We start from the raw sequence: 241,146 nt of genomic DNA, 5'->3' as shown, positions 1-241,146 counted from the left end.
AGGAGGAGGAGGAAGAAGAAGCGGAGCGGGGTGTAGGATGCGTCCCCGCGGTACCGCCGCTACCTTGGCCGCCGCGCTCGGGGATGCTCCTGCCGCAGTCCCTCCGTGGGCTCCGCGGGTGGAAGCGGCTCTGGCGCTGCCGGGCCGGTTGTGAAACGCTGCCGGGGCGTGGGGCTCTGCCCTAGGGGCGGAGGGCAGAGTCCCTGCGGAGCCTTATCGGGGCAGGGAGCGGGGAAAGAACGGGGCTGGCCCTGCCGTGCCGTGCCAGCGGCCTCCTGCCACGGAGGGGCAGCGAAGCCGGGCAGGTGCTGTTCTGGTCCAATTAACCTTGATACGGTCGTGGCGTGGGAAGCGAGCCAGAAAAAACGCGGAGAAAGGAGCTCGGGCAAGGTTGGGCACATTCCGGTTAAAAACAGACCTGCCACAACTTGTCCTAGGAAAAGCACGGTGACTATTTGAAATTTGTATGCAGGTTGTTACATGCTGCCTCTCGTGACTCGATTTACCCAGCGCCTTTACTGCTAAAGCTCCTCGGCTGCAGCTGTACCCCACTAAATCCATGGTGGCTGCACCTCCTTGGCACACAGGGCTGGCACCTGGGTGCTCCTGCCCAGGTGATGTGGGCTCCTAGCACAGAGCACCCCTTCTCCTGTCAAGTTTAATCCCATTTTCCCGTATCAACACAGCCCTCTGAAGCTGGGAGTGCCTTTTGGCTTCAGATTGTGCAGAACAACTATTCCCCCAAACACCAAGCTTGGCTTTTGTGGTCAGCTGGCTTCACTAACACCTCCTCGGCTGTGGCTCAGCGTTTCGCAAGCTGTAGCACAAATCTCAGCAGTAAACACCCTGCTGTGGAGAAGAATGACATGAGCAACTGCTAAAACTTGTGTGCAGGAGGCAACATGAGAAGGAAAAACGGGCTGGGCTTGACAGGGCCCTTCCAGGTGGTGTAAGGAGAAAAGCTGGGTTTGCATTGAAAAAAACATGGGTAGAAGCAGGAATGTTCCTCACAGGACCGTTGCCTGATGGAAATGCTCCCCGTTATCCTGTCAGCATCCTTGCAGGCACAGGAGGTTGGAGCTCTGTGCAGGCTCGAGGGAATTTGTATGAGGATTAGTGGTGCTGAAATCAGAGTAAAAGCCTGAGCTGTCAGCATGGAGCATTACACTGTGCCTGGGGAAACGGTGCTGCACTGCACCCACCCAGGCTGGCAGCACCAGCAGGGAGGTGGATGGATTCTCCAGAGCTTGTAAAATTCTCACCCGTCAGGCCAGAGGGGTTTTCATGTCACAACAGTGCTGCTTGTACTTGGCAGCACATACTGGAAGCAAATATCCCAGCTCCCAGTTATCCTTTGCTGAAATGAGGCAGCATCCTGGGAGAGAGTCCCTTTTGGTCCTTATCAGGGACATCTTTTGGCCAGCTGGGGACAGGGAACAAGGCTGAGGGGCTTTTTTAGCTTTGCAGAGTCTCAGCTGGGTGAGACGTGAGGATTTCAGGGAAGTGTGGGATCCTGAGTGAGACAGAGGAATACCCCGTGCTCCCCACGCCTGGGAGCTGGCAGTGTTTTTCTATTTTAATTCAATCACTAAGAAACAATAAAGGGAGCTATTTATGGGAAAGCAATGTAACTCCAGAGGAACTGGGAGGTGAGCAGTGCTGGGGAGGGCTCTAATCTCTGGTTACAGCAGCAAGAGGTGTTTTATTGAGAAGCTGAGCTCAAGATTCTCCCCTACCCTCACTCCTTGTAGCCCTCACCCCCGCTCTTGGAGTCAATTAACAGCAAGCAGACAGGCTGCCCTGCCCTGGGGAGCAGCCCTTTGTGCTTCCAAAAGCACCCAGCAGAGCCTGGGAGAGGAGGACTTTGGTTTGGAAGATAAACTGTGCAGTATTTGGTTTCAAGAGTCCACCAAATAACACAGCTGATCAATAAATGTCCTTTTAGCTGACACACCACACTCACAGAGCTTCAAGTTTTCAGCTACAGTCCTTAGTCTCTGCTTAAATGTCTGCCCAGTCTCAAATTTCAAATGTTTTCTGGAAGTCACGTAACCCAGCCAGATCCAACCCAAACAGCACTCGACCATAAAAGTGGGTACAGAAGATGAACAACAGGGAGAGGTTTTTGAGGAACCTACAGGAATCAATGCAGCTCAGTTCATTTATGGCATCACTTGTTTTGAAAGCTGGGGCTGATCTCACATTTGCCAGAAGGAGATACTGTGTCACACACAGCCCTGGTCTGTGGGCTGCATTGTGGACAGAGTTCAGGCCATGGAAAATGTGAAAGGGACACAAAGAAACAATGGGAATGATTGGCACAAGGGCTGCAACAAGACTCAACAGCCCCACTGGCACTCGGCTGGCTTGCAGGCAGCCAGGAGGGGGGAGCCTGCCCTGCACAAAAGCCTTTTGAAAAGGTGTTTGTCCCAAGGAGCAGCGCCAAGGCTTCCTTCAGCTGGGCTCCAGCTGACTTGGAGACCTCAGGAGAGGGGTTACCCTGATGGACTCCACTCCTCTGCAAAAAGGAGGAGCTGTAGGGGCACTCTGGGAAAAGCCACAGCCAGGAGCAGGGCTCGGGTCAGATGGGGAAGTTCAGGGTGAAAAGAGATTTGCTTAAAGAAAAAAAAAAAAAAAAGATAGTGGCAAGTAGAGCTCAGCGAAGCCAAAGGATCAAAATTTAAATTAAAAAGTTCCCCAAAATAGGAGAGGAATCAGGAATCAAAAAGGAGGTGGGTCAAAAGTCAGGTCACAAGCCAGCCTATCTGAATTTCAAAGCCTCAACAAGCTTTCCCTGCTCCAGATGAAAACCAAGTTTCCCTTTTTGGTGTAGCTGGGCACAGCACTGGGACATGGGTGAATCACAAGTTATTGCCTCTGAACCCTGAGGTGATGTGATAATAATTTGATGTAGCTGTACAAGATAATAGCAAGAACTATGCAAAACCCAGGCAGTCCCAGGAACAGCTCCCTCCTCAAAATGCTCCTTGGAATAACTTGTAGCATCCTAAGTTGCAAGTTAAATTAACAGGATTTCCTCCTCTGTGTCAGAGGAAGGGCTGAGAGTTCAGTTTATTGCTTATGAAAAGCAGCAAATGTCAGAATCACAAAGTGTTTTAGATTCCTCAGCTGACATTCTGTAAAATGGACAGAGTGGAGCAAGTGCAGAACACTCAAGGAGATGCTGGAGAGCTGAGCTAGAAAAGCACAGCAAATTTCTCCTTTCAAGTTCTATCTTTTAAAGGCTGGGGAAAAAAAAAAAAAAGTATTTTTTAAAAAGAAGCACCTGCTGTTCAGCACGGAGAGCCAAAGACAGAGGACAGCTTCAGGATCTTTGTGGAATGAGTTTATGCAGAAAGACAGGCCATGAACATTGGTCTCCTCCTCCTCCTGAAAACAGCCAGCAAGAATAGCCCTTTTCTTCTCCTCCTGTTTGTGCAGCTGTAGCCTTGCTGGCAAGAGGGGAAGGAGAATGAGCTTGAATCCTGAAAGGAAAGAAAGAAAACCAACAAAACCCAGTGAGTTCCTGAGAAAAGCAGCCTATCTCCCAGACTTGTGCATTAAGGCTGCTGCTTTGTTCCTAGATTCAGGCTCAGACATATCATTAAGCATTCCCAGCTCACTCCTTCCTCATCCTCTTTATGTGCCACTCACAAGTGGAGGGGTTTTTAATAATAAATTGGGGAAAATTTGATAGTACAGCTGAAAAATACAATATCCACACAGCAGCTAGCACAGCATATCTCAGCTGGGCAGAGGGCACAGGCTGTGAGGTGAACAAAGCCCATTTTTTGTCAACTTTGGATAGAAATTGTAACTTCCTGCCAGCTTTTGTCAATTAGCTCTGTATTTGCTGTTCTGGCAGCCCCAACAGCTCCCCTTTGCTAGAAGCAACAAATAAGCACCTTGTTGAAAGATCATACAGCTGTTACCCAGGATCCTACTTAGCATTTTTGTCTTCCAATCCAAGTTTAAAAAAAAAAAAAGCAGCAGGGTTAAATTGTCTTGCTAAAGCCAGAGAAAAACAAACTCAGGGACACTTTGTGCCTGAGCTATCCAGAGATAAAGAACTCAAGGATGCTGTCCCATCCTGCCCTGCTGGGGGGAATATTCAGCAACTTCTTTACCCAGGCAAGTAGAGAATTTTTGCTAAATTTAACACCTCTGGTCACAGAGAGACAGAAACTCAGTTGTACCATAGAAACACTTCTAGTGTCAGTATTTATTTTTACCTTAATATACATTTATACAGGCCATAATAAAAAGGCTATAACGCAACAGTTCAGTGAGTTATTACCTAGTTCCAAGAATAATGCATGCAATTACAAAGGAGAGGTAGAAACACCGTATTAAAGACCTAAAAATACAAACATTATATAAACAAACACTTTCAAATTAACTGTTGGAATTTCATACAGATAAATAAGGTAAAAAGTACATTACTCTGTCAAAGTAAAGGAAACACATGGTTATCCCAACACTGAAACAATATTTTGATGTGTAAGCCCTGTACAACTTTGTCAAATAGTTCAGACCACTGTGTTTAAGAGGATTAAAATGATTTTGTCCTGGAGAATGGTTTATTCAAGTATTCAAGCAGTTGAGTAACAAAAAAGTCCCCAAAACAAAGTATAGGAACCATTTCCAGAGAAGCTGATCTGCCCAAATACTTTGCAAATCGCTGTCCTGATGATCTCATGGGATGCTTGAAATGACAATGCCTATAAGGCTAAATGAAGCTTCCCACCTCTCCCCCAAAATGCACACAAAATAATCCTGATTTTTCACACACTCTATATGTAGAGATTCTACATCATTTTATCAGCATCTCAAACCACAACATTATTTTCTGGTTTGTTTTTTTTAATCTTTTTTTTTTGCATGGTTCCTTGCAGAACCTTTCAGTTTACAGTATTTATTGTAATACTGCCCAAGAAACAAACTACAGAGAACTGTCATTACACCCCTAAAGACTGCAGGCATTAATGCACATACTGCATGCACAAAAAGATGCAACCAAATCTATAGAAAAAGCAAACAACCAGCAACTCAACATTGCTATTACTGAGAAAGTCCAGAGCAGTAGTTACTCAAGTATTAGACAAATAGGTATAAAATGGAAAGGTTCACATGAATACAAGTTTTTACACAGTTTGTTTGAAAGTCTTCTAGAAGCTACATTTGAAATTCTGAAAAGAATTTTATGTACACTGAAATGAAATTCAGCCAAGTCCATTGTGCCTTCTTTCTCTAGATTTTTTTTTTAATATAGTTCTTCAAAAATGAATATACAGTTGCTTTAGTAAATTAGTGCAAAACAAAATATTTTGGAAGAAGATCATCAAATAGTATCCACATCAGCTGAAAACCCCCTGGGGATTTTGCACAGATGGAGGGAATTTCTTCCATCCCCACTTTTCCCCTGGGATAAGAGCGTGTTTGCCATCCCTTCATATGACAACCTGAGCCATGTGTACAACAGGTGAGCTCCACACAAGGCAGCTGAGCCCCAAAAAGCTTCAAGCAGCACTTGCACATGGTTAGGGTTTCCCAAATTCACTCAGCCACATTTTACTGAACAGCTTAAAAACTCTTGAGGGAATCTTCTGAGGGAAATGTCTTTTTTTGTACCTGATGCAGAAGGATCCTCTCTCTAAAAACCTCACGAGGGAAAAACAACAAACCCTGATCATTCAAGTTCAAAGCACACGTACAAGGATCAGTTTGAAACGTGAAGAGAGATTCTTTTAAATTCTGTTGCTAGGAAGGAAAAGGAGCTGCTGGATTGGTAAGGCAAGTGTACTTTTGGAATTTCTCCTCTTTGAATACGCTGCTGTTTCTTTGGTAGTCACCACAGAAATGTAAGAATCATCTTCCACATGGGGCAGAACAAGGACAACAATGAAGCTGTAGTGAAAAAAGTGCAGTATCACTGATGTGGTCCCTTATGTTCACACCATCTGGTCCTCAGGATATTCCTACTGCTCATACACAGCCACTGTGCTGTAGCAGAGTGCAGAAAGCCTTCGCTCGATGCTGGATTTATCTGCAGAGAGAGGCACAACACAGGTCATCACCAGACTTATTTTACAATGAATTCATTCCCTGTAATGTTCATTATTCAGCTGAACTTACACTTGTGTACATTTTCTATATCTGCAGGGTCTTGCAGTATTTTAGTCAGTCCCTCGAGCAGCAGGGCTGCCTTGTGGTATCGATATGTGATATCCTCAGTTTGCTGGAACATCTCATCCAGAGCTGCTGACTGCACCTGCAATCAGTCAGGACAGTCAGCTTCACAAACTCCATTAGGCAAGCAGCAAAATGAAAAATGCAGAATTAATCACCTAAAGTGTCATTAAGAAACTCTTTTTCAGCTTTGATTTAGCTGACCTGTTGTTGTAACTAAGACAACAAAATGAAGGTGGAACTAGATGATCTTTAAGGTCTCTTCCAAATCATTATGTGATTCTGAGAGGACACAGCACCTGTGCTGTGAGAATATTCTGCACAAAAAAAATCTATAAAAGCATTTTTGATATGAATAAATATGCTCATTCTTATATCTGCATTCTCTTGTAAAGAAATGAATTAATTGTGAGAATATTCTGCACAAAAAAAATCTATAAAAGCATTTTTTGATATGAATAAATATGTTCATTCTTACACCTTGCATTCTCTTGTAAAGAAATTAATTAATTGTGCACAGCACCACCATTATCAGGGTTAAGAACAACATTTGTCAGAATCTTTTGTGTGACACAAGAATTCCCTCTCATCACTAAAGCAGTGAACTTCCCTGTGTGGCCACTGAAAAGATCAATTCTATTTTCTGGTTCTGTAGAAGAGATCTGTGAGAGAAGGCAGCAATTCCTGCAGTTCAGGGAAGAGGAGGGACTCACCATTTCCACAGCACAGTTGTAGATGAGTTTCTCTGCAGTTACACTGTTGATTTCATCAATGAACCTTTGCTTGTCCGAAAAAAACCGATTCAACTTTTCTGTCAATTTTTTGCACATTCCAATACAGAATTTGTATCTCTCATTGAGGCTTTTCACAACTGGGAGAAAGGTAAGAAGAAATTAAAAAAAAACCCAAACAAACCCAACAAAACCCAAACAATTCAGCCTAAGTTCAGCTTTGCAAAGTGAACTCATGTAAACTTGTAGTTTTAGTGTTTATTTACTCCACCACTTCTATGACTCGAGTATCTATCAAATAATTTCCATTTCAAATTAATGAATACCCATTTCCTAACTGTTTCTGGCTGTTTACTATGAGAGTTGTGTAATTCTACATATCTACAGTTCTCCTGCAGAGAAGAAAACAAAACAAAGGTTGCAACTTCAGCTTTCTGAGTGATGTATCAGCAAAAAAAAATTCACAAGCAAAGCAAATTAGATGATGTTGCATTTACCTTGCTTAACAGCAGTGGATGGGTTCAGTTTGCCAGATTTGACCTGTGCTTTGGCAAGATGCAGAGAAGATGCCAGTAACTGGGCAGCTTTCATATACAACACCAGCTGCTCCACTTGTCTAGGGAGAAAAGGGGAAAAAAAAAAGTAATTTATGCATCAAAATATCTTTTTTGAATGCATTCAAGCCAGGGGCAGACATCACTTTTTAATCACAACACCCCACAGGACCCAGCAGCAGCAGAAAAGGAAGACAGATGTTTAAAATGCAGTTCCACCCCTCCCCTCCCTTCCTTTCCCTTCACAAACACTCTGTCATGGGGTGAGGGGACATCTGCTCATTTAGGAGCTGCAGCAGCAAAGACAAACTGCTTTAAATGCAGACATTTGAGAAAGGAGCACTTATTTGTGGGGACTCTCTGCCCGAGGTCAGTGTCTCACCACAAGGGACAGGGTGTACTTTTCATTTCCTATCCCCCTGGAATTCTCAGTTGTGAAAAGCAAACACTTGACAGGGGTTTTCTGTTGGGTTTTTATTACTTCAGGAAGAAGGCAGGAAGTAGAACTGCCCTTTCCCACCACTTCAAACTTCTCATATTTCTCCTTGCTTTTGATTTTGTATTAGGGCTGACTGACTGTTTTTTCCAGTGAATCCAAATTTGGACACTTCTTCTCCCCTCCCAAACTCCACCTCAGGGCTTCAGTCAACAGGAAGGGATGAGGGCTCAGATCTGCCAGAGGCTGGTACACAAATTTCCATGCTCAGAAATGCACTGCTGCACCTCAAGCCTGAGCTCAACACCTACCCCAAAAAAGTGGCAGACAAGAACAAAAACTTTTGTCTTTGCTCTTTCTGATCTATCTTTAGTTGTTAAAAAAATAATTCTTATAAAGATTTTCTACAGGAAAGCAATCACTCCCAGCAAAAAGGACAGAATTTCAATACATTTTTAAGTGTTGGCTCTTGAGCAATGACTGCAAACTCACCCCCATTCCTTGCTGAGCTGGCTGATCTGATCCACAACGATGCTCTCCTGGATCTGGTACAGTGACACAGCAGAAGTGCACAGCTCTGGGTTTCCCCCTCTCACTGCTGTCAGATCCAGGACACACTCTGTAAATGTCAGCATCATGTTCAGGTGACGCAGTGTGTCTGTGTGCTCTCTCTGTTAGAGGGAAAGATGACAGCAATTTAACCCCTCTGAGCCATCAGCCACATTTAAAACTCTTGTTAATCACTTAAAGATTTCTTGTTGTATCAGTTCTGTGCAGGAATCACATTGTGCTAGAGGCAGCATTAGGGATGACACAACCAAATGGGCCCCAACAGATCTGAACTTGCTCTTTTCTTTGTTAATGAATTCAAGATAGTGTAGCTTATACTTTAGAGTCTTTCAACAAAGCCAAAGGAATTGGTACATGGAGTTCTGTGTTGAAACCTGAGCAACTAAAGGAATCACAAGTTGGACAAATTACTTATTTTATGATCAGCAACACAAAAGTATGTTTAGCACTTGGGTGAGGAGCCAAGAGGAACATGTGGCTTTTATTATGTAATAGACTTAATACCTACAAAAGAACTGATCTGCTTCACCAATTTACATTTGGTTCTGGAATTAAATTGTGTAAAAAGGTGGTTGTTAGCAAAGTTTACACTTCAGACTAAAAACTTCAATTGGAGTGAGCAGCTCAGTGCTGCTCTGTCAGTAAAACACACAGTACACATGCAGAGTTCCTCCTCAAAAAGAAGCCTTCAAAACAAATCAAACGTATCTTAGCAATGTTTATAATATTTTAATTAATAATACAGGTCTAAATGCATTTAAAATTCTATCTGTGGGAAGAATACAGTGTACTGGTAAGCATTCATGTTATTAGAGATATTCAATAGGGACCCAAACACCTTCCAGCAAGATGTGAATGAGAAACCAGAACAGCAATCTGTCTGGAGAAATGTACACTCCAAGAATAGCATTCTGGTGAAAGACCACCCCAATTTGTGTTTTTAAAGTGTCACTCCCCCACACATCCTAAAAAAAATATAGGACAGTCTTCCCACAAGGATTGAAGTCATTCCCTGACTGTGAGGAAGGAATGAAATGCCCAGAGGGGCTTTTTACTGTCAGCACCCACAGCCACTGGCATTTACAGAGGCCTCTCTGGGAGGCTCTGGTGCACAAAAGCAGCCATGTTCCTCTGGTTACCAATTCAAACATATGAAATGCCAGCAATAACTACCAAAGAGAAACTGGCAACTACTGATACAGCAATATTTTCAAGATCCTAAACAAAAAAACCAACAAGTGAGACAGCACAGAGCAAACTACAAAGCACATCGAGCAACCCTGATTTACCACATCTGTACCAGCAACATCACACATTAGAAAACATGAAATGATTGTTTTTATACCTCCATTAAAGTTTCCTCAGGCAATTCAGGAGCTTCAAAAGTGATAAATCCCTCTAGGCTGGGAGGGGAAGTACCATAGGGGATGTACTTCAGACTGGGAGCTGCCTCAGCCCCCGGAGGAGAGGAGCCCATGTAAATCCCAGGAGGAGAGCCCATGTACACACGGCCACTGGTGGAGCACAGAGACCCTCCAGAACTGTTTGATCCCACTGCAAGAAAAATAACACACACACATTCAGTCTGATCCAGCACTGGGGCTGTGGGTGACAGCAAGGGACACGTGAGGAGCCAGCACAGAGACCCCATGGAAGGCTCTCCCCACTGCTCCTGCCTGGCTCTGCAGGGAGTGCAGAGGATGAGATGTAACAACAGTGACAATTCCTGAAGTTCTGGATTCATGGCTGACAAGGACTGCAGCTTGTGCTGTGGTTCACACTGCCCACCTGAACCCTTCACCTTGAGCTCTTTGGCAGCACAGATATTTGATGCTGGCTGATATTTGGTATTTGGCTCTTGCCAAACTGCAGGCAACTCCCACCCCTGGTGTGCTGCTCCTGGGACAATGCATGGCAGCAGGCAAAAATCAGAATTCTGACTTTCGCTCTCCAACTTTGCCATAAAGATCACACTCCCAGTGAGGGAGTAAAGCTGTGTACACAGGAGGTTACTCACTGCTGGATTGTAAATCTGTGCCTCTGATCCTCTTTAGGGGAAAAAGGCAGAAACCATCTGATATTAATCTGTAAAGCTGTGTACACAGGAGGTTACTCACTGCTGGATTGTAAATCTGTGCCTCTGACCCTCTTCAGGGGAAAAAGGCAGAAACCATCTGATATTAATCTCTACTTTCCACAGCACTTTTACTGTGCAGGGCAGCAATGAGTCCCCAGAAGTGGACAAGCCCAAGTGCTGCCTTTGAGAAATGTCCACACAAGTGCCAGGAAAGTCTTACCTGAGGTGGTTCTGGTTCTGAGGACCATGTGGGTGCAGGTGGGAGGGGTGGCACTGCTTGGAGGGGACCCCACAGTGAACATGACAGCCCGAGAACTTGCCCCACTTGCCATGGATGGAGTTGCCATTGCAATTCCATAGGCTCCTGCTGGAGCTGGGAGAGAACATTTCAGCAAGTCAGTCCTTATTCCATATAATCACACCAAGAAGTAATTATATGCAGCAAATTGGAGCACTGCAACACAACGTGCTTTGATGCAGTTCCAAGCCCTGGACTAAGTTAGAAGTTCTCACAGGAAATAAAAGAGGCTGAGTGGACAGTCTTGGTGAGACACAGACAGTCAAGGTGCAGCTTCATGTATATTTTTACCTTCAATATCTCAGTGTTCTACTCTCACCCAGAAAAGAGCAGCAGAGACTCCCTGAGAGCCTGAAGATGTCAGTTTTGCAGCAAAAGATACAGCAGAAAAATTCTAAAAGCAGATTGTGACAGGTCTGGAGGCTAAAGACCAGCCCTGTCTGCAGAGCTCCTTCCACCTGCTCAGAAGAGAGAACTTCTGGTGGTGGCAAGGGACAAGCTCAGGGAGGAGAAGGAAAAAACCCAACCAAACACCCAGAGTTATATAAATTTGCTTTCATACGAAATCAAGGGGGAAAACGAAAAACCACAAATGCTAAATTACCAGAAAATCCCAAACCCCTCCAGCCAGCACAGGCAGTCAGATATTTCTGTGTTTAGCACAGAAATAAGTATTTTCCTGTCTCAGTTATTTTTAAAGCTATGCTAAAGAAATGGAACAGATCCCCTTAAACTTTAAAAAAAGCCTTCTGTGCTGAGGCTAAAAATTGTCAGAACCAGTTCTCCAAGCTGGAAGCAGAACTGTGATCCAGCTGGCATTCCATAAAAACCCAGGCACAGGGAAAGAGCTTGGATGCATCCCTCTGATCCTCACCTGTATCCATTGGCCTCTCTGTGTTGAGGCTGTCTGTACTGCCTTGGTATAACTGGCCCCCAAGGGTGGTCTTTACCTGTTGATCTGACAGCTTCCCAGTACTAACAGACCTGGACAGGAAAACACACAAATTCCCCAAAAAAAGGGTTATTCAGGAATATCATCCAACTTGCAAAAAGGATAACTAAGATTCTTGGTATTTACTACAGAGAATTTTTCAACAAAAATACAAAAAGTATTGCAATCTTGCTTGTTATCATGGGTCTTCTGAAATAGAGCAAACCATAAAAATAAAGAGACCTTTTTCTCTTGAAACATTTATATTGCAAATTTTGCCATAGAGATTTTCAAGCAAAAATTCTACAGGCTTTACAGAGGCAATGAAATTCCAGATTCAGCTAATCAAAACAAAAGGGAACTAGACAGCAACACAAAGTGCTCCAGGAAGTCTCTGCTATATTTATAGCCAGTACAAAACGTTTCTGTTGCACACACCAAACCTCAGCATCCCCTCACAGCTTTTTCACCCTCTGAGAGTTGCTGTGTGCAGTTCTGCTGCTCAGCTGCCTCCCCCAGGGATGCAAAGTTTCTCCTAAAGCAAATAGGAGATCTCTAAGTTATCATTTAAACAGAGAGCTTTGGGAAAATATCTCTTATAAACACTTCACCTACTCAAAGATACCCCTTCCTCTTTCAAAATTCGGCCTGGAATTTGATGAAATGTTCTGTTCCTGGCAGTGCCTACCTGCCAAAGGTTGTTTTGCTGTGCTGCTCTCCTGCCTGTTTGTCAGCTGCCTGGCTGGAGTGGAAGTGGCTGAAGTCCCTTGGCTCAGTGATATCTTTAGGCTGCAGCGGCGTTTCAGCCAAGCCCTGGCGATTTGCCAGGGCCAGCAAGTTGGAGGATGCTTGAGTTTTAGGTATTTTAAAAGGAGCTGTTGCCTTTAAGAATCAAGAGCAAGAAAACACACATTAAAAAAAAAAAAAATCGAAGTTAGAACCCTGAAATATTCTTGTTTTCATGCACTGTGTTAGTGAGAATTGGAAATGTACCAAACCTTTGTGGGAGAGCCGATGATTGTTGGCAGGGGGGTTTTGAAGAGCCAGTCTGAGCTCCTGGGAGAGGATCCCATGTGCTTGGTGGGGGATGTCCCCAGGCTGCCTGGCCTGCTTGGCTGTGGAGAATGACTGTATCCATAGCCAGCATAGGATGGGCAAACTGGGTCTGAGTGCTGCTTTCTGAGCTTCTGCTTGTTTTGGTAGATATCTGTGAGAGTAGGAGCGCTCTGCAACCTGGCTCCCATCAGAAGTGACTGTGGGGACTGAGATGGTGGGACAGGAGAACCTGTGGAGATGACGAACAACAAGGTAAAATTCTACTTGCAGTGCTTGCAAAATATATTGATAAAGCCCAAAATCCCAGAGAGCAACATTAAACTGCAAATATTGAGATGTGTTTGATCATTAGCTCACTAGATAGCAAGGAGAATGGATTTGGCCCATGGATTGTTTGAACTATTGCTACACCACACTGATGAGACCTCCAAGCTGCCAAATATGGGCACCATTTCAGGCTGACAGCTGTCCTGGCAGCTGCAGAACATCTGGCAACCTGGACCAAGACAAATAAAGTGGTTGGATTCAGCAGAAATGGCACAACCAGCACTGAAATCCCAAACTGAATAGAGGTTCTCAAGGCCTGGAATGATCTTCTTACAAACAAGAGTGTGAATGGGACATTGCATGTTAATGACTTGTTTTGTGTGTAATGGCTTCATTTACAGACAAAGGCAGCTCATGTTCCTGCAAGAAAACTAGGAACTAAAAAGAACCAAATTATTCAGATGGAACAGTTTGGGGACATGACTTTGAGCAGTTGTTTACTTTTCAGTCTGTCAGACTGAATCTTTTTTTCAAAAGCTGACAGAGGAAGTCCACACTTAGGTACGAGTGCAGTTTCTCTTAAAGCAAATGGCAGAGCTCTAACATATCATTTAAACAGAGGGCTTTGGGGAAATAACTATATTTATAAACACTTCACCTACTTAAAGATGACCCTCCTCTTTCAAAATTAGGCCTGAAATGTGATGAAATGTTCTGTTCCTGGTGTATGTTTGTATCTCATGATAAGGAACTGTGCAAAGTTACAAACAGTACATGAGACTTCAGCATTATGGTCACAGCTTCCCAGAGAAAATGCCTGCCTGTAACCTCCAAGAACTGACACTGAAGTGAGTTTCACTCATGTTTTAAGAAACAAAAAAAAAAGAAAGAGGGAAAAAACTGAACCATACAACTAGAGAAGGTTTTTTTAAAGCTGGCCACAAGAATCTTCTGAGAGAGGCTTCATTTCATAAATGTCTGCTCAAAAAAAACACCCCAAACTTCTTGCAGTTTGCTCAAAGTGCCCAGCTGTTACAACACATCCTTCAGCCTTCTTAAGTCCATGCTAGATTTTGAATATGAGCCACTTCATCTTGATTTCATTCCACTCCATTAGGCAGTATGTTTCAGAACAGCCTGTCTGCCTGCAGCTCTAGCAGAGGGATCAAGTCTATTTCTCATTAATTTCCCAGCCAAGAATTTGCTTGCCTGAAATCCCTCTGCTTGTCTGTCTCACAGCACTGAGGGAAGTCTTCACCTGTAGTTTTAGCATCAGTCTGAAATCTCACTGGTTACTGTTCCAGTGCTGTTGGCACCCCAGGGAAGGCTCCTGAATTAAAAGTGTGTCCTCTGCTGCCACTGGCAGCAAGAACAGCTCAATTAGTTCAGAAGCTACATTACGAAAGACATCTTCAGTCCTTAGAAAAATCTCAGTTCAGATGACCTCACCTCACCCAAAGCAAAAAACTGCTTCCCATAGCCATTAAAATGCTGAGAAACAGACTTGCTGCAATTTGTGGTATTGTACAAACAAAAATACCACTGCAGTCATTTCAAATTAAGAAGTGAAACTAAGGAGAAAAAAAAGAATGCAGAAAACATATGAAGGAATGAAACATTAAAGCCCCTGCCAGCCACAAAAACAGTGCTGTGGTGTGCTGCAAGTTGGTTTGATACTGGCAAAAGGCACTAAACCAACAGCCTGACAAAACTCTATCCAAAGTAAAGTTGCAACAAGAAAAGTAAATACAGTGTTTTGTATTCTCTTCACACATACCCCTTTTCACTTTTTAAGAGACCATTTCATATCTAAGGATTCACTCATTCCTTTTGTTGAGCCAGCCAATGGCACAGCAATCATCAAGGCAACTTTTGAGACACATCATAGAACTTATTTCATATGGATGAAACCATTCCCAGACATGTCTACTGAAAGAAGTGAAGGCTCTATCATGCCCAGATGGCTTTGGACAAGTGTTTAAACAGGAGAAAAACTCACAATACAGTTTCAATATCAAATCACAAAAAGTCAAAATAAAAAGTATAACTGGTATTTTAGCTAGAGGAGAAAATGCACCCAAAATGTGCACAGAGCAGAAGAACAAGTTGCTGAATTGCATATTCTTATACTCAATCCTTCTGGCATTACAGTGCAATTCCATCTTTAACAGTCTCAGAACATCTTCAAGTCCTATTTCTTCTTGATCTTTTTTTTTTCCCTGCTGGCATGCCATGATGATTTATGACTTGCAAAGCTTGCTGACTGCTTAGCAACAGGAACATCAGATCCCAGCCGATTTCCCAAGGGAATGATGAAAACGTGTTGCATGCTGTGCACTGGCAGCCCTGCCTCCCTTTTCTGAGAACTGGCATGACAGAGCTGGTCTATCAAAAGCAGATTCTCAGAAGCATGTTACTACCATTCATTAGAAACCAGCCCTGGTTAAAGACAGGCTTCATCAGAGTTGTTTTTCCATCCTGAGAATAAGAAATTTCAGTCGCTGTCTTATTGTGTAGGGAATTAGTTATGGGCAAAGGAGTCACAAATGGGCAGTTTCCACAAAAACTCAGTGTCTCCTATTAACCCATTCTAATGTGTGTTGGCTCTCCTATCCCTTCACAAAATGCTCTAGAAGCTCTATCAAAACAATGCTGATTGCACTGTCCAAAGTCACTCACCTGAGAAGTTTCTACTCCTTGATTCATGTCCTTGGAGTTGTCCACAACAACAGTGCCCAAGCTGCTCAGGTATGGTTCCAACTATGCAAACAAAACCAAAACGTGGATTTACACTTTCTACTTCACTTACAAAGCTAAAACAAGTGAAAACCTAGTTAGTTTACTTTTGTGAGCCATTTAACAGAAATTATTTCTGCACACGTGACCTGGCTGGGCATGTTGCGATTTAAGATTAATTTCATGCAAGAATCAAGAGTTCTGAATGACTGCTCCAGATAAAGCTCCAGATAAAGCTTTCCTAATTAACTGAGCATTTCTGTGCTTACCCAGTGGTGAAGGAGAGTATGGTCTGGAGGATCCTGTGGACAGCCTGCGCCCCACGGCCTGGGCAGGGTCAGCAGGCACTGGGGAGCACGAGCCCATCTTCATGAAGCCCATGGGGCTGGTGTTGGAGCGCCTCACCACGCCGGCTCTGCAAGGGAAAACAGGGCTCACACACACGGGGCTCTCCTGGAGATAAGCTTCAGCATCCCCCCTGAGGAGCCTGAGCACTTAAAGGAAATACTGCTGTTTCAAGAGAAAGCTAAGAAGTTAAGCTTTCCATACTGACAATAATCAAGATTTAATTCCCTTTGTTACCACACTTTTAAATGTTGAATGCCATAATAGTCTGTTAACTGGAGAACATTAAAACAGACTTCCTTAGTACACTCTAATCTTCAAAAAGTTGGTCATCAATTTCTTTTATTTCCCAACCAAGTATGTGGCCACATTTCTCGTCACAGAGAAAAGCAAGGCACAGCTTCCCAAAGATTTTCTGGGATTCACATTCTCTGAACTCAGAGAAAGAAGAAACAATTCTTATCTCATTGACTGCTCCTGTGTTTTGGAACAAGCAGAATGCATTGGAAAAGATTATTCACCTGAAAGAATTTGCTTGATTGGATTCTGGTGTGAGTGTTTTGATTCATTAACCAATTGAATCCATGTGTGTGTGTCAGGACTGTCAGCTGACAGTTGAGTGCTTGTGCAGATTCAGTGTAATATAGTATAATATAGAATAATATAGTATAATAAAGTAATTAATTAGCCTTCTGATATCCAGAGAGTCAGATGCATAGTTTTCTCCCCTTCATCAGGGCTGCCCTGCTTTTACAATACAAGTATTGCTTAAATTCCCGTTTTTTAAACAGCAAAGATTCTGACAAAATTTTCATATTGTGTCTGAAAAACATATCAGATAACTGAAAACAGATTATTTAAGGGAAAGTCATTTCCCTGCATGTAGCAGCTATAATCAAATCAGGGATCCTGGAAAAAATGTGCAAGAAACCCTGGGTTTTGTCTTTGTAAAGATCTCCAGAGTTCTGAGTAGTCTATTTATGAGTCTTTGACCTTCACCAGCCTGATCTTGTAGAGCACAAGGCAGAGAATAAGCCCGGCTCACTAGAGCTTTGTAATGAGACAAGCTGGTTAACTGGCATGCCAAAAATTGTTTCCTTGATATTCTACAGAACAAAGCATTCATCTCATCACTACATGTGTGAAAACAAACCAGAACTTATTACTGACATTTCAGTTCATGATGTAATGCCATGCAATACACAAAGAGCAGCAAAAAAGCAAGGCTTCATCTTTTTACCTTCTTGGGCTGCATTTTGAGTGAAAGAACAAGCTCAATTTGTTTTCATGAAATATTTCAAGTGCCCATCCAACAATCTTGAGACTGTGAAGGGCTTTCATTTGTTATCATTGAAACATCTCTTTAGCGTGGAAAAAATGACATTAACGAGAAAGCAGGGACATCTGCCAGGGTACAAACACCAACCAGAGCCAAGAGAAAGGAGTTAAGAAGCCCATCCTCACCTGGGTGATCCGTGGGGGTTTGACACGGGGCTGGCAGTGGAGGAGAGGTTCTGTTCTATGCGCTGGTAATTCCGGAGCTGGGTGGGAACCGGGATCGGCGCCGTCTCGCTGCGGGGGGACACGGAAGGCTGACAGTGCCTGGAGTTGGAAGGTGTGGAGACAGGAGATGGAGATGTACTGTAGGAATTTGGAGGAAATCTAGGAAACAGGCAAATGAACTTCTTCTGTGCTCCCTACTGAGATCTCTGCTCGTCCTAACCCGGCTCCAACGCTGCACAGAGGAGGATCAGGAACTGTTCAGCACTCCCTGCCTTCCCTGCACTGCCTGGGATCACACAGAGCTGGGACTCAGCCCTTGGTCACACATCACTGAGATCTCCAGATCCCTCTGACTCCCTGCCAAGCCGCCTGCTGTGTTTACCACACTTGAAAATAGTGTTCTAGGAAAACCCAGGGACAGGAAGTTCAGAGCAGGGCTGGAATGTGGACAAAAGCCACCAAAGCACAGGCAGAGATATCCCCAGAGACATCATGAACTTGCAGGAGGAAAACATGTTATGTAATGTAAGAACCAACCCCTGGCAGGGGGAGCCAAACCACACACCTGAACATTAATCCACAGATTCCAAGTGCAGATTGCCCAAGTTCAGCTGGAGTGTCAGTGACCTGCCTCAGGGTGGTTCCTGACTCAAAGGGACTCAAACCACTGCATGTAATCAGTAACCAACACTTTTAAAGGAAAACAGAATTCAACTGAAAGAATTTCAAACAACTGGGCTGTGTGGAAGATAATAATTTTGCTATCTGGTCTTTTATTGACCATGTCTTTAAAGAAAGATCACAAATTCTTAGAAGAAATGTGAAAAGAAATTCTCTAGAAGACAGGCAGTTACAAGACTCACTGCCTGGCTCCAGCTGAACAGAAATCTGGGTTTTTTTACTGTAATTGTCCTATTCTCTTTGCTACCACTTAGAATGAAATATTACTTCCTAATAGGCACAGAACTTCCTTAGCAAAAGAAAGTTGGTCCTGCTGTTGCCACCCAGTTTCTGGATCCCAGAGTAATTTGGAAGCTGCTGTGGACACACAGTCAGCAGAAAGCCTGAAAACTTCCAGGCAGGGAGAAGGACTCCCATGTGGAAACCACAGGAAGGCTGTGGGCAGCCTGCCATGACTACACAGCACACTCAGGGAGCCTCTCCCCAGGAGAGGGAAGCAGATGTTATTTAAACTGTGGCACTGACACTCAGGAGACCATGAAGGCACTTCAACTTTTAAAGAACTCAGCACAGAAAATGCCTTTCCCTGCTCTCAGCTGTGTGAGTGGGGTGCAGAGGCACAGCCCCACCAGGGCTCCCCAGCTCAGGCCCAAAGCTGAGCTCTGGCCAGGCATCCTCCAGTCTGATGTGGTCTGTGACCAGTCAGAGAAAATGCAGTACAGATGGGTGCAGAGCTGCATGCAAATCTTGTTTCTCTGAGGTGCAGAGGATAAAACTGATAATAAACCACAGCAGAGTGAACCACCTCGACCTAATCTGCCCATTCTGGCTGGAGACTGTCTGTGAAGACACACAGCATAACTATGGGCAAAATTAATTCAGTTCCATCAGTTAATCAGAAGGATTCACTGTTTCACAGGGCATAACCTTTTGTAAAACACCAAAAAACCAAAGTGAAACAACCTACAAACAATGAACGAAGATTTGCCAGGAAGTAAAAAACCAAACCCCAAACCAAAGCAAGCATCTTGTAGAATATCAGACACACACTCTGCTTTCTTCAGACCATGCCTCATGCAGCCCCAAATGCAGTTACTGAATTAACTCAGCCAGTAATTAAACTGTTATAGTACAGAGTGTGAACAGTAAGCACCTGTTTCTCATCATGTGACAATTTAGCTCTTAGTAATGTACAGATAACACAACTGGCATATTTTCATAACATTTCTAACTCTAAAAACCCTGCCTGACACAACTTTAAAGAGGAAAGAACAGTGTATTTATACTACATTGCAGATGGTCAGTTCAGAGCAAATGGGTCTCTACAGGCAAAGCATCCCCATTATCTGCCCTTAACCATAAAACATGAGGCTAAAAGCTGTATCGACAGCCCCTGTCAGCACATTTCCCCCACTGCACAAAGATCAGCACAAAGTAACAAACTTTTCTTGTGACAAGCATTTCTAAACAAATAATGCTGACTTGCAGCCCTCTAGCACTGGCACAAGCCAAAAATGCACCCAACATAATAGCTTTATTCCCCAGTTAGCCACTCATCCTCTTTCTGTTTGTACTGAAAACATCATGAAATTCATCACTTGAACAAATTCTACTTAGATATTCCATGAGTAGGTAAACACCCTAATTAAGCTTTATATTTTCCAAAGTAACACAGGAAAGATTTCAGGCCCCACTGATGAAAATCAGTTCTATTTTAAGCCAGCAGAAACTGAAGCCTACAGCCATAAGGAAGAAAGGGGACTAATTACCAGTCCTGCTGATGGAAAACCTGCAATACATGTTTAGCTCCTTCATGTGACTTTGGCATCTTGTGAGACACAGCCATGCAATTCACAATAATCACTTGCACAAAAGCCACACCCAGTGACCAGACAAACCAAGCCAGCCACCAGACACAAATCCACTGCAATCTGGGCTTTCAAAGTTCCTCTTTCCTCCCAACCACTTTGTAAAATATATCTGCATTCAACATCTTGACTCTCTCCATGAAGGCTGTGCTGTGCATCCCAACACCAAAAAAGACAAGGCAGTTATGTCCCTAAATTTCTGCTTTTAAACAGCTCAAAATTAAAACAAAGACTGCTCTCAACTCCTTGAGGAAATCTTTTGGGGGTGCACCAGAGAAGACATGAAGGGTAAAGAGCCTGGAAGAAAAGAGGTCTGGCTTCTATTTTAGTCCAGTTTCACAATTAAAAACAGAAAGAAATGAAGCCAAACCCATAAAATAGCAGAGAATCTAAGGCCACATCACACACCTGTTAGCTGTACCAGAGGCAGCACTTCGAGAAGAGGCTGTGGATGGTTTCTGTACAGTTCCTGAGCTTCCAGAAATAGTTAATGGTGACTGCCTGTGGAAACAAAAACCACTGTCTAAAGACAGCTTCTCACACCAGAGAAACTCTACTGGGCAGCAAAACTTCCTGAATTCAAGCTGTTTAGATACTCAAATTCAATTCTTGTTTATCTTTCAGAAAGTCCACGGAGCTATGACAACCCCAAAGCCCAGAACCCCCTTGTGCAGCTGCAGCACCAATTTTAGAAGAAGAGGTTTCTTTTGGAAGAAGCTCAGCACACCTACCCTCCACACATCAAGAACTCACTGGAAGCCCGCCTGCCAGCTGCTCCCAAAGGCATATCATCTGCAGGAGGGAACACATGAAAACCCACATCAGCAAGCAGAATCAGGGAAAAAATAATTAGATCTTCCATATTGCTGTTGTAGAGAAAAACATTTCTGTGAATATATGAAAGTTTCCCACAAAAGGTTTTGTGTAGGAAAACATCTCAAATGTGACCCCCCCCAAGAGAAATGGAACTGGGGAAGGGAGTTCTTCACCAAGTTATTTTGCTGTTTCTTTGTGGGTTGTTGCCATATTAAGAAGAATTTTGAAAGAAACTCCATTGTGTAGGAGCACAAGGTATCAGCACTGGGATGTTTACAACAATGGATGGCAGAAACCCTTCAGGCAGTCATTTAGTCAAATATTTACCACAACTGCTGGCATCATCCAGAAATCAGCTGACTTTGTGCAATTCAGGTTGGGACCATGTCATAAATGTGCTACATCCAAGTTTTTCCTTTCTATAAGCCCAGGCTGATGTTTTACCTTTCATGTTCAGGTTTTATGTTTACCTACTCCTGTTATTTAAAGCCCTAGAGCATGAGCTATAAATGTTCAGTGAGTCTGGAGGAAACAAAGAACTCCAAGAGAATCCTTGGGTCTTTTATCACCAGTTGTTTACAACTGAATCTCTTCTACTGCCAAGCCTCACTATTTTCCATGACTTTAAACCACCCCTATTGCATGTCTGGCTGCTCAATTGAAGATAAAAATGTCCCAGATAGACACACAGCACCCAAGAGTTTCCTTCCAAAGAGGAATCAAACTACATAAATTAATTTCAATTTGAATTCTGACACATCTAGAGCAACGAGAGCCAAAGAACAACAGGAGGTAGAAGTGTATTATGAATGAAAATTGGGTTGAGATGTAAAAATAAGAAAGGTTCTTACATGAATGGTCTGAAGAGATATTGTGTGGGACAAGAACAAAGTCATCTGTGTCACAAGAGGAGTTCTTGCTACTGGTACTGGCAGAGTCTTTAGAGACCTGAAGATAGTTAGGAGGACCCAGTGGAGGGGAAGACAAATTTTCTTCTTGAATGTGCTGCATGTCTGGCAGAGACTGGAGGGGGTGGTGGGAAAAAGAAAAGTTACAAAAACCCACTGAAAATGCAGTGATTCACAAAGTAGAAATGCTTTTGAACTATGACATTTCAAACACTGGAGAGCTCTGCAGTGTCAGTTTAGACAGTTCTATACTGATCAGGCTGTGAGTTTAAACAACTGGGATTTATTCAATCATTCCTGGTGATACAGATGTACCTGTTCCAAATGTCATATAAAACTGAAGTCACTGCTTTGTAATAAGGGGCCTTAGCCAAAAGGGCCAATTCAAAATTTATCTGTAACAGTCATTATATTGCAAACCATACCAGAATATCTGAAGATTTGCTGCTCTAGCATTTGATATTTGTATGAGGTTTTTTTACCTTAACCAAAAAGAACAACAAAACCCCCACAAGATACAACACAAGGAACAAGAGTGCACCACAGTGTTAATGGTATTTAAGGAAAAGAGAGGGGTGTTCCTTGCTCTTTGCTCCCAAACATGACAGTTTACAGTGTTCAAGTATTAAAAGATTTTAAAAATTCATGAATTCTTGGCTAAACATTACAGAAAATATTTTCTGGAGATTGTTGTGTAACACAGAACTTACTGGAGGAGAAGCAAAGCGACAAGGAGAGCTACCACAGGAACTGCCAGAGACTGAGCCTGGGTATGTGGGCACTGGTACAGGACAAGCTAGAAGAGAAAAACCCAGAGGGAGGGGAAATAAAAAGTGACTAAGACTTCAAAAGGCTGAATTTCAAACAAATTTCCTCACTGCTTCTCATTCATAAGCCCTTACACAGCTTATAAGAACAGCACATCCTCAATCACACGAGGGTATTTAAGTTCAGTGCAAACGTCAAAAGAACAAGTAAATAAGTATCACATTTCACTCTGGCATAATACAAGGAAGGATTCAACACTCAGGCTCATAATAGAGCACAACAACAGGCAGGCTGAGGAAAATGTCTCATAAACACTTAGTGTGATATTTGGCAGATCTTTTTCTCCCTCCCAGCCTGCAACATTCATCATTCACACAAATAAGTGAAAAAAAAAATCCCCAAAATCCCAACTAACTACTTACATTTTTTCACTGTTGAGATGTGATCCAGGAAAGGGTGGTTGAAAAATGCTTCTGTAGAACAAGAAACAACCACCATTGTGAGTAGATGTACAAATGACAGAATTTACAGACTGTATTGCAGATGGTGATAAATGGTTGCATTCCCAGAATCAACACTGCACAGCCACAGGGTGAAGAGCTTATAAAAGATTAAAGCTGTCTATGGTATGTGCTGCTATAGAGTTTGGAAAGGAAACAAGAATCAATTTAATAACTTCAAACATCAGTCAGCAAGGCAAATCAGACTGAATCACTAGAAGAACTCTTGTGACTGCACTTAAAGCCATGTACACAAGAAACCTCCCTATACTGCTGAGGAAATTGTGTTTTCTGTGGTAGTAATTCAGTTGTAGGCTGCTCTTCAAAACAATGAGCATTTTTCACACCAGACACTGAAAGTATTTTCAGCTCTGCCTTTCCTGAGGATTGATTTATTTTTGAAGCCATTAATGCTACACCTTAGGTGGCAAAAAAGAAAATCACAGTAGAGCCATTCTCCTTTCCACTTCCCAACAGCAGAACACGACCTGTGCAGACAATTCATGGCATAAAGCAGAATTAGACACCACTTCTTTAAAAATTTCCTCAGTGAACTCCCTGTTGTTACATTAGAAATACTTTGCTTTTGTTGTAAATGGATATCCTGAAGCACTTTTAATTGAGCATAACCAGTTGGCCACTAAGTTACATGGAAAGTTTTGTTCTGCAAGGAGCAGCGTTCAGCTGGTTCAGGGAATTTGAGGGTTGGTGGGAGCCAGCTGCTGAGCTGGGTGAACTTCAATGTCCTAACACTGGAGGAAAAACAATGCTGTGCCTCAGACATAAGCAAATAACAAGGAGAAAAAAAAAAAAAAAAGAGAAAGAATCTGAGGCCTGGAGTACGTCCCTTCCTTCAGCAACACTTTTCCCCATGACCTGATAAGGGAAGGAATCCAGCTGTAATGCCTGAACAATGCAATTATTCACTTGAACACAGGGATCAGGTGCTCTCCAGCTTTGGTACAACACCTGCTGTTCTACTTCATATTGCTGGAAGATCAACAACATTTCCCGTGCTATTTTTACTTTAACAACAGGCCACAGGGCTCTGCTAGAAACTCTCCCTTTCACTCCCTTTGCTAAGCACATTCCAGAGCAGCCCCTTTGAGGCCCTTGAAGTGGCTCAGCCAAGGAAAACATGACTTTCAGCACTGCCACTCTGCTTTCTATTTTTCTTTCGAAGCACAAACGCTTTCTCCCACCACCACAAGTGATACAGTGAATTTCCCATGTTTGAAGAAACTGTAGGGATCAGCACACCCAGAGTGCAGAGTGGAATCGATTGCTCACAGCCCATGTTTGTGAAGTATTACTTCTCCTACATGTAGAGACTTCTATACTGACCAATATAATTTGTGACATTCTACCCAATTATTGTGAGTTTTTTCTGGATCTGAACTAAAATTTTAAGATGAACACTTCCTGGCAGCTATGATAAAACTGCATTAACAAGTAGTGTTATAAAATTTAAATAAGCAGCATGAATATCATGACATACAAGATGCAGCTAAGAAGAATTAATCAAGATGTAACTGTTCAAGAGTGTTTCCAAAGAGAGCTCTTCCAGTACATGGAAATCAGAAATGTTTGCTCCCAGTCTGATGCTAAAACATCACTTAAAGTAACAGAAATAAGATTTCAACACAAAATTTAAGGTATAGCAGTAAATCCTTGAAGGAAAGGGCACAATTGAAAGAATTAAACTGATTTATACTTCACTACTCAAAAACAAAGTCATGATTTATGTGCATCACTTCATACAGACAGTAGTTTTCCAGTGATTTGTTTTAGCTACTCTGCCTTCTTCATGAAAACAGAGAAGAAAAAAACCACTTTACTTCTCATGTAATTGGTTGTGGACAAAAGGTCAAGATAATTATTCTGGTCACATGAATACAACTAACAAGGAAAGTCAAAAGAGCAAGAGGAAAAAAGAAATCCATACCAAAGTCCATTCTGTCCTTTTGGTTTCTCTGAAGCAAACCCAAGAGCAGGTCAGCCAGGTAAGCTGATGTTTCCCTAGGAATGCTGCACACAAGAGGAAGTAAAACATCCATTAAATGTAATGCATGCATTGAATAATGCATAGCACATTGAATTGCAGGAAAGCAGCATTCTGCCACGTCCCCAAGTCATCACCATCTGTGCTTTACAGCCTTAGTCCATTTAGTTTCAGCTGGGTACAAAGCAAGGTGCAACATGATTCACAGGTATCACACTACATCCTTGCAAAGATAGCAACAGCAAATATTTTTATGAATCCCAGGCATTCCCCAAGATGAAAAAGTGTTCAATCAACAAGTGTAAGTGACAGGAAAGGCCATGGTGACATACCTAGGAATCAAATTCCTGTTCTTTTCATAAAACATTCTCAAATCTTGAGGACTATTGGCCTGTCAAATAAAAATGTACATTAATTAAAGCTCGGTTTCATGGAGGAAATAGCTTTTGTTCCTAAGCACACATACACAAAAAGGAGACTTTTGCATATGGGCATTAAAGGAGAAAACACCAAACAGAGCGCTGAGGCTCCTTTTTTATGTATTTCCTCTGGATTGAACACACTCCTCATGCAGACTAAGCACAAACAACTTCTCCCTTGGCATTCTCAAGCAGACATCACTTGCTTCTGTTTTCCTGACTAGAAGCAAGAGCCCCAGGAATGTCCTTCAGACTGAGAAGAGGGAAAAGGAAAGGAAGTGTTACCTGAAAAGGTGGTTTTCCAACAAGACACTGATAAATCACAGTTCCTATGCTCCACAGGTCTGCTTTAGCATCATAGTGTTGAGACATAATCACTTCAGGGGCCTGGAAAGAACAGCAAATTCTCAGAAGAGAAAACAAAACCAGGAAAGCCACAGCAATATGAATCTACTGTCAGAGCAGCATTAACTGAGACCACTTCATTGTAAGAGAAAATTAACATTTTCATGTGCATCACATGGCTTGAGAGGGACCAGCTCCATCTAAACTGAAAGCTGAGCTTCAAAACCACAAAGAAACTAGAAATGCTGATGTTCTGAAGAAAGCATCCAGCATTTGGCATGTTTGGCAAGAAGAGGGACATGTTATTTACTTGGCTTCTGCAGTTCTTCTTCTGGACAAAGAACCACCAGGAAATGATTGATGTCTCTCTGATTATAACAATCATGGTCTGCAAATCCCAAGGAAATTAAAAAAAGGTAGTAAAACCATGGAAAGGGGAACTGCACTCTGTTCCTGATCCTTGTAAAGCAACATGAGGCATTTGCCAATCTGCAAGCAGTCAATTATTTTGTTTTGGCAGGAGAATGTTTGAGACAAGCAAGATCATATGAAATATCCCTTACCATGTACATAGGGGAACCACACAGAGTTGCAGCCATCATGTTGCTGTGCAGATAACGAGCAAAGCCAAAGTCAGCTGTGTAAAGAACAACCTTGGTCAATGAAGAGAAAGATAGTTTTCAATTTTTTACAGTCTAGAAATCACCTGTCTCTGACTGAAATCTGCCACAATTAACAGAGGGATTGAAAAAAGACAGGTTTAATATCTAGCCAGCTACATGGAATACTAGAATCTTTGTCATGCTGAAAGAATAATGGATTATCTCTCAAATGAGCAAGCCAAGAAGCAGCAGTGACATCATTTCCACAAACTGCTGCTCAGGCACCTCCCCAGCTGCAGAACAGCCTGTCTGGCATCAGCAGCAAAGGATTAAAGTCACTGGCTAAATATAAATGGCTCATTAAGAGTGATGAATATACAATCTGCCTGCAGTGAAATCACATCAGGTACAAGCTGAAGAAGTCAAGTTTCAGGTGCCTGAATTTTCCATGCAGGCAAAAGCATCTGAAGCTATCAAGTAAGGACAGCAAAGGAAGAAGTTTTGTCTTCCCTGTGCAGTTTTTGAGCAAAAGCACAGGAATGAACTTGTTTAAAACAAGGTAGCTTTAAATAACAGACAACAAGGAGTGATTAAAACTCCTGAAGGGGCCTCTGCAGAGGAGTTTGGTAGTATCATGAATATTTGACATCTCTCCCCGGTTACAAGGCCAAACCTCCCTTCAGCCATGCCAAAAACAGGTCATAACCTTCATTTCTAATCCTCTCAAATAACCCTTAGGAGGACCTACCACTAAAAAAGAAAACAGCTGGAAATGCAATTGGAGTCTTGCATACACAGAATTTTAATATGGGTTAAAGGCTACTCCCAGTTTCAAAAGTTAGATTTATACCTAATTAAAATAGTTTAGTACTAGAAACATCAGCTAAATAGATTTGTCCTGCAGATTTAATCAAACAGGTCTTTATGATTCAATCTTTTTTCATCCTGAGAACACAGCACAGCATGAAGCTCATCATTCTTGACTTGCTGTCTGATTTGCATGAATTGAATACACTCCATATGCAGGACTTGAATTGGAAAACCATTTCTGAGGGGGGAAACAGCCCAAGAGTGCTGATTTTCCCTTCCAGAGAGGGAGGTTGTACCTATTTTGATGCGGATGCCACTGACGCTGGATTTGCGGCGGCTGGCGTAGGACAGCAGGATGTTCTGGGGCTTGAGGTCCCTGTGGATGATGCCTTTGCTGTGCAGGATCCTCATGGCTGCTGCAATCTGCTGCAGGAACACTCGGATGGTGTCCTCACTCAGAGTCCCCTTAGCTGGCAGTGACACACACAGGAGCAGAGGGGAGAATAAATATCAATATCTTTAGGTAAAAGCAATCAACTTCATGGTGATCAGCTGAAAATGTACTGAGTTATAACCTCATCATCATGAATTACAATCTCCAGTGTTGTACAAATGGAAATATTCTCAACAATATCCACATCACCATAGCTTTAGAGCAGCTGCAGAACTCTGAACCATCAGTTTTTCCAGTGGTTTATTCAACTCGGCAGCATCGTAATTATAAAACTTCTCAATTGCCATTAAATCTCATTAAGTCTCAAGCTGAGTCAAGGGAAATTTAGGTTGGACACTGGGTAAAAGTTTTTTACAGAAAGGGTGCTAAAGTTCTGGAATGTTCTGCCCAGGGAGGTGGTGGAGTCACCACCCCTGGGTGTGTTTGAAACAAGCCTGGATTGGCCCTGGGTGCCAGGGTTTGGGTGAGGGGTTGGGGCTGGGTTGGACTCCATGATCTTGAAGGTCTCTTCCAACCCAGTGATTCTGTGAAATCCTAAACTGGCCAAAAAGGCAAAGAAAGCAAGAAAATAAAACAACTTAAGGTGAAGTACATCCAAAAATCATGTTAAAATCTGAAGCCATAAAATTTGTTCTTTATGGGGATGCTGAGAACCACTCTGCTCAGAAATTTCATCCATGATAAAACTTATATTTTGAAAGGAAAAAAAATGAGATGTACTTTTGAAAGTCTCTTCTGAAGGTATTACCTCATTCTGCAGCCCAAAAAAGCACTGAACACAGGAGCTGGATTTCACTGTCTGAGTCTTTCCAAAGGTTTTAATGGCAAGTGAATTAGGCTTTTAATACACACAGTTACCATAACAATAGCTGTGCATAAAAAAGATTCCTTCAGCAGGCTGACATACAAGGGCAAGTAGATTATTTTCATCATGAAAAATGTGAAGATTAACATCTCTGCTCAAAATTTTGGTTAGAATAAGAATCCATTTGTCATGATTTAGAAATTCTGTCCTCACTTTGGGCAGAGCCATGGAAAATCTCTCCTAAGCCAGCACTGCCTCTTTCTCAGAGCATTGTTATATAAGTAAATCAGTGGTTTTAAGTTCACATCTTGGAAAAGAAAAACAGGTGGAATCAAAACACTGGGAACAGCCCCCAAAATGTAGTTTTAGAAATAGAAACCCACACATCTTTTCAGCATGCTGCTGATGGTTAACTACAGCTTCTCCCTCATTGACAAATAAGGGAATGTTACATTCAGCTGTGGCAAAAAATAAAAAAGCATTTTCTGTCTGTGTATTATCACATTCATTTACCCAAATTTAAAGCACAAGCCAAAAAAACCCCACAGAAACACCAATGGATGTGAGGAATGCAGAATATAAACACATAAAGCAAAAGAATAGGGAAATACAGTCATCAATTACCTTGTAAGTAATCTGCCAAGTCCCCACCATTGCAGTACTGTTAAAAACAAAGGGTTTTATTTAAAATACAAGCACTGAAACACCTGCTACATCATTTCTATTTTGTAGTATTTTAATGGAAATTAGATCCCTTCCAGCTGTTTGCCTTAAAATTATTTTGTCAATTATTTGTAAACAATAATTTGAGGTGTCACCCTTCATCAATACTTAAAGTATCATAACATGAAACAAACAGTGCAGATAAATTTAATGGGGCATAGGAAATTCATAATTTTCTTTTCAAAATTGTTTTAGCAAGCCATGGTTAGTTTGCAGCTGTGCAAATGAACAGTTTTGTCTAAAAGTCTTTAAAATCAACCAGAAACATACATGTTAACACATACCTCCATGACCAAAAAGACAGAATTGGGCATTTCCTAAAAGAGAAGAAGAAAAGTGATTTAAGAATGTGAGAATACAAAGTCTGTACCTGCATTAACCAAGTGTAACATGGGATTTTCCCATCACCTTAATGTAAAGTCACTATTTCAGAGCATAGCAAAAGTGTAGTTTTTTCACTATGAGATATTTTCCATTTCCAAAAACATTTTCATATGTGAAACCATCAAACCAGCAGGCAATACCTCCATGAAGTGCCTCCCTGAGTGAGCCCTTGGCAGCAGCACATCCCTGCCATGCTCCTGAGGGCAGAGCTGGGAGCTCTGTCCATCCTCCTCACATTTTCCAAAGCATTCACCTCCCATGACCTCTCTGCAACCTGAATTCCCTCTCTTGTAATTGGGGAAAAGTTCCTGAAAGACAGATTGCCTAACTTCTACTGTAAATTACCTACACACTTCACAAATCCAGTTACAAAAATAAATCTGTGCCTAAACCTGACTGGAACAAAAACATTCATCCTGTTTCCAAATATTTATATTGTGTGAGGGAAGAAAGGCCTGAGCTGTCTGTGCTAATAATCAACATTGTTTTCCACAGTCTCCTGCATAAGACAGTTCTGTTGGGCCTACAAAATTGAAGATTCTGAGAGTTTTTATAAAGCAAAAGTATTTTTTTTTTCTCCCTCTGAGCTGATTAAGATTGAAAGGAAAGAACACAAAGAGAACTGGAAGGAAACTAAAGAAGTGTACAGTAAGCAGGATGATGCTTTTAGTTACACAGTGTGTTACCTCCCTTTCCCTTTAAAAATAAACTTAAACAAGGGCTGACAGATTGAGGGAAAATATGTTTTTTTAAGGCAGTTGAAGGAAAAAAAGTGAGATGGCACCAGACAAGGCCAGGCACATGCCCCAGTGGGAAGTGGGACTGCAGACAGTCTGACTAAATTCTGCTAAAGTGTCACGAGGAAGTCAAAAGGGACATTGCACAGCAAAATAAATGCTGGGAACTCAGGGCCTTTCACTGTGCTTGCACTGACACTTCAGCAGATGCTCCATTTGACCACTCTGGCAAGAATTACCACCAGGGTGCCATTGGCAAGGGCTCACTTATGTTAGAAAGCTTGAAAAAGAGAAATCAAAGCACAAATGAGCCCAGGCTAGAGAAACCAGTGACCCCTAAACACAGCACAGAGCTCAGGGATGGCACAGCCCATCACAGACACATCCAGACAACTCCAAATAATGGAAATAATTACAGTCCAAGATAAACTGGCTGGTTTATGGTTAATTCAAAGATGCATTAGCCTGCTTCATTTTTGGGAAGAATTTAGTCACTCATGTCTGTGCCACAGAAATGCATGTGAGGTTCTTTCCAGCCCATCCAAAACATCAAGCACATTTTGCAGATTTGTTTACATTTGGAAATTAAAGCAAGTTTCTACGAATATGAGTCAAATCTGTTGGGAATGACAGGCAAACTCCAACCAATATAGAATATTAAAGCAGCAGCAGATCACATTTCAGGAAGTCTCAATTGTTCAATGTTTCTGCAATAGCTGTGGCCAACATGAACCACAATTTACATTCCTATAAACGCCTCAAAACCTCAGTGCATACAGCAAAGCAAATTAGTAATTACTTGCTTTGCAAATTACTGAAAATATATAATTGTTCCTTTCTGCATTGTTCTTTGCAACAACACCTTCCAAGACAGAAGCTGTCTTTTAGGAATCTGAGATCCCAATTTATCAAATTGACAATTCTGCCAACTGAGGATCATTTCACTTAAAGGATAGCTGTGATGTGGAGCAGAACCCAGCTAAGAAGCAGAACTCCATTCTCCAGGGACAAGAGAGCAGCTCAGCTCCTGGATTTCCAGCCCAGCTTTGCAATCCCATGAATCACAAAGATGTATCACAGTGTCAGAGTGCACAAAACCAGCAGCTTAGGGCAGCATGTAATGCTCAGCTCATGACAGACATTTATTACATTTACTCATCACAGAACTAAGAGGATGCGTTTGCTGGATTCCCTTGGAAACAAAGCCCTCTCAAATGAACTGCTCTCTTCAGAAGCACAGAGCTGATGATTTGCCCTGTTGGACCAGCCTTCACCTGTTTGGAAAGTCATTTCTGCAGACCCTACTGGATTGCCCTCAAATAGAATTACTCATCGTTTTTTTTCATTTATATTCTTAATGGAAAATAACAAATCAAATCACCAAGTAAAGTCCCAGTAAGAAGTAGAGCACGTTTCCTTAATGTAGCTTAGAAAATCCCTTTTTGAATGAATCAGCAGAGCAGATCAGAGATTGCACAAAGACATTTTCCCAGACTTAAACTCCTCTCCAATTCACAGTGAGGAAGTAACAGTTTGCACAGAGCTGATACCAACCTCCCCAACCACAACTTGTCCCAAGGTGAACTCAGAACCAAACACTTTTCAATATCCCCCAACACAATCTTTAGTTCAAAACAGCTGAATTTGTTCAACCCTTCAGAGCTGCTCAAATTTTGCCTTACAGTTCTTGGCCAGCCTGACTGGGAATGTGATCTCTCCATTTTGGGAATACATTCAGAACAGACAAGACAGTTCTGGAGATTTATTTTGCCCTTCTAAATTATTTTGCTGAACAATAAAGCTCTCCCTATCAACATTCCCCAGAGTTGTGATTTCTGTTGACTGCCTATGCAGAGCAAAGTGCTCAAAAAGGAAAGATTAGAAAACCAGCATGTTTGAGATCTAACAATCAGGAATAGGGCTGATCGAGCAAGTTATTTTAAACTGCCCCTTGAAACAGATAACAAAGCTTTCAGCAATTTGTATTGATGTACAGATCACAAAATTAGTGCAGCTGGAGTTGTTCTGACCTACACTTCTACCTAGATAAATAAGTAAAACAAATATCTGCTGTGTTGCAACAATTACCAGTTCTGCCCAGTAACACTTTTTTTGCTGCTGAAAGTTTTCTTGATAAAAACCTACTTTTGCTCTTTTTATTCTGAATCTAAGTTTTACTTTCAAGCAGAGGCTAACAGGAAACCAATTAACAATTCTGAAAGGTAAACAGATAAACCTAAGAGAAAGAGGTTAAGAGGCAAGATCTTTGCCAAAACTTGCTGTGTTTTAATCCAAGGATTCCACCAGTTGTCTTGGGGGATGCAAAATTGAACTTGAATCACAGTCTCAGCAAAGTCATTCCATTTAAAAAAACATTAATTGAAAAAGAAGTCAAAACATGGTTATTTCCAAGAACTGTTGCTAGATCCCTGGAGTAGTGGCAGAAACATTCCCTGATTTCATTCTGGTCCACAAGTCCTCCTTTAGAACAAGCTGAAGGTCTGCAAGGAGCTGAGTGAGCTCCCAAAGCAGCAACTGTGGCAAATGGTTACTCTCTTTTCACTTCAAGTCTGTAGATTTTATTTCATTGCAGTTTATGATGGGAGTCCCCAAAGCAGGAGAGTTAACCTGACAGCTTGTGCACTGCTGTTATCTGATTCATTTTCTGCTATATTCATTTGGGCTATATTGGATACAATTTTTTGGCCAGGAACACACCTTTTTTTTTTTTGGCTTTAAGTACATTTGGCAAAAATTCTAATGATATAGTGAAAAAGGACAGGTCCAGATCTTTTAAAGGCTGTTTCTCTCTGAATTAGACATTCTTGGTTTACTTTGTGAGTGCAACACAGCAGCAACTTCTGCCTCCAGCTCCTATCACCCCAAGGACTGAACACTTTGTTAATTCTGACAAAATATTAAATCTCAGACTAAATGTCACTTGACATGTGCCCGTAGGATTCAAACAAGGTGCATGCTGCCAATGATTCACATAAAAGAGCAATCAGCCATGGAGAAATGCACCACAAGAACTGGATCATCCATTTGCTGTTAGTGAAATGCTGTATTTAACCAATATATGGGAGGTGGGGAAAGAGGCTGCTCTTCTCTGCTCTCAGCACAAAGATTCAGCAGAGTTTTGTACTAAAAAAATCATGTGAAACAGGTCTGAAATTCAAATTACAGCATCCAGGCACAGCAGGTGAGCTAAGGCCTGTGTAGTAACTCCAATCTGGTTCTGTGGGTCACAACAAATTCTAATCCTGGTTGTCTCCAGCATTTCCACTGGCATCATTCCTGCACTGTCACAACCAACCCTGCAGCTGCCAGGTAACATTTCAAAACCTTTACAGTTGCTACAGGGCAGGATTTTTCTTTTATCTGAACAGCATGTTCTCATATGATTATTTCCACACAGACACAGGGGATGGATATTGACAAACAAAAAAGGCCTTAAGCAAGGAGCTGAGGGAACAAAAATAAAGATATTGAGACACTCTCTGTTCTGCTGGGAGTGTGGAGGCAATGAAAGCTGTGAGACACTGAGATCAGGAGCACACACAGGATGCCTGCAGCAAATATCTCCAGAAACACATGCAATAGTACCAGAGCAACTGGAGTCCTTGGGTAAACCAGAAGTATTTAATTCCTGCTGCTAAAACAACAGCTCCTCCCCTCAGCACCCCGGTAAGAACTCCTGGGCTCTGTGTGCACAACAAAGCTGAGCTGAAGGTCCCAGAAGGATTTCTGGCTCCATTCCCACTGCCTTTCTCTGCTTCCAAGGACTGCAGAAGCAGCTGCAGGGTTTTTGTCTGCTCTGTACCAACAAGCTAAGACAAGAAAGCATTTTTATCCAGATACTGTTTCTCCAATAACACTCTAGAAATTAGTTCCCCCTAAACTACTGTTCAAATAGCAAACTTCAGACTCCATACAGTGAGGACATTAATTCACTCTCCTAAAATGCTATCTCCAAGATACATTACAGACTTTCACTCTGAGAGCTGACATTCTAGAGAGGTTTTGAATTAAATTATTTGCTAAAACAGGCACTGTCTGGCACTGTGGAAGAGATTAGTTCTACTCAGCACACACTTGGGATCATGAACTGCACAAAACTGTAAACTCATGTCCTAAATATAGAACATTCCAAATAACTCACTGATACCTTCATTCCACTTCAGTGGAATACTTGATCCAAGGATCTCAGTTTATCTTACACTGGTAAATTAGAGGCTATTTTAGACTCCTTTTGCTTTTGAGAAACAGTGGCTCCACTTCTCCAATTAACAGGATCCAAGACTGATTTTCTTTTGCAGGATGAATGACATCCCACAGCACCACCATGGGAAAAGAGTTGCATCCTTAAACCATTTTAGAGATTTGGGAGATTTTTATTCTTGAATGACAGACAATCAAACACTTGCCCAAGAAGATAAGTGAAAAGTGTCTCTTTTGCTATCCATCTATCATATCTGAGGGGTTTTTTTAAGCATTTCACAAAAAAAAAAAAAATCATTTCACTTGTAGGGGTGAGCTATTTTCCAGAACCCTACTGCTGAAAAACATTTGTCTCTCACAGATGGAGGGTTTTTATTTCAATATCTCCACAAGTCCCCTCAGCCTTAGCACCATGGCCTCCACACCCTGGTGTGTGCAGCTCCCCAGCCCTGGTGGAGTGCTCTGCTTACATAAAATGCTTATCTGCAGCTCAAACCTGCCAGAGCTGCACGTCCACCTCATGGAAATCAAGGGCAATTATCCTGCTGGCTGCAGAACAAAACGTTTTTATGCCACCATTAACACACAGCAGTTCACTGGGGTGTGGCTCCAGACGAATGGGCACTTCTAGTAATTGAACTGCAGACACACTAATAACATATCAAATGGCATTCCCAGGAGATGAAGGACGAGCAGTGGAGAAGGTCTGAAAATGTTCGTGCACAATCAGCAGAATGGCCCACAGGTTCTTCTTGGATTTAATTAAAACCTCCACGGTGTATCTATCTTTATTATGCTGATTTGTGTGAGTGGTCATGCAGCAGGAACACAACCATAAATGAAGAGACATGAAGGAGAAGGAATCTAACTACTTCCTGAGAATAAATCCAAATGAAGCTTTTTACAATATATAAAATAATAACTGTACATTTATTCTCAAAAGATGCATTCCAAATTGCTATGCAGCTATACAGCTTTAATCTAAAGTACTGTCATTAATTTATTATTATGAGATGTGAAAGTATTCATCCTTGATCACAATCAATTTACACTTTCTTCACTTAGTTTTGCCACTTTCATTGCACACCATCTTTTCCATCTGAAATCTCAGAGCAACAATCAGCTCTTGGCTTATTCAGTGCCATGATCTGTCAAACTGCATGTGAAACAGGAGCATTTTCTTATTTCAAACTGTCTAAGGTTAAGAAAAGCTTCAGCCCAACAGAACTACAAAAATAAAACAGACTCCCATTCACACTGAGAACTTCCTACTGTGACACAGACTCCACTGGCACCAGCACTGAGGAAAAAAAAGTAGCTTCTGTAAACTCAGAAATAGCTTGAAATCCTAAAGCCTTATCTGCTGGACTGTATCACCATGTTCACAACAGCCTGGCAAACAAAAAGGGCAGCACATGCTAGAACATGAAATGCTACAGAAAATTAGTAGGTGTAACAGCCTACTAGACATGTGAATGCCTTGCATAGTGTTCATTCTTGCTGGGTTATAAATTAAATGTAATCACAGAAGCTAATGATGTCTGCCACTTCACAAACACAGCAGAAAGGGAAAAGCTCTTTTGTGCAAGTGGCACACTCTTTATGCCATGTTTTGCAAAGCAATTCCTTCTGCAGAAGCAGCATCCTGCTGCCAAGCTTTGTGTTTGCCATGAATGTATTTGAAATATATCAAGGTACAGGACACAGGCTTGCCCTTCTATTTGCTTTAACTGCTCATTTTAGTTAAACACAATAACTGGTGACAAGCAGCAACATCCCCCTCTGAAATGGAGCAGCACTGATCTTTCAAGAAATTCTGTCACCCCTTCCTGGGGCAGAACAGAAAAGCCTAAAAGTTACTAAAGAAAGCATAGACTGTGTAGGATTCTGGAGTCTCTTTCCTCGTGCATAAACCAAAGGAACAAGAGTCTCTCCAAAGCTCAGATGTTAAACCATGAGAACACCTGACTATTCCACTACCCCCACACTGAGCTGCAGAGCTGACTAAGGAACCTTCATGTATAAACAACTGTAAATGATAAATCTGAAATTCAGCTGCTTACTCACACACCAACACCCTCAGTCAACAATTCCAGTTGCTTTTGAGATGTCTGGACATACTAAATTTAGGATGCTGAGAGATTATTTCCACTTAGCAATGCTCAGGAAAACCTGGTCTCCTCAGGAAGCACAACAATACTTTCCCTCTCAGAGCACATAACATCACTCAAAATTAAGAATTTTGAAGTCAAGATCCAGGAAAAACAGTCTCTAGATTGAACCTAGAAGATTTGATGCACAGTCAGTTGCTACCTGAACATCTCAGCTTTGTACCAAAAGTCACTTGGCCCTACAGCCCTAGAAACCCTGAGCTCACCTAATTTATGTCCCATGAACACAGATTTCTATAGCAAAAGATACAAATCCACACAAACTGAAAGCTTTTAACATGTGTAAAGACAGGAAGGACTGAATGTCACAATCTCTATTTTGTGTGCTTTGACTGTGCAATGCCCCAAAGGTGTTTCTCAGTAATTTTTTTTTTTAATCAGTGTAACCCTGTATTTAAAATCAGGACTGAGCCCAGGAGATAAAAGTATAGTTCCTATTCCAGCAGAACAAATGGCTGCATCAGCTGCCTCATGTCTTATTTAGCTTTGCTCCACACTGGCAGGCCTTAGGACACAAAAATGCACTTCCCAAGCAGAACACACTGCCCTAGACAGGCTGCAGAGTGACTCCTCCACCTCATCAGGCAATAGAGAGAGGAAAACAATCTGAAGGAATTGAATTGAAAAGGTCCAAGTGTCTGCTTGGCTTTTTTCACTGTATCCTGTCCTTCTGGACACACAAGCAACAGATACATGTGACTGTGGTTTTCTGCTTCCTCCAGTTCCTCCTCACTGTGACACAGGGCTCAACACCACATTTCTGTGTCACACAGATCCCCAAGATGCTGCTCTTAACTTGTTTTTGCTGAATTCCAAACTGATGACAGCAACAAAATAGATCCATTCAAAATAAATCCATTCAAAATTTTCTACTTGGCATACATTATAAATATTCTTTATATTTTCATAAATTATTTTTAATCAAAAAAAAGAATCAAAATATATTTTACCTGGACATCATAAAGAGCTACAATGTTCTCGTGCTGAAGTTCCTGTAAAACAAAAGATTTGTATTATGGAAAAAGGTTATTAGTATTACTACTATTATTATTAATTAAATTTGCTGATAATGCTGATTAGGTGATAATCAAAGAGAATCTTTTTAAGATGAGCAGATGGAATTTAGAGGAAATCCCAGCTGTGTAGACAATACTTAAAGGATAAGGAAGTTAGGCAATATCTTGAGAGGTCATAAAAACATTTGGTTCCAGAACTTTATGTCAGTGACTTGTTACAGAAAGTACCAGAGCACAAGATCCTCTAATGAGCACTGAAAACTGACAAGATTTAATTTCCTTCTCTTACATAATTTCTTCCTTAGTGAAGTAACCAACTCAACCATGTTCAAATCAACTTTACTTTTATAATACAAAGAAAATCAAACCAAGTAACATTAAATAAAACTCACAGGACAGCTCATTAATTATTTGTAGCACACTCATACACCCAACACTAATTCTGGTATTTAATAAATAAATGAGAATATAATATGCATATAATAGTTTATAAAGTAGTGATGTATCTCAAGAAGCTCAGAAACATGGGAGGAAAGCAGCACTCAGTATTACTGCAAAGCTGTGTGAAATGAGATGTGAAATTCAGAGAGCAGGGAATGCTGAATGACCACCCAAGGAGAAGTTTCCATAAAATAACACTGAAAAACTGAAAGATGCTCCATTACATTTCCTCTGCTAGAGCCACACTCCACATTTTAAGGCAATTATCACAAGTCAGAAGTGGGCAGCTGCTGCAGGAATTAAAGTCAGCTCACTGGTTTCAGCTTTCAGGGCCCCTTTGAGCAAAAAAGATGAGAAAAGATCAAAGACTGATGCTATGGTCTGCTGGAAAAGGTGCCCCATTGGCCGTCCTGAAGGACAAACTCTTCCACGTGTGCAAGAAGCAAAGCCCAGAGACTGCCTCCACAACAATGTGCTACTTCTAACTGCAAAATCATGCTCACAACCTGTTCTGAGACATTTCCAGAACTAAAGATTTCATCTTTTTCTGTTTTTCTTAGTATTTTTATTTCTAGATCCCTAACAAAGAAACATCACAACAGCAATTACTGTGACACCACCCATGACCTGGAATGAACTAGGTCAGAAGTCTCTTTTCCTTTTCAAGCAAAGCAGCTTTAAAAATCACTGCAAATTAACATACCTTTAAGATTTTTATTTCTTTTCCAAGCAGGATTTGTGACTTGGACAAGTTCTTTTTGTTAATACTCTTTATGGCTACTTCCCAATCAGTTTTCTGGAAGTGAACAAAAAAGTACTGTTAGTTTACTTTTTTTTTTTTTTTAAGCTTTATTCTCTAACAACTATCTAGGAAAACACAGAGAAAAAGTTGCAAGATCACCCCTCTTCTACCCACCAGTTATTACTACCTCATGTGACACCATCAAGAACTATTTCACTCCACAGCTATTAAAATCCAGCTTTGGCTACACTGCATTTTAATGGATTCCAATGCATTAAAAACAAAACAAAATAAAACCTAAGTAATCATATTCCATTTATTTTTTGGTAGCAGCGCTATGTATTTGCTTTTTTAGACTTCTGGCAATGATGAAGTTACTTTCACTGTCCTTTAATGACTTCTCATTTTCAGCTTTTCTATACCCTGCAGATGAAAACTGCACAGAACCCCCTCTGTTTTAAGCGAGCTTATATATTGTCTATTTATATATTATCCAAAAATAAACTATTTATTTTTGAGGTGGGAGCACCTCCATCGGCCTTTAAAGTTTCCGTTTCCCTTTCTCCTTTTTTTTTAACCCCAAAATCACTGCACCGTGCCTCTCCAAGCCCTGAGCACTGCCTTAATCCTCCAAAATGCTAAATCTCAAGGGCTGTTTTCTGGAAAGCAAAGCTCTTTAGGCACCAGAATAAACTCCCAGCATCAAGAAACCATAACGTAACTATGAATATCCGGGGCGATGAGCAAGTCACGCCAGGAAACCAGACACCTCTGAATTTAAGAAATCTTCAGCCAATCCCAAAGGAGACAATTTTCCATTAGATCCCTCGTTATCCAGCGAGATAAACATGACCCTCCCGACAAACAAAGGGCTCAGCCTCCCCTACAGCTGCAACTCTCCCCTCGCCGCTACGGCAGGGAGAGGCGAGGAGCGGTGGGACCGCGGACAGGCCGGTGGGGCTGAGGGAGGGGAAAAAATAAAGATTTTATGGATGCCGGGGCCGGATCCCGGCTCAGGGCCGCGGGGCAGCCGCGGGCCGCAGCCCAGCCCGCACCTCCCTTCGGCTCTTTTTTCTCCCAAACCACGTCAAAACTCCGCAGAGGACACAACCCTCCCACCACCACCGCAGCTGTCACCCACCCGAGGGGCTCCTGTGGGCCCCGGGTTGTGTAACCAGCCCCGCTCCGGCTGCGGGCGAAGCCCGTCGCTGTTTACCTTGCGGTGGCGACCTTTGAAGACCACAGCAAAGGCTCCGTGTCCTATCAGGTCCTTCTTGCTGTACTCAAAGTCCCCCACCACCTCCATCATCCCTCAGCGGGGCATGAAGCCCCCGGGAAGGACGGAGGGAAAACAAAGGGGCTCTTCCTCCAGCTACAGCCGCCTCACGGCAGCCGGCGGCGGGGTGGGAGCCTGCCCCGGTCCTGGCTGCCCCCGGCGGCGGGGGCAGCTCCTCTCATAGCGCCGCAGACCCCCGGGCCGGCGGGGCTGCTGCAGGGCGTCACCGAGGCGAGGGGCTCCGTCGGGCATGGGGAGGGGAAAGAGGGGAATCTTAGGGGTCGGGTGTGAGGGGACAGCGCGGCATCGGCGCCGGGATGAGGGGCCTTCTCAGCGGGGAAGGGGGCTCCGTGCCCTGCCGCTGCCCGGCCCCATGGCCCCGCCACAGCGGGGGCTGCCAGCGCCGCGGCCCCGCTCAGGGACCGAACTCCAGAGCATCCAGCGAAGCGGGGAGAGGCGCGGCCCACGGCTCCGGGGATGGCTGTCGCTGTCTCCGCCGCAGCCCTCGCGAGAAGGGAGGAAGCAATGAGGGTGCGGACGGGGGGCTCTCAGGCCGCCAACGCCTCCCGGGGCTCCTGCCGCTCCACCACTTCCTCCACAGAGATCCGCACTCGGCCAGCCCCGGCTGCGAGTGCCCGGCCCTCCGCACCGCCCCGCGGGTCTTATATGCCGCAGTGCGCAGGCCCGGGCGCTCGGGTGCTTCCGCCGGCGGCCAAAGAGTGCCTCACCCCGGGTAACCTGGCGGTCCCTCCGCCGCCAGCGCCTCAGAGCGGGGCCGGAGCGGGACCATTGCCCCGAGCCCTGCGGGACCCCGCCGAGCCCTCCCCGGCCCCGCACCCGTCCCATCAGGGCTCCGGGGGGCCGGTCTGGTCGTCCTCTCAGTGAGGACGGTGACCCAGGCCCCTGGGCCCACCCTTGCCCTCACGCCGGGGCAGAGAGGCCAAACTCAGCCCTTGCGCCCGGCCATCACCTCAGCCCTTCCCTCGGCCGCCTCAGGCGCACCCGCCAGTGAGGACAACGCTGAGGGGCCACCAGGGGAAGAGGGACAGGACAAGACCTGGGACAGTTAGGTAAGGGATCACCCCAGGTTTCCAAGGCACTGGCACTGCTTGCATAGCACCTCCAGGTCACACACCCTCAGCCCTGTCCCTGCTCCAGGTCACACACCCTCAGCCCCGTCCCTGCTCCAATACTGAGCAAGACTCTCCCTCAAACCTGAAACAAGGAATTTCAATGAATGGAGAGGCAATGGAGTAACAACATAAAGTGCTGTGAGCCAAAGACACTTGGAGTTGTTTGCTCCCTTTATAAGGAGAACAACGCCTGTAATTTACATCCCCTGCCTCCCAGCACTTTTAGATCAGCCTGGAGCTGTTTACAGCACGTACAAACATTAAAAAAACCCCAACCAGCCACCAAACAACAGTCACATGGAGCCTTTGACCTTCACCTCCAGGTTCACGTAATTACGCTCCTTTCCTCTGTGTTCCATTCCTCACTGCTCTCTACCCATGTTCTCCATCACACCACCTCCATATCCCAGTTTCAGACCCTTTCAGGCTTCCCCAATATCCCCAGAGGATGCAGGGTGTGAGCCCACACAGCTGTGCTGTGCCTTCCCTGACGTGACCCAGGCTCTGCTTTCAGTGTCACCAGATTAAAACAGAGCCTGAGTGAATTGCTCTGCAGTTGGGCCTCTCCCCGTTCCTCACTCATCTCCCTTGGCTTTCCAACACTCCAAACCAGGAGCTGTGTGCCATATCAGGAGCTCCTCAGCTAAAGACTTCTCCCCCGACAATGAACTTAGATGTAAAAAATATCCAGCAAGAGATTCTTAAGGATTGACAGTTTTATGAAGGACATTTTAAGCTATGAGAGGAGTCCTAAGAAATCTCTTTTGTGCCAAAGAGAACCAAAGGGCTTTAAAACCCCTCAAAACTGAATCCCCCCTTTATCTGGTGAAGTTTTGAGCTCCCACCCAAAATCCACCCATGGCACTACCCTAACAAACAACACCAAGAAAGTGGAGTTGACCAGTAATTTCAACAGCTCAGAACACCCCTGTGGAAAGAGTAAATGAGATGTAAAAATATTCTAAGTTAATCATAAATTAAAGTGTTGGTAGTAACAGACACTTTGTGATACGCTTCACAGTGTCCCTTTAAACCAGGAAAAAGCCCACAAGCCTCCATGTGTTAAATATTCTGATTCATAAAAATAATTTCCCTCAGAACTGGTTGTTTATTGCCATCCACCAATTCTCACTTCAGTATTAATCCTCCCAGCGTCAGCGTGTATCCTCACCCCAAAATCAATGTCACAAGCTACATTCTAGGGAAGCTGAAAAACAAATTCATTCAGAAGATGCCGTTTGAACAGATAAAAGTCACAACAGCCATGACTAAGCCACCCAATCTGCATCACGCTTGCGAACCGAGACACATTTCCCGACACGTTTCCCTTCGGCAGCAGCGCTGCCTCACGTCCTTTTGTCCTCCTAATGAGGCTGGAGCCCTGGAGCAGGTTTGTTTCGGCACAGCGAGGACAAACAGCCAGGAGCGGCAGCGAGGTTTGACCGGAATAACAAAACACCCTGCGCTGGGATCCCAGCGAGCGGCACCCGAGGGCTCCGGCAGCGCTCGCTGGAGGCTGCGGCGTTTGCATGCGGGTCACTCCTCCCAGCCGGGTCCTTGACTGGCGGCTGCGTGTCGGTAACTCCAGCAACAAACAGCACCTTCACTTGCTTCTGGTGCTGGAAGAGTTCCGAGGCAGAACGGGCTGGATTCACCTTTCCCAAAGGAGCCTCGTTGCCGGAGATGTTGGGAGAGGATGCAGGATAACCCCGTGGGGCTCCTGCTGCTCCCACACACGGATATCCAGCATTCAGCCTGTATCCCGCAGCACCCAGGGGCTGCTCTGCTCCAACCGTGCACTAAAACACCCAGTGCACCTGCCTGATCACCCCAGTGATCCTTCAAAAACACGGAGCACCCTGTCCTGGGTTGGTTCACTTTCAACATCCCACTCTGCAGGAGCTGCAGCTCACTGAGACCACCGGCAACCCACAGGTCTGCAACCATTCACAGAGGGAAGAAAACAGAACAGCACTACAGAGATGGCTCTGGGGCTCCTTCCCAGCTGCACCACCTTGCTTCAAATTAGTCCCTCAGTTGTGAGCCAGGACTTCTGAGCACAAGAGCAGCACATCAAGGAAGGAATTAGCAGCTTCCAGGTTGCTTGTCTGAGTGCAGAGAAGGATGCTTTCATCTGGTAGCAGCTCCACAGAACACAGACATCACTGCCCTGAGTTTTCTTAGCACCTTTCATCCTCAAAAGCACTAATGGACTTCACAGCAAGTCCTTCTATGCCATACCACACCACCAAAATGCAGCCCTGAGGGAGAAACTGAATAACGCCTGGGCTGACCCAAAAAAAAAAAGCAGAACAAGGCTGCTTTTCCTACTTTTCATGCAGAACAATGAATGAAGTTCATTTTCTTCCTATTCATTGAAAGATTTTTCTTGTCTCTCTCTCTCTCTCCCCCCAGGCTATAAACTTGCACATGGAAATTAAATTACAGATCTGGGAAAATATTCAAGAGATCATCTGAGTCGAACAGGACAGGAACATGTGGCTCCAAGGACCCAGGGAACACAACACACACTCCACTTGCATGGATAAGCAGGACACAGCCCCAAGTAAGAGTTTTCACATGGATTTTAAGGCCTCACTTATCTAAATCAGCTCCCAAAGGTAGGAGTCTGACAGCATCCTGCTCACCTCAGAGCTATCAACTTCACTCCAGGTGTTCTCACCATATCCTTCCTTCCCTCCCTCCATCACACTCAGGATTTCATTAGACAGGTAAACCTTCCTCAGAGGACTGGCATAATTCCCAGTCCTTATCACTACTGTCCTCCCATTGGGATTTGTAACAAAATTAATGGTGGCATCAGTTGAGCTTTTAAAGGAGAAAGTGTCAGAGGACTCTGCAGGACAGTTTCTGGCTATGATTAAAATTATTGTATTACCAGTGAAAAATAATGCCCTTGTGGTAAGAAAACCTGTGTGGGATGCTTAATGAGTAACTCAGGAGAAACTGGACTGAAACATGGAAGCAGATCCCAGAATTCCTATCAAACAGCACTGGAAAAGCTCAGGCATTTCAGTAGGTTTTCTGTAAGGTTGGTGCTGCTGATCCCAGAAACGCAATCACAAAGCTCCAGCGTACCTCCTAGGTTTAACACAAAGTAACATCTCCCCCGTTAATAACGCCATCAACCCCAATTTGCATCTGCAATTGCCCAGATTAGCTCATTAAAGCCCCCATCCCCAGCGTGGCCGAGCAGGGAGGCTCCTGCAGCTCCTCCCAAGCAGAGCCAGCTCGGGAGGGAAGGGCAGCAGCTCTTCCTTCCCCAGAGCCTGAGCAGGCACCGACTGCAGCCAGGCCCGGGAAATGCCGCATTCAAATAAAACTGGGAGGGAGGAGTGGCAGGGAATTGCTAAGGAATACAGCTGGAGCAGGGCCAGCTCTTAGTATGCATGGAGGCTGGTGCTGTATGAATGGTAAAAATAGCAGCAGATGCTTAGATAAGAAAATACAATTTGGTTTACATGCAAAGCCATCAGAGAGCGTGGTTCAAAAATCTACCTGCTATCAGATCACAGGAAGATTAAGGCCAAGAGCTTATTTTGGTTTAAACTTAGTTGCAAGGCCTTCTCTTTCTTCAAGAGGAATCACTTCCCCTTGGAAAACCTTTCTGCTCCAGCATTAGAAAGGTGAGTTCTAATCAGGCCTTGTGTCACAGAAGCAGAGTCTGAAGGGATGGCAAGAGCACGGTCAAAAGGGCACAGTGATTGCTTTGGTTTGGAAATCAGTGGCCAAGGTACACTGATATTTTAGGTACACCTACACAGCCAAGGCTAGTTCCCACAGGCAGGATCGTGTCCCTGGGCTCTGATACATCCCTGCCTCCAACACAAAACACACCATGGATTGACAGGGCACAGTGACCCTGAGCAGAACTCCAGGGAAGGAAGCAGAGAATGATTCTTCACTCAGGTAGAGCCACTTGCAACCAGGAGCTGCTGCTTGCAGCAAGTCAGACTTGGGGACAGAGCTGAACTTCCAAGGGGGGGTCATTTCCTTTAGCACAAGCACCCAAAAAACTTGGAAACCAGGCAGGCTTCTTGGCTGTTACCAGTGACCTGCTCCTCTTCTCCCCAAGGGCAGACTTAGCAGCTGGTTTTATACCACCCTGTCCCACATTTACCTCAGTGAATCACAAAAGGTTTTGTTTGTGCAGATGGACACAACCTGGACTTCACTGTAAGGAGGAACCAGCTGGAAGAAGCACCCTAATGGAAGAACAGGTATGGGATACTGAGCTCTTCCCAAAAGATCCCAGAGATAGATCCCTGCTGGCTTGGCTGGCAGGAGGAGATACTCACAGGAACTACTGATTGTCTTCTCAGTCATATTAAAGATTTAACTCTTTGTTCCAGCCTTTGGCTCACATGAACACTTGCAGACAAGCAAAAGGCCATTACTGCACAATTTTAATTCTCCAAAGCAATCCTGCCAGCAGGGATAAAGTCCTAAAATGCATCTTCAGCAGCTGGGAAGCATCTGAGACCCAAACTCCTGTTCTGAGTTGTAGTAATCACTGCATATGAGGGCTATGGAGAATGTTTTGATCTTCATGCTAACCCACTGCAACTAAATCTGACAGTATAATTTCTGCTCTTTATGAATCACATCTTGATTTTCTCTGTTTCATAAGCATCCTGGAAATAAACACTTAGTTCTAGGTCTATTCACCTCATGATGGCTGGAAGCCTGAACTGACTGATAAAAAGGCTCATAAGCAAACTTACAAATAGCCAGCTGACAGTGTGAATCCCTTTCACCCACTGGGCAAGTAAATGCATTTAAGAAATTCCAGAAGGAGCCAGCCCTGTGCAATGGCAGTATTGCTATTTTCTGTCTGTCCCAGCCCTGCTGTCAGCACGTATCCAGGGCAAGGGACAAGTGGCACACAGAATTCCTGCTCCATTCTTCCCCACCCTGCCCTTCCTTCCCCCTGAGCCAGTGGTGGATGGGAAATGGGCACTCTCTCCCCTGTTCACTCTCATTTTCCCATTCCCAAGAGCTGCTGAAACCTGAAAACTCAGCACAGCTCCAGCAGTCATTTGAAGTCCAGGCCTGTTGCACCCTGAACAGATTAGCCAAGGAGTGATCTGCCGTGGATGCAGAGGATCACTGGCAGATAATGCTCAGCACAGCCCACAGGGAAATGGGGCTGTGTGGAAAGGCAAAACCTCCCTGGAATAATGAGAAGCCCCAAGTCCTCATTCTCAGCAGATCTTTGTCCCAGACACGCAGCCAGGCACAATTCTGCAATGGAATGATGTGCTGAATTTTCCCATTTTTCTCTCTCTCTCAAGGCCACACAAGGACAACCCTCTCTGTTCCCACTAAAACCCTCTTCTCCACAGGATTCTTCACAGAGCAAAAAAGGGCACAATCAATCTCCACCCTTTGCTTGCTCCTTTCAGGACAATGGCTACTGTGAGGCTGAAATTCCAATAAAAAGCCAGTTGAGATGGAGGCAGATGAGATATCCCTCCTGTGATGTTCAGAGGAAATCATCCTACAATGCACAGCTCTTAATAAGAACTAAAATGAAAATTTCCTTAAATAAATATAAGGAAAGGGTCCATGAGGGAGAGTTGCCAACGGGAACACGGAGCCATGTCTGGGTCAATCTCTTCATCCATCACCGTGGAGATGTCCCAGGACTGTGCTGAGGGCAGGACCAGCAGCTCCATGTCACTGCTCCTATCGACGCCATCTGGAAAGGGAAAGAGCTGCTGTGTCCCTGTGGTGGGGCACAGCTCTGCCCAGCAGGCACCACCACCACCACAGGGACTGGGGTCACCAGCCACAGTCAAATGGCAACCAGCTCCCAGGAATTTGTCTGCATAACAGGGAGAGGGAAGAAGGTCAGAAAGGAAGACCTGACCAGCTGGTGCAACTGTTCCTTTCCCTCTCCAGGAGTCAAAATATCTGAGTCAAATTTCATCCTGACTGCTCGGCTGGAGGGGCTCTGCTTTCTAGTTATCTCCCAGCTACAGCTCCTGCCCTGAGAGAGGTCAGGTCTCCCAGCTGGGATCTGACACAGTGCTCTCTGCAAGGAGATCATGCCCTAACCACACAGGGCTCTGCAAGGGCACTGTGGCTCCGAGGAACACACGGAGTAGCTGCAACATCCTCGTGGACAAACAGGTTACTCACATCCGCAAACACTTGTCCTTCCCTCCGCTCGCCACCCTCTGTCCGTCCGGGCTCCAATCCGCTGCATACACCTGGTGTGGTGGAAATCAGTCACCTGTGCTGGGAGGAGGGGTCACTGCTGCCTCCCAAACCCCTCAGCCCAGCAGGCAGCTCACCTCATCGGCGTGGCCAGGCAGATCGATGGCCAGCTTCTTTGTCTTGGCATCCCAGACCTTGAGGGTGCTGTCGCTGCTGCCGCTCACCAGCAAGCGGCTGTCGGCTGACCAGGCGATCTGGTACACGGCCGAGACGTGGCCCCGCAGCGACGTCAGGTACCTGGGGACAAGGACAGGCTGTCAGAGCAGCAGGCTTTGTTCCAAACTTGCCCTTGCATTCATGTTTCTTCTCCACCAGCACAGTCACAGGATGCCCAGCTTACTCCAGGAAGTCAATTGCTAGACAGAGTTCATCCAAAAGCTTCCCAAGTGGACTCAGAACCTTCTGGAGGATGCCTCCTCATCTCACCCCCTCACACAAGAGACCCTTATCCAGCAGGCAACACTTCAGCCTCACTGCACAGGTGTGTCCTTCCCTCTCTGGCTGAGCGGCCCAAGATTTAGAAGGACCTTTAAAATCACTGACATGAAAGCCTAGCTCATGAGCATTAAGGTTGGTTTGCTGCCTCCAAGAGCTCACCAGTACTGCAGCTGAAAGTTAAAAGCTGGATTACAGGAGCATCCAAACACCAACAGCACTTCTTGTAACTACAAGAATTTGCATCATCCAGAACAAGCTGTTCTCTGGCACAAGAACTGTTTAAACTGGGTCAGTCTCCAGTTCCCAACACACACATCTTCAGGAGATCACTGGAGTGGAACATCCCATCCCACCACAGCTGCGCCCGCCCCAGAGAACTGACCCTGCAGCAAGAGGGTGTGCAAACAGGTGCCAGGCAGTGCTGTGGCTGAGTCACAGTGGGGCTGCACACTCAGAGCCAAGCACAGACACCCTGACACAAGAAAAGCCAGACAAGACTTCCCAAGGGCAGAAAAACACAGAGGCAGCAGAGTGACTTTGTATGAGTTGAAGCTACAGAGATGCTGAACACACACCAGGGAGCTGCTGGCAATGATCTGGGGCCCAGCCCTGTGTGCCCTGAGCATTACACACAGACTCCTTACCAGCACCACCTCTAACAGAACAAACCAACTCACTTTCCTGTCCTACCATCCCAGAGCTTTATGGACTTGTCAAAGGAAGCACTAGCGATGGTCCGGGTGTCTGGTGAGAACAGGACTTGGTTAATCAATGCCTGGTGGCCTGTCATTCTCTCCAGTGGCTTCTTGTCTTCTGCTGGTCTCCAAAGAAACAGGGTGAAATCATCTGACCCCGAGACAAGCCTTTCTGGCTCCTGGCCCTGAAAAAGAGATGAAGAGCCCAAGTTTTGCACAAGCCAGGTGTGGAGAGCTTGGAAGCACACCAGTGTTGGGGTGTCCACTGCTTTCACCAGTGACAGCAGGGACAAAAGGGACTTACCCGGACTTGGTTGTACCTCTGCAGTGCCCTGTCTTTCAGTTCTGACACTGAAAAAGGGAAAAGGAGGGTGAAAGAGAGATTGGCAATCTTTAGATGAAAAGAAATTTTATAACCTTGTCATGCCAATTCCAATCCTGGCTCTGCGGGTTTAGCAGGAGCATTTGTGACCGCTCAATTTACCAGTGACCTCCCCATCCCCCAGACTGATCCACCCTGGCATGGGCAAGAAAAATCTGACTTCCAGCATGACCAGTCCTCCCCCAGCCTCCAAGGTGGGTGCTGCACTCACAGGAGCCTTTGACATCCTGGGGGTTGATGGTGGCCTCGGCCGGCTCGAAGGCGCCGGTGCGGAGAACGTAGTCGGTGCTCAGGGCCATGGTGTTCACCCAGTGAGCGTGGCCCTGCAGCGTGCGGCACAGGACACCCTGGGGACAGAGCCACCCTCAGACAGGGACAGAACACAGCCACCAGCCTGCAGGGACACACCCCAGACTTTCCAAACCAGCTGCAGGCAGCTTAAGTAAGCAGGGAAGACACAACGCTGTTGAGCTTCAGGAATCAGTTTCCCTTGCACAACACCCATCAGCTCAGGTTGCTGCAGGGATGTTTCCAGCTTTTAGACCCATTTAATGCTCTTAAGGATGAAAACATCACACAACAGATACCCCTTGCAAATGGTGCCGAGCAACAGGTCTGACAGGTCAGGAAGATAGAGCAGCTCTGTTTTTCAGGGCACAAGCTGTGCCAGGAAGAGCAGACAAAGCTACCCCACAGTGTGCCCAGCAGCCCAAGGACAGTCCCTCACTTACATCCTGGCTCCTCCAGACTTTGATGGTCCTGTCCTGGGAGGAGGAGTAGAGCAAGCCATCGCCCCCCCACTTCACACAGGTCACCGACTGCGTGTGGCTTGTGAGGATTTTGTCACACCTGCCCATCAGCGTGTCCCAGATGCGGATGCTGCCGTCCTTGGAGGCACTGGCCAGGTAACGGCACTCTGGGTTTCTGGGCAAAGAGATCAAATCCATTTGTGCAGCTCCCCTGAGCTCCTTCCCCACCAGCCCCAGAGGATTCAAGGGTCCAGCAGACAACAAAATACAACTTTCTTTTGCCTTAAGATCAGAGAGAGGCCAGTCAGGGGCACAGCACTGACCTACAGGGAACAAGGTCTCACAAGGCAGGGGAGAGGCAGACAAATGCCTCCTCCAAACCAACTCCTGGGCTGCACATTGGAGAAATCAATCCAGGGTAAACCTGGCAGCTGAGGCCTTGGCAGTGACTTTGCTTGCACAACTTTAACCCACTGGCTAGTGAGGTTACCACAAAGTGGCACCTTCCCTGGGCACAGGCTGGAGAGAGCCCTGGGCAGGGGATCAGCCTCACACAGGGAGCACAGACCCATGGCACTGGGAATGTGTTGGATGTTCCCCTGCCTCTGCCATGCTTCATCTCCAGCCTGTGGACAGAGTGCTGTTGTGTTGACAGGGCTGAAAGGAACTCTGTCCATCCACATCCGTTGTGGCTCAGGGAGCAAATTGAAGACATCTGGAAGCAGCTGGCCACAACCCAGCAAGGACAGGGCAGCCACAGCCCTCTGTCCTTTGCACATCTTTAGTGGTCCTCAGCAGTGAGGAACAGCACGGCCCCTCCCACTGCACTGGAACTGGCTGGAGAAGGAGAACTGCAGCCCTGGCAGGGTCATGTCTCTCCTCCCCGTTTCCTCATCTTCCTTACGATCATTTTTTTGCTAATCCAGTTAATTGTCTGCAAATAGCTGGAGCTTCCTACTGGCAAATTCAATTTGCAAGGCTCTGCTCTGAAGGGGCCCTTTTTCTTTCTTTTTTTAATTTATTTCTGTAACATCTTGGATTAATGGCTACAACTGTCCCCTTCCACCCACCTCTCCCAGAGGGAGCTTTAGCTGATCGAAGGGATAAGGGGATTGTACAGTTAATCATCCCTGATGATAAACACACAGGATGACAGAGGCCAGCAGGATCAGGAGAGCAGAAAGGAGTGCTCTGCCCTTGGACACCACCAGGCTTCCCTGCTCCCACCTCAGCACATCAGTGTTTGTCCAGCACCACAAAAGCAGCATTTCCCACAGGCAGGTGTGTCTTTATTCCCAGGGGAAAAGAGACACAGCCTGGCAGTGATTCCCCAGCAACTCCCAGGGACTGTGAGCAGCAGCTGGGACTCCTGGCTCCCAGCTCACCTTGAGAGCTGTTCTACGTGGGCTTTTTCCCGTAACAGGAGAAAGGCAAACAGAAGCAATGCCCTTCAGGTCAGGCTGCTCTTTTCCACAGGAGCAGAGGGGAAGGGCTGAGCTGGCCCCTTCACTCACCTGTGGAGCGGTTCCCAGCACAGACATGTGATCCATTTGGAGTGGCCAGAGAGCACCCGGCCGATCTGGCTGCCAGTGGCTGGGTCCCAGAGGAAGATCTGTGCAAGAGAGGAAGCACGAGGGTCACGTCAGGCCACAGACATCATGTGAATCCCAGAGACGTTGGAGCTCCATTTAGAAAGCAGAGGTGTCCTTGGGATCGTGTTTGCACTGGCAGGCAGCGGCAGGGGAAGGGGGCTGGATGCCTTTCCAAATCCCTGCAGCAATCAGCTGACACCCAAAAGAATGAGACCTGATTGCCCTCCTGTCTGCCTACAGCACTGCTGCTACAAAGTTATCTGACTCAACTCAAAAAGGATACAGTCCCCAAAGAGCCACCCCGTGCCAGAAACTCAGCGAGTGTTTGCAGAGCACAGTGAAAGCCACAGCTAAACGCTGCTGATTATCGGATGCTGTGGGTGGGACACATGCTGGTTTTCTCTTGTTGATTCTCTCTCTACATAAATGTTCATCTTAAGAGCCAAGGCATTAGTCATCTTCTACTAAGAACTTAGGAGAAATAGGGAAAAGGAGGACAAGCAGTTCTCTGGGTTCAATTAAAGGCAGAACAGCACCAAACCATGGCTGAACCACCCTGGCCCGGGACATTTCCTTGGGATTGGCATCACAACTTTGGCAGCTCTGTGAGTGCTGTCATTGCTCCCAGACCGTTCAAAGGTCAGAGAGAGCGACTGGCCCTCAGGAGCTCAGCTCCCATTTAACCACACACTCCTCCTTCCCAGGCATTTCTACACTTCAAGCACACCAGTTTTGCCCCACAGCGAGGGCTGAACTCCTTTCACATTTGTGCAAGAGGGAATTTGGCCGTGTCTGTGTGGAAACACTGTGACCAGGCTGCTGCTGCACGGCTGGATCACGCCAACAGCAGCCCTGACCCATCCTCACTCCAGACACCTCCCTCGTGATGGAGCTGCCTGCCAAGGACCACATCCAAAGCCTGGACTCTTTCCTGGACAGAGGGAAAAGCGTCTGCCACAAAACAGCAGGACTCAGCAGCAAGAGCTCCCCAAGGTGACAATGCCAGAGCACTGCCTGGCACAGAGAGGCTTCTCGCAATATCGTGACACATCCACACACAAAGCTCCTCTGGAGAATGGGAATCCTGCTCCAAACAATGGACTACACCCCTGACACCCCTGAAGAAACAAGAAACACCCCTAATCCCCCCCTAGCCCCATGCTGAGGGAGCCCACGGGTACCTGGCTGTTCTTGCAGCCCGAGGCCAGTTTCTTGCCATCAGGTGACCAAGCAATGCTGAGCACCCAGTGCCGGTGACCTGGCAGAGAGAGCACGAGTGGGGCTGAGTGGAGAGCTGGGACTGTCCCTGGTGTCCCAGCAGGAAGCCACTCTCTGTTCCTCCTGGCCAGCCCTTCTTTCTCTACTTTGCCAAAGAGAGCTACTCCCTCCCCAGGCTGCAGTCCCAGCTCAGACAGCAGCAGGCTCTGCCCTGCTTGTCCCCCAGGCAGAGAGGGGGTCCATGAGGGAGGGGGTCACAGGTCGCCCTCCTGGCACTCCCCAGCACCCACCTTTGGCCGTGAACTGCGGCGTTTCCGTGCTCAGGTCCCAGAAACGGACAGTGGTGTCTCCAGAGCCACTTGCCAGGTACCTGGGAGAGGGGGAACAGCTCAGCACAGTGTCCCCAAGACAGGACAATGGCAGCTGCTGCTTTGTCCTGATCCCCGCCTGCAGCCACACCCTCGTACTTTCCCGTGGGGCTGAAAGCCACCGAGATGACGGCCTCGGTGTGTCCCTCCAGGGAGCTGGTGCAGCGTGTCACCGCCCGCACCCTGAACACTGCCTGCGGCTGGTAGATGATGTCCAGGACCTTCTCTGTCTCCACGCTCTGCCCTGCCAGAGTCTTCTCCAGCGACGCCACGATCTCGGCATCGTGGACGAAGAAGGCCAGAGGCACCGGCTCATCCTGCGGGAGGAAGGGCAGGTGAGGTAGCGAGGGGCGGCGCCGGGTCGGGCTGGGGGTGCCGGGGAGCTCGGGAGGGGTCTCACCTTCTGTAGGAGGGCGTTGCAGACCAGCTGCAGCTTGTCCGGGGTGATGGTGACCGGGACGTCGAAGGGGGAGCCCAGGCACTCCCCTGCCTCATCGCGGAACTGGATCAAGAGCCGCTGCACATCCTCCTCGTCCGGCGACATGTTCTGCGGGACAGCGGGCTCAGCGCGGGGAACCCCAGCGGGCGGCGGGCACAGCCCCGCATCCCGGCAGCGATCCCCGCCCGGGGAGAGGGAACCTCTACAGGGGGACCCGCGTAGGGCCCGTGGGAGGGAGAAACACCCCGCACCGAGCAGGAGCCGCGCGGGGGAACCCCAGGAGAGGGCGAGGAGACCCCGGAGCGCCGCAGCACTCCCACCCCTGCAGCTTCCAGGTGCTGCCCATCCCGGCCCCACTCCCGGTCCCGCTCCCGCTTACCGCGGCCATGTGCGCGCCCCCCCACGTGGGCCGGAAGCGGGCGGGGAGCGCCGAGCGCGGCGCTGCTGCCCCCTGGCGGCCGGCGGTGAGCGCGGCGCTTCCCGCGGCCGCGGGTTCGAGGCCGGGCGGGGACAACTCCCGCGGGTCCAGAACCTCGGGGGGTTGGTGCCAAAACTCAAGATGGGCCGAGCCTCACACACTCAATCCGGCCCACAGTTTAAGGAAACGCAGCCCTGAGAAATATCCATACCCAAATCTGGGAGCTGTAATCCCTGAACATGCCCAGGATTGGTCGGGATCATGCCCACGGGGGAAACTGAGGCAGGGTGCACTAAAATAGGTAAGAGTTTAGTGTGGTTCAATACTTCAGGACCAACCCCTGCCCCTTTACAGCTTTCCCAGCCCAACTTCTGCCATGTCCTGTGATTGAACAACTTATTTACTATTTAAATAAGAATTAATCTTATTCACAGGTTGCCATTAACCTAATCCATTAAGAAATGAGGGCAAAATTACCCCTAAAATTCACATAAAAAAACCCATCCCATGTAACTTCAAACCCCATGAAAACAGAAAATCGACACAAATTTTAATATTTATATATTTTAAATCAAAACACAATTAAATATAGTATGTTTTAAGTACATGAATGCTTGGGTATGAGAGAAATAAGAGGTGGTACATAGTACCAAAAACCTATACACAGCCTTTTTTGCTTTTTCATAACAATACAGTGTGTCTCTATACAATCAAATATTGCAACAGAATAACACTTTCTAGTCAATCAAGATATTCTGAACATTGGAAATGATTTGAGTTCTTCGCATAGTGATTTCTTTGCACAAGTTTGAGGAGAAAAGCAATCATTAGAGTTAAAAAAAAAGACCCAAAATGAAAGTGTTGTATACTAAAAATGCAGCAGTAACATAAGGGTGAGACACTGAGTACTTCTGCTACCCTGCAAAATTGATTTGCTGGGGGAAAAAAAAGGAGGTGCTGTGTAACATGGTAAGTGTTGACAGTGTCAGGAAGGAGGCCAGAGGTCATTAAAAACTGTTTTTCTTTGTAAACCAAACATCTGGAATTAGATCCTATGGTGGGTGGAGGACAGCAAGCGATGGAGAATGGCAGCAATTCCTTTTTTCCTTGCTCGTGGGATGGTGAGGACAGGAGTGGAGCACTCTGCAGGGACCAAGGTGGGAGCAGAGGGGCTGCAGGACCAGCCTTGGCTCTGCCCCGTGCTGGAAGTAGGGAGATGTGTGTGTGTGTGCAGGTGTAGGAGCTCAACAAGGAGGAGTTCCTGACCCTTCTGCACTGCCTTCAAAGTTAATGCAGTTATGAAGTAAAATACATTTATCTTACACTTGAATACTCATCTATTTCAAGTAACGGAAAATTAAACTTAGAACTTTCCAGGTCATTCACTGCCATTGGATTTGCCCCACAGCCCTTCCAACTCTGTGTTTAAAAATTACAAGCAGTAGAACCAGAAACTACAGCAAAACCTTCCCCTCTTTGTGGCCTCTGTGTCCCATTGCAGATATTTTGCCTGAAAGTCTTTTTTTGAGACAAGGTCAAGTATTTGTGAAGTCAATGACAGTTCCTCAGTGACACATTTGTAAACTGCATCCTCATCTCAGAACCATCATTACTGTGAATGCCACATACACCAGGCAGAAGTGTTTCTTCACTCTGTACAGTGCAGGTCCAGGATTGCTTCTTTTTCATTCTTAGAAATGAGGGGGATTCCAGTGGTTGGAGTAACAGTGCTTTGTTTTTATTGGCTGTGTTAAAGAATCCACCAATAGGGAAAGTTCACTCATTCTCAAAGTGGAAAACCAGATTTCCTCTCCTGGAGTTTCTAAAATCATAGCTGGAAAAGGGAAAAACAGTTAATTTTACCCTAAAACATGCAAGATAACTGTTCAATAGAAAGACATTTTGTGTTTAAAAGCCAGGTTTGTTTGAGTTTGGGGGAGAAAAAAGCCCCAAACCTAATCCAAACACACTCAACCTTTTGATTACTTGCTTAATTGAATCCAGAGCATCTGCAGTCATTTGAGAATTCTAAATACTGTGCTGAGTGACCTTTTCATCCAGGCAAACTGGAATTGTATCATTGCAGCCAAGCTATTAAGTGAAGTCATTGTACAAGTTATTTAAATGTTACTGCTCTACTAGAAAGAAAATAATCAGTGTTCACTTCCAGTGAAACTATGGATCCACTCATTTGGATCCAAAAACTGGGCTTTGGCACATGTTTACTTTCAATAACTGAACATAATGCAAGTTATTTTTTACAAACTCACATGCCTGAAAGTCAGAAGTACCAGACATTAACCTGGTAACCTGCTGTCACCCAATATTTCACAAAATCCAGCTGCTGCCTCAGAACTGGGGGTTTTACACAGAGACCACGTGGGCTCGTGGGCTGTACACCAACACAGCCACTAAGCAACAACACACAAACCCATGCACAGGGTTACTGTGTCTTTTTAAAGGCTGGAGACAGAACTGTGCAAATGAGAGCACCCAATGAGACAAATTCACAGCTGCTGAGTTTTACTGAACTTCAAGCAGAAATACCACTACTGACTAAGAGGACACAGCAAGTGTGAGCTCAAGTCAGGAATTACACTTCATCCTGCAGCACAGATCACCCTTTTAACTAATTAGGCAGTTTGTAGACTCAAACTAAAACAAGTTTAATGCTTGCACAGGGGAACCACCACAGGCATCTGCTAAGAAATTCCTACATCACCCGTAGGCCGAAACACTTCCAACCTTTGTTTGCTCCTCTTATGCTCTGCTGGTTTGAGCATTTTCCAGCGTGGGTTTCAGCCACAGGAGGAAGGCAAGTGAGAGCTCTGCTCCTCCCACAGCCTGGCTGGAGCCAGATGAAGACAGCAGCCTTTCCACCCCCCTACCTTGGTGACCTTCTCCAAGGGCTGCTCACACTGCGCCTGCTGCATGACGTCGTTGACAATCATCTTTGCTATCCTCCAAGCCATCTCTTCTTGAGCCTGAAAAACACAGCCCAAAACACAGATAGCTTCAGGTTCTTCAAAGACAAACACAGTGCTCTCAGCACAGCCTTGGAGTCAGGGTAACCTTCACAACTCCACTACCTGTATGAACACATCCTCCCTCGATGGAAACACACCTGGCTTCCACATACAGTGTTAATTTCAATTACTGTACTTAAGGCTTGATGCAATTTCCAAGAGAGTTAGTGGAGATTTTAGATTTATCTCTTGGGGATTTGTCCAAGGCCCTTAGAGGGGAAAAATGCAGCCTGGAATCCATGTGCAGTGGTCACTCAAACAGCACTTCCACCCCTACTTATAGATAAATAAAACCACAATAAGAAAAACCCTGACTGCAAGCACACACTTAATTAGTTCAACCAGCAAGCACTGGCAAAGAGCAAACCAGTTTCACACATACATGCAATCAAATTATATTTAGCACACAGAGTCTCCCTGTTCTTGGTGCAGCAAAAAGATACTCAGAGATAACAGGCAGGATTAAGAACATCAATGCTTTATTTCTCTGAAGTGTAAAGTCACAAGAAGAACATGAAAAGGGACACACCTCATCTGTATTTCCTTGAACCCATTTCTTCATTGCTTGTGAAAACATGGACCCTGGTTGAGATAAAAACAGCAAGCAAGGTATGTCAGCAAAGTGAGGCACAAAGCTGATTCCTGCCACCCTTGTGAAGGGTTTGCTCTGCTGCCATTCAGGATGTGGAGGAGTGGCAGGAAAGACAGGGACTGCCTGCAGCCATTTGGACACTGAGGCTTCCCCAGAGCTGAAAAGCAGCACCAGCAGCAGGTCCCAGCCTGGGTGGGAAGCATGTGGAGAGCTGCAGCTCTTTTCCATCTCAAGACCAAAGCTTTGAAGGTTTGATCACCAGCTCAGCTGCTGACACTTCCATCCCTGCCAGGTTCCATTGACAGCTCCAACTCCCACAGGCTGCTCATCCTCCCTGGAGTCCAGGTGGACCAGAAAAGCAGAATTTGGGCAGGAAGCTGGGCCAGAGATGGGTTTTGCCTCAGTACAGGCCAATCCCCACAGAATTTCTATTTCGCTTAAAACAGATCTGGAAAGAGTCAACACTGCCTATCTTAACTCCAGCAGGGAAGAGAGCAGCTCTGCAGATGTTTATAGAAATTGAGAGAAAGAGCAAAGCAAACCTTTTGATTTTTTGACATCAGGCTCTGGTTCAGATTCTCTGATGAACTGTCCCAGGTCACTGACTCTTCCAAACGTCATCTTCCTGAGGAGAGGAACGAAGAACCATGTGTGTGATCAAAAGAACCATGACATTATGAAAAGCTGTATTTGGCTATATACTTGGCTACATTTTGGAATCAAAGAGGAACAATAACTAAGAGGAAGAGAAAAACCAATTAGAAATATTTTCCTGGCTGCCATTTTGGTCAAAGAAACATTCACTGGGTGTTAAATCACACTATTGAAATAAAGTTACTGTCAAATATTAAGACATGGAGTAAGATCTTGCATTTAGGCCTACTCTCCATGCAGGAGGACACAGCAAAAATGAAACAGAGGTGAAACATGTAACCAGAAAGGAAACAATACACTGAAATGAACCTTACCCTGCATATGTTCGTTGATACAAAGATTCTGGATCCAGACTTGCAGCATCTACAATTATTGCTTCATCAAAATTTTTCAGGATTTTAACATTAGCCTTTTTGACATTGGACTACAAATAAAAATTCTAAGTATTAGTGCCCAATGCAGATAACTACCAGCTTCTTAACAAAACTGCAATTTTAGTGCTTTTAACACAGATAAACCTCCTTTAAGTCTCTAAGCAAGAGTACAAAAGAATCAGTGTGTCTACACAGCCTTGAATTCCCAACTCACAGGACATTGTTGTTAGCAGAGGATGATAAAATTCTGTGGACAGAGCCAAAGACACAAAGCCCAGGTCAGCACACGCTGCTCAATTATCAGCTCAACAGATCCGCGCGTGCTCGCAAATCATTTGTTGTGAGTCTGGAACATCCCTCCTGCTCTTGCTAAGCAATTCCCAAACACAGATGCCTCCCCCATGCACAGAGAACAAATTATTTATCTTCTGCCCTGGAGTATTTATATAAGATTATGAATAAAAAGCCAAGGAACCATCAGAGCAACAGCAGGGAGGGCACAACACACAGCAATCCATTATCGCCTCAGCACGGAACGGGAACACCAATGGCAGCTCCTTTCCTGCTGCTCTTTATGCAAAAATATGCAGAGACCCAGAGATTCTCCTATTCACACAAGCAGGAATGCACACCACAGAAAGCAGCACCTCATTTCCTAAATTGCCCAGCCAATTACCAGCAGTTCCTCCTGCTCAGAGGTTCAAGCAGCAGGAGGCTTCAAGAACACAGATTTTATTCCTCACTTCACAGCTAGGGGAGGAATATTCCCTCCTTGCAAATTAGGAGGTTTAAAAATAGCACAAGCAGGTGGTACAGCTTCCAAGTTGCTGGAAAGCCAGGACATGACTAACATTGGTGTGGATACTGGGTTTGAAGCTCAGGGTAGCCCTGCAGAGTTCAATAAAAGCAGCAGTTGCTTGGCTCTTCTGCTCTCAGCTGGGCTTGCAGTTTCCAAGCTGTCCTGGTTACAGGTTAGCCAGAATCTGCACTGTGTTTGAGCAGATTGATGCCTTCAGCCCTGGAAATGAGTTTACTCTTCAGGACAGAAGATCTGGCACTTCAAAAGAACTGAGCACACAAATCTAGCATGTTTATATTTAAATTTGATAGCATATTCACAAGTGTCAATTTTCACCTGAAGCTGTTAAGTATGATATTGACAAAATAATGTTAGTTCTAATAACAAGCATTCTTAGATATTATGGCATCATAAAACATCTTCAGTATAGCAGCAACTTAATAAAGACATCACTGATGTAAAGAAATAACAGCAGCACAAAGCCTTGGGTACAACAAATAGCAGAGACACTTCTGACAGAACTGAGCTGCAGGTAGATTAAACACATCCTAACACAACACAGGCTTTAAATGAAAGCGGAATGGGGTTTCCTTACAGGATAAAAACTCGAATATTGACACAGAAAACCCAAAGTGGTACCTGTGAGGCAGAGCCATCCGTGCTCCCTATGGAATCACTGTCAGGAGAGCTACCAGGGCCATGGATACTCAGTGCAATGTTCCCTCCTGGGAATTCATCTCCTCGTACTGAATGGATGAGGTCATTCAAGTATTTGTAGTAAAGGTTGCTGGACAAGAAACCGGGTAGGAAAACCTGAGAGATAGAAAAAGTCTTTAATTAAGGCTGGTCTGCATAGTTAGAGAAGAGCACACAAATATCTCAGTCCTTGTGTAGATGGAACACAAGTAAAAGCATCCATGCATGGAATTATTGTGGATTGGCAACTGCAGTGCTTTAAGTTTTAATCCTACTGCAAAATGAACAAACCCAACTGCCTATTAATGAAATCCCCCAGTAAATGGAACTGAAGTTCAGGGGGGTTTTCTTCCCTTCTACAAACTTAAGCTTGACAGCCCAACAGGCTTTACAGTTATTCTGTTTCACTGTGCACAATTCTCTGCAGCTCCAGAATCAAATAATTCATCTCTGGTATCTGGGTATCCCAGAGTTACACTATTAACCACAGCACTTGTATTAGACTTGCAAACAACTACTAAGAGGAAGGAAAATTTTCTAAAGATACCAAATAAGCTGTTGATAGCAATTCACATGGGAGGAAATTCTGTTACTTCCATTAAACTGCAATAATCACCCAATGAGACAAACAGAGCATTAACAGCAGCAGTGGGTGGTATCTTCAAATCAGGCTGGGGAAGAGTCTGGCAGATTTTCCTGAAGCTGTTCTATTATCCAGGTAAACTGGAAATCAGTAAAGGAAGAGGACAAACCAGGGCACACTGTGGAGCCCCCATCACCCTCACTGAGTGTGAGCCCCACGCTGAAGGGGGATCAGCCCCACCCCACTCTGCAGGAGGATCTCACCGTCTCCATGGTTGTCCAGGCCTGCCTCAAGGGAGTGGTGAAGCAGTTGGGGAGAGGCCCCCCCTCCCTGCAGATGTTGGATTCAATCTCCAGCCTCACAGAGTCATCAAAGCCCAGAGGGTGCGTGGCCTGCAGGGAGAAGTACCTGGGCAGGGCAAGGAAACAACACAAACAGGATTTGCAAACCTCTGCAGTGCTCAGTGCCCACCCCAGACACTGCACACACCTGGTCCCCACTGCTACGGGTGAGACGGAAACAGTCTGAGAGCCCTGCCCTGAAACACAGATGGAAAACAGAATGGGAAACAGGAATGGAGCAGGAAACACCCAGAACTCCAAAGCAGCTTTGGCTCTACTGCTGCTCACTGCTGCTCACATCCTTGCAAACTGAGTCTAAGGATGGGGGAATGATTGATGAATCTCTGAGTGAAACATTTGGTTCCTCTCCAATTATTATTTCCTCCTTGGGTAATAACTCCAGTTGTGGTAGAGCCTCACACTTAAGCTTAAGAACAAACATTTCCTGGAAGCAGTTGTGCTGTCTGTCTCCCAGCTGTCTTATTGCTAAAGTGAAGCACAAAGTACAGGAAGAAAGTTCCTCTCCTGAAAGTCGGATATTAAAAAGGATCTGATTGCTTCCTTAAAAAAGGAAATATTTCACAATACTAAGAATAAGCACTAGTTGGCTTTTTTTACATGTGAGAAGAGTTTCTGCAGCCTACTTTTAATGAGTAACAGTATCTGAACATTACAGTTTTCCTGCAGTGCTGTATCTGCTACTAGGCTTAAACCCCTTCCATTTTCAAATGACAACCAATCAGCTTTAATACTTCCCAACCAAACAAAACCAAGCAATTAAGTCCTGAAAATCCTGAATTATGTTTAAGACTGGAATCCTTGTAAGGATTTCTCCTCATGTATGTCAAAAAAAATCAGTTCATGTGTGCAAACACATCAAAAACCACCTTGATAAAATGCACCTCAGCAGACCAGCCCAAGAATGCAGAGAAGTTCCTTTTGCACAGCAAACACAAAACCACAAGTACAGAAAGAAAGGATTGTTGAGCTCCCTCACTTGTCATACAAAATCATGGCATCATTCTGTGCTTCTTGCCCATCATACTGGCCTTCTTTGGCAGCAAGCTGAGACTGGAAGTTATCTGCTGCCAACCAGAACTGCAGTACATTAACTGCATCTTCCTTCTCCATGTACTGCAAGGGAAAGCAGAAAAAGAGGAGATTAAAGAAGTTTTAGCAAGAAACTTTTAATAATTTTTTAACTTCCTTCTTCCCATTTAGAACAAGAAACATAGGCCATGTATTAGTCATGCAAAATTGGGCACAGTATTTTGAATTTCTGTTTCAGACAGATTTAGGTTGCTTGGGGGGGGGGAAAAAAAAAGAGAAAAAAAAAGAGAAAAAAAAAAAAGAGAACTTCTGACATTTCTTTTCTGTACTCATTTTTACACTTAGTTTCCAAAAAACTATTTGTCTTGTCCTAGGACAGGAAGCACCATTTTCATGCTACATTTAGCTTACACTGAGCTCAGCACATTGTCTCAGCTTCCCAAGCTGCAGTTTCAAACTACATCAGCTTGTCAGACTGTCAGGACAAGTATGTCAAGAGCTGATTCCTTAAAGGTGCAGCAGCCTGAAACTGTGATATCTTTTATTTAACCTATCACATCACTAAAGGTGCCCTCTCCACATAGCACTGGTTATGATTTGTTATCTGTAATCCGGGCTTTTACAGTCGCTACAATGTGAAGATCAAGATGACAACGTCAAAGCTACTACAAAGCAAAGGGACTCTGAGAAGCCCTCACTAACTGAGAGGAAATCACAAATACTCATTCCACAACACAATGGACAGGTTTGAACATTTGAATTAGTTCTACATGAGGGCAGGAAAAAGTTCAATGCATTTTCTCTCAGAAAAAACACACCTGGGTTTTTTAAATTATATTTAGAATCACAGAATTACAGAATTGTTTGGGTGGAATGGGACCTTAAAAATGATCCAGTTCCAACCCCCTGCCATGGGCAGGGACACCTTCCACTATCCCAGGCTGCTCTAAGCCTCATCCAACCCAGCCTTGGACACTGCCAGGGATCCACAGCTGCTCTGGGCACCCTGTGCCAGGGAACAATTCCTGCCCAATATCCAACCCAAAGCCATCAAGGAATGACCAGATTTTTTTTTCCATCTGCTAGAAAGGGATCTAAAAGCAAACCCAACCATTGCCACTCACCTCAGAGAAGTAGAACAGGGCTGACTCACAGAACAGAATGTCAGCCAGATACACAGTCCCACTGGTCAGCACCTCAATCTGGTATTTACAGAAATGGTGACTCCGCAGGAACTCACTAAAGTGCCTGTACAGACAAGGGACAATCACTTATCAGGGTCAGCAGCACCCAAGGCACCCTCAGAACCCATCAGCTCTTGCCCAGAACTCTGATACTTTTGGCTGGATAAAAGCCAAACAAGCAAGAAACAGGGCAGGTTTGTAAATGGCACAAGAAAGAGATAAAGAACACAAGAGTGTGAACAGCCAAGTTCAGCAAGAATGGATTTGGAGGAGGGGATCTGAGCAGTTTCAAATCTAAAATACAGCACAGAAAGTGCTGATATGGTCATGTTTCCATAAAGATTCTTAACAGAACCTTTAGGGCAAGAGACACAAGAACCCAAACCATGGCATCAACTTACTCTTGTTCCATTGCATTGAACACTATGGACTGGGCTGTAACAAAGCAGTTGGGATCCACTTGGCCATCCTCCCCACAGATCTTTGCTGCAAAGAAAGACCAGGTTAATTTTAACATGGATTTGGCTGATGGAGCTGAAAGGCAGAGCAAGGACTGGTTAATGAAAAATTGCAGTTCAAATCCACCAGAATCAGCTGGTTCTGACTGAGCAAAGAGCTGTCAAGGCTGGCCAGATAACAATAACATGGCTAAAGTATTTGATTGACACTCATCTGCATCCCCTCCACAATCACCAAGAATTCTTTCCCTAATTTAAACAAAATCTCTGGGAGTTTTTATGAGGATATTCTCAGCACTGCTGAAGGTCAGATCCACTGATACTTGTAATCTCCTATCTTTTTAAGGCTGCCTTTAAAATTCATAAAAATAAAGATAAATGCAAAAGTGTGACATATTAGAGACACATTTTTATGGGGACAGAGCAGCTCTGAAATGAGGAAGCAATTATTAATTCTTACCAACTATGTCATTTCTCATTGCTTCTGTAATAGGGATTGGTTTAGCAGCATCTGGAGAAATATATTTGGTAAAAGTACTAACTGCATCCCGTTCTATACCTGCAGGGAAGAAACACAGAATCACACTTGGAATTCCTTGGAGTGAGTGAGTAACAAATATTTCCTCTTCAGAAAAGCAACTGTCTAATTCTCAGTGATGCTTCCACTGCAGGATATTCATATTCTGCCCCTGACCAGCTGCAGGGACTGTGTGATCTCCAGTCAGGTCACAACAAACCCAGCATGGACTGAGATGGAATAAAACAACATAGCTCCAAATTTTCCCTACCAGCACACAAGGCAGAACCCACTTCCCCAGCTGCACACCATAGTCCCAGAAGCAACAGCTTTCAGGCAAGTGAAATTCCCAATTTTTAGCTCTCATCACAGAGGAATCACTTGCATTATATAGGAATTACTAGGGAGAAAACCATCTTAAAATGATATGCCTCAAACAAGTTGTGTTCTTTACACATCATCTTTTGAGACTTGGGACTCTGCTCTGGAAGACAGAAAAAATTACACTCAAATTCTTTTCAGATTTCTCAATAAGGACCCTGTGTTTTCAAATTCTTTTTAGACATCAGAAAGCAGAGATGCTTTGGTGACTAAAACATAATTTTCCCTGTTTAAGTGGCTTTGGGGCTGAGGTTATGTATTGTGGAGGCACATGATAAATAACTACATGAGAAACACAAACAGCAAGAGAAGGGGATGCAACACGAGGAAACAGTTGGGCAAACAAAAGGAACCAATATGAAGAAAGAAGTGTTTCCTTTTTGGCTGCAGACTTGCACAAATGAGGGAGGACTGAGTAGATGCAAAGTAGAGAAACATGTTACTGTGCATGTAGCTCACTACCAAAAGGAAATATTTTAATTTCATCCTTACTTCCAGCAGCCTCTGAAGAGGTGGAATCCAAATGACAACAAATCAGTTACAAGGGGAGGAACTCTATCAAATAAATCCAAGAACAAAACCAGTACATTCCACACACAAATCTCCACAAGTCTCTTGCATATGTCATTTTATATATTTACCTTCCATCACCAGTGAATTATCAATTCCCAGCCCCACCATCCAAACTTTCTGCAATTCTTTTAAGGTGGGATGGGACAGGTAAGTGAGGAACTGGACATATCAATGTTCACTTAATTTCTTATCACACACGGAAGAACAGAAGCAACCTAAGCTCATTGAGTACACAATAATTTTGCAGTCTCTTCAGCAGCTTTTTTATTTTTCAACAAGTCAAACAATACACAGCTCAAACTGACCAGCATCAGTTAACATCAATAATACATAAAACTTTCTTCCTTGCAACATCACATCAGGCTTGCTAAGAACCTGAGAACTGAGGCTGCCCCCTGCACAAAAACATTCATTTCCCACCTTTCCAAGCAAAGGGAACACACAGCACTTACTTTTCATGAGTTTTCCTGACAAGTCCTTTAGTGCAGAGGAAGGGCTGTTTCTATTTGATACTGAAAGCTTGGAAGATTCTTGCTGATCAGCTGGGAGAGGGTGAGTCCCTGGCTCTGCTTTGCCCCGGGGCAGGGCCCTGGTGCCGTGGCTGTCCTGCCCCAGCAGCCCCGCATGGTTCTGGCTGCTGGCAGTTCTGTGGGGCTTGGAGAGCTCCAGCCTCTCCTCCAGGCTGGCAGCAGGGGGAGAGGAGCCCAGTTCCTGCTGCTTGCAGGGGGACACTGGCTCTGCCAGGGAGCTCTGCTTCACCGTGTTCAGGCTGTGCGCGCGGATGCGGGACCACGTGGTGGAGTGGAAGCTCTCGGCCTCCAGCCAGAATTTCACCAGGTGCTCCATCCTGCGCAGCTCCATGAACTGGATGAAGTAAGGGAGGGCTACACTGTCCTGCAGGACTTGTTCAAGGGTCTTGGAAAGGCTTGATTTGGTCTCTTGAGCCTGGTAGTTCAGACACGATCTGCCTAAAGGAAAACACGAAAGGGAGTGAGTCTGTACTGTACCACAGATGTGGGGGCTGGATACAGAAGTGTCCTGTAATGCAACTGTGAAGGGGCAATTCCAACACAATGCCAAAGTAAAGGAATTCAAGCCTGTTCCCTTCAAATCCCTCCCAGGGTAACACAGATGCTATTATAACAGCAGCCACACTTTCATTACCTATTTGCTTACCTGAAAACCAAGGGATGGTGAGTGCATACCATCACAAAATAAATACATAATAATATACAAAATAAATACATAAAATAAAAAGAAAATCTGACATTCTTACAGCCTTACCTAAGTCTCCAAAGTGAGCAGCTTCCATGTGACTTGGCTGCTTCTTGAGGGCAGCTGTGCGGCTGCTGGAGAAGGAGTCCATGTTGGCAGAGATGGCGTTGATGGCCACATGGCTTGGTCCTGCAGCCTCCAGCAAGGCATGATTCCTGGTGCTTCTCTGAGGGGAATGTACTGGGACTGGAGCTGGAATCAAGACAGGAATTGTTAAAGCACAAGGACCCCGAGATCTCTTCTAAACATTGCCCAATGCTAAGCACCCCAAACTAGATCAGGGATTTGGCAAGAGTCAGTCTCATTAGGACCTCACTGTACCACTGGGTGTCCTCTTTGATCAAGGGTCTGATTAAAGACCACGAGTTTTATTATTGCAAGAATAAACTCACTCCCACCCACCTCTGCTTTCCTTATTCAGCAGCAAATCAAGAGATGCCACGTCCAAGTTTACACATGAAATATTCCTGGGTCTTCCTGCTTCCTTGATAACCACTACTGTAACAACTTTATACTCTGTCAACAGCTTGGTTTAGTTCCAATGCTCCTGCCAATCAATTTCCTGTTTGAAAGCTAAAATGTGATAAAAAATCCTGAGCTACAAAGCTATCTGTGAGGTTTAACAAGAGTTATTTCTCAAAAATATTTTTGTTGCTTCTGCTTGGTTGCAAGAGAAAAAAAAAAAAAGCAATAAGGAAATACCTGTGATGAAACCCAGGTTATAAACTTAACCCCCTCTGGCTGTTTTAGGACACAAGTGGCTACTGGAGCTCAGAAAAAACAAATAAGAACTTCCTCACACAAAACTCTGCTAATTGTTAATTGATGACAAAGCTGAAAAAAACCCCACACATGCTCACAGCAGATTCCAAAGCTCTCAGGAAGCTGTGTTGGATGAGGATGTCATGCAGGGACATCTTACACCTCTGACTCAAAAATAAAGCACATCAGATGAGCTGATTATCTCAACACTTCCCAGGGATGTGTTCCATCAAGGTGTCAAGCAACTTGGGCTTCATGACTTCCATGCTGCATCACTTTATTTTTATTCCCAATTTTATGACAGCAGTTGACAATTTCACACTTAGATGTCACAGATACCTCAAGAGCAATGGAAATATTTAAATTATTGCCAAGTGTTTGTGCAGCTGCAGAACTGGACACCAAGACACCACTTGCTGCTTCTTACAAAGCCTCTGGGTGGTTCATACCAGCAATAATGGAGAAAATACCTTTTTTCCAAGGCCAAGGGATGGCAGCAGTGGGAAAATTTGGTGGAGGTTACTTGTGTAGAGCCAGAGACACACTCCTCATACTGCTACAGGCTTCTGTCAATTATATTTAAATTTAATTTTATATAACATTTGAGAAAAAAATGTTCTATTCTTTCCAAGGGTCAAACAAAGGTGGTCTATGCTGCAGCAGCTCACAATGTGCAGTACTATAAATTTTCAAGTTTATTTTTATTTTCAGGGTCACCATACTGGTAGTTGCACTGGAAGGTGAGGTGTGGCTCTGCAATTGATGCAACTCACTGTTTCCTGCATTTGATTTGAAAGACAGACCACCAAGGTGAAAAAAGCCTGTAATTTTCTCTTGATGTGCAGATAACACATTACCAAGTACAGAAACAAGATTTTGTCTGAGGGTATAAAAGTAACAAATCAGATTCTGGCATTTACCTCATCTCCTTTCAGTACTGCAAGAAAACCTGACAGGATCAAGAAACTTGTTTTCCTACAGTTTATAAATCTCTATTCCACCAAGATCTGTTCTCCTTTCCTAAGGGATTTAGCAGCAAGACTTGGGCACCCCACAGAGCAGCAAGGAATGGCTCATTCAGGATTGGGATCTTCAGCTTCACAAACCCCAAAGTCAAATCTGCAGCTTCTTCTGCAAATCAGACACAGAGAAGCTGCACTTTGCAAACTCCAAAGGACACTGCACCTGAGCAAGGAACTCCTGGAGCAATTTGCTGTGGATAAGGAACAACCACTGCAAGGTGACTGGAGTGCCTGATCACTTTGAATTAAAGCTCATGCCTGACATAACTTAATAACCTCCTGCACCTACAGAATCAGCAAGAGGAGGAGGAAAGATTAGTTACTATAAATAGCCAGAAACAGAATTAAGTTCTGGGTTTGATGCACAGGTCAGATCTGTGCCCAGGAGCAAGGAATGATCCTGTTGGGGAAAATAAAAATGGTGGATGATGGCAGAGATCTGAATTTACAGACAAAAGTTTGTTCTTACTTTTAATCGCTTTCACATCTGTGGTCTTTTCTTGTTCTTTGCCTTTCACTGTAAAATACAAGGGAAAATGTTAATGCTATTTTGGGTGACTAATGGCATTCACCTGAGAATGGACACAGAATTCCCAACATCAGCAAGTATCAGAGGCAGACAGAAACTATAATCTTGTTAAAACTGATTCCTCATTTAAATTGCACATCCAGTAACTGACAGAGGCTTTCAAAGCTTTTCTGTTGATTTACTTTCAAAAGCAAAACCTTATCATCCATTAATTAAGTTTCGTGAAATACAGTCTGTTACATTTCCATGGAGGAAGATGTTTGTTGTCTATAGATTAAAGCTACATTCAGGGTGACTTTATTAAACAGCATGAACTGGGAAGAGTGAGAAAGGTGTGTTTTAAGTGTAGAGCACTGGCAGGTGCTCTCTGTGAACCAAAAATCACCTAAAAACAACATTTCCCTTGTGTTATAGGACGAGCAGCACAACACCCAACACTGAGGAGATGTGGGCTGGCTCTGGCTCCATGGAGCTGCTTCCATGCACATGATGGGAACCACAGAAATGCTCTGGAAACTCCCTGCAAACAGTTAATTCTCTCACAAACAGGCTTGCTTAATCATCATGAAACCCCGGGTGAACAACTGATGGGGAGATAACAGTGTAAAAAGTTGTGATGGAAAAGTGCTCTGAGGATTTATTTTTTAAAAATATTACTATTTGTAAAGGAAGCTCCTAAAGGAAGTGAAGGAGGAGATCTGTTCAAAACAAAAATGAAGAAACCCAAGCAGCACATAAACAGGATGGCAGAGAAATAAATTGGAGAATGTGATCTACCAGGGAGGCTGCTCCAGGCAAGGATTATTACTACAAATAGGTCATCCCTGCACACGACTGTGGAGCCCTTCCTAAGGTAACCACAGGGCACAGCCCAGCACAATCCCACATTTCCATCACAGAACACATCCCAAAAACCCACCCGAAGCGTTCCCATTCCGACCCAGGGATGGTAAATATTTCAAAGGAGAGCTCCGGTCTCGGGTTACATAATGGCCCTGGCCCGGTGGCTGCAGCGCTGCCTCCAGCCTCCCCTGCGAGCACAAACCCTGCAGGGCTGCGAATCGGCAGCTCGGGCTGGAAAACTGCAGCTGCCAGGAGCACATGGTGTGACAGACGGGTTCAGGTGAACATTAAAAGAGGAGGATTCTCCCCACGCCGACCTGCAGCCAATGCAGCAGGAGTGTAAGCAGCCTTTACATAACTGAGCTGATGGACAGGAGGGAAATCAACCTCTGTGAACTCTCATCTTTCCCAAATCGCTCCAATATTTCATCAAACCAGCTCCCAGCAGCAATTCCTGGGTTTCACACAACAGTCCTCCATAAGCCTATTTTCAGTTTAAATACCTCTGTTCCTTCTTTCCAAGCAACTCAGTTCCTCCCTAAATACCTACTTACAACTGGAAATACCAACTCCAGGCTCGTGTCCCAACCCTTTCCACCCAGGCTGCTTCTGTCCCCAGCAGCTCTGAGCATGACCAAGTGACACCAGTAACAGGAGGGGACAAAATCAGCTCCCATCGAGGACAAGCCCGAATTTCAGAGAGTGAAGTTTCACTACAAGAATACACTTTCACTTCCCCCAGAGAGCGGACGCTGTGTGGTGCCTGTGTGAAACCAGAAGGAACCACAGGACAAGGGCTGAGGGTGACATTTCCAGTGGCCAATCCCATTCCAAAGGGTGCCAAACCAGCACGTGACGTTCCAGAGTTTCAATTCACATCTTGAAATGCTCTGAACCAACTCAAAAAGCGTTCACAGTGTGTCAACAGCACACAAAAAACAAGGAGATCCTGCTGAGGTCAGCCAGGCTGTGGAACTGCACATTATTCCCAAGATATCCCCAGGGATGAGCTGTTCCACTGGCAGCAGTTTCATAACCTGCCCTCAAGCACCCAGCTCACCTGCTATACTTTGATTTCTCAACCCATTATCCACCCTCAGTCTGCCAGACCTTTATTTTAGGGCCCAAGCTATAAAAACACTTCACCCCTGGTTTTAATTTCTCTACAGGTCAGTTGCTTTATGATCCTTGCTATGGCTTAATTTTAAATTAGTTTTAATTTTTACCCACTGCAATATCCTCACAAACAATGACAGCTCACCCCAGGAACATTGGTGTTTGTAGGATTGTGGCCTGCATGTGGCCAGAGTTTTATCCTAAGCCTTAATGTGCTGCTTTCCTCACAGCTTCAGCTCAAATCTTCTCTAAAAGCCACACCTAAAAACGGAGATCACACTGAGCAGTGCTTTATGCACAGCCCAGATGAAAGGTTGCTTTTCTCCTCTCCTTCACAGTGTCTCTCTCTCGGGCATTTAGTGCTGATTTGCCTCTCTGACCAAAGATCCTTTAATCAAAGGAACACAGATCCTCAATTACACTTCCCAGATAATCAGAGCTTTCATGGCTTTCTCCCTGAGAAAGTTTCCTCACAGGCTGACCTTGTCCCTGTGATTCCACATCAGGACGGAACCTCAGCTCCACAATTCTCAATGAAGCAGCAGCAGCTCTTTTTGAAGAGTTCACAACCACTTCAAAATTTTATTCTGCAGCCCAACATTTGTATATAAACACCCCCAAAAGGATTATGGCACTTGCAAAGCCCTCGGTGTCTTCCAGACTCTTCAGATCTGCAAAGTTTAGACTCATTTCTTGCACAACTGCTGCATTACCCTCCCCAAAGCGTGACATTTTCAGTGCTGCTGCTTTGGCTGAGCAAGATCCAGAGGATGTGAGAGCCAAGAGCATCTCCATCAGCCCAGGTACCACATCCTCGCCTCTCAGGATGTGCATTGTGGCTTCAGTAACCCAGAGAGGCTTTAGGAGAGCGCTACATCAGGAGATCAATGGTTGCATTGCTCGAGCTGCAGCATCACGAGGAAACAGAACTTCCCCAAGGGGCCCTTCCTAAAAGGTGCCACTTTCAACAAAAACCACTCAAACCACAGCTGGGCAGGCTGAGAGTGCAGGGTCCTGCCTGCAGCACGATCACAAAGTGCCTTCAAAACGCTGCACTCCCAGAGAACACTTAAAAACTGCACCCATTTGTGCTGCTGGAGTATTATAAATATTTCAGCAGCCCTGAATTTCCCAGCTTGTGCTCCCTACCAAATCTATTGCAGAATAAACAGCCATGGGCTCCTCTGGCTTTCACGGAGATCCCGATGCCATGAGGTCCCTTTTTCACTGACATTTTCAGCTGCTGCTGTACATTCTCATTGTAATTTATACAAAGCCGGCTTATGTCGGCGTTGTGAAAAACCAACCGTAAAGGGCTCAGAGGCTCAAACCCTGCACGAAGCGTGGGAGGTGCCCCAGCCCCCTCCCGCCCCGGTCACCGTCCGGAGCCGCGGGCAGCCGGGGCCCGCAGCCGGCGGTCGCTGACCGGAGAGCCCCGGCGGCCGCTGCCGCGCACCGGAGAGCCCCGGCGGCAGCCGAGCCCCCCGAGCCCCGCCCGGCCCCGGCCCCCCGAGTCCTCCCAACCCCGCGGAAGGAGAGGACGCGGCGCCGGCACTGACCGTCATTGGCGGGGACGCCGCTCCTCAGGGCCCGCGCGTCCTCGCGGGGCCCGGCGGCGGTGCCCGGAGGGGCAGGGCCGGGGCCCGGCAGCCGCGCGGGGGACGAGCCCGGCGGCCGCCCGCCCGCCGCCCCCCTACCTTTCCGCCTGAAGAAGGACATAGCGCCGGGGAGGGGGCGAGGCGGCCGCCGGGGCGGGGGAAGGCGGGAGGGAGGGAAGGCAGCGCGCCGAGACCTATGAATGAGGCTGCTGCGCCCGCCCGCCGCCGCCGCCGCTCCCTCCGCCTCTTCCTCCCGCGGCGGCGCCCGCGGCCGCCATGTTGTCAACAACGGCCCCGCGCCCGCTTCCGGCAGCGCCGCCCGCGCGGCACGGCGGGATGCGGCCGCACTCAACATGGCCGCCCCGGCCTCGCGCCCGCCCGCCAATGGGGCCGGGGGGGGGCGGCCATGTTGGTTGAGGGCATGGAGCCCGCGGGGGTCGGGCGGGGCGGGGCGGCCATCTTTGATCAGGGCGAGGGGCGCCGGGCGGCGTGAGGCGACGGGCGCCATCTTGGCTGAGGGCACCGACGACCCGGGGACGCTGCGGCAGCTCGGGCACGTCCCGAGGGCACAGGGACAGAGCCCCGAAAGCAGGGACAGAGCCCCGGAAGCAGGGGATGACGGGCGGGCGCCGTGCAGGGCCGTGAGAGCCGAGGCGCCTTTGAGAGAAACCTCAGGGACGTGTCCCCAGATGTCCGCTTCGGCCGTGGGGGCCGCAGCAGAGGGGCGGACAGACAGACGGACACACGGACAGCCCCGCCCGGGTTGTGAGGGCTCTGCAGAACCGGTCCCAGTCCTGCAGCCCTGTGGGCCCTGTCTGTGCGGGACACGCGGGGCCGCGGCCGGTGCAGGAATGCGGCGGCTCCTTCCCTCATCCCACAGCAGCCCGAGTCCAGCACAGCCAGAAATCCCTGCCGGGCCGCTCGCCACCTGCGGAATCGCTGTCCCATAAGTCAGTTCCGTCTGCGTCCCGAATCCTGCCACAAAAATCCTCTTAATCATCCTCCCGAGGCAAATCTGCTCTTCCCTCACCTGCCAGGGACGTTTGTCACCGTGACGCGGCGCTTAGGTTGATATCCGAGGAGACACTCCTCAGGTTGATCTCTGAGGAGAGATATCTGCTCTAAAAGCTTTACAAACACTTTGTAAAGACTGCGATTATAAATTCTGGTTAGTGAGCGTGTGAGGAAACTGAGGCTCAGGGCCAGAGGGCAGCTCGGCCATGCCCGTGTCACCCCGGATCGATGCAGTGTCACCCTGTGCCGTGTAACTGTCCTGCCCTTGCTGCCTGAGCCGTGCCAAAGTGATGTAATTAATAATCATTGCCTGCGTTTCTGCGCCTCCTTTCATCCAAGCATTCCAAAGCTCTTTACAAACACTCAGTAATTAAGACTCATAAATTGTAAATGGCATAAAAGGTACACGGGGATCTTCCAGGGCTGGGATGGAGCCGTCTCCTGGGCGGGATGGTGCCGTTGATCAACACCCTGTAGCAATTGCATTTTCTCTTTTGATATTATTTTTGTTAACTGGTGCTCTTTGATACAGTTTTGTATACATGCCCAGAGGCTGGCTGAAGCATAATGAACTATTCTATATGGTTTCTGCATAATGAATGGAATTATTTAATTGGCACATAACCTCAGAGACTGCTAATAGACTAAAACATTCTGAAGATGAGCAAACTGGAAAGAATGGCATGACTCAGGGAACACTAAATTAACATATTCTGCCAAAAACTTTGCACCCAGTCCTCTTGGGTTTCACGGTATACGTGGGGGTTGAAGGATGCAATGATTTACACAAGAGTTTGACATGAATTACCCTCCCTGGACCAAAATTTTCTCTCATTTTTGGGAATTCAGAAGGGCTGAAGCTCCAATCCAGAGCTGCTCACTCAGCCTTGGACCTGGATCTGAACTGGAAGTGTGAGTGACAGCAGGTGCTGGAGCGTTTAACAGAACATGACAGTTTAATTATCTGAGCAATCAGTTAAATATGACTTCAGGACATGGGTTGGTCAACGTCAGAGAAGCTGAGGGACTCCTCCCTAAATGAAAACATTCAAATAATAATAAAAAAAAAAGCTCTCACTGCTTGATTTTTTCCTCTCCACAGGTAGAAAAAGAAGTAAACTTTATTATCTGAAAAGATCTGAATGGAATGATCATGTTTGGACAGATATAATAAAGCAGAACAAGCCTTGATAATTAATCACAGGGCACTGCTCTGCTCAATTACAGCACAAAAGCACAAATGTAACACATTAGAGGCCATTTCCATGTCTCCCATCTTTGGGACAGTCCATTTATTCCCATGATGTTGGGATTCTCTTTCATATATAGAATTCTCTCTACTTTGGGAACACACCAAAAATTATATGAGTAAGGGCTTTAACAGCTGAGATCTTACTCTGGAATAATAATGTCCTAAACACATCAGGAGTCAAAGTTTCTGTCTTTGTACAGAAACTCACAGCACCTTCAATTAGAGACTTGTATTTTACTCCTAATTTTCTTTATTTTTTAATGGGAAAACAAGTGTCTGCATGCACACACAGAATTCCTGGCAGGTTTGGCTGTGGCTCACCTCAGTCCACGAACCTCATGGGAACAGGAGGGTTGGTACCTGTGCTGAGCATTTCAAAGAAGGGAATTCTCCCACGTCCCAGCCTGGTGAAAATTAACTGCTTTTATTAAGACACTGCAATTCCTCCCTGTTTCCTTCCACGGGGCACATGCCCAGGGAGGGAGGTTTGTTCAAGCAAGGGGCAAAGAGTCTCTGCCTGACTCCCAGTGGGTGAGTTAAAACTCGAGGTTTGAAGTGTAAAATGGGATAAAAAGGTACAAAACAAGGTTCACTTCCCAGCAGGAAGAGCTGTGTTGGTGACCTGCAGGTGTGCTGGACAGAGCTCTGGGAAGCAGCACTGAGCAGCAGAAAGCAGAAAATCTCCCTCTCCAGTCCTGAGCTCTGCCCAGCCCTGCCACGGCTGTTCCTGCAGGAACGGAGCCTTTTCAGCAGGGCTGGAGCCACTCAGGGATTGTTCTGAACCAGGGAAGGCAAAGGGGCTCGTTGGCACCTCCACCCTGCCCAGATGGCACCGCCAGCGCTCTGTGGGACTCACCTCAGATGACCTTTCTGCAATCCACAGTGCTCTCCCCAAGTTCTTGGCCATTCGATGGCATCATAAATACTTGGAAAATAATCATTTATTTTAACACCATCTTCTGTTTCTCCGTTCTTTTTTCCCCCACCTTTTGCTTTTCTAGATCCCTCAAGGAGTACAAGAAGTGATGCAGCACATGACAGCAATCAGGTATTTCTTTGAGCCACGGATATGGGAGAAAAAACAAGGCTGAGTGTAATTTTGTTCCTCTAGAACTTTCCTGAGGTCCCAGGACAAGCAGCGTCCGCGGCATTTCTAAAAGCAGGACACAGACACACCCCGTGGAGCCCAAGGGTTGCATGCGGGCAGGACCGCAGCGTTCCCGGGGCTTTGGCCGTGCCTCCATTCAGCTGCAGGAGCGGATTTGCCATCGCTGCCGCAGCACTCCGGGCGCGCACCAGGAGAGGGTGCCAAGCCCCCGGCTTGTGCTGCCGGGATCTGCGCTTCCCAGGACTCGGAGCCCTCTCCAAGCGCTGCGCTTTAAACACCAACCAACGCGCCCTGGATCTAAAGGAAAACTTCTTTTTTTTCACCAAAAGGTGCCCAAATGTCTTTACCTGTTTCAGCGCTCTCGGCAGTAAGTGCCCGAAACCCGCCCGAGGACATTAGCGCAGGATAAAGACATTTTTTGCTACATTTTAAAAAGGATCTGGTTCTTTATGCGGCTGATGGACGTGGGACCGCTCGGGGGAACAACTGAGCTCCTGGAGACCGAGAAAACCCGAGTAAGATCTGCGAGGCACAAACATCATAAAACATCAATCCGTGCAGCACCGTGAGGTTTAGCAGGAATAAAACCTGATCCATGAAGTTTTTAGAACGACTGTTATAAAAATCCATCTGCACTGGGAGGCGCAGCTTTTACACCTCAAGCAAGCGCAGGCTCCCGGGCAGCCGCTCTGCCTCCAGCACCTTGGAGAAACCTGCGGGATTAGAGGATAACACAGCCCGAGCCGGCGGACCCCGAGTCCGAGACCTCCTTGCCACGGCGGGTTTAGTCTAAACCTCCCTGTCACGGAGGGTTTCAATCTAAACCTCCCTGTCACGGAGGGTTTCAATCTAAACCTCCCTGTCACGGCGGGTTTCAATCTAAACCTCCCTGTCACGGCGGGTTTCAATCCCCCGCGCGGTGCCACCGCGGGATTCCCGCACCCGCGTTCCCCACGCGTGTCCCCGTCCGGGAGAGCTGCAGGAGCGGAGCGGCAGCATCGCCGTGTGCGGGCACGGAGGGAGGGTTAAAAACACCGCTCGTAATTACCGGCAGCAACAACCCGACCCTTTCGGGGCCGCTGCGGAGCCTGCAGCGGGCGGAGAATCGCCGCGAACCCCCAGAAGGGAGCGCGCAGGTGACCCCGCTCCCCCCGCCCCGGATCCCCCCGCCCGCCGCGGGTGTCGCAACCGCGCCCGTCCTCAGCCGCGCCCCGCGGGGGGGGCGGCGCAGGCAGCGCGCAGGGAACGCGCAGGGAGCGCGCAGGGAGCGCGCAGGGAGCGCGCAGGGAGCGCGCAGGGGCGCGGGCAGCGCTGCCGGCCCCGCGCCCGGCCCCGCCGGCCGCCCCGCGCCGCCGATGCTGTCGGTGCCGGTGCCGGTGGCGGGCGCGGGGGCGGCGCGGGGCGCGGGCTCCCTGCCCCGCCGGCGCACCATGTGCAGCGGCGTCGGCTGCTTCTGGGCGCTGCTCTCCGCCGGCCTCCTGGCCGCCTGCGCCGCCGCCTTCCTCTCGCCGGCCTGGCTGCTGCCGCCCGGCCGCGCCGCCGCCGGCTTCGGCTTGCTCTGGCGCTGCGCGGGGCCGCCCCGCGGCTGCCACGGCTCCGCCGGCCCCGGCGGCTTCGGAGACATCCCCTCCGGTTCCTGGCAGGTGAGCGCCTCCCCGCCGCGGCACCCCCCACCGCCTCTCCCGGGCTCCCGGGAATCCCCCGGCAGCTCCCCGACATCCCGCCTGCCCTTCCCTGCACTCCCCGGCAGCTCCCGTCACCTCCCCGGCATCACCCGTGTCTGCTTCTGGCTCTCCGGCATCCCTCATCACCTCCCCGGCACCCCCCCCTTGCCTGCTTTCGGCTCCCCGGCGTCACCCCATCACCTCCTGGCCTCCCCCCAGACCTGCTCCAGGCTCTCCGGTATCTCTCCGTCCTCCTCACGTCCCTAAGGTCCTCCTGTCATCACCCCAGCTTCCCTTGTCCTGTCTTCAAGAGCTGCTCCATCATCCCTATCCTGCCCGGACCATCGCAGGCATCCCCTGCATCCCCCTCGAGCATCCTCGGCATCTCCTCGTGCTCTCTCCAGCATCCCTTCCCTCCTCCGCATCCCACCCGTCCTGCCTCTGAGCATCTCCTCAGCACCCCCTGGGTGCCCCGTGATCCCTGTGGGGTCTCATCCCTCTTTGGGATGCTGGGCTGTTCTCGGGGTGCTGCCTGAACCCCGGTGCCAGCGTGGTGGTCGGTGCAGCCCCAGCGTGGCCGCGGTGCCGGTCCCGGCAGTGCCGCGGGGCTGCCCCGGCCACCCCGCCCTGCCGGGCCCAGATCCCCTCGCCCGGGCCGGGCAGGCTCCTGCGGGCTGTGCGGGAGGGACTCGGGGAAGCTGCTGAGGTTTCTGTGCTTCCCAGCGGGGCTGAGCATCACTCGCGGCTGAGTTTGCTGCGCAGGAGGGAGCGGGGAGGTGCTGAAACTGCTGCTCCTGGGACACGTGGATGCAGAAATCGAGCCTGGATGTGGGGATCGTGGCTGTCCCCCTGGCCGGCCACCCGGGGCGATGCCCGTGCCAGGTTTTGGGAAGGAAGGAGGCCAGACCCCCCCGCTCGCCCCATGGTGTCCCGGGGTGACAAAAGAGCCGCCGGTCACACTGGGTGTGTGCAGGGAGCCCACAAAGCCCGGCCCCGGCATCCCAGCGCCCGCTTGGCCCCGTCCTTCCTCCCTCCTCTCCTTCCATCCTTACCCCGAGGCTGTGAGTGTGAAATCCCCGCCTCTGCTCGGAACACACGAGCTTGGACCCGCTCCAGGTCACGCCGTGGCAGGGTCCCCAAGCCGGGGCAGCATCCCCGGAGCTCGGGGCTGTGCCGGGCACAAAGCGTGGCTGTCAGCAGCTGGATTTCTCAGCCTGCCATGGAGCTGCGCTGTTATCTCTGCCAGGACACCAGGGCTGCGTGTGATTGCTTAAATCCCATCACGGTCCTTAAAATTGGCATTAGAGACAAATATTGTGAATTGCAAAGAAAAGAACCAGCTGTATAAACTCCTAACTATTTATATAAAAAGGTGCAAAAATGCTCTTGTTTCCATGGGCTGGCCTTTGTTCAGATGTTTTTGCAAATGTGATGCAGATAAACAATTCCAAGTAATAACAAACTTTAAAGATAAGAAGGAAGCTCAGCAGTGACTCATTTGAACAAGCCTCAGCCTCTGAAAACACAGAGATCCAGATTATGATGTAGCACGAAGTCTCTGAGTTCCTGAGCTTGGGCTGAGGGAGAGATGAATAATCACAGCACCGAGGGGAGTTTGCAGGGCATTTTGGTGACATGTCCGTGTCACCTTTGTTAATACCACCCAAATAATTAATGAACAACAACCAGTGCAGACTCTTTCAGAGGAGAGTGCTCCCTTACCATCTTTCTGCCATGAGGAGGGGGAGAATACCTGTTGTGATGGTTATTTGATGGGCTGGAATGTAATAAAATAGTCCTGACAGCTTTGCTGAGGCAGGCGACAGCTTTGGCTTTCCTGCATGAGCAGCCTCGGAGCCCGCACGCCTCGGTGCTCAGCACGGCTGAGAGCCCTGTCCTAGTTCAAGCAGGAGATTTCTCTCCGTTTTGGAGAGATGGGAAAGTCGTGGCTCTTTTTTCTTTGCTTTTAGAGCCGTGACGTTCATTTCCAATCTTTCCAGCGATCTGACGGGCAGCTCTCGCTTTAAATGAAAGCCGAACGCGGACAGGAATCTGAGAGCTCCTGAAAAGAGCCTCGAGCGTTTGCTCCAGCGGAGTTTGCTGCAGGAGGGTGGGAGCTGGGGCTGCCGGGGGCAGAGGGGGCTAAAGCTGATGTGGGGCGCAGGAGCTCTTCTAGAATGGAGCTGGTGGCACATCTGGGGATGTGAGAGCACACCTGGGAGGATGCTGATGACATCTGGGTGGATGTTGAGCACACCTGGGGATGCTGAGCACACCCGGGTGGATGCTGAGCACACTGGGAGGGTGCTGAGCACACCTGGGTGGATGCTGAGCATACCTGGGGATGCTGAGCACACTGGGAGGGTGCTGAGCACATCTGGGAGGGTGCTGAGCAGACTGGGAGGGTGCTGAGCACACTGGGTGGATGCTGAGCACACTGGGAGGGTGCTGAGCACACTGGGAGGGTGCTGAGCACACTGGGAGGATGCTGAGCACACCTGGGTGGATGCTGAGCACACTGGGAGGATGCTGAGCACACTGGGAGGATGCTGAGCACACCTGGGTGGATGCTGAGCACACTGGGAGGATGCTGAGCACACTGGGTGGATGCTGAGCACACTGGGTGGGTGCTGAACACATCTGGGTGGATGCTGAGCACACTGGGAGGGTGCTGAGCACACTGGGAGGTTGCTGAGCACACTGGGTGGATGCTGAGCACACTGGGTGGATGCTGAGCACACTGGGAGGGTGCTGAGCACATTGGGTGGATGCTGAGCACACTGGGAGGGTGCTGAGCACACTGGGTGGATGCTGAGCACACTGGGTGGATGCCCACCCGCAGCAGGGATGCCCATCCCTGGGGAACACGGGGTTTTTTTGTCTCGCTGCCGTTCCGGTGTTTCCCTGCTCCGTTGTCCCGATTTGTTGAAGGGTGGGGGAGCGTTCAGTCCTGCAAACGATCGTTAATGCCAGTTGTGTGTGCACTTGGGGGATTATGTTAATCGCGCTACAAATGATGCTTTGAATCATGTCTGGAGGTTAATTAACATGCCTTTCTTCTCTTAAGAGGGCCTTCATGTCTGCTTGGAGTTGCTGGCTTTTTTCTGCTTCCTTTCATAATTACTTTGCAGCTCTCTAATATCATGGGTACCTTTAATTTAACCCTGTCAGTGCTGCTGGGGCTTTGCACTGAGCTCAGCACCATGATGGTTATTTGATGGGGTGGAATATAATAAAATATCCCTGATGGCTGCAGATGTTGTGGACAGGCTGAGACCTTGCAGGAGCTGATGGAAACTGGAGAGGATTTGGCTGGAGCCAGAGAGGAGAAAGGATGGTGATGGTGATATTGCCCTGCCAATTGTGAGTGAGGCCCTTAGGATCTGTTGTGGGATGACTTGGAGCTGTGAGGGCTGCAGAGGGACATCCCAAGGTGTGCAGGTACCCTGGGGAGAGGGGATTGCTCTTGGGAGGCCAAATTAAAAAAAAAAAAAACAGGTGAACTTTGAGCTCTGTGTGGTTTCATTGCCTCTCATGACTTTTCTTTTTCCTGGTGCCAGATCACTGTGTACGTGCAAAATAGTGCTTCATCCTCAGCTAATTTATTTTCTCTTTCAGTGGGAGCATTTGGCTCATGGGTTCCTGTCTCAGTGCTGCACTTCGGAAGCTGCTGCTGTCACATTTCAGATTTCTATTTTTATTTTTCCAGATAGTCTCCAATTATTTTCAGGCTTTGCCAAGCATGTAATCTAAAATCACAAAGAAGCTGATCAGCCCATGATATTCAGGTTAAAGCCACATGGGCCATTTGCCTATGGAGCCAGTGATGCCATGCTGGAGCAGAGCCCAAAATAACCTGCTCAGGACAGGGGGGAGGCTTTGCCCAGCCCCAGCAGTTCCTTGAGTGGGTCTTTCCTGGGCTTTAAAGCAGGACTTGAAAAGATTCAGCAAAGCTTAGTGAAAATGTACAATAAACCTGCTTACCCTTTGTATTAAATCTTCAGTGCTGGTTTCTCACTGCATCAGGTCCCTGATGTCATCTGGGGTTTGCCCATTGGGGCCAGGTTTGCAGATCAGCTGCCCTGATCCCATGAAAAAGCACATGGGGTCCTCATGGAGATGGGAAGGAATCTGTTACTCTGTGGAAATCTGTCCCTCCTCTTCTAGCACAGGCTCTGGAATTAGGGAGAGATGCAGTGAGACCCCAGCAGGGACTCGGTGTGTGCTGCCCCTCAGGCAGAGGCTGCTCTGCCTCCAGAGTCGTGTATCAGGCCAGCACATTAATTTGGGATTATCAGGAAATCAACTTTTAGCTCCTCATCCTAAGAACTTCCCAAGAGAGCAGACTCTGTCTGCCAGTCCATTTGATTTGTAATTGCACTTACACAACCTCGGCCAGAGTTGTGAGCGCTGAGTGTGAGGAATTCTTGACATCACCACCTTCATGCACATTACCCCAGAGCAGATTTATCTGCTTTCATCAGCCACCCAGACTTTTCTGACTTACATTAACAGGTCTGATGGTGGGGAAACCTGTAATTCCTGGGCTGTGGTCCCACATTTGAGTGCCCAAGTCACAAACCACCACTGGGACTCACCAACCTGGTCTCAGCTAAGCTGGGCTGAAAGGGGAGCTGAGGCAGGACCAGCTTAAGGGTGGGCCCTGGGAGGTCAGGCTGATTGAAAATGCAGCCAGGCTGCTCTCAGGATTAGTTCTGTCCCTGCCTCTCAGAGGGAGAGGGAAGCTGCTTGGCCACTCCTGGCAGGGATGGTCAGGTCACACGGGTCACCTGCCCCCTCCTCAAAGGCAAATCCTTGGCCTGCGGCTCGGGAAGGGCTCAGCAGAGCCACTCTGATGTTGCATTTGCCCTTAGCAGGGCCCAGAGCAGAGTCTGGCTCGGGCTGGCAGGGACATTCTGGCAGTGGGACATTCCCTGCATCCCCTGAGGCTGCAGATCCCGGCTGGGCGAGCGGGGGGACCCGCGGGGCATTCCCTGGCCACGGCCACGAGCCCGGCTCGGCTGCCAGCGCCAGGAAAGGGCCAATCCCAGGGAAGGATAATGACAGAGTGAGGGGAAGGAGGGCTCATCGGGTACCCAGCACCGTGCACTGCTTGCTGCCTAATTAAAATTTCATTAAGTTGGTTCGAATCCCTTGATGGAGGTCACAGGCACACCATTGATGTGCTAATGTCTTACTTTTCCCCTTTTTTTCTGTCTTTCACTACTATCCATCATCCTCTTAGATAAAGCAGTGCCATTAGGAACTGCTTTCCAGCATCCCCAGATGCAATGGCAGCAAAAGAGAGACAGCCATAATTCATCAGACGTATTATCTGTCCCTTATTTTCTCTCTAATTAAAAAAATGCCTTCCACCCCCATCACTTGGGTCAGTTTGAGCATTAACCCCTCTGGTGTTCTGTTGAATATGCTGGTGAGCTGGGAATTGGAAAAGTTGCCTGGGAGGCCACGACTGGCTGAGCTTTTAGTGGAGGTGGTGCTGAATTTAGGGCAAAAGCACCTAAATCTGGGCTGGGGAGAGATACCCCCGTGCATGTTGTGCTGTGGGCACCAAAATCTACCAAACCCTGCAGGATTTGAAGGGGAGGAAATGAGGGCTGGAGCCTCCTGTGCATGGCTGGGGCTCAGCCCCAGCTCGGGGGTTGGGACATCACCGTCCAGGTGTGGCAGCACAGCTGGGGCTCCGTGTCCCTGCCCGCTCTGGGTCTCGCACCATCGGGCACCTCCCAGCCCCTGGGCACGGGGGGCGGCATTTCCTGCGAGCAGCGTGGAGAGGGAAGATAAACGGGCCGGAGAGAGCGCTCAGATGGCGCCCAAAGGAACGGAATTGCCGGGGAGGAGAAGCCGAGGGTGTGTGGGATCCTCCTCCTGGCCGTCGCTTCGATGCGGCCCAGATGGCGAATGTTTGTTTTTTGTTTGTTTCTGTGCCTCCAGTGGGGGGAACAGGAGCGAGCTGCGAGGCTCCCCCCGGCCCCGGGGTCTCTGCTCCTCCCCAGGCCCCGGAGCCCCTGCCCGGAGGAGGCAGAGGAGGCACCAGCCCACAGCTGCATCCCCGGGTGCTGCCAGCATCCCCAAATCCCAACGCTCAGCTCCCCACTCAGCACCTCCATCCTCATTTGGTTCTTAACAAGGTTAAAATCTCGGTGTCCATTTGGTTTCTACCTCAGCATTGCTCAGTTCAATCCCAAAAGATTCCCATAAGGAATATTTGATCACACTGAGCTCTGATAGGAAGGGGTTGCATTTAAAAATGAAAATGGTTGGATTAATTAATGGTTGCCACCTCTTCTCTTACAGTTGACTTTACAGTTTTTCTCGATCTCATTTGAGGTTTCTTAGATACTTTCTCTCAACAGAGAGACAGACACACACACTGTGTGCCAGACAGACACACTGTGACCTTCACTTCCTTTTTCTAACTGAGCCTGTGGCTTTGTTTCCCAGTTATTCAGGGCATTTATTTTCTGGCCCCACTTCCAAGGATGCTGAAGGAGCTGAGCAGGGCTGGAAGAGCCCAGCAGTCTGTAACCTGGCCCTCAGCCTGCTGCCCTGGCTACCACAGGCCCCATCCAGCATGGAAGCTGTTGGGGATGGTCAAGTGCCAATTAATAAATTGCATTAATAAACTAATGTGCATCATGACCCAGTTTGTAGTGATGGCAGGAGCTTTGCCAGGTTGGTTTATCTCTGCTGAACCAAACACCAGATAGTGTTTCTCAGCACTAAAAACTGGACTGGAGAGTTTATTTTTCCTTCCCCCTTCCTGCTTTAATGCTGGCTTTCAAAGATTAGTTAACTTTACAAAAGTTTTCATTAGGGAAATTAAGGAATTCTTCCCAGGACAGCCATTATGTGGCATTTTAATTTTGATTTTTCCGGTGAATGAAACAACATCTTCAGCAGATTTATTGCTAAGTGAATGGCCCAGCCATGGCATGTGTCAGACCTGTAAAACACTAAAAATCAGGCAGGGGATTGTTGTTAATCAGAATTTATTAGGCCACATAAAGGCATATTTACAGTCCCACCAGGGGACGATTAATTTGTTTGGGGATAAACAATTAATCTCCCTGGGAGTGGGAGCAGAAAATCTGACACGGTTTGATGTCTTTTCCCAGCATGGCAGAGGCAGGATTGCTCACAGCCTCTCTGGGGGCATTTCCCTGGCACTGCCAGGGGTCAGCAATGCCCAGGGCCTCCCTGGCAGGGTTTGCACTGGGACCTCTGCTCTTTACTGGGATAAATGGGTTTTTTCCTGTCCTTCCTGAGCTGGGCTCTCACAGGCAGCCTCCTGCATCCCTGCTGTTCCTCCCCACCCTGTCTATTTTTGGGTTTCAGCCCTTGCATCTGTTTCCTGCATCCTCTCCTTTCTGCTCAAGATGCAACAGGCACAAACAGGGAGGCGAGAGGGAGGTGCTGCACAGTGGGAAGGAGACAATTGCAGCTGCTATTCTTTGGTACCTTTGCTCCATAGACTTCTTCAAACTTAAACCTTATTATTTCCCTTTGAAAGCAGCTTTTTGATCTGTGCAGGAGCAACTGCCCAGTACAGGGCAGGAGCACTTGAGAAATTCCCAGCTGAGGCCGTGGAAAGGTTATGACAAAAGCAACATTTCTGTTTTCCAAGAGCACGTGCAGTGTTTTGGCAGGTAATGTCAGCACACAGCCAGCAGAATGTGGGAGCCAGGCTGTGCCCTTTTCTACTGTCACCTGGTTTTGGGGCAGCTGTGTCCCTGCCACCCCTTCTGCCCCCCAAGAGCTGCCTGGCAGCTGTTGAGTGGCTCAGCATTCCTGGCCCACATGGCAGAACCCAAACCTCACCATTTACCTTCACCTGAATCTTCTCCCATTTATTCATAACAAGACCTTTGTTCCCTTTGCCAAGGCCTGGCTGGATTTGGGGGGTTTGGGGCACCCCTGTGCACATCAGGGTGCTGCCAGCCCTGAGACCCCTCAGTCTTGTTGCCAAGGCCTGATGGCAGCTCCCAAAGCAGCCCAGCCCTTCTGCCAGTTTAACTCACCTGCACCCAGCCTGTTGGTGCCTTTTTCCTGTCACTTTGTCCTGAAAAAGATCTTCACACTTCTCCACAGGGATTAACAGTGGGAGCAGCTCATCACTTGTTTCCAGCAGGAACTGTGAGTTTTTAGGGAATTTGAGCCACCACAATTAAGGAGAACCTAGATCATTAAAAATAATACGCTTCACACAAGAGAAGAACCAGCCTGCTTCACAAGACCCCTTTCTGCTGAAAAATTCATTGCTCTGAATAATTAATGGTCCTTGCAAAGGAGGATGGTTTTGCTGGGCAGAAGGTGAAATGCAGACGCCAGGCACAGTAATCCTTTTTTTTTTGTTATGAATCCAGATTTCCTGGCCATGCTGCTGCCCTGGGAGCAGTGGGGGAGCCATGGCTGTGGCTGCTTTCCCCATGGGGCCCCCCCATGTGACTGGGAGAGTGTCTGTGCAATGGGGACATCCATCCCATCCCATCCCATCCCATCCCATCCCATCCCATCCCATCCCATCCCATCCCATCCCATCCCAATCCCATGGGTCCCTCCTGGTGTAGAGACAGGGCAGGGGGCCCTGTTGGGGGTGTCCCAACCTTGTACCTTAAGCCCTGAAGCAGCTTTTGTCTGTGCAGCTCTCATGCCTTGGCAGGCTCTGGAGAGGAGCAGATTTCCCTGCTGGAGCAGCCTCTCCATTCCCTGGGTAGCTTTTGCACTGCTGTTCCTTTTGCATTGCATGTCAGGAATTCATTTATTGCTGGGACAGCATTTGCATTGCTCAGTGCATAAATAGGCTATAAATAAGATGCTGATTTCTAATCACTGCACAGCCCCAGGAGAAGCACTCACACCAGGGTGTCAGGTGTGTCTGGCCTGTCCCTCTCCAGCACCAGGGTGTCCCTTGGAGCAGTGGCAGCTGCTGGGACACAGCTGGCAGTGGCTGTGTCACCCAGCACCAGCCAGTGCAGCTCAACAGGCAGTAACAGGGGTAGGTGTAGGGCAGTGCCAGACCTGTGGGACAGCAACACTCATGGGAGGGGGGTTTGAGCTTTTGGGACCTCCCATGGGCATCCTAGGGTAAATCAAATTCCTCTTCCCCTGCTCAGCCTGCCTGTGGTTCCTGCAGAATAATAATAATAATAATAATAATAATAATAATAATAATAATAATAATAATAATAATAATAATAATAATAATAATAATAATAATAATAATAATAATAATAATATTATTATTATTATTATTATTATTATTATTATTATTATTATTATTATTATTATTATTATTATTATTATTATTATTATTCCAAACAGTAGCAGACTGTTTGTGACCTCTTTGGGGAGGGGAGGTAGATGGAAAGCTGTATCGGGGTTGTTTCCCCCAAAAGCTCAGGCAGAGGGGGGAAGATCAAAAGGCAAAGTGTGCTCTGCCAACCAGAATGTCTCACCAGGACAAGAGGGCTGGACAAGGGTGACAGTGGGACCTGACCCCCTCAGAGCAGCTCCCACACAGGTTATAAAAGCCAGGCTTTCCAGGGAGGTGGGAGAGGGACCTGCCTTGGAGCTGTGCTGCTCCAGGAGCTGAGCAGGTGTCACTGCAGGGGGACTCACCAGAGCCAGCAGCATTCCTGGGATGTGCTGGAAGGGACAGGAGCTGCAGCATTCCTGGAATGTGCTGGGAAGTGACAGGAGCTGCAGCATTCCTGGAATGTGCTGGAAGGGACAGGAGCTGCAGCATTCCTGGAATGTGCTGGGAAGTGACAGGAGCTGCAGCATTCCCTGGGATGTGCTGGAAGGGACAGGAGCTGCCATGGCTGCTGCAGGGCTGGGCCTGAGGTGTCCTCACGCTGTTTGAGCGCTGTCACCAGCTGGGTGCTGGAGGAGGAAGGTCCCCTCTGTGCCCCTGGCCATGCCCTTGGCTGGGCTGGCACATGTCCCTGCTGGAAGAGGCCACCTTGCTGCCAGTGCCACCCGCTGTCACCTGCAACGGGGACAGAAAGAGCAGCAGGGCAGTGATTGAACACCTGTACCCAAGGGCGAGCTGTTTTGCCATGAATTAATGCTTTTCCCTGTTTTTAGGCTGCTGGGGGTGGGAGCAGCCTGCCATGTCAGCAGAGCTGCAGTGGGATCCCCAAAATGCCTGCTCATTGCCAGGCCTGCTGGGACAGGGCTGCCATGGATCCATTTCAGTGCTCAGCAGAGGCACTGACACAGCACACACATCTGATGGCACTGGTTTAGGATGTGGCCCTTCATGCAGTCATGCACTTGCAGGTGTCACTGCAGCCCCAGTGAGCCCTGGGAGCCGGGCACGGCTCAGCCTGGGCTCAGGACTCAGCAGTGAATTGAAGCAACAAAAGGTGGAAGGGAAAAGAAGGGAGAGCCGCCCATGACAGGGCTGCACGGGCCAGTCCCAGAGGGGATTTCTGGGGTGTGTGTGGTGTGGGTGGCCTCTCTGACAGCCCCTGTGTCCTTGCAGACGAGTGCAGTGCTGTGTGCGGGCGGCTGTGCCCTGCTGGCCCTCAGCTCCCTGCTGGCCATCGTGGCTGTGCTGCTGCCCGGCGGAGCCTGCGAGCGCCGACTCTGCACCCTGGCTGGCTACATGCAGACAGCAGCAGGCAAGTGATGGGGCTCTGCTCTTTGGGGGGGAAGGTGGGGTGTCCTGTCCTGCCATCTTGGGGCTCAGCAGCGTGAGGAGATTGCAAACCCTAAGCACAAAAGTTATTGAACATCCCCTCCAACCACACAGGGGTCTGTGGCACAGACACACACACCCCCACTGCCCCCAGCTCAGGGGGCTCTGGTGAGTGGTGGAGACCAGGCAGGGTGCTGCTGCACCTCCTGGGGTCCAGCAGATGCTCCCTGTGAAGTGTCCAGTTCCATCTTTGTGGATAAGCTTCTGGAGGGATTTCCCTCTCTGAGCTTTACACCTGACACAGGGGTTGCCCAGCCTGTCCTGTATCTCCCCAGGCAGCCCTGGTGATGCTGCATCCACTTAAAATTCCTTTGCAATCTCCTGTGCTTCTGCCTTGGGGGAGTGCAGAGGGAGAGGGGAGGAAGCTGGGGAGGGACAAACCCCACTGGAGACTTGTCACCCCTGCAGGGAGCCCCGTCCCTGAGTGTTGGACCAAACCTCCCCAGCTGGCCATGAGCCACCATGGGAGATTAATGCCCCTTCATGTCTGTGCCCAAGAATAAACTCCTTTGCTTGGAGAAATTCTCAGGGCCAGCCAGGCTTTGTTCTCTGCCTGGAAGCATTCAAGCTGCTTTGGGGGGAAATCCTGTTACACGCTCTCCTCTGCAGGGCTCATCCCCTGGGATCTGATTTGGGACAGATGGAGCAGGACAGATTTCAGCCATGGCTGCTCCAGCTCAGCCGGGCTGTGGGGCCACACACAGCTGCTTGTGCTGTGCCCTTCTCCCAGTCTGGAGATTCCCATCTCTGCTGGCTGGTGGCCAGTGGCTCCCCTGGGTGTGGGGCAGAGGCTGGAGGAGCCCCATGGCAGATCCAGCTCCAGGGATGGGTCCCTTGCAGGGGATAACTGGGGTGGAAAAGGGTAACCCCCATTACCTTTGCCTGGGGGGTGGCACATCCCTGCTGTGTCTGGAGCAGATACAAAGCACAGGATTAGGAAGAGTCCCTGGAAAGGAAACTGACTGTGGCAGATAAATACAAATGAGGAGCTGCCAGGGGTTCTGGTGATATTGAACAGGCTGTAAATAAACTGTAGGCTCTAAGCGTTATTGACAAATGAAAATTTACTGGGGACGTTTGAGCAAGCTAATGGGTTGCTTTAAACCCTGGCATTGCCTGCTAAGCATTTTGTCTTGTGCTTTTTAATTTTGTGCACTGTGGATTAATTCCCATTCAGAGCCAGGCAGCCCTGAGTCAACAGAATTAAATGGTTTAATGTATTTGGATTCAGAAATGCTGCCCCTCCATATTTTCTCTCCTTGTTCCCCCCTCCCTCCCTAGGAAGAAGCTTTTCAATAGAAATCAGCTGCAGCGAGGTGACAGGGAGAGAAACTCCTCCCCAAAAATCACATTACCTCAGAGAAAACCAGGGATTTTAGGATAGATGAAATTATAGGGGAGGGAAGGAAAGCAGAGCAAGCCTGGAGGTTTGATAGAGAAGCTTTCTGATGGGGGGGTGTGGGCAGCTCTGCCAGGGGGACCCCCTGAGATGCTGGCAGAGCAGTGGGGATTTGTTTCTCCCAAATCCCAGGTTTCCAGGTCCCACAGTCACCTTTCCTCTGTCTGACCAGACATTTTCCCACTGAAACCCAAATTTTGCTCTCCTTTTCCCATTTCACAAAGCCAACTTGAGGTATTCTTTTACAGCACCAAAGGTATGAGTAAATCAGCTCAATTCTGTGAAACATTGAATCAGGAATCCAATGTCCTGATAAAGAGCCAGGTGCACAGAACATGCCAGAAGTGCAGGAGCAGAGGTACCAGCAGAGCCAGAATCAGCCCCCACAGGCTCTGCACTGTCTCAGAGGGATGCCCTGAGCTGCACTCACATAAATCCAGGTGCAGAGGCCAAGGATTGATCCCTGAACCAAACAGGAACCAATCCTGAGAGCAGCCCCACAGCAAGGGCAGCCAGGCTCACACTACAGCTTTAACACTTTCCTGCTGTACATTTGGAGAGCCAAATTGTGCCTTTTGCAGCCCCAGAAGGGAGGAAGATAAAAACCTCAGGCAGACAGAGCAGAGCTCTAATTGCAGATGCAGACAGGCCAGTGGGGTTCAGAGCTGGGCTAATTGCCACCATGCTTTGAGAACAGGAGTCCTGATGCCTGGCATCCACTCCTTAGGAAAAACCCAACATATCCACACAAAAGACAAGAGGATGATCCCTAATGAAGAGTTAATGAGCAACAGGGAGAGGAGGGAGGATAAAGGAACATTTGCTCAGCTCTCACACCCTACAAAGTCAAAGCTGCCTCTGAGAGATTAGAGATGAGGCTCACTCCTGCTCATGGTGTCAGCTCACTGGAATGAAATTTCTGGGGGATCCTTCCTCCCAAACCTGCATGGCAGCCCCTCCAAAGGGGCTGAGGGAGCCAAGCTGGCCCATTTATGCGTGAGGTGTCCCAGTCCTCAGCTGCAACCCACTGCTGTTGCTGGAGAGGAGTCCTGGGGCTGAGGACAGGGACAGGGAGGGCAAATGGGGGCACAGCTGAAACCCTGCCAGTTGTTCTTCAGCAAAAGCCTCTTTGCTGGGGTTTAAAAACAGGAGTTAATTCCAGGAAGAAATGTCTCCTGCTGCATGGGGCTGAAAGGGAAGCACAGGGAATGTTCTCCAGGGCTGATTGTGCCTGTACAACCTCTCTGGGGGCTGCCAGGTGCTGCTCAGGGGCCCTGCAAGGCTCTCAGAGCAGTTTTTCAGTGACTGGGGGGGGGAAGCTGCTGGAAGGAGCACGGGGCCATCCCAGTGTGTCAGGCAGTGCCTTCACCCATGGCACCTGTGGCTGATGCCCTGGGGAGCCCCAGGGCTCTGCTCTGAGCTGTCACAGCCCCCAGCAAATGCCTCACAGGAGTGTCCTGAGCCTGGGGCAGCTCAGAGCAGCCTGTGACAGGTTTCCAGCAAGGATTGTGCCCCAGAGCGTCCCCACCCCCATGGGAATGGCCTTCCCAGGGCAGTGAGGCTGATAAAAACTGAGATTTCCACTCAGTAAACCCCATCAGACAGGAAATCTGGGTAGATTTCTGCTTTGGGGGCTCGTGGTACTAAGGGCAGGACTATGGGTGACCATGCTCCAGCACTGGAGCTGGTTCCATCTGCTGCTGAGGAATGAATCCTCACAGGCAGGATGAGCAGCCCTCCTCATCCCTAAAAGCCTCAATAAAGGCAGGACTGTGTTGATTTTGGGAAGCTTTTCCCTGTGTGCTGTTGAGGCAAAGGGAGGGGGTGGCTGATCCAACCTGCAGCGGCCCCATGGCCGCTGCTCCTTCCCCTGGCCTCTGGGGCTGCCAGGAGGAGGCTGCAGAGCTTGGGACCTCACTGAGGGCACAGAGCACAAGAAGCCTTCAGGGAGAGCTTTGCTTTCACCCCACACTGCTCTCTGTCCAATCCCACCACCATCAAGTCACTGCTCAAGACAAACCCAGTGCTGAGGGAAATGATCCTGACCTGCCTGTGCCTTTCTAAGGCTCTTCTGGTTTTAAAGAGCAATTTCCCAGCATTGCCATGACAGAATCAGAGCAGTCACAAGGCTCCAGCAAGACAGGCAGAAACCCTCAGTTATGCAATTTAGCCACACTGTAATCCCAGGTTTCATGGTAGTCCCAGGAGCTTCTTCCTGGAAAATTTGATTGCATTCTGCAGCCAAGATGCCTCTTACTGGCAGCAGCATGGTGGCATTACAGAGATGGCCTCAGCTTCTGGTCAGTTAAGCAGCAGAGCAAAATACAGGAGACCTTTGTCTGTTCTTTAGACACTGATCATCCAGTAAGAACACAGAAAGAGGGAGAATTGTTCACTTTCAGATCAGTGTGAACCTTCTAAATGTATCAATTCCCAAGGACTGAAAACCAGCCAAGATTAAAATGCTTTGTGCCATTCCCAAGGGAGAGCAGCAGGAGGGATGGGAGGTTTGGGGCAGACTGGCGGCAGCAGGGCCACAGCAGTCCCTGGCCAGGATGCTGTCCCAGTGTCACAAATGTTATTTAGGAAGGCAGCACATGATCCTTCCCCCTCATTGCATCTCCCATCCCTCCCTGCATCCCAGCCCACCTCTGGGATCGATGGTGCCCTGTTTGTCCCAGGCTGTGCAGGCTCTGCATGGCAAACAGCACCATCATCTGCATCAGTATTGATCCCTCAGGCTCCCATCCATCAGCCTGGTGACATATAGGTAATGTGTAATTAGTAACTTGGATAAAAACAGCACCAGGAGGGAGCTGCCAGGCCAGTGTGTCCATGGAGCAGCAAAAAGAGGGGTGGTGGCTGCCTGGTCATTGCTGACCTGCCTGAGTCACTGAAACTTTTCTCCTGCCTTTTGGGTCCCTCCCATCCTTCCCCTCTCCCAAAAATCCCGATGGGAACAATGGCATGAGGAAGGCACCCTGCCAAGCATCCCTGGCCAATGCATTGTGGGGATGCTGGAGAGCAGCACCAAGGATGGTGCAGAGGCCACCAGACAGTGGGGACACGCTCTGCTCCTGGCTTCAGTGTCCCAGCACGGCTCGGAGGGGACGGAATGGAGCAGGTACCTCCCCAAGGCGGGGGGAGTGAACTAAACACGTTCAGGAAGGGCCAAGGAGAGGAGGCTCGGGGCGCTCCCAGCCCCGCAGCGGGCGGGGCAGAGCCAGCGGCGCTCCTGTGGCTGCGGCAGCCCCCGAGCCCCATCCTGCTGACCGAGGGCTGTTTGTCAGAAACATCCTTGGGATTCGGAAAAGGAACTTGGCAGTGGAGGCAGGGGGGAAGCAGCGCCCTGTTGTCCAGGCATTGATTTGATTTAAAATCGCCCAAAGCTTCCCCCATGCCTGTTTAAAAATAGCAGCTTGGCTTTTATCACAGAGCCCACGCTGTCCCTCTCCTTGTGGCAGAAAAACACGCTCAGTCCTGATGCACTGACACTGCTGGATGTGCTCAATCATCAGAGCAGCATTAAGGAAATGCTGCCATAAAGCTGTTTCCCCGCTGACAAAAGGTTCCTCAGGTCTGCAAGAGAAGCTCCCAAAAGAAGCCAAGTCCAGTCTTCCTGCAAGGTGCTTGGGCATGAAAGCAAAACACAGCAGCATAAAACCTGAGCCTGGAGATGTGTCCTGCTCCTGAATTGCAAGGGCAGCGTGTTTGTATTTCTCTGGAAAGAGCAAAGCTGGGAGCAGCTGCATGATCCTCCTCGGTGCTCAGGCCCTCACTGCCATCCTCATCCTCTCCCCTTCACATTTCACATCCTGTCCTTGCCATAGAGACAGCACTCACACTGTTGGAAGCCCTGATTCTGCCCCTGGTGCAAGGCTTTTTCCCCCCTGCTTTCTTTAATTACATTAGCAAAGTCAAAAAACTGCCTTTGGCAGGTTATTATTCAGTCAGTGAACTCTCACTAATTCCTGACACAACCAATAAATATCTGAGCCAGGAGCTGGAGAGGGGCTCAGCCACAGCCCAGCCCCACTGCTCACTTCAGAGCCAGTTTTGCTCATGCCTGACTTTCCTGTGCTCTCATTTTATTCACTTGCACTGATGCAGCTCCTCTTCTGTTACATTTTTTGCTACTTTCCTCCAGAATTCAGCTCAGTAAAAGCCACAACCATCCTGAGCCTTGTGCTGGTTTGTCCTGGAGCAGGGACTGCCCTGAGCCCTGTGGAGATGCTGGGCACCAGCACCAAGCCCAGGTGTTATTCCATCAGTCTCTGTGTGCTCAAGAATTTGATGAACTCCTGTGTTAGAAGCAACAATTGACTTCTTTTCCCATTTCCCTCCCAGCTGGGAGGTGTTGTTTGAGAGGATGTTGCCGGGGAAAATGAACTTGTCAGATCTGCAGATTGACAGGCATGAAAGTGGAACCACAAACATCAACTTCAGCCTTTCAGGAAATTTTTACTTCTGCTGAAACAGTAATTTCTCTGTGCTCACTCCAGTGCATACATTCGAGTGACAGATCATCTTGGTTTGAGAACAATGTCATGATTTTACTTCCAAAACCCAAAATCTTCATTGGAGAGGCAGGCCATTAAACACAGCAGGGACAGGGGAGGGGCTGGCAGCTCTGCTCCCAGCCAGGCTCCCTGCCACAGGTTAAGTGCAGATCATCCTTCCCAGGGCTCCAGCTTGTCTCACACAAGGTGCAGAGCTGCTCAAGGAGAAGGGGCCAGACCCTGGCTGTGCTGTGGAGCAGCTGAGCCCTGCTCCACCCCAGTGACAGATGACAGAGCTTCATTTCCATCTGACATTTGGACAGATTTCTTTCCTCTGCTCACTTCTCATGGTGTGCTGTGATTGTCTCCAGGTGGGTGGTGCAGTTTGGCACTTTGTGCCTTTGCCCTCCCTTCAGGCCAGGTCCCAGCAGCAGCAGTGTGCTGGGCTAATGCCAGGAGCAGAGCATTTCTCAGCAGCCTCATTTAGAGAATAAACCAGCCATGTCCTTTCACTGGCTTCTTGGAGAGGGGCAATACATTTCCAGTGGCATCAGTGACAGAAGCAATATTCTTTCATTGCTATCATCAGAAAAGAGCAGCTTTGTACTGCAAGAAAGAACTATTTCACTTGTACAAAACATATTTTTTATTTCCTTAAACCTGGGGAAATCCTTGTCATATTAATATGTGTCTGAATTGCTTCTCTTTCAACAGTTCTCCCAGGGATTTGAGCTCAGACCAGTTATTGCACTTGGATGCAGTAACAGTCCATAAAACAGTATATTCTGTAAATAATAAGAGTGCTTTGTAATAAATGGAAACTACAAATAACAAGTGCCACTGGGACTCCAGCACTGCTGCCCCTGAGGAAATACAGGCCCCAAGGAGCCCAGCACTGTGCCAGAGCCACGTGTTTCAGATGGGAAAATCCATATTTCATTTGATTCCCTCTGCCTGTGACTCTCCCTTCAGTTCACAGGCAGTTGTTCCTTCTATAAGGCAGGATATTTACCTGGATTCTAACATTTTCAAGGCACCAGGGTGGAGCTTGTGGGTGTTACCAGAAGGCTCCTCAAGCCACATCTCTCCAAGCAGGCTCCTCCTTGAATTTTTGGTGAGGGATGGCTTTGATAATTACTTGTCTTTCATGAAGTTTAATTGATCTTGTTGGTTGTTGAAGCAGAGAACAACAGCAGGAGAGGGTCCCCCTTCCCATGCAAGTTCAGGTTGTGTAATAAACCAGATCCTGCAAAGCTTGAGAGCATTTATCATTTCACAGCTGTCATTAGTGGCTGCCCAGCCTGCTTGTTGCATGCCCACAGTGCTGAGCAGGATCACATCCTCTTATCTCCTTGCTGTGTAATTATGTGTTCAGCTGAGGTTTCTTTTCACAAACAATTTGACTTCTCCCATTCCCCCTCCTTGCTTAGTCCATGTTTGTTGGAGACAACCCTGCACCCTCCTGCAGGGCCACCTGAATGTCCTGCCTTGCTGTGGGGAGGGAGCTCACAGCTGAATTTCATGCATCCTGAAGCAATTGTGTAGACACCACATCATCTTTATTGCCTCATCCATATGCACTGAGTGCAGGGTGTAATGCTGAGGAAAAAACCCTCCCTGTCCCCTCTGATGCTGGCAGGGAGCTCAGGACTGTCAGGAGCATTCTGCAGTTCAGTCTGCTCAGGGGTGCATTTCAGGGAGTTTTGATCAGCCCCAGAGCCCACTCTGGCTCTGGCAATGCTGAGGTTTTTGGCCTGCTGGTTGGATGCTGGCTGTAATTTAAAAGGCATCTGAAAGTGGGGACAAGGACCTGTCAGGACACAGAGCAAGGCAGTGTATAGAGAAGCCATCCCCTGTCTGCCAACACCAACATGCTGCCCCAAAACCTAAAGGTTGACATCAAATTTAGGGTGAAGCAGTGAGCCCCTCAATGCCTCAAAAAACTCTGTTTTGCTGGGATTAGATGAAGCTCATGCTATTTGTAGATCCTCCTTAGAGGTCATTACAGGCCCTGCCTGGCCCAGCCTTGGAGAACACAGTGATAAATCTGGGTGGCAGCTGCTGGCTGTTTTTTGTGTCACAGATTTCCCAGGCAGTTAAAAACTCTGCATCTGTGCACCACAGTCTGGCTTTAGGAGCAGGGGTGCACAGAGAGGATTTCCCTGAGAAAGGAGCAGTGAAGATCTGACAAATGGGTCTTTCCACCTCCTGCAGTCCTGCTGACTGTGGGACAGACCCTTTGGTGGCACTTCCAGTCCCACTTTGCTTGCTCTGATTTGGCTTCAGTGTCCTGGATAACTGGGAGGTGCTGCTGGCTGAGCTGGGGAGGCAGCCCTGGGAACAGCCACAGGAGCAGTGGCTCTGGGCCAGCTCCACTTCCTTTTAGCACAGCCTGACAATGCAGGGAGTCTGCCAGAGGTCTCTGTCCTCCTGTGGGCACGTAGCACAGCTCCCAGGCGAGCTCTGCTTCGGAAATGTTTTGCTCTGCCTTCCTGTCTGAGCCTGTGCTGAGCTGGATTCCTTTGCTGGTAAGGAACAGATCTGCTCAGAGGAGAAATTTACCCTGCACCGAGTGTAAACACAGATGGAAACGTGGTGGAGCCCTTTCCAAAGTCAAGGGAATAAATCTGTTTAAAAGGCTGACACCTGGGCAGTGAAAGAGCAGGTGGAGCAAGAACCCCAGAAAGGACAGTGTGAGACTAAAGCAGAGGGCACAAACTGCACAATTAAGAGGAGAAATTACCCCAAAGAACGTAACAGAAAGGAGAAGAGACTCCTCTGTGGATCTTTTTTAAGACTCCAGAGTTGTTTGAGCCCTGTGAGCTGCATCCCAAGCAGGCAGGCTTTTCCCCTGGACTAACCTCATCTGCCTTCTCTAGGGCAGCATGTGAGGGATGCAGCCCCACGTGTCCTCCAGCTGCTGGGAGGGATAAGCAGGATTTTCCTTCCTGGTTATGCAGCTATTGCAAGGACAGGACTCTGGAAGGACAGGGCATGTTCACACCAGTGGGAATCAGCTTCATGATGGTTTGGGTCAGCTCTGCTGCTCCAAACCAGTACATTTTCTATGTTCTACAGTAACAGCACTCCTGAACAAAGGCCTTGGTCCTGCAGGGCTTTATTCACTTGCTTAACCAAAAAAGCTAAAAACATGGATAAGCCTTGGATGGCTGAGAAAATGTGAAATTGGGTTCTCCTCCCAGCTGTAACCTTGGCAGAAGCACAGCTCTGGCTGCTAAAGCCCATAAAGTGCACAGCCCCTGTTGCTCCTGATAGGGGTATAAAATTATAATTACTTGAGGAGTGACTTACGATTCAGTGAAACAAGAATCTTCTCCTTTTTGATTGAATTACTCAGTGGTTATTCCTAGAAGACTGGAAGCAGATGGCAAGCTCTGGCCAGGCATTTAATAGCCTGAGTTATGGTATGGAGGGGATGGAGCTGAGCTCCAACCTGCTGCTCCTGCCTTCCTGCTTGCTTTGGGTCCCATCCTGAGGTATTCTCCAGGAAAGGAGAGGCTGGGGGCTAGGACAAAACTGTTTGCAGCAATGGATGGAGATGTGGAGGATGTCCAGTAGCAGAGGGCTCGTTTTGTAGCTCAGTTGGCAGCACAGAAATGCAAAAATGTTGTTTCTGTAAATCCAGTGCTGCTTTGGCCTAGGTAGGCACATCTTGACAGCAATCCCAGTGCACTGTCAGGAGCCTGTGGAGCTGGCAGGTGACAACTGCCCTTGTGGCACACAGGAAAGCTCCTCATCCTTGCAGGCGCAGGAGGAGGAGGGATGGATGAAGCAGACAGTCCCCTGGGCTGGGGGGAACAAACACAGCTGTATAATTTCTGCCTCACTGCTCCTCCTGCCCCCGTGTATCTTGAGCACATCAATAAAATCAAACAGACTATTAGCAGCACGTCCTGTTATCAGCCATGGATGGGCATCATGCAACCTGCATTTTATGAAGTGCTGCTCCTACCACTGCTGGGCCTGCAGTGATTATCACATCTCCTCATAGCTGGGCCACACCACAGCTTTTATGAGCTACCCTACATCAAAGGCCCTTTCTTTTCAAGATAAATTAACAATTCTCTCTCTTTCTTTTTATTTAATAGCATAACAGCCAGCTGATTACTAGGTGAGACACCAATCGTGTTGCTGAGCTGTGCTTACTGCATTGTCTATTTGATTATTTTTATTGAATAAGCAAATGTTCTCTTAGAGCTCTGAAGTCCTTATGAGGGAGACTCATTTTCTGCTGCTGTGATCTCTTTGTCACGGGTGGGTGATGTATGAAAAGGAATTGCAAATAGCTGTTTACAGCAAGCAAAGTCCCAGAACAGCCCACTTCAATTTCTGCTATCTGTCGGAGGCTGTTGCTGGTGATGGTCAAAATTAATTAAGCAGGAAGGAAGAGAGCAGAGAGGCACCATGCATCCAGTTCTGCCATTGAAATATTAATGGTGAGCTAATCAAGAAAGAGTATCTATGAATATCTAATCAGCTCACAGTTTGCAGTTTTACTGAAGCAGTGAAGTTCTGGGCAGCAGCCCTTTGCAGGAGGTGTGGGAGGGGAGGTGGGTGGGCTGCTCCTGATCACTCTATCTGGGAATAAACAAAGAGCTCCTGCCTGTCACAGGGGCTCAGGGACATTTTCCTTGCACATCTCACATCCCTGCTGCCCCTGGATGCTGCTGCATCCTTCCTGCAGTCACCCACAGAGTGCCCAGCCCACACCATTCCCAGGGCTGTGCTCCTTCCTCCCCAGTGCCAGAGGAGAGCTCAGCTCCTCCAGGACTGAGCTGCAGCCTCTGTCCACATCCAGGTCTTGGGAAAAGGCTCCAAATTGTACCTTGGACACACAGCCTGGCCCTGTCCCTCCATGCCTGGTACAGGCACCCCACAGGAGGCAGCAGCTGTGTCCCTGTCCCTCCTGCCAGCGTGTTCCCAAGCTTTTTATGGGGAAAGAGAAGGGGATGCTTGTGCTGCAGGGCCAGGGTGCACTGCAGACCCCCCAGGCTCAGTGCCTGCTCAGCTGCTTTCTGCCACCCACCACACAAGCAGGGAAAAACAAGAGGAAACAATCCCATGGCAAAGCTGGGCCGATTCCAATCAAAGCCACAAAAGTAAATGTCAGTTTTGGGTGCCAGGAGTCGTCAAGCATCATTTCTTTCTTCAGTGTCAGTGTAATGAGGGCTGTGGCTTTGGAGATTTCTATTGCTGTGTTTCTGCAAACAGTTCCCTCCTCTAACCTCTTGGAAATTGGATTTTGTGGGGCTGAGCAGTTTGTGTGCAGCAGATAGCAGCAGGACTGATAAGCAGAAACCTGTTTACACACTCACTGTCATCTAATACTCCAACTGGACAGGCAGCTGCCTAGATTATTTTTTGAATTTCTCTTTTTTTTTTTTTTAACATTATCCAATGTAATCCTTGTTGGCTGGATGTTTTGCTGCTTAACTGGGAGAAATGTGAACTAGGCAGTTTTAACATGTAACAAACATGAAAATGATGTGAAGAAAAGGATAAAGGTAATAAGTAAATCTTAAATGCCACCAAGGAAGAATCAAGTGGTGATCAGGAGGGAATAGAAAACCTGTGCTGTCCTGTGTGAGTGGTATTTCATGTGCTGCCAAGGGAGTAGGGACTGGATACAACTCCAAATTCAGAGAGTCCTGGCACATTGCTCTGACAGCCCCAGGAACTTTCTGGGAAAGGAAAAGCAAAGCAGATGGCATCAGATAAGAATAGTGGAAGGTACCAGGGATGTCCAGGGAAATGATGGAGCCCTGTGGCTGCATCCATTGTCTGTGGGAGGGAGAAGCCCCCTGACTGCAGGTGTGTGGGTGCTGCAGTGCCCACTCCAGCTCCTGGGGCTGCTGGGGGGTGAGCAGCAGGATTTCTGCAGCAGGAGCTTTCTGCAATGTGCTTCCCTCTACTGCTCCAATACAACCCAAATCTGTCAGCCCTTAGGGCTTGCTGAGAAGGTCATCTGTGAGCATGGCTAATTATTTCAAGCAAAGCATCAGGCTAATGCCACTAACCTGCTCCCAGGGACTGAGCTCTGCCCTGTGCCTTGGCTCTGTAGCTGCACACGAGCTGCAGGGAATTACAGATGCATGGGAGTGTGTGTAAAGCTCATGGATATAAACAGATCCCACTGGCATGTACCTTGAGCACAGGGAGGAAAATTCACATTTTTCATAGCCTGCTCATTCAGTTGTCATGAAAATGCTGTTCCAGCCAAAAGGCAGAATCTCTTCTTTCTGCCATTTAATTTTCTTTAATCTGCTCTTGACATTTATTGAAAGAAGTATTTTACCCACATCAAAGGCAAAGATTTCAAAACATCACATGGAAAAAAAACTTAAGGTCAGTCCAAGTGAGGTTATGGTGGCTGACATGAGATGAAAGACTCTGGTTTCCACAAGGAAGGTCTGTGCAAAACAAGAGGCCTGTGCTCTGAGGGTGCTTCATTTGCACCCTGGCAGGAGCTGCAAGTGGTGGCCTTTGTGTGTCTGACGCTTTCAGCAATTCAAGCAAGGCTGTCCTTAATATGAACAGGTTCAAAAATGGAAGATGCCTTAATAACACAAGTTTTCAGAAGGCTCTCACAGGGGTGAAGTGTTTCCCATGGCTCTGCCCAATGTTGGCCCAACTCTCTTTGCCTGGGGCAGAGCTGGGCCCGGCTTTGCCTTCACCCTCCATGAGGGAGGGAGTGGTGCTGCTTCTCACAAAATTAAATGAGCCAAAACACCTGACAAACTGAACAAAGTGCTGAAAGTGCATCCAGCAGAGGGGCCAAGCCTGCAAGATGCCTCTGGATGTGGAACATCCTGAATTCCAATTCTGAAGAAAGATGTAAAAGCCCCTCGGAAAACTTCTGCATTTAGTTCATTTTGCATGGGTAGAGGTAACGAGCTGACACAGGTTAATTTATAGCTTGGCTGTATGCTGATTGCAAAGCACACATTTCCACTCAGCCACCATGAGTAAATCACTTTCCCACTGGTTCTCTTGGCATATAAAAGAAATTTCTCCCTTCCCGACATTTAAAAAAAATCCTAATATGTTATACACTCCATGACTTTATAGCATCTTTAATATTTAAAAGGCTAGAATCTATAACCTCAACCTTTAACAAATGTACAGTAACGTGATAACAAATTTGCCTGGAACAGCTGCTATCTTGGTACCAACTGGCACGAGGAGGAGGGAGGTAATTGGCTTGTTTTCAGATAATTACCATAATTGTAGTGACACCATTTGGATCACATCTAACTGCATTCCTGCTGCAAGTTGGATAATTTAATAATTGGCAGAATTTAGACTGACAGTAAAAGTAAAGTCAGCATATGGTGGGGAATCAGCAGGCACCTCCCTGCACTGCTGCTACAGGCTCTGATGCTGCTGCTGTGAACTTTAGCAAAATCTTTTGGTTTTGCTGCTTTTCTTGAGCTCTGTGACTGAGCCACATCTTTGCTCCTTTTCTGATGCTTGTCCTGATGAGACCACATTTTGCACCTCTTGAACCTTTTGATTTGAGATCAATCAGTTCAGTTCACTCCTACCCAAATTACTGCTTCCTTTGTGCTCTTGAGTATTTTTAGCTGTCCTAGTTCTGCTGGGGGCTGTCAGAGCTCTGCACTGAAAGGGGATTAAACCATGGTCAGGTGCTTCCAGGCAGCAGCCAAATGCCTCTCCCAGAGGTTGAAGGCTCCCTGGAGCAGGGCTCATTGCCCTGGCTGAGCTGCAGGGGACTTGTTCCTCTTGTGCCTTGCTGTCCTTGCTGCTGGTGGCAGCTGAAGGGATGCAGCAGCTCCTGTGCCTCCAGAGCTGAGAGCTGCCCAGCAGAGCCCAGGAGCTGCAAGGTAAGGCCAGGAGCTGGCTGAGGCTGCTGGGGGAAGGCAGGGAGGTTTCTCAGTTTCTCAGCTCAGCTTCTTGGGCACTTCAGGAGTGCAAAAGAGCAGAGCACTGAGCTACTGCCCTGCAGTGCCTGTCCCTGCCCTTGCCCTGCCTTTTTCTGCAGGGCAGAGCTGAGCACAGCTGCCAACACCACTGACAGTGCTGAGGAGAGGGGGCTGCTGGAGCTCCCCTAGATGAGAAATACTGCTAGGGTGCATTTGTTTGTGTGGCTCTTGTGCTTTCCCTGGGCTGAACCCAGCCACCAGGTGTACTTTCCACAGGTCCCAGTGGGCTGGGGATACACCCTTAGCTCAGTTCTGCAATGCAGTCAGGCCTGGGGCCTGGGGGGATCCATCAGATGCTGGAGAGAACTCTGGCATGGAGCAGGGGAAGGGCTCATCTCTAATAGACCCCTCTGCCAAGGTGAGGTTGATGGCTCCATCCCAGACTGGGCACACACAGCCCTGGCACAGGAGGGAGGGAGGGGGGATGACTAAAAAATAAATGCCCAGGTTCTGGTGGGTGCTCTCCAGTGTAGTGCTGGGAAGGAGTGGGAGTTGTGCTGCACCAGGTTTGGGATGCCTGGAAGCAGCTGCTGATCCCCACACATCCCTTCTCCCTGCCCTGCACACAGAAACTGCAGGGTATCTCTTTCCTTGCAGCATTCCCTCCCCCTCTGTGATTTATTGCTGCCAGGAGGCTGTGCATGTGGAGGTGGCATAAATCTCACCCAAAAGAGAGAGAAGGAGGAAATTTGCATTTGCTTCCTCACTGGCATATTGAATGCAGCTTTCCAGTTCACTGCTGAAAGCCTGGGCAGGTCCCAGGATAACTTCCCTCAGGATAACACAGGGCCAGCACTGGGACCTCCTTCCCTGCTGGAGGAGGCTCCCACAGCCAGCAAGGAGCAGCTCCCCCACTCCACCCAATTATCCCCAGATTAATTTCAATCCACTCCTATTTATATTTTGTGGTATCAGCCTACTTAACTCTGTAGTATTTGCAGGCTTCAAGCATTCACTGTGCTGATCTGCCAACAGCCACAAACCCTTCCCTCATTCAGACCTTCCAGTCCTCCAGCTCATTTCTGTGTCTCACCCACCTCCCTCCAAGCTGCTTCCATCCAGACTCACAGTCCCTGTGCTGGAGTTCAAGTCCCCCAAGCTGCTACTGGAGGCTACAGAAAGCAATTAGGGAGATTACAGTCATGCTGCTGCAAGGGTCTGGGTGTCCTGCCACAAGCAGGCAGCCTGGACTAAGAGGCTTTTAAATAACAGAGAATAAGCAAACAGAAAAGCCTGGTAATTGTTGTCTCCAAGACTGCATTTTGTCTGGAAGTCCATCACTGTTTTCCTGTGTCAACACCAAACTGGATACAGGGCAAAGCAAAAGATGCAAAAGAGCAAGGAGAAAGCAAGGGGGATGTAACACATTAATCAGAGGCAAAAGTTGGAGGCAGTCTGCAAACCTCTGCTCCTGCAGGGGCTGACAGCTGTAAATAGCACATTGAAGCCATGGAGGAAGTAAAGAATTAATTACAGTGCCAAGACCCAATCCTGCTTCCAGCCACAAGCAGCATTTATTAAGATCTCACTGAGGCAGGAAAGATTGAACAAGGGACTCAGGGGACTACGAAGGGGAAAAGAATTAATCAGTTTGTCTCAGGAGACTGGAGAAGTCAGATTAAATAAAAACTGGAAGTAAAATGAAAGGGGGAACAAGATGGTTGGAAAGCTGGACCTGTTTGAAGGAGAAACTCTGGAGTCACAGCTGGGAGCAGTCTCAGGGGCTCCACTCCCCCACAACAGAAGCTGGAGAGCTTTGAGGACAAAGGCTGAAAGTTTGCCTTGACTTTTTAATAGGTTTAAAAATGTCACTCTGAGCCTCTTCCTTCCTTTGCCTGGCAGAAGGAGGCCAGGAAGGACATCCCCAGTTCCAGTGCATCACCAAGGAGCTCAGATTCCCCACCTCCCACTTTAACTTGGACCTGAGAGTCATTCCCCAGCCTGCTGAAATTCCCTGATAGCCAAGCAGGGCAGCAAGGGAAGCTACACCCAGTTGAACAAATAGAAGTCCAAAGCCCAGAACCAGCACCCTTAAAGGAATATTTTTGTCCCTGCTCATTGTCAGCCCAGTGTTTTCCATCACAATAACATTCAGTTATTTATCTTCCAAAGTGTACAACATTTTCTTCCCTCTTTTGTGCTGTTGCTTTTCTGCCTGTCCCTCTGGGAAAGGTCACTGAGCTTCCACATTCCTGCTGTGTAATGAGCTGTGACAAACGCTGCTGACCACGCCGGGGTCACAGAGTTTTAGAGGGCCTTGAACACCAACATCACAAGGAGGGAGCCTGTCCCCAGTTAGTGAATGGTGTCCCATTGCCAGGCTCCTTCCCCTGCGTGCAGCTCAGAGGCAGAAACTCCCTGGAAGCCACATCAGAGACCTTTGTCTTATTCTTCCCCCTCAAAAATCCCAAGCCTGACATATCCGGACATAAAATAAAACTTTGCATGTAATCAAAGTAAAGAGTGAATGGAGGAGCACACTTTGTCGTCCTTGGTAAGTTTTCAGGAAACAGGAAAGGATTCCTACTTTCCTTGCAAGTCCAGAAAAAGCCGTTTTGAGAAAACCCTTATGGAAATGCAAAGTGCAGATCCTATAGCGAGGTCTCTCCAAAATCCAACACCTTTGATTCAGAAGAGAGACACTAAACCCCTGCTTGTTGCAACAGAAACACTTTCCAATAGAAGTGCAGTTTAGAAAGTTCCTGACTTTATCATATCAGTCTCTTTCACAGACGTACAGGTCTGTGCCTACTTTTTTAGCAAACTTCCAGATTACTGGAATTTACTGATTACATAAAGCACAGGAATAGACACTCCACTAACAGCTGCATTGGGTAATAACCCTGAACATCAGAAAGCATCATAGCAGGATGGGTTTTGTCCCATGTATGCCAAAGAGCATTAAAAAAAAAAAAAAAAGAAAAAAAAAAAGGTATTTTCTGCTGATTCTGTGGTGGTATTTCCTGGAAAAACCACTAAACACTGTTTGCTGGAGTTTAAAGTACATGAATGATGGGAGGGAGGGATGTGCACTGTATGACAGCCCCTGGCTTTTGAAACCTGGGGCTCTAAAGCTGTGCATGGCCAGCATCCCAACTCCCCATGTCCAGGGGAGGAGCAGCAGTGCCTGCTCCTGCTCACTCTGACCCACAGCACCACCAGCCTGGGTGCAGCCAGCCCCTTTCCCTGACCTCACATTTAAGGTGAACAAACCACCAAGCTACAGCTGCAGGCAAGACTTAAAAAATCCCACAAGCCACCAAAAATAAAGATGTGTCTCTCCCAACACATGTGTAATGTTTCAAACCAAGCCAGCCAAAGAACTGAATGTGAAACTGGTGCAGAAATAGATCCTCCCTCGGAAAATGAACAAAAAGAATGTTTGCTTGGGGATGTGGATAAGACAGAGGTAAAACCTGAAAGCTGGAGATGGAAGAGCCTCTCTGAACTTAGCTGTGCTTCCTGGGGTCCCATGAGGCCCCAGTTTCAGTTTTTGGGCTGTGCAGTCCCAGCTGCACTGTGTGCTCTCCAGAGCTGCCCATGACACCTCACAGCTACGCTGTTAACTCACCCAGAAGGGACAAAACCTTCCCACCCCTTTCCAGTCAGCTTTTCCAGCCTGGTGCTGGTGAAAGCCTTGATGCATCTCACTTTAATGTCCCCAGGCTTATCGATGGATCCCAAAATTAGATCACCAGACCCCAGCAGGCTCAGGAGTCTTAGCCAGGCTTGTTACCTTAATGAAATGCTAATTGCTGCTTCTGCAGACTAAAAAAGTGCCTTTGGTCCTACAGCAGCTTCAGTTAAGCAGTGTTAATTGCCAGAGCTAATTATGTTGCTGTTGCTCCTAGATACTGGTTCAGGTTAGGTGTGTAAACAATGAACCCAGTCAGTGCCCTGGGTGCTTTCTGTGCACAGAGCAGGTGCTGGCAGGGAACAGGGGCCACATCCTGAGCTGATGCCACACACACAGAACAGGACACTACCAGGGAGGTGACAACCTCTAGACAAGAGACCTCACAGCAAAACTTCTTTCTAAAATTGTTAGGATTTGTATTTTGAGACAAAACACTGGAAGAAAAAAAGGTGATCTTTCCTCAGTTCCATAGGTACAGGTTTTATTAATTTCTTTAACTAGCTGTCCTTAAAAAGCCTCAAACTTCTTCTGTGATGCAATTAGTGGAAGCCAAGGAGCAAACAGATCTGGGGTTCACCTACCCAAGGGAAAAAAAAAACCCTTCAAATACCTTTTTTCTTGTACATGCCACATCTGTTTCATTGATTAAATTGCCAGCTGCAAAGGTGCATCATGTCATTTAAACCACCAGAATTTTCCAAGATCTTTATGAAAGACCATTAGGATAAAATATTTGCTAGTTAGAACAGCCTTGGATAATTGCTCCAGAGGGGTTTCACTTTGCCAGGCCCTTTGGGAACCACTGCTTTGGGACTGGAGGCAGAGGCAGCCCTGTGTCAGCAGCTGTGGGGTTGCAAAAACCAGGATGAACCTTCCCTGGGACACTCCCAGGGCAAACAGGAACAGCCTGGGAGAGCCACAAGGAAAATTCTCTTGAGTTTGGCTGTGCTGCTTTACTGCTCACCTCCTTGTGCTGGGCAGGAGCCACACAAAGCAGGCAGTGCTAGAGGTTGTGATTCTGGAAAGAACTTTACAGAATCCTGCTTGCAGTAAAACAGCTTTTATCCCAGATCCAATTAACAGCTGAGTTACAGGACTCCAGTGGAATAAAGGGCAGTGAATCTCCCAGCCTATTTACATGATTTATTAGAACACTGCTGTCTGCAGGAGCTGCTTTATGTTTCATTTATGAGGACACAAGGGGGTGAAGGCTCAGTTACCAAGCTGTTGGGGTGTTCCTACCCCGGCAGTGCTGAAATTCTCCTACAACAAAGGCACTACCAGGCCCCCTTGCTGCAGCACTGCTGGCTGTTCATGGCACGTCAGCCATGGCTTCCTGACTGGTCTTGGCAGAACTGCTGCTGGAAAAGCACCACTCATTTCCTCTCACTCCTTCCAAGGTTTCTCTGGAGCAGAGAGCCAAAGCTCAGACATCCAGAGGGAAAAAAGAGATGAGTTCCCAGCCTTGCAGCTGAACCAGCAGCAAGGGGCAATGCATGGAGTGGGAGTTTCTGTAACAAGCATGGAGAAGTTGGGACTGGAGTTTTCTCATCTCTGTTTCTGAAACTTCCCTTTCTAAGCATCTTCCAGGCCAGGAAAGGATATTTGAGCTGACAGCCTTGGAAGGGCTCCACCATTTGATGTTTGTATGTTTGTAGAGGAAGCAGAGAAGGATTTTCAGTGACAGATGAAATCTGCAGTCCTTCTAACACACCAGAGATCTTTTCTAAAGAGATTTTGCCTCTTGAAAGCCAGACTATAAGGTTTCTATTGCAGAGATGTTTGATACCAGGAAACTGAGTCTTGTGAGAAAATGCAAGTGTCCATGGTTTTCTCCCACTGCAATCAGTATTCCTGTAAAATAGCTGCTTTCCCTGTCTTGCATAGCAATGCAGCAGTGAGACCAGCTGTTGTTTCATTTTTCCCTTAATTTTCAGGAGTAGCTGATACACAGTGATAGGAAAATACAGTCACAAGTAATGTGACTTTCTCTAAGTGTCTGTTTTCAAGAAAAGTGTTTTTCTGTGTGTGGTGGGGTTTTTTAACACTTCAGTGGTGTTCTGAATAGCTGTTAAGATGAGAGGCTCCAATGCCATGTTGTATCAATATCACAAAATTGGGTGCTTCTGAGGGAAGGAGCCTAATTAGGATTATTATTTATTGCTAGAGCAGCCTTAGATTTGGCAAGTCCTCTCCCAGCAAGACTGTGTTCACTCCTAGCATATGTTGTTTGGATCCATCATTTGAACTTAAAGCTAAAAGTACTTTTTCTCTAAGGGGTAGAGATGCAAGCTCTCCTCCAAATCTCTCCAGGAGGTGGAAGGCTCTCTCAAGGGGTTGCCTTTTTCTGTTAAGTGTTTCTCTAATGGGCTTGGAGAGAAGCAGCACTGACACAGAGCAGAAGGAGCAGAAATCAGCCTTACAGAGGTAATACAAAGCTCCTGTTCCCAACCACCTTCTCAGCTTTGTTCACCTTACCCACTCAGTCTGATCTCTCATAAGAAAACAGGCAACTCTCATGCTTGTACCCAAAACCTGATGTAAATAATAATTTTCCATAAATACAGGTAAAATATTATTTGCAGAGAAAGCTACCCATTAAAAATCAGGTTGCTACATTTAATTTTCTACTGTCAGATAGAGAAGCAGGCTGCTTGTAAGGTGAACTTCAAATGGGACCAAGTTTTAACAGAGCAATTTGTGCATCCTTCTCCCTAAGATGCAGGCACACAAGTGTCCCCAGGCTTTGGTGTTCCTGAGTGACTGCTAACACACTCTCAGGGGCACCTGAAACACCACAAAATAAGACACCTGAGCCCTGTGGGGAGTTTTAGGCTATTGCTGTTAAAGGTGTTGTGATCTCCCATGTCCCAGTTTAGGGAGCTCAAGAGAAAAAGCAGAAAACATGGTTTTCAATGAAGGGTGAGAAGTGTTAGATTAATGCACCAGTAGTTAAGTCTCTGCAACAGAAAGTGCTGTTTTTCTAACAGTATTTCATGCAGCTCCTAGGTGTGAGACAATAAACTCTGCACACTCATCTTAATAAGGGATCTGCCTTGGGAGTGCCAGCACTGGCATGGGCTGCTTGTGCAGGAGCAGTTTGAGTTCCACTGGAAATCAGGAGAGAATTCAGCTCTCAGGAGCACAGGGTCATATGAAGAATTCAAAGCAGGTCTCCCAAGCCACAGACAGTGCCAGCCCAATCTCCCCTCCTGACTAGGAAGAGTCATTTTTCTCATTTCCCTCATTCACACTCACACTGGCAGGGGAGTTGATGCTTCCAAATTCAGCTCAAAGCTTTCAGCCACATTTCACCACACCAGTGCAGGGCACACAGGTACCAAAGAAGGCATTCATTGAAATACAGAGGATTTCCAGGGTGCAGCAGAGTTCAGGTGGGGTTGTTGGAGCCCCCTGGGATGCCCAGTGTCCCAGCAGGGCTCCCTGGGGTAGGAGCACTGCTGCTGCACAGTGAGGACTCAGCAAGGAGCTGCTTTCCATCCAACCTGACCAAGGCTGCCAGCAGGGAAGCATTAGGGGCAAAATGTTTCCTCTGGCTCTTTTTCAAAAGCCTGGAATGGACACAGCCCATTTTATCATATTAGTTTAGGATGAAATCAGCAGTCAGCCTAGACCAAGTTCTAGAAAATTCCAAAGTTTGGCAGCCAAGTAGCAAGTGTGAATAAACAGCCATTAACACTGTTGTTATTATTATTATTATTTACTGCCCTCAAGCATCCAGTACTGCAGGGGGGAGGAACAGGCTGGCACTTGTCCTCAGGAACCTGCTGCTTAGATTTAGTCACAGCAAAACAAAAGCTTCTATGTGCATCACACCTCCCTCCCTCCCTCCATCACAGTCACTGTGAGCTCTCAGTCTGAGGACAGCCTTGTCCCTGGCAGTAATTAAAGCCACAACAAGAGGTCCAGGTCTCTGTGCACAGGGCAGGGTTGAACCTGGCTCAGCCCCTCCTGGCAGCTGAATTTCCTTGTGTTTTGTGCCACAGCAGGTCTGGTCAGCACATACCTGGGCACTTACTGGGCTCAGACAAGCAGTGCCATGAGCTGCCATGGTCTGATGACTTGTGATCACCACTCCAGACTTTAATAGTCACCTACAACTTCGATAACCAGCAATTGCTTGACTCAGCTCCTCTCCTTTCCTCCTCAGGCACTCCCAATTTACTCCTGGGAGCTCGTGGCTCTTCCCCATCAAGTTCTCCCCACCCCTGCTGACAAACCCATCTTTAAAAACTGTGTCAGCTGCGAGGATGCAGATGGTCGCATTTGCATCAAACAACTTTTAAATTATCATTCAAATTAAATTAAATTGAAAATGCAATGAGCTGTTCCTGTAGAACTCCGTGCACAAAGACGAGTTAATGAAGGTCACATTTGTAACCAGTGAGGAACATTTAAACTGTATCATGCTTGGCATGGGATGCCATTAGAATAACATGCCTTTCTAAACAAGGATGAATTACTCTTAAAGGCCTTGTGCAGGATTACTCCCTGCTCCAGAACAGATCTTTGGGCTCTCTGTAGTCCAGAGAGGGAGGAGCTGTGCTGGGTGCAGCAGAGCAGCAGCAAAACTCGTTGGCCACGAGGTGAGGCCTCAGGCACCAGCCTGGGCCATCAGGTCCTGCCTGCTCTCCCTGCCTGGATGCAAAGTCAGGCACACCTGGAAAGGGCTGCCAAGGGAGCTGATTGAAAGGTGCAGTCCCCATGCCTCTGGTTGGAATTGCTTCATTTACACACTCAGAACTGGGTGTCTATTGCCTTGCTCTGTGTTTGCAGCCATTGAAAAACTGCCCTGTAATGGTTTGGGTGACATCTGTCATCTTCATGGCTCTGTGCTGTCACAAGGATGTCACAGAAATGAGCCATGCCCAGTTCTGTGTGCTGGGATGACAAATGTACCTGTTTGGCTCCTTGTGAGGTTTCACAGCTCCTGCTCTGATGCCAGGCTGGGCTCCAATAAAACACTGAGTGCAGGAGCTGAGCCCTGACTGAGTGCCCCGAGCCCAGGCAACCACAGAGCAACAACCTGAGCAAGCCACACAAAGCAGAAATTTGTAGTTACTCTCCTTTCTCTCTGCTTTGCATGATCCTTCACCTCATCTGCACCTGCTGCAGGCCACATCACATTTTTCATCTCAGGAAATGAAGGAGCATTTTGTGTAGGGAAATAAATAGCAATAGTACATCCCAAATGCTCCCTAGCAACAAAAGGAGAGGTTTTACTCTTGTTTTTACATGGGCTCTGCTCCACACTCAGGTGCAAAGTCAGATGCTGAGAGATCAGAGAAACCTGTGAAATGGAGAGTAATAATTGGCACAATTTTTGTCATCTGCAAAGGCTTAAGAGCTGTTGGTTCACTACAGCAGTCGCCTGCTGTCTCAGAGAAGAGCTAACACTTGCCATCAAAAGGGGACTGAAGTGCTTTGCTTTAAATAGCTGCCGAGATTTTAGTTGCTTTGAAGTGACTGAGTGCTTCCAAAATCTTAGAAAGCAACTGTTCTAAAATCCACCCATCCCCATTTCTGCCATTACAACAAAAGCAGTCAAGTCACAGCTGAATGCAGCTCATAATTCCCTGCAGGAAGAATCCCCAGGTGCAGTTTCTGAGCTGAGGACAGTGGGTTGGCCCTGCCTGCAGAACATTGCTGAAAGGCAGCAATGTGCCTTTGCTTACTCTGAGCAGAGCATTGCTCAAATGTTTTTCCTAAAAAGCTCATAACAGTTGTAAATCTGAGGAAAACCCTTCTGATCCCTGTGGATGATGGTCTAATTTGTTATCAGCACAGCTGAGAACAAAATCTGGACCTGAGTGTTCTACTCAAAGCAAGCTTTTGTGTGATGACATCTGAGAAATTGCAACAACTGGAATTAAACTATTTTACATAATCCATTCATAAGATAGAGCTCATAAATAATAGTAGGAAAACAAAATGTCAAGCCAAACTGATTTTTAAAAAAAGCTTGAAAGCTGCCTTACAAATGAGTGGCACAATAGCAGCTCAGCACTGAATGGTGATTTACTCTCTGCTTTGTAAACCAATTTATTTATCAATAGTTGAAGTTCAAAGATTATGCAAAAGTAAGAAAGTCAAGGATATGTGACTAGGAGGAATGTGTCACACTGCTGCCTATATGGATTCAACAAAGGAATTTAAGGCTTTGTGTTCTTCCTGATAACTGCAGAACAACTCTCTGTCTAAAGGCACAGCTTCCCTGTGGCCATGGGAGCAGATTTCCAGCCCCAGTTTCTGTGCCTCCTCTTCACCAGCTCTGGGGAGTTGAGTTCAGTGGTCCTGACCAAGGAGGTCACAGCTTTCTGCTGCCTTTTGCCTCTGCTAACTGCTGTGGTACATGAGCAGCCTGGGGCTCAGACACAGCTCAGTTCTGAGCCTGGAGAACTCAGGGATGTTCCAGAAGAGATGAAGACTCTGGGTATGGCCCCTGAGTCCTCCTGCACAGCATCCAATGTTGCAAAGATGAACCTTTGCACTGTCAGTTCATTTTCTCCTCAGAATCTCCATGGAAAGGGAATTTTCCCTCTTTAGACGTTCCATTAGAAATTGCTGATGCAGAATCCATCAAATGCATTAAAGTCCATTAAGTCTGTAAGGCTGCTGCTTGTTTTCCTGTGCTGGCTGAAGAATTTGGAAGGCCACAAGCTGCATGTTGCCTCTGGTTATCCTGTGCTGGCTGGCTGTGTGCTCTGGCTGCAATATCCTGTGAGCAACAGGAATGTGTGGCTTCAAGAGATGAGAGGATACAAGGCCCTTTCAATCTGCCTTTGCCTTTGAACTGTGTCACACAAAAATGACAGCAGTAGGAGACACAGCAAATGATGCCCAAGAAGTTTGGCCCAAAATAAACTCATCATTTTGCATCAAACAATTCTGTCTGGGATATTTGCTCTTTAGTCAGTTCTGAAGTGCACATTTTTACCTAATTACTGCATCAACAGGTGACACTTTGCTCAGATTATAGCTAGATCTTCATTAAAGTAAGCTGAAGATCATGGTACTGAAGAATTCATCCAGGATAAATGCCCTGGAGCATTTAACAAACTTGTGTTCATCCATCAATTCTAACTTACATGCAAAGGATAATTTCAGGTAACACCATGAAATAGTTATGTCTAAGATAAAACAAGGCACAACAATTCTGTGCAGCCCAGGATGATCAGGGCAGGACAGGCTGACTGGGACACAGGATTAATCTTTGCAAACTGTTGTTGAGCCAAGTGGGGAGTTCCAGCCACAGCTTGTTCCAACAAGTGACGTGCAGGGATTTTGATGAATCCTCACGACACCCTGTTGAGAAGTGGGGATGTTGTACAAACATGCAGCATCTTGGAATCTTGCAGAGAGCAGGGATACACCTGGTACAGCACAGAGGTCAGAGCTGAGTGTGTGAGACGCTTGTCTGGTTTGTTGTCAGCCTCCTGGGAAATTTGTTTGGGTTTGGTTAACTTGAATTTTAAATGCAGGCATCCTACGGAAGGAAACTTCCCTGAATGACAAGTCTGATGTAGTTAAACAAAACCATTTTTGAAATGCAGAACTCCAAACGTGATTAAAATGCAGGTTTTCCAATGTATATTTCATCAAGGCTAACCATGAACAATCTTTTAAAGTATTTCCTTTGATGGCTGGCTGTTTATTTGGATTCAGTGAATGCAGGTTTGGTGAAAGAGGGTGTCAAACAGGTCAAGAGGCGAGAGGGACACTGTGCCCTGGAAATTCAAGCCTTTATTATCTGGTCTCCACGGGATTTCCTTTCTTACATGGAAAAATGTGTGGTAATGCCATAGCAACAACAAAGGAACAAACATAGCAGGACATGTCTCTGCTGTTTAAGGCTTAGTAGACTGGATTTTGTAAATGACTGCATTTCCAGAACTGTTATTTTGCTTAGAATAATATAAACAATGAGAAGCTGAACTAAAGGCACAAGAAATAAGGATGAACAGCTTTCCATCTTCTCCTTGAGGATTTTGTCTGTAAGGCAAAAGGAGCCTTATAAATATTAAGGACAAGTTGAAAAATCCTCATTTTAATTTCAAACTGATTCCTCTTCCTCATCTCATACCACACTTAGAAAGGAATCATCCTTAAGCCCCACGATAAACTCCTCACCCTGTGTGGGGAAGCACAGATGCAGAATACTGCACGTATTCTCTGCCAGCCAGTTCCCACAGACAGAATCTGCTGCCTGCTTGTTAGGCAGAGAGGCTTTGCTGAAGGATTCAGGGGTTAAATGGCCCTTGGGGAGCTGGGATGTCTGTGGAGATTCACAAAATGGGAAGAGAAAGTGGCACTTGAAGGCTGGGCAGCTCCTGGTGTTGGGGTGCTGCTCTCAGATGGTCCTGCTCCCTTGTCCTGTGTGCCAGCAGGACACAGAGTAAGGCATAATCCACTTTTTTCCCTACGGATTTGCTCTAGGATGCCACAGGAATGCATGGCTCACCACCTGCTCTCTTAAAGCCACATGCAAACAGTAGATCAACATGATTTATCAAAATCAGTTTATAACCAAGACACTGATCTGTCAGTGAGCAGCCCCAGAGGAAAGTTTTTGCAGCCCTCCCAGACCCTTTAAGATCCTTGACATGAAATGCAAGGTTTTCTGAGCTGCCTCCTGACCCTTGCTGTGACCTTCCTCTCACAAGCCATTATTCTCCACAGCAGAGCCCATCAGCACCTGTCATGGAAGGGGTCTTGGCTAAGAACTCACAGTCTGGCTGCTGTATTTCAAACCAGCTCTTTATCAGAGGAGACCAAAGTCAGGCCAAGAAAAGATCTAAGGAGGTGTGTGTGTGTGTGTGTGTGTGTGTGTGTGTGTGTGTGTGTGAGAAGGAAAAAAATTCCTCCAGTTTTCAGGACCACTGGGTAACTATAACCACCTTTCATGGTTACCCTGGTTTTGCTGGAGTAGATTGCAGCCTGGCTTGCAGTGCCTTCATTTGCAAATCTGCTTCCCATACCCATCACAGGCTCTAAAAAACTGCACCTCTGACCTCAACCTCTGCCCACCTACCCACTGTTATCCTGCCTCTGATTTCACCAGGAGTGTCTTTATAAAGAGTACCCAAAGCTGGGCAGTATCCAGACAGAGCCCATGAAAAAACCTCATGGGGAGAGGTCCCAACGTGCCTCAATAATGAACCTGAGCACATGGCTCACAAACACTGACAGGGCTTCATCCAAAAAGCTCCTCCATAAATAAGAGCTGCCCTAATTATATGAATTCTCTAATAGCTCAATACACGCTGAAATCATTTCAGTGGGCATAAAAAGACATATCATGAGATTAACACTGAAACAGATTGGAAACATCTGGCTTTGGAAAGTGGATTGGTTAGACAGCAGCTTTTGCAGAGCTTTGCAGGGTTATTTTCCCCTTTGGATTAATCTGCTCTACTACAGAATAAGTATTTTTCTGACCTGCCAGCAGAGACAATATTAATAGTTTCTAATTCTTTAGTCAGCAGAACAGTAAGGTGAATGCATGCTTGGGATTGGATAGAGAGAAGTCTTTATGATCCTCCAGCATCCCTTTAAATTCTCCTTCTGTCACTTGCAACAAAACAGGCACTTTTGGTATGGAAAACACATGGCACACAAAGAAAAAGGAAAAATAAGCCTGCCACCTCTAAAGGCAGAACTGCACTCAGATTTATGGGGTTGTGGCTAAGGAACAGAATAACAGCTGATATCTTTTATGGGTGATTGGGAAAAAGAAAATGTATTTCATATACCATTATGTGCTATTACACAATGGTTAGTCATCTCAAAGAGGTATTAGATGGAGTTTTTTTTCATTAAAATGCCATGAACAAATGAAATGGGTGGGAGGAGCCATTGGCTTGGTAGTGGTAAATGACCTGATCACAGGTGAGTAATAATAATTGTGCATCAGCAATGATCAGAGCCAGCTTGACAGATAGCTCAGATCTGACCAGTAATATTTGGCATCAAACCTCATTTCTATGCACCCAGCTTCCTGCCTTCTATCTTTATCACCCAGTGCATTTTCTTTTCTGAGAGCAGGCTGATTGCTACTAATCTTCCAGCCTGTAACCTAATGCTCTCTCTTTAAATGAAGTCCCATATTGTTGATAAAGAGTCATTGTGTTCCCTTATCTCCCTCCTCTCCAGAAGTGATAGCAGTAAATCTGACTTCTCAATTAACCTGTGCTGAATTAGAATCTTTATGATCAAATTGGTTGATGTCAGTTTGGATTTTTATTTTTTTTTCTTTTTAAATCTGGACTGCTTGAAACTCAGTGGGAATTAGGATTTGTGTAAGTCACCAGAGCCTCTTTCTGTGTGTCAGATTGCTGTGGTGTACACAGATGAGAAGCAGTTTTCCTGTCATTCTTACAAATTGCTTCTCTTCCTGAAATTTTCGAAGGAGGAATGAACGTGGCATTGTGTTGCAGGGAAAGCAACAGAAATGAGATCATTTACACCATGGAAAAATAATGGATGTTTCACAGAGGTAGCAAGGGAGAGTATGGCATAGATCTGTCTGTGAAACAGGAGCCAGACCCTCTACAAATTCATTACAATTATTATTTTAAATGTATTTTGCTGGGATGCAGCATTATACATTGGCATGTGAGAATGAAGACATTCAAAACTCAGTATATTTATGTTGTCTGTATATTTTCCAAACCATTCTTTTCAGATTAAAGTAATCTGTGGCTCACAGATGCCACATCCCATATGGGAATCTCATCAAAGGTTGGGGAAAAATTGAATGAGTCAAGACAGGCAAGAATTTCCAACCAAGCCAGGGGAAGAGGCTCGTGGGCTGCTGGGCTGGGAGCACATCCAGCCCTCCAGCCTTGACACAGCAGCACCAGCCTGGGCTTTCCTGGCTGTGCTCCACAGAGCAGGGATCTCTGCTGCAGGGACATCCTTCTGTCCTGCTTTAGAAACCTGCTGTTAGACACTGGCTTCCCTGGATGTCTTAAAGCAGGGCTTAGCCTGGCTTGCTCAAATTCCTTGGCATTTGACATAGATAAACCAAGGTTAATTAGAGAATGTTTAATTAGAGACTGTATCTAACATCATCAAAACGTCTCCTACTTTAAAAAGCACGCAAATCTCATTAAAATATGGATACCTAAGAAAAGATATTTAGTGGCTAAATGGAAGCCCTGTCATTACTGCTTCATTTCCTTGCTGCTGCTTGAGTTTTGACGGGAAGGGCACTGGCAGATGATCCCACTCTGATTAATCCAGTTCCATTGAAGATTTCACCTATAATTATCCCCTGTAGGAACACAAGGACCTGGCCAGGTTTAAATCAGCATGCCTCAGATATCTCCTCTATTCACCACTTCAAATATTTTTCTTGTTCAAACAGGGATGTGTAGCTGTAGTTCTTCTAGACTGTGTTTATCTAGCACTAGAAAGCCTGCACTGACACACAGAGACGTTGGTACAAACCAAATTTCTCATCTCTCCACTACAGATTAAAGCATAAACCAAAACTAATGCCATAAAATAAAAACTGGTACAATGCAAAAGTTGTGCCAAAGTACACACTTGCACTGACTCCCATGTGTAAGATGTGCTGTAAAACTCCAGCTCAGAAGTGCAAACTTTTCCTAATAATTCTCCTTTTGCCAAAGATTTCAACCAATGCTTCTTCTCTTTCTATTCAATATTTATGTTGTTCTTGTTGGAATCTGTTTAAATTCCCATTATTTCAGGACTATCTTGCAATATTTGTGCAGTATTTCAAAGTGTGTAATTTCAGGACTATCTTGTAATATTTGTGCAATATTCCCAGTTAAAAGACATTAAGGTAATCTATGATACTATAAATAAGAGGCTTTTTTAAGGAAGTCCTTGAGTCATTTTGCTGTAATGACAGCAGGGCTCATTAAACAGCTGCATCTCCTGCCCAGACTGGGGACATTTGCAGTGCCTGCAGTTTGTGACATTGTCCCAGTGACCCCTGGGAACTCAGCAGGACCAGAGCCGGGGGATGTAAATCGGGCTGCAAAAGGAGCAGAGTGCAAAGAGCAGCCCGGGCAGGGCCTGGGGAACTCCTCCCTTGCTCAGCTCCTGCACACCTGCTGTGCTCTGCATTGTCCTGGGCATGGCAGCCACTGGCACAGCATGGAAATCCCGCAGCTGCTTTGTCCAGAGTCTCCCAGCAGTGCTGGTGTGGCAGCACCTTCCACAGGGACACACTGAGCTCTTATTTCAGCTGTGCTGCTTTGAGGGGTTTATCTCACCTGGGTATCAGGAGCAGGGAGATCAGACTTGCTTTGAAGGGTTCTTTCCTCCTCCTGCTGGGGATGCTCACAGCTGAGAGAGCCCCACTGAGCACTTGTTCAGGCTGCTGAAAGTTCAACTCTTTATGCTACAGAAGCAAAACATTCCAGTGAATACATCCAGGCATACTGGGTTTGATTAGAACTTTGTAATTTGCCCCTGGACAATTTGGAGTGGGAATTTGTCTGCAAGTCATTTCACAAGGTCCAAGGGGTTATATTCTCCATGGGTTGCTGAACACAGGTGAACTTTTATAAAATATTGTTCTGTCAGCCCTTCCTGTGTATGTACAGAATACCAAGCTTCCAGGCTGCTGAATTAAAGCTGTAAATTTGACCTGTCAAAGCCAAAAGATGTTGGAGCAGGCAGCAGGTACCTTTATGACATTTCCTTATTACAAGCACTGAGATGCAATTGTTCATGGAGAGCATTAAATCAAATTGTGGACGGAAGCTGTGACAGAGCCCCCCAGGCTCCTGCCTCACCACAGGCACTGCAAAGTACTCACAATTAACCTGCCTGGCTGGAGAGCAGCAGAGGGGACTTGCTTTTCTTTTGGATGGATTTTGCCATCCCAAATGTAACTGTGCACTGTGCCACAGAGCAGTTGCAATTACCTTAATGAACTAAAGCCTGTGGAGCAGCTATTCCATCAGGCTTTTGGGACAGCATCTGCTGCATTGCCCCCTTGGCAGTGGTGCTCCACTGAGCTGCATCCTCCTAAAAATGGCATCAGGCTTGGAGGAGCAACCATTTGTCCAGAGACACAGGAGAAAGAATGGATTGATGGAATTAATGATGCTAGAAGGGTACTCCTGTGCTGAGCAGGTTATTTGGCTGTTGGTTGTATCTTACACGGCCTGCAATAGATCAGCAGGTGCAGTGACTCTGACAGGAGCTCACCTGTCTGCACTGAGTGAAAAGTTTGGGGTGGGCCCATCCCTGGGCACAGCAGAGGGAAGCCTGAGCTCTCAGACCCGTTCAGCCAGGCCATGGCTCCCCATCAGAGCAGTTTACTCAGCCTTTGTTATTAATTGTTTCACTCATTGCTTCTTTGTAGTCCATCACGTTTAATTCTGTCCGTGGATGCAGTAATTACACATTCCTGTTTTTATGAAGGGCTAATGGACCACCTAAGGCTTTGTGTAAATTAGTTAATGTTTCCTCCTGCAATGCTGCTGCTTGTCCTGTGTTGTGCTGGCAGGTGCAAAATGTTCCTTGCAAAAGCATATGGAGAATCACTGAAGTACAGCAAATACTGATGGGTTTTCCAAGGACAGGGTTAAAGGATCATGTTCTTTATGATCCATATGAGCACAGGGTTCATTTTATATTTCTTCTGTAGCCTGAAATGCCTTAAAATTGCTGCTGAGAAAGCAGATACCTCAGAGGAAAAATATTCTTGTAAGGGACATGGAGGAAAAATAATAATTTCAGGAGGTGCTTAAGCCAAATGGGAATGGTGACAGTGAGCAAACAGCCAGAAAGGAGCAGGGAACATTGTCTGGTTTGCACTGAAACACAAACTTGTGGAGCAAAGTTTTTAGGCTGGCTGCATACAAATTAAGGATTCTGTAGGGAAAGATAAACTGGTGTTGTCAGATATTAATCTGCTAGTCACACTGCAAGAGAATTGTGGTTCTTTGTAGATATCTGGGGCTAAAACTTGGCCTAATGAGGTCGATGGCAACATTTCTGTTGACTCAGTACGTGCAGGATTTCATTCTAATTCTTTAACTGTTTTTATTTCCTGTAAATAATCCTGCCTAGAGCTGAGGAACATTTTTAAGTGAGGGTTTATTCCTCAGTGCTTAACTATAATACATTAATAAATCAGTAGCCAAACTAAATAACTACTGGGTTTTGATTATATTTCAGCCTTCTCATTTATTTCTGGTTTTCCTCTTTCTCATGTTAAGTCCAAAATCCACATTTTCTGGCAATTGTGAGATGCCCATTAGAAGGGTGGCAGATACTCAGTTCTCTACCAAGCAATTCCTGCCGTGTGCTCAGGCAGTGGTGGAGGCAAAAGCACAGCATTAGTTCAGCTTTGGTTCCCTTCCCTTTCTGCTGATCCCATGAAATTGAAAAAGCAAGAGGAAAAAGACCAAAAGATCCCATCACATTTTCTCCAGTTTAAAGTACAGACTATCATGTTATGCAAAAGCCTGAGGTAAGCCTCAAAGCTGGATCTCTTACATGGCAATTTCCTTGAAAAGTTGTTGGATCACATTTTTGTAAGGGTTTCTCCTACACACGAGTATTTTATTGCATCTGTTTATCCCAGTAACCTGGAATTCATTTATCTGACAAAGATATTTCCATGAGTGAGCTTCCAAACACACAGAGGAAAAATATGACACATCTGCTTTTAGTTTGTCCTTTCTGTGGCTAATTTAAAAATGAACACCAAGGGAAATACGTGTCAGGCACAGAGGATTCACCTCAAAACCAGCTCAAAACTTCCAACTCAGAATAGAAAATAAAATCTGAAATAAAGATTTCAAATGCCACACTGCAAACTTCTAGATGGCAACAGCTGTGCCAAACCACAGAATTCATATGGCTGTGATGGAGTGGAGGAAGGATTGCAATCAGTGGGCAGCTTCTTGGGGACTACAAAACAGGCAGGGATTTAGATCAGCTGGTGAAAAATCCTTTAAATCTTCCAGCTTGTTCCCAAGTCTCTTGCACAGTGATCAGATACAGCAGCTGAGGTCTCATGTCCCTCCCTGAACGGGGTATCTGAGCAAGCAGCAGAAATATCTTCATTTGGGAGCTCAATGCATTCAGAGTCTCTGAAATGGAGGTGGGGCCTCTTTCTGCCTTTGTCAGACCAAACCCTAATGGAACTGGGACAAGAACAAGTGCTGAGATGTGAGAGTTATTTCTTAGAGGGAAAATGAGTTCAGTGAATGGAAACTTTTGGGCCTTGATGGCTGATGTGTGCACTTAGGGTTCATCATTTGCCCTGCCTAGATGCACATCACTTCTGCCAGAACAAATGAGCATTTTCCCGATTAATCAGGAGCCCTCAGGGAGCTGCTCTTTCTGTACATACATTATGATCATTAAGGAGCCTGACTACCGTGTTCTTGTTGCAGGACGTGGGAAATGCAAAACAAATTGTGCAAACTGTGCTCTGTTTATTGGACACATTTCTCTGTATCCCTTTCAGTAATGGTGTAATTCAGTATCCTGAGAGGACAAATGATGTATTTGAGTTCATCTTCCCATGCTGCCCCATCAATGTTAAGTCAAACATTTAAATGCAGGAAGATGGAAATGCTGTGGGGTTTTTTGGCAGTGCTGAAGGAAGCCCCTGTCACTGGGGTGTCCCAGCTCTCAGCAGGGCACAGCTGAGCAGGGCTGGCTGCTGGAGCCACACAAACCCAGCTGCAGGGCTGGCACTCCTCCCACAGCATCCTCACCCCACAGTTTGGGCTGAGCAGCAGGACAGGGGACAGAGCCCTTCACTCTGTTTGCCAGCACACCTTTCACTCTGCAGACAAATGACTGCCCAAAGCACATCTGACAGGCTGCAGAGCCATTGCTGTGGGAGCAGGGCCTGAGTTTGGGGGGCAGGAGTGGCTGTGTCCACCTGACAATCTGGGGATCCTCCCACCACACAGGTGTCTCACCATTGTTCTCTACTGGACACCTAATTAAACAGCAAATTAACATTAATTGCTACCCTTTCTACTGGCACAACCACCTCATTCTGGTACTGCATAAGGCTCGTGGAAGGTTTTCCACTAATGCTTTTCTCACATGAAAGAGAATTTTGCTGATATTTTCCTCTGCTGGGTCTACACTGATTTCTTTTTAAAGTTAAAAATATATGATGTAGTGCTCTTGAAAAATTAGAAAAACAAATTGTCCTGCAGCCCAATAGGTACTGTTTCAAATGCTGGCTAAAGCCTATGAGAAAGGGGAAAGAAATGTGCATTTTTTAAATTACAAGACCTGAGCTTAGAAATTGGCTTCACTTCTCTGACGCCCTGGACTGGAGGGCACCATTTTCTGGCACTCTCACAACTTAACAAGGTCATTTGCACTCCCAGAAGAAACTCAAAATTCATAACTGGAGTTTCAGTTGATTAAAAAAAAGAAGAAAAAATACTGATTTGCAGTTTCTTTGCATAAAAATATATTCAGGGAAATACTGGGATCTTATCACTACAGTTGCAGTCTTAAATAGTTCATTTATTAAGTTCAATGTTTATTTAAGCATTTCAGCTCCCCTTTAAAAAGAAAATCTAGAAAATAAATAAAGTTCAATGTCAAAAAATCCACAGCAAAGCTATTCTGGTATTAGTAAAACAATGGGAATAATACAGATGTCCTTGAGAGTAACTCTTTCTTACAGAGATAAGGTGGTGATTAATGGGAAATTTGTTCTTGCCAGAGGTGGCTTTCAACAGTAAGTAAATAAATAGTATGATCCCATTCTTGCAGTCTACCTACCATAAATATTATTAATCTGGTAATAGGAAGCTGTAATACTGCTGGCCATTCAGAGGTTAAGATTCTGAAAACACCCTTGCCCCTAAGGTTATTTTGTTGATGATGTCATTTACTATAATGCCACAGGGAAAAAAAATGGCATGGCAACCAATTCAATTCAGTTTTAAAATAATTTCCAGAATAGAATGCTTATTTCTGACAGTGTCACTGCACCTGGTCCAAATCAGCTAAGGAGCTTTTCCTCAAGGAATGGAGCAGCCTTGATGAAGGTGGATTTTAAACCTGAGGGAGTGCTGGAGCAAATGAATATGGGTTATGTCCAGTGGCACATGTGCTGCAGCAGCTGGACTCCCCTAAGCACTCAGTGGGAAGCAGGACATTGCCAAAAGGCACCAACCTCCTGCAGCTCTCCTTAGCCTGGAGTTACTGCACAGAGACAGAGCATTTCCAATAGAACCTTAACCAGAAATAGGAAAAAACCCTCCTCCACAAAGACATTCAATTTTCCTCATAGTTTATGTATGAATTCTGAATTTCATGGGCCAAATTTATTAACTAAGTTATTCTGTCAAGAAATATAAATGATGATCATTTGTTAGCTGCACCTCTTGAATAACTGTATCAAAGTGTAATAAAATTATTGAGGGGATTTATTAACCTGATGAAGTAACTCATTAAATCCTTCAAAAGCATTAATGAAGGAGGAAGTGTGGGCCTTTTGGTATAATTGGAGATGGGAAATTGTGCAGCTGGGGCAACCTGATAAGAAGGATCAGATATCCCAAAACACTTTCATTTAGCTGGTAATTTGGGACATTTCTATCACTACTCTGGATTTCAACATGATTTTTCTAATCTAGGTAGCTCTGCATCAGAACACAACTATATTTTTTTTATTTTATTTTACTACTTTCTTCTAGCAGCTTTGGACTGGATGAAGCTCCTGTGTGAGAGGTGGCTGGGGTTCTCTAAGGCTGATGTCTGCTGTTAACTGAGGGTGGCTGGACGAGCACAACCAGCCCAGGGCAGTTCTGACCACAGGATTTAAGAGGACATTATTCAAAGTTGCTGTGTAAGACCTGGCTAAAGAGCACAGGGGTCAAACAAGGCTGAAGTCAAGACATCAGCTGTGCTGATTCATTTGCACAAACAGCCACCAGTGACAGCAAACCCTGCTCAGGGCTGGATATTAAAGCTGGATATTAGAAAGAGGGTGGGAGAGAAAGGATCAGAGTGCATTGAGCATCTGAGGATCACCTGCTGCATTTCCAGGCAGCTTTCAGTCAAGTAGCAGTTGCTATCCCATTTTCCATCTGCAGAGAGCATCTGGTTCAAGGCAGAGCTGACTCCATTTATAATGTTTTTAAAACCCCTGCACTGTTCCAGTGTGCAGCAGTAAAGACCTTCCAAGCACTCAGGGAGCATCACTGCTGGAGGTGCTGCTCTAACCCACTTCAGCAGGACAGGGCTGCCTGCAGCTACAGCTGTGTGGCACCTGGGCTGGGAGAGAGGAGCTCTGGAGCAGACAATTATTTCCAACATTACTCCTGGTGTGGCTGATTTATGGTGGGCTGGAATCAGCAGCATGAAATGAGGGCTGTTACAGAGCTGTTCTTTATGATCAGGTGGTAGCACGTGAGCTTCTGCTGACTGATGACATTCACAGGACTAGGACATCTGAGAAACAGAAAGCTCTGCTTTCAACCCCCTGTCAAGCAGTTTTTATGAGGAGATTTGAAAACATGCAATTTGTGTCTTCCTGGTAGTTCCTGTGCCCTGGGAAAACTGCAGCTGGTCTTTGTAGCTTAAATCAATTAGGAGAAGGATGTAGGATGTCTTTTTTGTTTTAGGCATGTATTTTTCATGGTTGCATTCCAGATAAAGCACTGTTGTGTCAGGGATTCTAATCACCTTTCAGCCATATATGTAAAATACATGTCTCTGAAAGAGGTAATGAATGTGATATCCCTGAGGCTTGGAGGCTGCTGGGATGTGAAGTGCAGCTGTAATGAAGGGAGACGTGGGCATTATTCTGAGACCTCCCACCACCACTGCCTTGGCTGCCAGTGTGCAAGATGAGGTAGAGAATGGGCAAAGTCAAAATAAATTCACTGTACAACATTTTACAGTAAGGTCACCTCTGGTGGAAGGCTGGTATTTAATGGCCACCAGCTTCATTATAAATCTGTTTTCATCAGTGTCTGCTCTGCTTAAATTGTGAGTCTTGGGAGAGGTGAAAAGATTGATTTAAAACAGACCTGTGGGCTGAGCAGGTGGGGAGGAGAAGGGAGCAAATGTGTCATGTGGAATCACGACATTTCAGGTGATCTACACATCACTGCCTGTCTTTTGGACCTCAGCCCCTGCTCTAAATAGCTATTTAAGAGCTTGGATTTGACAGGCAGAGCAGGAGCCAAGACCTGCTGCAGGCTGGGCAGCATCTCCCCTTCCCAGGTGAGCTGGCTCCAAAGCAAAGACAAATAAATGTGGCTGTTCCCTCACTCCCTGCAGCTGCAGAAGGCTCGTGGAAGGCTTCCACTAATGCTTTTCTCACATGAAAGAGAATTTTGGACCCAGGCTGACATTGCTTCTTTTGCTAGGGAATGCATCAGATGGTAGGTGGAAGCTGCTCTTGTTCTCAGCCAAAAGATCACAAGAAAAAGCATTAATTTAAATTTTCAGTCATCAGTTTCATTCCTTGCTCATGCTGAAGAACATAGCAGTTTTGGCAAGGATAGGTTAATTAAGAAGAGAAGCAAAGCGTTTGCCACCCTGATTTCTATTTGTAGAAATGTGCATTGCTTAGAAAATGTGTACCATGTTATGTTTACCTAAAATAGAACAACTGAAATATGCACTTTTTATTAGCACTTCTTGACTGTTGAATAAAATGTGACACAAAGATAAGGGAACACAGGCACATTACAGGCATGATACATTCTGAACATGCTGCTCTCAGCTAAAGAATCCAACACTTAAATATGTCAATATTACATTATTAGTCTGCTTCTGTGTTGGCTGTTCTGAGAGAGATGAAGTGAGCATGACTTAAATAATTTCCAAAAAAAAAAAAAAATAGAAAATCTATGTAATTATTGAAGCAGTAGAAAAGAGGAAAATCGCAATGGTTTCCAATCTGACAGTCCCCATTTCTTAGCTCTGTGACTCTTGTAAAATTTCGTGTAACAGGCTGCTATTTTGAGAAACATTAGCTCTTGTCTCTCTTTTACAGTCTGCTAAAGAGGCTGTATTTCTCCTAACCTTGCAGATGACAAAATGCCCTCCTTCACCATAGTCCACACAGTGCTAGATCATTTCAGGCTTTTCGAGTCAATGACATGCAGCTCTATAACTGTATGATTAGGCCCATAGATTACCAGATTACAGCTATAAATCTTCACCACAGCTACCACTCACTTGGCAGAAATAGTCAAGTTTCATCATTTGTTCTCATGTAGAAAACATGCTGTGAAATGCAGCCTCAAAGGTCACCAGGATGGCATTTCCTTTTGTGGCCCTTAATAAACTTGCAGCTAATGCAGTAATTACCAAGCCAAATCACCTCTGTGATGGCTTCAGAGAATTTCTTTTTCAAAGTCTGGATTGTCAGATTCCACTCCTTCAGTTAATAAGTAAGATAGATTCAGCTATCCCTACAATTGTTAGGCATTTCTGAAATGTCTGAAAAGGCTACTTGTAGAATGAGGGAGTTGTGCCCACAGAACCTGAGTGGAGTATTTTAGTGGCACCAAAAGTATTTGTGTAAAAAAGGTGCATGGACACCCTTATTTCAGTGCTAGCTTTATTTAAAATAATGTGTTCCTACTCTACCTCAGCTAAATCCAAATAAACTGAATTGGAAAACATTGCCCAGCTTTTGATATACACATATTTCCCCATAATTTTGCATGAATGTAAATACATAAAAATACAAGCTACTATATCTGATGCAGCTCCTTAGTTTGTGAGCTGGAGTCCCAGACTCAGCATTTCCTTGAACACAGAGTTTGGAGACATTGTACAAACGAGCCCATTCCCTTTGTTAGCTACAAAGGGCTTTGACAAGCTCCACAGCTCTTGCTATAACTGCATTTATATTACAGCTGCTAAGTGCTAACTTGTGAGTTGCACTATTTAGAAAAGCCAGAAAAGGAACTGCTATAATCTACTCCTTTGGCACCAGTCCAGCACTGATAGAAGCTCCTCAAATCACAACATGTTTGACTGAAATGATGCCATTGGAATCATTCTTTACAAAGAAGAGCTAAAGTGTGATATGTTAGAAGTGGCTGGGCCATTATTAGGAGTTCCAGCTCTTTATTCAGTTACAAAGGAAGGCAGCTACATCTTTACACCAAGTATATGGGCATTATTATCCCCTTTTCCTGCTCTTCCTTTTGGTTTCCTTGGAGGGAATAATTGCTAGGGCTGCTTCCCAGAGTTTGAACTCCAGGTACCTGACATGCACCTGCCAGGAGTTCAGCAGAGCAGAATGGCATTTAACAGTGTCCCTGTTTGCCTCACCCTCCAAAGTTCTGCTGTTATAACAGGGGGATTTTAGTCTGGTTTCTTTTATCTTGAGAGGTCACTTCCCTGTTTGTTTTATTTATATGTAATAGGCATTTAAAACGATGCCTGCTGATTTTAGATATATTTCAGCTCTCCCCAAATTACTCTGGGTAATTCCTCCTTCCCTGAAGTTGTCAAAATGAAATCACTGATTTTCAGATAAGCCTAGAATTCCATCTTGTTTCTATTTGTACACTGATGTGCAGCTATTACCGACAAAAAACCTTGGATCTTACTTAGCACTGTCTTCAAGGGATAGATATGAAAAGAAATATAGGCACCTCCTTTTTGTACAAGAGAACTTATCCAAAATACCCCAAATGTAGAAACCCTTCAGGCATGCTACCAAAATATTTGATTGTGAAGATGCTGGGAAGGATGGAGTGCAGTTCAGGCAGGGCAGCAGGACAAGAGATGATTTTTTGAAGATGTCTGGCTGTGTTTGGCTGCCAGGTTTTCCCTGTTACCTGTGTCTCTGCTTGGTGTTAAGCTGTCTGTGGCTTTGGATCAGCACCTGCTTTCTCATTTAAGATCATGTAAGTAATGAAAAGCTGGCAAGTAGCTAATAAAATTATCAGGTGAATAAAATGGATGAACCTGAGAGGAAATGTGTTATTCCAAGTCACCTGATTGTGCATAAGAAGACCTGCCAGGTTTAATAAGGGAGGTAATGGATTATATGTAAGAGGAAACTTCTTGATGAGATGAGTGAAAATTGCTTTGGTAGATTAAGCTCTGTCAATAAAAATCTTCCAAGAAGACACAAGACTGTGACAATGTGTAATAGGGTTGGAATAATACCCTGGCTTGCCTATGATTCAACCCTAATTCCAATGATTATCTGATATGTCCCACAAGCTTGCAATTAATCCATCATTGTCTTAAGTATCAGGAATATAATACACTCCTAAAGTAAGCAAATTAAATTTTAAAGACACACTAATCTTCTTACAGCAGGTAATTTCAGGAAGAGAATTCATGCACACAGCATATTTCCCTACTACACATCACAAAAACATATGAACAACACAACAAAATAAACCAGGTGTTTTTGTTCTCCATCTTTGTGAGCCACCTTTGGATTTCCATCCATTTCAACATTAGTATGGAAGATAAACATAAGCTTAGTCCAGTTTAAACATTCCTGCTTCACAATACAGAAAACGATTCAATTATTGTGTTTCAGATGCTGGACACTCCATCAGTCTGCCAAAAGAAGGGCAATGGGAACAGCCTTTTTTTGTCCTGGTATCTGAGAGTGTTGTACATTGGTGCCCTCTGCACACACTCCAGAGAACTGCATTGCTTTGCTTTGGTTTAAAATCAACTTGAAAATGGTGTGAGAGATTTAAATAATTAAACACTTGTACAGGGGCTTAATGAAATGAATAAACCATTGCAATGACAAAGAGTTATATATTATTAATTTCAAAATAGCAGAAAATGCTATTTTTCCAAACTAGAAGTGTCATTGATTCTGTATTTTCACCAACAATTTACAGTTTTTTCCTACAAAAAGCCCTGTTTTCAGTAAAGAGAAGTGTCCTCCTTTCAAATAATATCTTATTCCTATTAAAGTTATTTAGAAAGCAACCAATTCAGAAACCTACTTTTTAAAAACAAAACCAGGCTTTGGTGGCAAACCTTTCAGAGGAGAAAATGCCATTTACCATCTGGCTGTAGGACACCAGGGAAGCAAAGAGGATGAGACTGTAACTGTTTGGGATTGGAAAGTAGAAATAAAATACGACTTACTGTTGAACCAATGTGCTTGGCCTTGCCTCTGGGCTGCCATCAGCAGTGGCTGTGAGTTACTGCAGGGGGCTCAGGTGGGGAGAACCCAGCAATAACAAACACCTGTGTGGCACATAATAAAACAAAACAAAAAAAGGAGCACTTTCTAACCAGACTTGACAGCTGATGGGAGATTAATCAAATTATCAAAGCTCGTTAAAAAAGAATTCAACTATACATTTTACCAGCAAGTCCTCTCACACCCCAGAGGTACCGTGCTGCAGAACAGACCCCAATATGTTGTGTGGCCTCATCACCTCGTGTGACAGCAGGATTACAGCACACAGAACGGTGAGATGCACTCGCTGCTGCGTTCTGACACCTTTGAAAGTGATGTTTGTTGTTGGAAAGCCGTGCAGAGGCGTGAGTGTTACACGAGGAGCCTAAATGGAGCCCCACTGCTCCTTTGTGCGCTGTCCCAGCTCGCTGTGCCGCTGACAGGCAGCACCATTAAGCCGTCATTAGCACCACGCCTGAAAGCTCCGCTTCTGCGGGTAATAACGGGGCTATTCAATATTTGGAGCCTTTGTAAGAAAGAGGGCACCTAAATGAGAATAATGAGGTCATTCTATGACATGCCTGAGGACATGAAACCACGGGTAAGTTTTTAGCCCGTTTGATATGTGAGTATATACGTTCAGCTGTGACAGATTATTTCTAGCCTTGGAAAAAAATAAAGCTGCTTCCATTAAATCACACCACGCAACATCAGCACCAAGTGGTAATCAAAACACTGGAAAACACAGCCTTCAAAACAATTCTGTGTAACCCAATCAAAAAGAAAACATATATGGAACAGATATGTGAAACAGAGCAAGGGGTTGAGACAGTGTCAGAAAAACAGTGAAATTTAACAGTTAGGAAAGGATTTTATCGCTGAAAGGATTGTTTCCAATTCTGCTTTTTTTTTTTTTTTCATCGAATGAGATGCTATTTTGGCTTTGAAAATATGAACAAACTGAAATTTTAATTTTAGACCTGCTTCTTGCTTAGAGCAGTGACTGTTTCTTGTAAAACTGGCTCACTTTCCCAACATTTCACAGAAGGTTTTGCACCCTTCAAGGGGCTATTTCAGGATTCCTGGTGCAGTGGAGCAGCCTGGGTTGCAGGGGGGCTGTGCTGGGCACCTCCTGTGCACCACAGGCTCTTGGGCAGCCCCTGTTCCACATCCCAGCTGTGAAGCTACAACTGCACAGGTCCAGGTTTAACAGGGTTTAGTTCATTATTTAACACTCTTGTAAATAGCAATAGGAAAAATCTCCCCTTCTTTTGAGTTATTTCCCATATTTCTGCCTCCAAAGGAGGTGTTCTGGAATTTTCCTGGGTGTGCAAGAGTGGCATGTGGCTCTCAGGCTGTGCTGGCCCCTCAGCTCATTTTGGAAAGCTCAGTGACCTTTACTTAACAAAATGACAGAATCATGGAATAGTTTGGGTTGGAAGCAACCTGTAAATGTTCTCCTGGATCAAACAGGGATGTCTTCAACAAGATAAGATTGCTTAGAACCCTGTCCAACCTGAGCTTGGGTGCTTCCAGGGATGGGGCATCCACCACCTCTCTGGGCAGCCTGTGCTGGTGTTTTACCACACTCATCATGAAAGATTTTTTCCTTCTATCTACTCTGAGTCCACCCTGTTTTAATTTAAAACTATCACCCCTTGTCCTTGTCTGGTTTGGCCTCATTTTAACAGTATTTTCATTTTCTGTTGTTTTTAGGGGTGTCACACATGAGCAGTTAGGGAGATCTGCATAACACAAGTTCTCTGTATTCAGGTCCAGCGTGGCTGGTGCCTGGCAGGCCCCAAAAGCAGGGACACAGCTGCTGAAATCTCAGCTCCAGCAGCTCCCCCTGCCCTGGGGCAGCTGCTGGAGGATCAGGAATTGTGAGCCTGGCTCAGGATGCTGCCTGTGCTGGGAAGGACTTTTCCCTTACTGGCTCTTGCAGCAGCACCTTGCACCCACCTTGTGTGGGGAGGTGGAAAGAGGAAAAGGCCACAGCAACCACTGCAAAATTCTTCCTGAGGTTTAAAGGAAGGAGGGTGGCTGCTGGAGCAGGTGAAACACTTGGTGCTCAGAGAGTTTCCCCTCTTAGCAGGCAGCTCCTCTTTGTACCCATATGTGAGATATCCAGAGGGAAACAAGACTTTGCTGCTGCTCCACTTTCTCTCCTTTTAATTTCCATTTTCTTCACCTTACTGTTTTCTACAAGGGATTAACTCAGCAGTTCCATTTGGACCAGAAGGAAAGGTTTAATTCAAATTATTCAGGGACTCAACAGGCTGTGTATTAAACTTTTGGACTTCATCTAGCCCCCAGCTAATTAAAGTGTTTTTTAATTTAAAAAGATTAATGAGTGATTGCCCTTTTTTAGTGGATACTTTTAAGATTAAGCTTCTCCAATATTATAATTGGAGTAATATGCACATGCCCTACCTGAAAGGCAATCACAAACACAGAGAATAGCACACAGTGTTTGTTTTATACTCCTAATGTTTCATTAGATGTTTGCTGGTTATGAATTATCTATCAGCTCAAACATAACTGTTAATTCTGGCTGCTTCTTGAATCACTTCCCTGAATTTGAACAGAACACTGCCCTGGAAAAAGAGGAAGAGAGGAAAAGGGACTGCTCCATGGTATCTTTTTAGTACATAAAATAAAGCCTTTTAAAATGGAGATTTTAAATAAAGTGGTTATTGATTAGCAGAAGGGATAGAGAAGAAAATGTGGTTTCTCAGGGCTGTCTCAAACAAAGGAGGTGTAACCCCTCTCACCAGCCTGGCTCAGCCCCTCTCCTTTCCAAGCTGGGCAGAATCAGGTGCCAAGAGTTGTTCCTGGGGGATTGTCCTGTATCTTTATCTTATTCATGAGTTATACCTTGGGCAGTCTTATTTTTAAAGTTGGAAAAGTGGTTCTGCTGTTGATTCTATTACCTGCATAAATTGATATTTGAACATGACATGGGTTCCTTAAAGACTAAAATCTGTGAAGTTCTATTAAAAGCCAGTGGATAATGCAGGGTTATTGCAGGAGGCAAGCCTGGCTTTCCAATGTCAAGAGACATAAAAAAAATAAATATAAAGAAGATAGATGGTGTTGGTTTTCATCAGTTGTTCAAATGCAGGATGTTTTAAACAACTTGAGTCGGTACTAATGAGTCTCACATTACCAGAACCTCACCAGCAGAATCTAAAAAATTGTATTTGAACTCTTTCATTGAAAGTTTCCATTTGGCAGAACAAAGTAATTGTTTGTCTCAAGCACAAAAATGCTGCTGAGAAGAAAGTGAAGCTGGTTTGGAATCTGCCAACTTAGGAATTCTTCTCCTCTGGATTCCATTCTATCTGAACCACCTTACTTTTTACATGGCTACATAATCTGGATCACAGCGTTTCTGAAGTTATTTAATGGCAAGAGTTCTCATGAAAAAAGTCCCAACTTGCAGCCTTGTCACACCACTGCTGTTCACAAGAGGTAATTATGAAAAGGAGGAGAATCTGCCAATCACAAGGGGGTTTTATAAGCTATGCCTTTTCCCATTGATTTTAATATAATATATATTTGCCTTTCTAAAATTAGGACTCCTTTTATCCAAAGGAATTAATGCTTGATAATAACTGGTGTGATTTTTTTTTCTCCTCTCTAGTGTTCATAATGGCTTCTGGGCTTTTGGTTTACCCTTTTGGTTTCAACTCTGCTACTGTGAAGAGATTCTGTGAGAACTCAGACATCTACTATGCAGGAGACTGCCAGATTGGATGGGGGTACATGCTGGCAATTGTTGGGGTCATGTTGTCTGTCTTTTTACCATTCTTTGCAAAATATGCACCAAAAGAGCACATATCTCCAACTCCAATACCTACTATTTTATAGTATTTGATTACTGTTTAAGAACAGAACATTCCTGTCTACACTAATGGGCAGAAATTCTTGAAGCACTTCCAGTTGGCTGTGTTGCTAAAGAGAGGAGAGGAGATGGGGAAGAGAAGGTCAGATTGACAAAGACCAAAAGTGCATTGAAAGTCTTCCGTAAGCAGGAGCAGCGAACGCTCTGGAATTGAAATAGGATTAATCAGCAGCTTTACACTGCTCTAAACAGATCATGGCATACTGCCTTAGACAAAAAAGAATCAGTTTATCCTCAAAACATCTGTCTACCTCCCAGTTTCTTTTGTGTCTCAAATTTGTGAGTTTTAAAAGCTTCAATTCACTTCTGATATATTGTGAAATGTCAGAACTTTTATGAACCCAGTAACTTTAAAATCAATAATGATATTTTGTTACAATTACTTTGATTAGTGAAAAAGCACCTACGAGTAGCCACAGCCTAAAATTAGGATTGATAGCTAAAAATCTGTATACAAGAAAAGTTTCTTTTTAATCTATGTATATTAGCAGCACCTGCATATTGTAAATTCTGGGCACAGCTTTTACTTCTGCTCTAATTGCCAAGATATAGAGACATCTCCATGAAGTCTTGGGTAAAATTGAAATTTCTTTTTTTTTCTGAGAACTTCAACTACTTCCAAAGGCTTCATGATGATTTAATACTTTAACAACAGGAAAAAAAATCCCTAAGAATTTGTTCTCAATATTTCTTAAATTATGATTCTAACGGGACTTTAACAAAATGTTTTGAATTATGACAGCTATAGACTTTGGGTTTTGTTGTTTAAGGCTGAAAAAAAAAATCTCTGTTTACAAAAATGTCTGTGCCCAATGGCCCTTATCTGCAGTGATAATACAAGGCAGAATGAACTAATTCCAGTATTTCCATTGCAATTGAGAGTCCAGATTGTAAAACAAAAAAGTGAAGTGAAATGCTATTGAACATGACCAGCAAAAATCTGATGCTGTGTCAGAAGTACCAATGGCCATATTTCATTAGTCTGTATGGAAATTTTGTGAGGTCTGATTGCCACAATAGCACTGAATTCATTATTATCAAGCTTTGAAATAAGTGCACTTGATTGCCTTAAGCAAAAGAAACATTGGGTTCTAATCTCACACCACTGTTGTGTTTTTTTCATTTAAAATAAAATTTTAATTCTAATTCTATTCTCATCTTTTATTTTCTATTATTTATTAAAAAGAAAAATCACATAGATTATATTTAATTGAGAGGTGTACTTCTTAGTTTTGTATTTTGGCACAAACCAGGTGATCAAATTTATTATTCTTCACTTAGCTGAGTCCAACTGATTCCTGAATTTTTATTTTATTTAATGGAAGGTGTACATGAAGAGACAGACAGAGACATGTTGAGGATGTATAAGAAAATGCAAACAGAACAATCACTGTGTTATTTTAATACACATCAAAGACTTCTGCAGTCTTGTTTACATTCCTCCCCCTTCTAAACTTCAATGGAACATTGCATTGTTTTCCAAAATAATTGTCCTGTTCTTACATTTCCATGCACTCTAAAAGCAATTTCTGCACATAAACTTAGCAAGTTCTTTGAAAATGCAGATTCCAATGCAGGATTAAGTATACTGAGAAAGAGAGCATGAGTGCTCTGCACCTTTGCTCACAGGGACTGAGAAATTAAATCTTCCACATATTTAACAAAATAGGCTGAAGGAATGCCCTAAAGTAAGAAGAATAAATTTCAGTCACTTCTGTATATTAATGTGCTTTTCAGTGATGTCTTACACTTTTTTTTAATGAATGGCTGAGATTGATAATTTCCATGTGAGAGTCAGAAAAGTGAGGAATAACAAACAACATGCAAAAAGAAAAGAATCACCACATAGTAGAAAGACAGAGATGCAGGCTTTTCTTTCCTAACCAACCTGTGCCTTTACACTAGAACCATTATACAAGACAGGATCAATATGGTCAAGAAAAAAAATCACCCAACAACTGAAAAATGTTGAGTAGTGTGTATAAACTGTATTGAGTAGGGTTTTTCTGTTTTGTGTAATGTTTACGACTGTTCACTTAATGTTTCACTAGAAAAAGTGATTTGTTAGTGTCAAATAGAAACTTCTTTTGCAAAGATCTAAACACTTCCTGAAAAGAAAAATGAATTTAGATTTTTATTAACAGCCATAACATACCTAGTAGACAAAAGGACCTACTCCTGTCATTACTTATTAACCTAAGTTTCACATGTGCAAAACTGGAAGCATCAATCACATAACTGGAAGCAGTTTTAAATTACTGTTACAGCAGAGTCTCCCAATTCACAACACTGCTGTACCAAATCCTTGACTTCTTAAAGCTCAACTTCAATCATCAACCTCTGCATCCTGCAAAATTCTGCACCTTTTATGAGTCAAGCTAATGCTTCCATTAGGAGCTTCCTTTAACATTTTATAACATTTTTATAATATTTAAATAAATCAAACACGTGTACATGACCTCTACAACTGGCAAAACCCTCCTTGAGGCATCCATGCTCTGAGCCCACCTGACAGTGCAGGTGTGGTGACAATTCCAGTGATCCTTGCAGCAGTTGGTAAAGCACATCCTTTAGATCTCACCTGCTGCTGGCAATGCCTGTGCTCACACACTGACAGATCACTTTTTTCAATAAAGACTGTTTGCACGTTAAACTGTGTAAAAGCGTTTTCCTGTTACAATTTGCTGGACCAGGTTCAAGTTTTATTCTAAATATATAATTTTTTAAGTGTAACTAAAAGCTGTATTTTCCATTACTGTGTTTCTGCGTTGACTAGCTGGCTCCTTTTTAGAATATTAACTGTTTTCTGTATTTGACTTGTTGGATACAATATTTCAATTATTTTAAATGTGAAATTTCCAATTGCCAACACTGTATAATAAAATAATTTTAAAAATCCCCAGACTGTTTGCTATTTTCTTGACAACTCTTTTGTTTTGCAATTCCCAAGAGATCTGCTACAAAGCTTCTGAAGTAGGGGAAAAGGAAATAGGAACAGCAGGAATAACCTATGAAAGGTAATGTTTGAAGGCAAAGGCACATAAACCTGTACATGGTCCATCTGTCATGAAAGATATTTCCATGGCCAAGGCAAGGAAGTTCTGTGTTCTAATAATTCTTTCCTGTCTACTTCCTCTGTGTCCTTGGGAATCTTCCTACAGCCTCAGGGTCTGTTGTTATTTTATACAGGTCTTATACTGATTGTTTATTTTTTTCAAAAGAACATGAATCAGGTAACACATAAATGGGAACCCAATGAACACAACACAGCATTTGCTGGATAACACAGCACAGTGATATTTATATAACCAGATTTTATATATATATATATATATATATATATATATATATATATATATATATATATATATATATATATATATATATTTATATTTATATATATATATATTTATATTTATATTTATATTTATATTTATATAACCAGATTTTCAGTGGTAGTTTTGGTAAATGTTGTAGCATGTCCAGCCTTTATGGGTAACAATTAGTTAAATCTGGGGTTTGGACAACCATTTTGACTTTTACATTTCATTCATAGTTTTTACATATGCTGTCATCTCAACATCTGCAATTTTAACAAAGTCTTGGAAAGTGTTCTGTTCTTGAGCAGTTGCTGGTCTTACAGAGACGCACTTGAAAATGTTCTTTTTTGCATCATAGGTTCCCATGCACCTGTGCACTCGCCCTCTAATGAGTCGTGGAAGCTCCCGGTCCTTCATCAAAGCATAACAAACACATACAACAATTACATCACCTCACACAAGAGCTCTCCACGTGGCTGCTTCTGAGGGCTGCATCAAACAGAAAACCTCTACACCAGCTTTTCTCCTGTTACCAGCTGCTTACAAACTGAACTCAAAATCTCACCTGTTTTTCTGAAACACAAGTCTCAGGATGCCTAAGTAGTAACTATTGCTCTAAATTTGGAACAATGTGATAAAAACATTCAGTCTGCCTTTTGCACTGGGAATTTATGTTTTCTTTGAAAAGGATTGGAGCTAGTGGTGTTATGTGTGGACACAGAATACTCACAATTTCATAAAACACACAAGGCAGGGTCTCCTTTCCATCTCTTAGAAGAAAGTTCTTTGCTCCATGTGCTCCAGGTGTGACTGCAGAATCCAGTGTGCCTGTCCCATTAAGCAAAAATTAATCATTCCAAGACTAATTATATTAAAAAATTTTGTAAAACTGTATCACTCCACAGAAGATTCCTGCTAAACAGGAAAATTTATTCTTAAAACAAGGAAAGGAAAGAAACACGATAGAAAAACCTGATGTTGGAGGATGACTGAAGTGTTAATTTTGTACCTGCTTCAGTCACCTTTGAGAGCTGAATGGAAGGGAAATTAGATGGTGTTCATGCCAGCATTTTGTGGGTTTAAGTACTTCAGCTATTGAAAAATTCTGACTTGTTGTTGCCCTAGCATTATGATCAGATTATATTATTATAATCTACAATGCTTACCTAAAACTTCAAATAGCAGAGCAGTCTTATAGGAATACTGGCTCCAGTGCCTCACACTCTGAATGACTGCAGACAGGATTCGCAAAGAATTCTTCTTTATTTTAGTTTTCACTTGAGATGATGGAATTTCCTTTCAGATGAAGACAAAAGCTTAAGTTAGACATACACACTTGCAATTTCAAAGGGCACATAGGCATTTATTTATTATGTTGAATAGGTGATAATTACATTAAAATTAGAGCATTTGTTCAGAATATACAAAAAAAACTCCCTGCCAGTTTACTGAGGATTTTAGATTATTACAGTATGAAAATCTGAATTCTAAATTTCAAGAAACTCCAGGTTTTACTAAGGCACCTTGGGCTGATGAAAACCTCATCATCTTCCACCAGATTTCTTTCTTTACTCCTTTCTTCATTATGTCTTTCCTATTAACCCTGCCCATAAGTTTTACCTGACTTTTATCTTCTGGGACACAACCAAATTGGTTTTCATTCATTTTATTTTGCTGAGTATTGTAGTTAAATTTATATGCTGGACTATGATCCTGCAGACTTCTTGCCACAGTGTTGGGTTTCACTGGCCACTTTCCTTTGGATGTGTCTGTTTTGATGAGCTGGGATGGGTTACGACTGGCAGGATGGTTTTGCTGCTGGACAGTTTTCAAACCGCTTGGAAAGTTCTCAAACTTCTGAGAAGTTCCATTATCAGATCTTGAATTTGCTGTTTTACCTAAAGGAGTATATTCATTTCTGTTCCTGCAATACAACAGTTCAGTATCACAGTAGCTCTTCTGAATACTGAGCTATGTCATTAAAGTATATAAAAGCAATCCATAAATTGTTGATTGAGCTTTAAATATATCCAAACTCACTTGAGTTTACACCAAATTTATCCATGTACAGGGCAGTGATTACACCTGTGCATAAATCTATCTGACTTCAACAGACCTTAAAACCTGCTCAGTTATTGTCCTGCCCTGTCTAACAGATCTTTCCTGACCCAAAATTCACATATTTTCATAACTTTAAAATAAAATAAACAAGGTTTCCTCTGAGAGTGAGATTAAAAGGGTTTCTTTAACTGCTACAGGCATATGGGAAAATGTGAGATGCATTTTCACATAAGAACAAAAAGGAAGGGTAATAGACATTAAAGGCTTCACCAACCTGCAGGCAGACACGTTTTTCCCAGCATTTGCTAAATTAAACTTTGATGCATTTGGTGGTTTCATAAGGGAAGGAGCCATCGGATGTTCTGCTTGGCTTTCAAAGACAAGTTTAAAGAATCAGTGACACAGCAGCAGCTTTATTGTGAGACACACATGGATTGTTCAGGAAACAATTAACAAAATCAAAAAAGCAACAGATAACTTGCTTCTTACATACCCACTGTTTGCTGCTTTCTGCAGTTCATCCACTTCTGGGTTTGCAGCTCCCCAGCCTAATTTTCAAAAGATAAAGGACTGAATGTTGATAAAAATGGAAAAGACTAAAAGGTAGGCTTCCAATTCTGCCCAAAGTCCCACAAACAGGCTCACATAGGAAGGAGGAAGAAAAAGAAATAAGGGAAATGTGATCCTTTGATATTTGTAACTATAAGACAACTTCTAACAAGTAGGTTGCTTCTCTAGACAATAGTTCAGTTACAAACATTAGACTTATTAGCAACAGAGATTTTATTATAAGAAAACTTTGAAACTTTATTACAAGTAAAACATAATGAGAGCACTAAAAGCAGAGCTCTGCACCGTTCTTTCCAAACCCAATTTGAAGAACAGAAGTTCCTTTCTGAACTACAAGAAAGACATCTTACAAATGTTTCTTCTTGTAACACAGGACTTGAATGTTGATTGAAATCAACTGAAAACAAAAGGTCAGTTTCAAGAGACTCCATTTAAATGCCAGTGCTACTTCATTCTCCATCACACAATGAGTCAAACTCCCTCTAGGCAAGAATATAAAAAGCTCAATTGTACAGAGGAGAAAGAAATTTCCTGGAGGACAATTTTTACATAATGAACTTTTCAGAAATAGATATAAAGGATGCATATAGTTCTTGATAAAGACAATGTCTGATTTCATAGAATACAATTAGTAAGCTAAGATTTATTTGGATTTAGAGGCAGTAGAAAAAAAATATAAAATATATCTTATTTACCGAATGATGAAGGAGAGAAGTCATAACTATGAGTCCCAGAACCAGTGCCTGGTTCATTTTTAAGTGGATTTGAAGTGAGGGGCTGTCTAGTTCTTTTTTTCTGATTGAACAGTGGTACAGGCAGACAACCTAAAATTAAAATTTAAGTCATGCTATATTAATAGCAAAAGGATACACAACCTATACTTAAAACAAGTAAATAAAATTACTTAATTATTTTACATTACACGTAGGAACTGCATTTAATAAACACATAAAAGGCCCTTCCCTCGCAGAATTTATGTTCCCAACCCTCTGTCCTGCACATAATCCCTTTAATGAAACCTTTCCCTCAGTGACCAGTTCCCTGAATCCATCTAAAATCTCGCCCTGTGCTGCAATAAACAGGTAACCCATTCAAGCCCATTCAGGAAATGGGGGTTTAGGGCTAAATACGGAATATCCTGTATGAATACTACATACATAAATGCATTTAATGTGCCTATAAAAGCATAATGAGGTGTGAACAGGAGAGCACGTAAGAAGGGCTGGTACCTGCTGTGCTCCGAGCCGGTGTGTCAGCTAAACTCCTTTTCATTTCTTTGCTGAATCTTAACAGGCAGCAATGTATTGATTTCTCCAAATCTGCTGTATGGAAGTCAGATAAACAAAGCAAAATAATTAATGCTGCAAACACATCCAAATTTCACGTGATTTTATGGCAGTTTCTCTTAACACTGCAGCGCCAGCGCCTGGCATAATTTCAAACACAAGCCCTAAAACACAGAATCAGCTGTAGTGAATTTAGAAGATCCACAGGTGCACACCTGAGATGCAATCTGCTCTTTGCAGATTCCAGGCCCTGAGGGTCAGGGCCATGTTGAGAGTCAGCGCTTACCGGGCTGAGGGAGAGACCTCAGGGACGGGGCTGAGGGTCACCCGTGAGGGTTCAGCCCTGACGGTTCAGCCGTGAGGGACGGAGCTGAGGGTCAGCCCTCAGGGTCAGCCCTGACGGTTCAGCTGTGAGGGACGGAGCTGAGGGTCAGCCCTCAGGGTCAGCCTTGATGGTTCAGCTGTGAGGGACGGAGCTGAGGGTCAGCCCTGACGGTTCAGCTGTGAGGGACGGAGCTGAGGGTCAGCCCTCAGGGTCAGCCCTGACGGTTCAGCTGTGAGGGACGGAGCTGAGGGTCAGCCCTCAGGGTCAGCCCTGACGGTTCAGCTGTGAGGGACGGAGCTGAGGGTCAGCCCTCAGGGTCAGCCCTCAGGTGAAGCCCTGAGGCGAAGCCCGCCAAAAATAACGGTCACTCGTCCGCGCGCTCGCGCCTCAGGCGGTGCGGAAATGGCGGGAAGGTGAAGCCCCGTTCCCAGCCGCTGAGGGCACGGAGGGCGCGGCCGGGCCCGGCTGGAGACACAAGAACCCTTTAATCACCCCCTCAGTGAGATTTCATTAATTACCCCCGCCGCCGAGGAACCCGTGTAGTGTCATCCTCAGAAAGCCCGGGGTAGGAGCTGAATCTGCAGAAGTGTGTGGACGCAAACGTGGCTGTAAATAAAACTAAAAGCATTCTTCGTTCTGATTGTCTCTTCAGCTTTTACACATGGTTGGATCCTGCCTAAAATCTGAGTGCTTGGCACGACTGGATCTTGTCCTGTTTTGGTAAACCTTTTCCTTCAGAAGCGCTCCCAAAGATCTGTATGTAGAACATCAAACCAATCCGGATTCTTACTAAACTAAATATCCCACATCCTTTTTCAGAGTGTGAGTATTGGCAAAGCACAGGAATAAGGGATGGGTCCCAGTGTTTAACCCTGAGGAGTGAAAATTTCCATGTGAATTTCCATTCATTCCCAAATTGGCAGGTCCTGGGACACCAGGAGTTAAAGGGTTTGCATGGGAACTCCTTTAAAGGGATAAAAGAAGCTTCCATGGGTTTAGTTCCTAAACTCATGTTTGGAAATTCACTGTCTCTGTCCTAAAAACTCTCTTAGGAGACAAACTTCTTGCATGTTAATTAAGTGCACAGACATCTCTGTGTTTCATTCAGTGCTTTGGAAGGAATTACAACCATTACAATGCCAGCAGGAATAAAAGATAAGCTAAATGTTCCAGCCCTGCATGTTTGCATTTTGCTGTTTACTCTTCAAACTTCTACTGTGTTTAAATTCAACAAACCCAGATTCAGAGTGTGAGTTGTGTTTTTGGGTGTTGTCACTCCCCATTCTGGCACCACCGCTAAAGAGAGACAGGGGTCAAAGGACAGTACACACTGTCCAGTGCTGTAAAATGCAACTTCACTGCTTTGTTTAATAAATTACTCGTTCTGATTAAATATCTGACAGCTCCTAAGTACAGAGTAATACAGTTGAGTATTTAAGCAAACAGTCTCTCTGTATTAACTCACTGTAAGCTTCAGCAAAATCTGAATGTGTGAACCGAAACATAGAGAGCAACTTCTGTAGAAATTATATTCCTGGCAGAACTATTTTAGATAAATCCTGTGCTCAGCTTTTCCTAGACCTACAGTCTGTCAGCCTGGGATATAAAGCCTTTCAGGCACTGGCCAAATATTCTCTCAGTCACTGGAGTATAATCCTAATAAAAAAGAATTGTTCAATAAACATTCTTTATTCTCTTGCAATCGAATATTTGTTATGTTTATATCATGAGTCATATACCAATTGCAAATACTTTTGTCGTTTACAGCAATAAAGCTTATTTTTCTGTTAATAAGTCCTTTTATTCTAAACGTTTTGATTCTCAGGATGGAAGTTACAGCTGGTCTTTGGCTTAAGCTTCAGAAGCCTTTCTGAAGAAAAGTTGCTGACTAAAGTTTTTTGGGGAGGGAACAGAACTATTGTCCCATGGTGGTCTAGATCTGTTTCCTTTTTAATAAAAGACTGCAAAAGTTAGAGGGCTGTCCCTGGCAAAGTTGTTTCAATGTGTTAGAGGTCTGTGTTAGCAGATCCCAAGATAGAACTGGAGCCAGAACTCTGGGTAAGTCAGTCGTGGATAAATTGCACTGTAATTTCAGCTCATGTTCCTTCTAATCACTGTTTGTAGGATTTCTAAAACAAAAAGGCACGATGTGCATTGAGGAACTTAGCTGTTCTTTGGCTTTTTTTAGATGAAAATACTTGATGTTTCAGCATTGTGTGCTGGACTAGAGCCAAGTTATGATTCTTATTTTGCTGATTTTGCTCACTTTAAATCATTCTGCCCTTTTATAATACTTATGTAACTTCAAACATACATGAGAATACCTGTTACACCTATTTGCAGCGCAAAAATGCCTGATATTTAAGTGTAAAAACAGCATTTTCCACTGTTGATTAGCACAGGATTTTCCTATAGATCATGCATTATAAAGACTGCCCAGAGTTAACTTTTGGACTGTGGAACAGTGCCATTAACAGCCTCGGAGATGTTACTAAATACAGAAACTGAAGGGGAGGCTCCTTGGGGAGGGAGGTTGGAAAATCCCGCCTCAAAACTGAGTTGAGAACTGTTGGGAGAAATCCACTCACTTTCTTTTGCGTCTGACCTAACCAGAAGAAAGACTCTCCTACTGGAAAGAATTTTTTTTTTTTTTTTTCCCCCTTCAGAGAGAAAAGTTTTCCTCGAGCATGAGCTCCCCGTGTGCCCGGGTGAGCCGGGTCGGGCTCTTCGGGGGCACTCACGGCAATGAATTATCGGGGGTGCTGCTGGTCAGGCACTGGCAGCAGGATGGAGCTGAGATCCAGAGGGCAGGAGTGCAGGTGAAGCCATTCCTCACCAACTCCAGGGCTGTGGAGAGGGGCACCAGGTACATTGACTGTGATCTCAACCGGGTTTTTGACCCCGAGAGCCTTGGGTAAGAGCAGTTGTGCTTTCTGTTGTTCTGCTTTTTCTGGGTTTTAAAATTCTTTCCTGATTAAAATGTTGAACACAAGTTCCCCTACTACTTTAACAGTGCAGTCACATAACTGAAATTACTGACCTTTAACCCAAAAAAAGAACAAATTGCATGTGTTAACAGACTCACTTCTATTGCTGGTACAATCAGTCTCAAACCAACACATGATCTTAAACATAATTTTAAATTAGTATTAGATGAGCTGCATTTGTGTGAATTGGAGTACCACTGTTCTGAGTCAGAGTCATCGTTTCTCATGTCTTGTGCAATTCAGTTTGGGAGCTCTTCTGAATACAATTATATTTCCAAGAAATAGCAGATAAAAGCAATTAAACATGGACATCTGAGTATCTGAAAGAATGGCACAGAAATCAGAGAAGTGTGTTAATTCCAGTTATGTACAGCAAAAGGTGAAAACTTGAAATTAGAAAAAGTTGAAGCTGGAAATAATCTATTCTAAGGTAAAAGCATAGCCAAAAACCTGAATAATTTAACTGACTCATTACTTTAAAAGAAGTACTGTCTATAATTACTGTAAATAGTAACTGATTTTACATTTTTAATAGGATTTGATGTTTCTGTGCTTTTGAGACATCTATTCCAGAGGTTTACTTTGCTATATAAACCTTCTTAGTGTAGCTGCTCACCAGGTAATTCTGTTTCAGAAAAGTTTTAATGGCAAAGGTGAATATCACAGAAAGGAATACTTACTGAGTATATTTTGCAGGCAGTTATTCTTATCTTACACTTCTTTCCATCTGGCTTTTCATCTTAGAATTTTGTTGTTGATTATTACATCTAAGATAAGCAGATGTTAGCACATAAGTATTGAGGCCATTCTTATAATTGTTTCTTTTGGAAAAACATACAAAAAAAAGGTAGTTTTGTTTGGTTTCAACTGCTTTGAACACAGAACACTTGAAAAAAACACAAGATTAAGACACCTGCAGGTTTCCTTCATATTTAGCTGCTATTTCTCAGTAAATACAACGAATTTGCCTGGTCCTATTTCAGCTCTACTGAGTGTTTGAAGTACCTGCCTCTGGTCCCTTAAGTGTAGAACCTTCAAAATCATAAATTATTTTACAAAATAAGAAAAAGGAGAGTGAAATTTTGATGCTACTGAAAGCAATGGTGTAAATCTCATTAGCTTCAATAAAAAAGTATTAATTAACAGTTTTATGTGAAGAAATGTTGAATTTCAAAGGCAGAGCTAAAGAATAGAGAGGTGGATTATATGATACACAGAGTCTCCTGAAATGACAAGGATTAAAACTTTGGAGGAACAGATTTGAGGTAGCAAAATCTTCACTGAGCTTTAAGAAGGAATAGACTGTGAAAATCTGGTCAGATCATGAGAAGATAAGAAATAAAACAAATTAGAAAAAGCCTTGAGGGTGATGTCCAAGGCAAAACATCATGGACTGATGTCTGAGTATGGTCTCCAGCAGGAGAGGGATCCAGTCTTGGAAGTGCTCGATGTTGTTGCTAAATTTTTAGTTAGTTTTATGCATAGTGGGAAATTTTGGGATGTAAGGAGAAATATTTTCCAGCCAAACTTTGATTAAATAATTCTAATACCCTTCTGCACAAGACACAGAATAATAAAACAATTACTAGACAATCATACTTGATTTCTTCAAAAAATTCAGCCAATTTTAAGTCTGGTAATTAAACAGGTGATTTCAACTCCAGTCAATTTTGGATTTAAAGTAAAAAGAAAAGGCTAATACATATTTTGTTGACTGTAAAGCCATGGAATGAGCTCACTAATTTCTTTGTGCTGATATTAACAGCAGGCCAGTGGTGGAAGATATTCCATATGAAGTGAGGAGGGCTCAGGAAATCAATCATATATTTGGTCCCAAAGGTAGTGATGATGCCTATGACCTTATTTTTGACCTTCACAACACCACTTCTAACATGGGTGGTACCATTATTCTTGAAAACTCCAGGGATGACTTTACAATTCAAATGGTTCATTATATCAAGGTAAAACTAATTTAAATGAACTATTAAAATACATTATTAGTTGTAATGTTGTATTACTATATAGTATTTTGTAGTTTCTTTAAATATACTATTTTTTCTTCTGCAAAACTGTTTAAAATATTTCATTACTCATAGGATGAATTTTTTTAATCAGAGGCAACTATTATTTTGATTATAATATCAGGTAATTCAGATTTAAACTCATCATATCTTCATGTATTAAAATGAGCATTATTAAGACTAATGGGCAATGAGGAATACTTAGAATAACATCTATGAAAATTAATGCAGTTTAATCTGCTTTCACACTGATCTGTCAGGAACTTGGATAAATTTGGGTTACACATGCTAAATAGTTAAACATTAATTTTATTAAATGAAGAGATGTAACAAATAATGGAAGTAGGTACTGACAATGTTCCCTTATCAGTGATGTGTCTTTAGAAGCTGTTTGATTCTGCTGTTCCTAAAGCTGATAAGTTTTGCTAGAGGTTTGCAGAAGTGATGCTTTAAGCAAAATTTGCTTGAATTCTGGTGGCCTGGACAGTGACTGATGGAATCCAGGTTGGGCCAATGATGTGGGATTTTAATTTTGTTTTTTCCCTTAGAAACAAGGTCTTTTCAAGCACTTTTTTTCTTATCTCATGTATACTTTTTAAATGCTTATAAAAATACATGAAGATCTAAAAAGCTTTTGACAAAAATTATATTAAGAGTAATGGTGGACAGGCATCAAGAAAGAAGCCTCAAGTAGCAAAAATGCCAATTAAGATTAAAACGAGGCTTAATTCACAATCTGTGTTCCCCATAAGAGAACTGGAGTCTAACCCCAAATAAAAGAGTTGAAATCTGCTTTATGGTATTTCAGTTCTCCCTTTTGGAACCATGCTGAGGAATTTTTTTTTTTCTCTGCTGGCAGTTCCAGACTAGAACTGTGCTCAGTTCTGGTTCAGCAGAGCTGCCTGGCATCACTTAATGGGACAGACACCAACAAACACAGCTTTGTGCATTTTCTAAAGATGTCCTACTTCCTCAAGGGCCCTGAAATAAAGGCAACATATTGAAGACATTGTGTAAATCACTTCTGCATCAGTAATTCTTTTGTGGCACAACATTTGAAACCCTTTTGCATGACAAAGGTTTTTAAACCATCTCCACAGAACGCTTTGGCTCCAGAACCTTGTCCTGCCCTGCTGATTGAACATCCCAGCCTGAAATATGCAACAACTCGCTCTGTGGCAAAGCATCCTGTTGGTAAATATCAAAGCTAAAGGCTCTTTCACCCCAGCAGCAATGGCTTGGAAATATGGCTGGTTTCAGGTGTGTTCACAGACTGCTCTGAGCACCAGGAGCTGCCTGATTGACAATACTTACCAAAATGAAAGGATGTGATTATCCATTCTTCTGAAGAGCTCTGATTTCCACAATCATTACATAACACAGAACTCCTTAAACTCAATTAACCCACTTTTTGCAGAAAATACTTATAATATATGACAAGGACTTGCTTGCCTTAAAAACCTACATCATTCTGTGCCTTACAATCCCTCTTAAACATTGAACACTGGCCCAGCAGACATTTATTTTTGCTGTGCATGTGATGTGTGATGGTGACATTAAGTGACATTAATCATCTCCCTCATCTCCAAACAGGTGTCGAGGTGGGGCCCCAGCCACAAGGTGTTGCTAGAGCTGATGTTTTGGACAAAATGAGGAAGATTGTCAAACATGGCCTTGATTTTGTGCAACTTTTTAATGAAGGTAATGAGAGGTCACAGCATCCTGTGTCATGTCAGTGGAATATTTTAGGAGAATATTTTTTAAAAATGACACTTTACAGTTAAACGCATAAAAGGTGGGGGGAGAATTAAAAAATTGAAGTCAAGCCTGTGCACTATCTAAAATACACTCTGACAAAAGTGTTTTTAATTATTTCAGAGTATATTTTGTCAGTAGATTGGGGGTTTTTTGAAATAGAAAGAAAATAATACTGTTATGCATGTCAGAATTTCCATTATTGTGCTGGAATAGTAAAGATTAAATACCACAGATATCACACTGTGCTGTGCAACACTAGTAAACAGACCTTTCATTGATTTCCTCATCTACAAAATAGGTCTTTTTATGTGAAAAGTAACATTTCAGTAGCAAATTTAGACTTGAACTTCATATGCCCCAATACATGACTGGGCCATCTTTCTACAATTTGCCTTTGAGGGGACAACTTGATGATTTCAGCCATTCTGCAGAGAATAAATAATGCAATGTTCTTTTTAACAGGCAGTTTTTCATTTTGACATTAAATTACATTTATTCTTTCTAGGCAAAGAATTTCCACCATGCACAATTGAGGTTTTTAAAATAATGGAGAAAGTAGATTATCCCAGGAATAAGAATGGTGAAATTATTGCAATAATTCATCCTAAACTACAGGTACATTCTAGAATAGTTTCCTTTTGTGACATTTTCTACTTATTCCTGTGTTGCTTCTGCTACATTGTTGTATATTTTAGGAATAAATATTTAAAATGCCAATATTGCCAAAGGATTTTATTGAATATTTTAGACCTCCCCTAGGGTTAAGTTCTCTCACTAAGGTCATACATTCATTATTTCAGGAACTGTCTTGGGAATCACTGAATCTAAAATCACTACAAAGAAAAAGATAATAGGACAGTTTATATTTTAAAATAGAAATCTAATTTTTAAGTCTAAAATGAGTGTCTGTTTTCAATTTTCAATCAATAGTGAGCATCTGCAGTTTCCTTCTAGTTCACTTTACCAGTGAATTCTGAAAATGAGGGCCAGACACACAAAATGAGGTATTAAGATTAAACTATTACTTTAAAAGTTTTGTCATAAACTGCAGAAATTTGCATATTTAGCATTAACTCAAGAATCACATAAAATATACAAAAACCTGAAAGTAAATATATTCTATTTCTTTTCTTAAGGATCAAGACTGGCAGCCACTGAAGAATGGTGATCCTCAATTTTTGACTCTTGATGGAGAAGTAATTCCATATCAAGGGGACTGTACAGTCTATCCAACATTTATTAATGAAGCTGCATATTATGAAAAGAAACAAGCTTTTGTAAAAACAGAGAAAATCAAACTCTCTGCAAAACACCTCAGGTTGTCAGTCTCAGAGCAGGGCACTTCTTAAGAGCTTTTTTCATATAAAAAGTGAATTTCCTTGTGAAGTCCAGGGTCATTCAGTAGTAACTTGTGGGATACATAAATGCAGAATCTAATTTTAAATTGTAATTTAATTAACCTTGCTGAGCACTTTGAGATCTATTGTCATAATGCTGATTATGACTCAGCTTATTGTTCTAATAGACTCCTATAGAGGCAAAGAATTTATAAATATTTTTGTGAAGTTTTTATGAAGAAGCTCATCCACAGTACTACATTACATACAAAATTTACAGCTTTTCTACTTCATAACTCCAAACCTCAATAACCAACACTTTTTACAATGTGTTAATCTTTTAAATTAATTCCTCAGGTAAACACAGAAAATGTGAGGCAAAGGAGAAGCTGGGCAGAGAGAAACAGGGGGAGGGTGTGTATAATAAATGATATTATCTGCATATGTGACTGACCCCCACTGTGCTGAAGTGGAAGCCTTGGGGTTTATTTGGTTTTTGTACTTACAAACATAAAAATAAGCTAAAAACAGGATTTCAGAGAAATATACTCTAAAAAGCTTCACATTTCACTTTAGTGTATTTCACAATGAATTCAAGCTGCTTCTGATTTAAGGCAAGATTTAGACTGTTATTCTGGTTTTGATGAAGAGCAGTGCATAAACCATACCTGAGTATTCCAGAACGGAAAATAAGAAGAATTCCATATGGGGAGACTTGTTCTATATCTGTAGAGACAAAGCCTGTCATAACGTCTTAAAAAGAGAAAAAAATGGGGGTTTAATTAATTTTCTAAAGTTGTTTTTTACATATTTGACAAGTTGGTAATAAACATTAAGAATTTTGCATAAGGACACATTAATTATTTACTGAAAGATTAATTATCCAGATAAATCCTATATTCTACCTTTGAAAAGTGATGTCACCCTCATTTACTATTAAATTTAATATTATTTTTTCCTTGCCTTTGTGTAACTCCTATGGCAATAAAATAAAAAAAAGCAGAGGACAGAATGTTGATTGAATGACAAGTTTTATTTCCTTAATTTAAATAAACATGGTATAAAAAGCACAGAATTACCTGCTCTAGCCATTGTTCAGAGTATCTGGAGACAGCACATGGTGGATGTGAAGTGGCCAAGCTGTGTGGCCATACGAGGAGGGATTTCCTCAGTGAGGGATTTTAGGAGCAGCCCCCAGCTGGTTCCTGAGTTCACCCACAGGTTTTGTGCCTGGGAGGGGCACAGCATATTCTTGTAGGGATTTTTGTGTTTCTTGTGGGGATTTTTGTGTTTCTTGTGGGGATTTTTGTGCTTTTTTCACAGCCCAGAGCAGCCTCAGCACGGTGCAGAGGCCTCGTTGTGTTTCCAGAGGCCTCACGGCCCAGCCAGGTTCCTGAGTGTGTGTGAAGAGGTATTTTTTTTTTTTTTCCCTTTGTACAAAAACTGGCACAGAAAGGATCCAAGCAGAGCAGTCCTGAGGCAATGTCCTTCCTTGGCAGCCGTGGTGCAAAATCAACAATCCAAGATTCCGAGACCGCAGGAACTTTTCTTCTCACCCTCACATCTCCTCCTGAGGAAGCCGATGGGTTCTGGGCTGTGACGAGGTCTGAGGGTGCACAAATGTCCTTCCCTCCAATTCCTGTGCCCAGAACACAGCCCAGGGCTCCTGGGGATCCCCTCCATCCCTGCAGGCTGGGCTGGAACCTCAGGGCACGGCGTCTGTCGGGGGCAGGCTGGGCAGCAGGACCCACGCTCACCATCCCTGTAAATATTTTGCATTTTCCTTCCCACTGCAGGCTTCCCTCATGCTCTCTTCTGTCTTAAGAAAGTCTTTTGGATCATTTTGCCCACAGCTGCAAAATCCAATGCAATTCTTATTATCATTCAAACACAGAACTGAGTTCCCCTGAGTCTCACCTAAAATAGCACCTTTAAAACAGGCACCACATGAATAATTCTGATGAAAAGCCATGACACTGGAGATACATGTTAATTGAAATTTAAAAGCACACAGAACAAATGTTTCTCCTTATATATACACACAAAATAGAGAACCAAAAATATATATAATAAAATTCATAATACTATGAATTATAGTATTAGTTTTCTAATAATATAATTCATAGTACTTGGTCATCACAGGTAATTAAATAAAAGCTACAGAAATGCATTACAGAGTCCTCTGAATGAAAAATAAAGTCTGGAATTGCATTGCATTGAAATTTTGTTCATCTGGGGAAGAAATTGATTTCTGATTTTTCTGTAGTAGTTAAATGCAAAAATTAATTCAGAAGAACTTCCAGTGTGGTAACTCTTTATGTAGGAAGATGCAACAGCATGGAAGGGCCAAGGAGGAAAAGTAATGTTGTGACTGGAGCAAAAATCCTCCATGAGGAATTCTATTTCTGCCCTGTTATTTCATGGGGAGGCACAGACACACAATAATAAATAAACAGCAATAAACTCCAGTTACACCCTGGGGACTGCACAGAGGAAAACAGATCAGGCAAAGCCACTGGGATCTGATCTTCCAACTCATGGGACCAAGCCCCCAGTAACACTGACAGTCAATGCAAAAGCTGCAAATGTACCCAGAACCTTGTGATTTCAAAATGACATACTTCATTTAGTCATCTTCAGAACTGAAATGCTTTGCTCCACAACAAGAACTTTTTTGTTTCAGTGTACAAAATGAGTTTCTCATGAGTTAGGGATTCCAAAAAGCAGCAGATTGGGATCTCGATGACCTTAATTTTCCACAAAAAGAAGAAATATCTCACATTTGACCTATTTTATCCAGTTAAACATCTCGAGCCAAGTTTGAGGAGCATCAGGCAAACTTGGACAGCAACAGTTTGAGAGGCTCAGAACTGACCCAGTGAAATAATCCCATTTATTTCAGCTCAGCTGCTCTGAATAAATGGGTGCAAGCCATCAGACTGTGTGACTGAAAGTTTGTGTTCCAGCTGGCTACAGCTGTCCAAAAGAGCCACAAAGCTTTCAGCATCCACTGCTGATGCTTTTAACCTTCAGAAGAGCCACACGTCAAGCCCAGCACAACTAAACAGAGGTTTCAGGCAAATCATCCATTTCTTCAAACGTATTCAGGGTGTTTTTGCTATTAGTTCTTGAATTATCTTGGATTTTGCTTGGATCTGCAAAAAAATGCATTGTAAACAAAACAGGATATGGTAGAAACTGTATAGGCAAGATCAGAGTTTTGCACCTATTTTTTTTGTTAAAAACATGTATTTATTTCAACAGCAAGCTCTCAGTTTGCTACCATATCTTCTACAGAAATTTTTCACCCCAGAGGGAGAAGAATTTCTCCATTTCTCCAGGACACTCCTGCCCTGGCAGCAGATGGATGTCTTGGATTTCCTGGCCAACACTTATGTCATCCAATATATATGTTACAAAACTTGTTTGTCACCAACCCTCTCTCCAAGTCTTTAAAAGTAATTTAACACCACTGCCATATTAACCATTAGTTTCTCTACCAAGAGTATGTGGTTTAATATAAGAGTTTATATTTTTAAAGGTATAAAACTGTATCAAAAAGCATTTCTAAGAAAATATTCTGCAAATAGGGTGTCATAAAATTCCACAGTACCTGTTGGCCCCGGATCTTCATTAATAAATGAAACATGGGTTTTCCACTCGGTCCATTTCACTTCATTAATCCTGTTTACATTTACATAAATTGTGTTATCAGCATGAATTATCCCCTAGCTACATCCCTGACCTTCCCCCTGGATTCCTGCCTGGGATTGTCACACTTGACCACCTGCTTTGCTGGCACTACAGTCTTTTGCACTATATGAAGGTGAGAATAAATACCAAGACTCCTTCATAATTTCACACATTGTTAGTACAGCCTTGAAATATTTAAGTATTTTTCATTAAACAGCACAGTTCTTTAATATGGTAATCATCAATTACCAATCAACTTAACTGTGATTGCTTTTAAGCTGACATTCAAAGGAGATTATGATAAAGTGACATTTACTGCAAACAGATTTGATGCTTCTACAGTCAAAACATATGAAGATGAAAATCTTTTCTTACCAAAGATTGCCTACATAAAAATTTATACATTTTCCTATTTAAACAACTGGTTACAACTGAAAAAAAAAAGAATTATATTTTTGTGCATAATTTGTAGAGATAATAGAAATATTTTAAAGAGGGTTTTGAGGAGAAATAACCTTGAAGCAGCATAAAGAGAACAGAATTGATAGCACATGATTCCAGCTTTGCTTTACCTTAAACACACCCTGGTGTCATTTTCAGCCACTTTACACCGTTCACCCAGCTGGAATTTTTTCCTCAGGCATTTTGGTAAGAATTTTTCAAATTCCAAAATAGTCCTGGCTCTCTATTGGCAGTAAATAGTAAAATGAGAATGGTTAGCTGTGGTCTGATTTCACAGCATGCAGTTTGTAACAGGTCAAGCCTCCACCCACAGCCAACATCAAAATCACTGATAATTTGTGCAAACAGGGATTCAGATTCCTGGAAAAACAGTGAAACACATCATGCCATGATATATCCAGGGGAATGAAAGTCATGACAGTGCATGGGTTGGAAATCCAAGCCATGATATCAGGATTGTTAATTCCAAAGTTCCTACAATTCTCTAATACTGGAACTATTTATTTCTATTATTCACACACAAAACCAAATGAGGATTATCTTTTAACACTTCACCTGCTGTGTCAGCATGAGGGTTTTAGCCCAGGCACTTCCCAAACAAACCTGGAGTTTCCAAATGTGCTCACTCTCCTTAGAAATATCCTCCACAGTTTCTCCCATTAATGCAATCAGCATGTTCAAGAGAAGAACAAAAGTGAGCACAACGAAAGTGATGAGGAGCAGGAGGAACAGGACGGGGTACTTGGAGTTCTGCTGGATCTCCAGGTCACCCAGCCCCAGGGTGAGCTTGAACAGATCCATCAGGACAGGCCCCAGGCTGCTGTTGGAGTGGCACTCCCCACCCTCCTGGCACGTCTCAATCAGGGCAGCCAGAGCTGAGAAGGAAGCACAGGGAAGTTTCAGTCACAATCATTATTTAGGAAAACAGGAATTTCATCCCAAAGAATTCTAACTGCTGAAGAGAGCCAGAGCTGCCCAGCCACACGGAGCAGCCAGGTGACAGCTCCAGGAGGCAGAAGGAGCCCACATCCAAATGAGATTCCAGGGATTTGAGATTAAGGCAAATCTGTTCACACCTAAACTTAACATCCAGAAGAAACCCCAACATCAGCTGTCATGCAAACAGGATTCTTATTCATAATAATGCTAAATTTTTCACCCACACAGAGCATCAGTGCTTTTCTCCAGTAATATTTACCTACACCAAATCCCAGCAGAAACACGATGTACACAACTAAAAACTTGATCACATCTTGCAGGATGACCTGAAAATGGAATGAAACAGTTGACAGAAATTAAAATTGAGAACTAGCTTTGTGCTTCTGAATTCTGCAGGGATACAGGTGAGGCACACACTGAAGCATCAGACTGCTCTGCTTGAGCAAACAAACCCAAAGGTCTGATTTTTTATCTCAAGCCTGCTGTGCTCTCTGAGAGTGACTAATTCTGTACAATACAGACATTGCAGATTATGATGCAATTAAATTGTAGAACTACATGAGCTGGAAAAAAACACAAGCTACTCATATATTTAATGTAATAAAAATGTCAATATTAAGGTACAAACAAGTTCCTACTGTTGAAGAAGAACAAATATTGTGTTCTGCTGAAATAATGCATAAAATCTGGAAATAAGGCATTTCAAAATGAACTATAAAATACATATAACTGCTAAATATACTTGATTTGGCTTGTATTGTAGAACAATGGAGTATCATCAGGCAGGTAAAAGAAAAGAAAAACTTGCCTTTTGAATCATCACACTGTAAATGCCCATGGACTGGAAACCTCTGGTGAAATAGAGCATATTGGCCCAGCCAAGGGCCATTGCCAAAACAAGACACACCAGGTGTTCTTTGTAGGAAAACAAGTACAAAAAGACAGAGAAGATCACAAGCAAAGCTTGTATAAAACTGTTAAAAAACAAACATATACGTAAAAGAGAAATTACTAGCACAAAACCAACAACAGAATGGCAAAATACGAAAACAAGATTTTGCTCTTTAGGCTTAATTTGTAATTTCATGTAGCTTTTTATTCTCCCCATGAAATTGGTATTATACATTAATGATAAAATAGGTCAGTGCAAGCAGTATAAGTGTATTAACATATAAGGATTATATTTATTAAACTTAATTTAGGTAAACTATTCTCCCCAAACAGCTGCTCAATTCAGATAATGCTGACAGAATTATAAAAATCCTTACAATATCTCAGAAGCCATTTAATTGTAGCTTTAGCTTAATGAATTGATAGAATCATTAGAGATTTTCCACAAACAGGGAAGACACTGGCAGGAGGGAAAAATCCACTCCATGCACATCAACCCTGGTATTGTCACTGACAGTGCTGCCAAGAGTTTGTGTTACAGAAAAACTGCAGGCAAACCTACATCCATCCCTCTAAAACTGATAATTTCGAAGGGGGAAAGTGAATATCTGCTACAGGAGCATATTCTCTGTGACCATGAGATAGAGAATTTGATATATAGTAGAAAAAAAAAATATATATATATGTCAGACTTACAATGCAAAGTGGAACCAGGCATCAGAGAGAATGGACTGCAGGTCTGAGGGCCTGAGCAGGAAGATGGCCACACTCTGTGCAGGCAGAACCAGAAAATGTGAAGAGAAAACAGACCTCAGCATCTATTTTTCAAAATAATTTAACTGGTATTCTTAACTAATCTGTCTACTGATAAGACATAGTAACTTCTAGAATTAATTTTTATAGGGATCTGTAAATTCTGTAATTTATATTACAGATATTTTTAATATCTGTAAATCCAAAGGTTAAAATTCTGTCATCTCTGGCACAATTTAAGTTATTGTTTTTAATTACTTACATGGCAAAGTAATACCATGGGAATTTTTTTCATTACAACTTGCAATTCTTTTTTCTTAAAGCAAATCATTTGACAATACTGATATTATACAAATATCAGATCTCTGCATTGACAATTTGAAAAGCAAACATCCTTATATTTGTTTCACAGTTTGTAATCAAATACATAACCAGGGTTGTTCTGAATAAATGATTGTGCCAAAGATTTGCAAATTATACACATCAAAGACACTCCATGTGTATTGTCAATATCAGCAGCAGCATATTCATAAATTTAGGGAAGTTCTTTACAAATTAGCTGTATATTTGTTACTAAAAAAAAAAAAAATCTCACCTCTTTTATGGCTAAAAATATTGCTCCTAACATAACCATCACCTGTCCTGACAGCTGCAGCCACCCCACTCCTCGGGTCAGAGCCAGGGGATAAGGAGGAGCCTGCAGAGCAAATCCAGAAGGAAAATCTCAGATCCATCCCTGAAGGGTGAAAGGAAAAGCAGCAGAAACCCTCCCACCTGTACCTCTCTGGGTTCTCAATTTCTTCCCTTCCAGGGAAAATTTTCTTGATGTATTTACACAATCAACCCCCTAAAAGTGATGTTTGAAATATCAGAAGTTTCTTTCTTGAAGGAAACCCAAAATACCCTCTTCTCACCTTCAGAAATTTCACAGTCTTTGTATCATTTATTTGTATTTTAGGTCACTTCCACAAAATGCAGATCTGATGCTCCCACACTGATGTGGGAGAACATGGTCTCTCTATACCCAGATATTCCAATATCTGGCCTTGTTTTAGCATTTTAAACACAATTCAGGAAATACTATTGCCTTTGAAGTCAGTAAAATTTGGTGAGGTTCAGCTGCTGTACTCACTTCATTTTCATTAGGCCTGTGGTAGGAAACCAGTGTTAATGTCACATTGTACAGGAAATAAAAACAGCAGGACATGAAGAACATGTGCCTTGCAAACTTCTTCCATTTCATCCTCAGCAGTGAGTTCAGAGGCTCCAAAGTCAGCATTTCATGACGATTCTGAGGAGGGAAATTAAAGAAATAAAAAACTTAAATATTTCAACTCACTGCCTGCAGGGAAACTGAATTTTAGGTGTGAATTTTGTGTATTTCATTCCATGCTATCCTTGCTGCTCTAGAAACACCTCTGTGCTCAGGGATGTTCCAGACCTCTCTGGGGTGGAAAAGACTCTCCCAAAACAACTAACCTGTGTTGCAGGAGCTGAATGCATATTTGCTTACAGCTGACATTATGCAGCAACATAAAATTTATCTTGTTCCTGATACAAAAACTGAGAACCAAAAATTACTGTTCACAAGAAATTCAGTTATGTGCAAGGCTGACAATTCTAATATGGGGATACTGCTAGAAAAAAAAATTATTTTTAATATAATTATAATAGTTTATTATTATATTAGTTATATTATAGTATTCTTATCTATTTAATAATTTAATATCTTATTATAATAATGTTTTTCTTATATTTTAATAATATAAATTTATATTTGATATAAAAATAGGCAACTTACCCCAATATTTGTATTATAGACAATGATTTCCAGCACTGAGTTGTCGACAGTGGTGTCCAGCTCTGTCAGGTCATACAGAGAAGACTGAACAGGACCATAAGCCCAGTCTGTGAATTTTCTTGACAGGCTCCTGTTTGGCTTCTCTCTGATCTCTCTGCTCAGGATGTACTTCAGAATCTAAAACAGGAACAGATGATTTGTCAGCACTGTGTGTTCAGGGAAAGGAGAAACACACAAATACACTTGCCCAAACTCCCACCTTTTATCTGTAACAATTTGTACAGTTGCTCAATTTAATGTATTTGCAATTTTGTTATTCAGTGAGGGATGCTGGAGGTGAAAAACCTCTAAGAAAAAAGTTCAATGTTTTTAATGCCTTCAGATTTTCTGTCAGAGATATTTTTCTAAAGGATGAAAGCACAATTTTCCACGTGTTCATTTATGCCTTCCTTGAACTTAATTACTTTCTAAATCATGTCATTGACAATTCTTTACACTGCAGTTGATTCATGCAGTCTTCTGAAATTGTTTGGTGGTAAATGCAGAATTTCTCTATGACAGAAGGCTGGTTCTAAACAGCTTGTGTGGTTTGTACAGAGGGAGGGAGTTACAGAGAAACCTGGAAGCACTGAAACAACACTGCAATGGAAATATTTGTGTTTTGAACAAAATTAGCTCACTAATACTGATACAAAACAGCATAACCAGCCTGGAAAGAGATGTGTCAGAGCAGAAGTTTCTCTTAGATGCTGCTGAAATCACACCCACCTCTAATTTCCCAGTTTTTGCAGCTAATTGCAGCGGTGTCAAACCCTCCTTATTCTTGGTTGTTTCCAGATTTCTGTCTTTGCTTTTCAGCAGGATCATGTCATACATTCTGATCACAAAATCATTCTGTGTTTTGGAGTCCTCTGCCACGGTCACTAATGCATGGAGGATGTTGTTTCCTCTGGAATCCTGAGAGGAAATATTGGTCCTGGCATTGTCCATTAACAGCTCAATTATGTCTGGCTGGTTGGTACATGCTGCCAAAGCCAGTGCAGTCTCACCTGCAGAATCACAAAATGCAGCAATGGTCATGTTCTATTTCATCAGAATAGAAAATATTGTGTTAACCATCTTAATATCTTGATTATATTGATTGTACTGGATTAAGCGCTTGTTTTATGGAAGTTTTGGGTATTTCTTCTTAACTTTTCCAGAAATATCTCAATTCACTTACCAAAATAAAAGCCTTCATGCTTGTGTTTGGGATTAAAGAAAATACCCTGGGCATGAGCATTGACATCAGCTCCTTTCTCTATGAGGCTCTGGGTGATTTCATACTGTCTCCTCTCAATGGCAATGTTTAGAGCTGTCTGGCCTGAAAAAGCAGACACAGGAGTCTCAAGCACACTCTGAAACATTAATGATGTTTCACAAAAAGATGGCATCAATGATACTGAATAAAAGTTGGTTCAAGGGATTTAAACCATTATTATTTTATAGAGGTTATGTTTAACCATATACCTGAAACTGCTATCAGATGGCAATACCTTTATACGCCTCTTCTGTGTATGCTGCATTGATAAATCTCTCCAAAATGCCATTTTCCTCTGCAAAGGACAGGAGCATGTTCACTATCTCATTTGTGTTCTGGTTGATGTTCAGCAGAGCTTTCATCAGACAAGTTTTGCCAGTGTCTGAAGCCGTGAACTTCTTCATCAGGTAATCTACAAGAGTGAATTTTGAGATTAAATCCTTGTTATTTATTAAACTTCTATTCATTAGGGGTGAAACCTGATGGATATGGATGAACACAAACTATTTGCCAAACCATTACTCCATCCTGTTCACTTTGTTCTTGAGCACCAAGGCAACCTTGGTGTTCCTGTTGGACATCCTGGTGCCATAACTCCCAAATTCACAGGGAAATAAAGACCATTCCCAGGGAAATAAAGACCATTCCCAGGGAAACAAAGACCATTCCCAGGGAAACAAAGACCATTCCCAGGTTTAGGCTGCACCTGAGCTGCCAGAAGAGCTGGCAGCCCCTCCCTGATGCCTTGTCAAGGTTGTCCTAGAACAGAGGCTGCATGGAGTTAAAGAATAAAGCAGGGATTTATTAAAAGGATCCCCTCCATGGATCCACCTTGGGCAGCACATGAGCTCAGCCAGGGCTTCACCCAAGATGAACCAAAACAGGCACAAAATGAACCCAAGATGAACCAAAACGGGCTCAAAATGGACAACTGCTCACAGGGTCTCTCACTTTGATCAGTTCTGCTCCATTTGCATATTGGAATTAATTGTCCAATTACAGCTTTAGGTTATGAAGTCCCATCCTTCTTGTTTTTCTCTCTTCAGCCCACATTGTTTGTGCTCTTGGGCCTGAGGTTTGGATCATTTGTCCTTGGTCCCCAGCCGGAGCAGGGATTGTTTTGTCTCCCTACTCTGTGCAGAGAGATCACCATCCCCTAACACAAAGCTCAGAACTGCACACTAAAGCAGTAGAGAGTCTAAAAAATACCAAATCTCCCAGCTGAGGCATCAGAGAGGTGCCTGCAGGGCTCACCTGGCACGGGCAGGGAGGTGCAGGCGCCCGAGCGCTCCCTGAGCTCGGCCAGCAGCCGCTGCAGCTCCTCCACGTTGCCCTCAGACACTGCCCGGAACAGGTTCCTCTTCAGCTTCTTCCTGGCACTCCTCAGCTCAGGCCCTTGGCACGTGGTAGCACTGAATTGTAAGAAATCATCATGAAATTTCTGCTGTGATTTATGCTGGTTTATTTTATTTTTTTAAGAAGAGTACAACCAAATACAATTGTTGGCCCCAGACAAACCTGCCCCACTGCCATGTGAGGTTAAGATCTCTCTTCTGCTCTCACAGCAGAAGAGAGATCTTAACCTCACATCTTACACCACTTTCTGATCATCCTTTATTCATGAAACAGCTGCTGCAAGTTATCCTGGTTTATTTTATTTTTAAAAAGAGTAAAACCAAATACAATTGTTGGCCCAGACTGGATGAACTTGCCCCGCTGCCATGGATAGCTCAGAACATTTCTCCCATTGCTCATTTGCAGTAAGTGGGCTGTTGAGAGGCTGCTTTATTATAAACAGCTCATTTTTCAAGTATTTTGTTGGGTTTTTTTCAGTTTATCCATTCTTCTAGAATAAAGGCTAAGGAACACCTCTTTGCTCTGCCACAACTGACTGCAGTGCTGAGGTTACCTGGGGCTGCCCTCACAGCAGAAGAGAGTTCTTAACCTCACATCTTACACCACTTTCTGGTCATCCTTTATTCTGAAAAAGAATGATTTCATATTTCCTCCAAGCAGAAATACTCCATGCCTGGTTGTGGTGTGTGGGTCCTGTGTTGCCATCTAAAAAACACCCATTTTATATAAAGAATCCTCACACTAAACATGAAAATTGAGATTTTAGAGTTGTTTATTTCAGCATTTAATAATTAAAGGATCAGAAAGGCATGCACACATATGATCTTTTTTACTAAAACATGCCAGGAAAAATAGATAATATCTACCCTAACACAGATTGAATCAATTGAAAATGTATTGAGAAATATTTGTGTCTCCACTCACCCACAGCTGTCCACGTTAGGGCTGTATTCAGTGGCATCATCCTGAAGAGACTGGGGGGAATCCATGTCTTCCCCATTTGCAGATGCACTGCAGAGAAAGAAAAGCAAATGTGCCAAGGTATTAGCAGGTATTTTGGCAAATTGCACAAAGAATCAGTCAATGGTAGGTTAGAGTATCTGCACTAGAGCTTAAATTAGTCCAATTTGACATTGGCCTTTTAATTATATCATTTTATCTCCCACATGGATTTTAAAGTGAGTGATAAAATTGAAGAGACTCACAGGATTTTATTATATTTTAAAAAAAGACCACATTAGGAAAGCAATCTGCTTTGTGTTTTATTATTTCACTACAGATCCTGAAACCGTGGGAACTTTTTTCTTTTTTTTCTTTTTAATGATCACTGCTTTTTATGCATCACCCTGAATGCTTGAAGCTTGCATTCTCCTTTTTCACATGCTTAATTTGTCATCTGGCACAAAACAAGTGCTAAATCAGTAGCAGTGAGGGGGTTGCAAGCCCACAATGAAAGATTTACCTAAAGATTGACTACACAGAACACTGGAGGCAATTCAGGAGTGTTTTGTGGCTGACTTGAATGAAAGAAATTGAGGACTGGGCCCTAAATAGATGTGTAGGTGATATATTTAAAGGATTTTCAATGGCATTGATATTTTGTAATTGCTGTACATAATTCCACACAGTCCTAAAAGCAGATCTGACTTAGAAAAATTAAGATAAATGAGTTTCTTACTTGTATTTTTGTTTTCTCTAAGGTTCAGATTGGATTAACTACCTCAGGTTAATAATTTAGGGAACCTGAGCCATTAATTACTGGCAAAACAGATGCATGGACAGCACTGCTCTGCAGGTATTCCCTTGTCTTTGAAATAAATCTGGGAGCTCTGAGTCCATTCTCATTCCATCTGTCTCCTCTGCAGAAAGCTGAGTAATGTGGTGACAAAGCACATGTGCAGGTCATTTCCTGAATGACAGGGGGAAATTTGGACACCTCTCCTCTGAAACCAAAATCAGCCTGTCAGCCAATTCCTAAAAGCTGACCAGGCTTCCTCAGCCACAAAAAACCTTTGGCCATTCTGGGCCTGTGCCTGATTTGTGACATATTTCACTTATTCATAATTATTGATTGTTAGCACCCCACACATTTTTTTTAATTAAATGTATTCATCCCAGTCATAATTTTTCTCTATTCATTCAGCATAAATGACTGCTTTAAATATTTCAGACTCAGCATTTCCACGTTTGATTGTTAATGAGCAATAGAGGGAAGACGTCAGCAGCCAGCTGGGAACAGCTAAATTAGGCTGTGGTCTTCACACAGCAGAAAACACCCAATGAGAGCATGGAGTTTGTTCTAATAAGAGGCTAAGATTAAAAAAAAAATACTGATTTTAAATTTATTCAGCTCTGAGGCCTGATTTATTTCATAGAAACAACAGCAGTATATAAAACCAAAGATAAATCTCCAGTGAAGTTCTGTCTTTGAAGTGACCAAAAGCTGTAAAAAATCATGTGAGATCCTGGCAGTGAAGCCCAAGGAGAATTAAAGGGAAGGTGCTGGAAGAAAATAGATTTATTTACAGCGGGACCATTGCTTGTGCATCTGGAACTTACCAGGGGCGAATATTGGAATCCATGGGTTTGGAAAACACAGGGGGAGAGGTGTTATTGGGACTGGCATTGCTTTCAAAACCATCAATCTCCAGGAAAAAGTGGGAACTGTTGAAGACAGTGCATTTAAAGAAATATCAGTGATAAAAGGCAAGCCCAACCTTAAACCAAGAAAAGAACTACCAAGGGCAAGCTTGATAATTTATCTCTGCTGGCATCAAAGCTGAGCTGGAGCTGAGGCTTATCTGCTTTCCCTGAGGGATCCCAGCCTGTGCCCAGCTCTTCCAGGCTGGCAGATGGGCAAAATTCCCAAGGTATTTTTGGAACACATGGCATCAGATCCTGACATGTGTGAGCAGCAATATCTAAACCAGCCTTGCACCCAGTTCCTGTCACTGCCCAGCCACACAAAAATGATTTTTCAAAATCACAGTCCCTGCTCTTGCAGCCAGGAGCCATCAGGATGGATAATTTCAAACAGTGATAGTGATAAAATCAGAAAGTTTGAAAGGTCACACGTTGAGCAACATCAGGCATTTCCACCAGCCAGGGCTGAGTGTGTCCCCTTCCCTGGATCACATTTAATTGCTTTCCCTATAAATAATTATATAAATATTGATAGTGAAAAGAAATAAAATTTGGAACAACACAGACAAAGTGATATGAAAATAAAGATTTCACCTTTCAAAAGTCTGCAGAGCTGAGAGCCAAAAATCAATGGCTTGGTTTTAGTGGATCTCAGTAAAACATTGCTACAGCTCCCACAGACTGAGGAGTTTCAGGGCTGGAAGCAGCAACTCCCACCAGGGCTGTTGTCACAAACTGCCTTACATCTCTAAAATGTTGCAGTAGTCACCTGGGAAACCTTTCCAATTCACCTAATACTTATGGGTTTGTCCATAGGGCATTTCTTATCTAACTGCACTGCCAACAAGATGTTTTGGGGAAGATAAAGTAGTTGCATTGATGGTAAAGTGCAAAAAAAAAAAAAAAGCAAAAAAAAAAGGCAAAAAAAAAAGCAAAAAAAGTATTATTTAAAATTGTATTATGAGGACACCAGTGAATAACCTGCTGATATTTGCTAAAATCAGCAGTATCTATTAGTTCCAAACAACAGTGTCTATCTAGTTCACCTCCTTTTCCAATGGCTCGATGACCCAGGTGTTAATTCTGGCACCCAACAGCTGTGCAGCAGCTGGGAAGGGACCCCTGCTCGTGGGGCTGACAGACCTCACCTGTCCTGGCTTGGGGCTTACCTGGGCATGCATTGGAGGGAGATGACACCCCAAAGCCACCGTGCAAAGCAGGGTGCCATCAAATAGCCCGGTGCTGACGTGGCCGGGTGCTCTGCCCACAGCCATCAGCAGCTCTGGCAGCCTCCTCCCCACCCTCCCCTCGCATTTCCTGCGCTTAATTCCAGCCCCAGAACACCCCAATTCCAGGGGATTCCAGCAGGGAATGCCACTGTCTGGCAGAAAGTGAATATTGAGAGTGAAAATGCCACCCCTGGGAGTGCAGCAGCTCTGCTGGGGCAGGGGAGGGAGAGTTTTGAAGGAACAGCATGGAGCAGCATTGGAACATTTAATTAATAGGATATGTTAAAGCCCTCATTAAAATCCACGTGATGTGGGTGCTGTGTGTTGCAGGAATGCTGCCAGCCACACCCTGATCTCTGGCTTGAGAGGTGGGAAAAACCCCAGGGTTCCTGCTCCTGAGGCCACAAGGAGTGTGAGATTGGGGCTCAGTAATTGAGGGCTTGGCTTTGGCAATGTTCCTATAAACTCCACAATCTGCCAGGGAATTGCCCCTTTTTGAAGTGCTGGGTGTATCATGAGCTGTTCAGACACTTTGTCTCTCCCCCATATGCCACCAAAGAGCTTCTCTTCTTGAATTTAATGACAGAAAGAGAAATTGGACCACCCAGGCAGTGGATCTCAAATAACTAATGGCACCATTCCTGTGAAAAGTGATTCCTCTGACTATTGAGAACTATAAATGTCAGAACAGCCACAATTGGCCAGGCCTTCAGAGTTTCAGAAATTGCCATAATAACCAGTAATTATTCAGAATGAAAAGTTTATGAATAAAAATTCATCCTCACTCTACAGTAACTTAGTTGACTCCATAGTATCAGGCAGGAATTACAGCTCATATTTCCCCATTCATATTAAATACAAACTCTCAATCCCTTTATTAATTCTCTAATATCAATTATGAATGAAAGTGAATATTTTATAAAACAGCAAAAAAGTCTCATTAACCAGACTAATGAAAAAGAGAGTGAATTTAGGTTTCCTGTTTGTGATAGGATTTTTCAAAACTCTTGCTCTCCCTGCCCTCTGTCTCTCCATAGCCTCACATGGAAATGTGACAGATTAGTTTGAAATGCTCCCTTTTTTCAGGCCAGGATCTCTTACATAAAACCTGGCGTGTTCTTCCATGTGATCTTTTGAAAAGATCACTTTATACCAAACATTAACCATCGTTAGATCAGATTCTTGGGAGGTTACATAGAACAAAGGTGTTGGTGGTGTTTCAGTGCAAAGATCCCCCAAAGGCGATAAAGTAGGGAGTTTCAGTGGTTCAGACTGAGCTGAGTCCTACCTTTTCTTGGTGGGAGTGCCTTCAGTCACCTTTTTCTCTTGCTGGTTTGCAGGGGGATTTCCAGGTGGGTTTGTTTTCTTGCCCATTAGTGGAAGAATTTCGTTGTTATCTTTAATCATGTTTCTGCAGTAGAGAAACATCAGTTACTTGACTTCTGTTCCTTCGAAGGAAGTGTGGTGACCAAATTACCTGTTTACAGTTTCTTCACATGTAAACACACAAATATTGATTCGTTTTTCTCCCAAGTTTCTCATTTTTCAGCTGTTAAGGACACACCTCCACCATTTCATGTGTCAAGTCTGGAGGGTTCCACACATGACTCATTAAATTTCAGTCTATGACAAGTGCCATTAAAAGTGGTACAGGAGAACCATAAATTCAAGGCTGTGCCTAAATTAAACTGAAAGGAGCCTGTCAGTGACAGTGTGTGTTATTTAGAAAAAAAGAGAGATGACTTTTATAAGTAGCCTTAAATTGGGCATCTTTTCAGTTATCTGAGCAGTCTGCTCTTGACCAAGATAATTTCAGAAAAGTGGCAAATCCCAGGAAGATCTGTGCAACAGCAAACAGATAAAGGAAGGTTCCAGATGTGAAAAGAACAAAGAAAAATCCCTGTAAGTTTTCATTGCATTGGAACAGCAGAAGCAGCAGACTGAAAATGATGCCCAAGGTGAGCTTAGCTAAATTATCACATGGATAACATCCAGGATTTGTGTCCTGGTGATTTCCCAACATTTCTTCAGGAAAAAGAAAAAATCCCCTTGATTCTGCTGGAGGGAATGACCACCAGCACATGACACAAAAGGATCCTGATGCAGTTACCTGCCTAGGAACACCCACAGCATGAATTCTGTAAGGAATAATGAATAACTATCTCCCTGTTTCTCAATCTAGTACTCAAGGGCATCATTTTAAATGGCCCAGGATAATTTGAAAGCAAGAAGGTGAATTCAGGATACATTAAAATTCACTGAAGGTACACCCAGGAAGATTTATGAGGTCAGAGATCCATTCCCAAGGAAATCAAGGGAGTGGCCTCCATACCCAAGGACAAATGGTAAAAATAATTTGCCTGCAAAGTTTGAACAAAATCAACCACACATTTTCCCCCCTCCTACTCCACTTTCCTTGATGTGACAAATGTACACATACAAATTTTCTGCTCCTGTTACAGTGCTGTCAGTGTGCCTTAGCACCAGGATCCCTTCATTCTGGGAGTATCAAGATACAGAAAGCAGATTGTTCAGAGTGTTTGAAAAGACATGACACCTGGTGTGAGAGAAGAGCCAAGAATATCAAATACACTGCTATTGGAGTGAAAGTCTATTAATGCATAAACAACAAATGTTTAATTATGACAATTTTCAATCCCAAGTACAGAGAGCTGAGAATTTACAGGGTCCAAACACTCCTAAGTGCAGCTGTAATCTCTTGGCACTCTGTGGAACAGGAACTTGAAATATTGGAAAGGACTCCTTACCTTCCAAAGACTGGCTGAAGAAACAGGCATGAAAATAAATTTTTATTGTGTTTTCTACCATTGGCAGGTGTGTTCACACTAGGAAACGTTCCTAGTTTGGATGAGTTCCCTAAGAATTCATGTCACAGCTTTCATAGAAATAATTTATAAAGGGACAAATATTTTTACTTGCATACAAAGTACACCACAGCTTCTGGTAAATGCAGAGAAGAGCTGAGTTTGGAGATGACACAGGGGAGATGGGAAGAGGGGGCTTGTCTGTGCCACTGGAAATGCCACTCACGTAGTCCTCAGGACATGTTGTGTCACTGGACACACTGATAAACATTTAGTCTAAACACAGCTAAAACAAATGACTGTTGTCCTGCTTAGTTCATAAATAATTCTGCTATTCACTTCTCACCAAGTACTTCAAGAATACAAAGCAGAGTGTGGGGAAAGACACCTCCCACCCAAGGAAGAGGCAAATGGGAGTCTTGACATAAATCAAATAAAAGGGGACCATGGTGGGGATGGACAATAAATAGCCTTACAAAAGAAGTGACTTTAAAGGAGGAGAATAGGTGGGAACAGATTTTAAAAGTCCAAAAGCCAACAAAAGAAGCTGCCAAGTTGAGAAGGGCTCAGCTGGGTGGGGTGTGAAGTCAGAGGGGTGAGAGAGCAGAATGAAGAGCTGGAGGAATAAAGATCAAGTTAAATTCCTAAATTCCTCCTGTTTGTGAGTGATGCTGGAGCTGCTCAGAGATGGCAACACCTCCCTGCAAGGGCAGCAGCTCCAAGCCCCATTTGCAGTTGGTTTTCAGCACAGAGATTTTAGCAGTGACTCGAGAACAGGCTGCACCTCTGAGGAGAGGTGGGAAATAACCACACATAGCCCTGGAGTGGTGTTGGATGGTGAAGGACTGCTGAAGCACCAGTGAGGTAAGGAAGCAGTTTGGGAAGGAAAAAGAGGACAGATTTCCTTAAGTACAGAGGGACTACACTTTCAAAAGCACAGAGATGTGACTGCATCCCAGCCAAAAAGTCTATTTAAAATGAGATTTTAATCAGCCTGCCAAGTAAATAACTGCAGGCACCAGAGCAGAAGTACCTTGCTACAGTGCTGAGGCAGCGTCTGCCTCATTTTTAATCACAATTAATTGTGTGCTGAGATGAAAACAAAGCTGGGCTTTCAACAGCAGCTTCCAGGGCACTATCATTTTCTGGAAACTCTGACAGAAAGCGAAAAATAGTGCAGCAGCCTGAAAAGTGTCAGATCTAAGCAGTGTAGCTTATGTAACCTGATACAGAGTGTTGTCTTTGGTTGTAACTATTTTCTACTCCCATTATCTCTTAATTGTCACTTCCAGGCCACCAGAGAAGTGGCTTATTTGAAGTGGCCAGCAAGACAAAACCCCTGCATTGATTTATAGTATCAAGAATTACTTTGAAAGGGATCTGAGGAGTTGGTATCTGACCTCCAGTGTGCTGGGGGTAAGAAAAGGGAATTTGTTTGTGATGGTGAATGGCATTCTGCCATTGCTACACATTATCGCAGACTCACCTTCTGCTTATCTGAGAACAAGAAAAATCACACATATCTGTATCTTTATAGCTCAGTAACAGTTCATAGGACGTGGCTAAAGAGAGAATCCTACAAATCAGAAGAAGACTCAGCTGTGATGTGGCACAAAGGTCTCCCCTTCCCTGGGGGCAGAGGAGGGGAAGTGCCTTCCAAGAGCTCTTTCATTCACAGGCTGCTCGGAACAGACCATGGCACTACAAACTAATTCTTACTGGCCCATAAAAAATAAACCCCCTCCCCGAGGGGAAAGCTGATAAAGCTTCATTCTGACTTTTCTGCATTATTTATGATCAGTCATATCAGCAGAAAGCTGCACTTGGTAGGAAGAGTTTCATCTTCCTGTAAGGTTTGAAAACTTTTGAGGGTCATTCATAGACTTCAGGTGCTACCAAGAAAGCTCTTCATGGTGAGAAATTTTCACTTTCCTATGAAAGTTTTTCCTAACAGAATTTTTTTAAATCTCTGAAAAGCAACATTTTTCCCTGAGGAAAAATGATTTGAGATTATTTACCTGCCTATTTCTGAAATAAAAAAAAAAGGGGAGCAGGGGGGATTCTGAGTTGAAATCACTTATTCTATACCGTATATTTGACTTTCAGTGGTCACTACAGTAGCTGAAACTTTTGCTGGAGGATGATGAATGTATTAAAGTTCTGATATTACATTTTGGATCCCCTTGGCACAGGACTTAGGAAGCGCAACAGTGTTCCAGGCTGACAAACAAATTAAATCAGGCCTGTCCTTCTTCACTCCTGAATGCCCAAGGAAATAGCCCAGCTCAGGAGAGCCATTTACAGACTAGAAGAACAGAAAGAAGCACAACAGGAACACATCCTCAGTGTGAAGGATGGGTTCTGTCTCTGGAAGATTTCACCCCCAAACACCCCTGGAGCACTCACCCTGCTCACAGCACCTCCATGTCGGCGTGGACGGATCCGGGCGGCGAAAACCAAAGCAGGGCCCCACTGACAACATCCAAAACTCATCTGCCAAAGGAGCAGAACCACACTCAGGCTCCAGACTATCCCAAAAACACAAAAGCACCCTGCTCCAGGCATCTGGTGTGCTCAGCTGGGGAGCAGAGCCGGGACAGCGCCGAGGAGCCGCGGCCGCGCCGAGTTTGCTCCATCTGAAATTAGGGAACAGGGAGAAACTGGCCAGGCAACAACTCCTGACTTCAGAGCTGCTAAAGTGGGATGACACACAGGCAGTAATTACACACTGGGGTGTTGCTAAAGCTGGGTTGCTCACAGGTGACTTCATGGCAGCAGTGGAGTATCTCAGGTGATTGCTGCTCTGCAGTTTACACGTGTTTTGCAAAGGAAAATGGTTGTGCAGCTGCATTTGGGTTGTAAATGACACCTTTATGTCATGCTCAGTTTATTACATAGCATGGACCTACTCAGGAGGCAGAAAGCAAAAACAAGGAAATGATTCTAAGTGCTCCAGCAAGCAAAAATTTTTGCTGTTACTTCAAAGTTTTACATACATTAGAAAATCTTGTAATTGCACAGTGCTGTCAGGGAAAACGTGATGGGTGGGTTTAAATTCTTCCCTCCCTGTAAAAGTTTTTAATGAATTTGTCCCCACAGGGACTGTGGGAACAACAGGTGGGTTTCACATCCTTGTCACAGGATGGCTTTTCTCAGCTTTTCTACTTTGGAGCTGTTGAGCAATGGTGAATGCAGAATTCTTGTCTGGGACATACCAGAAGAGTGACCATGAGTTCCTCTGCTCTTTTTATAGAATCTTTGCATTGTCACCAGTAATAGGATGTGAAAAACTCCCATGTCTTTGCAGTCAGACCTGCAAGGTGTATTTACAGCTGCTGGTCTTGAGTTAATTATTAGATAGGAGTTTAAGAATAACTATGTAGGCAGCAAAACAGGAATCTTTTTTCAGCTGTAGACAAGGGCAAAAAGAAGTCAAGTTTGGGTGGTGTTTTTTGTTGGGAGGTAGGTCAAAATTTGGAAGTAAAACAAAAATACCTTTGGATACTATAACATAGAAATTTTAATCCAAAGACTATGGCATTAATCTACACACTTAAGGTAAGCTCCTCCTGTTCATAAATTATCTTTAAAACCAGGTCTGCTGGGTGTTACATTTGCCTCAGACCTTGTGTGAAATGCCAGGAGCACTGCACAGCTCCTGCTCATGAATCAGCTCCCAGGAGCTGCGTGGGGAGAGGGGCTGTGCCTGGGCTGGTTGGCTTTGGCACCAGGGATCCCTTTGCTTGGAGGGGCTGAGCACACATCCAGCTCTGCCTGACAGATTCCTGCTCTGCTCCAAACCCTGTGCCAGGAGATGTTGTTCACATCTTGCCAAGTGCCTGAGCTCAGCTGTGACAACCCAGAGGCAGCTGCTTTAATGGTCTTTTAGTGTAAGAACCTGGAATAAGGACTGGATCCTGCCATTCCCTCCTGCCTGGGACTGCACCAGCTTGGTTCTCAACACAAACTGCAAGGAACTGTTTAATTGAAATCATTCTGAGGGTGGAAAGAGGCAAAGCCACCTGAAATCTGGGTGAAGGTGCATTTGAGGACTCTTGCTTTACCTCTGATCAACCACAGTAAGAGAAATCCTTTTGCTAAGGAGGGAAAATGAGTTTGGCAGCAAGCAGGAGTTTGAATTTGAAAAGCAGCTATATCTGAAAGCCCCCAGATCTGTGGGGTTTAGCAGAACACAGCACCTAGCAGCAAGGTCTATTTATAATGTTGTGGCAGTTATCCAGAGAGGAAAAACCAGGACAAGCTGCAGCAAGAGAGGCAGAGCCCTGCTCCCAACCTGCCCAGGAAAGGTGCAGGGACTGCAGGAGCTGTGAGCAGCTCACAGCAGCTCCACTCCATCCTGCCTGTGAGCAGCTGCTCCTTGCACTGGCAGGGCAGCCTTGACCCCCTGAACCCCAGTGTGACCTTTCCTCTCAGATTTGGGGAGCAGGAGCCCTGCCTGGCTCTGGCTGATCTCCCTGCAAACAGAACTTTGGGGTGCTGTGAGCCTGAGCTGGGCTGCTTGTGAGGACAGACTTGAGGGGCAGGAAATGAGAGGCAGAGCTACAGCCAGTCACATCTGTGCAAACATTTTCTTCCAGTTTTAATCATTAACCTGCTCAGCCTTTTTGTTCCCTGCTCCACCCTGATGTTTCTGACAAGGGCAGCATTTTTCAGGAGCCGTGGAGGCTTTTGCAAGAGGCTCTGTCATGACCATTTTATAGAGTTTTACAGTAGTCACCAGCTGCTCCAGCTACTGAAGAGATGCCAGAAGGGTCAAGAACATTAATAACATGCATCTCCTATTAAAAAATTACTTGAAAATTCCAGCTTTGGACAGTCTGTGCAGCACAAATAAGCAGCAGAAGCCCTATGTAGCATTATTTTGTTTTCCTAGCAAGTGTTAGACTCAGTAGAAACCAAAATGAACAAGATGAAGGAAAGCCCAGATGGGAGGGAATGAACATTTGGAGATCTTCCATCTGACATCAGCAAGTCAGAGCAGCATTTGCTCTTCTGCTGATACAGGACACCATCCCAGGCAAACTCATTAGAAGTTATTCAGATTTTATATTTAATTCTACAATTTTCAGTACCCCAACAGAGTCACTTAGGGGAAAAGCCACTCTCTAAATGCATGTTAGACCTTGGGTAGCATCAAGAATAATTGTAAATTATTTTTTTACAATTATTCCATTCCTCAAGTGCCTTCGAAATAAGCCAAAATATGAGAATTAAAACACTGAGCATACCAGTAGCAGCCCAGTTGCCCTGAGCATAGTGTTTAATTGACTCACAGGAGTCTCCCATGATTTTTCACTGTGCTCTCCTCACCCCTCCCCTCAGAGTTAAACTTGTCCTGGGATCACCTCTGTGTGCTGCTACACAAAGAGCTTTTCACACCTCTCCAGACAACCGAGTAGCACTTGCAAATATTTATACATGATGCTCATAAATTGCAAGATAAGAGGCTGCTTTATGCAGCTGAGCAACAGGAAAATGAATTAGCCTGCAAGTGTGTGACTGTCACCTACCAGGAGACAGCCCTGTGGGAAGTCATTCCAGGAAAATCCACTCCAGGGATATCACTTACCAGTTGGTGCAGTCTGGCTGCAGGGACAAGTCAGCCTCTTTAGCAATGCTGGGATGCATTTTTGCACTGGAGATCTGATTCCCAAAGATCCCTGCCAGAAAAGAACAGTCCCATGCACGAGGGGATGGAGAAGGGATGCTGGAGCCTCCATCACAAATATATTCCCTGCAACTATGGCACTGTGTAGTTTATTCTTTCTTCTTGGGCAAAAAAAAATTGTTATCCTAATTATTTTCTATTTCTCTTCCACAGTACAAAGAGCAAGAGCAAAGAGCCTGTATCTCAGCCTCCAGCCAAAAACCCCAAAGCCACCTCCCTTCCCCCCTTATTATACCCTCTCCCCACCTGACAGAGTGCTAACTCCCACCTGCAGCTGATTCCCACATCTGTGGCCAATTCCCTATGCAGGCATGGGGTCAGTAATGATTAAGTTGAAATAAGTGCAGTAAAACCCCACTTTATGTTTAGTGGCATCAATATTTGACTTCAGGCCACAGTTCTCCCTTCTCTTGGCAAAGTGTCAGGCCTACCTAAGCATGAGATCATGATAAGCAATGGCAAGAATGGATTTGTTACTTTTTCCCAGTGTGTTTTCCTGCATTTGTGCTGTTCTCAGTGTCCCCTGCCACTCCTGAGGCAAAGCCCAAACCTACAGAGTCCTTTTCAGCCCTCACTGGACAGATGTGCAGGTCCAGATGTGCAGGGGGGTGGCTGCTCCTCTTGTCCCTGTCCTGTGAGCATATCCTGCTGCTGGTGCTGTGGGTTACAGGCTGGGCACACAGAGGGGAGGCTCACCAGGCCATAAAACCTTTGGAGTAAAAAATAAAATCAGTTTTAGGAGCAGGAGAGAGGCAATTTTCCTGCAGTTGGCTCTTGGCTGAGGGAGCCAGGCCTCCTGTGTGACACATCCCAGCTCAGAGAGGTCTCCCAAGGCACAGACCTCTGTTGGCTGCTGAGTCTCACTCTCCCAACTAGGTCAGGGTGTTCTGCAGCTGTTTCAGGCTGAGTTTGGGACTCTTCAGTTGTGGTGCAGAGTTTCTGGTAACGCTGAGCAGCGCTGGGGAATGAGGCAACATGAAAATGCCTCAAGGAATGCACAGTGAGGAAAGCAGGGCCCCACCTAAATGCTGCATTTTTTTTGGCTCAGGTTTGTGCTGCCACTGCTTGACTCAAGTAGTTTTTGGAGGGTGAGCACCAAAACTGGGGAGGAACTTTCATGTTCTAAGAAATTCAGGTTGAACTAATGGTTCAGTCATTTGAGTTTTTTAAAACATCAAACTTCCCTTCTTAGAATGGGGATATTTTTATCTGTCTCATCCATCTAAATCTGGGGAATGGTTCATTTCCATTCCCTCTCCAAAGATCTGTTTAGACCTGTAAAACACAGGAGGGGAGCAAAAATTCACCCACTATCAGGCCTTAAACTGAGAGCTGAATTTTGTATCAGCTGCAGCTCAGGAGCTGTGACAAACTGAAGTCCCTGCAGGCCCCTTCCACTTTTTGTCAAGTTCTTTCTGACGAATAAATAAATGAAGAATTGAAGGTGAACATCTTCCAGTTGAAATAAACCCTCAGATGCTTTGGGTCCCCAAAACAAGAGCACCAAAACCTGCAGGTCCCTCGTTGCTGCAGTCAGGAGGGCACGGGATAAATCTGGTGTTTGAAACTTCCAGTGATTCCAAAGGGAATTCTTTGGGCAGACATGTATCATATGTGCCCCAGCATCTTTCCAGGATACATTTTCCCTGCCTCAGTTTCAACCCATTATTCTAATTAAAACCTCTTTCATTATGCAAATCATCTCCTCTCTCAGTTTTCAGTTATCCTGTGCATATTTCAAAACCAGCTGTTTCTATCTGTTCCTGCATTCATCCTCTAGAGAAAACTTCACCCATTTCCAGCCCTAAACTCCTGTCATGAGGGATGTTGTGTTCCTTGTGTGTTCTTCTTTGCCCCTAAAGCCCTCCAGGCTTTCCCCCTCTGACAGGAGCTCCCTTCTCCCTGGTGGGTCATTATCCACATTCTTCTCTGGAAAAAGAGGAACTGCCTGGCTTAAACCTCCTCTGTCAGCTTGGACAGAAGTGGCCTGGACCTGGTGACATGGCTGGAAACTGCTCCTTCTGGCCCAGTGACTCAGACACTTCCTCCAGTTCCTGGAACTGGGAGCTGCTCCTGCTGCCTGACACGGCAATTCCACCTTCCATACCAACATCCAGGTGACTAAAATGTTGATTTTAGAGGCTGATTACAGCAATGAGTGAGGAACACAGCTCTGGGTGATGATGGAGCCTGAAAAACCTCGATGATGCTGTGAGTGTTGGCGTCTCCTGCCCTGCCCACAGGAACAGGGAATATTTCAGATGGAGATGGAGCCACAGCATCACCAGCACAGCAGGAGGAGAGCAGTCCAGTGAGCTCAGCTGGTTGATTCTTCCTCCTTCCTAGTGAAATAAGTGCTCCCCACCACGTGTTTTGAAGATTAACATGTGCTGTGGGAGAAACTGGATCCCTATTTCCTCTGTGGAAGCTATTCCAGGGTGAGAAGGAATCCCAGCCTGCATGGTGTGGCTGATGGGAAGCACTTCAGAGCCCTAGAACCACATCAAGGAGAGCCAGGGTGCCTGTGCTGACTCTGGCAACATCAATGGAATCCTCTTCCTCCCCAGGCCTGGTAAATCCATGCCTGTGCCCAGTGGAGCAGACAGGGAGACTTGTAAGAAGCATTTTTCACTGCAGGAGGGTTCTCTCTGAGCCTGCAAGCTGCTCTCAAATACCCAAAACACTGCCTGACCCCCAGCTTGCCTGGGATTTTTAATGGAATTTTTTTTTAATTTGGAAGATTTACCACAACATTTTGAACAAAAACAATAGGAATAAAATTCCTGTTGATGGAATTCTGAAAACTTGAAGCCTCAGAAGCTGAGAGCACTGGCTTTATACCTTAAGCTGGGCTTGGCAGGATCCCCTGTGTTTTGTAGCACAGCAGCACCTGCTGAGCACACACCTTGTGGGGGTTTGAGTGTTGAGTATTTGAGTGTTGAGTATTTGAGTATTGAGGCCTCCAGCAAAGATCCTTGAGTGAGTCTGATATCCAGACCACAGAATAGTGACAGAATGAGCTGGCAGGGGACAAATTTATTTACAAAAATAAATCTGATTGTGTGCCATGAATTTGAGCAGAGCAGCAAAGCAGGACAGTGGCATCAGAGGGAGAGGGGCTGTCCTGGGGCCAGGGGAACAGCAGCAGCCCCACCCATGGTGTGGGACCCCTCTTGTGGGCCCTGCTCTGCCACAGACCCCATTAAAAACTGCCTCAGAAGGGATTAACATTGGTGTTTAATTAGGACAGGGGATATTCACACTCCAGTGCAGCTGTGGCAGAGGGCACATGAACAGCAGGATGTGTGGCTCCAAGGTTTCCAGGCAGGGTGTGTGGTTTTTTTCTCAATAATTCAGGAATTACTGGAGTTTGAAAAGCAGCTCAGTTTTCATGGCTGACTCGACCATTTGCATCTCAGGGATGGAAATGCTGACAATACTGAGATTGTGTTTTGTTTTTCCACATGTTCATGGATCCCTTCTCACCTCCCAGGGAAGCTGAGCCCAGCTCACCCCTTCCTGCAATCTCCATCCACACACATTTGCAGTCACTGTTAATTACAGCTGCCACCCTCTAATGGGAGGGGAACACATCAACAGCCTCCATTTCTTTTGCTCCAGTTCCACTGTGGTTATTGGGAGCTGGGGGTTATATTTATATATTTATATACAGTTGTCCAACCTGATCATCTCCTATTAAATGTAGACACAAATTAATGTAATTAATAACTGTGAGAAGACAGATTTTTACCCCCTGCAAGCCTCAAAAACAGCCCAGGAGCCATATGCTGCTTCTAACCCCGTTCAGTGTGAAATAATTGCACAAACTTCAAACTAAAGGTGAGCAGAACCTCCACAAAACAGCCCAAATAAAGATCATTTATTGCAGGGCCATGCTTCTCCTCAGTGGAGGTGTCAGCAGTAGGAACAGAAAGGTGCTGGTCCTAAAGGACAAACACTCCTGAATTGGAGTCACTGCCAAGCTGAACCTCCCCATCTGTGGGAAATAAATATAAATCTGTGCCCATTGCAGGAACTGATGATTTAGCTGGAAATTCTGAGAGCTTGGTAATAACTCCCTCTAGAAAAGTGGGATAACTTTGTTTGCTTCCCAGAGAAGATTAAGGGATTTTAGAAATGCAACCAAAAACCCCACCAGCACCACCCTATGCCACAAATACAGGGTATTTGCATTCTTAACCACAGCATCATTCTGATGTACGTTTTCAGCCTGAATTTCAGCATTTCTGGTTGTAAGAAGTCCTTTGCAGTCTTTGTGATCTTTTTGAGCAGGAAGGGACAGGAAGGCAGAGGTGTAGGATGTGTTCAGCTCACCCAGGGCAGTGACCAACCCTTCTGGATTGGCTCTTGATGGAAATCAGGGTGGGTTTTAACCAATGAATCAGGTCTCTACCCAGGCTGATAATTATGAAAAATGGATTCCTCTCAGGGAAAACAGAAATTTCATGAATGCTTTCCAGCTATATCATAATCCTGGTGTCCCTCCAAGCATAAATTTGCTGTGGCATACAAAGCACAGAGACAACCAACCGTGTTTTTCTGGTCAGCTCCTTTCTGTGTTTATTCTTAGTAGTTTAAATAATAAATTATTTCACTGTCTCAGCTTGTCTGGCCTACTCAGCTGTGCTTGTTTTACATGTGGATTGTCTCTTGCCAAGCTCAGAGTGGAGCATAATGAAGCCTTGAGGGGCACCTAGAGACTGCTACCAAGGGTTTAGAGATATGAAACTGAACACACCTACTTTAAACATCTTCTGTGGCTTCCTTCTGCACCAGAGACATTGAATTCTGATTATTTCCATTTCAAATTGTGACTTTCTTCAAGTAATTCTTTCAAATCCTTTGTCAGTTTTCTCTGGTTATACCCTACAACTCTGTGAAAATAAAATTACATTTGTCCTGAGTGTTGTTAACCAAAGAAACAAGAATTATTAGTCCTCTAGATGGTGCTACTATTTCAAATAAAGCAGCTGGATGTTTAGAGATTTCCTTGAAATATATTCTATAGTGCCCCATGAGAAAGGACCACAGTGAGAAATCCTGACTCCAGTAAAAGAAGTGATGTCACACAACCCAAAATTTCATCTCACAGGGCAGCCTGTGCACAAACACATTGGCTGCTTCTCTTTAAAAGCAGTGATGTCCCAGGATTTTGGTAAATGCAGCAAAATTACAAGATTTACTGATGAAAATGATCTGGACTTCAGTGAAAGCCCAGGAACAGCTGCAGGCCCTGGTTAAACACCCGGCTGACTCAGGGAGTTGTGTGTACTCTCTGTTAAAGGCTGTTTACTCCAAGTGCTTTAGGGATATAAGGAAAGAAGGTAAAACCATTTATCTCTTCTTGCCCAGCACAGCTGCACTGTGGCCCAGCACTGAAATATGGGGCCAGCTGTCAATAAAACAAATTTTCTTGTCCTTAGCTCCTCTATGCCCACTCACTTTTCAAGAAGATGCCAAAGTTCCTCTTATTCTTTCCTCTCTTTCCAAGGCTCCCATCTGTATTTTCAGAACATCTGCCTATTTTCCCTCTGATATTTTTCCTTATTCTCTTTATAGATCCAGCCAGATGGATTTTCAGCACCAGATTTTTTCCCTGTTGCTGTCAAAATCAAGAACAAAAACTTTCTAATTTCAAGATTATCATTGTTGTACATTGTTATACATCTGACCTTTGAAACATATATTCTCTATAACCACTATCTCTTACTTTGTGCAAAGTTCATCTGTTATCTAAATAAATGTCAAATTTGGGATCTTGTTAAGCTTTTAGCTTCAGTAAAATAACTATGAATTTCTGGAGTTTACTCAGACAGTGTAAAAGAAACATTTATTTCATTGATTTTGACTATTCAACCTTTAAAATTTCAGAGTGTATTTGTTCTTGTGTTATGAGAAAATGATTTTGTATTCTTTCCATGTCCCCATTTATTTATCTGCTTTCCAAGAAACTTTCCCCACAGGAACATCCTGGTGACTTTTACTGCTCTTTTATGAGTGCTTTTCCACTGTCATAATAATTTGGTTGGTTGGTTTTTGAGGCAGCAAAGCCACCAAATCAGGGCCTGTGTATGCTCACAAAAATGATTTTTTAATACAAGAGACTCTAAAAACAGACAGAAGTTTGTATTAGAAAATAGCCATGAAGACATGAGCTTAAACAACAAATAGTTTATTTAGCACACTTAGTGTAATAAATAAATCCTTGCACATGGTAATTCCCTAAGTCCTCTGACCTTTTTCCAGAAGTCCCTGTTCCTGTACATGAAATGCTCTCCTGTCCCTTTTGTGAGGACCAGCACAGGCAATCAGAATTAGGCTGACTTTGGAATTGACTCTTTCAACTCCTCAGAATTCTGGCTCAAAATAAGGTTCCAAAACAGGTTTTAATTTGACTTCTTCTGGTGGCTTGTGAGGCTCTTCTCTCCTCTTCTCTCCATCTTTTAGAAGTGGAACCAATGTTTTCCAGTGCTTCCCTGAAACTAAAAAGGAAAGGAATGGTTAATCTTTTCCCCTCCACAGAAATAGAAGAAAATATACAAGTGGTTTGAACAGGAAGCTGCTGAAAGAAGAAAGAAGCAGCAAGAAAGGACTTTGTGATTTTCTTCCCCATCCTGTTCCACAAGTTTTCCATATTTCAGGTGCTAAGTGCTGACTGCACAGTGAAATGCTTTGGTGCTGGACGCTGAGCTCCCAGACTCTGGGGCTTGGGGTCTCCAAGGCAGCTCCTTGGTTTTTACTGCAGAGAGTCAAACTGTGAGCAGTGAGCCCATTTCATCCTCTGCATTTGGTGCTGGCTGAAAACACCACCAGCTCAGTCACTGCATTATCAGTAAGTGCAAAGCACTGACTGCCCTCCATCAGTTAATCCATGCTGCTGCTTTCACCAGAGTGCAGGATTTGGGTCTCTGAAAGCCTCACCTCTGCCAGGCTTAATGGAGAAACTGAGATTTCGTCTGAGGTCCCCAGAGTACCCAGGGTCCTCGTTGATGATGCCCAGATTAGTGTTCCACGTGGACCAGTTCACTTCATCAACCCTGGGGAGGCAACAACAAACCCAAGATCTATTCTAAGGATCACCAGACAGCTCCAGGATCAGTTTATATACCACAAAATGTCACCTCTCAAGCCTGAGATCTGACCCAAAACCCAGATTAAACTGACCATTGCAGACACTATTAGTGCTCTATTCTTCAGAGTGATCCAGGGGGAAAGTTCTGCTTCCCATCACCAGACACTTGAAGCTGTTTGTCTACAAAAGCTTGTTGGCTTGATACACAAACAAAGAGGTTACCTGAAGCACCATCTGTAATCATCTTGGCCATCAGGGGTGATCCCCACCAGGACTTGCTTCCCAGAGCGGAACGAGTGCCTCAGACAGTTCAAGTAGCTGTTCTCAATGTCCAGGATTGTGATGGCTCTCTGCCAGGTAAAGGAAAGCAGAGCACTGAGGGACTGCTGGTCAAAGTCAAACAAATCCTGAATTCTTGCTTTGTTTTAAAAAGCCTGAGTTTTTATCATTGTCAACATCTTAGAGCTGACACTGTAACTCTGCAGCATCACCCTTTGTTAATATGTCACTGAGAATGCTGAGTTACTGCCCCATGAATAAAACTGTGAAGTTCCTCTCTTACCTCCAACAAAAACTGATTCTGGTAAAGATTGGTTTTCCCCTTGCATAATCTCCCTCTTCATAGTCTGATCAGGATTTTCCATCATACAAAGCCAAATAATTTAGTCCAATTACAAAAATACTTCATTGCTTACATTCTGAAAATCTGTGGAACACTGGCAACATCTGCTTAGTCAAAACATCAAATATACATGGAAAAGGAGCTAATACACTTTTTTTAGGAGCTGTTCAGGTGAATCAGAAAGAAACAATGACCTGCTATTTAGATACATGTCAGCTCCTAAGGATTCTTTCTGAAATCTCTTCTGACTCCCCACACCTTTTTTTTTGGACAGCAGCCTGACAGAACCAACACACCTGGAGTTTCCAGATGCTCTTGCTCTCCTGTGCAATTTTGTTGACAGTCTCTCCCATCAGTGCAATGAGCATGTTGAGCAGGAGGATGTAGGTGAGGATGACATAGAGCACCAGCAGGATGACAAACACAGATTTGAACCTGTAATTCTCTGTGAACTCCAGGTCCCCCATGCCAATGGTGAACTTGAAGAGCTCCAGGCAGGTGTAGTAGAGGCTGTTGTAGGAGGTGCGGCCCCGTTTCAAGTGGCAGCACCTGGCATAGTCAGAGATGTTTGTTTCCTGCCCCTCGTTGTCATCTTCAATCAAAGTCACCACAGCTGGGGCAAAAAGAGAATTCACACAATGGAAACACAGTTTGAGATCATAACTTCATTGCAAGCAGTGAAAAGGAGCAGAGAGGTAACACACTTTCCCCCACAGGCACGTTGACCTCAGGGAAATTGCCCTATAAAATATTCCCCAGAGCTGACACCCTCTTAGCAGGTGCTGGCTCAGTTTTCTCCACATAGAAAAGGATGACTGGTTTTCTATTCAGCTTTACAACTTTGAAAAGTTGTATGAAATTACTACAAATAATCGTTATTCTGAAGAGATTTTTTTTTAAATTAGGTTAATTTGTTAGGTTTTTGTTAGGATCAAAATGGCTAAGCAACTTGAAAAACTAACTTTTCTGAGATTCTTTAAGGTAAAAAAAAGTAACTCCAAGTAGAATATTACCTGTGGAAAATCCCAAGAGGAATACAAGATAGACAAACATGAAGCGACATAAATCTCTAAGGATCATCTGTAGCATGTAAACAGAGGAAAAGATTTTAAAACTTGAATGTAAACTGCAACAAAAACTGGTAGAAAATACTGCTTTGGCTCAAGAATGCATCTGCTCTGAACTGGCTGTTCATGCATTAAGCATTATTATTTAGCTGAGATAATAAACTTTAATACAGAAAACATTTTTCTCTTATCCATGCAACAATTTACCCACAAATGCAACACTTACACATGGGAACAGTTTCCTCTTTGTGAGCACAAACCACATAAAGGGAGTTTCATCTTTCTTCCCCTCTTGGGCTGGCTGGCTACAGCACAGAGAGATTTATTAGCCAGCTACTGCCTCTTGTCTAATTGCTCTGTTTGGCAACACTTTATCTATACCTGGAGAAATTTCCAGCTGGTAGAAAGCTGGGCCATCTCCCACCAGAGCAGCCTGGTGAGACTGTTCTCAGTCTCCTTGCATCCATGCCTACCCAATTATAGTTCTTTTCAAGCATGGCAGGTAATAAAAATAATAATAATAATCATCATCATCCTATCAAGACTGCTATAAAACATATGGGTGAAGAGCAGAGAGGTTTTTTTACATCACTTACATTTTATCACTTCACTCAGAAAATAATAACAAAGGGTAGCAGAGTCATATGAGAGGCAGACACGGCCTGGAAATGGGGCTGCAGGCAGAGGTTCCTGCGGTGAGGCTCTGCTGCCCCCTCAGGCGCTCCCTGCACTGACCTTGGCGATCATGACCGAGTAAATCCCCATCTGCTGGAAGCCCCGCGTGTAGTAGAGCATGTTGGCCCAGCCCAGGGCCAGGGAGAACACCATGGAAGCCACGTAGAGCTCCTGGCCACAGAAGTAGAGCACCACAGAGCTCAGCAGGAGCAGGGAGTGGACAAAGCTGGAAGACAAGAGTGGTGTGAGTGCAGAGGCCTGAGCTGGCCACAGGTGCTGGGAACAGAGCAGCCCCGTGGGGGAGAGAGCAGAACAAGGGATTGTCCAGCTGGGAAGAGAAAGGGCCTTGGAGAGGCTTTCTGCATAAACAATGTGTAAATCCCACTTGGAGATCTATTCCTAACTCCTGCATGACACACTGAGCATTCAGACACTTAATTTGCTTTACCTCCACAGGAGGTCACTGACCCAGACCCACGTGTTCAAGGATATCCACTGGCAATTCTAAAGACCCAGGGAATTATAGCAAAGCTCCTATCACAGGTGGCTTCAGCCTCAACTACAGATACCATACACTGAGATGCAATCAAAGATATTGGAGCTTACAAAAGAACCTCACTGTAGCCATCAACTATCAGTGTCCTGAGTGATGGGCGCCTCTGCACGAAATACTGGATCTGAAAAGGGAACAAAGACCAGGTTTGCATCAAGGAAATGTTAATATCCCCTGTGAATTAATTAACTAAGCACTGACTCCTGTATCAGGGAGCTGGAACCCATAAAACACCTCAAAGCCAACACTGGTGCAAGATCCAGGGAGGACCCTTCCAGTAACATCAGGTCAAGGAAAATGATTTGTATCTCTTGACTAAAACATGGATTATCTAAGCAGCCAATGTTCATGAATAGGAAAAGCTTGTTTGATTCTCTCCTACACCTACCAAACAGCAAAATGAAAATTTTCAAATATCTTACCCCTCTGAAAAAAAAATAGAGGCCTCCCAGTACGCTCAGGATCTCTCCAGTTACTCGAAAATATTCCCCAGTGCTGTAACCAAAGGTAAAGGGAGGCTGTAGAAGACAGGAAAACAGATATGTTCAGCAGAACTGGGATAGAAATACCTGGCCTTGCCTGGAAGCAACTCCATTTCTGGGGGAACAGGGAGTGGTTAAGTTTCTCAATGTGCTGCAGCAAGGGGGCAAGACTGGGAAGCAAGCAGAGTCAAATCTCTCTCCTGCCTTTTGGAAAGGGGAAAATTTGGATGCTAAGGGCACACATTCAAATTGGGATATCATGCAGTGGGTGGTTCCCCTGACACATGACAGGATAATGTACCTTTTCATTCTTCTGTACAGGTCTGTAGTAAGCAGCTGCAGTGAGGATGGTGATGTGCATGGTGTAGACAAAGAAGTTGAAGTAAAACAAATGCTTGACAAAGCGGTCCCACTTGTCCTGCAGCAGCCTGTTAAGGGGCTCCACCAGCAGCATCTCGTGACGGTTCTGTGCAGGAGCAACAGGAGAATTTTGGTAGGACCAGAATATACTGGACTTTGAAAAAACCCATACTCTATAAAATCTTCAGCAAATGATCCCTCTAGCTCCCTTATGCTCAGGGTGGAGGTTGCTGTTTCATGGAAATGAGGGAAAAGATGCTCCGTGTGGAAGATGAGGCTCTCCCCAGGCAAGGAGGTGCAGTACTCACTGGTGTCTCGCTGCTGTAGGCAAGGATCTCCAGCACTGAATTTTTCTCACAGGTGTCTATACAGGACAGGTCATAAAGAGAGGAGTGGACAGGTCCATAGGCCCATTCAGTGAACTTCCTGGACAAGTGTCTGCACTCGGGGTCTTTGATCTCCCGTCTGAGGATGTAAGCGAAAATCTAATTGCAAAAGAACAATACAACCAACATTTCAGTGCTAATGAACTTCTCATTCCTCAGCCTCTCCACAACACAGGAAGGGTCTTTTCTCCCCAGTTCAACTGAGCTGAAGCCAAACCACTGGAGCACTGCAGAGATCACAGGATGAAATAAACACAGTTAATTTTCTCACTCTGTGGTGGGAGATGAGAAATACAAACACCTCTTACAACTTGGAATTATATGTTTCAAAACTGCAAGAGAAAAACAGAGATGTTACACATCTCTGAGCAGTCACTTTGAATGGGGACTGCCAGAAGATGAGTTACATCAGCCAGTGTGAAATAAAAGAGCTCCAGTGGTTCAGATGATATCAGAGATACACTTTCTGTTTCCTCTGGGGCTGCCTTGCATACCAGTGGGGTGTGAATAAACCAGCTGGGCACAGACACACTCACTCTTTGTAGCCTTTAAGGACTGTGCAGTTAAACAGCAGCATTAGTTCCCCTTAACTAAAAGGCCTCAAAAATGAACTTCTAAAATCCATTCTGCATAAATGTTTTACATGTTCTCTCTATAATGTGACACAGCAATGGGACAGTCAAACACCTTTGTTCACCTACCCCTATCTTCCCTGTTTTGGCTGCCAGAGTTAAAGGAGTCAGCCCTTTCTTGTTGGTGAGTTCTTCCAGCTTGAGGATGGGATTAATTTTGGCACCAAGGATCAATATGTTGTTATACATCTTGGTCACAAACTTGGTGTTATCCTTGGTGTTATCTGCAATCTCCACCAGTGTGTGCAGGACCATGTTGCCCATGGAGTCTTCAGCAGCAATGTTGGCTGCCTGGTAGGGATTCTCCAGGAGGAACTTCACAATGCAGAGCTGGTTGGTGCAGGCAGCCAGGGACAAAGGCAGCTCTCCTATGGCAAGCAAAGGGAAGGAGTGGTCAGAAAGCCCAGTACTAGAGGTGCATAAACAGAAACATCACATTGGTTTCATCTTTCACCATGAGAAAAGATTAATCTCTCTGTCTGGAACAGCACTAATTCTTGTAATAGCTGTTAAAATAGGTTTTCTTTAGTTTAACTACATCACAGAAACAGAGCTGCTTAAAATACCCTGCCAGGACAGGAGCAGGTTACAAAGGATACAGTGCTCAGAGAACAAAGGAAAGCTGACACCAGGCTCACACTGAACACCATCAGCTACCAACTGTGCTTCTTTATAAGCTCAGTCTTTGGGAGGAAATATTTGGCCTAAAGGTGGAACAGCCCATCTGGTACTTCTGAGCCTCCAGTCCCACACAAACAGGATTATTTAACAGCTTGTACTTGGGATGCTGCTAGGACAACTCCATCAATAAAGACCATACTGTGCTCACTCCTACCAAAATAAAAGCCAGATTTCCCTTTGATTTTCCTGAAGAACTCCCCACAGGCTCTGGCATGAACATCTGCTCCATTCTGGACCAGGAGCTTCACCAGGTACATGTTCCTCCTCTCGATGGCAATGTGAAGAGCAGTCTGGCCTGCAGAGACACCCATCAGACAGGAATCCTCAGCATTTAGTACAGACTGAGAGCTTTCAGCACTGCAATTCCCTCAGCTCCATGTAAGATGCTGGAACTGAGAGCTCTGCAGGCTAAAACGCTCTACAACTGAACAGGGAAAAAAACCACACAAACAGCAAATGCAAGTCATTAAATCACTGTATATCAAAAATGGCAGCATATTGCCCCTAACAGGGCACAGCTCCAGCACAAAAGCACAGATTGTCAATAACACACCAGAACTTTGGGGTGCATAAAGCCTCATGCACAAGACTTTGAGAGCCCTGCCTGACCCCATTGCAGTCTGAGCACCCTAAGCATTCACTGCAGCAGCTGCTTCTCTTACCCTTGTAGTAGTTGTCAGTATATTCTGCATTAACAAACTCTTTCAGAGTTCCAGTTTTCCTCGCAATATCCAGCAGCAAGGGAATGGTATCATTTTTCCCATCATGTAGATTCAGCATGGCTTTCAGTAAACAGGTTTTGCCAGTTTCAGGCTCTGTAAAACAAAAAATTGCAGGTATATAGAAGTGATTACAAACCCACCATCTAAACCCAGGCAAGCAGGAATTAATGAGGTTCTTTTCAAAAGACAAGAAACCTCATTTAGTGTTTCACAGAAAATTTCAGCTCCTGTAACCTTCCAATCAATGGGTTGCCCAATCAATAGGGCTATTAAAGGACCTCCTGCAGACATGTCACATAATTATCTGTTTTATTTTCATCTCGGGAGCACTACTGGAAGAAGAAGAAGGCAACTCAAGGTATGTGACACTAAAAGATACCTTTGAACTCCTCATCTGTGAGATGCTTGAAGGTTCTGTTAAGGTAGAGTAGCAGGTCACTGAGGTCCTTTGTGTTGCCTTGGGCTACAGCATCAAAGATCCTTCTGCGGTCATAAAATCTGAAAGCTTTTTCTGAGCAGCCTGTGATGGAATCTGTAGATAGGAGCCTAACAAGGGGAAATGTCAGTTACCTCAAGTCAGGTATTTAGCAGGCTTTTTATCAACTACCAGAACACTGCTCTTCATCTGCTCAGGTGAAGTAGTAAATGCTGCAGATCAGAATAGGTACCTCTGCAAAGACTAAAAGAACAAAGTCTGCAAGCAACTCTGCTGATAAAATTACAATTCTGTTGTTGAAAAGCTGAGAACAAGTGATGAAAGAGGCATTGAAGCTTGGCAGTGTAACTGCAAGCCTGGAGCCAGGCAATCCCTTGTTCTCACTCTGAACCATGTCCATTCACCAGAGCAGCCTCAAGCGAGTGAACTGAGGCCCACTGCCAATTTTGGGCATAATATCCATGGAGATAGATATTTTTAGAGATGCCAAGAGACAACAGTTATTGTCACTTTCAGTTGCAACATTCCTTAATTTGGCATGGAAAATACTGAAACTGAAAAAATGGTCCTGCTCAAGTGGAGAGAACAAATGCTGCTCTAAGAACCATGGCCTGCAGCTGTCAAACTACTCATTACAACCAAATCTCACCAGGCAGACTTACTTGTGAAGTTTGCCCCTCTCCAAATTCACGTGGAATTTGATGACAGAAGGTGCCATCAGGTGATCCATCTGGCAGAAGGAGTCCATGGGAGCCATGTCCTTGTCACTGTCCCCCATCACAAAGCGGCCCCGTCTTGCAAAAATGTTGCTTTTGGGTGGGTGCGCCCGGGAGCTGAGTGGGCCCTGGGGGTTGTCAGGGGCTTCCTGGACAGAGTCCTCCCCATCTGTGTGTTCATCTGTCACTTCAGATTCTTCCATGTCAAAACTGCCAAACTTCTTCATCTTCCCAAGGATGGAGGACATGATGAGCCAGCAGTCTGTGAGGAAGGACACAAACACCTCAGGTCAGCACTTACAGGGCCATGAGTCCCTTTTGCCCAGGAATGTTTTCCACAAACAGCAGGGAGTGGGTTGGTTGCTCTCATCCCAGAAATGAGGCAGATGGACACATTCTCACTGTGCCCACAGCTAGAACAGTTTAGTAGGGTCTTTATTCCATTTGTATCTGTTCCCACTGCCCTTACCCATTCCAGAATGCAGAAAGCAAACCAGAGCATCCCAGAGCTTCCTGTCCATTTCCCTGCAGAGCTGAGCCTCAGCTACCTCTGCCTAAAACCACTGCCTCATCCTCCAGTCATTGCTAAAGCATGAACAACCTCAAACCCCCAAAATCTCTGCTTTTCTTCTCTACTTTCTGACTGGTTTGTGCCACAAACCATTCTCATGATTCTATCAGGGATGTGAAAAAGCCCAGCTTGTGCCATAACCTGACCTCTGGAATGCTGAGCACAGAGGGCTTCCTGCACCCAGGAAAATGATCCCTTTAAGGGCTTTGCCAGATGCCTGATGGAAACTGCAGAGTGTGATCCTTGAGAGGTGAGTGTCACCTCAGCCATGAGGCACGGAAACGCAGAGGAGAGCTTAGCACAGATAAGAACAACCACAGCTGATCTTGTCTGATTCACAACCACACAGAACCTGACACAAGCAACAAATACACAACCAGAGAATGCTCTGGCTGGGAAGAGACCTTAAAGCTCATCTCATTCCACCCCTCTGCCATGGCCAGGGACACTTTCCACTATTCAAGGTTGCTCCAAGCCCTGTCCAACCTGGCCTTGGACATTCCCAGGGATGGGGCAGCCACAGCTGCTGTGGGCAGCCTGTGCCTCCCCACCCTCACAGATAACACACTCTGCTGAGGGTAGAACAGGTTGCCTTTTTTTTTTGTTTGGTTTCTTATCAACCTGTTTTAATCAGACAAATATTGTCCTCGTGCCAGTGAATGGAAAATATCCTGGAATTCCAGCAGTGGAGACAGGAACACATCATATCTGAACTGCTGCACAGCTGGCTTAGAGACGTGCTCTGAAACCCCACACTGCTTGGAAATCCTACAGCTTTGAGCACAGGAATGTCACTAAATCTTTAAAAGCCTCAAATTATAAACCACATTGGAGTGGTCAGTAATTTTCTCCGTACAGTCAGCATGAAAACAACATGAACACGCTTCAAGGTTGTTTCTCTTCACAAGAAAAACATTCTGAGGGTTGTGTGCAAACCTGCATTGAAGCTGGATTTTCAGTTCTGTGGGAATAATTCATGTTTACATCAAGGGTCACTTACATTTTTCTGTGAAAATTTTTGTCATTTGCGTTTTCTATAATTTTGTACAATATACACATAAATAAAACATCAGTTTGCAAACTTGCACATTTAGGCTTACTGGAAACAATCTATCTTAGCACAGATAAAATGCTAATGACTGCAATTTAACTTGCTCACCTTTCAAGTAATTTGTCTCCTTAGAACCACTCTGAAAGAAAAACATAATATCTTATTAACTGAATTGTCCTATAAATAAGAAATAAAAATATTTCTATTTGAAACAAGATACTAAAATTACAGAAGAACTATTGCTACAGTGAAAAAGGAATAAAACCAGTTCTATAAAATATAGAAAAAATACAGAGGGAATATAGTAATGTATAATTTTAATTTTTTGTCTATTTAAACTCATGTGGATTGAACCAAACAGTGAGTGGCTACAGAACACACAATCAATTACTTTTACACAAAATAAATATAAATGTGCAGAATAGGTTCAATCCTGTCTCCCTGGCAATTGCTCAAACCTACATTATACATGCTTTCCTTTCTAAACCCTGGTAATTTATTTGATAATGAAGACAAAGCTGCATTTCCTCATGAGTAGGAATTTGCAAGGGAAATAACCTTCACAAATCTGAGGAAGGATTATCAAAAAAACCCAATAAGCATTATCTAGTTTAAAAAATGCACAACATACTTGACCTCTTTGAAACCCACATAAACAAAAGTTTCATGCAATGAACAAGGAAATATTTTGGCTAGAATGCCTTGCCACATCACAAATAACAGAGTTTAAAAATAACCAACCATGCTATTCAAATATACATGCAGAACTTACAAATACTGACAAAAATCCTGTCTTCTGAGAAATGGTCCAGCCTCAGTAAACACCCACTGATCTACAGGAATTTGGTGCCAGATATTCCTCCTCCAAGGTGCCTGGACTGCAAAGCCCTCAGAGTTTGCTTCTCCACCTCATTTGTCTGCAAAATGTGATGATTTTTAGAACCAAGGGAAGTTCACTGGAAAAACAGAGAATAGAGCAATAAGATAATTAAGAACAATTCTGGAACCAGAAGCATCAGTGGCTTCTATTCCCAGAGGTTTAGCAAAGCTCTTTACAAGAATTGCAGTAAGTTGCTGCTGTTTTTCCCTCCCCTTTAATTGCATTTAGTAATGGATATTCTTCTCCAGATTTCCTCTTCGTAAATACACTCAAGTTTGCAAAAAATAAATTAAAAAAAACAAAACCAAAAACAAACAGCACCCAAACCACCAGACAACAATTGTTTCTGGGGGGCGGGGGTCACAGTTTCAATTCTTGAATTTCAATTCAATTTACAAAACTTTGTAAAATCTTTCATGTGTGGCTGATTTAAAGATAAATATTTTAACAATAAGCTAATTCAGAACAGAGTTGAGGAAGAACCAGTAACAAAACCCTTTTTATTATTTCATGTTCCTCCTACGTTTTTTTTTTTTTAATTTTATATACAGGTATGTAAGGGTCAGCCTCTAAATACTAATGTTATGAGGAAAAAAACCCCAATTTATCTAATCCTGGATGGATCTAACACCCTCAAAAATTCAGAGCTGTGTCATATATTGCTAAATATATAATTTACATAAGATCTTTTTGACAGAAACTGGTCTGGAGAAACAGCTTTTCCTGAGGCTGTTAGGCTGGGAGCAGCCCCCCAACTTCCTGAGATTTTGAGTAGAATATGAAATTATTCAATAAAATTATCAGTCTTTTGTTTTGTAAAAGGTGGCTGTCTCTCTAGTCTTGCCATCTATCCATGAATACATAAAGGAATTATGTATTTACCTATTTAATAGCAAACTAATTATACTCCTTAGAAGTGTGGTACTCAGAGTAACAAGGCTCTTTATTAATGCATAGATATAGATTACCAATAGGCAGCTCCTCAGCAGCATCCAAAATGCTGCAAAGGCTTTTGATGCAACAGCATCATCAGCTCTTGCCTGTTATTCAATAGAAATGAAAGCAGACCTGTTGATAAAAATATATTTATAATAATGCAATAGGAAAAACAACATATAACAAATTCAGACTTTTTCCAACACCTCTGGTCAACATTTTCTCTGTAACATTCAACAGTTCTCTAAACATGACATGGAATGGAAATGAAGCCATCTCTGTGATTAAGATCTCAGAACTCAGCACAGCTTTCTCACCATAAAAATGTCAGTCCTGATGTTGCTAATGAGCAAGAGGGGAATCCATGTCCATATTCCAGAGGAAACATGTGCTTCCTAGGAATGAAACTGAATGCAGATAACATGAAACACCTTACTTGTCTCCAAAGTTATTTGAGCAAAAGAAATGTACATATAGACAGAAAAGTATAAATGTTTTAACATTAAAATAAAGACTGGGAGAAGAAAGAAATTCTAAGAGAATAACATAGGGGATAAAACTTGGAACTTTTACAGGAGTGCACAAAAGCATCAGAGCAAATTACAGACAGCAGCTCATCTCTCCCAGCCCTTTCCAACATATTTCCTAGCAGGAAAATGAGCCTCACAAGAAGTGTCTTTTTATGCAGAAAGTTAATGGATCTTTCCCAGTCACTCAGATAAATTTAATGTGATAATTACTCTCATTTCACAAATGGGAATGAGAGAGCAACAAAATGTGCAGACCCAGGAGAAGCAGACATTAAATGCAGGGGGTTTGTCCCACTGTAACGAATGAGAGTGCATGTGGAATAAAGTAAAAACCAAAACATTATAGAGTCAGGAAAAAACCAGAAGCTGCATCAGGCCATTCCAAATAATGACTTTATTTACTATGGAACATCACCATAGCTGCCCCTACAGCAGCATCCACATCCTTCCCATAAAGCACAGGGAAAGGAAAAATCCTCTCCACTTCCTGCCTCAGCACCTCGTTCCTGGCAAGGGCACTGCCACTGCCCAGGATCCTGCTGACCCCCAGCTCCTGCAGCTGCTGCACAGGGAACATGGAGCACAGGTTCTCCACGAGGCCACGGCACAGGGCTCTGGTGACATGGCCCAGGGACAGCTCAGAGGCACCAATGCTGCTCACTGATGCCAGCAGCTCTGGAAGGTGTCTCTCTCCAAATATGGTTGGCTGGACTGAGAGCTTGCTGTGTTTTTGGGCCAAGGCTGCTTGGATTATCCTTGGGTAGATGGCAGATTCCTGAACCTGAAATCCTGCAGATGGGAAATATCTCGTTACCAATCTGAAAGGGTCTTGTGTATCTCACATGTGGACAGTTACAGAAGACACTGATGCACCTGTTCAGCAAAATACTGGATATCTTTTTCTGTGCCCCAAAGGTAATTGTGTGTCCAAGATTATGAACCATAATTCTACCCTCCAACTGTACCCAGAATGTGCAATAGCAGAAACCTTTTTCTGATTGCAGCAACTGCCTTTCCTGACAACAACAGCTACTCCTCATTGCCTGTACTGTCCCACAAAACAATGTCTTTAAAGGGACTGACAGCAGGGCTCAGCTTCAGTGGCTGGATTCCATGTGAATGCAACATTCACCTCGAGTACTTACTGAAAGAACAATTTCAGAGCTGATTTCTGTAGTGCAAAACCCAAGAGATTATTAAAAAACCTGTCAATGCCATGCTTAAAGCACTTAGATATTCCATGAGTTTGAGTCTTAAAATCCATTAGTGCTGTGAAATATGCACCAAAAGGACTCCTTTGGACTGCAGTCACACAAAATTACAGGCTGCTGTCCTCAAATCTGCCAACCTTGCCTTTTGAAAATCAACTTGCACAAAATAACTCTGTGCTTGAAACAAAAGAAGGCCTAGAGGGAATATGAATGTGGAGTCCAAGCATGACTGTCCCAGCATGTTCAAAAGCTTCAGCAGGAAATTCCAGAGATCTGGGAAGCATGACCCAGGAATTCCATCCTTGTTCCCTTTATGGCATGATGAAACAGCTCCAGGCTTGTCCCTTTGCTTCAGCTTCCTTTTACCTTGATGATCAACCCCAGTTTTGTGCTTCAACTCTCCTTGAAAGGACTTACCCAGCTCTTGTGCCCACTGTGCCACCATTCCCACAAATGCTGCAAGCACGTTCCCTCCATTGAGTGATGCTGCCACTGCCAAGTAGTCACCATTGAAGTAGGGAAAATAAGTGACAGCTGAGGAAGGATCTGGTGCCTCTGGAGGCTGGAAACCCAGGGGCATTGAGATGGTCAGCTGAGCAGAGGTGCTGATATTAAGAACTAAAACATGCACCAAAAAAAAGAAAGAAAAATAAAGAGTTTTACTGAGCTACCCTGAAGGAGAACAATGAGAGAAACAACTTAGATACCAAAATGACCATACCTGCATCGGTCCTCTCAGTCAGACAGGAATAAACTGAGCACTGGAAATCTCCCAGAGCAATTCCCACTTTTGCTCCTTGGGGTATCCCATGCCATGCACAGGCTGTCCTGCCTGCAATACTGCCAGGGTCTCCCACCTCTGGAAGCAAGTGGACAGGAAAGCCAGAATTTTTCAGTCTGGAAGCAGAACAACATTATTGGAATAAAGCAGTTTGGGAATGTGTGGTATTACTACAGAAAACTCTTTGAAGTCACAGATGAACCTGGCCACACATTTGTGGCTGCTGGATTTATGGATGCTTTCACCAGTTTAGAAAGCTTGGCCTTGGACAGGGGCAGCATTCCAGCCCAGTGGGTTGGGTAAACCAGTCTGGAAGAATAAATTGTTTTCCTTTCTATGCAATCTGAGCACCTCAGATTATACAGTGCATGTTCAGCAAGTTTAACCTACTGATGTCATATGGACAAGCAGGTCCAGGGTAAAGGGACAATCACAAAACCAGCAAAAAATGCAGCTAGAGTGTCAAAGAACTCCAGTTGTCATGCAATTAGTAGTTCACAACAAAATCATGAAGAGTTAAGTCCAACAAACTCCTTACACAATCAGCTGCAGGTGCTACAGCAACACCACCACATTAGTAACAGTTCAGTTCAGTCAGCAAAATGCAAATTTCTGTCACTCTTTCATACCTTGATGAGAAGATCTTTCACCTTGGAGTCCTGGCCTAACCTAAGCCCTGAAATATATAAGGCCTTAGCACTCAGCCCTGAAAGAGCAAATCATTAAAATAAATAAGTAAACAAATAAACTGATTCCTTCTAAGATTTCCTGTAGCTTAATAGCTCTTAAGTATTATCACAAGTAAGTCTTAGAAATTATGAAGCTCAGCTCAAAGAACCAGAGAGTGGTAACTGTTTACCATGGCACAGGTAACTGTGGCTGCACTTCTCCATCCCACTCCCCACAGAAAGGGGGAGAACAGCTTGAAATCACTGATAAGTCTCTCAGCTCTGCTGTTTGTAGGTATTTTTAAAACTACTGGGCCAGATTTTATCAGATTAAACAGAGCAAACTCTCAATAGCTCCTCAGTACAGGCTACAATTGATTAGAAATAACTCTGAATCCCTTTCTATCTGTAGCACATCAACAGTCAGAGCCCAAGGAGGTGCTCGCACTGCCTGCCACGAGCAGTGCACAAACCCCCCTGAATGGCCTCAGCACTTACATTTCAGTATTCCAGCTCTTGTTTCTGCAGTTAAAATATCCCCAGCTGGCAGCATTCTGGACAGACATCAGTGGCTTCCTCAGGTCACACAGCATGGCAACCACGTAGTCCTGGATCGTGCCAGCTGCATCATAAGCCTTCAGAAAATCTGGACTTTTAAACAAGATGTTTGAAACAACAAAAAAAACCACTCAAAAAACAGAGGGGTTTTTGCTTTAAAGCAGTGAGAGAAGACAGTTTTCATTGTTAGGGGGAACTTCAGACATGTGGGTCCATTAAAATATCAAACAGCCATCTCAGTGATCAACCTGAATTTTATTGTTTTGGTTTGGTTTTTTAAATGGAATTTGTTATCCAAGCTGCAGCAATACTTATCTGCAGATGGAAGATGGAGAGAGGGCAGCTTTAAGGAATGGGTTGTCAAAGGTTCAAAAGCACAGCATGGAAAAAAATTACCAGGAAAGTAGTAATTGTTTGTGTGAAATAAACAACACTTTGTTGATCCCAGAGCATTACTGAAAAATAGGTAAATTCCCACTTGCTGTGGGATCCACAAATTATATGAATGGAAATGTACCACATGTGAAGCAAAACAAAGCAGCTGGACTCATGACTTATGCAGCTCCAAAGATCACACCAGGCTCCATAGATTTGCTGGACACACAGTGAAAAAAAAACAAGACCTAATAAAAATTTCCCCATTCATTGAACCTGAACTCATTGCAGAGGAAGAGACTGGCTCTTTGAGAAAGATGAAACTGAAGAGCAAATCTTGCTGATGCCAAATCATAAGTGAAAAATTATATCCTCTGCAAACACACCACAACAAAGCAGAGCACTTGTGTCACCCCATGAGGATCTGTCTCAGTGTCTGAGGAAGGAAGGAACTGAAATTAATTTAGAGACTCTGTTTTGGCATCTGGCAGCAACCAGACCAAGCAACTCTGTTACTGTTTTAGGCATGTCTGTACTTTCCACAGGGCAGCACAAGGCAAAATGACAGTGTTCAAACTGCACTAGCAGAGCTGCTCTGAGCCATGGGACAGACCAGAGTTACTCTCTGATACTTTAAAGCTTCTACTCCTATATGATCAAAAGCTTATCCTTTTGTTAGTGATCTGTAGTATTTTTATGAGGTCAGAGACTCTTGCATGCTTAATTGCACATAGTTTATATGAAATACTGCCATTTTAAATATTCTTTGACTACTTAATTAAGATTATGATTACAGAGAAGCACAGCCCTCAGCCTGCAGCAGCATTAACGTGCTACAAGAATACTAATTGTCACATCAATCCAAGATGAGAACAGCCTTTGGAGCAGCAATGTACCTGTTCTTTGAATACCAGAAGACTGTGGCACATCCAAATCCTGTAGCCAGGCTCACGTGTGACTGAGGCAGAGGAAGGGAGGTGAGGAAGGTGGGGCTGCAGCGCCCATCCTGCCAGGTGACCAGGTGGCTGACCTTGTCTGCCTCAAAGGCAGGGCCTGGGCCACTCTCTGACCACTTGCACCCTGAGAACAAAACAGAATCCAAGAAATCCAGGGACTCCCTGCAGCACAGCCTGCCTGGCATTCCTCATTTCTGGACACACCTGACAATTTGTTAACTATATCAGAAATAGAGCCAGTAGAGAGTGTAATGAAATTGTCTCAGTCTTAGTTTTGAAATGACAAATGAAATTGCCTTTGTCTTAGTCTTAGTTTCCAGCCCTAGATAACATCATAATGCAAATTCTCCTTTGTAACACAGAGAATGGTATCCAAAGCCTTCCTTCTCTTGAAGAGAGATATTAAAGATACAACTTAAACACCAGGTGAGCCTCAAAAAAACCCAACCACAGTCTGCTATGAGAGGTGAGGAGCTGGCATGGCAGCTCTGACATGAAAACCTCAGCTGGGTTTTTGGGTTTTTTTTTTAAATCACCAGCTGGAGAATGCTGCCTCAGTAATGAACTGCCCAGGATGGAGAGCACAAAGCTGCATCACCTCTGGAGCCCAAGCAACAAGAAACCTGCATCTGAGAGTATTTAGCAGTGCACTGCAAAGTGCTTAAGAGCAAAATCCTCATGTACAACAAAACAAAGGTAGGACAGGGTTTAATTCAGGGTTTAATTCAGTTTCCCAGTCCAGCACGTTCCCTTTGAGCAGAGAACACCACACCTCTGAGGAAACTTTCCCATTCTTCCACTGGAGAGGAGAGCTGGGCTCAAGCACTGTTTGCCTGCACATTCCAGGGCACAGCTCTGACCCCTCCCAGGCCATCCCTGGACACAGGGCAGGGACAGGACAGGTCACTCACTCTGCAGCTGAGGCAAACTCTGGGTTTTGGCCACAGAGCAGAGAGTCAAGAGAAAATACTCAGCTTCCTGACTCCCACAAGTATGGCTCAAAAATATAATTCTTGGGTTGGATACAGGGCTTGGAACTCACACAGCAAAAAGCAGCCCTGGAGGCTGGGAGGTGCCATGAGAAACATGCAAAATAAAACACATACTTTTTCTTGTTTCCTCAATTCCCTGTTCTATCAAATCTCCTTGAACTGAATTTCCAATTGGCTTGCTTTTCTCATTTTAAATGGATTCTAAGAAATATTATTAGTCATAATCTAACCCTAAAGGACTCTATTAAAATTTTTATTTGTGTCCCAAAGGTCCTGGATTCACTTAGTCCACTCAAAACAAATGAGAGCAAACACCCTCTTTCACTTGATAGAAATGAAACTAAAGTGGCATGTGGCTTTAGGACATAAAATATTTACCAATATGACATAAGAATCTGTGCCTGTGAATACACAAGGCTTTGTTATGCAGCTCCTGGGACAGCTGGAAAGCAACAACAGCTCCTCCAGTCCATCAGCCCTTGGACTTCTTTCTTTCTAATCATTTTTGGTATTTAATGTAAAATTACAGCCAGTAATGAATAGTACAGTGCCCCTTCAAGCAATTAAGACTCTGACAACTTCTGACAGGCAGTGACCAGCACTTTTGGGAAATCTGCTCTGTGGTTTACAATACATCTTTACTTCATCTGCATAACTCCTGTCATAATAAGACTTGTATAATTGTCCAGATGAGCACAGTACAGGGTTAAGTGCAAAAGACATGGACCCACTCTCTGGAAGCCTAAGACTTCAGAAGGTCCATAAGACATTAGCCAAGAAGATAATCCATCCCTATCTCACAGGGCTGGCAATCCAAGGCCTGGATTCTTCAAATATCCTCCCTATCACAAGGATTATCTGGGGATTTGCACAACCAAGCCCCACATGACTACCATGACTACCTCACTGCAGCTGACTTTGTCTCTGAGGTCTTGGCAAGCAGCTGAGCATCCACAATCCTGACCACACTCCTTTCCAGCTCCTACTAACAGAAGCATAAGCAACAAAATGAATGCAACATGACATTAATGCATGACTTGCTAGGAAAAAAAAGTCTTGGGATTTTGGGAAAAAAACAGAGTTTTTGAGATGCTGGACAGCATCTATGTAAGGGGTTTATGAGGTGAATAAAATCGCCCTGCAAGTTATTCACAGGATGCAGAAGTTCTTTCAAAGGGCAGCAGATAGCATGTGATGGAGAAACAATTAACAAGGCACAAATATGCTATTCCTCTTTTATGTTAATAATTGTGCTGAACCTGCAGGGATGTCATTAGGCTAAATCCTTTATCATTAACTATAGTGAGTAGCTGAAATTTCAGCAAAAAAAAGCAAAATTCCCATAAGAGCTCTTCTGTTAATTCTGTTTTAGAGAAGACCAAAGTGATGCAGCAGTTTAATGTTACAATTTAATTTTGTGCATCATAATACTCTGAGCAGGAATGTTAAAGAATGAAAGTTACCTTTATCACTTTTCCAAAACACAACCCCATGCATTTGTCCAGAAATCCCAATGTGGGTGACTTGCTGAAGCTGCTGCTGAGGCAGAGCAGCAAGGCATTCATTCAATGCTCTTACGATTTTCTGGACATCCTGCTCCATTCCCTGCAATCACAAAGCATTATCCTGAGCATGAAGCCATTAGGATTCACTCAGTGTATTTATTAAACAAGGCTGCTTTAGTCAGAAGTGAAGGACAGAATTCATTTAATTTAATAGCATTTATGAGAGTAATATTCACTACTAAACTGTAACAAAAAAAAGAAAAGAAAAATTGCAAAAAAATCCCACAAACCCACAAAAACTAAAAATCAATACTACTAAGTTGAGCCTCTTAAGCTGAAGGCCAAATAATTTTTAATTTCCTAAATAACCACACTCAACTGTAACTTTAAAAAAATCCATGACCACTGACTACAAGCTTTCATTATTTCACCTTATCTATTGCTCTTCATTCTCCTCACAGAGCAAAAAATCCATGTGTTCTGGCAGGTGTGCAGCCTCCCCTGCCTCTTTCCTAAAGCTCCTCCCTGTTTACTCACTGATGATTTTGGTGATGCTGATATTCAATTTCTGGATATTCTATTCCTAGAACCACCCGGGAAACTGACCCAACAGTTCCCCAGAAGCTTTCACACTTTCAAAGGTTCAGGTTACTTTGTGCCAGACCCGTATGATGTTTACAAAACTATTGCAACAGAGTCTACAAATAAATGTGAACTTTGTGCATAGGTACTTTAAGCTGCAAAAATTGGCAGGAGGAGGGCTGGCCTGTTTGGTATCCTTGGTATCAGAAACAGTGCACATACTTTATGATTCTGATTAATCCTTTTTTTAGATTGAGCAGCACAATGGATGTAAAGATCTTTAACAGGAACACTTCTTCCTGGTTATTTTCACAGGGAGTTTCCAGTTATGATTTCACCTCACACTGAAGTGCTAAATAAAATACCCTTCCAGTTGGCAAGTGGTTGCTGTTTCCTTACTGGGAGTGTCAAAGACAAGGTGGTGGCTCATGGGAGAACAGTTTTACAGTGTCTTAGGCAATTTTTTCAAAACCTGTGTCCTTTTTAAGTCAAGCAGTTCTGCTTGACTTCCTTGAACGGTGAGCAGGGGGTGTTTTAATCCTTTGATACCCAGACATATGCTGCTAATCTGGGCACCAAAACAATCCAGGAGAGCCACTGCACTCTGCGCAATGTACCAAACAACCCAAGCACTGCAAGGCAAGGCCGGCGTCCTGCAATGTCCCTCAGCACTCCCTGAGGGGAATTGCAGGATAATTGAGCCCTTACCTGCGGTGCAGCTCCCGGGCTATCGCTGTGTGCCTGCGTCTCCCTGGAGCAGCTCTGTGCCAGCGCCAGCCCTCGCTCTGTCCCTGTCACCAGCGCTGCCTTCACCGACGTCGTGCCCAGGTCAATGCCCAGCACACAGGTGGGCCCGGGCCCGCCCGCCGCGGCCATGAGGGGACGGCTGTCACCTTGTCACAGGCGGAACAACACCCACCAAGCTGAGCCCCTCACGGCCCCCGGTGCCGCCCGAGACCCTCCCGGCCCCCGGTGCCGCCCTGCGGGCTCTCAGGGACGGGGCAGGACCGCGACCTGGACTTCGCCCTCAGGCTGGAGGTGCTCCCTGCCCTCAGCGCTCCCCGGTCGCTACCCCTCCACTGTGACAGTAACAGAGCGCCCCTTCCCCAGCTAACCTGCGCTGCTTTAAACCATGCTTTTTATCCAAACCAAACCACCACGGCGCCCAGCCCGCCCTGTCCCCCCGCTCACGGCTCTGCCCCCCTCATGGACCCGCTCCGCCACACCCAAGATGGCCCCCGGGGGCGGCCGCAGCGACGCGGTGGGCGCTGGGCGGGGAGTCCACAGGCGATCGCCTCACGTGAGAGCTGAAAAAGGAAGAACCGGGACGGCGCGGGGCACTGAAGGGGGTGGGTTACCGCCCGCTCCCCGGTACCGCCGCCTCGGCAGCGGCGCGTTCCAAAGCACCGCGCACCGCGCTCCGCCGGAGCGCCGGAGGAAAGAGCGGCCGGACTACAAGTCCCAGCGTGCACCGCGGCGCGCCGCCAGCGGCGAGGGTCTGGCAGGGGCGCGGGGGCTGCCGAGATTTGTAGTCCCGCGCGTTGGGGTGGGGCGGGTCCGTCACGGGAGCAGTGCTGAGGTAAAGATGTGCCCGGGACGGGGAGAGCGGTACCCTCCGAGGGGAGCTGAGGGTCCCTTGGCCGGGCTGGGGGCCGTGGTGCTGCGGAGGGAGCCGCTTGCCGCGGCTCCCAGCGGAGGGGATGGGCTGTGTGGCCGTGTGGGTGCTGAGGAAAGCTTCTCCCCTGCTTTTTCCGCAGCTTTTCCACCATGAGGACGCGGTACCTGCTCCCCGCTCTGCTGAGCCTCTCGCTGGCGCTGCTGGGGCCTGGCGGTGAGTGTTTGGTCAGCGCAGCTTGGGCCCACAGGGCTCCAGATCAGTAAGAGATGGAAAAGGGCAGCTCTTTACTTATCCCATTACATCTCTCCAGGGATACCCGTGCCACGCTTCACATCAGCTCTTCTCTCACCCCTTACCTCGGCTTCTTGTGCTCCTACACTGTGCTGAGGTTGTGCACCTCGTGCTCCAAAGTCACTTCTGCAGATTGAATAGTGCCTGGGGTGCAGTCAGTGATGAACTGGGAGCTCCTCTGCACATAACTTCTTACAGACAATGTGTAGTATGTGGCAGCAGAAAAAAAAGTGTCCAGGCCAACCTGTGCAACCTGTGTCTCTCTCTGTTTCTGTAAATGTACATTCTCTTGCACATCTGGGTACTTGGATTGAATTTGTGGCCCAAGAAACAATTTTATAATAAATTTGGGGCATTTATGACTCCTAGATCACCAGGATCACATCAAGAACCATGGTGGGTTTGCAGTACCTTATAATCTTCCCTTGGCATTAACTTTTGTTACACTTCAAGCATTTAAATTACTTCCTTGCAACATGTTCAAGTGACAGTTATATACTTCTCTTTTTAAGTTGCTTGGTTTCCCCCTTTGCTTTTTATTGTGTGAACTTCGTGATTGATCTGATACTGCAGGGACCAATGGGTAAAATATCTATGGCACAAAAAAAGTAGATTGTTCTTCTTAAGGAGCTGTTCATAGTAATTGAGACTTGTGTGGGTGTTTTTTTCCCCCCCCCACAGATGGAGCCATTGTGTTGTCAGTCCCTGAAGTGGTTTCTCTAGAAAGTGGAAGTTCAACAAACGTCACTATCTCACTGAGGTAAAATCACGATTGCAGCTTTACTTTCCCTTTGGAACACGGGCTGCCCTCCATAAGTGAATTTACAGTTCCTCCCTTTCTAAAAATTGATGCTTAAGAGAAACTTGCATTTCCTAGAAGGATCACATCCTGGACAAATGATCAGTGGAGTTCTTTAGGAAAGCTGTGCAGGACTGTGTCACTTGGAAAGGTTTTATTTGTTCTGTTTTGTCTTTCTGCTGTAATTCCTGTCCTTCATCACCCAAAGTACTTGTGCCTTGTTTCAGCAAAGGGTAATGAGCACCAGGACAGGACAGGATAGGATAGGACAGGATCTTTTGGTGACTTTGCCACTTGTGTGGAGAAGAGGGAGGTACAGTGTGGCCATCACTGGATCAGATAAAAGAACCAGTGCAATATCACACAGTTTGGTACTGGTTCCTCTGAGCATGAGGCAGCTTCTATTGTGTGTGGGCTGCTCATTGCTGAGAGGATTGAGCAGATGCTCCCCTGCAGCCCTAAAGCAACCCCTGAGCTCAGGTACCAGCCTAACTTGTTTTTTCTGCCTTCTCAGGGCCCCACTAAATGAGACACTGGTGATAACTCTTAATATTACACACTCCTCAAAGCACAGCACCATTGTTGAACTTCCTGATGAGGTGAGTGAGAGCACAGACTTGTAACCATATGCAAAAAGCTCCTGCTGCTATGGTGCAACTCCTCTTTCTTCCCTCTGCTCTGCCTTGCAGGTACAGTTCCCTGCAGGTCACACTAAAGTAGAGTTCAAAGTGAAAGCAGATGATGTGGGACAAGTAACAGTTTACCTTTATCCCAATAATTCCAACTTAACTGGGTGAGAAACTGGTTTTTTTGTTCTACTTACTATCCTGTAGCTTCCTAAAAGTTGGGGTAACTATTCCTAGGAGTTAAATGGGACATGGGTGGGATGCAGTTAAGAAGATTGGTAACCCTGCAGCAAATCCCCAAATACTCAGGTAAGTAGAGGGCACAGAAGCAGAGTGGTGTCTTAGATTTAATTACAAGATAACTGAGTTCTCACGGCTTCTTAGTCTGGTTTTAATAGTGCCTCCCAAAAGTATGAAGATCACATGTCAGCTTTTCTGCTCTGGGGAGCATTTGGCTGTCAGTGTCCAGTGGGATGCTGTTCTTGCTGTGCAGGATCTGTTCTGGAGTTCCTGGGGTGTGTCAGTTAGGGGAGCCCTCTCCTCACAGATGCCAGTTCTCCCTCCTGGGAAAAGCCCAGCCAGATGGAGAAAGCTGGACTGCACTTGCTTGTGGCTCAGATATTACTGAGCAGCAGGGTGCTCCTATTTTACTTCCTTGTTTTGCTTCTGCTTTTGAAACTCGAGGCAAAGGCAGAGGCGAGCACGTGGGATGCTCACAGGGCAGCACAATCACGAGGGTGAGGAGTGCAGCTCTGCTCTTGCCTAACAGACCCTGTGCTGAGGGAGGGGAAGCCACTGGCACAAGGTGACCTGGTGACCATGGTGAAAGGATGGAAAGGAAAGACTCAGGGAGTGGGAGGTGTCCCAAACATAACAAGGTCACAAATGAAAAGGGGAGCAACTCAGCTGAACCCAACCGAATCTTTATTGTCTTGTCTCAACACCTGGACTCTATTTCCTCTCTCAGAGCAGAACAAGATAAAATCTCCTGAGAAAAGCTTTAATTAACTGATTCTTCTTGCATTAACCATCAGGCCTAGGATTCAATTTCAAGTGATTCACAGCATCATAGTGAGGTATGCTGATGAGGTGATTGGCTGGATCTATTTTGTTGCCTGGTCCATCTCCTTTTATCCTCAACTCTTTGAGAACTGGCGACGGAAAAGGTAAAGAGATGTGTTTGCAAGTCACTAAAGCACTTCTGCAAATCATCCTCATAGCTTCAGCTACATCTGTCTTGGTTATTGGGAATTATCCATGGAAAGGTGGGGAAAAAGGCAAAGGTAGGGTCTGAATAATTGCAGCCCCAGTGAGATTTTATACATGCAGGTTGGAGGGAAACCAAGTGCATCCTACAAACACCTGGTCCTAAGATTTGGCATCCAGTATGAATTTGTGATAGAGGAGACTTCTCCATTCCTTTTGGTGCCATGTTGTAAATCATCTGGCTGAGGCAGCTGTGATGATCACTGTCAAAGATTACCAGCTGTTTCTCAGACACCTCCTTGTAGTGTCACATTTGGCCAGCTCCCCTTGAGCTAAGTGACTCTGAGTAGGAGCATTATCACATATGAGAAGGAAACCATTTGATCTGGCAATGATGCACTTGTGCTTTATGGATTCAGGCTGGAAGGGCTTTATCAGGCTGAGCTCATGGAGGGGTGCAGCTAAAGAGCAGAGACACAAATTGATCCATGAGAGCTGTTATTTCACCCAGCTTCCTGATGAACTCACAGCATTGTGTGGTCACAATGCCTGAAGCTTTTGCTTACACCAGAAACTGTTATAAATCAATACATTCCAGGGTCAGTTTGTCCCTGGAACTGCCTGTAACTCTCTAATGCATGTTTCTCTTTTTTTTTTCCCTCTTCTCTAGCGTTGTTGGACTAAGCTTTGACTTCATAGCATTAAACCTTACTGGCTTTATAGCATACAGTGTGTTTAATGTTGGGCTCTTCTGGATTCCCCTGATTAAGGTGAGCATGATTCTCTCTTAACACGTGCTGGGGGGTGGGTCTGTGCAGAAGGGAGTCAAGACACGTGGCTGGTTTTGCTTTCTCTTACCTTTAGGAGGAGTTCCTGGTCAGTTATCCCAGCGGGGTGAACCCTGTGGCCATCAATGATGTTTTCTTCAGTCTCCACGCAGTGGCCCTGACCCTCCTCACCATCATTCAGTGCTGCATCTACGAGGTGGGTCCGGGTGCTGGGCTCACCTGTGGGCTCTGCCAGAGCTCCCTCTGCCGGGCACCTCCCTGCTCCATTTGGGCTCCAAAATCCCAAATTCCCTGCACTTCCACCGGCCTTTCCAGGAGCCAGGCTTCACAGCCCAGCTGCCTTCAGCTTTCCCAAGCTAGGAGCACCTCCACTAACCTGATCTACTTCAGCCTCATGGATGTTCTGAGCTTATAAGTAAACTCCTTAGGGACTCAAAATAACTGAGGCAAACAGCCAAGTTCATAAAGTTCCCAAACAGCTCTCTAGCCAGCACATAGATTACAGCTCTTCACAGCACAAATGCTTTGCTGTTTCTTTGGGCATTCTTCAAGCTATGATAGGATTTTAGATACTTCCTGCAATTCAAACACAGTTTTTTCAGCTTCTTTCCTAAAACAGCTGAAAATGCCCTTTCATAATTCACACCTTTTCAAGTGAAACTGATTGTTACAGTCAAGTGATTCTTACTTAATCCCACTGATTGTTCCAGTCAGGTGGTTCTTTGTTTGATTTTCATTGTATAAACCTCCCATCTGAACAGACCAATTTTCTCACTACATAGATGGTAACTTTTTCTCTCTTTGGGTTCTTCCTCTGGTCATGCTAAATCTAAAATTGTAACAGCCCATCTGTCATCATTGCCAGGTACTACAGAATTTTCTAGTGAACAATTAGAAAGCAACCACAAATCTTTTACTATAATGGTATTATCAGCCTTTTGCACATACAGGAACTCCTGATCTCGTCAGATTGAATTTTGGAGCTTTGTTACGGATTATGCACCATAAATACTCAAGAATACTGTTCCCCCTTGCTCAGGGACAGCAGTGTTTTAAATTATTGATATGAGTATTGCTCATCAGCTCTTGCAAACCTCCAGCTGGTTGCTGTAGCACTTGCTTAATTTTAAAGTTCTCCTCGTGGTACCAGCCTGACTGGTAAAACAGGTTTGGAGTGTAGTGCTGCAGGGTCCTGAGCAAACTGTATCTTTGTGTCTGGGGATGTGTGACCTGGCCAAAATGTACCTGTGTTTCTATTTCAGCGAGCAGGTCAGAAAGTCTCCAAAGTTGTTGTTGGACTCCTGGCACTTGCATGGATCTTCACCTTCACAACGCTGTTCCTGGCTGCAGCTGAGGTGATGACATGGCTGCAGTTCTTGTTCTGCTTCTCCTACATTAAGTTAGCAGTCACACTGATCAAATACTTCCCACAGGTAAATCTGAATTATTCTTCTTGCATTCCATACCCCTGCCACCCTAAGCTTGCAGTGTGTACTCTTGAAAGTCTGAAGAGACTAAACCACCAATGATTATTTATTAATAGTGACAAAGCAGTAGAATTGTACTGAAAACTGCCTGCAAGTCAATCCCAAATCCTGTGCAGGACACTCTGACTGACTTCTTGTCACACTCCCAGGCCTACATGAATTTCCGCCGGAAGAGCACTGAGGGATGGAGTATTGGAAATGTGTTACTGGACTTCACTGGGGGAAGCTTCAGCCTTCTCCAGATGTTTCTGCAGTCTTACAACAATGGTAAGCCTGGAACTGAGGTGCTGGAGCCTGTCCTAATGGGGTGGGAAGTCCACTACAAAGCAGGTTATCTCAGAAGAATGATGTTTGTGCTGTGTTGTGGGGAGCAGTTCTTATGGGAAGGTTAAAGAATCTTTCATATTCCTTCAAGATATAAAATGAAGTAGCCACCCTGAAGAAACCACAGGAAAAGTTATTAATTAGCTTTGCATAAGATGTGCACTGCAGTCAGTCTTGGGTGTGTCTGAGCAGTCCAGGTAATAGACATGAACTTCTCTAAAGGGTCTTAAGACTACACTTGAGGAGTCAGACTTAACTCTAATTTTGTGTTTGACAGATGAGTGGAGGTTAATCTTTGGAGATCCAACCAAGTTTGGCCTGGGTGTCTTCTCCATCATCTTTGACATTGTTTTCATGGCCCAGCACTACTGCCTGTACAGGAGACGAGGCTACGAACCTTGTGAATAACAAACCTCATTTGTGGAGACTCAAACTTTAAACTGAACTTGGCCCTACCCTCTCTGAGGGCTTTCAAGATTCTTGCTGCCAGTTACCAGAAATGCTGATTCTGATTTCTGCCTGTGACTTGATCCTCTCTGGGCTGGAACACAAGCTGTTGCCTTGCCAAGCACTGGCTGCCAGATGCCTTAAGGACAGCAAGCTCTCAGCTGCACACGGGGGACTCGTGCCTGTTGGAGCTGCACACACAGCTCAGAGGGAGCTGTCCAAGCAGCACATGGCTCTTTTTTCACCAACCACAGGGAAGAGAAAGACCAAAGTGATGTCTTTCTGATTGGAGGTGAAGCACAAAGAGCAGAGTTCTGTCTTCCAAAAATCTGAGATCATGTTTAAGCAATCACTTCATATCTTTAAGTAATGACTGAAGACTGTCTGTGGATCCAAGTGCTGCTGCCGACCTTTCCCAGACAGCTCACAGTCCACCACCACTCAGGCTGGCCACAGTGGTACATCACAATAATGGAGTTTGTAACAAATGCACAAATATTACCATTTGAACTCTTTATTAAAAAAAATCCTAAAAAACAGAAGCTGTATTCTTATTTCACAGAAAGCTCTTTCAAAGGTGCTAAGATAAGTAATTAGAAGGGAAGTTGTGTATTTATACTTGTATGCTTAGAACCTAATGTGTCTTTCTAGATCCCAGGTGAGGTTGGACAGTTCCCCACCAGTGAAACCAAATCTTACTGACCTCAGTAATTCCAAAATCTACCCTTGAGCCAAAAATGGTCCCAGCTAGAGGCACCCAAGTGATGTGGCACTAGTAAATGTAAGGAGAAACAGCTCAGGAAAACCAACTTTGTTTTATTGTGTAAAATCAAGTGAAAAAAAGCAGTACAAATAGCAGTGTATCTTTATAGTAACAAAAATAACTCCAACTTGAAAGACTTATAACTTACTACAGCATTCTTAAGTAACAAAATTCCAAAGCAGGATTGTAGTAATTCCAGAGATATAAAATTGTTAAGTAGGCGTCTGCTGGTGAGCACAGAACAGTCTGAGATGCATCAATCACAAGGTACATGGCACAGCAGTAAGGTACTGAATAAATTAGTCTGCCACCTCCTCGTGCTCTATTTACAACAGCTTTTACCCCAAGGCTGCTTAAGGAAACTATAGATATGTCTAGATCAACTGAAGAGGATTAAAAACTCCAGGTTTTGGATAACTGTAAAGCTAACTGGCTAACAAACCACAGGATGCTAGATCGTGGACTTAGTGTTGCAGCAAGAATCTTCAGTCCTGTGGCATGTTGATTTAAACCACTTTAGTGTCCTGCTAGAAGTTTAAATTTGGTCAAGAGGCACTTCTGCAAAATTACTGGCATATTCATCTCTTCCATCCAATAAATCACTGATTTAAGCAAAGTCTTCTAAAAGACAAACCAAAATCCCTCCCATTTCAAGTCTGATAGGAGTGGAATGAAGGACTGAAAACTCTACAGTGACAAGCAGCATTTTTGGTAAGTTCAGGAACATTGTTTTGTTTCCTGCTCCATATTCCTTTCAATTAAACTCAATTCATCTGATGGTACAAACTGGGAGTAAGGAGAATTCAGGTTTTACCCGGCAGTGAGGTTGAACTGTAGTGTCCATGAAGTTGTAGTGTATTTCACAGGCATAGAGCTAACACTTGTGTGTTCCTCAGTTGTTCCTTGCCTGAAGAGGATGCTTTATCCAGGGAATCTTTGCAGGAAACTGTAATGCCCCAAACCCTTCAGTCACTCTCTATCTTGCACATAGTGAAGGATTAGTACAGTGCTCCTCCCCACAGCATTGTGCAGCTCTTAACTCTGGCATTTCAACTTGGTAGCAGTGTGGGGGACAGGACAGCTCCCTTCTAAAAGCTTAGGCACAGCAAACCCTCTGGTCTCCCATAGCAGAAACCACATTTCCTCCTAAAATAGGAGGCTTTTGTGCTACAGAAGAATCCTGTCCAAGTTAAGGCTTTTCCAGTTGCTCTTAGATAACTTGGGTCTGTCCTGTCCTGAAAGCCATGACTGCAGAAATCTTGCCATGTACCTGCAGGGCAGACTTTAGAGGAGCATTCTGCTGAAGGAAGTATTGTTTTACTACTGCCAGTTACACCAGAAGAAGTTAAAATAAAAAAAAAAAAGTAGTGTTTACCACAGGTAGGAACATGCATTCCCTTCCAGACAACCTGTTCCAGTCTAATAGTTGCTTCTTTCTTTGATACCAGTCTCTAGATCTCCCTCCCACCCCCTCCCCAGCTGGATGATGGATTAGGACATCATGGATTGCTGCACAGCCTTCTGCAGGGACTGCCTGGTCACCAGCAGCCTGACCACCTCCTCATTCCTTTTGGTCAGCCTCTTCCTGGCCTGGTCATGGGTCACCATTGTCATATCCCAGCCATTCACCTGGAAAAAAACCCATAAAATAAGGCAGGTGCAGGGGCTCACAGGTGTCCTGTAACTGTTCTGTCAGAACCACATGTTGGATATGGTTGTGCCACAGCTCAGTTTATTTATAAACCCCACAAACTGTCCTGGGAAGTCCCCAGAAGATTATTTTCCCCAGCAGATGCTTCTCTGCACTGTGCAGCTGGTACTACATCAGTACTGTCTTATTTTGGTGCTTACCTGCATGATCTTATCTCCAGTCTGGAGTCCTGCAACTTCTGCTGGGCCTCCTGCTGTCACCCTTGTTACATAGATACCCTGGAGAAAAAATGGAGAGTTCATTTACTAAATGTGGGAGGATTCAGTACTCAAGGGCCATTTGACTGACAGCACAAAAAAAACCTCTGAAGTGTATTATGAGATTTTAGTTAAAAACAGGCAGTGCAATGCTGGAAAATAGAAAAGGTGGAGAAGTCACTTGAATAACTCAGGCTGCAAGTGATGATGGGGCAAGAGAGTAGCTGTGGCAGAGAGCAGATGATGATTTGGGTATCTCAGCCTTTGGGAGAGGGAATTGCTACAGAAAAAGATTGTCTGACCTTGTCAGTCTTGTCTTCAGAGAAAGGATTCTGAGTAGGGTCCTGATCAATGCCACCCCCAATGCTGAATCCCAGAATCAAATTGTCACCTTGACGAAGCTTATGTATTTCAATTCTTTGCTGGAAAGAGAAAGAGATCAAATAGCTGAGCATTGTGATGAGTGGAAGAAATTTCAAGTGCATTTCAGGCACTGGTACTTCAGATCCAGTTAGATTGTTTTTCACAGAGATCCCACAACACAGCCCAGCCCCTCAATTACTCAGAGCTATCCTGCCTGCCCAGAAATAGAAAGGAACAACACTAAAACCAGAGCAGGTCTCTGCAAACATGACTCATGCCTTGATAAGCAGCAGTCACTCATGCCCAGCCTCATCTTGCTCATTATCCACATGCCCTATGTTCCTGCTAGTCCTATCAGCAGAAATAACAACCTATTATTAGGATGGCTCTTTTTCAGGATAACTTTTGTAACCCGGGGCAGGTTCCTCACTGCCCGATGCACAAAGGCATCTGAGCAGCTTTGGGCATTATGTCAGCACTGTAGAAATGCCAGCTGCTGCAATTCCTGAGCCAGGGTGAAAAGCCACGGTCTTAACTGACACAAAAACCTCTCAAAAGGTGCTTCCACCCTATCGAATGGAAGATGTTCCTGCTCATTGCAGCGGGGTGGATGTGATGACCATCACGGGTGCCTTCCAACCCAAACCACTCAGTGATCCTCCTCTCACAGCCCTGTCACACAGACCTTGAACTGCCCCGCTGAATTCCAAACTCCCTGGATTCCAAACATCCGTGTCCCCAGCGGGAGCACCCACGCAAGCACAGCCCCGTTACAGCCGGGGGAAAGCACAGAATCCCTCCCTCGCACTGCGCGCTGATTAAAGCCATTATCTCACTCTAAAGCTCTGCTTCCCAAACCCCACCCAGACACGCAGGTGCTTATCCTGCCCTCAGCGGGGGATCCGCACCGAGACCGGGCTCGGCTGCCGCACGGTCCCGGTACCGGGAGAACGCGCGTCTCGCCGGCTTCGCTCCCTCTTCTCTCGAGCAGCCCCGGTCGAAGGTCGGTCCCTCCGCCCGGCGGAGTTTCCCCTCCGTTCTCCCACCCGGTATCGCAGATGGAGAATCTGACAGCGGGCAGCGGCCACGGGGCCGACGGCGCTGCGGATCGAGCGGCCGCGCCCTTCGCCGGCGGACCGGGGCTGCCCGGGCACCTCCGCCCTCCGACAGCCCGCAGGGCGCTGCCGGACAGCACCGGTACCGGCACCCGTGTCCCCGTCCGCTCCTTCCACACACCCGCGAATCAGAGCTGCCCCGGGGCGGCACCTCCGCCCGCTGACAGCGCCCGGGCACCACCGGCATCCCCCGCTCCATCCCCGCCAGCGGCCCCCGCGCACCACCGGCATCCCCCTCTCCATCCCGACCAGCGGCCCCCGGCACGGTATCCCCGAATAGCGGTGACCGGCTGGCCCTGTAGGAACGCCGTGCCCGCCCCTCCCGTGCCCGCTCACCACCACGGCGGTCACCGGCTGCCCCGGTACGAACGCCATGTCCGCCCCGTCGCCGCCGCCGTCCGAACAAAAGCGCCTCACCCGGCCCCGCCCCTCGCTCCCCGCCAGCCAATCCGGCCCCGCCCCTCTCTCCCCACCAGCCAATCCGGAGCCGCCCCGCCCACGGCGCACCGCCCGCGCGGCCGCGTCCCGTCGGCCCCCTGGCCAAGATGGCGGCCGGGCGGTGGCGGCGGCGCGGTCGGGGCGGGCCGGGCCCGGCGGGCGGCCCGCGGTGACGGGCGCTGTGCGGGGTCCCTCGGCGCGCTGCGAGGTTTGACGGAGCGGCGGGGCTGCGCGCCGCCGTGGATGAGAGGTACGGAGGAAGGGGAGGACGGGCGGGAGGGCCCGCGGGGCTCTCCCGGCGGCCTGAGGGAGGTCGGGCGGGCTCGTACAGCGCGTGTTTGCTTCACCTCAGTGTCGGTGCGAGCGAGGAGGTGCCCGAGCCCGGCGCGGAGCCATGGCCGCCGTGGTGGCCAAGCGCGAGGGACCGCAGTTCATTAGCGAGGCGGCGGTGCGGGGCAACGCGGCCATCCTGGACTATTGCCGCACCTCGGTGTCCGCCCTGTCGGGCGCCACGGCCGGGATCCTCGGCCTCACCGGCCTGCACGGCTTCATCTTCTACTTCCTGGCCTCCGTCCTCCTGTCCGTGCTGCTGGTGCTGAAGGCCGGGCGGCGGTGGAACAAGTACTTCAAGTCGCGGAGGCCGCTGTTCACGGGGGGGCTCGTGGGAGGGCTCTTCACCTACGTCCTGTTCTGGACTTTCCTGTACGGAATGGTTCACGTGTACTGATGTACGGAATGTTCGCCGCTACCGGAGCTGCAGGACTGTTGCCAAAAGTCACTACACCATAGGCCAGCTCACTTTCCACACTGTTGTCCGTGGCTCGTGTCGTTAATGCTGTTGGTAAATTATGTCCAAGTACGAATTAATCAGTAGCACTGTTCTAATTAAACTGAATGTGAAGCACCGTTTGGATGCCTCCTGTATTTGTTTTCTTTTTAAAGGACAATTTCTGTCCCTAAAAACAGGCACAGCTGTGGGGTTTGATTGATATAGTCCCTTGTATTCTTTGTGGTTTGGATACACACACCAGTTACAATCCCCTCTGGATGTGCTGCCTGTCCCTACACACAAATATTGGAGTAGTAACACAGCACTCTGAAATAACCAAATTATTTTAAAATAATTCCACTGACACAAGAAAATAATTAAGTGGATGTAAAGGTTTGGTACAGAAACATACATGCAAATGTTCTCTTCCCTTATTGCCATCAGTAAATGGCACTGGCACAGGTGATTGTCACTGGTCTCCGGAAAAGCCACAAAAGGGCATAAATCATCACCTACCATCCAGGTAGTGCCTTTCCTGTAGCCCTGTTCCTGCAAAAATAAGTGATTCATTGATTTGCTCACATCACTATCACCACACCAGGTGGTTTGACCTGAAAAAACACTTACAGAACACTCCCAGGGAGCACTGGCCTAAAGTGACACATTTTATTGCTGAACATGAAACACAAGGAGAAAAAAAAGAGTCAAAGTCAAGAAAGGAGCTCTGAGAAGGAATCTGGTTATGTTTTATTAACAGCAGGGGTTGTAGGAGTTGTGTTACACAGTCTAAAGAAAGGAAACATTCTAGGGGATCTGGGAGGCCTGGAGACTCAGATTCAGGAAATAGCTTTGGTCCTCTCACAGGAGGATGTTTTGGCAAGTTAAAACAATGGTTTCAGCAGAGTACAGTCAGCTTTGCATGTCAGGAGGAGCTGCTTGCTTGCCAGCAGTTGTGCCAGGCCCTGATGTCACACAGGGGCTTCACTCTGTGTTTCACCATCTAGAAATTACTCAACTCCAATTAAATCCTGACAGTCAAAAGCCTGATGGGAGCTCTTGTGCAGTTCTCCACTGCACCAGAGTGGAGTGACTTGTGTTTGCCTTGAGGAGAGACTCCTGACTCTCCTGACAGAGAGAAGGTTTTGGATGAGATCAGAGCACCAAAGGTACACAGCTTATCCTAAATGAACTCCAGTGTTTAATTCTATTTTCTAGCCCCTTTTTTGGCTCACTACACAGAAGCAGAGGGGGGGGAACTGGACTGGGTGGGGTTTGCTGTCAGTGACTGGGTTCAGAGTTTGCCAATGCTAACAGAGGTGAATTTTAATTCAGGATGAACCTGTACCTCAGAGTACCTGTACCTTAAAGAAGCTGAAGCAGAGTGGGTGCAGCTGCTGGTGCCATTTGTGCAGACACTCGATGGCAGCAGCTCCCTGATGCCACCCTCAGATGCTCCAGCAGGAGCCATTTAACTTTTGGTATTCAAAGCATGCACAGAAACATTTAATCTTCATCAGGACAGCTCCCAGTCAGTGGTGATGGGGCAGCATATACAGAACACAAGGATATTCTGATATTCCTTAAGCCTTTTCTGAGATTGGTTACATCCTCACATGAGATAAATGGACAAAATGGGCTGCAGGGAGACTGATTCTGCTGAGAGACAAGCACTTGTGTTTCCTGGAGGTCCCTGGTGTTGAAGTAGCAGGCAGCTATGTCCTAACTTTCCCTGCTGTTGCTGTATTTGGAGGAGGCTGGCCCAGCCCGTGGCCCTGGCAGAGCTGCCCCTCTCAGTCTGCAGCACAGCCCGGGGTGCTGTGAGAAACAGAGGCACTGAGTGCCCATCCAGACCTGCCCAGCGTGAGAAATCGGGCAGCGGTGCAGCGAGGACAGTCCCCAGCAAATGACAGCAGGCACTGGAGGCAGGAGGCAGAAGCTGTGCAGGTGCTCCACGTTGCTGCTCAGTGCATTCACCCCCACAAGAGTGACTGTCCCCCCTGCCTCAGGCCCTGCAGGATCACAGCCCCTTCCCCAGCCCCAGCAGCTGCTCCAGTGCCACATTTCCCTGCATTTCCTGAGCAGAGCAGTCCTGCTGCTTCACACCTGATGTCACATCATCACCCAGGCAGGAGCTGGAGGCCGTGGCTGCCACTGCAGCAGAGCAGGAAACAGGTTGGGTTTCAGCTTCAGCCCTTCCCAAAGTGCTCCCATCACAGCTTTTCTCCACATGGAAGCAAAGCACAGCCACAGGACAGTGCTGGCTATTGGTATAAGTACAGATATATTTATCAGTGGATATAAAAACATTCATTTGGTGCCTTCTTTGTCCTTTTATAAAAATCCTTTTATAAATCCATAGTGACGACACATGTTGCAAGCTCAGGATCCCAGAGAAATCTCAGGGAAGAAAGGCAGTCTTTAGAGAAGGTTTTTTCCTCTGGGAATCCTGATCATAGCAGGCCTGATCTGGGGTATGTCCACCTCCCAGTGCTGGTGTGGTGCCACACCTGTGTGGGTTTCCTGGAGCTGGCAGAGCCTCTGCTGTGCCTAGAGCCCATCGAGCTGCTCCGGGCTCTGATTCCCGTTCAGCGTAGGGCTGGACAAGGACTTCCTGGAGTTGGACCTGGGGAAACAGGCACAGGGACAGGATGAGCAGCCTGGGATTGTTTCAGGAGGCAAAAATCTTCCCAGCCAGGCCTGTCTCACCTTACCCAAAGGCCCCTCCACATCTCAGTTTCACGAGGCTCTTGGAGCTGCCCCAATTCCACCCTCGGTCATTAGGGACCAACAGCACAAGGCCATTGCCAGTCCAACCATGACACAGCAGCTGCCTGTGCTCCCCAGCTCACTGCAGCAAGGAAGTACAGAGGAAGCCAATAACTTGGCCAAAATAATTTGGAAGAATATATTTCCCTGGAACTGTGCTCCTGTATCTATCACTTAACAAAAAGCCATGATTTTTTAACACAAAGCCAGGCCCACTTACTTGACTTCCTCATACTTTTTGCCTCGATAAAAGTTACTCTTCTTGATCAGATACAGCAGCACCAGGTCACAAAAGAAAGCTCCCTGCAAAGGGATAAAACTTGTGTTTTACCTTTGAAACAGAAAAGGAAGTATTCTGATTTCATTAGAAATGAACATTAATGAAAGGATAACTTGTACAAACTGTGTTTGCCTTCATTCTCCATGCATTTTCCAGGGTATGTATGTACAATATACAGCCTGTGTGGATGTTTAGACTAGCAGGTTTATTAACAAATGCTTTTAAGACAGGATACAGACACACACCTGGCTGAGTAGTCTGAGCAGTAAAGATTCTGCTGGAGAAGGTTTAAGCCCCCCATCCCATTCTCATCCCATTTTGGGTCTGGGTCCCCTGGGGTTACTTTAACACAAAACATTCACTTACAGCTCCCATGAGTGCCAGCCCCGAGCTGATATTGATGATGGTGGGAATGATGTTAAATTTCCCTGCCTGGAAGAACAAAGGTCATGAAGTCACCACTGAGAGAACAACCCACAAAACAAACCCAAGGGTGTGGTACTGCCCTGGGGAAGCTGCTGCTGCCCCTGGGTGTGTTTTGTTCGCAGGCACAACCACAGGGGATTTGCACTGAGCAATCTTGGAGGCTGAAGGTCTGTGTGTCTTAGGTCTGACTGTCCCTGGCTGCATTTCTGAGCTTGCATCATGCCTAGATTAGGCTTCTTTTCTCTCTGCAGTGCTTGCACATGGAAAACAAGTCTCTGGGGCACATTTATTTCTGTTGGGCTTTACATAAGCCTGGTTTTAAGTAGAGGAGGTGCAGGCTCAGCTGCATTGCAGGTGATCTCTCTTACATGGGGATTAGCTCCACATGGATGGATGGGAAGAGCCCTTTCCTACAACAAGCCAGAGAAGCTGTCCTCACCTCAGAGCTGCCTCCCCCCACTTCCTTCCTCTGCAGGCTCTGGCACATCCTGGCCTGGCCCTCACCTTGCCGTTCACCATCACATCGAAGCGGATTCCGTAGGCTTTAATGAGCGTCCGGTAGTCGACCCCCTCAGCATCCCGGAAATACTTGGCAAACCTGGAATACAACAATTCTGGATTTAATTCCACCTGCCCCTCTGAAGTCTCTCATCCCTTCAAAGAGATCTGTCCCCTTATCAAAGCCAGCTTTAGCCTGCCAGGAGCACTCCCTACCTCCCTCCCTCCTCTGCAGCGCTCTGTGCTTGGCTGCAGCAGTGCCTGGCACAGGCTGGTGCCACTCCACTGCCAACCTCCAGCACCTGCAAGCCCAGGCAGCCCAGCCCAGCTGTGGTTCTGCATTGTGCCCTCCTCTGTACCCACCTGAAGTTGTACCCAGAAGAGATGGAGGTTTCTGCAGACTTGTTATCCAGCCGGCTAAAAGAATAGTGAGGATTACATTCAGAAGGGGCTTTATCAAGATCACAGTTCCATTCAATCTGAATTCCTATCACACCACCCTTAAAAGAGAGAGACAGGGTGAGTTGTTTAAGCTTAGTTCAGTTAAAGTGTCTTCAAATTTGTCAGACCCTTGGGCAGGTTTTCCCCAGGGGCAAGAAGCAGCTGCACTTCTGGTCACAGACAAGGGGGCACACACTCCTGCCTGGGCTGAGTTCAGGTGTGTGACATTAATGCCATTATTACTCTACAACCCCACTTCTCCCTGAGGTTTCTCATCCTGGGACATTGATTTCATCCCACGCTTCAGTGAGGAAGATGATCTTTTATGCAGGGGTGGATTTTCAGAGTACTGGGTTTAAACCAACGCTGTACTAATGTTGAAATTAAACAAAAAATCCCTGCTGGCAGAGCAGCAGTTTGGGCAGCCCTGAATAGAAGATAAGTGACACAACCAGCTGTTTTGAGAGAACTCCCATTCCCTGGGGACAGGATAAATGGGACCAGCTTGACTTTAAGCACTGGCACCTCTGCAGTGCAGTGCAGGGCAGTGCAGTGCAGGGCAGTGCAGAGCAGTCGCAGGGCAGTGACTCCTCACAGGCTCCCAGTGATCCAGCTGGGAGCACCCACGAGCCCCGGGCCACTCCTACCTGCGAGGCCATGTCCTGGAAGTCGCCCCCAGCCCAGCGGACGATGTTGCCCAGCACGAAGATGGGGCAGTAGGGATGCTCCTGGCTGTACCGACAGCTCTTCAGGTAGGACTCGTTGTCAGTGGCCAGCACATTCATCCTGCACGTAGGAAACAGGGAAATCCACCTTGGCTCCCTCTTTCCTTGCCTTCAGATCCTGCAGCTGGACTGCAGAGACAAGAGGCTTCTCCAACAGCCTCTGTGCACCCTGAGGGTGTCTCTGCTGCTGGCCTGGGAAAGCAGTCTGTGCCCCCAAAAATGATCTCCTGGCCAGATGAATCTGGGCTCAAGAAAGGACTCACACAGAACAGATTGCCAGACTGCTCCAGGGTGATCTATTTTTCTCAAGGGAAAACAATAGGATTCTGGAAATGCTTATCTGAGCCCCAGGACAAGAGCCAGAACATGCCCATTTCTACACTGCTTCAGTTTGTTCACATGGCAGCAGCAAAGGCAAACAAATATTTTTTAAATTTGCTTTTTTTGCCAGCCTTGTCCAGGCACTTTATTTTTCTGGAGGAGGGGGAATATCTATTGAGCAGGAGAAGCTCAGGAAGCTCTGGCACTTACTTGGAGAACTTAAACTTGGGGAAGCGAATGGAGTTCTTGATGTAAACAGTGAAGTTTTCTGCACTGCCCAGAAGTGGTTTCCTGCAAGAGAAGGGTTTGTTCTCTGTCTTTGTCCCCTGCCCACATGTGAAATCTTGAACTGCCATTTTAGAAGCAGCTTTATCCAGTAGGTTGGATGGCACCAGGCCAGCTGTGCCACTTCCCCCACAGTGCCAGCAAGGGGTTGGTGAGGAGCATGCAGGTCCAGGGGACACCGCCAGGGCTGGGAGCAGCCAGGGAGAGAAGCAGGGGGAGCAGAGGGCCAGTCCTGCCAGGGGGAGCCTTGCAGAGCCCCTGAACAGCCCTGACTGAGCAGCCAACATTCCAGCAAGCACCCAAGCAGAGGGGACACGGGATCTGCCCTGGGTGACACACAAGCCAAGCAACTCAAGCTTGGAAAGCAGACACGTACTTGGGCTTGGATCTTTTCTCCACTGGGCACCAGGCCAGTATCTCACAAGTCCCTCTGGTGCTGCCCCTGTCTTTCAAACAACGGCCAGTCTTAACCCCTGTGAGCAGACAGCACAGAAAAGGTCACAGCAGCAGGCACCACCTCTCCTTGCCTACAGGGCATGTGAGAATAGAGGATTTTCCCTCTCCTCCCTGCTGTGAAAGGGCCTCTCAGCTGGAACAAACACCCTCTTGTTGTGCCTCTGAGCAGCCTGGGGTTCCCTGGCCCAGCCACCACAGAGCTGTGAGCAAGGCAGGGATCTCAATAAAAGAGGGGAGAAAGGAAAGGGGGGAGGAAAGGAAAGGGGGGAAAAGAAAGGAAAGGGGGAGGAAGAAAGGGGGGAGGAAAGGAAGGGGGGAGGAAAGGAAAGGCCTTGGTGCTCTCTGCAATCAGAGATCTGGGGGTTGTACCCAGGCTGAGGGCTCTGAAGGACACCAGACACAGCTCAGACAGGGACATGTCCCTTACCATTGCCAGCCACCACTGCTTCCCCTTCCAGGCAGTCTGTGTCCTTGTCACACAGGGCATCGGGAATGCTGGCACTCTGCAGAGGGGAAAGGACACAGGTGACAGTGTGACAGGACACCAGAGACACAGAAAGTGGGGTGGGCTCTGTGTGAGCACTAAAACCACACAGCTGAAGTGGGAACTGGGGGTCATGTACACATATCCCACCACCAGGAGCACCAGCATTCAGCCACACCCGATTCTGGGTTCTGCTCAGTCTGGAGAGGGGCAGACTGGAAAAACCAACATTAGTACTCACCAAAACCAGGCAGGAGGCCTCTTTGCTGTGAGATAACCCTACCTTGGATCTAAGCCACAAAGTTCTCTGGCTCAAAAGTGCCCCTGTCCTGGCCACCAGAGGACAGCAGTGCCCTGACCAAGCCAGCTGTGCTCCTGATGTGACATGGAAAATCCTTCTGCTCCATGGACAAAAATCCATCTGCTCCATGCACAGCTCTCCATGCACAGCCACACACCTCCTCCCCGGGCTCCAGCCCACTCTAAACATCCCCTCAGAGGATATTCCACAAGCACCTCACGCCTTTGGCCTTCAGGGAATGTTCTGGAAGGTGCTGAGCAGCCACCCCATGTCTGGGAAGTAATGAAAACCTGAATGTTCAGCACTTTCCAGGATGGGGCTCTTAAAAAGTCTCTTCTCCCCATAACTACCCTGAGTCACATCAAATTTGTTTTCCCAGGGCCTTTTCTAACCCTGAGCAATCACTGCCTGGTCTCATTTCCAGCTGGGCAGAAATTCAACACCACCTGAAGTCAGGGAGTCTCTGTGTGATCAATGCCTCTGGAAGTTAAAACAGCTGAGCCTTCCAGGTTTACAGTAATTTCCCAAATTAGCTTTTACACTATAGGAAAAAATACTTGTCTTTCATCCTTCCTCTCTTTGTGGCTCCAGAAGTGTCCTCTGTCAGTTCTTTTCCCTGGTTTTTCAGGGGTCTGGGGGTCAAGGGGCTCGGTTCTTCCTACCTCAGCACACGTGGCTTGTCTCTGGTTTGGGGTCACAATCAGATTTGTCATGACAAAGAAGACACTTTCACCCTGCAATAAACAAAGAGTCAGATAACTTGGTTTACTCTAAAAGTACTTGTAAATAAGGAGCATGAAGCTCTCTTCAGAAGAGAGGAACCCCCTCTCCCCACGGCTTCTCAGGCTGAGATACATGAGATACAACACCACCCTTTGTGTGGATATTTGTTTGGATGAATTCCCTCACACTGTGGGTGCACACACAACCATGAGAGCCAGCCCACGGTCCTGGGGGGAGGCAGAGCACCCCCAGCATCTCCAATAAAAAACTCACAGCAGAAAACCCCTTCCAGCATCACTTTCTTGTATCCCAGCTCCTGCCAATTCACAGGGGAGACCGGGATAGATCCCTTCAGCACCCACAGGGGGTGATGCCAACCTGGGGAGGGATGACATAGTCTGCAACATCCCAAATCCTCTCCCCCAGCTCCGAGGTGTTGGTGAAGGCCACCCCTTTCAGCTTGGTGATGACAGAGCTCTGGAGGGACGTGTCTGTGTCCTGGTAGCCTTTCTTGACCACAAACACCCACCTGTGTGAACACAGCAGCGTTAGGGGCAGTCAGGGAATGAGTCAGACAGAGAAATTCACACCTGAGGTCAAATCAAAACATGCCAATGACACCAAACCCTCTGCTCCCCCTGCTTCTGCTAATAAAGGATAAACTCCTGGACACGAGCTGTGCTTGCCAACAGTGGAGGAATGTGTAACAACAGGTCATGAGGTAAGAAACCAAAGCCTCCATCTGTGCTACACTCAGCAACCTCAGAAAGGAAAAAGAAGAGCAGGACTGTGCCTTTCTCGAGATGAAAAACAAGAGAGGCTTTTGCAGGTTCACAAGTGCAGAACTCTCACTTCAGCACACAGACCCTGAGCTGCCAGCCAGCAACACACCAGGCTGGGACAGGGAACCCCTGCAGCTGAGCTGGGGATGCCTGGCAGGAACCTGCAGGGGATGATCCCAGCTGGATCCAGCTCCTTTGTCAGCCAGGGTGATGGGAACAGCCCTGGGAGAGCTGCTGCCTTGCTAAGCCATCCAGGGAAAGGCTTTGCTTCCTCCTCTCCACTGGAAGCAGCGGGAGTTCCATTTCCCTGGGTGAAAACCTCTGGCTCAAATGAAACACTTCCAGCTCCCCCACAATACTGCTAAAATCACCTGTCAGGACAATAAATCACCCTTGAAGAAGCTGAGGGTGCTGGGGCACGTTGGGAGAGGGAGAGGGGCTGAATCTGTGGCACAGCTCCTCTTTTCAGGGCTCTCCTGCCCACAGGGGCTGAGCAGCACTGGTGGCACCCAGCCCTTCACCTGCCACGTGGGACAAACCTACACATGAACACTCCCCACTGTCATAAATACATATTATAATATTGGCTTTTCACAAATATTGAAATGGATGCTAAATGTATAATGTCAAAGTAACTTTGCTATAAAGATATAGTTTATATTTCTGTTAGTCAAATAGCTGATAGAAGTATTTTTGTGTTAAACTGCCTGCCTGGTTGGGATAACATTCAGTGAACACAAGAAGATCCCTGCTATTGATATGGCAACTGTCAGCACTTACCATCGACAGAAAATATGGACCAAAGCCCAAACTGGAGGTGATGATAAGAATGATAAAACCACAACCAAGGAATACAGATGCTCTGAAAAGGCAGCCCTGAGGATGAGCCCTGCCAAACAATTCCTGGAACATGTTAACTGGTTTGGGGGGAAGTCTTAATATGCCTAAATGTTTATTAACATGCAACAGGCTGATGCCATAGGAATGGCACATAAAGGTTGTTTCTGGAATGGCCAGGGTGCTCTTGGTGGAATGCCAAGAGGCACCTGACCGTTAAACCAATTGCTTTATTAGCTTTGTCTCCTGATGTCCCTTATTAAACTTTTACATTTCTACAGGAGAGTGAACCTTGTTTTTTACACCCACCCTGGGAAGTTTCCTACTCTCCCCTTTTCCCAAGAGCACTGATTTCCTCTCCCAGGAAGGCTCAAAAGCAGATCCTTGCATTTTCTGCAGTGAATCAATGGCAGCTGCATCCCAGAAATAGTCCAGAAGGGTTTGATGATCCCCACCCAAAGCCAGCCTGTGAACAGGGACGTGTTCCTGCAAGCCCTAAGCACAGAGGGGTCACTGTGACAATGCCAGGGGTTTGCAGGAGGCCACAGATACCAGAGGAGGAAAAGAACCCTGCCCTGTCCATGCTGTATCTCCCTCAGCCCTCAGCAATGCTCTGCACAGGATTCCTCCTCCAGCCAGACCATGCCAGAGTGCTGAGGAGCTGCTGTGCTCACTGGGACTGCACAGCTTTCTATAAATACACCCAGCACCTAAAAATGACTCTGCTATATTTAATCAGTGGAAACACGAGGTGTGGGAAAGGTGAAGGGACCAGGAGCACAGACAGTGAGGGGACAGTTAGGTGTCACAACCTAAAAAGCCTCAGAAACTCAAGAATCAACAGCACAGGCTGGATAATTCCAGGTCTGAGCCTGCAGGGACTGGTCACACACCAGTGTGCCCAGTGTGCTGCAGACTGGGCCTTTCCCAGGCTGTTCCTGAGCCAATGCCCTGCTCTGAAATGAATGCAAAGCAGCTGACACTGCTGCTGCCTCAGCCCCCACAGCCTGGCTGCTGCAGCCCACTCCAGCTCAGACATCCCCCATTTTCTGCTTTTCCCTCCCATCTGCACCTGAGCAGGTCGTGGTGCTGTGCAGAGAACACAGGAGTGCCCCAAGGCTCAGCACCAGGGCTGATAATGCTCATTTGTCCTGAGGAGTCACACAGAAGGGTTTGGCACCATTCCCACAGAATATAGAAATAAAGGCATAAATAATGCAGTACAAAGCCATAGACACTGGGTCTATTTTTAACCCAACCTTAATCTGAAGGGTAGAGCTGAATGTGGCCATCCCTAGCAGGTGAAAAATCAGACATAACCTATTAGACACTACAAAATGCAGCTGTATAAACCTGTCTGATGAACTGCATTGAAATCAGGAGGCACAGCAGGCTGTCACTGTGTGCAGAGTGCCCTAATTTATCTTTATCACAGCAAAACCCGTCCTTATCACAGCAAAACCCGTCCTTATCACAGCAAAAGCCACCGTTATCACAGCAAAACATGAAGCAGAGTGTGACTCTTACCCCACCAGGTAAGCCAGGATGGAGAGCTGCACCACTCGGTAGAGGACCCCAACCTTCTTGTTCTTGGCAATGACGTATTTCTCCGTTTTATAATCGAAAAGAGACAGAAATAAAGCCTTCCAAGCCACCTGCCCCATGCTCCCAGCTCGCTCGGTGGCTGGAGCAGGCACAGCTCGCACCACCCACACGTGCAGTGCATGGAAACCTGAGACAGCAGCCCTGCTCTCCTCCTCCTCCTCCTCCTCCTTCGGCAGCAGCTCGGTCAGGAGCCAGCAGCTGCACTGTCACCTCCTTCCTGAGCTGCTTTCCAGCTGATTCATCCCTGGGGACAGCCCCTGTCCCCCTCCAGGTTGCATTCTCTGCCCCGCAGGAAATGTTTGGAATTGAATACGTTGCAGCGCAAAGCCTGTGTCACAGTGCTCCCACAGGCACAGAGTGGGCTGGGCTGGAAGGGACCCACAGGAACCACCCAGTCCAACCCTCAGCCCTGCACTGGCACCCCAAAAATCCCACCCAGTGTTTCCAAACGCTCCTGGAGCTCTGTCAGGCCGTGCCCATTCCCTGGGAGCCTGGCAGAGCAGAGGGGGCTCAGCACTTTCCTGATGTCCGCCCTGACCCAGCTGCAGCCCTTCCCGGGGTCCTGTCACTGCCACCAGAGCTCAGCTGCAGCATCCAGGGGACACGGGGACAGCCTCTCACCATTTCTCAGTGATTGAAGCCTTTCTCCAGCCTTTACAGCATGACAACACATTGGGATAAATTTTTGATTTCTGGAACGGTTTGCATGAGCAATGAGAGCCAGAGTCCTAGAGAACCTGCCTGGTTCCCACTCCTTCCCACCAAAACCCAAACTGAATAACTCATGAATAAATTCTGCACGTGCCTAAGGATAAATCAATGCTTTCCAAGAACTGGACATGAGGAAACAAGCACAGAGGGCGAGCAGCCTGGGTTGGTTTCAGGAAAAAAATGAGGGCAAGAGGCTCCCAGCCAAGCCTGTCTCACCCAGATGTCCCTCCATGCAGGAAAAACTCCAGATCTCAGTTCCATGAGGCTTCTGAGCTGCCCCAGTTCCACCCTGGGCCATGAGGAGCAGCACCAGGCCGGGGGCAGTGACACAGCAGCTGCCTCTGCTGCTCAGCTCTCTGCAGAATGAATTACACAGGGAGCCAGTCACTGCTAAACTAATTTCAAGAAATAGAATTTCCTGTAATTGACCTCTGTTTGCCAATAACAATTACTGTGCTCCTGTATCTCCTTTTATTTCTATTAGGCAGAAAAATGAAGAAACTGCACAAATCCCTTCCTTGGGAAAATCATTCTTAAGAAGATCTCAGGCTTTATGAAATTGTTATCCTTCATCCTCCTTAAATTCCATATCAAATTTAAGCAGATGGTTCTGGTTTTTAATGAAGTTGCTCCAAATCACAAGAGAATCACAACCAGCATCATAAGGAACGAAGAACTCATTTCATCCCTCATCCCAGAGCCATCCCTGGAGTTCCTCTGCAAAGGGAAAGAAACCTTTCTCCAGAAACTTCCTCCATGCAAAGGGAAAGAAACCTTTCTCCAGAAACCTCTCCCTGCAGAGGGAAAGAAACTTTTCTCCCCTTTTCCTCTGCAAAGGGAAAGAAGCCTTTCTCTTCTCTCTCTCTGTCCTCTGCAAACTAGAACACAAACCTGCCTGTGGCCTCCTTGAAACCTGGTGGCTGCCCTGAGCCTTTGTAGTTATTTTCCAGGTCAATTAATCTGAGACAGGTTAAAAAAAAAATCCCTAGAGTGAGAAATGTTCTGCTCTAGGCGAGGCCTGAAGGTGTAAACCACATCTGATCACTGAGATAAAAATAAAATTAGAATGCAAAACTGACATTTTCTTGTGGTTTTGGAGGCATCAGCAGAGGCACAGGTAGAATAGCTGTTTTGGAATAAAAGGTTCCCATTTATACCAAATGTGCCCCGGAACACTGCTCAGCACAAGCTCCATTTTTGCTGACAATGCTGTTGCTGCAGAAGTTTAACTTGCACTGAGCTGCAAAAACAATTTAGCTGGGACTTTGTGGCACACTCTTGGGGGTTGTTTTTATCACCTGGTTTTCACAGCCTTGGGTTTGGGTTTTTTTTTCCCTTGCCTGGAAATCAAGTCTACTGCTGGGTTTGTCAAAGAATTTGTGGATGTTCAAATAAAAGCAGTTTTGTTCATAGCAAGGGACTAAATAACCCAAAGAAGTCTAATTGTCACCAGTTAAATGTGCAAATAACGTAGAATCTCTCAGTTCTTCTCAAGGGACAGAGGCTGAATCTTCTATGCAAGGTATTTCCCTTTTTGAGTTCCACATCTTGAATTTCCCATGAAAAAAAAAAAAAACCAAAAAAACCCCAAAAAACCCAAAAACCTCCATTCCCACGAGGGCTGTTTGCTCAGCCTGGGAATTCTCCCAGGGAGGATTTCTCCTCCACAACTGAAACTTCTTCTTTCTCTTTTTTTTTTCCCCCCTTCAATTCCTGCCATGTCTCACCTGTATTTAATTCCTCACACTGCTGACAGTGATTGCCTCCTCATAACTCACAAATACTCACAGGATGCACATCCCTGCCTGCCCAGGCTGCTCCTCATCTCCTCCTCCTCCACCTGTCACTGCTCAGCTGCCCCAGAGCTGATCTCAGCCTCTAATGCCAACTGCAGGGACTGTGAAAATCAGACTTTCAACCTCTGCCCTGACCCAGGGACATTTGAAACGCTGCAAGGTCACATCTGACGCTGGAAAGATTTCAAGATCGGCCCAATAATATCTTGAAATTACACCCAAACAGAGCCTGTGCTTTGCAGGCAGTGGCAGACAGCCCTGGCCAGGACATTGTGATTCACCAGGGCTGATTTTGGGTTTCTGGGCACTTATTCTGCTTTTGGGCACTCATCCTGGTAACTCCCAGTGCCAAACGCTCCCTCCAGGCACCCACTGATCCCCACCCTGACTCAGAAGTGCTGAGATGCTTCTCCAGCACTGAAAAGCTCCTGCAGCAAACGTTTGAGTGGTGCAGATCCATCTTCTGTCGGAAACAGGAGCCAGAGCAGAGCCTGAAATAGCAGAGACAGGGAGGAAGGAAAGAGGGGATTCGGCAAGGAAATGATCAGAGAACAGGCAGAGGTCAGCTCTCTACATTAGTCATTTAGTTCTTGTCACTCTTGTAAGCAAATATCTGCAGAAAAACAAGGTGGAGAGTCCAAGCTGTGAGAGGAAGTTGCTTCAAACCTCAGTTCGTGGCCACAGAAAGCAGCAATAACAGGCAGGAGCTGCTCTCTGAAGGTGAGGGGTTTGGAGGCAAGAACAAAGAAATTAAATGCATGGAGCCCATGGAGAAAAATGCTCTGTTCATCTTCTCTTGTAATCCTTGGCTGGGTCAATCAGCCACTCTTTAACCCCCTGAGCAACACAGCTGCACACCCGGCCCTAATGGAAATGGAATTGTAGGGGGAGTTTCTGCCCCAGTCCACAGAGCTGTCTGTAGGAAGAGAAGGGAAAAGGGAGAGTGCTGACATTGCAGAACAGATTCTCCATTTCCAGGAGAGCCATTTTCAGCCTTTGAATGTGTTCCATGTTCCTCCCCAAGTGCTGAATGTCCCATGCAGGGTGCAGGAATGTTGTTACTATTAGCTAGAACACTTACCCACTGCTCTCCCCCAACCCAAGGAGAAAAAGTGCTTGAGGAAGAGCATCAGAGGAGAAGGAAAAATAGTGCACACCTAATGAAACCAAGCCATCATGCCCTGCTCTGTGAGGGAGCTGGCACTGAATCAGGTAAGAGAAATTAATAAAAGTGCACATAAAACACTGCTGAGAGACTGAGTGCAAGGAGAGCTGTGCTGTGTTGCAGTGAATTCACCTCCTAAGGTCGGACAATAAAAGCATCACTGGGAAATAAAAGAGTGTTGAATCAAACCCTGAAAGCTGAAGGGGTTTAATAAAAGTGTATTCACATTAACCACTGATTTAAAGGTGAAACCCTGCTCTTGAATACACCCAACAGAACAGCATTTACTTCTTTGGTAACACAAAGACATGAAATTAGCGCTGGCTTGATACCTCTGCCAGCTCTTACCTTGCTGCAAGCCCTGAGCAGAACCCTTCATCCCCTTCCTTCACCTTCCTCACAGACACAGCTTGGGAGTCTGGGATGTGTCCCCACCCTGGTTTCCCAGCTGGGAACTCCTTGCAGCCACAGGAAAACACAGGAGCTGCTCAGACCTGAGCCCCAGAGGAAAAAGTGTCAGCCTGGCCCCTGGGCTCCCCTCAGGTGTGCTCTGGGCCTGACCCTGCTGCTGTAACCAGGTGGTCCCAGCCCAGCAGGAGGCTGATGTGTCCCAGCTGTGCTGCACAGACCAACTGGCTCCAGCTTAGCCAGGCTGGGGCTGGGGGAGCCAAAGCAATCTGTCCGTGGCACTGCAGCCTCACTCAGCTCTTCAGCCTGCTGGAATGAGCTCAGGAAATGTCTCTTCAGAGCCACAATTCAATTACCCTGCAAGCAAAGCTGCCCCAGCAGGCCCTGGAGCCCAGCAAAGCTCTGCATGGCTCCTCTCTGATGCCCTTACCCTGATGACTTGTGAAGGCTGGCCTAGAACAGAGGCTGGACAGAGCTAAGGAATAAAATAGAAATTTATTGAAAGGATCTCCTCAATGGATGCACCTTGGGCAGCACAAGAGCCCAGCCAGGGCTGTACCCAAGATGAACCAGAATGGGCACAAAATGAACCCAAGATGAACCAAAATGGGCACAAAATGGACACAAGGTCACGGGGTCTCTCATTTTTAAGTTCTGCTCCATTTGCATATTGCAGTTGATTATCCAATTCCAGCTTTAGGTTATGCAGTCCCATCCTGCTTGTTTTTCTCTCTTTGCCCACGTTGTTTGTGCTCTTGGGCTTCAGATTTGGATCATTTGTCCTTGGTCCCCAGCTAGAGCACCCCCTAATATGAACCCAGAACTACACACTAAAGCAGCACAGAATCTGAAAAATATAAAATATAAAATATAAAATATAAAATATAAAATATAAAATATAAAATATAAAATATAAATCCTGAGGCATCAACGCCAGTGCCCTGTGCTTTATAATGAAGGAGGACTGATGGCTTTCTGCTGCTGAGCTGAGCTCCCTTTCTCCTGCAGACACCCAGGTCACTGCATTCCCCAGCTCTGCCCACAAACCTGGCAGCTCCTGAGCACACCCAGGGAAACCCAAGCTTTGGGGCTGCTCCTGCTGTGTGACCAAGCCATCAGCAGCTGGTGTCACCCCCGACTGAAGGAGCATCACAAACGCATCCTGTCCTCCCGTGGGAGGCACAAACTGCGAAGAAATGCAAAGCTGGATAAGTGAGGGGGCCCACAGAGATGAAAGCAGGAAATTGTGGCTCTGCAAACCCTCTGCCACCTTCGCATGAGGCAGAAGGAGAGGTCATGAACCGTGCTGGCAGCTCCAAGGCTGCTCTGGGACATCTGCAGCAGCTGCTCTCCCACCACACCTGGCCCCAAAGTGCTGCCAGCTCCTTCACCTGCCTGGGGACAGGTGGCTCCTCACCCTAAAGGAGGCCAGAGTTTGCCAATTTTCTGAAAATTTGCCAATTTTCTGTCCCTCAGGGAGATGCCACAACCGTGCCACGAAGTCAGGCAGGCTCCTGCACAGGGCACTTTATGCAAAATGTAGATTGCAAATAAATTTAGCAGCAGCAGCCATGGCCAGGCTCCCATGGAAACCTCACAAAAAGGCAGCTGTGGTTTGGATGAGGTGAGTCTTGGCACTCTTGGCTAATCCCTTAAGTGCCATCCAATTACTGCAAATGTGTTTGGCATCTGCTGCAGTGATGGCAAAGAATTAAATGGTCGATGGAACTCGCCGGAAATTACAATCACAGAGCCCTGTAATGCATTTAGGAGAAAAAAACATCTAAAAAGGAAAATAGCATTACCCACTGCAAGAGCTGACCTCCTTGAGAGCCATGAGGGACAACAAAAGGCATCCAAGTAATAAAAGAAGATTAATTCAGAGAAGAAACTAGAAAAATAAAGGAGAGAAGGATTGTTTGTTCTTTTTCCAATATTGGTTAGGCCAAAGGAGACAGGAGCCCTTTTGTCTTCTGAAGGTCTGAATGAGAAATCTTTGTTTATTCTGCTGCTGTCTACAAACACACATTAGATCTGTGGGGTTTATGGTCAACAAAACAGGACAGAAATAAATAAAAACAACCACAAGAATAGGAGACAGAGAAAGGAACATTACCAAGTGCCCATCCTTGACTTTCTTTGGAATCCACAAAGGCCTGAGATCATTTCGCTGGCAGAACACAAGGCCTGGCCAGGCATCTTCTTTCCCCAAACCCCCCAAATTGCAATTACTGATAACCTGCAGCTGATAAATCACCAGGGTCAGTCTCTCAGATTAAAGAATTAAAGATTTCCCTGTGTTCAGTGGGGAAAGGTGAGAATTCAGGATAAAAATCCCTGAAAGAACAGGAGGCCTCTGCTTTAACTGCATCAGTACAAGAGTTCCAAACACAACCTGAATATTCTCTGCTCTGCAATGACAAATATCCTCCCTCTGCTTCTGTCCCACAGTCAAAACCTGATTTCACTAAACTCAGAGACAGAACAAAAGGTGCAGAATTTAACTTTGGACTTTGATTGCTTCTCTGTGCTCGGCAAACCCCTCTGGGTGTCCCACTTGTTGCTGCCCCGAGGGAAGGTCCAGGCTGCCTGTGTGACCCTCAGGCTCTCCTCTTCCAGGTGGAGCTCTCTGCTGGAGATAATTTCCCCCTGTTTTTTTTTTTTGTTTGTTTGTTTGGGGTTTTTTGTTTGTTTGTTTTTGTTTTGTTTGGGTTTTTGTTTTGTTTTGGGGTTTTTTGCTTTGTTTTTTGGGGTTTTTGGGATTTGGGGGGGGGGGTTGGTTGGTTTTTTTGGTGTTTTTTTTGTTGTTGTTGTTGTTTGTTTGGGGTTTTTTTTGTTTGTTTGTTTGTTTTCTCAGGGATCAGCAGCACAGCTCTTTAAGCTTTTTAAGAACAATGGGAAACAGAAACGAAAGGAACAAACCACCGGCAGCTTTCCAGCAACGCTCAGCTGCAGGATCCCAGTGCTGTGCTGCCACCAAGCTGCGTCCCCTGTCCCCAGCCCGAGCGACAGCTGCGACAGCGACACCGAAACCTGCAGGGCTTGAAGGGCCAAACAGCGGCTGGAGGGAGCAGGAGAGCTGCAGGAAAGACATTTTTGTGCTGTTCTTGTGAGCCAGAGAAGGCTTCTTGAGGATAAGGAAAGCCCCGTATCTCTCTCGAGGAGGGTAGCAAGGCGGTCACCATGACAACGTGGAGAAATAGAGAAAATAAAAATTTATGGACTTTAGCTGGCTCAGGGTGATGTGGCTGCTTTTTACCTATTGAGAGTTTTGTTTCTTTTTCATGCCCAATGGGCAGTGTATGTGTTTGCTAAGCAAATGTAAATATCCTGTAAAACGATAAAGGAACATGCTGCTTTAATAAAAGAGCCCGATACAGGCTCCTGATGGAGTGCTGGTGCGACATGGAGCTGCAGCATCCCTGCTGAGCCCTGGGAGAGCCGGCTGTGGATAAAAGATGGATAAAAGGGAACAGCATCACCTGTGGTCCTGCAGGGCAGGGCACACCCTGAACGCGCCCTGGAGCCTCCCTGCGGTGGGGATACCTGCAATAAATCCTATTTTTACACACAGAGTCATCGAATGCTGGGGTGGGAAGGGACCTTAAAGATCGTCCATTCCCAAGCTCGCTGCCACGTGCAGGGACACCTCCCCTTACCCCAGGTCGCTCACGGCTTTATCCAGCCTGGCTTTGGGTTGGGGCACCCACATCCTTCCCGGGCAAGGCGTGCCGGTGTCCCCCGCTGAATGGTACACGGGTGTAACACACGTACACGGGTGTGTTCCATGCAGCGGTGCGCAATACAGGTGAATTAATTAATTAATTAATTCTGCCGTCGCTGCCACGCGTCTCAGAGTGTGGATGGAGCAGCGCCGGCACCGCTCATCCCGGCGGTCCTGAAACGCCACGGAAACGCTGCGGAACGCCGGGACACCGGGAGCGACACCGGGAGCGGCACCGGGACATGGCGGGACACCGGCAGCGGCACCGGCAGTGACACCGGGCGGGGAGGCGTGTCCGGGGCGCGTCCCGTGGGCGTGTCCTGTCCGTTAGCCCCGCTCTCGCGCGCTCTCGCGATACCCGTTCGAACGGGTCGGCGGGCGGGCTCCTTCAGAGGGCCCGGCCCGCCCGGCCCCGCCATGCCGCTGCAGCCGCGGCTGCTCCGCACCTACTCGCGGCGCGCCGGCTACCTGCGCCCGCTGCCGCCGCCCGACCGATGGATCTCGCCGCCGCAGAACCGCAAGAGCCTCTTCAGCTCGACCTCCGCCGCCTCCAGCGCCGCCTCCAGCGCCCTCTCCGCTTCCAGCGCCGGCTCCACCCCCTCGGACGACCCCGACTTCTCGCCGCCCGGCAAGCGGCCCCTGCAGGCCCTCGGTAAGCGCCCCGCCTGGGCCCGGCGGCTGCGGACCCGCAGGAAGGAGAACCGGGGCTCGGCCGGGAAGGAGAACCGGGAACCGGCCGGGAACGTGAACCAGGGGCGGGGGACGCGGGGCCGGGGAAAGGAGAACCGGGAGCCGCCGAGGAAGAAGAAGCAGAGCCAGAGCAAAGAGCTCCGCGGGCGCAGAGAGGAGCCCCGGCGCTCGCCGCCCTCGCTGTCCTCGCCCTCACCGTGCCCGTCGCCGTCCCCGTCCCCGCCGCGCGGTTCGCGGCGCCGCCGGCAGGGCCCGCTGTGCGCGGCGCGGCCGCCGCTGCTGTGCAGCACCCCGCAATGGGCGCCGCTGCTGCTCAGCTCCACCGCCGACAGCGCCTCGGCGCCCGGGGACAGCCCCCCGCCCCGCCGCCGCCGCTCGCCCCTGCGCCTCAGCTCGCTCCTGCTCAGCACCACCATCGAGGGCGGCTCGGCGCTGGGCGAGTCCCGCTCGCAGCACCGGCTGCCCCGCGGCTCGCCCGAGGGGTGCTCCGGGCAGCGGCCGTCGCTGCTGAGTGCTGGCGAGGAGGTGCCTGAGTGGTTCGGAGCGCAAGACTCGGCTCGGAGCTGTGAGCCCCAGCCCGGGCTGCGGGGGTCCCGCCGTGTTCTGAGGTTGGCGGTGCGGGGACCCTGCCCGGCACAGGCTGCCCCGTCCCCGCTGAAAGCCCCAAGCACTTCCCCGCCCCTGGAGGGTGAGCCACAGCCCCTTGTGTCCTGTGACAGTGGCACTCGTGAGGAGCCCTCTGAGGTCCGATCTCATCTCACAAGATGTTCGGCAAAAAGAAACTCGAGTTGTCAGAGAGACCTGGCCAAAGAGTACCAGCTTGTGCCAGTGGTGGTCCTGGACCCTCTGGAAGTACCAATGAGGTTGAAGAGCATGAAACCCAACAATCAGGCTGATGTTCAACCTGCCTGCCTGCAGCCAGGATCTCCTGTGGGCCGCCAGGGGATCTTGGAGAGCAAGCACAAAAGGACCAAGGGTGTCCCTGGGGAGGGCAGCGCCTGCAGGAAAGCTTGTATCAGTGGCTTCAGTGCCAGCCGCTGGGGCAGGCACACCCGCCTCCGGCCAAGAAGGCACAAGAACAAGAGGCAGCAGCAGCCCAATAATTCCCTTTTCAGACTCCAGACGAGGCAAAAACGAACTCGGAGGAGAGCTCTGGAGATGTCTGTAGGTCTCAGAGACAGTGACTCTTCACTCCTCAATAACTCCTATTCCTGGGCTAGAGTTCGAGCGTCTCTGTCCTTCCATAAAAAGAAGAAAGTGACCACAGATGAGAGTTTCTGCAGCAGCATCCTCTGCACCCCCTCAGGGAAATCCCAGCTTTCGGGGTACCAAGCCAGTCTGTCTGCTGGAAAAGCTCAGGGCTGCTCCTGGTTTGCTTCCTCCATGGTCATGCTGGCTCCCAAGGATTCCTCCTCTGTCCTGGAGGAGCTGCTCCTTACAGATGCTGAGAAAGTGTTTGGAGAATGCAACCAGGAGGGGCCTATTGCTTTTGAGGAGTGCATTCCTTTAAATAAGATGAAAGATTGCAAGAAAATTGGAGAGGGGGTGTTTGGAGAGGTGTTCCAGATTGACAGCGAGAGAGGACCTGTGGCCTTAAAAATAATTCCCATTGAGGGGACTGAAAAAGTAAATGGTGAAGCTCAGAAGAGCTTTGGGGAGATTCTGCCTGAGGTAATAATTTCAAAAGAGCTCAGTCTTCTGTCTGAGGGCTCTGTGAACAGAACTGTGGGGTTCATCAGCCTCTACTCCGTGCACTGTGTCCAGGGGGCCTATCCCAGGTATCTCCTGGAAGCCTGGGACAAATTCCACAATGAAACAGGCTCGGAAAACGACCGGCCAGACTTTTTTGGGGCCCAGCAGCTGTTCATGGTGCTGGAGTTTGAGTTTGGAGGCCGGGACCTGGAGCGCATGAGGAGCAGCTTCTCCTCGGTGGCGTCGGCCAGGAGCATCTTGCACCAGGTCACTGCATCCCTGGCAGTGGCAGAGCAGGAGCTGCACTTCGAGCACAGGGACCTGCACTGGGGGAACGTGCTGGTCAGGAGCACAGAGCTGAGGGAGCTGCAGTATGTGCTGAGTGGAGAGACACACTCCATCCCCACTGCTGGCCTCCACGTCAACATCATCGACTACACCCTGTCCCGCCTGGAGAAGGACGGGCTCACCGTCTTCTGTGACCTCTCCACGGACCTGGAGCTCTTCCAGGGCACCGGGGACCCCCAGTTTGACATCTACAGGCAGATGAAAGAGGAGAACTCCAACAGCTGGACTGACTACCACCCCCACAGCAATGTCCTCTGGCTGCACTACCTGGCTGATAAATTTTTGAAAGCCATGAGCTACAAGAGGAAGGCAACAACTCCTGCCCTGAAGAAAATCAAGATGCAGCTCAGCAAGTTCCACAAGGAAGTGCTGACCTTTGGGTCTGCCCTTGATGTTCTGCACCACAGCAGCCTCTTCCAGTGAGCAGGGGTCCAAGGACTGAGCCACTGGTGCTGCCTCTCTCCTCTGCTTTTTGTATGTGTTGGCACAATGATATGTTTTGATTAGTTCCAAATATTTTTAATACATTATCAAAAATGTTCTGTAAAATCCCCCCACCAATGTCTTCTGCTCTAAGATATTTCCATACCTCTGGGTTTTGAGGGGAGACAACAGAGCTGACTTTGGAGAAAGGAGGGGAAAAGAGACTTCTTCAGGCTCAGTTAATACTCTGAATTTCACTTACATTTTCTTACCATTTTAGCCTTAGATTATTAAAAGTTCTTTTCTTACTGTATTGTCTTTTTTACAGATTCTTTTTCTACAGGTAAAAACTCTTCAGATCTGGACAGTGAGGACAAGGGTTGAATATTGTTGGCTCACTGGAGACAGAAGGGAAAAATCCATCCTTTGATTTAATTTTGGCTAAATTTATACCTGGAATGAAAGTATAAAATGTAAATATGTGAAATTTCTGTAAAGGGTTTTAAACCCACTAATCTGCACTTATCTGTTCTTTTTTCCCCCCCCCTCTCTTAAGGACCAAGGAAGAGGTACCTGATTGTGAAAAAAAAAAGACAAAGTACCTGTGTTCCTGATTTTTAATGGTTATAATGTTGTGGTCTTGTGCACTGATAGGAACTCAAATCTGTAACCTGGTGGTAGCACTGAAGTAATTTCTTCCTTTATCTACAGAAGGAGATGCCCAAGGTAATAAATGTTCTTAACAGGTAGACCAGGTGCTCTAAACTGGGGGCTCTTACATTAAATCCCAATTCCCTGTTTTCAAGAAGTCCTTTGCTAACATTCCTGTTTATTAAAGAAATTGGGCTAAAGAGAACAATAAATCAAACTGAAGTGAAAAGTGAATTAAATTCTGATCCAATGACATAGATGCATTAAGAAATTAAGAGGCAGCATCATCAAATTCATTCTAACTGCAGTGCTCTCCGTGCAGTCCAGTGAATCAATGTTGAATTTGAGCATCTCAAAGATTCATCTTGGACCCTCTCTTGAAGTCTCCTTTTTACAAACCCAACAAGGAGACCCTGGGGTGGTTTCATTGTTCTGCCTTCCAGACACTGCAGAAAGTGACCTGACAATCTGCAGTGCTGCAAATCATTAAGATGGAAATTGTGCTGGAATGTTCCCAGGCATCCTCTCAAGCTCTTTTTTCCCCCCTCTAATTGAATAAAGTCATGCACTGTAATTGAATGGTCTTAAAACCCACTTGGTTAAGGCCTGCAGTGAATACTTATCTGACATCAAGGAGTGTTCCTCAGTCACAGTGGTGCTAATTTCATTTATGCTTTAAAAGAAAAAAAAAAAAAAGGATGGATGAAACCACGTTATTTTTTGCCTGCCTTGGTGCTTTGTTTCTGATCTGAGAACTGATTTTGGCTGTACAGGAGGGATGGGGCTTTGGCAGGAATTAATGCCAGGAGAGGTGACAGCCCCCAGGGGGACCTGGTGCAGGAATTTGGAGATTCTGAAAGCTGAAACCTCAGAATGTTTCCCTGCAAACCAATTTGCTGATTTGTGAACGTGTAGTAATTTTCAATAATCAAAATGTAAAGCTTCCACCTCCCCCCCAAAACTGGACATTAAATTCATATAGAAACCTTTGCTTTAAACTGTGCCTGCAAGGAAGTGCAGCTGCCAGAGCTGAGCCCTCATTTCTTTTTTTAAAGATGCTCTCTGATTAAAAAAAACACAGAAAAAAATATCATGTACTAATCAGCCCTCATAAATTTTAATGGGAGGATGGTGACAAAAAAGGAATAGGAATAGTAAATTTCCCCTAATCAAGTTAAATGCCCTGAACATGTTTTCATCTGAGTGAAAGCTTTACTTGGAACAGAGCTGGATTATACATTTTAGAGATCTGCTCTCCCTGCTGAGGAAAGAGGACTCCAGAACCCAGTTTGCCCCTTCAGAAAACACAAGTTTTTTAATAATCACTGCACTGAAATCAGAGCCTTAAAGGGTGCTCCATCTTTTACTGAAATAAGGAGGTTTGAGCAAAGCTAAAATTATCCTAAAGGAGGGAAAGATTTTTCACATGGATCCAAAGGCTTTAGGAGAGTGAAAAGAACAAGCCTGGTTTTGTGTAATTGGTAAATCAGATGGATCCCAGGCAGGAATTCTGGTGTTTCCAGGTCAAAGTGGATTTTGTGGTGAAGCCAGCAACCCTCACTTGGAATGTGCTTTCATCCAAGTGCCAAATCTCTGAAAATTTTGCCTATTTTGATGGAGAAGACAGATAAAATATGGATTACCTGTGAATACTCTGTAACTCACCAGGGTGCTGTTAAAACATGTATTCTTTTTGCTCATTCCCTTCTGGAAAAATCAGACATGAAGTGCAGGAATATGAAAATGATCTCTTGCCTTGAGTAGCTGAATGAGAAGGAAGAGCAGCTCTGGCCTCAGTGTGGAGAGAAAGCAGAGCAGCTGCTCAGAATATCATTCAGAGGCAGGAAAAAAGGGAAAACTGTAATTTCTGCCCAATTCTGCAGTTCCAAACTGCAGCAGTTAATGGTGCCCAGCAGGAGAGGAGGCTGCCAAGGGAGAAGGAATTCTCCTTAGAGCTGAATAAAAACACTGGGAAATTCAACTCGGCCTGGGACTGCTCCCATAAAACAAATTAGGTACAAATAGCCCAATAAAAGCTTGGGACTCTTGAATCAGATAAATGCAGTATTTAGGCTCTCCTCCTAACAAGTGAAATGCTCCTTCCCCTCCCTGGAGCTCCTTGCAAGGTTTGTTTGGGTAGTAAATCACTCGGTGGCTGGGCTGGGTTTCCTCTCAGCGCTTTGCTGGGAGCGCTGGGGCTGTTCTGCAAGCTCACCTCCTAAAATGCAGATTTTTGGGGTAGTTCAGCAGCAGAGTTGTCACACAGAGCCATCTCCACCGTCAGTGGCACTTTCATGGTCACTTCAGTGTGGCCCCCACTGATCCTTCCTAGGAGCAGACAGAAAATGGGGTTTATTTAATGAGGGGCCTGGAGCATCCTGCTTGGAATTTGGGGGAATTATTCCTTCCAAAACTTTCACACACAGGACAATGCAACAGCCCAATTACTTGTTCAATATTCTTTAGGGTCTGTAGGAAAATGGTTCCTTTTCAACCTCAAAACAGACCCCTCCATGCCTTTTGTAACATTTTGTCATTCAGGGGTGACTTTAGGCACTGTTGCACTTGTTCAGCTCCTCAGCCAATCTGCAGGGTGGGTTTTCACCATGAACATTTGCCTTCTGTCAAATGCAAACTGAGCAGCTCTTTGTTGCAGCGCTCTGCTGTTCATCTGTTCCTAATGAAATGCCAGAATTGGGATTTTTGGATGATTCTCGTTGTTTAAACCTCAGTCTGGGCTCTGGGATCTCCTGGGACAGCCCCAGAGATGAAGCACTCTGTGAATGGGAGGTTATTGAAGGATGAATTGCAGGGAAAAGTCAAAAAACGCCACTGAGGGATTGAAGAAAACACCTTTTGCACAAAGAGGATGCTTTATACCAACCCTAAATGCAAAATCTGGAGAGTGCAACTCCTCTGAGTCAAAGCAGATGAGCAGTGCAGGTGGGCTTGTGGCTGCAGCCCCTGGGAGGGCGCTGAGAGCAAACACACATCAGCTCACATCAAACCATCCTCATTGTCCTAAGGCAGCAGGTTCAGAATGTCTTTACATGCACACAAGCAAAATTCCCAACACCTCAGTGGAGAATTAAAACTAAAAGACCCTCCAGTGATGAGTTCAGCTCCCAGGAAAAGGTTTATAAGCAACAACAACGAAAAAATCTTCACTGTGGACAAGGTCTTGGTAAATAAACTCCAGTTCTTTACCCCTGGATTGCCACAGGACAATAATATTATTATTTTTCCCCAGTGATGAGAAGTTTTTCTTGATTAAATATTCAGGCTGAGGGGCAAACCTTTGCAGAGATGAGATTTATTACTTTTTCTACTCACCAGTAAATATCTCCTGGAGAAGTTCAATGATAATTAACAATTAGATGTTGTGTGCAGAGGTACTCAGCAATGCTGACCAACACTCCAGGATCTCATGAATTATTCTTAGGAAATAAATGTACAACAACATCAGAAATCCCTGAGGGCACTGCAGCCACAGTCATTAGTGTTCATTACTGAATGCTGTCCCCACTTCTGTGACCTCTGCTTTATGAACACCTAATTAAATATTTAATTGTGGTAAGGACTCCTAATTGCTACAAAAGCAGCAACACATCTCAACTTGACCAGAATTCCCAGCTTTTGCCTTGCCAAGGCACTGTAATACTCAGATTATTGTATCAAAACACAGTTTTGCTGTTTTGGAAAATGAGGATTCTCTCAGGGTTGAATCTCATGCTGGCAAGACAGGGGACAGCTGGTCTTGAGTTAGTCAGTGAAGAGCAGATCAGGAACAGAATCAAATATAAATTTGGAGCTGAAATATTCCAGGAAAAATGTTTTAAGGAAGCCTGGCAGCAAGAACAAGAACTGCTCAGTGTTTCCATGCTGTGTCACCTGGAGCAGGCTGGCCTATTTACAGAAGTTCCAGTTTCTGCTGGGAATGTTCAGAACACACAAAATCCCAAGAGCCTGAAGGAGCAGACAGCCAAAATATACCACTATGGGCAGAGCTTCGGGATTAAACGTGGTATTTATGTTTCCATTAGATAAACACATTATCTAGCAGTTCCAGCCCTTTATCTGCAGTTTGTTTTCAAATCCAAAATGCAAAGAGAAAATCAAACCCATCTGCCCTGCCTCTGTGTGTGTGAACTCCACAGGTCACTCAGCTGACAGAGGTCTGATTGAGAAAGAGGGACAGTATGTAAATAAATTAAATTTTGTATAAATAAGCTAAATTATCAGTGCTGAACTGCAGACATCAAGGTCTTCTCAGACCTTCATCTGAGTTAATTCATGTTCACTATCTCGTGCTTCTCCAAATCTTTAGACATACAAGGCAAAACCCTTTGTAACTTGGACTGAAGGGTTTATATTTTAGATAATTTCTATCACTGGGAAAGATTTTTTTTTTATGCCCCTCTGATGCTGAATTAAAAATAGAATAATGACACATTGCATGGAACACAGATTCTATATTTGTCTTTGAAGCATTTCCCCAGCACACTAAAAAACAACATTTATTACCTACCAGAGCACAATCACGTCCTCCAGAGATCCTGCAATGTCCTGGAGACCATCAGGAAAATCAAAGATTGTCCCAAGGAGAGGTCACCTGCAGATTTAATTGGCTTTTCAAGGTGAATGAACCAGCCTAGAAAACATCAGAGAAGGATTTATAGCAAATGTAGAACTCTTGCATTTAAAAATATAAAATAAATGGTACTGCCTGGTCTTTTCTGAGATCAGCAGGAGCTGAGGGGGTTCCCAGCCTGCTCCAGAGCTGGATCCATCCCTGTCCTCACCCTGTGACAGGACAAAGCCACGAGAGGGTGCCCGTTGTGTGAGCCCTGCTGTGCCCAGGCTGCTGCTTTCTGCTCCCAAGCACCCTGAGCAAACTCCAGCAGAGCACCAAAGGGTTTCCTTTGTGACACAATTCACTTTAATCCTGGATATTGTCACGGATCCTGTAGGATCTCTTGTTTTCTGCCTGGCCCCAGAAGGAAAGGGGGACATGCAGAAAACTCCCCAAGCACGTTTGTGTTGCCAAGGGCTGCACCAACAAATCCCTGCACACAGGGAAAAATCAGAATTTTACCTCACTGGGACAAAAAGGGGCAGAATAACTTTATTTCTTTATTTCTCTCCTATTTTCTACTGAGCACGCCAGGAGCTCTGGCTGCAGTCCTCTACCATACAGGGAGAGCACATCCAGCAGGGAGCACAAAGCAGGAATGTTTTATTTGTCACTGCTCAGGCATGGTTGGAAAATCCCCAGCAGGGAGTGTTTACGCTGCCGGTGTTTGCACCTCTGTCTCCAGGCAATGGCCTGAACCCTCCCCTCTTCCCTCAACCTGCACCCAGCAGCTCCAGCAAGGAGAGCATCTGTCAGCCCAGCAGGCTGCACAGCCACGGGCACAGCTCAGACCCCACATAAAACCCAACCTGTGCTCCAGGAGGAGACAAGCAGCCCTTTCCCTGGAATTCTCTATATATAGCTTTGTAGAATTAGTGTCCTTTGCAGCAGGAAGGGCAATTTTTAGAACAAAACATCACATATCTACTTATATGTGGATCGGTTCCTATTATTTATTTTATTCCAGCCATCCTCAGGGACGGATCCTGTAACCAGTTTAGCAGCGGCAAAATCATTATTCAACAATCTGACAGCAGAAAAGGGAATAGCACAGCTGGCAACCTCCCTCCCTGTGACCCATGAGAGTGGAACAGAAATACAGCACAGCCCAGTTAGCTAAACTTTTTCCCACTCTTTTTCCAAATTCCATTATTCCTTCCAATGTTTTTGCTGCAGAGGTAAAGCACTGCAAGCTTGGGATGAACAAAGGGAAATGGTTCTGGCACTCTGCAGATTCATTCTTGTCCTCATGGATGAAGGTTTTCATCCAGAGGATTCCAAAATAGCAGAATTTTTTTTTTTTTCTGCAATGATGGAGTCCCTGACTTTAGTGTTGGAGACATGAACAGCAACAAAACCAACACTGCCAGCTGGGGATGGCTCTTCTGCCCAGTAAAACAGAGACACGGTTCTCTTTGCCCAGAAAATCTAAGTTTTCCAAGGATTCTCAGGAAAGAGTGCAACAAACCCCATGGGCACTTTCCAGCTACCTCCAGCTCTCCTCTCTGTGTGTTCAACATTTGACAACCATCCTCAGAGACCAGAAATGCTGTAGCACCCCACATGCCACAAAGCTCAGCTGAAAAAAATGAAAATATTATGGCAAAAGAGGAAGCAAGAAAAACCCCTTTGCACTCAGATTTCCATCCCCAAGGCAGCCACAGCCACATTTTCTGAGCCTTTGCCTCCTCCTGTCTGGCCCCAAGTTTGGGGGATTTTTGAGCTGTAGAAGCAGATTTGAGGTTGCAAAGTGCAAGCTTTCTTTCAAAATTATTTTTTCCCCCAATTTTAATTTTTGTTTTAGTCCCAGAGCAAGAAATGAATTTCTTGAGCACAGCAAAGCCTGAAAAGTGAGAGGCAGCCCCAGGAAGAGTCCAGCTGCAAACTCCACCAGCTGCAGCCCTTCAGCCCCAGCCCTGGGCAGCTCCTGGGACTTACAGAAAGCATCTGCTCTTTGTCCCAGCCCTGGGGCTGTCACATTTCAAAGGCTCCCTCTGCGAGCTCCAGAGGCAATGGAAAATATGTTCAGTTGCAAGTGGGGTCACAGGGAGATGGAGGAACCAGCTCGTGGATACAGCTCCCTGTGCTGGCTCCAGCTTCAGAGCAGCCTTTGGAAAAACAAGGGGGGGAAAACTCAACAAAGTGTGCAAAGCATCTGAAGAACAAGGAAGGTTTGATTCCACCTCTGCCCCCGAGGAAAATAGGGAATTGGGAACCACACAGAGCAGAGATGGAGGGTTTTTTTTAGGAAAATTGCAGAGAGAGCTCTGTGAGTGGGGAAAGCTCAGAGCCTTCCACAGAGGCACAAGGAGCAGGCAGGGTGTGCTGGGGTAAAGGAGGGGTTTGGGTGCCCAAGGTTCATCTCTCACCTTCCAGGAGCTGAGAAACTCTGACCAAAGCACATCCAGAGGGTTTGGAGAGCCCTGGAGCTGCACTGGGAGCTGCTGGTGCCTTTCCATGGCAGGGCTGGGCCCCCAGAGCCTCTGTGCTTCAGACAGAGGAGGGAAACTGCAGCTGTGCCTCCACTGCCGCTTGTGAGAGGTTTTTGTGTTTAGTCAGAGCCCTGCAAAACCTCCCCCTATGCACAGCAAAGGTTCTCAGTGGGGTTTAGCTGTCAGGGAGAGGACAGCTCAGCTGTTGAGAAGTTCTTGTGTAAATGACTGAAGGGTTTCCTAACAAAACATTGGCATCTGTTAAGAGTGGACCCCAAAATTCTCTGGGGCCTCTTAACCACCATCCTTCACCCATGAGACTGCTGGGCTGGGCTGGGACTGGGAAGCTCTGGGGATGCCAAGGCCCTGCCTCACAGCAGAACATTTCTGGTGCAGATCAAAAGACAAATGAGCACTGCCAAGCTTAAAGAGAGAAGCAGGTCCAAGGAAGGGCTGAAGAGGAAGGTGATGCTGAAAGCTGTCAGTGCCCACAGCCTCCCCAAACCACCAGCAAGGTTATTTATTGAGAGCTCTGCCAGGGATGGCAGCTCTGATCCTGCCTTTCTTTACAATCTCCAAGTGTCCCTGCCACAGCAA

At 45.5% G+C, this 241,146-nt stretch overlaps 13 protein-coding genes across 21 annotated transcripts; 5 read left to right on the top strand and 8 right to left on the bottom strand.

Annotated features, from left to right (window-relative positions):
- Nucleotides 1-4,190: 4,190 nt before the first annotated feature.
- On the bottom strand, nt 4,191-40,986 carry ULK2 (unc-51 like autophagy activating kinase 2). The gene is made up of 28 exons (XM_036394976.2): nt 40,323-40,986; nt 39,068-39,160; nt 37,858-37,899; nt 29,679-29,711; nt 29,296-29,332; nt 27,709-27,882; nt 26,564-26,637; nt 25,941-26,042; nt 25,569-25,627; nt 25,180-25,262; nt 23,157-23,207; nt 22,677-22,762; nt 21,910-22,081; nt 20,974-21,034; nt 20,651-20,743; nt 17,655-17,792; nt 16,115-16,260; nt 15,789-15,869; nt 12,785-13,071; nt 12,475-12,668; nt 11,730-11,839; nt 10,778-10,930; nt 9,826-10,034; nt 8,403-8,581; nt 7,418-7,536; nt 6,903-7,060; nt 6,136-6,271; nt 4,191-6,046 (listed from the first exon to the last, which is right to left on the bottom strand). The coding sequence occupies exons 1-28, from the start codon at nt 40,413-40,415 to the stop codon at nt 5,979-5,981; spliced, it is 3,231 nt and encodes a 1,076-aa protein (XP_036250869.1). The 5' UTR covers nt 40,416-40,986; the 3' UTR covers nt 4,191-5,978.
- Nucleotides 40,987-42,603: 1,617 nt separating this feature from the next.
- NLE1 (notchless homolog 1) lies at nt 42,604-54,050 on the bottom strand. Of its 2 annotated transcripts, none has more exons than XM_036395290.2 (13): nt 54,019-54,050; nt 53,601-53,747; nt 53,300-53,517; nt 53,123-53,202; nt 52,796-52,872; nt 51,537-51,634; nt 50,005-50,197; nt 49,485-49,620; nt 49,196-49,242; nt 48,874-49,076; nt 47,836-47,995; nt 47,681-47,751; nt 42,604-47,237 (listed from the first exon to the last, which is right to left on the bottom strand). In XM_036395290.2, exons 1-13 carry the CDS (start codon nt 54,025-54,027, stop codon nt 47,225-47,227), a joined length of 1,452 nt encoding a protein of 483 aa, XP_036251183.1. In that variant the 5' UTR covers nt 54,028-54,050; the 3' UTR covers nt 42,604-47,224. The 2 variants fall into 2 exon arrangements, with proteins under 2 accessions (XP_036251183.1, XP_036251184.1); XM_036395291.2 differs by lacking the exon at nt 54,019-54,050 and adding an exon at nt 53,891-53,909.
- A 551-nt stretch (nt 54,051-54,601) lies between these two features.
- AKAP10 (A-kinase anchoring protein 10) lies at nt 54,602-72,714 on the bottom strand. Of its 2 annotated transcripts, XM_036395067.2 has the most exons (15): nt 72,392-72,714; nt 68,814-68,861; nt 66,570-66,752; nt 65,738-66,253; nt 64,275-64,373; nt 63,758-63,842; nt 63,297-63,420; nt 62,120-62,256; nt 61,045-61,189; nt 60,142-60,315; nt 58,644-58,753; nt 58,218-58,300; nt 57,613-57,665; nt 56,946-57,041; nt 54,602-55,891 (listed from the first exon to the last, which is right to left on the bottom strand). In XM_036395067.2, exons 1-15 carry the CDS (start codon nt 72,549-72,551, stop codon nt 55,886-55,888), a joined length of 2,019 nt encoding a protein of 672 aa, XP_036250960.1. In that variant the 5' UTR covers nt 72,552-72,714; the 3' UTR covers nt 54,602-55,885. The 2 variants fall into 2 exon arrangements, with proteins under 2 accessions (XP_036250960.1, XP_054372987.1); XM_054517012.1 differs by lacking the exon at nt 68,814-68,861.
- A 4,430-nt stretch (nt 72,715-77,144) lies between these two features.
- LHFPL7 (LHFPL tetraspan subfamily member 7) lies at nt 77,145-135,635 on the top strand. The gene is made up of 3 exons (XM_036395124.2): nt 77,145-77,447; nt 87,979-88,117; nt 132,477-135,635. Exons 1-3 carry the CDS (start codon nt 77,160-77,162, stop codon nt 132,701-132,703), a joined length of 654 nt encoding a protein of 217 aa, XP_036251017.1. The 5' UTR covers nt 77,145-77,159; the 3' UTR covers nt 132,704-135,635.
- Nucleotides 135,636-136,197: 562 nt separating this feature from the next.
- On the bottom strand, nt 136,198-140,241 carry SPATA22 (spermatogenesis associated 22). Its single transcript, XM_036395372.1, has 8 exons — nt 140,190-140,241; nt 139,384-139,512; nt 138,612-138,666; nt 138,393-138,488; nt 137,678-137,981; nt 137,224-137,353; nt 136,788-136,885; nt 136,198-136,468 (listed from the first exon to the last, which is right to left on the bottom strand). Exons 1-8 carry the CDS (start codon nt 140,239-140,241, stop codon nt 136,277-136,279), a joined length of 1,056 nt encoding a protein of 351 aa, XP_036251265.1. The 3' UTR covers nt 136,198-136,276.
- A 2,638-nt stretch (nt 140,242-142,879) lies between these two features.
- On the top strand, nt 142,880-149,477 carry ASPA (aspartoacylase). Its single transcript, XM_036395264.2, has 6 exons — nt 142,880-143,213; nt 145,052-145,247; nt 146,408-146,501; nt 146,901-147,008; nt 147,571-147,680; nt 148,202-149,477. The coding sequence occupies exons 1-6, from the start codon at nt 142,987-142,989 to the stop codon at nt 148,412-148,414; spliced, it is 948 nt and encodes a 315-aa protein (XP_036251157.1). The 5' UTR covers nt 142,880-142,986; the 3' UTR covers nt 148,415-149,477.
- A 1,971-nt stretch (nt 149,478-151,448) lies between these two features.
- Nucleotides 151,449-171,898, bottom strand: TRPV3 (transient receptor potential cation channel subfamily V member 3). The gene is made up of 19 exons (XM_036395263.1): nt 171,885-171,898; nt 168,701-168,787; nt 164,758-164,880; nt 162,157-162,261; nt 160,522-160,608; nt 159,496-159,653; nt 158,477-158,653; nt 158,164-158,304; nt 157,710-157,990; nt 156,942-157,118; nt 156,273-156,431; nt 155,736-155,837; nt 155,084-155,157; nt 154,305-154,470; nt 153,756-153,822; nt 153,161-153,432; nt 152,668-152,780; nt 152,016-152,086; nt 151,449-151,557 (listed from the first exon to the last, which is right to left on the bottom strand). The coding sequence occupies exons 3-19, from the start codon at nt 164,874-164,876 to the stop codon at nt 151,463-151,465; spliced, it is 2,364 nt and encodes a 787-aa protein (XP_036251156.1). The 5' UTR covers nt 164,877-164,880; nt 168,701-168,787; nt 171,885-171,898; the 3' UTR covers nt 151,449-151,462.
- A 6,262-nt stretch (nt 171,899-178,160) lies between these two features.
- LOC118694048 (sedoheptulokinase-like) lies at nt 178,161-199,401 on the bottom strand. Of its 3 annotated transcripts, XM_036394950.1 has the most exons (19): nt 192,005-192,112; nt 190,164-190,253; nt 188,803-188,986; nt 188,139-188,169; nt 186,355-186,670; nt 185,636-185,802; nt 185,197-185,349; nt 184,689-184,829; nt 183,923-184,221; nt 183,144-183,320; nt 182,777-182,941; nt 182,416-182,511; nt 182,047-182,117; nt 181,501-181,666; nt 180,712-180,778; nt 179,995-180,311; nt 179,299-179,426; nt 178,926-179,041; nt 178,161-178,486 (listed from the first exon to the last, which is right to left on the bottom strand). In XM_036394950.1, exons 5-19 carry the CDS (start codon nt 186,654-186,656, stop codon nt 178,353-178,355), a joined length of 2,499 nt encoding a protein of 832 aa, XP_036250843.1. In that variant the 5' UTR covers nt 186,657-186,670; nt 188,139-188,169; nt 188,803-188,986; nt 190,164-190,253; nt 192,005-192,112; the 3' UTR covers nt 178,161-178,352. The 3 variants fall into 3 exon arrangements, 2 of the variants coding, with proteins under 2 accessions (XP_036250843.1, XP_036250844.1); XR_004981368.2 differs by lacking the exon at nt 178,161-178,486 and having other exon boundaries at nt 178,934-179,041; nt 180,134-180,311; XM_036394951.2 differs by lacking the exons at nt 178,161-178,486; nt 178,926-179,041; nt 179,299-179,426; ... (13 more) ...; nt 188,803-188,986; nt 190,164-190,253 and adding exons at nt 190,756-191,165; nt 192,309-192,484; nt 193,535-193,687; ... (1 more) ...; nt 197,381-197,522; nt 198,713-199,401 and having other exon boundaries at nt 192,005-192,205.
- On the top strand, nt 199,236-206,127 carry CTNS (cystinosin, lysosomal cystine transporter). Of its 3 annotated transcripts, none has more exons than XM_036394952.2 (11): nt 199,425-199,500; nt 199,762-199,835; nt 200,595-200,673; nt 201,227-201,311; nt 201,402-201,505; nt 202,373-202,504; nt 203,215-203,314; nt 203,409-203,528; nt 204,595-204,765; nt 204,969-205,086; nt 205,421-206,127. In XM_036394952.2, exons 2-11 carry the CDS (start codon nt 199,772-199,774, stop codon nt 205,549-205,551), a joined length of 1,104 nt encoding a protein of 367 aa, XP_036250845.1. In that variant the 5' UTR covers nt 199,425-199,500; nt 199,762-199,771; the 3' UTR covers nt 205,552-206,127. The 3 variants fall into 3 exon arrangements, with proteins under 3 accessions (XP_054372967.1, XP_036250845.1, XP_036250846.1); XM_036394953.2 differs by lacking the exon at nt 199,425-199,500 and adding an exon at nt 199,561-199,583; XM_054516992.1 differs by lacking the exon at nt 200,595-200,673 and having other exon boundaries at nt 199,236-199,658.
- Nucleotides 206,128-206,386: 259 nt separating this feature from the next.
- Nucleotides 206,387-210,133, bottom strand: TAX1BP3 (Tax1 binding protein 3). Its single transcript, XM_036394954.2, has 4 exons — nt 210,076-210,133; nt 208,564-208,683; nt 208,205-208,282; nt 206,387-207,982 (listed from the first exon to the last, which is right to left on the bottom strand). The coding sequence occupies exons 1-4, from the start codon at nt 210,112-210,114 to the stop codon at nt 207,845-207,847; spliced, it is 375 nt and encodes a 124-aa protein (XP_036250847.1). The 5' UTR covers nt 210,115-210,133; the 3' UTR covers nt 206,387-207,844.
- A 138-nt stretch (nt 210,134-210,271) lies between these two features.
- Nucleotides 210,272-211,086, top strand: EMC6 (ER membrane protein complex subunit 6). The gene is made up of 2 exons (XM_036395097.2): nt 210,272-210,427; nt 210,530-211,086. Exon 2 carries the CDS (start codon nt 210,572-210,574, stop codon nt 210,902-210,904), a length of 333 nt encoding a protein of 110 aa, XP_036250990.1. The 5' UTR covers nt 210,272-210,427; nt 210,530-210,571; the 3' UTR covers nt 210,905-211,086.
- A 512-nt stretch (nt 211,087-211,598) lies between these two features.
- On the bottom strand, nt 211,599-222,231 carry P2RX5 (purinergic receptor P2X 5). 3 transcript variants are annotated; one of them, XM_036395127.2, is made up of 12 exons: nt 221,799-222,231; nt 219,031-219,181; nt 218,487-218,663; nt 217,572-217,647; nt 217,065-217,161; nt 216,614-216,694; nt 216,005-216,143; nt 215,280-215,416; nt 214,923-215,016; nt 214,359-214,424; nt 213,933-214,015; nt 211,599-213,569 (listed from the first exon to the last, which is right to left on the bottom strand). In XM_036395127.2, the coding sequence occupies exons 1-12, from the start codon at nt 221,933-221,935 to the stop codon at nt 213,494-213,496; spliced, it is 1,314 nt and encodes a 437-aa protein (XP_036251020.1). In that variant the 5' UTR covers nt 221,936-222,231; the 3' UTR covers nt 211,599-213,493. The 3 variants fall into 3 exon arrangements, with proteins under 3 accessions (XP_036251020.1, XP_036251021.1, XP_036251019.1); XM_036395128.2 differs by having other exon boundaries at nt 218,592-218,663; nt 221,799-222,230; XM_036395126.2 differs by lacking the exons at nt 218,487-218,663; nt 219,031-219,181; nt 221,799-222,231 and having other exon boundaries at nt 217,572-218,453.
- A 7,866-nt stretch (nt 222,232-230,097) lies between these two features.
- HASPIN (histone H3 associated protein kinase) lies at nt 230,098-233,146 on the top strand. The gene has a single exon (XM_036394893.2). The coding sequence runs from the start codon at nt 230,098-230,100 to the stop codon at nt 232,831-232,833; it is 2,736 nt and encodes a 911-aa protein (XP_036250786.1). The 3' UTR covers nt 232,834-233,146.
- Nucleotides 233,147-241,146: the final 8,000 nt, after the last annotated feature.

This window comes from Molothrus ater, chromosome 21 (genome assembly GCF_012460135.2).
Source record: "Molothrus ater isolate BHLD 08-10-18 breed brown headed cowbird chromosome 21, BPBGC_Mater_1.1, whole genome shotgun sequence".
Classification (NCBI taxonomy): Eukaryota; Metazoa; Chordata; class Aves; order Passeriformes; family Icteridae; genus Molothrus; species Molothrus ater.
This window is presented reverse-complemented; position numbering and strand designations above follow the sequence as displayed.

Excerpts from the sequence above, each read along its gene's own strand:
- ULK2 (XM_036394976.2), bottom strand. The coding sequence starts at position 40,415 with ATGATGGAGGTGGTGGGGGACTTTGAGTACAGCAAGAAGGACCTGATA. Across the intron at positions 25,263-25,568 it reads AACAGGAATTTGATTCCTAG|CATTCCTAGGGAAACATCAG; the intron begins GTATGTCACCAT and ends TCTTGTGTGCAG. Across the intron at positions 7,537-8,402 it reads CAGCTCAGCAAGGAATGGGG|ACAAGTGGAGCAGCTGGTGT; the intron begins GTGAGTTTGCAG and ends TTTTCTCCCTAG.
- NLE1 (XM_036395290.2), bottom strand. Across the intron at positions 53,518-53,600 it reads GCAACGCCCTCCTACAGAAG|GATGAGCCGGTGCCTCTGGC; the intron begins GTGAGACCCCTC and ends TTCCTCCCGCAG. Across the intron at positions 52,873-53,122 it reads GCCGCAGTTCACGGCCAAAG|GTCACCGGCACTGGGTGCTC; the intron begins GTGGGTGCTGGG and ends TCTCTCTGCCAG.
- AKAP10 (XM_036395067.2), bottom strand. The coding sequence starts at position 72,551 with ATGTCCTTCTTCAGGCGGAAAGGTAGGGGGGCGGCGGGCGGGCGGCCG. Across the intron at positions 63,843-64,274 it reads AATGAGAAATGACATAGTTG|CAAAGATCTGTGGGGAGGAT; the intron begins GTAAGAATTAAT and ends CTTTCTTTGCAG. Across the intron at positions 57,042-57,612 it reads TTCAAGGAAATACAGATGAG|GCTCAAGAAGAGATGGCTTG; the intron begins GTGTGTCCCTTT and ends TGTGTTTTTCAG.
- LHFPL7 (XM_036395124.2), top strand. The coding sequence starts at position 77,160 with ATGCTGTCGGTGCCGGTGCCGGTGGCGGGCGCGGGGGCGGCGCGGGGC. Across the intron at positions 77,448-87,978 it reads TCCCCTCCGGTTCCTGGCAG|ACGAGTGCAGTGCTGTGTGC; the intron begins GTGAGCGCCTCC and ends GTGTCCTTGCAG. Across the intron at positions 88,118-132,476 it reads CTACATGCAGACAGCAGCAG|TGTTCATAATGGCTTCTGGG; the intron begins GCAAGTGATGGG and ends TCTCCTCTCTAG.
- SPATA22 (XM_036395372.1), bottom strand. The coding sequence starts at position 140,241 with ATGGCCCTGACCCTCAGGGCCTGGAATCTGCAAAGAGCAGATTGCATC. Across the intron at positions 138,489-138,611 it reads CAGAAAGCAGCAAACAGTGG|CCAAGCAGAACATCCGATGG; the intron begins GTATGTAAGAAG and ends TGTCTTTGAAAG. Across the intron at positions 137,982-138,392 it reads AAAAACGTGTCTGCCTGCAG|GAACAGAAATGAATATACTC; the intron begins GTTGGTGAAGCC and ends GTTGTATTGCAG.
- ASPA (XM_036395264.2), top strand. The coding sequence starts at position 142,987 with ATGAGCTCCCCGTGTGCCCGGGTGAGCCGGGTCGGGCTCTTCGGGGGC. Across the intron at positions 143,214-145,051 it reads TTTGACCCCGAGAGCCTTGG|CAGGCCAGTGGTGGAAGATA; the intron begins GTAAGAGCAGTT and ends TGATATTAACAG. Across the intron at positions 146,502-146,900 it reads TGTGGCAAAGCATCCTGTTG|GTGTCGAGGTGGGGCCCCAG; the intron begins GTAAATATCAAA and ends ATCTCCAAACAG.
- TRPV3 (XM_036395263.1), bottom strand. The coding sequence starts at position 164,876 with ATGATTAAAGATAACAACGAAATTCTTCCACTAATGGGCAAGAAAACA. Across the intron at positions 158,654-159,495 it reads CACCTCCCTGCCCGTGCCAG|ATTACCTGATGAAGAAGTTC; the intron begins GTGAGCCCTGCA and ends TCACTCTTGTAG. Across the intron at positions 157,991-158,163 it reads GCATGAAGGCTTTTATTTTG|GTGAGACTGCACTGGCTTTG; the intron begins GTAAGTGAATTG and ends GTGATTCTGCAG.
- LOC118694048 (XM_036394950.1), bottom strand. The coding sequence starts at position 186,656 with ATGTCCTCCATCCTTGGGAAGATGAAGAAGTTTGGCAGTTTTGACATG. Across the intron at positions 185,350-185,635 it reads CACAGATGAGGAGTTCAAAG|AGCCTGAAACTGGCAAAACC; the intron begins GTATCTTTTAGT and ends TTTGTTTTACAG. Across the intron at positions 180,312-180,711 it reads CCTCTTGGGATTTTCCACAG|CTGTGGTGACTTTGATTGAA; the intron begins GTAATATTCTAC and ends TTTTTGCCCCAG.
- CTNS (XM_054516992.1), top strand. The coding sequence starts at position 199,236 with ATGGCCCCCGGGGGCGGCCGCAGCGACGCGGTGGGCGCTGGGCGGGGA. Across the intron at positions 201,506-202,372 it reads AATAATTCCAACTTAACTGG|GCCTAGGATTCAATTTCAAG; the intron begins GTGAGAAACTGG and ends ATTAACCATCAG. Across the intron at positions 203,315-203,408 it reads TCTGGATTCCCCTGATTAAG|GAGGAGTTCCTGGTCAGTTA; the intron begins GTGAGCATGATT and ends TCTTACCTTTAG.
- TAX1BP3 (XM_036394954.2), bottom strand. The coding sequence starts at position 210,114 with ATGGCGTTCGTACCGGGGCAGCCGGTGACCGCCGTGGTG. Across the intron at positions 208,283-208,563 it reads CTGAAGACAAGACTGACAAG|GGTATCTATGTAACAAGGGT; the intron begins GTCAGACAATCT and ends TTTTTTCTCCAG. Across the intron at positions 207,983-208,204 it reads CTGGAGATAAGATCATGCAG|GTGAATGGCTGGGATATGAC; the intron begins GTAAGCACCAAA and ends GTTTTTTTCCAG.
- EMC6 (XM_036395097.2), top strand. The coding sequence starts at position 210,572 with ATGGCCGCCGTGGTGGCCAAGCGCGAGGGACCGCAGTTCATTAGCGAG.
- P2RX5 (XM_036395126.2), bottom strand. The coding sequence starts at position 218,118 with ATGTTTAGAGTGGGCTGGAGCCCGGGGAGGAGGTGTGTGGCTGTGCAT. Across the intron at positions 215,417-216,004 it reads TCCAGGACATGGCCTCGCAG|GGTGGTGTGATAGGAATTCA; the intron begins GTAGGAGTGGCC and ends CTCTCTTTTAAG. Across the intron at positions 214,425-214,922 it reads ATGTGATGGTGAACGGCAAG|GCAGGGAAATTTAACATCAT; the intron begins GTGAGGGCCAGG and ends TTGTTCTTCCAG.
- HASPIN (XM_036394893.2), top strand. The coding sequence starts at position 230,098 with ATGCCGCTGCAGCCGCGGCTGCTCCGCACCTACTCGCGGCGCGCCGGC.